Source organism: Calliphora vicina, chromosome 2 (genome assembly GCF_958450345.1).
Source record: "Calliphora vicina chromosome 2, idCalVici1.1, whole genome shotgun sequence".
NCBI classification, from domain to species: Eukaryota; Metazoa; Arthropoda; class Insecta; order Diptera; family Calliphoridae; genus Calliphora; species Calliphora vicina.
The window spans coordinates 23,611,658-23,900,015 of record NC_088781.1 but is presented as its reverse complement, the minus strand read 5'-3'; the positions used below and the strand labels follow the sequence as shown (position 1 = coordinate 23,900,015).

At 28.9% G+C, this 288,358-nt stretch overlaps 3 protein-coding genes across 11 annotated transcripts; all 3 read right to left on the bottom strand.

Moving 5' to 3' along the window:
* Window positions 1-71,973: 71,973 nt before the first annotated feature.
* Window positions 71,974-81,813, bottom strand: LOC135950355 (probable DNA-directed RNA polymerase subunit delta). The gene is made up of 3 exons (XM_065499902.1): window positions 81,739-81,813; window positions 77,108-77,283; window positions 71,974-72,121 (listed from the first exon to the last, which is right to left on the bottom strand). The coding sequence occupies exons 1-3, from the start codon at window positions 81,811-81,813 to the stop codon at window positions 71,974-71,976; spliced, it is 399 nt and encodes a 132-aa protein (XP_065355974.1).
* An 11,110-nt stretch (window positions 81,814-92,923) lies between these two features.
* Window positions 92,924-285,421, bottom strand: Nhe2 (Na[+]/H[+] hydrogen exchanger 2). Of its 9 annotated transcripts, XM_065502473.1 has the most exons (21): window positions 266,370-267,198; window positions 199,204-200,742; window positions 180,868-181,069; window positions 173,172-173,435; window positions 159,210-159,412; window positions 146,033-146,153; window positions 145,690-145,828; window positions 143,770-143,987; window positions 143,416-143,708; window positions 143,209-143,334; window positions 141,117-141,304; window positions 135,850-135,988; window positions 134,822-134,836; window positions 132,455-132,511; window positions 132,218-132,301; window positions 131,980-132,148; window positions 127,235-127,360; window positions 122,971-123,198; window positions 116,768-116,974; window positions 112,633-112,951; window positions 92,924-94,102 (listed from the first exon to the last, which is right to left on the bottom strand). In XM_065502473.1, the coding sequence occupies exons 2-21, from the start codon at window positions 200,443-200,445 to the stop codon at window positions 93,643-93,645; spliced, it is 4,800 nt and encodes a 1,599-aa protein (XP_065358545.1). In that variant the 5' UTR covers window positions 200,446-200,742; window positions 266,370-267,198; the 3' UTR covers window positions 92,924-93,642. The 9 variants fall into 9 exon arrangements, with proteins under 9 accessions (XP_065358545.1, XP_065358537.1, XP_065358539.1 ...); XM_065502465.1 differs by lacking the exons at window positions 122,971-123,198; window positions 266,370-267,198 and adding an exon at window positions 285,302-285,421 and having other exon boundaries at window positions 116,768-116,977; XM_065502467.1 differs by lacking the exon at window positions 122,971-123,198 and having other exon boundaries at window positions 116,768-116,977; window positions 127,235-127,342; window positions 266,370-267,195.
* A 147-nt stretch (window positions 285,422-285,568) lies between these two features.
* On the bottom strand, window positions 285,569-285,729 carry LOC135950001 (uncharacterized). The gene has a single exon (XM_065499487.1). The coding sequence runs from the start codon at window positions 285,695-285,697 to the stop codon at window positions 285,569-285,571; it is 129 nt and encodes a 42-aa protein (XP_065355559.1). The 5' UTR covers window positions 285,698-285,729.
* Between the last annotated feature and the right edge of the window lie 2,629 nt (window positions 285,730-288,358).

The following is a 288,358-nucleotide window of genomic DNA, read 5'->3' as shown; positions in this document are numbered from 1 at the left end:
TTTTAGCAGAGTTCCTGTAAGGAAATTTTTTAGCCTTGTATGTTTTTAAACCTGCATTGGCTATAACTTTTCGTACCAAATAGTGCGAGTACTGAGCTAACCGAATTGCTTTCCTACCGAATGTGCTCTTTTGAATATCGAGGGTTTATATTCAAATAGTGCTATACGACATTTTCTCGAAAATGAGGTTTTAATAGCAACGTATTTCCTGAATAATTTGTCATCTGTTATTTAAATTTAAAAAAAAACATTTCCAATGGTTTTTTTCATAAAATTTGTATTGTGCTATCTAACACACAATTTATTTTGTTAGTAAAAAAGTGCTATATGCATATGAAATATTCGTGTATATAATAAAATATTAAAAGTGTTTTTTATAAAATATAATATACATTACACCGTACGACACTCAATATTAGACACGAACCGGATGATATACGTCTAAGACTATAAATTAAATGGAGAAAAACTGCGTTTTCAGTTTTTCATTTCGTGATCCTATTTCCTTTTAAAAGGACTTCAAATTTTCAGAGGAGTACATTTTTAAAAAAATGTTTTAAAATACTTCTGATCATCCTACTATTTCAAATTTGGTGTCAAATGATCAAGAAGAGTTGTAAAATATTTCGTCTTATTTTTATTTTATCCTATCAGGATCAAAAGATGTTAAAAATGTCTTTTCAAATTTTTATCCTTGAATATCCTTATAGATTTCCAATAATTTTTTTAAAAAAAATAGTGAGTTAAAGATTTATATATTGAATAACACATGCCAAAATTTCATCCTTCTATCTTCACTACTTAAGTGTTAAATAATATTTTAAACTAGTTGACCGCCCCGGCTTCGCCCGGTAGCATTTACTAATGTTAGTTCTTCAAGTTTATCCAACCCTGTTCTGTGCCTGTTCTTATTTATTTTCAAATAAAATATCTAAATTTGTACTGCATACTTTAGGGAGCTTTTTTATTATAGTTGACTGATCTCAAATTTTTCGAGTTTTACACGGAATTATTTATTTCGAATCGAATAAAAAAATCAGCCAATCGCTGATGGTGTTGTGTATGAGCCCTATTATTTACATAAAAACCTCAGAGTTTACATTAAAGCTCATTTTTATTTTTGTATAATAGTGCCATCTGCTTATCTCACTGTTAGAATCGAAAAAACTTCAACTTGTAAAATGTGCTATCTAACATATAAGCGCGAATATCAGGAATAAATAAAAACTTAACATATGTAGGATTTAGACGTCGTTTTTAAATAACATTGTAAATTAAACTTTAGTTATTACTGTTATAGTTAACGAAAAAACAGTTTTTTCGCTCTTCTGTAAAATGTTGATTTTCCTTATAGCACTATTTGAATATAAACCCTCGATATGATTTCTATTTATAGACTTTAGAAACATCCTGTGAACCATTCCTGCTACTAGAACCAGGTTTTCTATCAACGGACTAGTTATCTCGATACTGTTTAATAACATTGGAATCAGTTTGACGGCAGTCTTTTTGAGTGTTTGGACAACTTTTTGTAAGACCAAGTTGGGTTTTGTTGAAAATATTTAATAATTTTTAGTACGCAATTTTTTCTGGTCACTCATTTTAATCAGCTTAACAACAAATGAATATAACTGATATTATACATAATAACTGACATGCTTTACAAAGGTAACATGATTAAAAAAAGAAAATCAAATAATTCTTGCGATAAAAGTTTTAATGCAAAACGTGTATTAAGAATTTTTCAATCTCAGTCCTTATATAAAATATTATAATATTATACTAAAACGAATTTTGAAAAACCTAAAATTATCGAACTTTTTCTCTTTGTCCCCTACATTACTTAAAATAAAATTTCACTATTTTAAACACCAGCCTCGTTTTGATTTTTTTATTAATTTATTTAAATGTTTATTGTGTAAACTCTTTTTGCTCCTTTTGTTTTTCAATATTTATATCTGTATGTATTTACAATTTCCACCGAAAATTATGGTGAAATTGTGAAGTTTCCTGTTTTAATTGTTCTGATGAAAATCATTAACATCATCATAATCATCTTTATCGCACGCATCGTCATCATCATCATCATCAACATTTATTGTTTTTTGTTAATGGTTTGTATTGTTAATAAAACAATGGAGAGGGAAAAGTACAAATAAATAAAGCCTAACAACTGTTTTTAAGGCATAATATTTATAATGTAAAAAATTGTTAATTAAAAAAAATGAGAGAAAATTTTATTGTTTAAATATGAGTATGTGACATATACGTCATATTTATTTTCTTTAATTAAATATTAATCATACGTAATGAATGTCTAAGTAAATAGTTTATTAATAATGAAAATTTCTGCAAATAAAAGCAGTTAATTTTTGTTGAAATATGTACTTGAAAAACAAAAATCAATTAAATTCGGTTTTGCTGGAAGAATATTATATGGCTATAAAATGAACTTTTGTTTTAATTGTGATTTTATTTTTATTAAATATAAGCTGTCAAATATTTAATAATGCCTTTAAGCATTTAAGGTAAATCTGATACGTATGTGCGTATAATACTATACTATTCATAGCGATAGGAAGTAATAAACTTCCAAGTCAGTAATATTTGTCAAAGTTTTTTTATTTTTCTTAATGCACGGCAAGTATTTTAAACCCTTTAAAAAATGCAAATATCGTAAGACCAACTTATTGTAATACACGTACCTTGTACTAAAACCACTGTATTGGTAGAATAATATAACAGAACTCCCATGCATTTAATACAATAAAATTTACCATGCAGTAACAAATGATGTAAAGGGAAGACGTTTTGTACATTTTTCTATATATGCTAAATTATGAATTGTATGTGAATTAAAGAGGGAGTCCCCTAAAAAGAAATTAATTTAAAGCTGGGACCGTAACGGTTATAGTATTATCAAAAATGTTATTTTGTGACTTTAAAAATAAAATTCCATCTAAAATGGTTATTATTCAACGTAAAAATAATAGACGTCATAAAAAAATACTCATTTGAAGAGTTTTATTTTTCTCGACAGAAAAAAACACAATTGAGAGTTTTATATTTTGCGCCATAAAATAACAGTCATTTGAGGAGTTTTATTTTTCCCGTCAGAAAATAAAACTCATTTTATGTAAATTGAAACCTAAAGCTTGACGCTGGTCAGATCATTACAATTTGTAAAGCACCTTACATTGAAATTGAACAAATTGTCATTAAGATAAAATCAAGAGGGATTTTAATTTGTTATTATTTGATTCCTATTATAAAATTCTTGTTGTTTTTTTTTCTTTAACAAATAAATTACTACACTCAATAAAGAAAGATACTGAAAAAAAGTAGAAAATAAACGAAAAGAGTTTTATTTTTTTGACGGGAAAATTAAACTGCTCAAATGACTTTTTTTCTATGACGGAAAATAATAAAACTCCTCAAATGACTTTTTTCTATGACGGCTATTCAAATATATTACTGTAATCATTGTATCAGATAGACTCAATAAAGAAAGATACTGTAAAAAAGTAGAAAATAAACGAAAAGAGTTTTATTTTCGGACAGGAAAAATAAAACTCTTCAAATGAGTTCTTTTTTCTGACGGAAAAAATAAAACAACTTTTATTTAAAACAAATATATTACTACAATCATTATATCAGATTGACTCAATAAATAAAGTTACTGAAAAAAAGTAGAAAATATACGAAAAGAGTTTTATTTTCGGAGGGAAAAAATAAAACTCCCTAAATGAGTTTTATTTTATGACGGGAAAAATAAAACTCTTTTCGTTTATTTTCTACTTTTTTTCAGTATCTTTATTTATTGAGTCAATCTGATATAATGATTGTAGTAATATATTTGTTTTAAATAAAAGTTGTTTTATTTTTTCCGTCAGAAAAAAGAACTCATTTGAAGAGTTTTATTTTTCCTGTCCGAAAATAAAACTCTTTTCGTTTATTTTCTACTTTTTTGCAGTATCTTTCTTTATTGAGTCTATCTGATACAATGATTACAGTAATATATTTGAATAGCCGTCATAGAAAAAAGTCATTTGAGGAGTTTTATTATTTTCCGTCATAGAAAAAAAGTCAAAAGTTCAAATGGTTTTTTTTACTGACGGGAAAAATAAAACTCCGCAAATGACTCTTTTCTATGATGGTTATTTAAAACTTTTTGATGCCTATTATCAAATTCTTGTTTTTTTTCTTAAACAAATATATTACTACAATCATTCAGCCTTATCATGTGAGACGTAGTCGTTTTACGACAACGACAGTTTCGTACTAGATTAATGAAACAGGAAGAATAATTTCTTTAATCTAGTACGAAACTGTCGTTGTCGTAAAACGACTACGCCTTACATGATAAGGCTGATTATATCAGATAGACTCAATAAAGAAAGATAGTGAAAAAAAGTAGAAAATAAACGAAAAGAGTTTTATTTTTTAATGGGAAAAATAAAACTCCTCAAATGAGTTTTTTCTATGACGGCTATTTAAAACGTTTTTTTTTAAGAGTTTCATGTTATTTTACGTTGAAAAATATCTGTTAACTGTTAATATATTGGTATATGACAGTATTGGTCTCCGTTGACTCTAGCATAGAGAGTTTTTGATTTAAAATTTTCTGGATAAGCGTTATTTACAGTCCCTGATTTAAACAAGTAAAAGTGTTATATTCAGCTCTGCTGAACCTTCTATGGGGACTTGAATCAGTTATGTTCCGAACTGTATAGAATTTAATAGAGTGATTAATTTACTTAAACTTTAAATGGCTTATTGCGGAAATTTATGTTAATATGTTTTTATCTTAAAAACTCCTTTAAATTTTTCGGATCACTTTAATTGCAAATTAAAGCGATCAATTTTTTTAAAAAGGTTACAAGTCTTTATTTAATCTTACAAAATAATTTACAAGAAATAATCACTCTCTCACACACTTTTCAATTGTATAAGTGTATAATTAGTAATAATTCTACAATATAAGGATTGAGATCGAAAAAACCTAAATACAAGTTTTTCCTCAAAACTTTTAAGTATTATATTCGAACGTTTAGGGGATAAAACGGGTAAATTCGGTAACCTTATATCTTCAAAACTAATAAAGATACAAAAAAACTTAAAATTGCATGTTACTCCATTTAAAAAATAAGCTGACAGGTGTTTCGTACTTTTTTCGAAATTCGAACCTTTTAGGGGAGAAAACGGGTAAAAACTGTATTTTGGTACTTTTTTGGCATCCTATGTATATTTTAAACCAATAATCATAGAAATAAATTTTAAATTGTATTCTTTACTTATCAAAAAATAAAAAATATAAATTTGGTACTTTTTGGAAATTCGAACCCTTAAGGAATAAAAATTGTGTTTATTTTTGGTACTTTTTCATAAAATATGTTTTTCTATAATTTGACATAGACATACGAATATTTTATTATGAACTCCCATCACCAGGGAAACCAGAAATATGCTCTAAAAAAAGCGTTTTAAGCGCTTTAAATATGCAGTAAAAACTTTAAAATATGCTCTTAAAATTTAAAAAATATGCTCTTAAAAAATAAACTTTTACATAATTTTTTAATAAACAAAAATAACATGAACTAAAACAAGTATAACAAAAAAATACAACATAAAAACTATATGAACTTAAGCTATGAAAATGCCTCGAGAGGTATTTTTTGATGATATTTCATATAAATATAAAGTCACTTCTTCAATTAAGGTTATTATTGCAATAAATTACAAAATATTGACTTAAATTTTCAAATAAAAATCGTTGCCTATTGGATCTGAAAACATTTTTATACATAGAAAACGTTCTTTCGACATCAACTGATGTTATAGGAGCAAATTTAAAAGACAATATTTCTTTAACACTTAGAACAGTTAAGTTTGAATTAGAACTAAAATTTGATATTAAGATGGCGCTATTATTAAAATAGTGCTTATTTTATTTTAAAACAAGTAAGAGAGCTATATTCGGCTGTGCCGAATCTTATATACCTTTCACAAAATTATACTTCAAAATAAAAAATTTAAATAGGTGAACAAAAAAAATTTTTTTTCAGTTTTTTCATTTTTTAGATAAAAAATTTTCGAATTGTTTTTTTTTTAAATTTAAAAAATTTTATTTTGTTTTTTGGTGAAAAGCCATCTATTTTTCAATTTTGAATTTTAAACAAAGGAAGTAATAACCTGAAACACAACAGCGAAAAATAAGTAAGACAAAATTTGTTTTTGATAAAGTCAAAATATGCTATTAAACAGTAAAATATGCTCTAAAAACGCAAAAATATGACATAAATATGCTCTTAAAACAAATATATGCAAAAATATGCATTTAAGGGTAAAATATGCAAAAATATGCACTAACAAATCGATGCCAAAATTCTTAAATAGTTCTGAAACGTGTAAATACCTTATCCATGTGCTCATTAGACTCACCAGAAAAAACATGCATTTGCATGTTTTGGTTTCCCTGCCCATCACGATGCAGATTTTTATTTGAATAAAATTTTACCACCGCAATTGGGATATAAAAGGTACCAAAAAGGTGATAAAATCAGAAAAATACATTTTATTTGAAATTATTAAGCCAATTTTGATAATTTTTTAAAATTGGTTACTGGATTCATACAAAAATTAACTAACAGGGTGTTAATTGTTACTTTTTCTTGGGTACATTAACACCGATTTCAATAGTTTGAGACATGTCTGTAGCATAAACAATTTTGGCAAAATGAAGTATTTTTAAATTTCAAACTTTAGGGGTGTTCAAGGAGGAAAAGGGAAATTGGTACTTTTCTCCTAATGGTACTTTTTTAATATTTTAAATTATTTCACTTATCGACATTAAAGTTAGCTAATATGCATCTGAGTGAAGTTAGTGTTAGGAATAGGGGAAAATATGAGAACTGAACTATAGGTACTTTTTTCTTCTTCTAATGGTACTTTTTTGAAATTTCTATAAAAATGCACTTAGAAACTTGAAATTAAGTGAGTTAGAATTCTAGGGTGAGACCTTTTGGTACCTTTACTTTATTCGAGTGGTACTTTTTGCAATTTATTCATCAATGAACTTAGAAACATGAAATAAAGGTTATATAGACCCGAGTGAGTGGAAAACCACAAGCTTTTTGGTACTTTTTCTATATTCTAAAGGTACTTTTTGAACAAAAAAATAAAAAAATATACTCCATCGAGTGGAACTACTGCTTTATTGTACTTTTTCTTTATTCTAATGATAATTTCTGAATTATCTATATTGCCCTAGAAACATGAAATTAAGCTTTGCGGTCATAAGTGAGTGAGAATTCAAGGCGGAGAGTTTTGCAACATTTTCTTTATTCTAATGGTACTTTTAACATAAAATAAAGCTTATATGGACCTGAGTGAGTGTTTATGGTACTTTTTCTTGATTTTAATGGTACTTTTTGAATTTTCTATAATAATGGACCTGGAAAAATTAAACTTAAATAGAAATAAGATGTAATAGGACGACTAAATATTTTGAAAATTATGTACAAACGTTATTTGCTAATCAAATAATTTGGTATGTTAAGATGTTATATGGTACATAAATAACAGATTTTTTAATTGTACATTGTACATATATTTTAATATCAAAATATATGCTAACGAAGTAGCGGGTAATATGCTAGTTATTTATATACACAGTGCCATCTTCTAGAAGGTTCACGAATTATCGAACGGACAAAACTAGAATGATCCCAATGATCACCTAGACAATTTAGCAGCTTTAGAATTAAATTTGTCATACTTTTAAATAATTTTAATAACAGCATGTTATCAGCATTGTTAATAAGTAGAAGTTTCTACAATTGGAATGAATAAAATAAGCGCGATGAATGCTGCAAGCAGCCGATACAGACCTTTAGCTTTTATTTTGAAACATTTGACTACGACCTTTTCCCATCTTTCTGGCAACTTATGGATTCCGCGCCAAAAGAACTGCTTATCGTTTGAGGCCAATTTCGGATACTCTGTTCTGTAGGAAAGAATATCCCAAAGTAAGCGTTTTGCATCGATCAAAATAAATAGTAATCAGAATGGGCATTGTCTAGCTCTTTTTTCAAATTAAAGGAGTAAAAAAAAACGTCATATGCGGGGATATGACGATTCGTTGGTACAAAATTCGACATGTATATTCCCTTGCCACTCATGGTAAACGGTACAAATTGGTAACAATTATTAAGATCCACCAAAATTTTTCTTAATAAATTGTCATGTTAGGAACACCCTAAACTGCATAACTGCCACCTTGAAGAGAAAAAACAAAAAAAAACAGACGAACCTGCGGGCGACATTAACTTAAGAAACTAAATAATATATAATGTGCAAAAAGTGCTCAAGGTGATAGAATACTTTTCACAATTTTCACTATATTTTTTTCTGTTTTTAGCTGTCTTACTTCTAAGTGAGCTACATCGTGTGTACTTCTTCAACATATTGTTGAATGTTGTAGCTATTTGTTTCTGTTGTTGCTTTATTTGTGGTGTAGTTGTTGTTACAGTTGTTGTTATTTATTTTCGCAGTTGTTGTATTTAACATATTAACAGCACTGAGACGTGAAGTGTTTACATTATGAAGAGTTGCAAAGAAAGAAAGAAAGAAAAAAAATAAACTTCTAAAGTACTAAACTAAAAATAAAACCTAGAACACAAAAAGCGCTTAACTTTTAAGTACCATTTGGTGTTAGAATTAAACAAGTACAGGGAAAATACATCACCTTCAGCTATTCAAGAAGAGGGGGGGAAGACAACTAACATGAACAACGCTATACATTATACAATATATGTATATGCAGGATGTATAAATATAAATACATTTGGTAGGTGGAGAAGTGCATGATTTTCATGAATCATGTGAAAATGGCACTACTACAATTGCAGTTGAAGTATATGGTTGTAACTAAATTTAAATCATTGGCAATGACGTAGAATATTATGCATTTTACTACAAACAATTGATTTTAGTGACATTAAGAATGTTTTGTTTAACATATCTTAAATTTAATTTAAATACGAGCACATTAGAAAATGAGACCGAATTTATTTATGTTTTCTTGGACCAGCACTCAGGGGATGAGCCCTTGTTATGCAATGTAGGTTAGAGGAAGTAGTGTTTGTTTACATTTGATTTGAATTTTCCTACAATTTAAAGTGACAGAAAAGACATCTTTCTGCTGGAAGCTTATTCCACATATGGGCAATTCCACTAGAATCGCTACCACGACTGAAAACACAAAAACCCTTGAAACTTTTTTTCAGGATGATTTGAATAGAAGAAGATAATAAAATGTTACTATGTGAAAGTATTTAGATCATATTTCCACATTTTAAAGACAAAAATAATGGCTTAAACTGATTATATTTAATTTTTTAATGTTTTAGGTTAAAATTGCGGCGAAAACTAGGCTCCCAATTAGCTTGTAGTATGAAATGAATTTGACTCTGATTGTTTTTTGCCATTGTCAAATTGTTTATTGAAACCTAATGTTTAATATTTTCTATTTAGTTTTTGTATACATATGTATGTATATTTACAGAATATATATTGTTTTATTATAAGAGAAAAATCTGTCACGTACGGTATGTCATTAAATTTTATTTATTATAAAATCATCCAAAGATAGTTTTTATTTAAATATGAAGGATTGTAAATGAAAAATATTTGGTTTAGTGTAAGAAATTAAAAGAAAACATAATGCCTCTCACGATTCGAAAATTTTCGCATATTTCTACATGTACCTCAAAATGTCTTCCGTTTTATGTCACGTACGATATACCCTTATTTCGCTCGATATTTTGGCCAACAATATTTCGAAAGAACTTTTTATTATTTTACAACTCTATAGGCGTACAAATCACGCACGATGATATGGAATTGCCCATATGTACGATAAGGTTAAAAAAGTAATTTTCACTGTAATATGTTGTGCGATTCACTGTCCTGTCGACCAAATGGATAAGCCCTTGCTGAAGAACGTGTATTGTGCAAGAGACTACGGAACGAGTTCGTTAATTTCAAAAGAACACATTCCATTGTAGTATCGATAAAACAATGGAACACAACCCACATTGCGACGATGCTCCATTGAATCAAGAGATTTTGATAACCTACTGTGAACGATAAACATCTTCGAAGCACCGGTCCATACATGAGCTTGTAAATAGTAAAAATACATATAAGATGGAGTGATGTATTTCCTATGCTGTTTCAAAATACCGAGTCACTTGAATGCTTTTTTCGACACTTGGAAAATGTGTTTAGTAAAGCGGACATCATATTGAATGCTCATGCCTAGAACTTCAAGAACGACTTCATAAAAAGAAATGAAGCAACACTAAGCCTTACGAGCATTCAAATCGAGCCCATTCAGTGATATTCGCAATATATTGATTAAGCGAATCTTTCATGTTTTGGCTCATTGCCACAATTTAATTTTCAAATGTTGCTATCATCTCCAAAAGAATAGAAAGGGTTTGTAGTTTGATTTATAAATGTAAGAAATAAAGTAGGAGTAAGAACGGAGTACCCCTGACTCAAAATTGAACGCGTCCGATCAAATCCCATCTATAACAAATAGAATCGTGCGATTTCGCCAAAGCTGAGTGGAATGAATGAAAAATTGACCGCGCCAATTTTTGTTTCGATATATCTAATAACTTGGCCAATAAGCGTTTAATCAAGAAAAAGAGCTCGATCTGTGATCACTCATATTTCTCACCAAAAATCGATTTTTGATATAAAAACTCAAAATATCTAAATTCGCTAATAACTTGGCCAATATGCGTTTAATCAAGAAAAGGAGCTCGATCTGTTATCACTCATATTTCTCACCAAAAATCAATTTTTGGTATGAAAACTCAAACTATCTAAATTAGCTAATAACTTGTCCAATAAGCTTCAAATCAAGTAAAGGAGCTCGATCTGTGATCACTCATATTTCTCACCAAAAATCGATTTTTTATATAAAAACTGAAAATATCTAAATTCTTTAATAAGTTGGCCAATGAGCTTTTAATCAAGAAAAGGAGCTCGATCTGTGATCACTCATTTTTCAGACCAAAATTTAATTATTTATATAAAAACTCAAAATATGAACATTGATTTACATGTATTTTGTTGTTGCAAGACTTAGGTTTTTGACAACAAACATAGGTTTTTTGTCTTTCAGTAGCGCTTCTATGTATGTATGTTTTAGTCTAAGTCCTATATGAATAAAAATTATCATTCAATAATACGTTATTTTTTCTTTTTAACTATTTTTACACTTTTAAAACTGCTTCTCACAAATCGAGCACAAACATTTTTTAACTTGGACAGGACAACGTCTGTCGGATCAGCTAGTATTAAAATAAAAGCTAATTGTTACTTAAAATATATCCATAGTTACTTGTATACGAGTTTTTGTCATCGTAGGATAATGTTAACCTATTCGCAGGTATGACCAAACAAATTTAATTTTTTGTAATGGCAGTTTCAAAATTACATTTTCAAATTTTTACGAATTTTGTTAAACAAATTTCAGAATTTTTTGATCATCACACAGGGATTTATTGAAAATATAATAGGGAATAAAAATATGAAATATGTCAATACTTCCTACAATATTTCCGTACCTACGATTTAAATTTTACGATATTCGCGAAAAATTAATTTTTGGCGAATGAGCCCAATTTTCTTACTGTTATAAATTTTAAGTAAAACCTATTCATAATATCATCTTAGATTATGTAATTCTTTTCATAGTTTTGGCGAAAGTAAAGCTGTGGCTCTACATATGTTCACGGAGTTCGATAGAGTCGATACTGTAACTAACTAAATTCATGGACTTGGACAGATATTCAACAACATTGCAATTTACCATACTCTCCATAACTTAAGAAAGTGCAGAGCAGATTGCTATTGGCCAATAATTTTCAGAGTTCTTAGCATCTCCCTTTTTAGAAATTGACGTTACATTAGCAACCTTCCCACATATATAAAATTCGAACACCATTTAATACTCATAAATTTTTTATAAAATTTAAATTAAAATATTAAATACAACATTGAAATATACCTTAAACATTTATTTGTTTTTTTTTTAAATCAAATTAAATCTTTTATCTATTTTCCTATACTTATTTAATTTAGCTAAACTTTTCAAACCGATTATTTTAAGGTATTTTAATTGAAAAATTTTAATAGAAACTAAAAAGTGAATAGAACATCAACAACTAACTCTGTGGCACATGCATATTTATGGATTTGTTGCATGAGAGATTGTTTGAATAAAATGCAATTTTCCAAACGAAATATTTATAAACGATATTTTTATAAATTTAGCTTATTTACACTGAAATATAATTGGATAAAGACGATTTTCTAAATTATACAAAATAAAATGCTGGAAACAATTCAGATGTATTATCGATGGTCAGTCAGTACTCGAAACATACACTGCTTTTTCCAAACTAGTCAGTCAATGTGAAAATGAACTAGAGGAAATAAAGGAAGGTCGTCTAATCTTAGCTGCGCTAGTTTTGTTTAACGAACTCGCTAGATTAAATTCTGATTTTAATATTCGTTTCTAAATTATACACAATAATGATTGATACCAGTTTTATTTTAAGAAACTATATTCAGAAAAAATAATAGCTGTCATACCGTAGCCTTCGTGGAAAGGAGGAAACTGTGTTTCAGCTTTTGTAAAAACTTCCAGGTCTTTATGTGCAAATGCACATATTCTTGGACAAAGATTTACTTGACGACCTGTGTCGGAAACAGAACTGGAAGATATTACTAGACGGAATGGAACCAACATAAAACTGGTCCCACTATTATTTCCTCCTGGATAAAGACCGGTTCTAGTTCTACCACCTTATATAAAAGGGACCTTACACTTGAACATGGAGTTGGCTTGGAGGACAGGAGAAACTACTTTGGGGTCTTATAAAATTGGAAACCTCTATTTAATAGCTTTCATGCTGCTTGAATGCTGAACAATAAACTCCATTGATTTTCGTTCTCATCCAAGTGCACTAGAGTATAATCTTTTTATTGAGATTTATGTATGCATGTGTGTTAATCAATATTTTGTTAAGTTATTTTCAGATTTTTATAAAAATATTTTGAAATAAAAACAAGCCAACAAACAACAAAATTGAACAAAAGCTGAAAAAAATCGTACAGAAACAATATTATTTAGCTTATTTCACATGGAATTCATTAAAACTGAAACATATACACATGCACATAAGCTAACATGGAAACAATTTCGTATATAATATTAAAAAAATCAAAATAATACAGTAGCGGATAAAACAATGGTTCTAGATCAGGTTCTAGTTATAATTCAGGTTCTAGTCCCAATTCAAGTTGTAGTCCCAATTCAGGTTCTAGTCCTACTTGAGGTTCTAGTCCTAATTCAGGTCTAGTTCAGGTTCTAGGAAAGATTCAAGTTCAGATTCTAGTTCTGGTTCTGTTCAGGTTCTAGTTCAGGTTCTAATTCAGGTCTAATTCAGGTTCTAGTTCAGGTTCTAGTTCAGGTTCTAGTTTGGGTTCCAGTTCGGGTTCTAGTTCAAGTTCAGGTTCCAGTTTAGATTCTAGTTCAGGTTTTAGTCCTAAATAAGATTCTAGTTATAATTCATTGTTCTAGTTCTGTTTTAGTTCTATTCTAGTTCTGTTCTAGTTCTGTTCTAGTTCTGTTCTAGTTCTGTTCTAGTTCTGTTCTAGTTCTGTTCTAGTTCTGTTCTAGTTCTGTTCTAGTTCTGTTCTAGTTCTGTTCTAGTTCTGTTCTAGTTCTGTTCTAGTTCTGTTCTAGTTCTGTTCTAGTTCTGTTCTAGTTCTGTTCTAGTTCTGTTCTAGTTCTGTTCTAGTTCTGTTCTAGTTCTGTTCTAGTTCTGTTCTAGTTCTGTTCTAGTTCTGTTCTAGTTCTGTTCTAGTTCTGTTCTAGTTCTGTTCTAGTTCTGTTCTAGTTCTGTTCTAGTTCTGTTCTAGTTCTGTTCTAGTTCTGTTCTAGTTCTGTTCTAGTTCTGTTCTAGTTCTGTTCTAGTTCTGTTCTAGTTCTGTTCTAGTTCTGTTCTAGTTCTGTTCTAGTTCTGTTCTAGTTCTGTTCTAGTTCTGTTCTAGTTCTGTTCTAGTTCTGTTCTAGTTCTGTTCTAGTTCTGTTCTAGTTCTGTTCTAGTTCTGTTCTAGTTCTGTTCTAGTTCTGTTCTAGTTCTGTTCTAGTTCTGTTCTAGTTCTGTTCTAGTTCTGTTCTAGTTCTGTTCTAGTTCTGTTCTAGTTCTGTTCTAGTTCTGTTCTAGTTCTGTTCTAGTTCTGTTCTAGTTCTGTTCTAGTTCTGTTCTAGTTCTGTTCTAGTTCTGTTCTAGTTCTTTTCTAGTTCAGTTCTAGTTCAGTTCTAGTTCAGTTCTAGTTCAGTTCTAGTTCAGTTCTAGTTCAGTTCTAGTTCAGTTCTAGTTCAGTTCTAGTTCAGTTCTAGTTCAGTTCTAGTTCAGTTCTAGTTCAGTTCTAGTTCAGTTCTAGTTCAGTTCTAGTTCAGTTCTAGTTCAGTTCTAGTTCAGTTCTAGTTCAGTTCTAGTTCAGTTCTAGTTCAGTTCTAGTTCAGTTCTAGTTCAGTTCTAGTTCAGTTCTAGTTCAGTTCTAGTTCAGTTCTAGTTCAGTTCTAGTTCAGTTCTAGTTCAGTTCTAGTTCAGTTCTAGTTCAGTTCTAGTTCAGTTCTAGTTCAGTTCTAGTTCAGTTCTAGTTCAGTTCTAGTTCAGTTCTAGTTCAGTTCTAGTTCAGTTCTAGTTCAGTTCTAGTTCAGTTCAGTTCAGTTCAGTTCGGGTTCTAGTTCAGTTCTAGTTCAAAGTTTCGCCAGTCATGCTACTTACTGTACCCAATTTTCAATATAATATACAAATATGTTTGCATGTGAAATTGCACAATGTGAGTGAATGCATATTTGTATGTATGTGTGAATTTTTGAATGAGATGATGTATAAATATGTGAGTGAATGAATGTTCATGCAAACATTTTAGTTTTATATTAAAATCACAAATGTTTATACAGTGAAACAATGTTTACTCAATGTACTGATGTACAATTTAAACACATTCGCAAATTTAAATGTATACATATACAGACTCACACACACACAATAGTCAACATTTTGACTACTATCAACACTTCGGAGCAATATTTTAGCCTGATGCCGGCTGCCAACAGGAAGTATGCACCAATGCAATGACAAAAGATTAAGTCAAATGTAAATTTTATTGAAATTTTTAGATTTTCAAAGTTGTGCACTTCCCCTAGAACAAAAACACTAACAAAAAAACACAATAATATTGATAGTAGTTGTACATGTATTAAAAAAATGTGATACATTTACAACAATCATGGCAACAACAGGACAACAGGACATGTGAAGAGTATAAACAACAATAATAACAAAAAAACAAAACCTGATGCATTTATATGCATGTGTTTGTATTACAAGTGAGTGTGTATCTGTGTGTATTTTGTATTTTTCATGTGTTTGTATAACTATTTGTATCATTTGTTTTGTTTTGTTTGCATGTGTATTTGTATTGTCCTTTATTTGTTTACATTTCAGTGTAAGAGTGTGTGTGTGTGTGAGTGTATGCATATGCATGTGTATTCATTTGTTTACTTGTGTATGTGTCATGAATTGATAACAAATAATTTGTTGTTATCGTTGCAGTTGTTACAACATTTCAATGTTGTTTTATTTATTTGTTTGTCGTTTGGCTTATATTGGCTAATTTATTTTTGTCAAAAATCAGGGTAACTCAAATGGCGATAATATTCAACACTGGAGCACAGTGGTACGGAATTTACTTGTTTAAATTATATAAAAGAGACGAAGCGAAAATGTCGATAAATATTTTGTTTTAAACTGTACTCTTCTGAATTCGATAATACTTTGTATACAAGTTTTACCATGGCTATACTAATTAAAAGCTCTCCGGTTTTTTCACCCATTTTTCAACTATTTTTTTTCAGTTAAATTTTTTTTCATAAAATTTGTTTTAAACATTTTTTATAACCTACATTTTTTTCATCAAATTGTTCTATAATAAGATGAATATATCACTCTACTTATTAAATATTACTTATTGTTTTTACATATTAATATTTTTATTAAAAATTTCTGCTATTTAAACCATTGTGCAATCTACATTCGTACATGTACCAGTGCATGCGAGCAAGTGTTTATTTCAGTTTGTTTTTCTGCAAGTATGTATTTGTACGTACCAATACTGTCATTTGGTGTTCACAAGCATATCTCTTTACAATTGTTGTTATTATTGTGCTGCATTGTTTCGATTTTATTCTTTTTGTTGAGCCTGTTTTATTGCATCATCATTGACAATAAGAAGAATATTTACTCGCTACACCAGTACACCTCCTAGTCAATTTGAAGGCACCATAAACAAAATAAATGTAGGATTTAAATAAATCTTTCATTAAAGTAATATTTCTTTTACTGTTCTCATTTGTATTACCTTTACTGTACGAATGTCAGCAAACACTCTTTCTCAAGCAATATCAGAAGTTTTTTTTTATTATAAATACCCCCAAAACCTTTGCAAGTATATGTTTTATACGAGGGTAGATAGGGAAAATAATTTTTCTTAGTTTTCTGACAGGAATGTGAAATGGTATTTTAAAATAGCTTTATTTTTTAAGAGCTCAAACAAAAACACTTTAGCGGTAAAAAAAACTAAAAACAAAATACTAGACCAATTACTCTACATTATGAATACCGCTATTAATTTGTTTATAAATTAGTTTTAGTTTAATATTTTTTGGAATATGTTGTAAAAAATTATAACTTTTTTTGTATTAGTTTTTAAAAATCTATAAAATCCCTTAATACTCGCAATATTCAACGTATGAATGATATTTAATTGACTTTTTAGTTGAATATTAAGTATCCGCCATGACTAGTACACAATTTATTGCATACTTCTGGGCTTTAGTAAAGTCTTACCCGACGTATGATTAATTTTTAATACAAAATATTAAACATACGTAAATTTGATGTAAATAATTAAATATTATTTGGTATTTATTAGGGGATTCGAATAATTATTCGATTTTTCTCTTGTTCGAATAAAACGAATAATTCGAATAAGAGATTTCAACTTGTTCGAATAATTCGATCACACGTTTAAAATTAATCGAATTATTCGAATAATTTACATTTTTTTAAGAAAGTTAAGAATGAACATTTGATGTCGGTTTTTTAATATTTTATTGTTAAAGAAAAACAAAAATAACGTTAAAGTAAATAATTCAAGTATTGATAATGTTAAAAAACATTCGAAAACAAAGTTCATCATTAAAGTTTCATTAGGGCACTGCTACACGTTCAATATATATTGTGATATTTGGATCGCGATCCATTGTAATGGATCACGCAAAATTAGGTTATTCAGCGATTTGGATCGCGCTCCATCAATACTGCATGCTACACGTTCAATAAATATCGCGATACTGGATCGCGGTCAATACGTGTTGAACGTGTAGCAGTGCCCTTAGAAATATTCTGATCAGATAAACTCCCGAACAATCTACAAAGCAATTGCTAGTCAGTTTAGTTTCCGTTTTGGAGCTATGCTTTAAAAAATTTGAGTTAGTTGGACATGATCCTAAATTCAAATACAATATAAATGTATCAAGAACTCTTTTATGTCGTTCATTAATTCGGGTTTTAAATTGAGTAACTAATTCTTTAGTAAATTTCACTATTTCTAAATTATTTATAACAAATTGTATTATACATCAAACTCTATCAACGTTGCCGAATCTTTGCTCTTGGGGAATTACCCAATAAAGGGAATCTGTCCAAAGTTTGATATCAATGTCAGTGAACATGGCTAATTTGAAGTCAGGTAGTGCATGATTGAAGCATTCACAAATACGCAAAAAGTTTATTACCATGTTAGACAAAGATGTTCAATGATGTTCAAAATCATGTATAAGACGAACTCCATGCTTTTTTTCTTTTTAATAAATCATTCGATTTATTAAAAATTTTGCAACACTTACGAACGCGGTTAATAACATCACTTATATACATATATTTTAAGATCATGGCCTTCATCTATTTCATTGTAATCATTATAAATATCATCCTCAATATCACTTTCGACGACCGTTTCAAAATCACATTCTCCATCACATTCAAACTCCACTTTAATCTAAGTTAATATTTTGATTATTAATTGCGATTCTTCTAATATTTCGCCAGCTAAATAACAAATATTTTATTCCGTAACTTTTATTTTCATTGGTTCAAGTCCTAAGTTAAAAATTTTGAAAGATTTGTTTTTAGAATTGCAACTTCTTGCAGTAATATTTATATATTTATAGAAGGAGCTATCGGAACACTCATCTAAAGTGATCGAAAGTCCCATTGTTTTTAGTTATTTGTCGAATTTCAGAAACAATACAATTTTTGTGAGTCGTTATTACTTATTTGAATTTGAAATTATGAAGAATTTAAAGCAATTTAATAAATTTAAATATACATATATGTACATTTATTCGTTTTATTCGATTTTGAAATATTATTCGAAAATTGCCATTTTTAAATTGTTCGAATAATTATTCGTAAGAAATTATTCAATTAATCGAAAGATCATTAGTCGAATGAATACCCTAGTATTTATTTTTAAATTGTTAAACAATTCGTAAGTTTTATTAATATAACCAATTTTATTAACATGAATAAAACATATTCAATGGATTCACAAGATATTCATCATATCATATCATATTGTCATAATATTATAATATTTCACGACTAGGCGGCTCGGTTTATCCTGCTCTTAGGCGTTCGGCGCAGGTCACTGCTGGTTACAATATAGCGTAGTTTTATTTTAAGACACTTTTTGCTTGAAAGACAATAACAAAATGTTGAAACCATTGTGAAATAATAGAACATTATGACAATATGTTTGTAACAAAAATTTTGTTTTATTGACTTTCTTTTAAATTAAATGTTCTTAAAATTTTACAAATTTTTCTTATAAAAAAATGCCATACAAAAAAACAGTTGTTTCCGGGTTTAATGTATGAAACAATGTCAGTTACATATGATAAACCAAAAGTCAAAAAATTATTTGCGTGTTCATTAATAAAATAACTCATTGTAGAATTGAAATCTTTAATTTCAGGCAAAAAAATATTGTGGCTATTTCATTAAGTTTATTAAGAAGAAATGACCTAGTAAATTAGGTTAAAATCAATTTGTAAAAAAACCTCTGTCTAATGTTGCACTAAGGTATGTATATAGTATAATTTATAGTCTTTTCTACAGTCCCATCTATGGTATCATTTAAAGTCTCCTCTATATTCACGTCAACAGTTTCTATTTTATAGTCTCTTCTCGACTAGTCTCGACTATAGTCTCGTAAATGCTCTAGTTTATGGTCTCTTTTATTGTGTTTTCTACAGTCTTGTCAATATTATCTCTTATAATCTCGTCTGTAGTACATTCTACAAGCCTATAGGTTTGTCTTTAGTTTCATTTATAATCACCTTTGCAGTCACTTTTAATGTCTAGTCTATAATATCTTCCATAATTTCGACTAGAATCTCGTAAATACTCTAATCAATAGTAACTTTCATATTATCGTCTGTACTCTATATTCCAGTCTCTTTTTTGTCTCGTCTATTTTCCGGTCTATTTTATTGTCTAGTCTCTTCTAAGGGTCTTTTATTAAGCGCTTCCTATCTTTAAATTTAAATAAATAAAAGTCTGTGTAAGATATTATCAAAATTGTTTTGTTTTTTCGTTTGAAAGGACTATTGATGCAATTATGTATGGAATATAAAATCGTGCAAATGTCCGTAGCAACTGAATAAATTACAGCCAGTTCTACGGAAGTAGCTTCAACAATATCTCGTTTTATTTACTTAACAAAAATTGCAGTTTTCAAAAACTCAAATACTTTTAGAATTAAGTGAGATAACTATTACGGCCATCTCCTATATTTATTTTATTATTGACTTTAGAAACAGCCATCGTACAATTTACAGTGTAAAATCGTTACCCATAAGTAAAATATTTTATTGCCCAATTTTTACACATTCGCATTTTTAAACCATTTATTTTTGTTGAGCTTAAAAATTTTACAATAAAATTTATACTGTTGTTTCACAGATCATTTAAGTTCAAATAGGACATAGCTCCGTAAGAATTTAAAAAAAATAAGATTGAAGGTAATGGAATTGAAGACAATAGTAGTGTTCAAATTAAACAATTAATAAAGATGAACTTTAAAAGACGACTTAAAATTTAAGTAACATGAACATTAACAGCGAGTGTTAATTCTTAGCAAAAGTATTTCTTATTCAAATACAATATAAATGTACCGAAGCAATACAATATTTCTATTTTAGATACTTGCTGTAGAAGCTTACAGAATAGCTGCAAAGAAGCAATTATGTAAATGAGACTTTTGCGATCTTAATAATGGATGCAAAGCTGCTCATCTCGAACAATATAGGAGCCAACTAAGTGAAATCATGAGGATTTTTCTATTATTATATTAGCTTCATAACAAACATTTTACAAATACGGACAGATGGTCACAAGTTTCATTTCCTACTGTACGATTTGCTTGTACATAATTTCATAACCAGACCATTGATTTAAAATATACAGATTTATTACCATTTTTCTTTGCATAGATCCCAGTGTGCTGGAGTGAACAGAGTTATTAGGGTTTTTGGGACCAGCATATGCTAAGAGACTATAGTTGGAGTGAAGTGAGGGAGACAAATGAAAATACTTATAAAACAGAAATAACATAGTACAGTATTTTCTCTCTTAGTAAAATATCTCAAAAGTCTGACGTCCTGGATTTTTTTTCAATATTTTTTCCCGAAGAAATAACACGCCAATATGTGTGTCACATCACGAAAAGCGCAAAATTTCTTATTTAAATTTCAATGTTCGTTCATTTTCTTAAGAAAAATTATGATTTAAAAAAGCAAAATTTTATAAAAACTAACTGTTTAAAGTTTAACAAATATACATATATTTTCTATTGCAATTACAGTAAGTATACAAACATAATCCGAGTATTAATTAATTTGATATGTACAATGGTGAATGATTTTTTGCTTAAGCAGAAAAATAAATATATTTCGAATAACACAATAAACGAATAAACCGACATATTTGAATATTTTTCTAAATTTAATATAAATATTTCTATAAATTACAAACCATTTGAAACATAAAACTCATATAAAAATGTAAATACATGTGCATAAATTTACAACTACACGGATGTACTCGTATGAATACAATCATATAAAATCCACTTAATATCAACAACAGATTATTTACGTTTATTTATTCATTTATTTGTTAATAATTTGTTATTGTGTAACTAACTGTACCCAGCAGTTAAGTAAGTAGTCAATGTATCCTTTATAGACAGTAATTTCCACTAATGTCTGACCTCTTGGCTGACTCGAATTTATATATTTTGGGTCATTTGTTCTTTTTAGTGCAGAGAAAAGACAATAGGTTACTTTATACATTCCATGTAATCTAGTGTGAAGTAAATTTTCACTTTAGTGTCTCCATGTTATCTAAAGTGTTGTCACTTTAAACGATTTCTTACTGCACTTATTTGACCCACCAGAAGTAATATATTTGAAGGACGGTTTGTCTACAAGTAATCGGTTATTGGGCTGTCTTTTCAACTGACTATTTGAGGTCAATAGCATCCGTACATGTTAAAATAACTAGGTTAGGAGTGAAATCGAAAAAACCTTAACACACGTTTTTCCTTAAAACATTAACCCAAGTATATTTGATTTTTTTTGTATCAAGTTACCTTTGAAAAGTATGACAGTTAATATATTTAATGTAAATTATGTGTATTCGTTGTTAATCCGATAGCAATGATTGACGAGAAAAAAGTGCGTACTAAAATTATTAAATATTTTCAACAAAACCCAACTTGGTCCTACAAAAAGTTGGTCAAACAATCAAAGGTCTGTCGACAAACTGATTCCAATTTTATTAAACAGTATCGGGAGAATTTGTTCGTTGGTAGATAACCTGGTTCAGGTAGAAGGAATGGTCCATCTGATATTTCTAAAGCCAATAAATAGAAAACATTTTCAAAAGAGCTCTCAACACATCTGGTAGGAAAGCAGTCCGATTAGCTCAGTGCTCGGACTATTTGGAACGAAAAGTTAAAGCCAATGCAGTTTTAAAAACATATAAGTCTCAAAAAGAAGTCAGCAACAAATTTAGAGGCCAAAGACAGAGAATGGAAATTTAAGTAAAATTTTATATGTATATGTAAAACAAGTAAGAAAGTATGGTCCATATAATACCCTACACCAAGTAAATGAGTAAAACTATTTTTCTTTAAAAAATATCAATAATTTATATTTGTGAGTGATTTTCGGAAGTGGGCCTTATATGGGAGCTATGACCAATTATGGACCGATCACCATAAAATTAGGTCGTGTGATTTGTGTCTATATTAAAGTTAACTATGTTGAATTTTGTGTGTATACCAACATTTTTAAGTGATTTAGCACGTTAAAGTGATTTTCGGAAGCGGGTCTATATGGGAGCTATGACTAATTATGGACCGATCGTAACAAAATTTGGTGACATGAATTTTGTATATATAAAACTTATTTGGAGCGAAATCTGTGTAGATACATATATAAATTAAACATTTATGACCGATAAAGTCCAATTTCGAGAGGACATTTGTATGGGGGCTAAGTGAAATAATGGACCGTTTTCAGCCTGTTTCAATAGGCTTCGTTCTATGTACCAAATTTTATCGAAATATCTTAAAAATTGCGACCTGTACTCTGCGCACAAGGTTTACATGGACAGCCAGCCAGCCAGACGGACGGACATCGTTTAAGCGACTCAGAAAGCGATTCTAAGTCGATCGGTATACTTTAAGGTGGGTGTTAGACCAATATTTTTGGGTGTTATAAACATCTGCACAAACGCATAATACCTCCCCACTATGGTGGTGTAGGGTATAAAAATATACCTGCTGCATAATGGATGACGAAACATATGTTTTGGAAAAGTTTTCGCAGTTTCCGGTTCAATATTTTTATGTTGCTGATGCTCGTGGGAATGTTGTAGCAATGTTTAAGACCCAAAAGCAGAAAATTTTCCCAAAATAGTTCTTGGTATGGCAAACAGGCAAAAGTAGTCAACCATTTGTTACAAAGGGCGCTATAAATACTAAAATTTACATCAAGGAATGTTTACAAAAGAGGATGTTTCCATTCATAAGACTGTTATGTGTACACTTGTGTTTGGTCTGATTTGGCATCCTGTCACTATGATAAGAAAGGTCTTGAGTGGACAAGAACAATAATGTGGTATTTGTAGCAAGAGAGACAAATCCTCCAAACTGCATGGAGCAAAGGCCAGTGGAAAGATTTTGGGCTCTTGTTAAAATTAAATTGAAGAGCACAAAAAAGGTATCCAAAAGTGTGGTAGATTTTAAAAGGAGATGGACTATTTGTTCGAACATAGTGAGCGAAAATTCAATAAAAACCTTAATGGAAGGGTTTCCGGAAAAGGTTCATAAATGCATCAATATTGATTAAAACTACAAAAATAATATTTTTTGTAAGTTGTAATAATAATTTCAATTAAATAAAAAAAAATCAAAACTGTAAGTTTAGTGGTTTTTTATTAACATTTATGTAAGATTTTATCGATCTCACTCCTTATGTAGCTTATCAAGTAACAAGTTAGGTATCTAGTAAGGTGACTTACTCTATGCAACTGGAATGTGAATTGGCTACAAGCTATCAGACTGTCTAATTGTAATCTAAAAGGGTCAATGTGCATGCCCCTGCTTAGGGCATGCACTAGTCACGTAGCTAGTTATATAACTAGTTTTCACCCTAAGTGATAGCTAAAATCACTATTTCGGGACAGTCTCCTAGAACTGCTGGGCATGGACAGGGTATGAATATGTGTGTGTGTTTTTATTACTAAAAATAACAAACATGTCTGAACAAGTGTTGTTGTAGATTAAAGTTAAACATATAAAAAATGAGTAAAAAAAACAAAATGTATATAAAATAATTTTACACTAATCCTTATGAACACACATGCACAAGTTCAGTGAACTTATCAAATGCAACTAAAAACTTATAAAACACTTATACCCTCAAACTCACACTCAATCACACACAGCGTAACAAACCAGCAGTTTGAAAAGCGACAATTGGGAACCTTACACTAGCTATATTACTACTTATATAAGATGGTTATCATTTGCACTACAATTCACCAGAGTATTCAGTAATAAGCAATAGTTGGATATTCCTCTTAAGTTTTTGAAAATAAATTCAAGTAAAATAAAATTCTGTAAAATATATCACTTCGATGGCCACATGATGATGCAGAAAATACTCAAATTGAGAGTAGACTCAGACCTACTTCTTAATAACAAAAGAGAGTAGTACAAAAAGAGCTCTGTGGCTTCGTGATTAGAGCATTTGACATGAGTTCAATCCCGCTCTCGGATAAATAAATTTTTTCTTTTTTTCTCAAATGCAGGAGTATTATTACTATTGAATTTAATAGTGAAGTGTAATGTAGATTGTGCCAATCGGTTAAATTCACTAGTCAAACACATTGCGAGTGGGTTTAAACTTCACTAGTAATAGTTCTTGGTGGCTAACTCTTTCGACGTGGTCGAACTAGTTCAATGAACTGCAGGGGAATGAATGAATCATCAATAAAACTAATAACAAGTGAATAGTTGTTTAAAATGTTGCTACACACAGTGCCTGTTAGTGTATCTGTGTTGTTGGCATAAGTGTATGAATTTTGTTTAAAGGGAAATTACATGAGCACGGTTCAATGAACTTAATGAAAATATTACAAATTGTATTTTATATATTTTTTTTATTAGTTTTAACATTAATGCATTTTGAACGTTATAAACAATTTCATTTTCATTTAGTTATTTTATTTTATTTAATTTCATTTAATAATTGCAACAAAAAAATTTACAAAAATATGTGAATAACTATGTATTAAAATAAACGAGAACTTTTTGTAATTTCCATATTGTAATTTTATTTGTTACTTTTATTATTAATATCAGTTTCTGTTTCTTTTTTTTATTATTATTAAATAAATAGTTATATTTTAAATAGATTTTAAAGGCGTTGAAGTGAAAAGAAAAATAATTTTAATTTAAAGTGAAATTTTATTTGTGTGCACTTTGTAATCTTTTCTAATGGAAAATTTTATTATTTTATTTGAATTTTCATATAGCTTGTTTTTTATTTAAGTAAGTATTTTATGGGAAAAAAGTAATTTTATTTTTATTAAATTTAATATATGTATCTTAGAATATTTATTTAAAAAATCTTAATTACATAAATATGTATAATACTTTCATACTGAATAATAAAATATCCAGGCGTTCTCATATAATAAGTATGTTTTATTGGAGTCCATAGAGTTAGAAAATACTTATAGTTTTTCCCTACATTTTTATACTTTTCACCACATATAAGTTTGTCATTTGGTTTAATTTCTATTGCAGATAATTTAAGCTGCCTAAAAGTATGCTTTAGTTTATATTTATTTAATAGTTTGTGGCCCAAAAACACTTAATTCCTTTAGTTTTTTCTTACTAACTTATATTGACTTACCTAAACGGTGTTAAGAATCATTCCTATGAAGTTTATATACACTGAATCAATTAAGTCTCCGTACAGAAATACTTATAATATAAACTAGCAATTTATGGTCACTTTTCAATACATATTTAAAAATTTTTATAATTAATTTTATAAAAAATTGTATAAACTAGAAATCAACATAAAAAAAATACAAACATTTTCATTGAAAACATAATAATTTACATAAATTCAATAATTGTACTAAAAGTATCACCAAAAAAGTCTCCGTACAGTTGACCGTTTTAAGGCAAGGAACCCCAATATTAAAATTAATTGCATTTAATATGTAATAGGTCCTCCTTTCTGAGCAATTGCAGCATTTAAATGGAATGGACCAGCTTTGTTGTTGTCAGGGAAAGCAAAAATAAGCAAATTTCAATGGATAGAAATAAAATTATTATTTGCCTGCAAAATGAAGGAAAAAGTCTAACTGAAATCAATGATATTGTAAAAAGACCACGCTCTTCCATTCAGTACGTTATTCAACAGTGCAAAAAACCCGGAACAATGGCAAATAAACCAAGAAATCACCGTTCAAGAAAACTAGACCACCACTTAGAGAGAAGAATTGTACGATTTGTAGAAGGTAATCCAAAAATTAGCGCATGTGTAATTGCGGGAAACTTGAAAAGTAGTGATGAATTAACGGTAAACCCCCCAAACTGTAAGAAACGCTCTTAAACTAAATGTATAAAATGGTCGGGTAAGCCATAAGAAGCCGCTTGTTCGAAAAGTAAACATGAGAAAGAGATTGGATTTTGCTATTGAGCATATTGATAAAGATTTTTTTTTGAATCGAATTTTTTTTTAGCGATGAAAGTAAATTTAATATTTTTGGTTCTAATGGAAGAAAAATGGTATGGAAAAAGCCAAATACTGAAATGGATCCGAAGCATTTGACGCTAACCGTAAAGCATGGAGGAGATAACGTAATTTGTTGGAGTTGCATGGCTTCATCTGGGGTGGGAAATTTTATTTTTATTGAAAAGGCGATGGATAAATATGCATATCTTAATATATTAAAAGGAAACTTAAAACAAAGTGATGCAAAAATTATGGTTGGGACGTTTGTATTGCTTCCAATAAGACAACGATCCCAAACACACCTCTGGATTAGTAAAGGAATGTCTTATTTATAATGTTCCTAAGCAATTAAATCGCCCAGCTGAGTCACCTGATCTCAACCCGATTGAGCATCTATGGAATCACTTGGAAAGAAAGATTCGGCAGCACAATATATCGAGTAAAGATCAGCTAAAAGCCGTTATAATGGAAGAGTGGTATAAAATAGATTTCCTAATAACAACAAAGCTGGTCCATTCCATGCACTGCCATTTAAATGCTGCAATTGCTCAGAAAGGAGGACCTACCACATATTAAATGCAACTAATTTTAATATTGGGGTTCCTTGCCTTAAAACGGTCAACTGTACGGAGACTTTTTTGGTGATACTTTTAGTACAATTATTGAATTTACAGTATCGGCCATAACTAAAGCACCCCCTCAGTTAATTTTTTTCATATTATATTTTCTTTTATAAAAACAAAGTTTTAAATTTCGAATATGTATTATTTTCATTTGTTAATATGTTTATTATTGATAAACAAATACTTTTAAAGTTAATCTTTCCATAAGTGGTAACATAAGATCAAAAAATATTTTAAGGTAGAAAATGAAACGGACAAAACTAAAGCACCCCTTGATGGATATAATATAACACTAATTTTAATTACTATTTTTTGCAAATCCTTTGCATTGGATGACACAAGCACATCACTTAGGCATAGAAGATATTAAGTTTTTTATCTTGTCTTGCAATATTCCTTCCCAGGCTATTTTAACGGCTTGGAATAAATCATGAAAATTTCAGATCCTTATTTCGGCAATTTTCACGTTTTATTTTCATATTAACAATATCCCTCAAGTTCTCAATAGGATTGTTATTGGGAGATTCAGGAGTTCAATGAATAACTAGAATTTTAATGCTCTGTAGCCAAGTTTTACAAATTTTGGAGGTGTGTTTAGGATCTTTATCCTGTTGGAAGCTCCCTTTAAGTGGCATCTCTTCACTGCCATAAGGCAACATTACATCTTTCATTATATCACGGTACATGAAATGATCCATAATCCCATTAATTTTATGAATTGGCCCAATTCCTTGACCAGAAAAGACACCCCAGACCATTACATTGCCTCCTCCAAGTTTAGTTGTTCCTTTGCAATACTTAGGATTCAGTCTTTCTCCTTTTGGTCTGCGTACACGCCTTATTCCATCGGAACTTTTTAAGTTGTATTTGGATTAATCAGTGAACAGTACTGTCTTCCATTTTTGGACACTGTAGTCGATGTGCGCTTTGGCAAACTTCAGTCTAGCTTTCTTGTTCTTAGCTGATATAATGGGTTTTTTTTGCTGGTCGTCAACTGAATAATCCGACTTCTACTGCTTTTCAACGGATTGTTCTTTCGCTAACGCATAATCATAAACTTGTTCATACTTGACTAGATTATGCTGTAGGATATTTTTGAATTGCTCTTTTGATCAAGGAATCATAATATCGTGTTTTATTTCGCGGACGTCCTCCAGAATGCACCGTTGATATGCGACCAGTCTGCAAAAACTTTGAAATGAGCTTGAAAAAAACTGATCTGTTAATTGAATATTATTTAATCACTTCATGTCGTGATAAATCCGTCTTCCGGTCTTCAATACCTTTAATCTTAAATTCACTGGAGTACTTTTTCCATCCCATTGTTTTTATTGCAATAAACTGTATAAAACTTAAATTATACACACTACGTCTTTCTTTATATTCATCTTCTGGAATTTTTAAATCCATTCGTTGTCAGTTCCGTCAATTCACAATGCAAATATACAGTAGCGTAGTCAAATTTTTAAACATCTTATAAGGGGGTGCTTTTGTTTTGTCCGTTGCGTTTTGTGTTTTTATATGATTTATCATTTTAAATTAATTGTTCATAAAATTATCTTTTACTAAATGAATGTTATATGAATATTAACAATATAAGTTAATAAAATATATACAAATCAGAATTCAAAAAAGCATTTTTTATTAAAAAAAATTATGTTTTGAAAAATTCTATTGAGGGGGTGCTTTAGTTATGGCCAATACTGTATATAAATTTTTATGTTTTCAATGAAAATGTTTGTATTTTTTTTATGTTGATCTCTAGTTTATAAATTTTTTTATAAAATTAATTAAAAAAATGTTTAAATATGTATTGAAAAGTGACCATAAATTGCTAGTTTATATTACAAGTATTTCTGTACGGAGACTTAATTGATTCAGTGTATATGTTCTAGAAAGTTGTATATTGAGATCTTGGGTATATTTTGGTAGTAGAATTTTTCCTTGAACTTTGAACGGACCTGAACAGGGGAAAAAATTTAAAAAATCGATTTTTTCTTTATTTTATATGTTCACAATTTTTGTTCTTTATAATAACATTTCTCAATTTATAATAAAAATTATTCGGTCAATAATTGTCGATTAATCGATTAACATTCAAATAAATTAATTTTAAAGTTAAAATTATAAAAAAGTGTTTCAAAAGCGTGAGTCAGAAAGCCATAGCGGAGTCAATTAAGCCATGTCCGTCTGTCCGTCTGTTGAAATCAATTTTCTGAGGACCCCATATATCTTCGGGATCCAAATCATTAATAATTCTGTCAGACATGCTTTCGAGAAGTTTCCTATTTAAAATCAGCAAAATCGGTCCACCAATATCTGGATTACTAAGTCATTAATATAGACAATGTGGATATCTAATGATAGATATTTCAAAGACCTTAGCAACGACGTATATAATACCATGGACCTACAATGGGTCAAAATAGGAAAAAAAAATTTTAACCCGAATTTTTTTTTTCACAAAAAAAAATTAAATTTAAATTTTTAAAAAAAAATTTGAAAATTTAAAAAAAAATGTATAAAATTAAAAAAATAAACAATATGAAATTTTTTTTTCCCAAAAAATTAAAAGAACAACTTTGGAAAAAAAAAGAGCACCGAACCCTTCCATCAGAAACAATTTCTTAATTTACTTTTAAACAGTAAAATAATATAAACACTATACAAAGTTACAACATCTACCCACATACTAGGTTTTTATTATTTGTAAAAAAAATTTGACCGGCATTAGTAATATAACACCCCTTTTATAACATATCTTCACTCTATTCATACCACAATTTTATTAAGCTTTTAACTGTATTCGTATGTTCCCGACCTCCAGACAATACTGCAAAGTGTTGCAAAAACAAACACAAAAAAATAAACTTTACGCACCCCATAACTTGCAGTACAACCCAGCAAAATTAAATTAAAGTATCAACTCTCTCTGTTTCATAAACTTAGGCAAGCATATTTTGTGGATTCACAAGGTCATAATGTTCTAATATTTCACAAGGGTTTTAAAATGTTGTTAATGCCTTTCTAAAAAAAATAATTGTATTAAAATAATACTACTCTGTAAGCTATGTTTATTGTGCTGTGGTAAGCAACCAGCCTAGTCGTAAAATATTATAACATTATGATATGATAGGATACCTTGTTAATCCACTTTCGTTTTCACAACGTTGGTTTATTTCCTTTAAATAAACCGGATACTTTTGATTGCAAATAAAAGCCGTTTAGTAGTTTGAAAATTGTAACAACTCTTTATTTATTTAAAAATGTACAACAACAGAATTAAATAGTCACTCAGTGTTTTTTTATACACGTTTATAAATTCGCAGAAATATAGACACACTTTATAATGTACACGAATTCACTTGAAAAATACAGCACACTTTAAGGCACTCAGATGATATTTATTCGAATAGCGTCTCTGAAAAACTCACTAACGACTGTAACCTCTGCCACTATTTATAACACTGCCATCTGCACTCTAGATTGTTCTTTAACTGTCAAAGCTCGTATATTCTAGAGCTTTCTAATACATACGCCATATGTGGTATACTTTCTACAATGTTCTTCTTTTTGATTATTTTGACAATTGAATATACAATTTTTGTTATTGGTTGAATTTCAAATACAAAAATTATTGAATAGATAATTTTCGTAATTGAAAACACATTTTTGTAATTTTTTGTGTTTCAATTACGAAAATTATCTATTCAATAATTTTTGAATTTACAGTTCTACCAATAACGAAAATTGTATATGCAATTGTCAAAATAATCAAATTCAAAACTCAAAATGCAATAGAAAATATGAAGAAATTTTGTTTTTGAGCAAATGAATACTTGATTTAATTATGAAATAATTGAAACCAGTTCAATATGGGATAAATGTTTGAATTGAAATATAATTTTTTCTGTGTATTCCTAAAAAATTTGGAAAGCTATTGTAAAATATACATCCTCATTCACTTATTCCTTATTTTGTAAGCTAATAAATGTGAAATATTAGAACATTATGACAATCTTGCATGTGAATCCACTAATTGTATGTGATGTACTATATTTTGAAATAACGGGTGCTTTTTTCAGACCAATAGAACTTACGAAAGGGTTAACTGTTAAACGAACTGTCATACTGCGCTCACTTTTTGATATTAAGGATTATTATATTCTGGCAAATCATCATTAAAAGATTAACAAGATATTCATGAATATACAATAAATTTATTGCATCATATTTTGGTTCCATTATATGAAATAGTAATTTCTACTTATTTTGGCTACTTTGGAATTATTATTTTTTTTTTTTGCTGGGAATTAATTGTTTGATAAAAGGCGTTGCAACTAAATTATGCTAATGTTAATTCATATAATAACAACAACAACACTATTAACAAAAGCAGCAATACAAATAAAATATTCATTATATGAGGTGTCAAATGAAAACAATAATGCATTAACGCCTTTTTAAATTAAAAATTTATTGTAATTTTTTTTACAGAATATGAAAAAATTAAATCAGTATAAATGCATTCATTTAAAAATTAAATAAAATAAAATTAACAAAACTCAATTTATTTTGGTATAATATGGCTTCATGAGAAAGAACGTTATCAATTATTTCCTTCAGGTAAAATGTCATTATTTGCAAATCAACCTGCTTGTTAAAATTATTATATTTTGTGCACTGTGATCTTATGTTGTTCCTGAAATTACAAGTTTTATAGCCACAAACCTCGTAGAAAATTAGATTGCCAGCTACTCTAAATCCAACAAAGTCAGTAACATAGAAAATTATACATAGAGACGAGACACTCCGATTTGTCAAACAAAAATACAACAAATCATATATTTGATTTTGTTGTTGCAAGAGTTAGGTTTTTGACAGACTTAGGTTTTTGACAATGGCGTCTCGTCTCTATGTTACCCTATGGTTAGTAACATGTATGAAATCAAATCATGTTCCATACATAAGTGATTTCCATAAATAAAATCTAAACACTGCTGCCTTCATTTTTTTTATTTCAAATTTAATATTTTTTTCAATTTAAAGGCATTTAAAATTATCATAGACTTTTGATATTTGCCAATTAAATTGTGTTTTTTTTCCAAAATTTCAAACATAAAATAATGAATACATTTTGTCACATGTGTGTATGTTTGCGGACGAGTATAAATGTCATTGATAACAGTACGAGTATTTAGTTAAATGACAATTATAAAGTCTCTTGTTATTTGTCTCATTGATGCTTAAATATGCTTGCATTCTCATGCACTCATACACACATGAGAGTACCAAAGCTTTTTGTGTATATATAAACCCAGCAGCTCTAGAAGACTATCCCGAAATAGTGATTTGGTCGAAGCATGTCCCAAGCATAGAGTCAATTGACCCTTTTGGATTACAATGAGACTGTCTGATAACTGGTCCAAAGTAGTCAACGCATTGGATTCACATACCGGTTACATAGAGTCAGTTACCTTACCAGCAACCTAACTGGTTAATTGACTAGCTACATAACGCGTTGTTTCGACATGTACGGGTGCTAATTGACCTCAAAGAGTTAGATAAAAAGACATCTCATAGACAAATCAATAACACAAGGCCACAAAATCGAAAAAAAATTTAAAGGCTTTTTAAACCACTACACAATTCTGATGTATTGTGGTTCCAGTAGTACAAATATGGTACAAATTTTAAATTCTATGAAGAGATTTTTTTAAAAAAAATTATAAATTTTGTTAGAAGTTTCTCCACATAACTAATAATAACTTAAAAAACCTTAGTCTGATATTATTCAAATGAACTTAAGACAGTTGAGATTTATATAAACTTCAGTCCGTCTATATATTGGGTTTCAATCAGCTCAGTAGTTTCTGAGTTATAATAACATATTGAAGCAAAAAATATATTTTTTACGTGAAAATAGCTAATTTTATGTTTTTAAAAAAATCATGAAAAATCGAAAATGACACAAATTGTTTAGATTTATTAATGTATCGCCAAGCCACATGTAATAGGAACAAAATGAGATATAAACCATAAAAATCGATGGATTCTTTTCGAATTTATTTACAATTAAGTGAATTCGCTCATTTTCACAAAATTTTAGTTTTTTGTTCGATCGACTGAATTTTGAAATCAATTTGATTGAATTTTGAATAAAATAACTACTGCTGTACAAAATAAAACTGTAAAGTGACTACACTCTACATTACTTAGAGGCACTTAAGTGACAATTGTCTTCACACTAGATTACAGGGATGTATAAAGAAACCAATTGAGTTCTCGCTGCTCTACAAAGAGCACACACGTGTAAAATAACCAAAAATATATAAATTGGAGTCAGCCAAGTGATCAGAGGTTAGTGACAATTACTGTCTATAAGTAACTGTCTGATGGAAACTGCTTGCTTAACTGATGGAAACTGCTGGGTATGTATAAGTATGTATGTGTGTGTTTGTATGTATTTTGTACTAATTTAATATTCTTATTGCAAGTCCCTATAGAAAATGAACGAATGTATTCAATGATGTCCTCTACTTGTTTTGTTTATTCGCTTGTTTTAAACTCCCACACAGTGTACAACAGTGCTCGTGCACTTTTAGATATGTACATAGATTTTAAAATACAAAGCAAGTATATTAGGAGGACTCAATTTCCATGCAAACAACTAAAACTTGTTCATGTTCTCAAATAAGATTGTCTATAGTCGGAAATATCCTTTATAATCATGAAAATCTTGAAAAATTTCCCTCTGATGCTTTGAAGAAGAAAATGATTACAAATAACAAACATAAATAGACAAAACTTTTATTTGATTTGGTATCACTTTTAGACCATCCTAATGTACATAAATAAGCCTTGAATGGGTAAGAGCATACGAGCCAGTATAGTGGCACTGTGTGGGAATTTAAACATGATGATGATGATGATAGCAAAATGTTTGTGTAATTAACTTAACTAAATGTAAGTCATGTAACAACTATGTTTAATTTAACAAAATTTAACAACATTTTAATGATATCAATGTATTATTGTGTGTCGGCATGTGAGTGTGTGTGTAACATGAGTATATGTATATTATTTTCTAACTAATTGTCATTGATAAATTTTGTAACATTGTAAGTTTACTAACACAATTATATATATTGCGTAGATTGCAAACTTTTGCATTTACATGAAGTTATGAGGAGAAAATTCAAATTAAGTTTTTTTTTACTTAAAAATCGTTATAAAATTTCTGTTTAATACACCAATGTACCAATTAAATTTCAAACAAAATCACTTACAAAAGAATTTTTTCACAGAATATATTTGAGTTCATAAGCTGAATCAAAAAAAAAATCAGTTAAAGAAAAATTCTGAAACAATCTTAATTTGTATATAAAACATAAAATTGGCTATAAGTCGCTAAATAGTGGTCCAAATGGAAAAAGGACGATCAAATGTGCTCACTTACATTTTCCACTAAAAATCGCTTTTTTATTTACAAGTCGGTAAATAGTGGACCAAATGGAAAAAGGGCGATCATCTGTGATCACTTACATTTTTCACTAAACATCACTTTTTTATATGAAAATCATGATAAACATAAAATTGGCTATAAGTCGGTAAATAGTGGTCCAAATGCAAAAAGGACGATCATCTGTGATCACACCTACATTTTCACCCAAAAATCGGTTTTTTATATGAAAATCAAGTAAAACATAAAATTGGCTATAAGTCGGTAAATAGTGGTCCAAATGGAAAAAGGACAATCATCTATGATCACATACATTTCCACTAGAAATCGATTTTTTATATGAAAATCAAATAAAACATAAAATTGGCTATAAGTGGGTAAATAGTGGTCCAAATGGAAAAAGGAGGATGATCTGTTATCACTTATATTTTCACCCAAAACCCCATTTTTTATATGAAAATCATCAAAAACATAAAATTGGCTATAAGTCGGTAAATAGTGGTCCAAATGGAAAAACGATGATCATCTGTGATCACTTACATTTTCCACTAAAAATCCATTTTTTATATGAAAATCATGATAAACATAAAATTGGCTAAAAGTACATTTTAAACTAAAAATCGCTTTTTTATTTACAAGTCGGTAAATAGTGGACCAAATGAAAAAAGGACGATCATCTGTGATCACTTACATTTTCCACTAAAAATCGCTTTTTTATTTACAAGTCGGTAAATAGTGGACCAAATGAGAAAAGGACGATCAAATGTGCTCACTTACATTTTCCACTAAAAATCGCTTTTTTATTTACAAGTCGGTAAATAGTGGACCAAATGGAAAAAGGGCGATCATCTGTGATCACTTACATTTTTCACTAAACATCACTTTTTTATATGAAAATCATGATAAACATAAAATTGGCTATAAGTCGGTAAATAGTGGTCCAAATGCAAAAAGGACGATCATCTGTGATCACACCTACATTTTCACCCAAAAATCGGTTTTTTATATGAAAATCAAGTAAAACATAAAATTGGCTATAAGTCGGTAAATAGTGGTCCAAATGGAAAAAGGACAATCATCTATGATCACATACATTTCCACTAGAAATCGATTTTTTATATGAAAATCAAATAAAACATAAAATTGGCTATAAGTGGGTAAATAGTGGTCCAAATGGAAAAAGGAGGATGATCTGTTATCACTTATATTTTCACCCAAAACCCCATTTTTTATATGAAAATCATCAAAAACATAAAATTGGCTATAAGTCGGTAAATAGTGGTCCAAATGGAAAAACGATGATCATCTGTGATCACTTACATTTTCCACTAAAAATCCATTTTTTATATGAAAATCATGATAAACATAAAATTGGCTAAAAGTCGGTAAATAGTGGTCCAAATGGAAAAAGGACGATCATTTGTGATCACTTATATTTTCACCCAAAAATCGATTTTTTATATGAAAATCATCAAAAACATAATATTGGCTATAAAACGGTAAATAGTGGTCGAAATTGAAAAAGGACGATCATCTGTGATCACTTATATTTCCAACCAAAAATCGGTTTTTATATGAAAATTATCTAAAACATAAAATTGGCTATAAAACGGTAAATAGTGGTCGAAATGGAAAAAGGACGATCATCTGTGATCACTTACATTTTCACCCAAAAATGTGTTTTTTATATGAAAATCAAGTAAAACATAAAATTGGCTATAAGTCGGTAAATAGTGGTCCAAATGGAAAAAGGACGATCATCTGTGCTCACTTATATTTTCACCCAAAAATCGATTTTTTTTATGAAAATCAAATAAAACATAAAATTGGCTATAAGTCGGTAAATAGTGGTCCAAATGGAAAAATAACGATCATTTGTGATCACTTACATTTTCACCCAAAAATCGATTTTTTATATGAAAATCAAATAAAACATAAAATTGGCTAAAAGTCGGTCCAAATAGAAAAAGGACGATTGTCTGTGATCACTTATAATTTCACCCAAAAATCGATTTTTTATATGAAAATCATGAAAAACATAAAATTGGCTATAAGTCGGTAAATAGTGGTCCAAATGGAAAAAGGACGATCATCTGTGATCACTTATATTTTCACCCAATAATCGATTTTTTATATGAAAATCAAATAAAACATAAAATTGGCTAAAAGTCGGTCCAAATAGAAAAAGGATGATTGTCTGCGATCACTTATGTTTTCACCCAAAAATGTGTTTTTTATATGAAAATCAAGTAAAACATAAAATTGGCTATAATTCGGTAAATAGTGGTCCAAATGGAAAAAGGACGATCATCTGTGCTCACTTATATTTTCACCCAATAATCGATTTTTTATATGAAAATCAAATAAAACATAAAATTGGCTAAAAGTCGGTCCAAATAGAAAAAGGATGATTGTCTGCGATCACTTATGTTTTCACCCAAAAATGTGTTTTTTATATGAAAATCAAGTAAAACATAAAATTGGCTATAAGTCGGTAAATAGTGGTCCAAATGGAAAAAGGACGATCATCTGTGCTCACTTATATTTTCACCCAAAAATCGATTTTTTTTATGAAAATCAAATAAAACATAAAATTGGCTATAAGTCGGTAAATAGTGGTCCAAATGGAAAAATAACGATCATTTGTGATCACTTACATTTTCACCCAAAAATCGATTTTTTATATGAAAATCAAATAAAACATAAAATTGGCTAAAAGTCGGTCCAAATAGAAAAAGGACGATTGTCTGTGATCACTTATATTTTCACCCAAAAATCGATTTTTTATATGAAAATCATGAAAAACATAAAATTGGCTATAAGTCGGTAAATAGTGGTCCAAATGGAAAAAGGACGATCATCTGTGATCACTTATATTTTCACCCAAAAATCAATTTTTTATATGAAAATCATGATAAACATAAAATTGGCTATAAGTCGGTAAATAGCGGTCCAAATGGAAAAAGGACGATCATCTGTGATCACTTATATTTTCACCCAAAAATCGATTTTTTATATGAAAATCACCAAAAACATAATATTGGCTATAAAACGGTAAATAGTGGTAGAAATTGAAAAAGGACGATCATCTGCGATCACTTATGTTTTCACCCAAAAATGTGTTTTTTATATGAAAATCAAGTAAAACATAAAATCCAACCAAAAATCGATTTTTTATATGAAAATTAAATAAAACATAAAATTGGCTAAAAGTCGGTCCAAATAGAAAAAGGACGATCGTCTGTGATCACTTATATTTTCACCCAAAAATCGATTTTTTATATGAAAATCATCAAAAACATAAAATTGGCTATAAGTCGGTAAATAGTGGTCCAAATGGAAAAAGGACAATCATCTGTGCTCACTTATATTTCCAACTAAAAATCGATTTTTTATATGAAAATCATGAAAAACATAAAATTGGCTATAAGTGGTTATAGTGGTCGAAATGGAAAAAGGACGATCATCTGTAATCACTTATATTTTCACCCAAAAATCGATTTTTTATATGAAAATCATCAAAAACATAATATTGGCTATAAAACGGTAAATAGTGGTCGAAATTGAAAAAGGACGATCATCTGTGATCACTTATATTTCCAACCAAAAATCGGTTTTTATATGAAAATTATCTAAAACATAAAATTGGCTATAAAACGGTAAATAGTGGTCGAAATGGAAAAAGGACGATCATCTGTGATCACTTACATTTTCACCCAAAAATGTGTTTTTTATATGAAAATCAAGTAAAACATAAAATTGGCTATAAGTCGGTAAATAGTGGTCCAAATGGAAAAAGGACGATCATCTGTGCTCACTTATATTTTCACCCAAAAATCGATTTTTTTTATGAAAATCAAATAAAACATAAAATTGGCTATAAGTCGGTAAATAGTGGTCCAAATGGAAAAAGGACGATCATCTGTGATCACTTATATTTTCACCCAAAAATCGATTTTTTATATGAAAATCAAATAGTGGTCCAAATGGAAAAAGGACGATCATCTGTGATCACTTATATTTCCAACCAAAAATCGGTTTTTATATGAATATTATCAAAAACATAAAATTGGCTATAAAACGGTAAATAGTGGTCCAAATGGAAAAAGGACGATCATCTGTGATCACTTATATTTCCAACCAAAAATTGATTTTTTATATGAAAATCATGAAAAACGTAAAATTGGCTATAAGTCGGTAAATAGTGGTCCAAATGGAAAAAAGACGATCATCTGTGATCACTTATATTTCCAACAAAAAATCGATTTTTTATATGAAAATCAAATAAAACATAAAATTGGCTAAAAGTCGGTCCAAATAGAAAAAGGACGATTGTCTGCGATCACTTATGTTTTCACCCAAATATGTGTTTTTTATATGAAAATCAAGTAAAACATAAAATTGGCTATAAGTCGGTAAATAGTGGTCCAAATGGAAAAAGGACGATCATCTGTGCTCACTTATATTTTCACCCAAAAATCGATTTTTTTTATGAAAATCAAATAAAACATAAAATTGGCTATAAGTCGGTAAATAGTGGTCCAAATGGAAAAATAACGATCATTTGTGATCACTTACATTTTCACCCAAAAATCGATTTTTTATATGAAAATCAAATAAAACATAAAATTGGCTAAAAGTCGGTCCAAATAGAAAAAGGACGATTGTCTGTGATCACTTATATTTTCACCCAAAAATCGATTTTTTATATGAAAATCATGAAAAACATAAAATTGGCTATAAGTCGGTAAATAGTGGTCCAAATGGAAAAAGGACGATCATCTGTGATCACTTATATTTTCACCCAGAAATCAATTTTTTATATGAAAATCATGATAAACATAAAATTGGCTATAAGTCGGTAAATAGTGGTCCAAATGGAAAAAGGACGATCATCTGTGATCACTTATATTTTCACCCAAAAATCGATTTTTTATATGAAAATCATCAAAAACATAATATTGGCTATAAAACGGTAAATAGTGGTAGAAATTGAAAAAGGACGATCATCTGCGATCACTTATGTTTTCACCCAAAAATGTGTTTTTTATATGAAAATCAAGTAAAACATAAAATCCAACCAAAAATCGATTTTTTATATGAAAATTAAATAAAACATAAAATTGGCTAAAAGTCGGTCCAAATAGAAAAAGGACGATCGTCTGTGATCACTTATATTTTCACCCAAAAATCGATTTTTTATATGAAAATCATCAAAAACATAAAATTGGCTATAAGTCGGTAAATAGTGGTCCAAATGGAAAAAGGACGATCATCTGTGCTCACTTATATTTCCAACTAAAAATCGATTTTTTATATGAAAATCATGAAAAACATAAAATTGGCTATAAGTGGTTATAGTGGTCGAAATGGAAAAAGGACGATCATCTGTGATCACTTATATTTTCACCCAAAAATCGATTTTTTATATGAAAATCATCAAAAACATAATATTGGCTATAAAACGGTAAATAGTGGTCGAAATTGAAAAAGGACGATCATCTGTGATCACTTATATTTCCAACCAAAAATCGGTTTTTATATGAAAATTATCTAAAACATAAAATTGGCTATAAAACGGTAAATAGTGGTCGAAATGGAAAAAGGACGATCATCTGTGATCACTTACATTTTCACCCAAAAATGTGTTTTTTATATGAAAATCAAGTAAAACATAAAATTGGCTATAAGTCGGTAAATAGTGGTCCAAATGGAAAAAGGACGATCATCTGTGCTCACTTATATTTTCACCCAAAAATCGATTTTTTTTATGAAAATCAAATAAAACATAAAATTGGCTATAAGTCGGTAAATAGTGGTCCAAATGGAAAAATAACGATCATTTGTGATCACTTACATTTTCACCCAAAAATCGATTTTTTATATGAAAATCAAATAAAACATAAAATTGGCTAAAAGTCGGTCCAAATAGAAAAAGGACGATTGTCTGTGATCACTTATAATTTCACCCAAAAATCGATTTTTTATATGAAAATCATGAAAAACATAAAATTGGCTATAAGTCGGTAAATAGTGGTCCAAATGGAAAAAGGACGATCATCTGTGATCACTTATATTTTCACCCAAAAATCAATTTTTTATATGAAAATCATGATAAACATAAAATTGGCTATAAGTCGGTAAATAGTGGTCCAAATGGAAAAAGGACGATCATCTGTGATCACTTATATTTTCACCCAAAAATCGATTTTTTATATGAAAATCAAATAGTGGTCCAAATGGAAAAAGGACGATCATCTGTGATCACTTATATTTCCAACCAAAAATCGGTTTTTATATGAATATTATCAAAAACATAAAATTGGCTATAAAACGGTAAATAGTGGTCCAAATGGAAAAAGGACGATCATCTGTGATCACTTATATTTCCAACCAAAAATTGATTTTTTATATGAAAATCATGAAAAACGTAAAATTGGCTATAAGTCGGTAAATAGTGGTCCAAATGGAAAAAAGACGATCATCTGTGATCACTTATATTTCCAACAAAAAATCGATTTTTTATATGAAAATCAAATAAAACGTAAAATTGGCTATAAGTCGGTAAATAGTGGTCCAAATGGAAAAAGGATGAGTGGTCGAAATGGAAAAAGGACGATCATCTGTGATCACTTACATTTTCACCCAAAAATCGATTTTTTATATGAAAATCAAGTAAAACTTAAAACTGACAATAATTAGATAAATAGTGGTCCAAATGGAAAAAGGACGATCATCTGTGATCACTTATATTTCCAACCAAAAATCGATTTTTATATAAAAATCAAATAAAACATAAAATTGGATATAAGTCGGTAAATAGTGGTCCAAATGGAAAAAGGACGATCATCTGTGATCACTTACATTTTCCACTAAAAATCGATTTTTTATATGAAAATCATGATAAACATAAAATTGGCTATAAGACGGTAAATAGTGGTCCAAATGGAAAAAGGACGATCATCTGTGATCACTTACATCGATTTTTTATATGAAAATCATGACAAATATAAAATTGGCTATAAGTCGGTAAATAGTGGTCCAAATGAAAATCAAGTAAAACATAAAATTGGCTATAAGTCGGTACATAGTGGTCCAAATAGAAAAAGGACGATCATCTGTGATCGCTTACATTTTCCACTAAAAATCGATTTTTTATATGAAAATCAAGTAAAACATAAAATTGGCTATAAGTCGGTAAATAGTGGTCCAAATGGAAAAAGAACGATCATTTGTGATCACTTACATTTTCACCCAAAAATCGATTTTTTATATGAAAATCAAGTAAAACATAAAATTGGCTATAAGTCGGTACATAGTGGTCCAAATAGAAAAAGGACGATCATCTGTGATCACTTAAATTTTTCATTAAAAATCGATTTTTTGTATGAAAATCATGATAAACATAAAATTGGCTAGAAGTCGGTAAATAGTGATCCAAATGGAAAAAGGACGATCATCTGTGATCACTTACATTTTCACCCAAAAATCGATTTTTTATATGAAAATCAAGTAAAACATAAAATTGGCTGTAATTCGGTAAATAGTGGTCCAAAGAGAAAAAGGACGATCATCTGTGATCACTTAAATTTTTCATTAAAAGTCTTTTTTTTGTATGAAAATCATGATAAACATAAAATTGGCTGTAATTCGGTAAATAGTGCTCCTAATAGAAAAAGGACGATCATCTGTGAGCACTTAAATTTTTCATTAAAAATCGATTTTTTGTATGAAAATCATGATAAACATAAAATTGGCTATAAGTCGGTAAATAGTGATCCAAATGGAAAAAGGACGATCATCTGTGATCACTTATATATTCACCAAAAAATCTTGGCTATAAGTCGGTAAATAGTGGTTTAAATGGAAAGGGGATTATCATCTGTGGTCACTTATATTTTTGAAAATCAAGTAAAACATAAAATTGGCTATAAGTCGGTAAATGTTGGACATTAACTAAATAAGACATTAACTAAATAAGCTTAACTAACATTGTCCATTGTTATTTCTGTACCTTAAAATTTTTAGTATAAAAAATTATTTCATTTTATTGGATTTTAAAATTTGATTTTATTTTGGTTTTTGTTTGGTCCTTGGTCAACCTTTCTGCCACTGTGTGGTCGTATGTACAAAAATGCTTAATTAATTTATATAGTTTTAAAAATTATATTTTATTTTTACACTTTTAATTTATGTGTCATAAACATAAATAAATAGTAGGTAGTAGCAAATAGTACACTAAGTGTTAAAATTATGCGTACAGCTCTTAATTTCAAATGATTTGTTGGGCCAATGTAACGATGCAGCTAATTTGAGTCATCATAGCATAACAAATCATTGAGTATAGTATTTTAATAATGCCGATCTTTATTAAACATTAATTTAAAGAGTGTTAATTTACTTTTGTGGCCCAATACACCTACATGCACATGATAAATGTTACCTACAGCGATAATTTGTTATTTTTTCACCCTGTTATCTCTTTTGACCACTTTTCATAATAATTTAAAGCCACAAAGACAACAAATAAACAACAACCAAACCATAAAACAAAAAAACTTTCGGTCAGAAAATTTATGAACATTTGAAGGGTAAAAAAAATTCAAATATTTTTTAATGCGAAATTTTTAACGTTTAAAGAAAAGTTAATTAAATTTTATATTTTAAATATAAAATTGAACTTAATGCAGTTTTAAAAATGGCTTTAGGTATATTTGTTGTGCAATATGTTTGAAAAAAAAAATATTGCTTTCAAATAAACTATTCAAATAACAGTTCTAGGAAGTCATGGTCAAAGAAGAAAAAAATTAATTAATGGTAAAAAGCCTTACACATTAGCAATATAATACAAAAAAATGGCTGTAACTGTGCAGATTTCTATTAGGATGATTTCGCTTGTATTGAAGTGAAATAGGTTTACGATATTTCTGATTAAACGAAAGTTTAGTTTGTTTTAAGTTACAATTTCCAAACATTTTAGTTCAATTTTTTTCCTTTTTATACCCATCAAGAAATATGATTTTGTCATTCCGTTTATAACACGTAAAAATATATGTCGCAGACCCACATTAGTATATATACTCTAGGTTCTCATAAGATTCTAAGATTCTCTAAGATGGTCTAGCTCTGTCCGCCCGACCGTCTGTCTGTCTATTGCAAACACGCTAGGGATCAAACGAAAGAAGCTAACTGTCTGAAATTTGTCACAATAAATCACTGTTCATAAGGCTTGTTATGTAATGAATAATAATCACCTAGCCCCCGTACAAATTTCCCCCGGAATACTGTTTGAGCAGTCATAAATATGTTGATTATACGTCAATACTGATCAAATTTTGCACAAATTAGCTCTAAGTACTCTGAAATTATACTGTAAATTATGTAAAAAATCGGGCAATCTTTGAAATTTGTTGAAAAACGTGAAATGCCATAAGTTTTAATATTAGTCGCTAACATTGACAATATTTCTTGGCTTTATATAAACATGGCCATTAATATGCAACATTCAAGTTATTTTAACAGCAGTAACAAATTCTACTCAACATTTAATATGTTGCCTGAGAAACATAAAAAAAACGCTACAAAGCAAACCAAAAGGTACTCCATACATACAACGTTTATTCATTTTAAGTGCGAGTTTTTTTCCCCAACTCCCATAAAGAAACTGTAACAAATTCACAATCATTCTGCAGTTTTATTGATGGTGAAGTTCTATTCAACAATTTAAAACGCATTTCAATCATAAAAAACTTTTTGCCAACTATAAAAAACACACTTGTCATTGTCCTTAAAAATGAAGCAAAAAAATAAAAAATAGGGTAAAAAATAAACAAAATAAAACTACAGGAAAAATCACATAAACTCTGGAACAAAACAGAACATTTATTATACTTGGCTGTCAAACAATGTAACATGTATGCATGTGAGTGTGGATGTGTGAGTAAATAGCTGTGAGTGTATGCAAGTTAAATTTTGTAGTAGTGGTGTTAGTGGTGGTTGTATTAAAAGCACAAGCTCATGTTTTTATATTTAAGCTCACTAATCAGGAGGTGAAAAATGTAAAGGCCTTAAGAGTACAGGTTTTTTAAGTCGAGAACAAAAATGAGAGGTCCACTTATTTTTAGAAGTTTATTGAATATCATTTAAATTCGTGTTTATAAATGAGGCTATCAGCGCAAAAGTGGTGTAACCTCAAACCATTTACTTAGTGGCATATTCAACTTACACCACTTTTGCTCTGTGCAAAAACAATTTTTTCAGCTCAATTTGCTTTTGAATACCAAAAGGTAGCTATCCCTACATTTTTACTGACATTGCTAAAATAATGGGTTTCACCACTTTTGCGCTGATGGCCTCATTTATATATTGGATGTATAACTTAAAAATGCGTGTATTTTTTTAAAATTTGTAGCTTCTATTTTGAAACATTTGTACAATATAAATTTATTCAAAGTATTGGCCATTGTTAGCTATGACCTTTCCCATCATTCTGGCAACATATGGCTTCCGATCGAAAAAACTGTTCATATTTTGAGGCCAAGAACGAATCAAGCCAATATAGGATACTTTGTTCCACAATGAAGCGTATCCCAGAGAGAGCGTTCTGCATCGATCGAAATAAATAGAAGTCGGATGTAACAGAATTTTAAATTTTAAATTTTTAGTATCCATTTTGAAACATTTAAACAATATAATACGGAATTCACAGGATAACTTTTCAGTCACGAAATTTTAGCAATTTTTTTTTACATATGCTTTTACTATACCCCTCTTGCCAAAAAACTCATAAAATTGTGACTTAAAATCACAACAAAAGTCATCGTCTGAATCCCGTATAAATTTATTCAAAGCATTGTTAGCTATGACTTTTTCCCATCTTTCTGGCAACATATGGATTCCGCGTCAAAAGAACTGTTCATATCAACCCAATATTGGATACTCTGTTCCAAAGTGAATCCCAGAGATATTGTTCCGCATCGATTGAAGTCGGATGGGACACAAAACTTTCCAACCACTTATATAATTTTAGATACTTTTTAACAGGTATTCCAACATGTGCCCGAACGTTGTCGTGATGGAATATTACGGTTTGCTCCCTTCAAACGAAACTTATCCATTCGGCACAGGTTCCCTGTGATGGTCTGGCAAGATTTCAGCAGCTCACCAAATTCCTTAAAGCATTAGTAGGCGTTCATATTGTTCAGATTAAGAAGATTTTCGTCAATTTTACTCGTACACAACCCGAATGTAAACAATAGAGAGTAAAAATACAAATATTTCAATCAGTTGTTTGATGTTGTTGCTGATATTTTATTTTTTACCCATACATGGACACAAATTTAATGCCTCTCTATTCGTGTCGATTCGGCTGGTTGGACGGGCTTCACATACGATCTCTTATGCTTCGGGTTATCGTAATGGATCCATTTTTCATCACAATTAATGATTCGGTACAAAAAAGGTTTTCTTTTATAGCGTTCAAACATCATTTCAAGGTCTCTCGGCTTCAATTCGTATGGTACCCAATTTCAGTGATTTTGGATGAAGCCTGCTACTCAAAAACGTTTTGAAATTGCTATTGAGAGTTGAGTAATGATTTTGCAAGATCTTGTTGAGTTTGTTCAGTTTCCAGGATTAATGCCTCCAATTCAAAAACTTAAAAATATCAACAAAATTATGCTGACATGTGTGGGTTATCACTTTTATGTCAAGAATTATTTACATTAAAAAATTATTTTTTTAAAATGCTGGCTAACTTTTTGTTTAGCTTAGGCCTGCTATATGGCCCTGTTACTCCCAAAAAATACCCTGACTCTTTGTATGTATTTCTATGACTTCATGAATTGCATATTTGTTTGTATGGATGTTCTATAAACTTTGTTTAACTCGAGAGCATCAATAGCATGATTTTTCTATTTTATTTGAAAATGTTTGTATGCATGCACGTGCATGTATGTGGGTTAGAACACATTGAAATAAAAAACTAAAACAAATGGTACACCTACCTCTTTAAAAAAAAAAAAAAAAAATGGCTAACTTCCGGCGAATAAACTACCACTACCAATGCTACACGTCAAATGTCGCTGGTTCTAATACAACATACATACATACTCAAATAAATATTAGGAGGGCTCCAAAAAAAAATTAAAAATTAATTTGTGGATGTTATCAACTGAAATTAAATTTAAAGTTATTTTAATTAAAATTATTGGTACGTAGGTTTATCCCTTGTTAGGCTGGTTTCATTATAAAAAAAAAACTTTTGTGAGAGGGGCCATCTTATGGTTTATGTATACGACTACAGAAACTTTCACACACAATCGCATGAGGTACAGCTACAATAGCTGCAGCCATAACAATAACTAAAGAAAAAAATATATATTTAAAGGTTTGAAATCATTTTAAAAAACTGACATCAAATTTGAAAAATCAAATAATAAAATAAAAATAAATAAAAAAATTTAAGATAGTTCAAAAGCTACGTTCCTCTTCTGTATAAGACAGTTTAAATATCTGAATTGCCTAAAAACAAAATAGTTTTTCGTGAATAACTCAACATTTTAAAAAAGTATCAGAGCCTTTTCAAAACTTCTTCGTGATTCAAAACATCTCACCATTTTATATCTCTGCCAAAAAAACTATGTCAACTAATAAATATTAAAAAATAGAATGTGAAATGCTCGCTACTAAAGTTGGCTTCTGCAACAACTACAACAAAATGTTCATGAAGCAAGAAGAAAAAAAACTTTGTTATTTTGTTGTTTCACTGCACACCAAACAAATTTCATTTTACTTCATGGGTTTCATCATCATCATACGCATCCTTCTCCCCATTATCCTCTTCATGTCAGAGACATTTATTGCAAACAAAAAAAAAATAAAAATATTCTAATAAACAACTGATTCATTCATAAGTTTATGATTTTTGTAGCAGACAAAGTCTATTGTTGTTGCAAATATATGAAAAAAACATAAAAGTAAATTTATGTTTGTTACATTTAAATATCCTTTTCACATTAATTTACAGTCACTGTTAGTTATTTAAAACATATTCGTTGTATTTAGTGTGGAAAAAACTGTACATACAAAATGCATATATTTAGTAAAAGCTATTTACTATTGTTTTAAATGACTTTTTTTAATTTGACAGGCTACATTTTAATTTACATGAATTACGAGGGTGGCTAATGACAATTTTAAATCCACTATAAAAAGAAGAACTTCCAAAGAACTGATATGGAAATGGAATTTAAATATTTACTAGTCAAAATAGTAGATGAATTGAATACAAATTGCTGTATTCATCATTGAATAAATGATCGCTCTAAGAAACATGTGCTCCTTATATGATTCCTATTCATTAAATTGCAATTTTTTCTCAACATAGAAAAAAGAACTTACAAAGAAGCAAAAAAGAAGTAGAATTTAAATAGTAGACAGAAGAGCAAGAGTTCTTTTTAAATGATACAAAGAAAAATATTTTAATGTTACTAGTCCATGAAATACAGGTCTCCTTTGAGCTCTATATACATATTTTGTCCAACATTTTTCCAATTATTCTATCCCTTCCAAAAATAACATTTGACGAGATATTTGTTTGTGAGATGATTTCATCTGTGGATTGAAATAGTCATTCGGGGCTAAATCCGGAGAATATTGCGGATGAGGTAGGAATTCGTAACATAATTCATGATGAAACTCTTGTTTGTGGTCGATTGTGGGCAAATGTGGCGGAAAGCTTTCTTGTACCCAAGTGATCATTCAAAATTTAAACAACTGAGCCATGTGAGATGCTTATGGCTTCCACAATCTCTTTCACTTTCAATCTCTGATCGCCGAACACCATATCGTGAATTTTTTTCAATTGTTTTGGGTGAAGAGACCTCAACTGGGCCTCCAGAACGTTCGGCATCTTCCGTGCGTGTACGGACACTGCGAAAATCAGTAAACCACTTTCTTACCATTTAAATTGATGGTGCAGAGTTCCCATAGTAGTTTTCAAGCTTAGCATTGGTTTATGTTTAATGAGCACACGAAACTTACTTTTTGCCATTTTCTCCTTAAGTCACGTAGTAGTCCACTATCAAGGGTTTTTATTAAGCGATTCCTATCTTTAAATTTAAATAAAAACAAGTAAGAAGTAAGTGTGCTAAGTGTAAATGTGCAAAATCATTTTTCTTTTAAAATATGAATAATTTATATTCGTGACTGATTTTCGGTAGTGGGCCTTATATGGGAGCTATGATCAATTATGGACCAATCACCATGAAATTATGTCGAGTGATTTATGTCTATATGGAAGTTATTTATGTTGAATTTTGTGTGTATACCAACAATTTTAAGAGATTTATGCACGTTAAAGTGATTTTCGAAAGCGGGTCTATATGGGAGCTATGACTAATTATGGACCGATCATAACAAAATTTTATGACATGAATTTCGTATATATAAAACATATTTGGAAGGAAATTTGTGTAGATACATATAAAATAAACATTTTTGACCGATAAAGTCAAATTTCGGGAGGACATTTGTATGGAGGCTAGGTGAAATAATGGACCAATTTCAGCCGATAAAACTATATGTACCAAATTTTATCGAAATATTTTCAAAATAGCAACCTGTACTTTGCGCACAAGGCTTACATGGACAGACAACCAGCCAGCCAGACGGACGGACATCGTTAATTCGACTCAGAAATTGATTATGAGTCGATCGGTATACTTTAAGGTCGGTATACTTTATACCCTCTCCACTCTGGTGGTGTAAGGTATAAAAACTTTGTATGAGATTTATCAAAAAGCCGCGGCTTCGCTGAAAACTCGCGGCTGCCGAATTTTCCATGACTCTGGCTGAATTTAACCTATGGCATGAGTTATGTAGGCTTTGAGAGCCAACATCGTCCTTAAGAAAACCCCACAAGAAAAAGTCTATCGGTGTCAAATCGATCGTGCAGAATATCCAATGTGGCATGAGCTGTATAACACGCAGCGCCTGTTGAAATCACATATCATTGATGTCCGTAAATTGGTAACCACCGACTAAAACTTTCGCCGTTCACGGTGATGAACTTTCCGACGCCACCAACACTAAACAGTGACTTTTGGATCTCATTTGAATTCACCAATTATTTATTTGTTAACGTCCTCATTCATCCAGAAATAGATGTCACCGTAAAAGGGCAAATAGGTTTCCCCAACAGAACACCAATTTTGATATAACAATTTTATAAATTGGACAAGTTGTTGACCACAATATCCATCAAACTAAATAAATTACAGCAAATTCAACAGATGTAGCTTGAACAAAATGGCCGATATCATTTATCAATGTTAAGAAGTCCCTATTGGAATTCTCAGTTGGAAATTGATTTAGATTGATTATTCTGGTTATTGAACTTATTTTTTTTACTTTTTTGTGTTTTAAGTTCATTTCAAAACTGATTCCTTAATCCAGCTAACCTCATTAGAAAATGAAACTTAAAACTTAGCAATTGTTATTATCTTAATAAACACTTTTACATTCAAGGATATTATTACATGTTTTAGTTTTATTTTCTAAGTCATAATTAAATGTAAATAATATTTACTAAATATTTATACAAATTACAGGATTCTTAATTATACTATTTTTATGTTACAAATAGAGTAGCACTGATCTACAAAAATAATTTACTTTTAAAAATACCTATTGTTGAGGGTTAACATTTTCAAGAAAAAAAACGTCTTATCAATTTTCACAAAAACCTAAAATTTCTTGATTTTTTGTAAAGAAAAACTTAAAATTCGTATTACACAGACAAAATTATATTTCAATTCAAACATTTATCCCATATTGAACTGGTTTCAATTATTTCATAATTAAATCAAGTATGCATTTGCTCAAAAACAAAATTTCTTGATATTTTCTATTGAATTTTGAGTTTTGAATTTGATTATTTTGACAATTGAATACACAATTTTCGATATTGGTTGAATTTCAAATACAAAAATTATTGAATAGATAATTTTCGTAATTGAAACACATTTTTGTTATTTTTTGTGTTTCAATTACGAAAATTATCTATTCAATAGTTTTCTGTGTACATAGATCGAAAGATCTATCTGCACTTAAATACCGAAATTTCTAAAATGGGAAAAATATTGCTACGTTTTTACCTTTAAAAAACGGTGGTTTATTTCCTTTAAATAAATAAAAGCGATCAGTAGTTTAAAACTTAACACAACTCTTTATTTATTTAAATTTACACAACATTTTAAATAGTCATTCTATTTTAATGCACACTGACTGAATATTTGTATACACTGTGGCATCTTCTAGAAGTTTCATGAAATTTCTATCTAACGGACAAAACTGGAATGTTCTATTTACCTTTTTTCGTTTTTTCTGTATATTAAAAAGTTGAATCTGTAACACAGTATAATGATATGAATTGATTTTATGTTGCTGCACTATTTGCAGTCATTATTTTATTGCATTTGTTTAATTACAAAATTAAATTCAAATCATAATTTCGGCAATGCCGCATTGTTAATGCCCTCCAACTCAAATTAGAATTACACTCGTCTTAACATTGACGATAAAGCATAAACATTCAATAACAATACAATACCTATGATGGTAAAACACCTTTAAACCCTTTTTCTATTGAACCAATTTTGCTGATTTTCAATAATAAACTGCTTAGTGGAAAAACCAAACCGATTTAGAACAGGGATTCCCAAAACTTAAATTGCAGTAGTGTTTGTGAGCAAGAATGAATTGCACTGAATGAAAAGTTTAGTGAACTAAAAAAAAGAAGATGAGAGTTTTATCAGGTTTTATTTGTTAACAAGAATAAATTGAAAATCGCCCAGGCCAGCCAAAAAAGTTTGAATACCATCAAGTTACTGTTATCAAACTCAACAAGAGCTTGCAAAATCATTGGGAGCTGCTCAATCAGCAATTTCAAAACGTTTGCAAGCAGCAGGATGCATCCAAAAGCAGGGAAATTGAGTACCATGAAAGACGAATTTTTGTACCGAATCATTACTTGCTATGAAAAATCAATCCATTACGATGTAAAGCTCGGACAACCAGCCGAATCGACACAAAAGTCAAATAGCCATGGCGCTAAGTTAAAGCTCTAAATTTGGTGGGATTAAAAGGGTTCTATATATTATGAGCTGCTGAAATCTGACCACACCATCACATTGAAACTGTACCGAACGTAACTGATTCTTTTGAAGCGAAAATTGTCTCAAAACTCCCAGAATATGTGGCCAGATATGTTGTAATACTTGTTAAAAACTATTTAGAAAGAAGTGGTTGGGAAGTTTTGCCTCACTCGCCTTATATTCCACACTTTGCCCTGTCCGACTACTATTTGTTTCGTTCGATGTAGAACACTCTCTCTGGGATACACTTCACTTCAGAACAGAGTATCCGAAATTGGCTTGATTCGTTCTTGGCCTCGGAATTCATAAGTTGCTGGAAACAGGAAAATGCCATAGATAGCAATGCCTTGAATAAATTTATAATTGTAGAAACTTAAAATTTTGTATGACCCTAAGCTATGTTGTTTCCTCCCAATATTAAACATTTTTCTCTTCATTTATCATTTAATTGTCGCATTGAAAAAGTAACAATTTCCACATCAAAAGCTGCATCTATTTAGCTTTTGTAGTTATTTTATAATGAATTGATGTCCCTCATTAAAGGATTTTAATTGGTGGCTTTACGGCTTCAAGATTAATTGGAATTTTATTTATATATTTGTTCAAAGAACAAAGTGTTTCCTTTGTTAGTATTTCTAGTAATAAGGAAACTTTTATAGCGTTAATATCACACGGTCAACAGTGCTTTCGTACTTATATATTATGTACCATAAAACCTTTGTATGTTTTAAGTTTTTGTGTGCAATTTCTAAACTAAAAGTTGTACATACTAAATTCACTGGGTGTAAACTTAATTAAAAGTTAAGTTCTCATTTCCGTTGGCCGCAATATGTAAGAAAGGAAAAAATCAAACGGAAGTGGTTGATTTTATTAAAACAGAAAACTGCAAGTATCTGAGTGTGTTTACAGTAACAAAACAAATATTGTTTTTTAGCATTTATGCTGAGAAAATAGGCTAAACAAATAGTTTGCTTCTCAGAAGAGTGTTTTTAGGCAATAAGATTTTACATTAAACTGTTTGCTTAGCCCTAGCAATATTACACTATTATTTACTTACTTACGTATATAGCTACAAAAACACATTCCCAAACAATATTATTTAAGCCACAAACAAACCATCATTATCGTCATTATCATTGTTGCAGCTAGCAAACATTTAAGCCAGTCTAAATGCAAAATCATTAAAACCCACAAATTCTCTGCTGTAAATTTGCTGTTTTCTAGGAATTTTACACTTTTCTCAAAGCCTTAGCGGAAAAATTCAAAAATAAAAAGTATGCAGCAGAATGACCAAAAGGCAACAGAAGTTGTTTTTTTCTAGTTTGGCTTAAACTCATATATGTATACAATCTTACATACATATGTTTCTACGTTTAAAAGTAGTGTGATTAAGGGATAAGGCCTGCCATATTCTAAGGGAAAATAAAGTTTAATATTGTTACGATCAGTAGAATTTGTTACTTGTCAACAATGTTAATAACATTCTGTTATTAGCATTGTTTATAAGTATGATAACATTAACTGTTAAAGCTGTAAACATTAACATTAAAGCTGCTAAAAGCTCTAGGTTATCATTGTGGACATTCTAGTTTTGTCGGATAGAAAATTCATGAATCTACTAGAAGACGGCAATGTGTAACAGCGAGTTGCATAGCATAGCACGAACAATGTTGGCCTTTAAGGTTTCACGGGTAATAATAGAGAAGTGTCAAATCGTAAGACCTTGGAGGCCAACAGGTCCTCGAAATCAAATTGTCGCCAAATTTGGATTTCAATAAGTCGATGGTTGCAGTCGCCACCAGCGTGTAAACTGCACCAAACAGTGTAGGGTCTGTTGTGGATTTGTCTTACTCCATCCGTGGCAAGTTTGTTTATTAATAATCCCGTTAAGCTAAAAATGAGCGATAAAACAGTCGTGTATAAGAATCGCGAATTGATGACTGATTTTGAAATCAAATTTGGATAATTTGGTAGCTACGGTCAAGCGCCATCCTATTCATGATGATTTGCCTGAGAATACTGATCACAAATGTTAAAAAGTGAGCGCAGTATGACAGTTTTTTTGACAGTTAACCCTTTCGTAAATAAGAAATCATTTAATTATCAAATTAATTTCTAACTGCTCAAATTTTGTTTGACCAAAATTATCCGATTTACTCCTCTTAGCTACCTCTCTCCCTTAATTACATCTCAGCAAAACATGTTTATATTTTTCTATTCAACTAACATTACAACTGCAGTGCTGAAAGTATTTCGAAGGTTTTACGGATTTGTGTTTTCATTTAAATTTTCACTCATTCCCTTTCATTTTTGAAAAGGATTTTTTTTTTAGTTTTATTTTGTAGATTTACTCCTAGCTGTTGTTGTTATATTTAATTCAAGCAAAACGAAAATCTAAAATGTAAAAAACAATGGTTGTAAAACAAAAGTAAGCCAAAGCGGTTTTTACCATGTTAATGAGTTTTTCATTAATGTTTTTATTTTTCGAAAACTTTTTTAAATAAGTCTGTCATTATTATGTGTAGGTTTGCATGTAAGGAATATGTGTTAATGTGTTAGAGTATAATGTAAGAATTACTGCAACCATATTTAAATATTTTCATGTTGATTTTTGTTGCAAACACCCAAACACTGTTGCTGTTTGTTGAAAATAGTTGGAAAATTTTGCGCGAAAACGTGTTCAAGTAGATATTTTTGTTGTTAAAATGTTTTTTTTTTTTTTGGAGAAAAGTGCTTAAAACAACAGCTACATAGAGTAGAGAGTGGGGAAATTTAAAAACATTTGTAGAAAAAGTTGGAAAAAAATGCATTGCGGTCAAGATGTTTTTAGCAAGTAACAATTTTGTTACATGTACGATGCCCTACATGTTGTAAATGTAAAAACAAATACTACTGTCTAACTTGAACTGTTTAAGGATCTATTGTCAATTTATGTTATATGTAACTATATATGACTTTCACTCAAATCAGTTTTTTTAGACTCTTAGATAACATGCGCTCTTTTGGTATAAAATACAGGAGATCACAGTTTGAGATTATTTTCCCTAAAAAACGCAGTGTTTAAAAAGTTATGAAGGATTTAAAATATTTGAGTCTTCTATCTATATATATAAAAATCACGTGAGAACGGCTGGAGCGATTTAGCTTCTCTTTTTTTATTCGATTCGAAATTTTCAGGAGATGATTTGTAAAGAAAAAATTCAAAAATTGCGGGTAAAACTCGGAAATTATTTTTTTTGTGAGTCCAGTCAACTGTAATAAAAAAGCTCCCTAAAGTATGCAGTACAAATTAAGGTATTTTATTTGCAAATAAATAAGAACAGGCTGGTGTGCGTGGGTTGGATAAACTTGAAGAACTAACATTAGTAAATGCTACGGGGCGAAGCCGGGGCGATCAACTAGTTTATAATAAAAATCGATTTTTAATATAAAATAGGAGTGATATAAGATTGGCTTATTTTCTTTGAATTTTAAAAAATAACTACATTGGGGGACCTATAGTCCCCCACAATTTTTGGTATAAAATACGAGTAATCGCATGTTGAGTTTATTTTCTCTAGAATCACAGTTTTTATAAAACAAATTTTACCACTAAACAATTTTGATGTATTGTGGTTCCAGTAGTACAAATATGGTACAAACTTAAAATTCTAAGGAGAGGTTTTTAAAAAAAAAAATTTAAGTAAAATTGTGATTTACACGTTTCTCAACATAATTAATGATTACTCAAAAACGGATACTCCGATATTATTAAAGTAAACTTAGCTAGTGTTCTTCGAAACTCTAACTACTCAAATAAATAAAAAAGTAAAATTTTGTGAAAATGAGCGAATTCACCTAATTGTAAATAAAATCGAAAATAATCAATCAATTTTTATGATTGATATCTCGTTTTGTTATGTATAACAAACAAAAAAGTAAAATTTTGTGAAAATGAGCGAATTCACTTAATTGTAAATAAAATCGAAAATAATCAATCAATTTTTATGATTGATATCTCGTTTTGTTCCTATTATATGTGGCTTTTTATAAAGTAATAAACCTGAACAATTTCTGGCGTTTTCGATTTTTCATGATTTAAAAAAAAAAAAAAAATTAGCTATTTGCACGCAAAAAATATATTTTTTGCTTTAATTTGTTATTAAAACTCCAACTACTTAGCCGATTGAAACGCAATATATACGTGAAAATTTGTACATAGCATGGAAAAATGTTTTAAAAATTCAATCATTCAAAAGAAGAACATTAACTACTTAATTTTATGTATAACAAACAAAAAACTAAATTTTGTAAAAATGAGCGAATTCACTTAATTGTGAATAAATTCGAAAATAATCCATCGCATTTTATAATCGATATCTCATTTTATTGCCATTATACGTGGCTTTTCGATTATGTAATAAGTGTGAACAATTTCTGCCATTTTAAATTTTTCATGATTTTTTTAATTCAACAAATTTTCTATATTCCCGTAAAAGAAATTATTTTTTGCTTCAATTTGTTATTATAACTCCGAAACTAATGAGCCAATTGAAACGCAATATATACATGAAAATTCGTACATAGCATGGGGTAAATGTTTTCAAAACTCAATTATTCGAAAGAAGAACATTAACTACTCAATTTTATGTATAATAAACAAAAAAATAAAATTTTGTGAAAATGAGCGAATTCACTTAATTGTGAATAAATTCGAAAATAATCAACAAATTTGTATGATGGATATCTCATTTTATTCCAATTACATGTGGCTTTGCGATAAAGTAACAAACCTGAACAATATCTGGGGTTTTCGATTTTTCATGATTTTTTTAAATCAAAAAAATTAGCTATTTGCACGTAAAAAATTTATTTTTTGCTTCAATTTGTTATTATAACTCCGAAAATACTGAGCCGATTGAAACGCAATATGTAGGTGAAAATTTGTACATAGTATGGGGAAAATATTTTAAAAATTCAGTCATTCGAAAGAAGAACATTAACTACTAAATTTTATGTATAATAAACAAAAAAATAAAATTTTGTGAAAATGAGCGAATTCACTTAATTGTGAATAAATTCGAAAATAATCCATAGATTTTTATGACTATATCTCATTTTGTTGCTATTATTTGTAGCTTTCAGATGAAGTTATAATCCTGAACAATTTCTGCCATTTTCGATTTTTCATGATTTTTTTAAAACAAAGAAATTTGCTATTTTCACATAAAATTATTTCAATTTATTATTATAACTCCGAAACTACTGAGCCGATTGAAACGCAATATATATGCGAAAATTTGTCCATATCATGAGTTAAATGTTTTCAAAATTCAATCATTCAAAAGAAGAACATTAACTACTCAATTTTATGTATAACAAACAAAAAACTAAAATTTTTTAAAAATGAGCGAATTCACTTAATTGTCAATAAATTCGAAAATAATTCATGGATTTTTATGATAGATAACTCATTTTGTTGCCATTATATGTGGCTTTGAGATAAAGTAATAAACCTGAACAATTTCTGGCGTTGTCGATTTTTCATGATTTTTTAAAACAAAAAAATTTGCTATTTTCACGTAAAAAAAAATATTTTTTTCTTCAATTGAAACGCAATATATAAACTGATTAAATATTATGTAAATCTCAACTTTTCTAAGTTTTTCTATTTAAAATTTATAATTTTCCAAAAAATTTTTTTTAAAAAAATCAATTCAATTGAAAAAATTTACCATTTTTGTACTTAGGTAGCCATGATGCATCAAATCTATATAATGGATAGTCAAGCCTTTTTTCCTGTTGACTTGTGTTATGAGTGATCACAGATTGAGCTTATTTTCCTTAAATTCGCAGTATTTAGAAAGTTATTAACAATTTAAGATGTATGAGTTATTTCTTTTTGAAATCGATTTTCGGTATAAAATATTAGTGATAACTAGGGGGCGGATTTTCATGCATTTATTATTGGAAAATATGCTTCAAAAAAATCAAAATATGACCTAATCATTTTAAAAATATGCACTTATATTTTTGTGCAGAAACATAAAATAATAATCTATGGATCGCGCAATGTTTAAAAATACACAACAGTGTTCCCAGCAGCTATGACTCTTTAAATTATACCCGGAAATAAATAGTTAAAGTTTTAAAATTATAATTGTTCTTCTGAGAAAACGGTGGATATATTAATATTTAGAGCTTCTATCTTACGACTTGCCTTTTAAAATCATGAAAATGTTGATCGTGATGTAATAAAGTAGCATCCAACCTTAATTTTTAATCTCGTAATAACCCAGCAGTTAAGAAAGTAGTCAATGTATCTTATAGAAAGTAATTGTCACTAATGTCTGATCACTTGGCTGACTCCAATTTATATATTTTGGGTCATTTGGCACGTATGTGATATTTGTAACGCATATATAAGTCAATTGGTTACATTATACATCCCATGTAATCTAACATGAAGACAATTGTCACTTAAGTGTCTCTAAGTAATATATAGTGTAGTCACTTTAAACTTTAATTGTTTAGTGCATTTGTCTCTAAGTTATTTAAAAGGGTCAATTGACGTGCACGATATCGATATTTCTTATAAATCGAAATAGCAATGAGTGAAAATTTTACATATATTTTGTTTTTGTTAAACTTCCACTCAAAGTACTCGCTTGTATTATAAAAACAGCACATTAATGAATTTTTGATACTTAAAAACAACTCGAAACTTTTTTGAAGCAAAATGTTTAGAAACGATAGTTTTCAATTGTTGAAAGAGAAATGAAGAACTTAATGCTAGTTTCTCAATTTTTAAAGAAGTTAGTCGATAATATTTAATGCTATTTCTATAACAAATTCAACAAAAAACTTTTTTCCAGACAAAATTTTGCCCATTCACGACAAAAAAAAAATATTTTTTTATTAAAAACTTGGATAATATGTATTTTGAAGTAAAATATAACAAAATATGCATTATCAATAAAATATGCAAAAATATGCACTAACAAATCGATACCATTTTGCAGTAAAATGTGCGAATCGGATAGATAATTAGACTACATTGTATTTGAACGTTCGACCCCTAGTGATAACAGATTGAGCTTATTTTCCTTTAATTCCCAGTATGTATTTACAAAGTTACTAATGATTTAAGATATTTGAGTTTTTATACTAAAAATCTATTTTTAATATAAAACATGATTTTTTTTAATTTTTAAAACCTATAAAAACCTATATAATTTCATGTCTGTCTTTGCTGTATTGGACACTTATAATCCTTGAAGGCTTAATATTGATTTTTTTAAAAAAAACATAATTTAAATAAATTTCCTCGAAATCCGCTCAATTTTTTAGTATAGTGGTTAAAGTGGCCTGTGTTAACCAATTATAATATATTTCCTATTCTTCTGTTCGTTCTTATACTATAAATGTAATGTTGTTTTCTCTCCTCAGCATTCCAAACAAAACACCCACAGTTACATGATGCATATAATTACATTTATATAAATATAATAGCAATTGATGTTAATTGCAATTATTTCATAATAGTAACTATAGAAAAAAGTAGTTTTTTTCTGCCAGCACTTACATTCAAAAGAAATAATAATAATCATAAAAATAATCTTTTGCAAGCAATTAATTTGATATTTTTTATATTTTTTTTAACTTTGGTTTAGTGTGATTATTTTATTATTGCTAAAATATTATTATAAGTATAATTTTTGTGGTGTCTGGCGTTTCCTGTTTCCGTTTTGTAATGGGTGTTTTAATTTATTTAGTAGCATCATGGCTTCATATTGCCACATTAATTTTTTAAACTTTACATAGCGGCATGCTTGGGAGAGTGCAAGACGTTGAAAGTTTCTAATGATATCAACCTTTTGCTTGTCTTCTGGTTTCTTGCAATTTTCATTTTCTTTTCAGTTGTTTGTAACTTGAAACGTTTTATTAGTTTTGGAATTTTATATAGTGTGTTCGTATTTGTTTGTTTGTTCGTTTTTTCCTTTAAACAAATGCGGTCGTTAACATTTTATTTCTCATATTGCAAATTTTCTATTACCCTAACAGCCTGCAATGCCGCCAACATCATCATCATCAACAACAACAACAATAATAATATTAATAAAGGAGCACCAAGTGAATGACGGTTTAAACTCAAGGAAAAGTGTTGGGGTTTTAAAATGCATTTGCTTAGGTGAAAAAATGAACCGATTTTAAGAAAATTGCAATCCAAACTTTGCCAGCCAGACGGAAGGACGGACATCGCGAAATCGACTCAGAAACTGTTTCTAAGTAGACTTTAATGTGGGGGTTAGACTAATACTTTTTAACATTGTAAACATTAGCACAAATGCTTAACACCCACTCCACTATGATGGTGTGGGATACAAATGTATAAAGAAAACAATATGTGTTAAAAATATAAAATTTGTTCAAGCTGGTCACACATTTTGATTCATAACTATGTTTGTGGGAAACTGATTTTGCTGAATTTTAATAGGAAACTACTTAGGGCATTTATAAATATTTTTGGATGAATCCGAGTAATCTGGGTTTTGTTTCTAAGACGTAGGAGTGTTTTACACAAACATGGAATTGAATTTAATACTTGGTGAGGTCTTAAGTGAATAATTCGAAGTTTATACACGGAGATTATACGGTCATTCATCAGCAGAGGTTTTCCCTGATATATTACAATCACTAATTTTTCCTTTTCACCTAATTTCCTTTCTCGAGTGTTGGCAATTTTCAACCTTATTGCATGTTAGCCCTGTCTGGCTGACTGCCTGCTGTTGTGTTGCCTGTCAGGCTTCAACAGTGATATTGCATTCCAGCTAATGCTCTTTTAGGTTCTGCCATCTGGCTCCTCCTACTCCTGGCACTAAATAGTACTTCATCTGAAGCAAAAGTAAATATTTTCACATTTTATGCCACATTTTATACTACATTTTATACTGCACTACATGCACATTGACTTAAGTATGCGAATATTAACATTGCACCTACTTTCAACTCGCCAAAGTCAGTGAGTGAGACTCCGGCATTCAGATGTAAGTTTATGTTTGTTGATGGTTGCTCTGCATGTGTTTGCATGTAGGTTGACTAAGAATGATGCAACATCTGCCACGATGTTGTTGCAAGATGGCAATATTAAGTGCCATCATTAGTTAAAATGGAATTAAGGAAAAACTTATGAGTTTTAATTTTGTTATAACAGAATATTTAGTTACAATAATAATAACAAAAACGAAATAAAAACAACATGAAAAGTAATTGCATTTATTTAGTTTTTATGCCCTGGTAAAATTAATGAGTTTTTAATTGATCTGTCAAGGCTTTCATGAACACAGTTTGTTCATTGGAAGATTATTTGAAAAAAAAAATAAATTAATGGCCAATATTTTTCGCCTAGAATGATATAAGAAGGAGGGTATGAGTTTTAGTGTAAAGCAAAAATAAACTAAATGAAATAAAATACATGAATGTAATGGACTGTCAGCTCCTTTAAGTAAACCTAGTCAGCAAAACTTACTGCTTAATTCATTTATAAGATGTCCGTTCTTCCGTCCCTTTTTCTGAGTGTTTACCGGGCTGAATTGTTTGTCAATGTCATTAAGGGGGATGTTAGTCCCCTACAACAGTTTCTTATGTCAGAAATCCCATTGTAAGAGATTTTAATTACAGTGGAAAATGACGACGAAATTTCCGAAACACCCCCAAATTCAGAAGTTATTCTAAAAAACAATTTAAGTGATGTTCGTCAACTTATCGACCTGTAACTCAGTCAGTTTTTGGTGGACTTTAATTTGTTAACGTGTTTTTGGAATGAAAACTGATGACGTACATTTTTTGGTACATTTTTAAGTTAAAAAAAATAACCCAAAATTTTGGGGAGGTGTTTCAAATAGACCAAGAACAACCCCCATTAAGTCGCTTTTCAAGTTCTGACAAAAAGTGTTATTTCGTAGCAGAATGTTATCAAGCATGTTTAAAATGTTACTAGTTCTGATCCATAACTTTCTCACTACTTATCCGATTTTTCTGATTTTGAATATCAAACTACTTAGGATAGTTATGGATATTCAGGCTAAAGCACATTAATCTGAGTTGTGTATTTTAGACTTGAGAGTGATTTACACAGACATGCAGTTGAAAATGGTTAAATTGACTGAGCATTTCAGGCAAAACTCTTTAATATGGGTTCAGGAAAAATATTGAAAACTAGTTGATCGCCCCGGCTTCGCCCGGTAGCATTTACTAATCTTAGTTCTTCATGTTTCTCCAACCCTGCCTGTTCTTATTTATTTGCAAATAAAATATCTAAATTTGTACTGCATACTTTAGGGTTTTTTTATTACAGTTGACTGGACTCAAAAAAGCCGGTTTTAGCCGTAATTTTTTAATTTTTTTTCTTTACAAACCATCTACTGAAAATTTCAAATCGAATAAAAATAAAATCAGCCAAATCTGAGGAGTTCAAACTTTAAAATGTGGATTTTTTTTCAAATTTGTAGCTTTTATTTTCAAGCACTTGGACAATATAACATACGGAATACGAGCTAAAAGAACTGCTCCTCTTTTGAGGCCAATAATGATTCAAGAAAATATTGGATAATGCGTTCCAAAGTGAAGCGTATCTCAGAGAGAGCGTTCTGCATCGATCGATACAAATAGTATTCGGACGGGGCAAGGTCTGGGCTATAAAGCGGTTGAGGCAAAACTTCCCAACTACTTCACGGGTATTGCAGGTATTATGGGTATTGCAACGAGCGTTGTCATGATGGAATATTACGGTTTCATATCTGGCCGAATATTCTTCGCTAGATTTAGCAGCTCATAATATATAGGACCCTTTTGGTTCCACCAAATACAGAGTATTAACTTAGCGCCATGGATATTTGCTGTCGATTCTGCTGGTTGGCAGCTTGGGGTTATGGTAATGGATCCATTTTTCATCGCTAATAATGATTCGGTGCAAAAATTATTTTCTTTTCGGACATGCAAAATCGTCTTTCAAGATCCCTTAGGTTGAATTCGTATGGTACCCAATTTCTCTGCTTTTTCTCTGCTGCGTTTTGAAATTGCTGCTTAATTGCTCCCAATGATTTTGAAAGCTCTTGTTGAGTTTTACAACAATCTTCATGGATTAATGCCTCCAATTCTTGGTCTTCAAACTTTTTTGGATGACCTGGACGATCTTTGTCAAAATTACCACTTCTGAATCGAACAAATCATCTGTCATACGTTGAAAATTATGGGACATACTCTTCATAAACTTTGGTGAGCAATCAGTGTGTTCAGCGGCAATTTTTTTCAAATTATAGAAGCCAAACAAATTTCGACATTTTCGAAGCAAAAAGAAAAACTTTGTTGGTTACACTAGTGAGAGTAAATGACAGATAAATTACCCTATAAAATTACCTATAATCTAACAAAAGCAAAAACCGCGTTCATCTATAGTAAATCCAGTATTTTTAAGTCATACATCCTCTAGTAAAACGTCTGTTAGAATTTTTACCAAATGCTTGCCTTGTTATTAAACTTGTATTTAAATTTCTAGTAAATCTTAATATCAAATAACAAATTGATGTATAGTTTGGCTTTAACCCTTAAATGCATGATTTTTACTTTTATTTTTCTATAAATTATCAAATATTTATTTGGCTACGTTACGTATGAGTAATTTTTAACATAAAAATATTTAATTATCACTCATACGCCATATATAAATGGTAGCTTGTTGACACCTACACTGGCATATTAAATATTTTTATGTTAAAAATTACTCATACGCAGGGTAAAATTTAAGAAAAATTCCTTCAATTTGCGCTAGTGATAGCATCATCGGATCTTAGTTCTTCAAAAGTGATTAATTGATATTGTTAACGCACCATAATCCATGATTTTTTGTTTGAAAATATAGATGACATTGGCAAGATGTGGATCCAGGAGGATGGCGCTACGTGTCATCTGTTATTATTTTTACAATTTCATAAGAAAACAAGTAAGGAAGTATGGTCGGTCAAGCCCGACCATATAATACCCTACACTAAGTAAAAGCGCAAAAACACTTTTCTTTTAAAATTTCAATAATTTATATTTTTGAGTGATTTTCGGAAATGGGCCTTATATGGGGGCTATGACCAATTATGGACCGATCACTATGAAATTAGGTCGTGTGATTTATGTCTATATTAAAGTTAACTATGTTGAATTTTGTGTGTATACCAACATTTTTAAGCGATTTATGCACGTTAAAGCGATTTTCGGAACCGGGTCTATATGGGAGCTATGACTAATTATGGAGCGATCGTAACAAAATTTGGTGACATGAATTTTGTGTATATAAAACTTATTTGGAGCAGAATTTGTGGAGATACATATATAAATTAAACATTTATGACCGATAAAGTCCAATTTCGGGAGGACATTTGTATGGGGGCTAGGTGAAATAATGGACCGATTTCAGCCAGTTTCAATAGGCTTGGTCCTTGATCCGAAAAAATTCATAGAAATATCTTCAAAATTGCGACCTGTACTCTGCGCACAAGGTTTACATGGACAGCCAGCCGACCAGACGGACGGACGGACATCGTTTAATCGACTCAGAAAGTGATTCTAAGTCGATCGGTATACTTTAAGGTGGGTGTTAGACTAATATATTGGGCGTTACAAACATCTGCACAAACGCATTATACAGGGTATAAATATATTGGAAAAATTACACCGTGCAAAAAATTAAGACTTTTCGAAAAACACACGATCATGACAGTATAGGTTCGACTTTACTACCAAAGGGTAGTAAAACCCTATACTTAGTTTGTCCATTTTGGTGACCAATTTTATTTTTATGGGCCCCCAAAGATTCTGAAAATCAGTGGTCCCTTAAAAAAAATTGTCATCAGTTTTATGCCAACAGTTAATTCAGACTTGGTGATACCGCTTATTTTTATATGACAATAATATAGCTAAAAGTCCACCAAATAAATTTTGATAAAATTTTTTCCCAATCTTTTCGTGCACTTTTTTGAAAAAAAAAATAGGAAGAAAATTATATTTTTTTTACTTTTTTTAGAATAATTTCCAGCGACACCTAATTTTTGACTAACAATAGTTATAAAGTTGTAGCTACGGTAGAGCTGAATAACTCTTGTAAACAGATCAATACTAGTACTCTAAATAGCTCACAAAGATCAGTTTGTACCTTATAATTTGTCTGTTTTTTACTATTTTTTTCGCTAAAACAAAGAGTTTTTGTTAAAAAAGTATACTGTCATTATCGTGTGTTTTTTTCACTGTTGTACTGTGTTATTATATGAAATTTTGTTTTAAATTTTCATTAAAAAGTTTAATGTCTTTTTAACTCACAAACTAAACCTGTTTAATATGATTTTTGTTACCAATTAATCAAATTAGCAAATAAAAAAATTGTGAAAGCTCATAAATAAATAAACATAAATAATAGCAAAACATTACAAAATTTATAAAACTATAATGAACTAACATTATTAATCAGATTGAAATCAATAAATTTTCTACAAAACGCAATACTTTCAGCACCTACCTGCACTCTACCTACATGCGTATGATTAATATTTAATTGTGGCCACATGACGTATGAGTTATACTGTGAGATTAATTTAATATAACACATACGCACTCTCTCACATCCACAGGCATACGCCATTTAAAAGGTAAAACAAATCAATTAATTAATTATCGTACAATTCATACAAACATCTGAATATTTAATTACTAGTAAATACAAAATACAAATAAAATAAACAAATAAAAGTAAATTCAATTTAATTAAATTACATAAATTTAAAGCACATATAAATACATACACACGTAACACCAGTATCAATTTCACAACATTAAAAGGTAAAATATAAAAAGACTCACACAAAAATTAAGAGAAATATGAATGAATTCATCAAATTTCATATATTTTCCTAGAAAACTTTGCAATCACATGTCCTTTATACAATAATATACAGCCAGAAATAAAAACAAAAGCTGGCCAAAGAAAACACGTTCATTAGCCCGTGCATTCACAAAAGATCAAGTAGAGTTTTTTTTGTGCCAGTTGTTGTAACATGAAAGGATTATTTTCTGCTATGAAAGGAATCATAGTATATGGCTGGCGGATGGATACAGAAAAAAATCGTACATGTGACTGGAAATTCAAGCCAGTCAGTAAATAAAATTAAACTTGTTTTTCAATTAACAGGACTCATGCAGGTTTTTTTATGTGTGGAATAACAAGTCTTTTATTTATGGCCAAAAAGAATTATTTAAAAGTAGAACAGATTTGTAGCAAAACTTTAAAGCGGACAGTGGGGGGTAAATACATTTTAAAGATGTCTATTAAGAGAAGAAATTGGACTTATATTTCTAAAGTGCGAAAGCTAAATTTAAATAATAACAATTAAGTAACTTTATTCTCAACAAAAATATGCTTAATTGGTACTGGTTCACACACATCAACTTTATTTCAGCAAGTCTTTAGTTTGTAGAAGATAGAAAAGAGGAGATTGGAAAAGTTTTCCTCTTTTTCTTCCTCTCTTTTCTATAAACTCAAGACTTGCTCAAGTAAAATTGATGTGTGTGAACCAGCACTTACATAATATTTGATAACAAAAGGACTTAACTTAATTTCCATTGTGTGCCCGATAGCTTCCCTGAGGCAACCAACATAATGCCAATACAATATCTACTATACTGCAATCATAACATTTTCTGAAATTTTGGTCCATAACTTTGGTTCTGCTAAACCGATTTAGCTGATTTTCAATACCCAACTACTAAGGAGAACGTTGAATATTCGAGAAAAATCTCATTAATCTGGTTTATAAATTTTAGACATGACAGTGTTTTACACACACATGCAGTTAAATATAGTTAAATTGAATTAAAATTTCAAAATCACATAAAAACAACAACAATATAAGCAACGTAAAACCTGTTTGTATAAAAAAAATATGAAATTTTTCTAGATTGTCACACATGATTCATAACTTTGTTTATTTCTTATTCCGTTTAAAGTTCACTGTTTAGTATGAATATTTATATTGTTACGTTTTAACTTTTTTAAAACGCTGGTTTATTTCCTTTAAATAAACCGGATACTTTTGATTGCAAATAAAAGCCGTTTAGTAGTATAAAAATTGTAACAACTCTTTATTTATTTAAAACTAGATTGAATCGAATAAAGAAAAAATCAGCCAAATCGCTCCAGCCGTTCTCACGTGATGACATTACATACATGAACCATTTCATTTTTATATATATAGATGTACAACAACCACAGAATTAAATAGTCACTCAATATTTTTTATACACGTTTATAAATTTGCAGAAATACAGACACACTTTATAATGTACACGAATTCACTTGAAAAATACAAGACACTTCAAGGCACTCAGTTGATGTTTATTCGAAAAGCATCTCTGATAAACTCACTAACGACTGCAACCTCTGCCACTATTTATAACCCTGCTATCTGCACTCTAGATTGCTCTTTAACTCTCTTGAGCTTTCTGTGGTGTACTTTCTACAATGTTCTTTAACTGAATATTCGAATTCGAATATACGGTCGCAGCAAACAGTGTTGCCATACTTACGATCAATGGTCAACTGAAAGCTTTTATTCAATGTTAATAATGCCCACAGATATGTTACAGTTTGCTATTACAGCACTGCTATTTGAAAGCATTATGCTACTTTTATATTTGAATTCAAGTACAATTTCGTAACAATATATATGTATAAAAAATATTTAATTTATAGACATTCACATACACTCACTAACTATGCGATCTATTTTTACTTAATAATAAATCATATTAGTCTCACTCGCCGATTCCGGCTACTGTCAGTAGATTACTAGTGTTTATATTTGTGTAATTCCCTGAACTCACTCCTGTGTGTTTAAGCATGTTTGCGTGAATGTGACTAAAAGTTGAAATAGTTAGTAATTTATTTTTATTTAATTTAATGCTTTTATGCATTTTGTTGTTATAAAATATTTATTATATTTACCACATGCTGGACAGTTTTGACCGTGTCCACTAAACAGTAGCAAACAGGTTGGCAAATAATGTTGTAGACAAACTGTTGTGGTATAAAAAGAATATTTGAAAATATTATAAGACCCTGAACCCTTTGGAAACCCAATTTGAATCACTGATAACACAGGGCAACAAAGTCAAAAAAATGTTGGAGGCTTTTTAAACTACTACACAATTTTGATGTATTGTGGTTCCAGTAGTACAAATATGGCAAAAAATTTTAATTCTATGAATAGATTTTTTTTAAAATTTTTTTTTCTAAAATTGTGAATTTTGTTAGATGTTTCTCCACATAATTTAAAGGGTTCAACCGATTTTATTGAAGTAAACTTAGAAAAATTCAAATTTATACAGCCTTTAATCCGTTTATATATTATGTTTTACCCGGCTAAGTAGTTTCGGAGTTATATTAAAAAATTGAAGCAAAAAATATATTTTGTACGTGAAAATAGCAAATTTTTGTGTTTTAAAAAACTCATGAAAAATCGGAAATAGCTGGAATTGTTAAGGTTTATTGCTTTATCACAAAACCACATTTAATAGGAATAAAATGAAATATCGATCATAAAAATCAATGGACTCCTTACGAATTTATTCACAATTAATTGAATTCCCTCATTTTCACAACATTTTAATTCTTTGTTTGATATACATAAAATTGAGTAGTTAATATTCTTCTTTCGTTTGATGGAATTTAAAAAAAAAAATTTCCATGCTATTTCCAAATTTTCACATATATATTGCTTTTTAATCGGCTCAGTATTTTCGGAATTTATTATAATTCCGAAAATTCAAGAAAAAAAAATATTTTTTATGTGAAAATATCATTTTTTTTTTTTTTTTAAAAAAAATCATGAAAAATCGAAAACGGCAGAAATTGTTTGGATTTATTGCTTTATCAAAAATCTGCATGTAATAGGAACAAAATGAGATACCGGTCATAAAAATCGATGAATTACTTTCGAATTTATTCACAATTAAGTGAATTCGCTTATTTTCAGAAAATTGTATGTGCATACAAGCGTGTACTTTGAGTGTAAATTTTACATGTGTTTTGTTATTGTAACAAACATTTTAACAAAAACAAAACCCTAGTAAAATAGAAAACAATTTTCTTCGGGGCTATATACAATTTTTATATGATCCGGAAAGAGAAGTTATTGAAAAAGCGTCTGAAGTAAAATTTAGCACACTTAAGTGGACATGACACCCACCACTTGGCCAATTTTTAAACAAATGTCAAAAATTATAATGCCATTGATTTAAGGACTTTTGAGTCTATATTAGATCCAAATTTTGTTATGATTTCTTCAACCATCAAAAATTTACATTAATTCAAATTTTTGTATTTTTCTTCATGAAAATTCATCATATTATAATTTTTTTAGTTTATATGATAACACTGAGCAACACTCAAAAATATTAGTCTAACACCCACCTTAAAGTTTACCGATCGACTTAGAATCACTTTCTGTCCGTCCGTCCGTCTGGTTAGCTGACTGTCCATGTAAACCTTGTGCGCAGAGTAGAGGTCGCAATTTTGAAGATATTTCGATCAAATCGGTACATATTATTTTTTGGCCCAAGGACCAAGCCTATTGAAACTGGCTGAAATCGGTCCATTATTTCAACTAGCCCCCATACAAATGTCCTTCCGAAATTGGACTTTATCGGTCATAAATGTTTAATTTATAAATGTATCTCCACAAATTGCGCTCCAAATAAGTTTTATATATACAAAATTCATATCACCAAATTTTGTTACGATCGGTCCATAATTAGTCATAGCTCCCATATAGACCCGCTTCCGAAAATCATTTTAACGTGCATAAATCGCTTAAAAATTTTGGTATACTTACAAAATTCAACATAGTAAACTTTCATATAGACACAAATCACACGACCTAATTTCATGGTGATCGGTCCATAATTGGCCATAGCCCCCTTATAAGGCCCACTTCCGAAAATCACTCAAAAATATAAATTATTGAAATTTTAAAAGAAAAAAGTTTTTGCTCTTTTACTTAATGTAGGGTATTATATGGTCGGGCTTGACCGACCATACTTTCTTACTTGTTTTTGTATGAATCCAGAAACCAATGTTAAAAAACCAATGTCAAAATTGGCTTAATAATTTCAAATAAAATGTATTTTTCCGATTTTATCCCCTTTTTGGTACCTTTTTTATCCCCATTGTTGTGGTAAAATTATATTCAAATAAATTTCTGTATCGTGGTGGAAGCTCATAATAAAATATTCGTATGTCTATGTCAAATTGTAGAAAAAACATATTTTATGAAAAAGTACCAAAAATAAACACAATTTTTATCCCTTAAGGGTTCGAATTTCCAAAAAGTACCAAACTTTTATTTTTTATTTTTTGATAAGTAAAGAATACAAATTAAAATTTGTTTCTATGTTTATTTGTTTAAAAGATACATAGGGTGCCAAAAAGTACTAAAATACCGTTTTTGCCCATTTTCTCCCCTAAAAGGTTCGAATTTCGAAAAAGTACGAAACACCTGTCAGCTTATTTTTTAAATGGAGTAACATGCAATTTTAAGTTTTTTTGTATATTTATTAGTTTCGAAGATATAAGGTTACCGAATTTACCCGTTTTACCCTTTTTTACCCCCTAAACGTCCGAATCCCTTCTTATCGGATTGTTTTGGGGAGGGAGGAAGCCATAGTTAAAATTTCATGATTCTAGCTTCAGCCGTTTGGCCTGTGCGATGATGAATCAGTCAGTAACGTTACTCTTATATATATTGTTACGAAATTGTACTTGGATTCAAATATAACGATTTTAACTGCTGATTTAAAAGTAGCACAATGCTTTAAAATAGCAGTGCTGTAATAGCAAAATATATAAAATAAAAGCTTTCAGTTGACCATTGATCGTAAGTATGGCAACGCTGTTTGCTGCGACCGTATATTAGAATTCGAATATTCAGTTAAAGAACATTGTAGAAAGTACACCACAGATGGCATATGTATTAGAAAGCTCTAGACAGTTAAAGAGCAATCTAGAGTGCATATGGCAGTGTTATAAATAGTGGCAGAGGTTGCAGTCGTTAGTGAGTTTATCAGAGACGCTTTTCGAATAAACATCAACTGAGTGCTGTGTTTTTCAAGTGAATTCGTGTACATTATAAAGTGTGTCTGTATTTCTGAGAATTTATAAACTTGTATAGTGACTATTTAATTCTGTTGTTGTACATTTTAAAAATATAAGAGTTACTACAATTTTTAAACTACTAAACGGCTTTTATTTGCAATCAAAAGTATCCGGTTTATTTAAAGGAAATAAACCAACGTTTTGAAAAGGTTAAAACGTAACAATATATAGATTATCGGTGACATGTTCTTATTTTTTATGTTTGTCTATTGAACAAAGCACTGTAAGTACCTGCAAGTTGAATTCTTCCGATTCCATTCAAAACTCTTTCACTTTCGACTTAAAGGTAAAATATAAAATTCATAGTTTTTATTATTTAAATAAAAACAGTGTTAATTTCCTTGCACGAATTCTTTATCATCAACCTGTGATTCTAGTAAATAAAATATATTTTTGGTTTCTCTCATTTTATAATTTTACTGAAGCGTACGTAGTATGTGGAAAAATAACAAAATACTATACAAAAAAAAAATGTACAATATTGACCTTTGTTTGATAACAAATGCATAAATGCATTGATAAAAACCATAAACCGATGCAGGGGATTTTAAGGTTTTAAAAACCGCATGTGGCAGAGTGAAAACCAATAAATACATTTATACACACACAGATAATCACACATACAAAAGCACTCAGTAGACACTCATACTTACATAAACAAATAGTCAGGCCTGTCAAGCGAGTATATGCCTGGTAGGTTTCCTGTCCTGTTTAACTATATATTTTTTTACTTTAATTTTTTTTGTTATTGTCCTTCTCTTGCCACATGTCAAATACATTTTATCTGTGGAAATTGTATTTGATATGAGAATGCTTACAGTTTCATATACATATCAGAAAATATATACTTAAACATGTGAGTGTGTGGTGAACAGGCTAGTGTATGTATATTTGTATCGGTATTGGTTTATTATGACGTCCCATCATGTGCCACTGTTAAGAATTAATCGGCAACATCAAAAAATAAATTGCAACACATTGCGGTCAGACATTGTAAACGCCCAATTATCATCCTCATCATCACCAGCAGCATCAGCAGTAGCTGTAGCTGTAGCGGTACAGGCATCACTGACATCAGCATCATCCACATTATCATTATTATTACTGTCGTTGTTATATGATCATTTGGTTTGGTATTTTATTTTATTTTTTTTTTCATTCATGTGAAATTCTGTTTATTTTTTCAATAATATTGTTCAGTAAAATCTACATACATCCTCTTATATATCACAGAATTTAAGTGAATTTTAATACTAGCATTTATTTGTACATTTTTCTATGAAATTACATAATATGTAATGAATTGCATAAGCTTACATATAATTTAAACTGTATCTACTTACATAATTTTGATTTTTTCTCCCTTCACACTCCTCCTTTTTTTACAACTTTCAAATCAATTACAATAAATTAATTTTAATTTTATATTACTATTTGGTTAATAATATTTCGATTACCTTCTTTTCATATTTTCATCAGAAATATGGTAGTAATTAAGTGTCATTCATACAAACATACATATGTATGTACATGGGCCATATACTGTGCACAGTGTGTAAACAATTAAATAACAATCATACGCCGTGTGTTGCATCCGCAACATGCAATTAAATCATCATTCATTTATACGCAATCGTGGATAGAAAATAAACAATTAAATACACACTACTTACTTACTTACTTGCATAAATCCAATAAAATACAAATAAATAAATTATATTAAAATTTAAATAGAATTAAATAGAATCATGTTATTAATTTATTATTTATTTATTTACTTTTTTGTTAATATCAACCAATCAATTGTTGTTTATCTGTAATGAGGTGCGGATATACTCGTATTTGTTAATTTATGGTCACCATGTGATACATGCAATTGAGATTGATTAAATAGTTGCAGATAGAGATAGAAGAATGGATAACCTTGCATTTTTAATAATAAACACATTTATATTTTGAATAGAAATATGATAAAAACAAATCATCATCATCATCTTTTCGGGCTATAGCCGGGTGTGGGCCTTAACCTCGTTCACTTTCTTCTTCCAATGGGATCTGTCTTGGGCAGGGTCTGGTTCTGTATGGAGTAGCATTTATTATTCTTTGTTGAGCTCTTTCTAGCTACGTGTACACTAGAGTGCTCCAAGATTGTATGGACGAAAAAAACTTTCTAGGAACAGGCCGTCCCCCTCTAGAATTGTTCTATGTATTGTAGAAACACATTGTGTAAAATATTAGGATGATAGGATACCGTTAACTGGTGGCAAAACTACGCTGAAGTTTTGAGGTGCATTTACAAAGGGAAAATATGCAATTTTTTCAGTTTTTGTAAAAATTTTGCCATTAAATAATGACTTTTACAATTTAATTTAAAAGAATCGAAATGTGTACGTAATTGTCGTTATAATAGGATATAAAAGACAAAAATTTTTGAAAAAATGTTAAAGTTATTAAAAAATCGCCAGGCCATTAACGTGTCTCAGGCCACTAGAACAAGAAATTTATGAACAAAATTAACATATTTTGAGAAATATTAAAATAAAAGCTTATTTTTACTTAAAATATATCCATATTTACTTGTATATGAGTTTTTGTCCTCGTAGGATACCGTTAACCTATTCGCAGGTATGACCAAAAAAATTAAATTTTTTTAACGGCAGTTTCAAAACTCCAATTTCAAATTTTTAAAAATTTTGTTAAACAAATTTCAGAATTTTTTGATCATCACATGGGGATTTATTGACAACATAATAGGGAATAAAAATGTGAAAAAAGTATGTCAATACCTCCTATAGTTTTTCCGTACCTGCGATATAAATTTTGTGATTTTCGAGAAAAACTAATTTTTTGGCCATATTTTGGGGAATGACCAGAATTTCCTTACTGTAATGATTTTTAAGTAAAAGCTATTCAGAATAATATAATCCAGGTAATTTTAAATATAGTCTGAAAGTTTTACTAAAATCGGAAAACTTTAACCCTTAAATCGTGAAGGTCAAAGGTCAATTTTTTCAATATTTGGAATTTCTCATGGAAAGATAGCGAAATATTATATATTTTTGGGCCGATTTTGATGAAACTTACGAAAAATATAAAATGAAGTCTAGTATTCACAATAACAGTACAAAAATGGAAATTAACCCTTAAGAGTACTTGGGGTCAAAATGAATGTGTTTTTCGTGATTTTAAAAGTTGAGGGTCATTTGGACCCCAAGTGCTATTAAGGGTTAATTCCATTTTTGTACTGTTATTGTGAATACTAGACTTAATTTTATATTTTTCTTAAGTTTCATCAAAATCGGCCCAAAAATATATAATATTTCGCTATCTTTCCATGAGAAATTCCAAATATTGAAAAAATTTACATTTGACCTTCACGATTTAAGGGTTAAAGTTTTCCGATTTTAGTAAAACTTTCAGACTATATTTAAAATTACCTGGAAATTACCTACTAGAGGGGGGGGGGGGCGGTCAAAATTCGCAATTTTATTTTTTTGGAGCACTCTAGTGTACACTGCCCAGCTTAATCTTTTTGTCTTTATAAATTTTACCACATCTTCGATTATATTGTCGCTTCTTCTAAGGAATCCTCACGTTTTGGGCCATATATTCTTCTTATATGTTTCCTTTCAACGATTCTTGTGTCCGCTACCAAGTTTTCTTTCGGAAGTTGCTTCCAGAAGTTTTAGTCGTGTAAACATGTATTAGAAGTCGACTTCCAGAAGTCACAGCTTGCCGAAGTTACTTGCGGCAATTATGTGGAAACGCGTATTTGTAGCTTACTGGATGTAACTTTAACGACTTGCTGTGAACTGCAAGTGTTTCGAAGACTTGCAGAAGAAGTCGGGTATACGTCGGGAAATCTGTTTATGGTATCTCTTCTGTTTTCAGTTTGGTTTTGTATTTTTTTTTTTTTGAGTTCTTTTCCAAATTTATAAAAATGAACAACAAAAAAATCGTTTGGAGTAGTGAAAAAACATCTTTGGTAATGGAAAAACAAGAAAGTCCTCAAAAGACTATAATAATAAAATTAAAAAACAAAACACTTTAAAGGCATTAGCCAATGTTATAGACTCGACCGAAGTAGAGGTCAAAAGAAAAATGCACAACCTCCGAACAGGGTTGTCAGATTTTTTTTACCTCCATCGCCAAAAGCTAAACGTAAAATCGCCAAAAGTCGCCAAAATAATTTTTTTGAAATTCAACATACATATTTTATGAATTATAAAGTCAATTTATTTCGGTTTAAATCTATTGCTTTAGTTATTTATATTAAATTGATATCAAAAGTTTTTTTTTCAAAAATTAATTGCAGTTTCATTATCACTGCATTTTATCTGGAGGCTGAAATCAATTGCAACACAATTTATTAACATTCATACCAATAACTTATTGTTCTTATCAATGAATCTAAAAGTTCTTATTGAATTTTATTACGTAAGCGTTGCTGGTTGGTAACAATTCCAGCTGCATCGCAATAATTGTAAACTTGTGGCCAAAAATCTAACAAATTTGTTGAAATTTCACCTTTAAAGATCTAAGTTTAATTGATATATGCTAATTTTGACCATACAATGCATATTCCCCTGCAGATACTTTTGGATTTAAATAAAGTTAATGAATTTTGAACTACCGAAAATTTCCACATTTTAATATTGAAAATTCATTATATACTTTAAAAAGAGTTATATTTTTTGGTAACTGTTTAAGCATTTCTTTTAAAGTTTTTTAAGTACAAAAAACAATTTTCTTTTAAAATTTCTACATCATATTCCTCCATTTTTATATTTTGTAATTCCGTTCCAAATTCTGTGCCAAAATCGATAGATTCCAATGGCAGAAAAGAACCCGGCGAACCAATAGCCAATTTTAATGAGCATATTAAGTTATCAATATTTCCATTATTATTTAAAAATGAAGGCTTAAATATTTTAGAAGAAAAAAATAATATTGTTCAAACTATTTGATCGTGTATGCTATATGCATCCATATGATCAGATAATACGTGATTAATTTTAATTATTAATTATTGGGTTAATAAATATCAAAGAAATTATTGCAAGAAAAACAAATAATTTGTTAAAAATCGCCAAATAAATCGCCAACTAGTTTGTAAATCGCCAAAAAATCGCCATGTCGCCAATTGGAAATTTTGGTCGCCAAAGGCAATGAAAAATCGCCATGTTTGGCGAGAAATTGCCACATCTGACAGCCCTGCTTCCGAACGCAGTTTGGTCAAGAAGTAAAGCAAGAAAGAACGCAAACTATACTGCAAGCTGTAATAACATTGTGTGTAAACACGTCTTCAATTTCTTGCAGCAAGTTCGTAGTAATAACTTCTACAAACTACTTCTGGAAGCAGACTTCCGCAAGTTTCGGTTTGAGTGGAAACACTTCAGTAAATACTTGCAGAAGTTCTTCTGGCAGCACAATAAAATATCTTTCGAATGCTCGTGGTATCAGCTTCGACTTAAATAGTTTGATGTGGGTATAGAATACCTTATGGGCAGCTTGAATGCGGTTGTTTATAGTGAGGTGCATGTCATTGTTACTGTTAATTAAAGCACCTAGGTATTTAAAGCTGTTTATTTTTTCGAACGTATACAAGTTTTTTTTTGTTTCTGCTTCTAGGACAGTGAAGCTTTCTGACAGCTCTCGAACACTATGCGCTATTAGAGACAATGTCCTCCTCTATCTAGAGATGATATTGTTAATTAAAGATGCTTGTTGATAGGGCATCACCTTGTTTTACACCTAAAGTTATAGTAAAATTGGTCCTAGAGTTTTTCGGTTTATCGAGTCGAAAGCCAGTTTGAAGTCATCTGTCTTGCATTCATGCCCCTTCTCCATTGTCTGTCTTAACAGAAAAATTTGATCAACAGTGGATCGATGTGGCCTAAATCCGTACTGGTATCCACGTATAATGTTCTCTTATACTTCTGTAAGTATGTTAATAATAAGATGTTAATAACGGTTGATATAATTTTTTATGGATTATTCAGCAATGTTATTCACAGCTCATTTTTTTACCCTTTTCTATGTTCTATGACTAGGCCATCATCACCAGTGGCTTTGTTGTTCTTGATTTACGAATTCGCCAATTCAACTTCTTGTGTTGAGAGCAGTGCATAGGTTGATGATGAATCTCTTTGCAAATTTATTTCGCCGGCTAAATCGACGGGCTGCTCTGCCACATTTAACAAAGCCGTAAAATATTCCTGCCAACTCTTTAGTATTGCACTATCTTCACTTAGTATGTTTCCGTCCTTCAGAATCGAAGTCGTTACAAATTCTTTCTAGTTTACTTTGTTGAACATATTTTTTCTTTCGTTTTCTAATTCGTCGGGCTCTTAGAGATGTTATGTTTGGTAATAGCTTTTTTCAACACTCAGTGTCTCCATTAAATTCAAATATGGTCAGTTCTTCATACTAAATACCAATGCACAGTAGTGTAATATCATTCAATATTGTCAACAAATTCTTTGGAATTATAAGGTAATTTCAGAGGATCCAAGAGTTTCGACATCTTTCGCCGTAAGCAAAGTTGAGTTGTTATGCCTTCTTAATTCTCCAATTCCTAGGAACTATAGATAGGTTATCTAATTCTTTGGTTTCAACGCCCATTTAAATCGTTTTAGGAAATTTGTAGCCTTTGTATTTAACTAGTCTAAGTAGTTAGACTTTGAAATGCAGTTGTGTTTTTAGCAGGTAATTTTTTTGAGATCATCAATCATTCAGAAGCATCAATGTCAACTGACTCATTTATATAAATCATTGCAGTTTAATATAGTTTTGTCATTTTTGTCAGGAGATTCAATATCACTCGATTAAAATGTCATGAAATGGTTTGATAAGCAAACTTTACGCCATTTCTTATCTGATTTTAATTTAAGAAACCAGTTTGAAGTATCCGAATCTTCAAAAAACCATCAAATTTATTTATTTAAGAAGCTTGCCAGAATCTGCACACGATTAGTTAAAATATATAAGTTCTTCCAGCATTGTCATTTCAGGAGTTTCAACTTCACTCGTCCGAAATTACGATCCCATATATGTTTAATTCCTAAAACAAGTTTAAGGTCTTCTAAGTCATTAAAACTTATTAAATTTATTCAAGCGATTAGCTATCCTACATCAGTTGTTCCATTCAAATGAAAATATCAATGCTGTAAAGGTAACTTTAGTAGTGTCTAAATTTTGTATAGTTTCAAAACATCAAATCATGGATTTAACACATCTAAATCTGGAACAGCGGGAATCAGTAGCTCCCAGGACTTTGTCCTGACTGGCTATTAGTGAGCTCACTTCGGTGAGTACGCTGTGGTTATGGTTAAAATAAAAACCAGGAAGAGGATTGGACAACCAATCTTACTAGATGCTGTTGCTGAATCAACAGAGTCCTTTAATGGCGATGTTGGTTGGCTTGCCTTGAGAAATGTCTTGGATTGGGTGGTGTGCTTGGCTCTTGGTCGTTGCGAATGTGTGTAGCATAGGGACGCACAGTGACAATAACATATTTGGAGTTATAGGTCGCTAGTCATATGATGAACTGCTAATATCAGAACGAACGGTGCTAATTTCTGCCAAGTATCTTTTGTCTTGTAGATGGCACGAATTATAAAATTGTTTTGATTACTGATTTTTTATGGGAAGATATGAACTTGGAAAACCTTTGGATTCAGCAGGATGGCTCACCATGTCATCAAACAATCGGTCTGTTGCCCATTAGGCTAGGTAATCGTGCTATTTGACCCCTTTAGACTTTTTCTTGAAGGCTACTGTTAAAGACCTATTCGCGAGATATAACCAAAATCGTCAACAAAGTCTTAGGAAATTGACAGGAAAAGTTAATGCGACGCCAGCCGAATAAAATTGTGTTCCATAAATTTATAATATCATACTTGATCATACTTTGTCTCCAGGATGTTTTGAAGTATAGACATCTCTTTGCTTTCTGTATATCATTAGTCGGTCATCAAAATCTAGTTGGACTTCAAATTAGTGTTGAGTCTATATAGAAAACTATACATGAATTGAGACAAAGTTTAATCATTATTTTATACAAATTGTTTAAATTATTTAATCATTGGCTTCAAGTCACAGTTAGGTCTTATCAGATTTTTCAATATATGTTAACTAAGATTGTAATTTTTTATCATACTCGAAACAATTAGGCTTTTTGACATCCTTTGAGGCACTTTATCTTTTTTGGTGAGGTTCTCTACAGCACTGGACTTAAGAATAAATATATGTACTCATAGTTAGATTTGAAACTGTTATGAAGAACGCAAATAATTTCCAGTATTTTCCATCCTCTACAATTCACATTTGCAGTCAGGCTTTTAAAATAATTTCCCTCTAATTTAAAACAAATAAACAAATACTCTTTATATAAATATTTTATTTAGCTACCAACACAACAAGCTACACACGAGTGCATATGGTGCACACAATCAACTTTATGTTGCAAGTAGTACTAGATTAAAGTTTGTGATTTATATTTAAACAAACAACAGATGTGACATAAAATTGTTGTACACCAAAGTTTCAGTTTCAGTCAACAACTTTAACTTTCGAGTTGAAAAGGAAACATACCGAAAGACTATGATACGCAAAACTATAAACATTTGTTAAATGTATGTATTGGAGGAAGAAGCAACCATTTGTTGCAATAATGACAGCGACAAAAACTAAAAACAAAAAGAAAGAATTTATGCTCTCAAAACTTAGTTTAAAGGCCTACCAACATTTTAAAAATTCTGAAATGTTTCAACTTAATGTGTTGTTTAAGAGTTTAAGGGGGGAAAATAGAACAAAATAAGATAAAGAAACAACTAATTTAGGTACGAATGCAGGCAAAGAGATATTTTGTTTGTATTTAATAGATATATTTGAAAACTGTATTTCGGTATTTTCACACACTAGTAGCCAAGTTCTGATTTGGTAATGAAACAAATAGGATAACGATCCTTTCCAAAGAGATCCTCTATAGAATATATATTGTTACGTTTTAACATTTTCAAAACGTTTGTTTATTTCCTTTAAATAAACCGGATACTTTTGATTGCAAATAAAAGCCGTTTAGTAGTTTAAAACTTGTAACAACTCTTTATTTATTTAAAACTAGTTGACCCGCCAGGCTTCGCCCGGTAGCATTTACTAATTTAGTTCTTCAAGTATCTCCAACCCACATACACCTGCCTGTTTTTATTTATTAGCAAATAAAATATTTAAATTTGTGCAGCATACTTTAGGGTGCTTTTTTAATTAAAGTTGACTGGACTCAGAAAAAAAAAATTCCGAGTTTTACCCGGAATTTTTGATTTTTATTTCTTTACAAACCATCTCCTGAAAATTTCGAATCGAATAAAAACAAGTAAGAGATCTATATTCGGCTGTGCCGAATCTTATATACCCTTCACCAAATTATACTTTAAAATAAATTTGTTTAAATATTTTTAGGTAAACAAAATTAATTTAATTAATTTTTTATTTTAATTGTTTTTCAAAATTTTTTTTTTCGAAAAAGTTTTTAATTTTTTTTAAAAAAAAGTTTTTTCAAAATGTTTTTAAAAAAAAATTTAAATTTTTTTTTTTAGAAAAATTTATGACAAACAAATTTTTTCATGAAAAAAAATTCGGGTTAAAAAATATTTTTCCCGATTTTGACCTATTGTAGGTCCAACTTACTATAGCCTTATCTACATCGTTGCAATGGACTTTGAAATATCTATCATTAGATATCCATATTGTCTATATTAATGACTTAGTAATCCATATATAGATCGAAAATAGGTCAAAAATCGAGGTTGTCCCGGTTTTTTGCTCATATCTACGTTATTTATGGACCGATTTTGCTGATTTTAAATAGCAAACTTTTCGAAAGCATGTCTGACAGAATTATTGGATATCTGGGGTCTTCAGAAAATTGATTTCAATCGACTCCGCTATCTATAAGGATCCAGAATATATATACTTTATAGGGTCGGAAATGAAAAATGTAGAAATTACAAACGGAATGGCAAACTTATATATACCCTTCTCACGAAGGTGAAGGGTATAAAAAATCAGCTAAATCGCTCCAGCCATTACATAAATGGACCATTTAATTTTTATATATATAGATGTGCAACAACCACAGAACTAAATAGTCACTCAAGGTTTTTTATACACGTTTATAAATTCGCAGAAATACAGACACACTTTATAATGTACACGAATTCACTTGAAAAATACAACACACTTTATGGCACTCAGTTGATGTTTATTCGAAAAGCATCTCTGATAAACTCACTAACCACTGCAACCTCTGCCACTATTTATAACACTGCCATCTGCACTCTAGATTGCTCTTTAACTGTCTAGAGCTTTCTAATACATACGCCATCTGTGGTGTACTTTCTATATTGTTCTTTAACTGAATATTCGAATTCGAATATACGGTCGCAGCAAACAGCGTTGCCATACTTACGATCAATGGTCAACTGAAAGCTTTTATTCAATGTTAATAATGCCCACAGATATGTTATAGTTTGCTATTACAGCACTGCTATTTGAAAGCATTATGCTACTTTTAAATCAGCCGTTAAAATCGTTATATTTGAATTCAAGTACAATTTCTTAACAATATTGAAAGGTATTTCTTATAAAACAAACTTTGGAAATTTAATTTCAATAGACAGGCGGATAGACAGGGAGATGGAAATGGCTATATCGTTTACGCTATCTATGATGATCCAGAATATAAAGAAACGGAATGACAAACCCTTGCAAGTTATATTGAAAGGTATTAACATTGTTTATGAATATGGGGGTAAGAGTTTAAATTTAAGTACATATTTTTTTTAATTGATTAAACGTTTTCCCTATTTTTCTAAATTTTTACAAAACTCTCTTTGTAAAACTTTTAATTTAAACACTAATTTGCATAATTATTATTTTATTATTAAATAATGCTTTATTTAACAAGTATTTAACCTCAATTGTGTGTGTATGTTATTTTTTGCTAATTAAATTAAAATTCGTTAAAACTTTATTTAATTATAAAACCAAACGAACACTCATTGTAAAATTCAAAATGTTTAGAAGGTGTTTTACAAGGCACAGTGGTTTGCAAAGCATTGTATGTACAATTATTCAGCACTAGATATTAACTCACCTAAACAGAATATAGTAATAAAGGCACTACTTCAAAAGGAATTGAATATCTACATATATAAAAATGAAATGGTCCATGTATGAAATGTCATCACGTGAGAACGGCTGGAGCGATTTGGCTGATTTCTTTTTTATTCGATTCGAAATTTTCAGGAGATGATTTGTAAAGAAAAAAAATTCCGGGTAAAACTCGGAAATTCTTTTTTTGTGAGTATAGTAATAAAAAAGCTCCCTAAAGTATGCAGTACAAATTTAGATATTTTATTTGCAAATAAATAAGAACAGGCTGCTGTGCGTGGGTTGGAGAAACTTGAAGAACTAACATTAGTAAATGCTACCGGTCGAAGCCGGGGCGATCAACTAGTAAACTATAAAAATGCAAGAGTAACTGGATCAAACTTAAAAAGAAAAGTTAGCTTTTAGAAAATTGTTTTCTTGGAGATCAAATTTAAACACGAAAGAACCTAACTGAGTATTGAAGTAGAGACTCCAGAAGTCCTTCATTTTGTTTGAATTATTTCTACATTTTCCTATTCCTCGATATAAATTAATTACAATATTAAACCCAAAATTTCAATTCTCAACTCTGCACACCACTGTCCACTACCATTATGAAGTGTTAAATAATAAAGCATACATTTAGCTGCTCTACCAATAGATATTTTATTTGCTGCTGCATACATTTAGGGTTCATTAAAATGTTTGTGCAAATTTTTTGAAAAACACATTTCATGATAAAACTTTTTCAACTTTTGCTTGCGGTTCATGTAAATTGGTCGTTGTTAAATTATTTCAAATTGTTTTTATTTTTTTTTTGTTGTTGTGGGCATGTTGCATTCAATTGTCATTGTTTAGCTATTACCAACACCATTTATTGTTATTACAATTATTATTATAATTTAAATAAATAAATATTTTTCGTGTGTTGGCAAAAACAAAGCCGTGAATGTGTTACAAAAATTATTAATTTATAGAATGTTATCTATGCACAAAGGAAAGTGTGGTTTTGATGACGCCAAAAAAAAAATGTGTGCGTGTTGGCGGCGTTAAATTTTGTTACAAAATGTATTAAAAACATGAATGAATTAAAAATAAATTAAATTATTTAATGACTAGCATTTTTAATGAGAACAATAAAAGTTTTAAATCGAAAAATAAATAGTATTAAGTTTAAGCGAAGCTAATTAAGCTATCTAAATCCTTAACGGCCTAAACCAAAAGAGGACGTCTATGATCTGTGTTTTTTTTAAAGAAAGTCACGAAATATTTTAAATTAACTGAGATAAGGATATGTGATCACTTGCATTATCAACTTTCTTTGGCAAAACACGATTTCAGCAGTTTCTTTAATAGCGGTCTAAGTTATAAGGAATTTAATCTGTGAGTACTGATCACTAAATCAATTGACTGTGATCACTAAAATTCATCGAGGATCAAATTAAATTTTTCCTGCAGTTTCTTAAATAGAGGCCCATTTAACAAGAGGAACTGTGATCACTGATATTTCAAACTCAAAGTAGATTTTTCTGTGAACAAATTTAAATTGAAATTATCTCTAATATCTTTGATTAAAATTCTTAAAGGGTCATCAATAGACAGATGAAACAATTTTATAAATTTCCTGTAGTTTCCTAAATAGAGGCCCATTTAACAAAAGGACGTCAATCTGTGATCACTTATATTATTCAATACAAGATATAAAATATAAATTTTTATGTTGTGCATCAATTTAGAAAAAGACGTCATCACAAATATTGCTAACTAAAATTCGTTATAATAGAAAAACAGAACTTTAATCCAAATATAATACTTTAAAATAAAATTCATTAAATCAGCTGTAGTTCACTAAATTACGGTCTAATCGATAAAAGAAGATTATTTAATGATCATTACAATTATTGACTAAAATTCATCATTTTTATTTCAAACTAGTTGATTGCCCCGGCTTCGCCCGGTAGCATTTACTAATGTTAGTTCTTCAAGTTTCTCCAACCCAAGCAAACCAGCCTGTTCTTATTTATTTGCAAATAAAATATCTAAATTTGCACTGCATACTTTAGGAAGCTTTTTTATTACAGTTGACTGGACTCACAAAAAAAAAAGAATTTTCGAGTTTTACCCGGAGTTTTTTAATTTTTTTTTCATCTCCTGAAAATTTCGAATCGAATAAAAAAAAATCAGCCAAATCGTTCCAGCCGTTCTCACATTACATACATGGAACATTTCATTTTTCTATATATAGATAACTTTAATTGGCTGTGGTTTCTTAAATAGTGCTCCAATCGATTTTGGTCAGAATTATTATTGATCATACATCGATTTCATTTTCTCGATTAAACACTCATTAACAAAGTCATTAAGGATTTTCATATGAAAAATAAAGTTTTGGTTAGAAATATGAGAGATCGCTGAACGATCTACTTTTCTCGATTAAACGCTTATTAAAAAGTTAATAAGGATTTTAGATTTTTGAGTTTTTTCATATGAAAATTCAATATTTTCTGAGAATATTTTATGAGTGATCACAGATCGATCTCCTTTTCTGGATTAAACGCTTATTTACAAAGTTATTAAGGATTTTAGATTCAAGAAGTGTTTCATATGAAAAATCTATTTTTGGTCAGATATATGTGTGATTGCAGATCAATCTCCTTTTCTCGATTAAACGCCTGTTAAAAAGTTAATAAGGATTTTACATTTTTGAGTTTTTTCATATGAAAAATGAGTGATCACAGATCGATCTCCTTTTCTCGATTAAACGCTTATTTACAAAGTTATTAAGAATTTTACATTTAAGAAGTGTTACATATGAAAAATCAATTTTTGGTTAGAAATATGAGTGATCTCAGATCGATCTCCTTTTCTCGATGAAACGCTTGTTTACAAAGTTATTAAGGAATTTAGATTTATGAAGTTTTTCATATGAAAAATTGATATTTTGTCAGTAATATGAATGATCACAGATCGATCTACTTTTCTCGATTGAGTTTTTTCCATATGAAAAATCGATGTTTGGTAAGAAATATGAGTGATCACAGATCGAACTCAATTTCTCGATTAAATGCTTGTTTACAATGTTAATGAGGATTTTAGATTTTTGAGACTTTTCATATAAAAAATCAATTTTTTATCCGAAATATGAGTGATCACAGATCGAGTTCCTTTTCTCGATTAAACGCTTGCTTACAAAGTTAATAAGGATTTTAGATTATGAAGTTTTTCATATGAAATATCAATTTTGGTCAGAAATATGAGTGATCGCAGATTGATGTCCTTTTTTCAATTAAACACTTATTTACAAAGTTATTAAGAATTTTAGATTTTTGATTTTTTTCATACGAAAAATCGATTTTGTTCAAAAATATGAGCGAACACAGAAAAAGCTCCTTTTCTTGTTACATGTTTAAATTTTTGATTTTTTTTTCATATGAAAAACAATTTTTGGTCAGAAATATGAGTCATCACAGATCGATCTTGTTTTCTCGATTTAACGTTTGTTTACAAAGATGTTATGAAAAATTTATTGCCTCGACAAAAAGTGTTTTGTAAAATTTTTTATAAAAACAGCATGTCGACTAAGTTTTTTTGACATCGAGAAATTTATCATTTGAAAAAATGTTGCTTCAGAAAAGTTCAGGATTATATCCGTGATCTCCAATATTTTTGACAAAAATTGGGTGAATTCCAAAATGTATGTATGCAATGCAGTCATATCTTTATCAAGACAAAGCATGCAAACGCGTAGTTAAAATTTAAAAAAAAAACGTAGCATACTGCCTGTTTTTACTTTTTCATACATTTTGCGATATGAAACATTATCAATGTTTACACGGTTGCGTTAAGTATCGCTCGACTTTTTAAGGTTGGAATTCACCCATTCATTAAAAATAAAATTTTATTTTAAAAAACTTGAATTGTCTGTAATTTCTTAAATAACTCGATAATAGGACATAAATCTGTGATCACTTACATATGTTTTAATGAAAGTGATCCCAAATGGCTGTAGTTTCTTAAATAGTTGCCCTTCGACACAGACTATTTTTTTGGAAAAACCTTAATCTGTAATCACTAATGCTTTCACTAAAATTGTTCAGTATCGATTTTTATTTAAAAGAACTTAAATAGAAATTTCAATATGAGTACATACAGGAAAAATTGTATTTATGTCGTAATGAACTACGGACAAATACCACACATGGTTGTTGTCCTGGCTAGTATGGTTTGTGCACAGTCTATGGTGAATATTTTTATGTTTAGTAAAGACATAAACCACATATATTGTTCAGTGTTGGAAAAGTATTTCACATCTGATAACACCATGGGAATGTATTTATCTAAATGTGAACAAATTTGTTGGTACATTTAAAAACTGACCTGTTACTGCACTATTTTAAGTAATATTTAGAAAAATTACTATTACACTAAAAAGGCCGAACAGCCGAATCTACACCAAAGCCAAATATCGATAGAGCTAAAGTAATGCTCTGTATTTGGTGGGAACAAAAGGTTCCTATCTATTATAAGCTGCTGAAATCTGGCCAGACCATCACAGGAAACCTGTAACGAACGAACAAATGATACGTTTAAAGCGAGCATTTGCCGAAAAACTAACAGAATATGCGGCCAAACATGAAACAGTACATTTCAATACCTATAAAAAACTATTTAGAATGAAGTGGTTGGGATGTTTTACTTCACCCGCCTTATAGTCCAGACCTTGCCCCATCCGAATACTATTTATTTTGAGCTTCCGAAATAGTCCTGATTCGTAGTTCTTTTGGCTCGGAATCCCTATGTTGAGAGTAATATAGGAAAATGTCATATCTAACAATGAAAAATACTCTGAATAAATTTATATTGTACAAATGTTTTAAAATTAAAGCTTAAAATTTAAGAAAAAATCCTTTTATTTTTTAAGTATTTTTTTTAACCAAACAATTCATTGGTTTCCTTGAGGAATTTATAAATTTTTATTATTTGTAAGAGAAAAGGACGTTAATCTGTAAGCACTGATCGCTAATGATTTGTGTGTGAACAAAATTTAATTGACTGTGATCACTAAAATTCATTAAATCAGCTGTAGTTCCTTATAGAAAGGTACAATCGAGAAAAGTACGTTAATTTAAACTAAAATTCATCTGGGATCGATTGACGAGAAAATGACTCTAATCTGTGATCAACAGTAATTCTATCTAAAAGTTGATTTTTTTCGAACAAAATTAAATTGGTTTTAGGTTCTTAAGTAGCGGCCCCCAATTGAGAAGAGAACGTTAATGAAAGTGATTTGATCATTAATTGAGGAGCTGCAGAACAAAAAGTAGTTTTTTGAATATTTAACAATTTTGGGAAATTGATTTTTTTAGAATATTTCAACCCAAATATTATAAAAATAGCAAAAAATCAATTTGTAAAAAAATTCGAAAAAGTACCTTTTGTTCTGCGGCTCCTCAATTCATTTTTATTTGTGATCTCTAATATTTTTGAGTACAATTCATCAAAGATCGAACTTTATTTGAAAAAATTAAAAATGACTGTTTCTTAAGCAATGGTTCAATCGAGAAATGATCTGTTGCCTCATTGCTCTAACTAGTTTTCTATTTAAAATCCCTAATCTTTTGTAACCAATGAAATAAAACTTCCTTTCATTTTTATTCAATTAAATGTTTTATTTTATCATTTTTTATTTACCTGTTTTGAAACATTTTTTTTTTATTTTATTTTTCAATATTTTTTTGTTTTATTTAAGTAAAACTTTTTATTTTTTTTGAACCAAATAATGCATTGGTTTCCTTAAGAAATTTATACAATTTTATTTTAAGTTTTTTTTGTTTGAATTTTCCTCTTTTTTATTTGGTTTTTTATTTTTAAAGTTAAACTTGACTTCATAAAAAATTACACTGTACAAAAATGTTCACGCAATGCTTTACAATGAGTAATCGACTGTTTTTTTTTTGTTTAAATTTATATTAAAAACTTGTTTAATATTATTTAAATATTAATAACTTTTTTAATATTTAACTGGGTATTGGGTTATCAATAAATGTTTAGCAATTTTACAATATTTTTATGTTAATATTTATAAATATAAAACTGAAAATTAATAAAAAGAATAATAAATAAAATCAGAAAATTATAAAAATGTTTTTAACAATAATAATTGCAATGGCTTTAATAATTTTAAATTTTATTTAGGTTTTTGTTTTCTTTTTTAATTTTTAAATTTATTTGCAATTTTAGCCTATGTTTACGTAATTTTCAGCTGGTTTTGTTTTTTTAATTATTAATTTGTTTAATCTTTTAGTTTTAGTATTTGAAGCTATTTTTTTGTTTTCTTTTCAGTTTGTTTTATCTACTTTGAAGGCTTTTGTTTTTTAAAACTTTAACTCAATTGTGTTTAAACTACAATTAATTATTTATTAATTTGTTTAGGTTAAATATTTTGCAACATAAGCCATTTTTATTAGTTTCAACAATTTATTTAGCTTAGTTAGTTTGTTTTAGTTAGAATTTCTTTATAATTTCAAATTAAAATCAAATAAAACCAATTTTATTGTTTTAAGTTAATTGAACACATAATTAACACAACTAAAAATAATAATTTTTTAGTTCTAACAAAATTTGTATTTTAGGGCAGATTTATAAAAAAAAATTTTTATAGAAAATCGATCGAGAAAAGTACCTTAATCTGAGATCACTAAACTTCATCTACGATCAATTTCTATTTAAAAATAACTAAATTCTTTAAATAGTGGCCTAAAGAAAATCGATCGAGAAAAGTACCTTAATCTGAGATCACTAAACTTTATCTACGATCAATTTTTAATTGAAAATAACTAGGTTCTTTAAATAGTGGCCTAATCGAGAAAATAACATTATTTATATATTGGACCAATCGAGAAAAGGACTTTAATCTGTGATGACTTGTATTTATCATGAAAGGTCAACTTTTAAGACAACCTATAACTGGCCTGATCGCCAAGGCCAGCCATAAAAGTTAGTAGACCAAGAATTGGAGGCATTAATCCATGAATATTGTTGTAAAACTCAACAAGAACCTGCAAAATCATTGGGAGCTACTTAAGCAGTAATTTCTAAACGTTTTCAAGCAACAGGATTCATCCAAAAGCAAGGAAATACGAATTAAGGCCGAGAGACCTGGAAAGAAGATTTTGCACCGAATCATTACTTGCGATGAAACATCGATCCATTACAATAACCCGAAGCATAAGATATCGTATCTGAAGCCGAATCAATACCAAAGCCAAATATCCATGGCGCTAAGGTAATTCTCGGTATTTGGTGGTAGCAAAAGAGTCATATATATTATGAGCTGCTGAAATCTGATCAGACCATCATAGGTAAGCTGCACCAAACGCATTCATTGGAGCGAGCATTGGCCGGAATGCACCCAGAATATGTGGCCAGATATGAAACTGTGGTCTGCCACATGTTACAATACCTGTTAAAATGTATTTAAAATGAAGTAATTGGAAAGTTGTGTCTCACCCGATTTATAGTCCAGCGCGGATCCTTGGTTTACTGCAATAACATGATAAGCCATATGATTTTACTAATTTTATGTGAAGCTAAATATCGTTACTAACAAATTTCGTTTCAATATCAGTTAATGATGACAAACCTATCAATGTGGTAATCATTTGGCATTATTAGCTCATTTTGGAAAAGAAAATGTTCAACAGGTCATCATTATTTTCTAATTAATTGCTAATATATTTATTTTCTAGGCTTAAAAGTGTAAAGCTTAATGTCTTAAAATTCCTATATTTTTTAGAAATTTTTTTTTTAAACTTTGAAATCGATTTTTCCAATATTTTAACTTTGTGGCTTATCAAGTTATGGCAGTAAAATTTTCAATTTAAATAAAATAATAATGTTAAAAAAATTAAAAGACATTTTCATAAGAATTTTTTCTGTTTCTTTTTTTTAATTGTAAAATATATATTTTCTTTTCATATAAATTAATATTTAAACTATTTATTACAATAATAAAAAAATAAACATGTTTTTTGTTTGTTTTATTTAAATAAAATTAAAAATACGGAAAATAATAAAAAATTATTTTTTTTGCTAAATGCACTTAATTAAGTTGAATTTTAAAAAATAAATAGACTTTTTAAAATTTATAAAAAAAGGAAAGAATTTAAAAACAAAGAACACATATTTTAATTAACAAAAAGTTGTGAACAAAATTTTTATTTTAAGACAACAAATTATACTGGCAAAAAATTTAACTGAATTTTAAAGAACATTTTTGTTTCTTTTTTGGAAAAAGTTTTAAGTATACTGGCAAAATGAAAATAACAAAAGACAAGACAAAATGAAGAATACATTTTTTTAAGTTTTTTTTAGTTTTAAATAAAATATTTTACTTTAATTGAATAAAACTGAATTAATTAACTGTAGTAAAGTAATTTTCGAAAAATTCGGAAACTTGGGATTTATCTTTAAAATTTGATGTAAAATATAGTCGTATTCGAAAAATTCGAACTTTGAATTAAACATAAATTTTAGATTTTTTGATTTTAAATTCAGAAATTAAGTAATTATTTCTAAAAAAAATTAATATCAAAAATTTCGAACATTAAATTTGTTTTTTTTATTTTTTTTGTTGAAAATTTGTTTAATAAATATTTGTTTCTTTAATAGGGCTGCAATTTATATTTAAAAATTTTTAGAAATGTATTTTCGAAAAATTCGAACTTTGAATTAAATATGAATTTTTAGATTTTTTTAATTTTATAAGTTCGTACATAAATATTTATTTTCAGAATTTTTAGATTTCTTTTAATTTAGGCCATAAATATTTATTTTCAGAACTATAACAAATTTGTCTGAAAAATTCATATCGAGCAATTCGAATATTAAATTAAATTTTTTGTTGAAAAGTTGATTTATTTTTTTAAATGTATTGAAATCATTTTCGAAAAATTGGATCATTAAATTATTTTTTTTTCGAAATTTTTTTTTGGAATTTTGACTTCGATAGATTTGAATTAATATTTTGTTTAATAAGGCTGGGAAATTATCTTTAAAATGTATTGAAATCATTTTCGAAAAATTGGAACTTTGAATAAGTTTAATTTAATTAATTTCGAATACTAAAATTATTTTTCTATTCTTTGTAAATTTGAATAATTTTTTCGAAATTCATATTTCAAATGTTACAAAAATGTATTAAAATCATTTTCGAAAAATTCAAACAAAAAAAAATTATCAAAAATTTCGAATATTAATTTTTTTTTTTTAAATTTGATTGATTTTTTGGAAATTTCGATGTACTAAAGTGTTTTTCCAAAAATTCGGACTTTGAATTTAACTTTTTATTTTAGAATTTAAATTTTTATTGAAAAACCAAAAATTTATTGAAAATATAATATCGAAAATTTCGAACAATAAAATTTTATTTTTGGAAATATGATTAAAAATTAATTAACAAATATTTATTTTTTTAAATGTTGGGAATTTATCTTTAAAATAATTATTTCCAAAATTATAACAAATTTGTCTGAAAAATTAATATTGAAAATTTAGATCAACAAATTTAATTTGTTTTTTTTTTCGAAATTTTTTTTTAATTTTGATTTCGAAACACTAAAATTTAATTTATAAATATTCATTTTTTTAATTAGGTCGAAAATTTATCTCTAAAGTATGTTAAAGTCATTTTCAAAAAATTTCGAACTTGAATTTATTTTATTTTATTTTTTTTTAATTTGAAAGCCTATTTATAAATATTTATTTAAAAATTTGAAACAAAATTTCATTTAAATTTGATATCGACAATTTCGAATATTAAATTGAATTTATATTTTTCGAAAGATTAAAAATTATTTAATAAATCTTAGTTTTTTTCAATAATGATTGGAAATTATATTTAAAATGTTTGAAAAATTTATATAAAAATTTTTCGAAAAATTCGAATATTGAAAAAAAAATTTAGAATTTTTTAATTTGAAACCCTTTATATAAATATTTATCTACAAATTTGTAACAAATTTCGTTAAAAAATTAATATCGAAAATTTCGAATATTAAATATTGAACATTAATCCTTTTTCAATCAAAATTGTATAGAAATAATTTTCGAAAAATTCAAATATTGAATAAAATTTTAATTTTTTTTAATTTCGTTAAAAAATTAATATCGAAAATTTCGAATATTAAATATTGAACATTTTTCAATCAAAATTGTATAAAAATAATTTTTGAAAACTTCAAATATTGAATAAAATTTTAATTTTTTTTTAATTTTAAAACCCTTTTATAAATATTTATTTACAAATTTATAATAAATTTTGTTAAAAAAAATTAATATTGAAAATTTCGATCATCAAATTATCAAAAAAAAAAAAAACTTTATTTTGGTTCTATGTTTAAATTATGTTAAAGTTGTAGTTAAACTTGAACTTTTATGATTTTGATTTAGAACAGCAAATTGAATTTAAAATATACAAAAAATTTATTTCGAATCTATTGAATTTTACATTGAATTTATTAATTTTTATAAAATTTGGAACAACTTGTTCCAAATTAATTTCGAAATTTTCCAACTTTATTTCATTATTAAATTTAGTTATTTTAAGAAAATGTAGAATACATTTTATAGAAACTTTGGAACTTTATATTGACATTTTTTTTATATTTAGAAAGAATTTCTTCATTTTGTCTTATTTATGGTTAAAATCATTACTAAATTTAGTTTTAAAATTCATAAAATGAAAAATAAAATTAAAAGAGAAAAATTAAGTCGTTGCTGATTTTTGTTTCTGTTTTTTGTTTAAAATATTTAAACATACAAATTACAAACTACTAAAAACTATGATACAAACAAATGTTTAATACTAAATACATTTCTTTAATTTTTGTTTTGTTGTTTTTTTTAATTTTTTTTTTTGTAATTATTTATAAATAATTTTGTTTGCAAATATCCCGTGTTTCTTAATAACTTTACAATAAATCATTCATTCAATCATTACATCCGGTTATGTGGGGTTTTCTTCTTTTTTTTTGTGGAAATAAAACTACTAAAAGTGCCTAAAGGTTGGACCGCTCTTCTTAAAACATCTTTTGCTCATCTTGGACAATTATTTCTAAATAAAATTTTAGTTTGTTTCCTATACACATGTTTGTAACACATTTACAAAGAATTCTTTTTTTTTTTTTTGTTTTTTAGTTAAAAATTAAATTAATTAATCTTAAAACTCTTTTAGTTATTAATTAGTTTTTTTAATAAAACATTTCATACTTAAAGAAATTTCTAGATTTTCTAGATCCCATAAGCAAACGTTGTTGTTCTTGTCTCTCTATATCATCATCATCATCGTCGTCGTCATCATAGTCTTCATCATCATCTAGCTCTTCCAAGTAGTCTTCATTAATTTGCTGTAGTAGATCGCTTTTAATTTTAACTTTATTGTCCTGCTCTTGGTCCAGCCCCAAATCATCCACTCAAATAATACTTTCATCATTGTTGCGTGTCAAACGAATAGTGGTGGTGGTTGTAGTGCTAGGACTCTCCTCCGTTAGGCCCGGCCTCGTTAAACGAATGCTGGGATCATTTGCCGTTGTTGTGGTTACCACAATATTCTCATCATCATACAAATCAAAGTCCTCTTCTTCATCATCATCATAGTCGGAATTGGTGGTGGACAGCAGAGCCGTAGTCACTTGATTCTTTTTATTACTGCCGCCCATAGCGCCGCCCATGCCGCGTCTTATTTGGGTGGCCCTTGGTGTTAATTTGGGCAGCAGTGGTTCACGGCCACTGGCCTTTAGCAGTTTATCGCTATTCCCGCTGGCGTAGTCGGCTTTCTCCGCATCGGCTAACACTGAGTCCCATTCTTCGCCGGCCGGTTCACATAGCGATTTCGAGTGCCCATGGTAATAAGATTCCTCGGGGATAGTGTCTCTGTTTATATGTATGGATTTTTGTTTGTGTTTTTTTTTTGTTTTTTTTTTAAATTTTTGGAAGAAATTTAAAGAAAGAAAATTTTGGGAAAAAAAAAGATTATGAAATGATATGATTATAGTTTTGTTTGAATGCCAAAAATTATAGAAAAAAAAATAGTTTAAACATTTTAAGAACCTAGAAGTTTAGTTGGAAAGAAAAAAGTTTGGGCGAAAGTCAAGAGAAAAATAAGAATAAATTAAAAAATAATTCGACAGATGTAACATCAACAATATGATCACTATCAACTGTAAAATGTTTAGAAGTCCCAGACCTTTTCATTAAAATCTAAGATGCCAGTTTAGAAAATTTAATTTTTCTGTTTTTTACTTTCGCACAAACTTTTCCCTTTAAATGATTGGTTTGTCTTTGTTTTAAAAAAAAGGTTTTTGTTTTTTCAAAAACTACATGTTATTTGTTTTTGTCATAAACAATGTTAATTATTAATAAAAAATAATAATATAAGAAAATTATTACAACTTACAACACTGCTTTGAAAATAACTTAAATTTTTGAAACCCAAACTACTGTAAATATTTACATATTAGCAATAATTATTAATAAACCAAGCTTAAACCTGCATTAAATATTATTACAATAAACTATAGAACTAGTTAAACTTAAAAGTAAACTCAGTTTAAAATAAATTAAAAACAATTAAGTTTAAGCTGTTTATACTTTTAACATTTTAGTTAAAAAAAACGTTAAAAAGCCATATTAAAAGTTTAAAAACAAAACAGAAATATCGAGTTTAAGGCGTTTAAACTTTGCTTTAAAAAGTAAACTAAGTTTAAAATAAATTTAAAAAAGTTAAGTTTAGGCAGTTTATAACTTTACTTAGAAAAAACTGAAAAAGCCATATTAAACTAAGAATAAACTCAGTTTGAAACAAAATAAAAATATCAAGTCATTTAAACTTTTCTTTAATTTTAAGTTAATCTAAATTGGTATAAAGAAGTTGAAGCAAATGTTGAAACTTTAAGTTTTAATTTGCAATCCTAAATAGCTTAAACTTTAAACTCAGTTCAAAAAAAAACTTCAAAAAAAGGGTTTGAGTCTTAAAAACTTGTAAACAATTTAAACTTTAATAATTTAATTAAGCTAATTTTAGCCTTATCTAACTAAAAGTAAACTCAGTTTAAAAACAAAGTAAAAATATCTAGTTTAAAATAATTAAATTTTAAGCAGTTTAAACTTTGTTCTGAATGTAACTAAAATTATAAACTTTGCTTTAGTTTGAAGTAATTTTAAACACGCTTAAAGAAGTTTTAAGAAATATTGAAAACTTGATGCATTTCTAGTCTATTTTCAATATGTATTTAATCTTAAATTGCTTAAACTTTAAATTAAACTCAGTTAAAAATAATTAAGAGAGCAATATTCGGATGTGCCGAATCTAATATACCCTTCATCAAATTATGCTTTAAAACAAACATTTTAAGATAAAACAAAAATTAATTTTCAAAATTTTTTTAAAAAAAAAAATATTTTTTTAGTAAATTTTTTTTTTTAAATTTAAAAAAGAATTTTTTTACTAAATTTTTAAACAATTTTTTTTTTTGAATTTAAAAAAAAAAATTTTGTGAAAAAAAAATTCGAGTTAAAATTTTTTTTCTCCTATTTTGGCCCATTGTGGGTCCGACTTACTATGACGTTATATATGTCGTTGCAAAAAAATTTTAAGATAAAACAAAAATTAATTTTCAAAATTTAAAAAAAAAAATATTTTTTTAGTAAAATTTTTTTTTAAATTTATAAACGATTTTGTTTTTTGAATTTTTTAGTAAATTTTAAAAAATTTTTTTTTTTTGAATTTAAAAAAAAATTTTGGTGAAAAAAAAAAATTCGAGTTAAAATTTTTTTTCCCCGATTTTGGCCTATTGTAGGTCTAAATTACTATGACGTTATATATGTCGTTGCAAAAGTCTGAAATATCTATCATTAGATATCCATATTGTCTATATTAATGACTTAGTAATCCAAATATAGGTGAAAAATCTAGGTTGTCCTGGTTTTTTCCTTATATCTCAGCTATATGTGGGCTGATTTTCTCGATTTTAAATAGCTACCGAATCGGGTATATAGCCGATATATTGATGTATGCAACATACATATATGTAAGTTATTTGGGGGCAACGAAAAGTTGATTTCAACATACAGATGGACATGGCTATATCGACTCTATAACAATTTAAAAAGTTTAAACTCAACAAAAGTTTTAACTTTGTTTTTTTTAAAGGTTCAAACTTAATTTAAGCCAAAAGTAAACTCAGTTTAAAACTAATGAAAACAAGTAAGATAGTATGGTCGGTCAAGCCCGACCATATAATACCCTACACTAAGTAAATGTTTTTCCAAAAACATTTTTCTTTTAAAATATCAATAATTTATATTCGTGACGGATTTTCGGAAGTCGGCCTTATATGGGAGCTATGACCAATTATGGACCGATCACCATGAAATTAGGTCGTGTGATTTATATCTATATGAAAGTTATTTATGTTGCATTTTGTGTATATACCAACATTTTTAAGAGATTTATGCAAGTTAAAGTGATTTTCGGAAGCGGGTCTATATGGAAGCTATGACTAATTATAGACCGATCATAACAAAATTTTGTGACATGAATTTCGTATATATAAAACTTATTTGGAGCGAAATTTGTGTAGATACCTATATAATTTAAACATTTATGACCGATAAAGTCCAATTTCGGTAGGACATTTGTATGGGGTCTAGGTGAAATAACGGCCCGATTTCAGCCAGTTTCAATAGGTTTGGTCCTTGGGCCGAAAAAATTATATGTACCAAGTTTTATCGAAATATCTTAAAAATTACGACCTGTACTTTGCGCACAAGGATTACATGGACAGACGGACATCGTTTAATCGACTCAGAAAGTGATTACAAGTCGATCGGTATACTTTAAGGTGTGTGTTAGATTAATATTTTTGGGCGTTACAAACATCTGCACAAACGCATTATACCCTCCCCACTATGGTGGTGTAGGGTATAAATAGTCGCGTTTAAATGGTTTAAACTCTTAAGCAGCATAAACTTTGAATCATAAAACAAACATTTAATAGAGTTTTTAAGTTATTTAAGCCATATTTAACAAAAATAATAAACTCTTTACTAATTTAACATGTAAAGAAAAATTCCTGATGATTTTTTTTTTTAAATGACACACAGGGCTTGTTATTATAAAACGAACAAAAAATTAGTAAATACCAGAAAACTTAGTCGAAATTTATTATTAAAGTGACAAAGAAATTCTTCTCGGATGAAATCGTATGACGCACAGTGGTATGAGAATAAAAAAAGAGGGAAATAAATCTGTAACTTCTAAACCCTTACCCTTACTATCAGCGAGTTGTTAAGTTTTCCCTAATTTATTTGACACGTATATAGACATGTTATATATCAATGGATAGAGGATTTTGTCTAATTTTCAAAAATGTATATAACTTTTGACAATTAAAAAATTCATGGAATACTTTTTTGAAAAATATGACAAAAAATGCATTTTATTGAATTTTGCATAGATACAAATTTTTCAAATTGAAATAAAATTTTTATTTATGAATATTTTTTAATGAAAATTCACAGTTATGTAGATTTTTCTATTTAAAATGGAAAAATAAAAACCAATTTTGAAATTTGTTATCAAGTATCCCGCAATTCCCAAAAAAATCTTGAAAATCCCAAAAATGGGATTTTTCGTTTTTTGGCTATTATATCCATACCAGTGGCGGGGTTATCGGAACCCTTTACAAAATAATTAAGAACTTATTGGGCCATCTAAAATAGGTTTTTATATTTTGATATCGAGTATGCGATTTGAGAATTTTTGCCCTAAAGTTGAATTTTACATAAAAAATAGGCATTTTTCGAATGGACCTGATCCTGTCGGTATCAAAAATTATAAATGTTTTTTATTTCAAATATTTGGCGTAAAGTTAGCTTTTCAAAAAGTACAAATTCATTATACATCCTCTTAGAAAATTTTTAGATAACTTAAAAATAATAAAAGTACTTTTTTCCCAGAAAATTGCGAAAAATCGCCTTTTTTAATTTTTTTATATTCAAATGCATGTAACTTTGGACTCAGTCATGATTTTTAAACACTTCTTTATTTGATATATAGATCTATTGTTAATCCTATAAAAAAAAATTTATAAAATCGGCGAATATTTGGAACCGCGGTCACTAAAAACTGGAGTAGGATGGGTAAAAATGTTGAAAATTAAATTTGCAAATGAGAATATCTCCTAAGCTATAAGAGATAATTGATAGCTACGACGAGGTGGGGTCATGAGGTCCAAATTCAAAACTTAAACTCGACTACACTTCCTCTTTGCGCATGTGAAATTTCATATAAATCGGCGTAAGGGTTTAGAAGTTACAGATTTATTTCCCTCTTTTTTTATTCTCATACCACTGTGTGACGTTTATATTCGTTTTTGAGCAAATGATGGCTTATTTCATTAAAAGTTAATAGGGTGATTAATTTTAAACTGAGTTTAATTAACATTAGTTTAAATTTTGTTTAAATTAATTGAGTGTATTAGGTTTCTAACTTTTTATACTTATTTTTTTTAATCTGGGTTTAAGCTCGGTTTAATAAAATTTTATGTTAGTTTAAACTAAAGTTAGAAAAATTTTGAAATTGGTTCAAAAAAAATAATTGGGTTTAATTTTAAAATAAAGTTTAGTTAAACCCAGTTTATTTTTTAATTAAATTAGTTTTAAAATTGTAAGTAAAAACCAATAGCCAAAGATATAATTTAGAAATTTTAAACCCCGTTTAAGTTATTTTCCACACAGTGTTGTATATGAAATTAATTTTAGACAACAACATATTTAGTTACTCTTTTACTATTTATAAATATAAAAAAATCAAATAGAGAGAAAGAGAGAGCAATAAAAAATAAACTACAGTTAAACATGGTTTAAAAAATAAACGAACAACTTATAAAGCTGTTTTTAATATTTTGAAGTCGTAAATTAAGAACTATTGTTTTAAAACCATGTTATCTACTGTAATTTATTTTATTTTTTAATACTTATTACAAAAAACTCAAAAAAATTAGCAATACATGCAAATTAAAAAAATAAAAAGTAAGAGGAAGTAGAGAAAAAGTATTTATAGTTATAATTCATAAATTTATTTCGTATTTATTTAAGTAAGTATTAAGTATTTACAAGCAAGAAGAAAATAAAAACAATTACAATTATAGTAATAATAATAATAATTAATTAAATCTCGTTTTAATAAGAGATATTGTTTTAGCTTAGAGAATTTTAAACGATTAATACAAAACAAATATGTTTTAAATTATTACATTTAAAACCTGTTCGTTCGTTCGTTCGATCTAACTATATTGATTGTAACAGTTATAAATTGTTAGTTTTTTTCACACAATCATATTTATGGATCGATTGTCAGACATACAATTAATTATAGTCAATAGAAAGCTTAAAATTTAAGGAAATTAAGATATTTTTATAACATGCAATTAATTAATTTTATTTTATTTTATATATAGTTTATAAGTAATAATAATAATAATAGTTATAATAAGGAAAACAATACAATTTTGTTAGTTTATATTTATTTAAATTTAATTAAGGCAATTTTTATATTTAAATAGTTGAATTATAGTCTAATTATAACGTGTTTTATTGCTTTTTTTGTTGTAAGAAAAAAAACCTATTAGAATAAGAAAATTTTAAACCCAAACCCTAAAATATTCTAAAAAAATGTATTTGTATTTAGCTAAATCAATACTAAATAAAAATTAAGAAATTTTGTGTTATCAGTTTATGCTGAATTACAGAAGGTTTCAAAGTTCGATACTAATGTGACGCATAAAGTCGTCAGTCGTAAGATAAAGATATGGTATTTCCTGCACTAGCTTTTTCAATACTAAATAATAATAATTTAACAAATTTTGTGTTATCAGTTTCTGCTAAATTACAAAAGTTTTCAAAGTTCGAAGCTAATGTGATGCATAAAGACATCAGAATAATGATATGGTATTTTTGAAATTTATACCTCAAGCTGGGATAAACTAGATTTATGCCAAAACAAATTAACAACTCCTTTCCCCAAGAACTTAGAAATCTTAAAAAAAATATTTCTAATGAGTTAATATCAAACGATTTATTAATTTTGTTCCCTTATAGTGAAGAATTATTTGGAATATTTCACTTACAAAATTTGGTTTCTGAAATGAAGAAGATTTAAACATTTTTAGAGTGTTTTTGTTTGAGACTTAACACTTTCCGCATTCCATCCACCAAACTAAAAGTGATTCCACATTAAACTTGAGTTGAAAATTATTTAAGGCGGAGCTGAAAAATCATTAAAAGAAATGCTTGAAATAATTCTAATAAAAGTTTAATATATCTGCTTAGTTTTACTACTAAGCCCATACGAATCATTTCAGTTTTTAAAATTTACTAGCTGGACAGCAGCTTGAAAAATTTACGATATTTCAATAAATTGTTAATAGAGTCATGGTGTTCCGTTTCTGTGTTCTGAACAAATAATTTAACTCAATTCGAAAATAATACAGCCTAACCATAAAATAAATTTTAAAGTAAATTTTTATTAAAGTCGACGTTATTTTAAAATAGAACTTTTGTAAATAAAAAAAGGAATTTTAAAAAATTTAAAAAAAAACAAGTAAGAGCGCTATATTCGGCTGTGCCGAATCTTATATACCCTTCACCAAATTATACTTTAAAATACATTTTTTTTAATATTTTTAGGTAAACAAAATTTAATTTTTTTTAAATTGTTTTTCAAAAATTTTTAAAATTTTTTTGTTTTTAAATTTCTTTTTTTTTGGAAAAAAATTTATGAAAAAAATAATTTGTTGATGAAAAAAAAATTCGGGTTAAAAAATATTTTTCCCGATTTTGACCCTACAATGGGTCAAAATCCATTGCAACCTACATCGTTGCAATGGACTTTGAAATATCTATCATTAGATATCCATATTGTCTATATTAATGACTTAGTAATCCAGATATAGATCAAAAATAGGTCAAAAATCGAGGTTGTCCCGGTTTTTTGCTCATATCTCAGTTATTTATGGACCGATTTTGCTGATTTTAAATAGCAAACTTTTCGAAAGCATGTCTGACAGAATTATTGCAGATTTGGATCCCGAAGATATCTGGGGTCTTCAGAAAATTGATTTCAACATACAGACGGACAGACGGACAGACGGACATGGACTTTATAGGGTCGGAAATGATAAATGTAGAAATTACAAACGGAATGACAAACTTATATATACCCTTCTCACGAAGGTGAATTGTATAAAAAAATTATATAAAAGTTCAAAACAAAAAGCTTATTTTAAAATAATAAAACAATTGGGGGATTCAAACGGTCTGTTATTAGGTCGTATTGTCATAATGTCGTAAAATATTGTTTTAGTTTAAACAAATTCTTGTTGTGCTGCAAAAAAAAAAGTGTTATTTTATGACAAACCAATAAACATGGTTCTAAAAGTCTTATTAATTTATAACTTTTTTGTTTGAAACCCAACAAAAATTTATTTAAACTAAAAAAATATTTTATGACATTATGACAATACGACCTAATATGAGACAGTTTGAATCCCCCAAATGTTTTAAATTATATTTGAAATTAGTTTTATGGTACGAAATTCACTTTATGGACTTAAAATCGACTCTAGGGCTTTTGTGGTTAGGGTAATAATGTTTTTTTCGCACTGAATAACGGAGTAAGCACTCTTTGTATATGTTTTACATTAAGGAGTGAGATCGAAAAATTCTTAACATACATATATGTTTATAAAAAAGAAACCACTAAACTTACAGCTTTAATTTTTTTTTTATTTGATTGAAATTATTATTACAATTTACAAAAAAAATTATTTTTATAGTTTTAATCACTAGTGATGAAATTTTGAACCTTTTTCGGAAACCCTTCCATTAACGTTTTTATAGTGCTTTCTGTCACTTTGCTCGAACATGTAGTCCATCTCCGTTTAAAATCTACCACACTTTTGGACACCTTTTTTGTACTCTTCAATTCTCTTTTAACAAGAGCCCAATATCTCTCCACTGGCCTTAGCTCCGGGCAGTTTGGAGGATTTGCCTCTCTTGGTACAAATACCACATTATTGTTCTTGTACCACTCAAGGGCTTGTTTGCCATAGTGACAGGATGCCAAGTCAGGCCAAAAATAAGTGGACACATTATGAAGTCTTATGAATGGAAGCAGCCTTTTTTGTAAACATTCCTTGATGTAAATTTCGGTATTTATAGAGCCCGTTGTAACAAATGAGTGGCTTCTTTTGCCGCAACTGCATATTGCTTGCCATACCAAGAACTTTCTGGGAAATTTTGTCTGCTTTTGGGTCCTAAACTTTTCTTCAACATTCCCTCGAGCATCAGCAACATAAAATTTTTGACCTGGAAGTTGCGAAAAATCTGCCAGAACATACGTTTCGTCATCCATTATGCAGCAAGAATATTTTTTTATAAAACTTGACTTCAATTTCCGTGCTCTGTTTTTGGCCTCTAAATTTTTAGTAGCGTTCCTGTCAGGAACTTTTTGAGCCTTGTATGTTTTTAAACCTGCATTAGCTTTAACTTTTCGTACCAAATAGTCCGAGCACTGAGCTAACCGGGCTGCTTTCCTACCGGATGTGTTGGGAGCTCTTTTGAAAATGCGTTCTATTTTTTTGGCTTTAGAAACATCATGTGGACCATTCCTTCTACCTGAACCAGGTTTTCTATCAACTGACAATTTCTCCCGGTACTGTTTAATAACATTGGAAACAGTTTGACGGCAGACCTTTGTATGCTTGGCCAACTTTTTGTAAGACCAAGTTGGGTTTTGTTGAAAATATTTAATAATTTCAGTACGCACTTTTTTCTGGTCACTCATTTTAATCAGATTAACAAAAAAATTAATATAATTGACATTACACATAATAACTGACATGTTTTTCAAAGGTAACTTGATCAAAAAAAAATTCAAATAATACTTGGGTTAAAAAATGTAATGAAAAACGTGTGTTAAGAATTTTTCGATCTCACTCCTTATTAATAATTCAGCATAAATTGATAACTTAAATTCATAATTTTGATCCCAAAAAAATTATCAAAGAATTGAAATCAAGTCTGGTTGTAAAAGTTTATGTTTTAGCTTCGTTTTAGTAAAACAAATAAAGGATTTTAAGAATAAAAAATGTACTGTATTATTAAATTAATAATAATTTCTAATCAATCATAGTTTAAGAACCTAATCATGGGGTTAGTTCGTAATATGTTTCATAGATTTGATTGTTTAAATTCGTATTTTTTTTGTCCTTTCAAATGGACAGGAAATGAGATTTGTATTATATTCAGGTATGTCACAGACATTAAATTCGTGTGAAAGTGAAAACTAAAACGTAATTCCAATTTCAAATGAAAAAGAGGAAGTAAAACATTTAAAATGTGTTAATAAAAGGCTAATAAATGACAAAAAGGATAGACAAATAAATATTTCCTTAAAAAAAATTTAGGTTGCGCCTTAAGGCATGTGAAGTTTTTGTAGCTGAACATTTTCACGAAAGCTGCAGATGCAAAATCAAAACGTAGCGAATTTGAACATACGATTATTTTCACTTTCGTAAAATTTCTGGGACAGAGCTGATTATGTGTTTTCTTTTGAAAATTGTATAACTATAGCAATTATTTTTATTTTGGAAATGAATGTTTTTCAATTGAATTACATTTTATTTATGAACTAATTGATTATTCGTTACAACCAGACTTGACTATTAATTCTATAACAATTTAATTTATTTTATATTTACATCATGAACTAAAAAAATTTATAAAATGTTAAAAAGAAATATGGTAGTTTAAAATGCTAAACTGATAAATTTATTTCTAAGGCCCTAATACACTCCAAATTATTTAATTTAAATCTGGCAATCATATGAAACATTTAGTTTACATTATGGACATCATAAGATGTCCAGCATTTATCATTATTACACCAAAACATGACGTTAAAAACGAAAACCAAATGAGCATATATAAAGTGATTGAAAAATCTGTCGTTCTGTAAATTGAATCCGAGTAAGATAAGGGCGGATCAATAAGACCCAGACTTTTTGAATTTCCCGGCTCTTAACTGAAAAGCCAACACTGCTCCTGACAACAGGCATCTGACAGTTGACTCCTGTCAAAATTTGTGTTTGACAGCCATTTATAGCAAACTACCTCTTGAATGGAGGAGAAATTGGAAAAAACTAAATTTCGTGTGCTAATTAAGCATTTTTTTTTTTGAGGAAAAAAATCATCACTCAAACCAAGGCTAAGAGCTCTGCACCATCAATTTCAATGGTAAAAAAGTGGTTATCTGAATTTTGTTGTGTCCGTAAAAGCACGGAAGATACCTAACTTTTGAACGACCAGTTGAAGTCTCTACAATTAAAAAAATTCACCATATGGTTTTGGCCGTTCGGAGATTGAAAGTGCGAGAGATTGTGGAAACCATATGTATTTCACATAGCTCAGGCATCTCATCACTTGGGTATGAGAAAGCTTTCCGCATTTGCTCACAATCGAGAGCACAAAATAGTGCACACATGTGCAGTTTCCATGGCTAAAATCAATGACTAAGCCAACGAATTGCTCCCTCATATTCTCCGGATTTAGCCTCGAGTGAATATTTTTTGTTTCTAAATCTGAAGAAATGGCTCGGCGAAAAGAGATTTAACTCAAATGATGATCATCTCACAAAGAAATAGCTATTTTGATGACCTCGACAAATCTTTTTATTTAGAAACGGATACAAAAATTGGAGAAAAGTTGGACAAAGTGCATAGAGCTCAAAGCAGACTATATTGATAAAAAGTCACGGAGTTATTGATACAGCCTCGTTAATATTTTGGTGTTTTGTAAATTGTATTCGTTAAATTGCCTGTTTTAATTTTGAGTAATCAAACCTGTTTTAATTTACTAAATCATAAGATTACCAGAACACCAACGGCAGTTTATTCGTCTTTCAAAACAACTCGTTTTTGAAAATGACTCGATTTACAGAACAGGGGTGAAATCATGAAAAAATCAGGACCAGCTATAGACAGTATACCCATTATCAATATGTGACAATAAAATATTTTTATGATAAATGGGATACCTGGGGGGGGATCCTCACAAAAGTTGTGATCCTTCACAATTACATCTCGATTTTTTCATGTCATTTTCTGATAGGGAACTTGTATGGGAACTAGGGACAAATGTTGCCCACCATACTTTACAGTATAATTTCAGAGTATTTTGAACAAATTTGTTTAACATTTTATCAGGATTGCAGCATAATCAACATTTTTATGACTGATCAAACAGGACTCTTGGGGAAGATTTTGTCCACTTTCAATATCAAACAAACATCAACAGAGAGTATCGTGTTTTTAAATGACATAAAGACAGACAGACAGCCGGACGGACATAGCTAGATCGTCTTAGAATTTCATAAGGACCCAGAATATATGAGGAGCTGGCGAACAAAACCATATTGATCTCGTTAACTGTTTTTTATAGGGCAGGCAAATAACTGAACTACCTAGATAGAGACTTGTTTGAAAAGCCAGTTTTCATAATTTTTTAAGGTGGGATCAAACTGGTTTTGAATGAAAATATTTCGTGACTTCATAGATGTGTAGATTTAAAATCATTTACTGTTTAGTTTTGTTCTCCTTTTGAGGGTCCACGATGAATATTTCAATGTGTCACAAACGGAATGACCAAATCACCCATTTAGTTTGATGGTGGGTATAAAAATACTACCGACAGTGAACATGCCCATTAAGACATTTGATTTAAATTATTACAACAATTTCCTGGAGTGTATGTGCCTATATTTTGCTGAAATTAAGACTTAAAACTGATATAAAATTTGATTTTTGTTCTTAATTCTAAATAGATCACCTTTGAGTAAGCTAAATCCGGCTGCCAGTTCCTATTAAACTTAATTAAAATTAAAGTCTTTTAACTTAATAATAAACCTACACCCTGTAAAACCATAAATATATATATATAAATGTAACTACGATTTCAACTAACTATTTTTAACCCAACTACAAAAGATTGTATGAATAAGAGCTTTAATGTAATTTTAATACACTCAAATAGCAAAAGTTAGTAATAAGTAAATAGCAAATACAAGAAAGAATTGTATTAGAAGTAGTGGTAGTAGTTAAACTAAAAATTACTTACAAATAGCAGAAAATAATAGATAATAGTAACAAAAAAAAGAATTAATTATTCAAGAAGAAAATAAAATTTATTCAGAATAACATAACTGGTTTAAAGCTTAGATTAATTAATTTTAACCCCATTAACACAAAGTCTGGTTTTTGTGTTAACTTATAGTTATACTATAGGTTAACTATACATTGTGATAATGGTGGTAAAAAGCCACTTATGTTCTTTTTAATTTATTAAAATTTTTAAGAATTAATTCTTTTTTTCACTTTCCTATCTGCTTACATACAATTAAATTAACAACAAACATAATATTTATAATGAATACAAATATTTAACAACATTTTTGTTTCTTCTTTTTTTATATACAACATAATATAATTAACAAAATGTGATTAACTAATAAAACAAAATAAAATAACAGATTTCTGTCTTGGTTAGTTTAGACCTGATTCTTTAGAAATCTTTTAATGTAAATGCTATTGTTATAGTTTTGTTGTTGTAGTTGTTGTTGATTTAGAAATGTGTACTTACTTACAGTTAAATATGTATAAATGATTAGATTTTTTTAGTAAAAAAAATATTGATATTTTTTTTTTCTGGGCCAAACAAATTGATTTATATACAATTAATTTAGTTATTATTGAATTTTTGACTGGTAGTAGTAGTAGTAGAAGAAGAAGACAGTTATGTAAGGCTACATTTTGACTACGCATGCTGTTATTTGTTATGATTTGTTGTAGTAGAATCACAATTAGTTTGGTAGACGGACAGTGTGGAGGGATGAGTACTGTTTTGTTTTGATTTGTTTTTGTTTTTAGCTTAATCCTTCTGCGGCTTGTGGTTTTTAGTAACGGTTTATTGTGTGTTTTACACAAATACTACTTGATTAACTACGTTATTTTTGTATGTTTAGTGTATGTGTAAGTGTTTTTGTTTATGTGTTTTCTTTTTTTTTAAATTTAGTTTCTTTTCAAAGTTATGTTTCATTATCTTTATCGTTTTCAAGTTCATTATCACTAAAAATAAAGTAAAAAAAGAACATCATGATGTTTTTTGAGGGGAAGAGGAAAAAATAGGAGAAAAAAATAGTTGATGTTGTAATTAATTTTGTTTCTTATTTTTTTCAATTAAACAAAAAAATTAAAAGAAAAAAGATTTTGAAACTTGGGGTTAGTTTAAATGCAAATTGGTTAAACAATTAAAAAAGTGAGAAAACTTAAAAAAAGGAATTTAATTAAAATGAAATACCATTTTGCTGAGGCTGTTTGTTGTTAATTTGTTTTCTGGTTATAAAAAAACAATAAAACACGTGTTATTTAGTAGACAATTTAGTTTTTTTGAATGAAATTATAATTATTACTTTATGTTTACCATTAATAAAATCATAAATAAAATTGTATTGATTGTTATTTTTTTTATTAGTTAAAATACTTAAAATATTTATTAGAAAAAAAAACAAAAATTAATTTGTGTGTAGCTGTTACATTTAATTTGTTAGAATAATAAAACAAAATAAAACATACATTTTGTGCAAAATTATTAAAATAATTAATTTAAGAAAAATTAAGGTTTTGGCAGTATGTAAGTTTCTATTCCTAAAAATATTTGGAAATTTATTAAATCAATCCCTAAATAAATTCGCTATAGTTTATGTAAAAACATTTTTAAAATGTTTAAAATCGTTTAAAAAATAAGAAAGTTATTAACTGTTTTCCTAAGTTTAACATCAATTTACTTGCCTAAATAAAAAGTTTTTATAATTTTCTTTCACATAATTAAATTCGCTATAGTTTTTTTTATTAAAAACATTTTTTAAAATGGTTAAATTCTTTTAATAATAAGAATAATATAAGCAATTTCCTTTAGTAATATCAGTTTTCCTAAATACTGCCTACTGTTGTTGTTGCTTTATTTAAAACGCCTTTGTTGTTTACATTTTTATTTGTCTATCTACTGATGTTGTTGCTTTTACTTAAGCAGCCATTGTTGTGATACTCTCGTTTTTATTTACTTTGTGCTTTTTGTTTACTTTGAGTTTTTTCCCCGACATGTTACTGAGTTCGTGTGTCTGTTCGTATCATGTGTTTTGTTTTCTAAAATAGTAGTGTGTTTGTATGTAATGTTATTATTGCAAGAGAACGGTTTTATTTAATGAGAGTTTAATTGTTGTGTAATTTCTCATGTACTTGTTTCATGAAGTGTGTGTGCATGTTTTGTTTATTTTTGTTCTAGCTTGAGAGGTGTGTTCATGTTTTTTGTTGTTGTTGTTGTGCAATTTCTCATGTAAGTAAATGAGTTGAATGCGTGTGAATGTTTTGTTTGTTTTCTTGATAAAGAGCTGTTTGAATTTTTATGTTGTTGCTGTTGTGCAATTTCTCATGTATTTAAAATTGGTAAAGAGCTGTGTTTGTGTATTTTGTTGTTGTTATACTGTTTCTTCATTTTGTATCTTCTTTTTTCCTTGTTGAGGAGATGTCATATAGTTTTCTTTGTACAGTTCATGTTTGTGTGTTTGTTTCTGTGCTTGATTTTGATTGGTTCGTATTGAAAATGTTTTAGATTTTTAAATGTGTTATTGTGTCTAAATATATTGGCGTATGAGTAATTTTCTAAATATATAAATAAATTTATTAATTATACGTATTCCATATCGATTGCATTTTAATAAAATGATAAAACGTAAAATGATACAAAGGCTATACAAAAAGGCGATTTCTTTCAAAACTAAATATTTTGAATACGTAGTTTAAAATATTCAAAACTGTGTATAAGTAAATTATATTTAAAATATTTCTGTGCCTGTTTTCCCTAAAATTTTATCGTGTTAAACTAACTCTATTCATACATTAACCAAAACCCAATTTTTCTTAAATAATTTTCACATTATTTTTTTTTGGTGCAAAACATTTAAAAAACATTTAAGAATTAAAATAAAATTTGACATTTATGAATTAATAAAAATAAAATAATTTTAAAAAACATGCGCTGTCTTAGCGGTTTTGGTGTTTTTTTTTTAAATAAAAATGTTAAAAATTTTTGTTTAATGTTTAGTAAAGGAAAGTATGTAGTTTAGATAGTTAAAGTAAATTGTTAAAAAAAAAGTTTCAGAGAGGTTTTTTTGTTAAAAAAAAGTAAATAAATATAGATTAGGGCAATTCTGTGGTAGTAGTAGTATTATTATTATTAGGTGTTGGTGATGATGATGTTTTAGGTGTTGATATTTGTGGTACAATCGTATTAGCAGTAGCAGTAGAAGAAGTTGAAGTAGTGTTGGTGGAGTTTAACTCATTACTAGCATTATTAAAGTCATCATCATTATTACTGTTACTGTTATTATCGCTGCGAAAGTAATAATATGGAGCAGTTTAATTTTAGAAAAAAAAAATTATGTAAAAACACTCAAATTGTTTGCATTGAAGTTATAAAACGTTGAATGAATGAGCAACAGAAAATAATACACTTAGAGAAATATGTATGTATCTATACACTGGTTTTATTTTTTATATATAGTATATACAACAGCTAAATGAAATGATGTAGTTTTGCTTTAGTTTTATATTAAAAAAGAATTTTGTTAAAAAGTTTAGGTTTTTATTAAAATTCTTCTAACATCATATACAAAATGGAGGATTATTCTTGTTTAAAAATGATCGAAAAATATGTTCATGTATATGTTTCTTACTGTCTTTACTTTTTACAAAATATATGTATATTTTTTTTATATAAAAAATAAAACAAATTTAAATCTGTTGTTGGATTAATGATTTAAGAACAGTGTACTTGTGGTAGTTTTGGTTTTTTTTTTTTTTTCTGATTGAGGAAGATATGGATTTTAAATTTCCTTAACGGGACTGCAAGTACTATAAGGTGGACTTCTAGTTGTAGTTGTAGCAGTTGTACCAGTAGAAGATGAACATGTAGGAGAATTATCATATTCATAATTAGTAGTAGTAGTAGTAGTAGGAGGAGTAGCACTAGTTGTGGTTGTAGTAGCAGAAGAAGTAGTAAAATTAGTAGAATTATTAGCAATGTTGTTAACAGTTTCATTAGTAGGTGTTGTTGTGGTCGAGGAATTATTGGATTTATAAAATTTTTCTATTAACAAGGGACTTATTTGTATTTGTACTCTACTGGGCCTGCGTCCAGTTACCAATAGGCTGGAAAAGAATAATACATACAAAAAAATAAGGGTACTCACACGTACAACCAAAATTTAAGAAATAAACAAACGTAACGTAAAACAAAAGAACCAACAGAAATATTGTTTCAAAAAAAACTTGTAAAAAACATTAACCAAAATTATCTAATAAAAATACGAAAGTTGTTATAAGAAATAGTAGAAGTAAAAAGAAGTAGTTGTAGTAGGTAGGTGTAAAGAAATAAAACAAAAATAATAAAGAAGAGTGTAAAGGTATTTTTATAATTTTGGTAATCTACTAATTGTTGGTGGCAATTTTGAATTTTGCTACTTTTAATTTGTTTTTGTAATTTCCAAACGTGGGTTTTTTTTTTAAAAAAAATCCGGGTTTTCTTAAGTGTAAGGTGTGGAGGGGCGTGTGTGGAATTGGAATTATTTTTGTTTGTTTTGTGGACAATTTGATTTTGTAAATGTTCCTAAAAATTGATGTTTTGTTAGTTTTTAATTAATAAAAATAAATGTTTGAGTCTTATGTTATTTATGCGTTTTATTTTTTATAAAATATTTGCTAATTTGATGTTTTTGATGAGATAAATTGTTATTTTTATCAAGTAATATCCTATTTTCATAAATCCTGCATATTGTTGTTGCTTTATTTAAAACGCCATTATTGTTTACGTAGCAATTACCAGTAATTTGTCTTATTAAACAAAGCAATACATATTGTAGTTGTTGCTTTATTATGCACGCCATTGTTGTTTACATTTTTATTTACTGTAATTTGTCTCATTTGTGTTGTTGTTGCATTTACTTTAGCCACCATTGTTTACATACTCTTGCTTTTGTTTAATCTTTGTTTGTTACCGAGAGCATATTTTCTTCGTTTGTTTGTTGGTTCGTGGGTTCGTTTCTTTGTTTGTCTCGTGAGTTTTGTATTCCATAATAGTAGTGTGTGCATGTGTAATGTTTATTAATGGGAGTTTTATTGTTTTGGAATTTCTCAAGTACTCATTTCAAATGAATGTATGTGTGTGAATGTTTTGTTTATATTTTTTTTTTGCTTGAGAGGTGAGTTTGTTTATTTTGTTGTTGCTGTGCAATTCCTCATGTATTTAAGAAAGTGGGTGTGTGAATGTTATGTTTGTTTTGTCATTGCAACGTGGTGAATATTTGGGGCGTTGTAAAAATGTTGTTGGATAACTCGCGTAACAGCATTTTCTGTACAAAATTTTGTGTTTAACTGGATTTTCTATAGAAAATTTTAAGTCTAACTAAATTATCCATAGAAAATTGTGCGTCCAACTAGATTTTCTAAAGAAAAATTTGTGTCTAACAGTTATTCAATCAGACCTGAAGTTTAGAATTTCTTCGTCATTGGCTCCACTCTTTAACAATTTATTTAATGTTGATTTTTTTCAAATTAACTAAATTTTTAACATCAAATTAGCAAATATTTTACTTAAACGACAACAATTTTTTTTAAAATAAATCATGATTTTAAAGACAAAAGACAATTTTTGTTTTGAAATTAAAGACATACGAGTAATGGACATTTACAAAATTTTAAATCATTTTGTTTTGTTTTTATGTTAATTATAAAAAGGACATTCACATATAAAAGCTAAATTATTACAATATTGTCTTAAAAAATAACTTAAAATTAACCGTAACCGTGAAAAAAGAAAACTTAACTTATTTAGTTTAATTTTTTAGATATTGAATATTTTAAGCAGATTCTTTAAAGGCAAAATTATACGTTTTTTTTTTAATTGTAAAAGCGGACAAAAACGTTAAACTACTTTTTGCTAAACAAAAACAAAAACTACAAATGAAAATTTACTAAAAAAAGGTGCAAAAATGTTTCAAATTTAAATAATAATAAAATCCAGAACCCAACCATGCAAGCAGTTTTTAGTATTAAATATTAGTAGTTAATTTTTTGTTTTAATTTAAATAATAAACAAAATTTAACGAAATAGTTTTATATTTTTCTTTTTTTAAATAAAATTTCTGCTAAAAAATTAATATAAAATATATAGAAAAAAGGAAAAAAAACGAAACAAAGTAAGAAATAGAAGAGAGAAAAAAAGACACTCACCCGCTTAATTCTAGCATAGAACCACGACGCACATTACGACGATGACTGGCGGTCACAGGGAAGGGGCCCGCATGACCCTCACTTATGCCAGAGCCAGATGATATCGATTGGGAACGTTTGTCAAGGCGTGGATTATATGCTGTTGAAGGCACAACCATGCTGCTTAAAGCAGCTGCTAAAGCTGGATCTGAGCCGCGGGCAGAGCTGGAAGCATCTAGGCCATCGGCACCAGTAATGCTAGTGCCACCACGAGAACCAGAACTCTCACGACGGAAAAGACCTATGACGGACTTGGGCTGTTTAGGTTTATTTATACCACCTGAGTTGGTTGTTAAGTGTTAAATTTAAAATTTTGGTGTAGTTTTTTAATGTGGAAGTGGTTGAGGTAGAGGTGGGTGATTATTTTTTTTTTAATTTCGTGCATTTATTAGAGATAAATTTTTCATTTTTGTGGTGGGCAGCATTCGTCAATTATTGTTTAAAAGGTGTTTTATTTATTTTTTGTTGTATTGTTTTTATTTATTTTGTTATAAGGGATTTTTTGTAAGGAGTTTCCAAATCATATTAGAGTTGAAATTAGAGTAGAGTAGAAGGTAACCGAAAAATATACAGAAAAAAGAAAGTAAGAAATGAAATAAATTAACAAAATTGTTTTTTTATATTATAAGGCTTTTTAACAAAATCAAAAAAAAACAAACTCAACCAAAAAAAGGCAAACTAACAATTATTCAATTTTGTTTAAAAATTTCGATTATTTTTGTAAATTTTATACAAAAAAAGTGCTGCATAACAACAATAACCAATTAACATGTATGATTTTTTTTTAGATATATACATGATTATTATTTAGTAAACGCTATTTTCAAAGCAAATTTTGTCTTGACACTAAAACAAAATTAATATATTTTATTAACATGCTATTTATAAAGAAATATAGTTATATGCTTTAATGATGGAATGGGCAACGTTCTGCAAGGCTTGTTAAGCTTCTATAATGGATATTATTTGAAATTTTTCTTTAAGGAATATGTTCGGTTTTTTTTAAATTTAATTGTTTTAAAAAGCACAGTGTTTTGTTACAACAAGGTCTAACCTAAATCATGTTATTCAACAAAACTGTTATACACATCATTTTCTATAGAAAAAACTGTTATACACAAATATTTCTATAGAAAAAACTGTTATACACAATTTTTGCAATAGAAAAAACTGTTCTATACAAATATTTCTATAGAAAAATTGTTATACATAATAATTTCTATAGAAAAAACTGTTATACACAATTATTTACATAGAAAAAACTGTTATACACATCATTCTCTATAGAAAAAACTGTTATACACAAATATTTCTATAGAAAAAACTGTTATACACAATTTTTGCAATAGAAAAAACTGTTCTATACAAATATTTCCATAGAAAAACTGTTATACATAATATTTTCTATAGAAAAAACTGTTATACACAATTATTTACATAGAAAAACCTGTTATACACATAATTTTCTATAGAAAAAACTGTTATACACAATTATTTACATAGAAAAAACTGTTATACACATCATTTTCTATAGAAAAAACTGTTACACACAAATATTTCTATAGAAAAAACTGTTATACACAATTTTTGGAATAGAAAAAAATGTTTTATACAAATATTTCTATAGAAAAAACTGTTATACAGAAATATTTCTATAGAAAAAACTGTTATACACAAATATTTCCTATAGAGAAAACTTATATACAAATATTTCTATAGACAAACTGTTATACATAATATTTTCTATAGAAAAAAATGTTATACACAATTATTTACATAGAAAAAACTGTTATACACAAAAATTTTCATAGAAAAAACTGGTATACACAAATATTTTCATAGAAAAAACTGTTATACACAAATATTTCCATAGAAAAAACTGTTATACAGAAATATTTCCATGGAAAAAACTGTTATACAGAAATATTTCTATAGAAAACTGTATTTTCTATAGAAAAAACTGTTCTACACAATTATTTACATAGAAAAAACTGTTATACACATCATTTTCTATAGAAAAAACTGTTATACACAAATATTTCTATAGAAAAAACTGTTATACACAATTTTTGCAATAGAAAAAACTGCTCTATACAAATATTTCTATAGAAAAACTGTTATACATAATATTTTCTATAGAAAAAACTGTTATACACAATTATTTACATAGAAAAAACTGTTATACACAAATATTTTCATAGAAAAAACTGTTATACACAAATATTTTCATAGAAAAAACTGTTATACACAAATATTTCCATAGAAAAAACTGTTGTACAGAAATATTTCTATAGAAAAACTGTATTTTCTGTAGAAAAAACTGTTCTACACAATTATTTACATAGAAAAAACTGTTATACACATCATTTTCTATAGAAAAAACTGTTCTACACAATTATTTACATAGAAAAAACTATTATACACAACATTTTCTATAGAAAAAACTGTTATACACAAATATTTCCATAGAAAAAACTGTTATACAGAAATATTTCCTATAGAGAAAACTTATATACAAATATTTCTATAGACAAACTGTTATACATAATATTTTCTATAGAAAAAACTGTTATACACAATTATTTACATAGAAAAAACTGTTATACACATAATTTTCTGTAGAAAAAACTGTTATACACAAATATTTCTGTATTAAAAACTGTTATACACAGATATTTCTATAGAAAAACTGTTATAAATAATATTTTCTATAGAAAAAACTGTTATACACAATATTTTCAATAAAGAAAACCTGTTAAACACAAAACTTTCTGTAAAAATGTATTTTCTATAGAAAAACCTGTTATACACAATATTTTCTATAGAAAAAACTGTTATACGGAAAATTTTCGCTAGAAAATAACGTTATATAGAACATTCTCTAAAAAATACCCAAATCTTCTATAGAAAATATTGCATTTTTATACAGAAAATCTATTGTTTCTTTGCAATGAAAATTTTTTTTAAAAAAAATACACCTGTTGTGTGGTGAATGTTGAAACTTATGTATTACTTTTTGCTTTTAATATATTGAAATTAAATTAAAACGAAATTAAGATTAATGCGACAGTAAAGAGTGAGTCAAAAAAATACCAGCCAAATCTTATCCTTGCTCCAACAAATTATTATTTTTTTAATCACGTCAGATATTACCTTTTTTAAATCATTCATTTTCAACTGTTATTTCGGTCAAAATGGTCACCGAAAAAAAAGATTTTTAAAAAAAATAGCAAAAAAAAAATTAAAGTTCATCGTCACACTGTTTCAAAAGCCATTAAACTGTAAATGGAAGACTTAAACATTGAAAGGATACCTGGATCATGAAGAAAAAATATCTAACTTATATTGGTAAAGCAAAAGAAGTCGAACAACTCTTTCGAAGAGCACCCAACCGCTTCTATCAAAAAAGCAGCACAGTGTGGCTTCATATTTCTGGCCCGATTTGGCATCATACTATGGAAAAATGTATTGAGTGGTATTCAAAGAATAGTGTCAATTTTGAACTACGAGAGGCAAATCCCCCAACTGTCCTTCCGCCTTTGGAAAAGTATTGTGCTCACATAATAAATAATTAAAGAACACAGGAAAGTACCGAGTAATATAACAATATTTTAATGTTTAATGAATTTGTACAATATTTGAATAAATTTACGTATTTTTGAGAATTTTTATACTGAACGGTTTCAGTTTTATTCTCACTCTTTACTTTTGAATATGAAATACGAGTAGTATTTTTAACTTTTTTGAGAATATTTCTTTTATAGGAGTTAGATCCGATTAACGTAACAATTTTATGTTTGATTAGATGAGCCTAACACTTAAAAATTCTTGATTTGCTGCAAATCATGTCTAAAATTGTCTATGGAACATTGTATTGTGTCTTCACTTACTTGCTTATTGTGTCTTAGCTAAATGTATACGGAAATGAAATGACGTTTTCGTATTTGTAACAAAAACACTGAGCTTTTTTTTTAAAAACAATTAAACAATTACTACTTTAATATGAAATGCTTTCTAATAGTCTATCTAGCATTTTCTTTAGCCTAGCAAAGCTCTAAAAACTCTATATTATTTATCAACATTTCTAATACTTTACCTAAAAATGTAGCACTTGGTGAATTGTAGGCCAAATATTCCTTATTGGAGGCCCATGCAGGGAATTCATTTTGTTGTACAGCATCAGATATCTCATCGCCTTGGCGTTTCCAGGGCAATTGTGATTCGGTGGCTGTGGGGGTGGCTACCCGCCTCTCATCACCCGAATCCCGAAGATTTCTATCTTCCTCGGGTATGGCACTCTCTGCTACTAGGAAAATATTTAAATAAAAGAAAACATACAAAAATATTATTAATAAAATTCTAGATTCATAAAAAAGAAAATCAAAAAAAGTAAAAATATATTTAACAACATAAAGCTAAACATAAAACACTTTAAAATCAAATACTAAGTTTAATTGAAACTGAAATCAAAAACAATAACATAGTTTCAAAACTGTAACTAACAAAAAATCATAGTAGTAGATACAAGAAGTTGGAGGAGATCCAATCAAAAATCATGCAAAAGTTGTGTAGTATAAGTGTTTCACAAATAATAAGTTAAAAGTAAAATTTTATTGGAATTTAAATAGTGTATCATTCATTGAGCAAAATTACATTGTGCTGGGAAGAGGGAAGAGCAAAATAATGGGGAAGATTTTGATTTATTTAGGCCATGACAAATGTAATATACTCAATGACAGTGACAGTGTGACAATTATGTGTTGAATGTATTGTGCTTTCTTTAAGCAAAATCCTTCACAAAATATTAAAATTTAAGTTGAAAAAAATGTCTGAGTTTCTTAAGTATTTCATGAAATGTCAGAAAGATGTTAATAGTTCTGGACTGTCTTAAATTTATTAACAATATAATGATCAAATGCCTGAAAAATGTAGACCTCATTTGGATTTACTAACAGTTTCTTAATGTCGAACAAATTTTTCTGGAAATCCTACGAAAAAACAGAGTGCTTTTCTACACTTTATTCGAAGCACTTATCTTTCGACATAGAGAAACTGGGAATAGGTTTTTTTTGAAACCAGAGAGTTAATTTTCAAACTGACTAGATTCCTCTTTCATCTCAATGATTTTAACTTGAAAATAAGAAAATTTTGTAGCATCACTTTGAGAGCCAGATTTCAGCAGAGAGTAATTTTTAATACAGACTTGATTTCTCTTCAATCTCAATGATTTTAACTTGAAAACAAAACAAATTTGAGAGCAAGTTTCCAGCAGAGAGTAAATTTTAATACAGACTAGATTTCTCAAAGCTTTTAACTAGAAAATACTGATATTTTGTAGCATAAAGTCCGGAGCAAAGTTAAATTATAATAAAGCATACTTTGCGGCTGTTATAAACAAACAATTTCCGTAATATTTTGTGGAGGATTTTAGAATAACGTATCAGACATAATTTAAAGAGTTGTAAAGCTTAAAGAAATTGAAATCAATAACTTTAAATATTGTTAAACATCGATTTCAACCGTAAAACTCTTTAAAACTTGTGAGCAAATTAAAATAAAAAATCAATTTAACTGAAATCAAAAACTTAAAAATAAAAATTTCGATTCAAATCATGCACAAAAATGCCATGCTTTTTTTTGTTGTTTGTTTGTTCATCATGTTAATATTTTTTTTTTAATATTTTTTTTGTCATTATGATTTAAAAAATCTCACTTAAAAATTAAAGGCTGTAAAAAGAATGACAAAAATAAATATACAGAGTAATTTTACTTTTTTCAAATAAATAATACAAATTTATATATAGATGAGTAAATTAATATAAATTAAACACAAAAAACTAAATGGCACGGCTTTAGCTGTTTAGAACTATTTTAATGAAAATAATGAGCAATAAAATATAAATTAAATTATTTTTTTGCTTAAAGCATCCTAAGGTAACTCTACATATTTTAGTTTATTTATTATATAAAAAATTATTAAATCATTTCATATGTATTAACAAAATGGCACCACAACATTGATGAAAAATGTTTTAAGTTTCTAAGTTGGCAATTATTTCAATATTTATTTAGTTATGTATATGGTTGGCAATTCATGGAGATCTATTTTGTTTAAACTACTAAAATGAAGGTCTTAAAAGCAAGGCTTGTTTTCTTTTTTGGTTTTTCTTCTAATAAGAATTATTTACACTTATGTATGTTTTTTTTAATAAAATTAAAAGGTAATAGGTAAAATAATTAATGAAATAATAAATTTACAAACTGTTTTATAAATTAATGGTGTAACGTAATATTTTAGCTACCAATTGTGTTTAGCATATTGCTAGCATAATATGTTCTCATTACTGCTGCAATCATATATATGGTTGTAGTAATTAAGTATATGTTTTGAGGCAATCATGTCTATGATGATGCTCTTATATTTTGATAACCATATATATGATGGCAAATGTAACATATTTTGGATACTGCAATCCTATAAATAATTACAGTGGCCATAATTTTGATGAATATGTACCTTGTTATCATGTTAAAAAATAGTTGTTACCATATAAAACTATATTTTTGCTTTGGATGCATTATTAGAATACTTTTACTGCATACTTTAGTTGCTCCAAATATATCCATGCAATACTGTATGGTGTCTTCGCTTACTAGCTTATTGTGTCTTAGCTAAATGTCTTTGAATGGTGTTACTCAATAAATATTCAACGAGATGATTGCACTAATACAGTTGATCTATTGTATAGCAAAATCAATAGGCAGTTTAAGAGAGTTAGTCATCGTTTTACAAAACAAATTTTTCAAGTACTTTTTGTTGAAAATTCGAAGAGCACAAACAACACTTAGCTGCTGAGTAGAAATACTTGAATATTATTTGAATTTCCAAACCAAGTTTACCTCTTAAATAATGTAATTAAACGAATTGGCTCCCTGATAAGAAAAAAATTGTTGCAATAAGTTGATATTTCGTTTGAAGATATCTCTTGATATCTCTCGATAACGTTGTGCGTTTCTAAGTCATACCAATCTTTTATTTTCTTGCATGGATCAGCACTCAGGGGATGACCCCTACTCATGCAATACATTTCATTTTAGGTCGGATATAAGTTGTGTAAATAGTAAGGAGATCAGATGTTTTAAAAAAGCAAGGCACTTGAATGCTTCCTTCGACACTTGAAAAATATATCTTGTCCATCGGACATCACACTGAATTCTCATGCTTAGAACAAGACCGACTTTTCTACATTTTCCGACACAAAAATCAATTGACATTTCGGGTCATTACAACAAAAAGGCGATTGTTCGAAAGTCGATTTAGAGGACCGTAATAATAGGTGTTTTTTAAGCCCGATAGAACTTCCGAAAAGGTTAACTGTCAAACGAACTCTCACCTTGACCCTATAGACTCCATGACATCCAGAAAAATGCACAGATTGGTGCGGTTTATACGCTGGTGACATCATCGCACCTTATTTCTTCAAAAATGAAGCTGGAGCTCGTGTTACGGTCAGTGGAGATCGTAACCGCACCACGATCAATGATTTTTTGTTATGAATGACATGAGTTTCAACAGGATGGCGCTAAGTGAAATACGACGATCTCAACCAACGATTTATTGAAATCAAAATTGGGCGATAACTTGATTTCGAAAAATGGAGCGTCCAAGGTCGTGCGATTTGAGAGCTCTGGATTATTTGCTGATAAACCAGCAACAATTGACGTACTTTGAGACCAACAATATTCATGTTATTATAGCAATCGGCCAGCAATACTCGAAAAAGTGGCCCAAAATTGGACATCCAGACTGTGCATCGTCAAGAACAGCAACAATGGTTTTATGCCCGAAATCATTTTTAAATTTGAATGCGAATAAAAACAAGTAAGAGAGCTATATGCGGCTGTCCCGAATCTTATATACCCTCAACCAAATTATACTTCAAAATACAAATTTTAAAACAAAATTTTTTTCCCAAAGTTGTTTTTATAATTTTTTAGAAAAAATTTTTTTTCGAATTGTTATTTTAAATTTTTTAAATTAATTTTTTTTTTAAATTTTAAAATTTTTTTTGGTGAAAAAAAATTCGGGTTAAAAAATATTTTTCCGATTTTGACCCATTGTAGGTTCAACTTACTATGGTCTAATATACGTCGTTGCAAAGGTTTTCGAAATATATATCATAAGATATCCATATTGTCTATATTAATGAATTAGTAATCCAGATATAGGTCAAAAATATGTAAAAATTCGAGGTTGTCCTGGTTTTTTCCTCATATCTCAGCCATTTGTGGACCGATTTTGCTGATTTTAAATAGGAAACTTCTCGAAAGAATGTCTGACAGAATTATTGAAGATTTGGATCCCGAAGATACCTGGGGTCTTCAGAAAATTGATTTCAACAGACAGACGGACATGGCTTAATCGACTCCGCTATCTATAAGGATCCAGAATATACATATATTGTTACGAAATTAAGCTTGAATTCAAATATAACGCTTTAAAGTAGCATAATGCTTTCAAATAACAGTGCTGTAATAGCAAACTGTAACATATCTGTGGGCATTATTAAATAAAAGCTTTCAGTTGATTTGATCGTAAGTTGGCAACGCTTTATTCGAATTCGAATATTCAGTTAAAGAACATTGTAGAAAGTACACCACAGATGGCGTATGTATTAGTAAGATCTAGAATATTCGAATTTTGACAGTTAAAGAACAATCTAGAGTGCAGATGGCAGTGTTATAAATAGTGGCATTATATATTGTGTCTGTATTTCTGCGAATTAACAAACGTGTATAAAAAACATTGAGTGACTATTTAATTCTGTTGTTGTACATTTTAAATAAATAAAGAGTTGTTACAATTTTGAAACTACCAAACGGCTTTTATTTGCAATCAAAAGTATCCGGTTTATTTAAAGGAAATAAACCAAACGTTTTGAAAAGGTTAAAACGTAACAATATACGGAATGACAAACTTATATATACCCTTTTCACGAAGGTGAAGGGTATAAAAATGTTCACCAATTTGATGAATTGGAACTGCATGAGTTTCCTGGCCGCCTAATTATTCGTTTTGAGCGTTTTTCAGAGACCGACAAGAAGCTCTCAAAGAGAACATTCGAACAGAGTGCGAAGACTTCTCACCAGAACGATCAAAATAGCGTAAAAGGAGCCCTAAAGTTGAGTTATTGATAATGTTACGAAATTGCATTATCAATTTGAATTTAAAGGCTGCTTGCAACATTCATCATGTTTATAAAACATTTCCATCAGTGGATACGCTGTTGTTAACATTGTTTATAAGTATGTCAACATTAACTGTTAAAGCTGCTAAGATTAACATTAAATCTACTTAAAGCTCTAGGTCCATGGTAGGCGTTAATATTGTTCAGGTTACGATGATTTTCGTCAAACAACCCGAATGTGAACAAAAGAGCGTAATTCATTCAGTTTCTTGATGTTGTTGTGGATATTTTATTTTTACCCAAAAGAGCACACAAATTAAATGCCTCTTTTTGCCTACCAATGCTCTAGGTTATAATTGTGGAAATAGAACATTTGGGATTTTCCGTTAGATTATTCATGAGACTTCTAGAAGATGGCGCTGTTTATATAATTAGTAACAGCGAGTTGCGAGTTAGTCAGTATATTGTAATAGCTTCATTTAATATTATTACGAAATCAAATTTTTAACTGCTATTTTTAAAATTTCACTTGATTTTCGAACATTGATTGAAAATGTATTTTTTCTGATTTCTGAACTTCGAAATTAATTGTTCTATTGATTTTTAATAAAGAAAAATATCAAGTTCTAACTAATAATTTAATTACAGTAACGATGCAATTTTAAAAATTTGCCGGTGATGGTATTTGAATTTGTCATAGTTTTAGAAATGTTACATCATTGATTTGTATTTTTTTTTTTTTAATTTTAGTAAATTTATACATAAAAGCAAAAAATTAATTCAAACATTAAGTGCCGCAGAATTACAAACTTCGCAATGTAATACAAAGAAAAAGAAAATCAAACACTATAACTATAATAAAAATAAATTGCCATGATCTGAGGTTAACTGGTTTTGAAAAGAAAATACGGCTCGAATATAATATGAGGATTAAAATCAACAAATAATAATGAAGATGATGAATTTATTGATTTTGCACAAAAAAACTAAAACACTGCGCACTACAAATGTAGAGAGAAAACTAAATTATAGTAATAATAAATAAAAATGAAGTTTGTGTTTTGTTTTTCATAATTTTCTTTAAAATTGTTTGGGATGCAGCGGCATTTACCAATGCTTTGATAGGAACGATCCCTGCGCCAGGGTAAGATAAGTTCGGCCGCTGTGGGGCCAATCGGAGGATCATCGGGTGAAAGTAGTTTTTCCGGACTTTCACTAGTACTGTGCTGCGGCGTTGCTGCGGCATAATGTTGAACAATACGAGCTTTAGAAGCATCAAAACCGGGCAGATTTTGTATATGAGCAATTAATGAATTATTATTGGCACGATCCGAATCCGCTGTGTTTATATATATTTCAATATATATGATTTTTGTTTTATTTTTTGTTATTTTTAACAAAAATATTTAAATTTTTGTTAAATTGTGGCAAATAGTGTAGTTTTAACAAAGTTTTTTTTTACAAACAGTTAGCAATACATATTATTTTTGTTTATATTTTTTTTTTTAAATAGAAGAATGTAAATAAATAAAAAAAGAAAATTGTTAAAGTTTTAAACAAAATTTAAACTAAAAACTTTGTTAAATTAGCTTAAAGTATTTTCTAAAAAAGAAACTAAACAAAAAAAATGTATTTTATATTAAAAAAATAGCTAAAAACTAAATTTGTTTTTAAGAAATAAATAATTAATATAAAATTTCAAAATCTATTTAATTGAAAAATTTTAAAATTTTTTGTAAAGTTTCTGTATAATTATGCAGCTACATAATAAAATTATCACTCTGTGTTTTTTGCATGTTTTGTAAATATCAATTGGTCTAAAATATTCGTTTAAACAGAGTTTTTTTTTTTTTTTTGTTAATTTCCATTTTTCTTTTTCTATATTAAGAAAATAAAAAATATAAAACTTAACCAAAAACTATGGCATTTTTGTTTGAAATACTTGTTGTAAAAAAAAATATATATAAAAATTATTAACAAATTAGGGGACAAAACAAACATTAAAAATATGCTTTGTAAGAACATAAAACAGAAAACGTAAACAAAATGTTTGTATAAATCTCAAAATATGTAAACGATTTTCGGTGTTTTGAGATAGAAGTAGAGTAAGTGTTTGAAGTGTTTCAACGTTTTCACAATGTGAGAAGAGTTTTTGGGGAATTGAAGTTTAAAGTGAGATGTGTGTGGTCTTTCGAACCTTCATAAAGCAGCAGTTTGAGGATAAGTTATAAGGTAAAACTGTTTTTGATTTAACAAGATTATTCTAAATGTAAGTTTACATAAATTTTCTTTTAATAATGATAGTTTGGTGATATATTCGTAAGATAAAACATTTGGTCCTTCGAACTTGTATAAAGGAATGTATTAAGGGTAAACACAGTATTTTAAAAACAATAGAATTTTCATTACATCAAAAACAAATTTTTTTCGAAATTATTATTTTCATCGTTAAAATTCTCGATATTGAAAATTCATTCCAAAAATTACTATTAATTTATATTTAAATTTAGTATAACTAACATTTTTTAATATTTAAGGCATGTTCGAAAATTCGAAATTCCGAAAATATGTGAAAAAAAAATTTATTTTTAAATTTAGTAAAACTAAAATTTTTTAACATTTGAGGCATGTTCGAAAATTCAAAAATCCAAAAATTTTCAAAAAAATACTTTTTATTTTTACTGGTTGTGAAATTTTGTTTAATTTTTTTTCGAGCTTAGATAATTTATTATGTTTTGTTCGAAATTATTTTTTCATTGTTTAAAATTCTCGATATTGAAAATTCATTCCAAAAATTATTGTCAATTTAAATTTAGTACCTAAATCTAAAATTTTTAAACATTTAAGGCATGTTCGAAAATTCGAAATTCCGAAATTTTCGAAAAAATACTTTGATTTTTACAGGTTGTGAATTTTTTTTAAATTTTTTCGACCTTTTTTGTGTTCGAAATTAAAATGTTTAAGTTTTAAAATTTTCGAAAATGAAATTTCGTTCTCAAAATACAAAATTTTTAAATTTCACTCTCAAAATATTGCAAATTTTTATTAAAATATGCTAAATATTAAACAATTTTAATTTTTACGAATGTTCGAAAATTCGAAATTAATTTCGAAGTTCGTAAAATTATCTGAAACAACTTCTTAACGAGTGCTGATTTGAAAATTATAATAAAAATTGAAAATGTTAACATTTTCGAAAATTCGAAATTCCAAAATTGTTCGAAATTAAAATTTTCATGTTTTCATTTCATTTTCGAAATTGAAATTTCAATCTCAAAATACAAAAATATTGTAAATTTGTATTGAAATTCGTTAAAATATTAAACAATTTTATTTTTTACAAATGTTCGAAAATTAGAAAATAATTTCGAAGTTCGTAAAACTATCTGAAACAACTTTTTAACGAGTGTTGATTAGAAAATTATAATAAAATAAACATTTTAACTTTTTAAAAATGTTCGAAAATTCGAAATTCCAAAAATTTTTGGAAAATACTTTATAAAATTTTTCGAAATTAAAATTTTCATGATTTCATTTTCGAAATTGAAATTTCAATCTCAAAATACTAAAATATTGCAAATTTGTAATGAAATTAGCTAAAATATTAAACAATTAATTATATTTTTTACAAATGTTCGAAAATTAATAAATAATAAAGTTCGTAAAACTATCTGAAACAACTTTTTAACGATTGCATTCCAATTTGCCAATTGTCTAAAAATTTTAGTATTCAGTGATATTCTTTGAATTATTACAAATAAATTATAATAAAAATGAACTTAAGCCTAATTAAAAATTTACTTTCAAATTATATATGTATGTATATAAAAAAGTTCGAATAATTACCAAAAATCTATAAATAAAAATTTAAATTTTTAACTTTTTAAACATGTTCGAAAATTCGAAATTCCAAACATTTTTGGAAAGTACTCACAGATTTAACGTTATAAAAATTTTTAGAAATTGAAATTTCCATCTCAAAATACTAAACTATTGTAAATTTGTAATGAAACTCGCTAAAATATTAAACAATTATATTTTTTACGAATGTTCGAAATTAATTTCGAAGTAAAACTATCTGAAACAATTTTTTAACGATTGCTGATTGGAAAATTATAATAAAAATTTAAAATGTTAACTCTTTAAACATGTTCGAAAATTCGAAATTCCAAAATTTTTTGAAAGTTCGTAAAATTATCTGAAACAACTTCTTAACGAGTGCTGATTTGAAAATTATAATAAAATTGAAAATGTTAACATGTTCGAAAATTCGAAATTCCAAAATTTTTCGAAATTAAAATTTTCATGTTTTAAAATTATCGATATTGAAATTTCCATCTCAAAATACTAAAATATTGTAAATTTGTAATGAAATTTGCTAAAATATTAAACGATTATATTTTTTACGAATGATCGAAAATTCGAAATTAATTTCAAAGTTCGTAAAACTATCTGAAACAATTTTTTAACGATTGCTGATTGGAAAATTATAATAAAAATTAAAATTTTTTACATGTTCGAAAATTCGAAATTCCAAAATTTTATGAAAATACTCCCAGATGTTTCCTGGTTATAAAAATGTTAAGTTTTTAATTTTTTGTAAACTTTGATAATTTCCCATGTTCGAAATTTTAATATTGCTTTTCTGAAATTTTCGAAATTAATTTTCCGTTCTCAGATAACTCAAATTTGTATTTAAATTAGCTTAAACATTAAAAAAATACTGTTTGGGAATGTTCGAAAATTCGAACTTAATTTCGAATTTTCTTACAAAAATATTAATATTTGTGGAATTTTACTCAAAATTCTAATATTCGAAATTTAAATTTTCATGTTTAAAATTTTCGATATTGAAATTTCGTTCTCATAATTGTAAATTATTAAACATTTTTAGTTTCTAATATTTTAATTTCGTTAGTTTTCACAAAATACTGATTTCAATACTTATAAATAACAATAATTTTTAAGCTATTGCAAATGTCTGTGATGTTCAATAAACCATTATCTCACCATTACCTTTTTAAGATCTAAAAAAGATCACTTAAGATATTACAAAAATTTATCTGAAAGTTCGAAGGACCATTTTTTTTTCTTTTATCCCCTGTACAACTGTGAAAACGTTTTGTGTCTAATTCGAAAACAAAAACGCAAAAATTTAACTAAAATACTTAAACTGAAATTTTAAAGGAAAACATTAAAACAACTTAAATTTTGAGGAAACAAATTAAACACGATTACAAATAATAAAAATAAAAACGATAAATCAATGATACAAATTCTCAAAACTTGGATTGAAAACTTAATTTTTTTTATACTTAAAGGTGTCATAAATATAAACAAAATTTAAAAAAAAAAAATAAAATGGTAATACTTACGTGATGATTTCGCTGTAAATGTAAGACCATCATCCCAGTCATCGCTGGCTCCTACCACAGTAACCTCGGTGAGTTTATTTGGATTTTCTTCGGCTGTTTCACTAAGAACTTCATTAATATAATTGTCTTTATTAGTGATTTTGGCAAACAATTGGGGGGATATTCGTAGATGGATGAGGGGGTGTTAAGTTGTGGTTGTTAAAATTGATTGATTGATTTGTTGTTGATTTGATGATTGAAATGTTAGATCAAGTAGTTTAAATTGGAGTTGTTAGAGTTTGGTATAATGAGTATTTTTAATGGATTTTTTTTTTGTTTGTAATATTTACACATCACCCAATTAGTTAGCGCAATTTGTTTAGAAATAGAAAGGAAAGAGAATGAAAAAGAGTGGAATTTATGATGAGTTTAAAATGTTTAAATGATTTGTTTTTTTCTTTAAAAATTTTTTCAAATTTTCTTATAAATTGTTTTAAATTTTGCTAAGGATTATTTTTTTGAATAAATGATTTAATTCAACTATATAAAATGGACCTAATTTTTGTTATAATGCTTTGCTGGTTTAAAGGTTTTTCTGTTGTTTAAGACGTTTATTAGATAGATGATGTATGTAATGTATTGTAATGAATTGTTGGTATGTATAATGTTATGAAATGGAATATTTTTTTCATCACAAATATGTATCAATTTAAGATTTAAAGAAAATAAATAGGTAAATAACTTAAAAAGGAAATTGAAATGAAAAAAATTTCAAATGTTTAACAAATATGCCAACTCGGTTAAGACTTATTAAAATTTTAAATTTCTAAAAAAAATTGCTATTTCGGTATTTAGATTTGATTTTCGAAATTTAAAATTCTTTCCAAAAATACAAAAATATTGTTTATTTCTATTAAATTTTATTAGGTCTATGAAATTTAAAATTTTTGAATCATGTTCGAAAATTCGAACTTAATTTCGAAAATCCTAAAATAGTGTAAAAACTTACGCTAATGATTTCTGTGCATAAAAATGTTATTATTTCCTTAATTTTGTATAAATTTCCATGTACGAAATTCAATTTGGTATTTTTTTTTTTTTTTTTTGGAAAAAATATTTGTTCGAAATTCAAATGTATTTTTTTAAATCTATCAGATATTGAAAGCTTTTTCCTAAAATTTTGTATCTTAAAGGAGTTCGAAACTCGAACTTAATTTCGAAATTTATTAATTTTTTAAAAAAATACAGATTTTTTATTCTTTCTTAATTTTAATTTGAAATTTAATTTTCTCTAAAATGAAGAATTTTAACTTGTTGCTAAATCAATTGATTTTGTAATTTAAGTATGTTCGAAAATTCAAACATAATTTCGAAAATCCATTTTGTTATATTAATTGTGTTAAATTATACAAAATATTGAAATTTTTAATATTTATTAAATTTTCTAACTTTTTATGAATTTTCGAAATTTCGAACTGGATTTCGAAATTCCTCAAATTGGCCAAATTTACTACTGATGCTTCTGGGTAATACAAATATTGTAATATTCTTAATTTTATTTCCAAACTTCATATTATATTCAATATTCGAAATTGATTTTGAAATTTTTCTTAGCAAAATTATCACAATTTGTTTATTTAATTCATTAAATTTAATAAAATCATGAGCATTTTTAGCATTTTATGCATGTTCGAAAATTTGAACGTAATTTCGAAAATCCATTTCGTCATATTTATTGTGTTAAATTCTACAAAATATTGAAATTTTTAATATTTATTAAATTATCTAACTTTTTATGAATTTTCGAAATTTCGAACTAGATTTCGAAATTCCTTAAATTGACTGAAATTACTCGCTGATTCTTCTGGGTAATACAAATATTGTAATTTTCTTAATCTTATTTCCAAATTTCATATTATATTCAATATTCGAAATTGATTTTTAAAATTTTACTAAGAAAAATTATCAAAATTTATTTATTATTCTTTTTTTTAATAAAATCATGAGAATTTTTTAGCATTTAAGCATGTTCGAAAATTCGAACTTAATTTCGAAAATCCATTTTGTTGTATTTATTGTGTTAAATTATACAAAATATTGAAACTTCTAATATTTATTAAATTTTCTAACTTTTTACGAATATGTAATAGAATTTTCGAACTTAATTTCGAAATTCCTCAAAATGGCTAAAATTACTAGCTGATGCTTCTGGGTATTACAAATATTGTAATTTTCTTAATCTTGATTCCAAATTTGATCTAATATTCAATATTCGAAATTGATTTTTAAAATTTTATAAGAAAATTTATTTTTATTTTTCTTTCAATTTAATAAAATCATGAGAATTTTTAGCATTTTAAGCATGTTCGAAAAATCGAACTTAATTTCGAAAATCTATTTTATTATATTTATCGTGTAAATTTCTACAAATTTATTAAATTTTTAATATTTATTAAATTTTCTAACTTTTTATGAATTTTCGAAATTTCGAACTTAATTTCGAAATTCCTCAAATTGGCTGAAATTACTCGCTACTGCTTCTGGATAATATAAATATTATAATTTTCTTAATATTTTTTCGAAATTTCAATATTCAATATTAGGAATTGATTTTGAAAATGTTACTAAGAAAAATTATCAAATTTCTTAAAGAATGTTCGAAAGTTCGAACTTAATTTCGAAAATCTATCTATCTATTGTGGAAAATTATAAAAAGTATTCAAAATTTTCATTATTTATTAAATTTTCTACCTTTTTACGAATTATCGAATTTTCGAATTTGATTTCGAAATTCTATAAATTGGCTAAAATTACTTAATTTTCTAAATTTCATGTTATATTCAATATTCGAAATTGATTTTGAAAATGTTACTAAGAAAAATTATCAAAATTTGTTTATTTTTCTTTAAATTTAATATTGTGTTTGAATGTTCAAAAATTCGAACTTAATTTCGAAAATCCATTTTGTTATATTTCTTGTATTATATTATAAAAAATATTGAAATTTTTAATATTTATTAAATTTTCTAACTTTTTCGAAATTTCGAACTTAAGTTTGTAAATCCATTATTTAACTTGCTGGTTATGAAAATATTAAAATTTTGAATTTATTTTTTTGGATTTGAAATTTCCATTGAATTTGAAATATTTCTAATTGTTGCTTTCTGTAAATACATATTAAAAATTGTATGTTTTTCAAACATTTTTAAAAAGTTTGAAAATTCGAACTTAATTTCGAAAATCATTTTTTAACTGAAACTACTGGTTTTAGCTTCTTGATTATGTAGATATATACTATCAATTTTATAATCTTCTTACAATTTAAAGTATTTTTACAGTTGAACTAAATTTGTATTGAAATTTTACTTTACATTCGAAATTGAAATTCCTCTAAGAACAATAAACTTGATTTATAATTTTTTTTTGTTTTTTCTATTTAATTTATTAAAAATATATAGCCATCTTATACCTAAGATGGGTTCGAAAATTTGAAATTTATTTCAAAATCAATTTTTTAACTGTTTTAAAAATTTCTCTTGATTTTCGAACATTGGTTGAATATGTATTTTTTCTAATCAATTTTCAATAAAATTCAGTTTAATTTTCTGAGTTTAATGGAAATATTAAAAATTAAATGTATTTAAGCAAGTTCGAAAATTCGAACTTAATTTCGAAATTAAGTTTTTAACTAAAACTACCAATTTCATCTTGGTGCTGATAAAAATATTACTAATTTAAAAAAATTCTTAAATTTTTTATATTCGAAATTAATTTGTATTGAAATTTGACAAAATCATTTTTCGAAACAGAATTTGATATTTTTTTAAAAAAAATTTTAATTTTTTACCTTTTCTATTCAATTTAAAAATTATTCAAAAAGTCGAACTTAATTTCGAAATAAATTTTTTTAACTAAAACTACGAATTTCATTCTGGTGCTGATAAAAATATTACTAATTTAAAAAAATTCTGAAATTTTTTATAATTTGTATTGAAATTTGACAAAATCATTTTTCGAAACAGAATTTGATATTTTTATAAAAAAAAATTTAATTTTTCCTTTTTAAAAATTATTCAAAAGTGTGTTCGAAAAGTCAAAGTTAATTTCGAAAATTTAGTTTTTAACTAAAACTGCTGATTTTCAATTTAAAATTTTTCTTGAAATTTTAAGAATTTTTTTAATATTTGAATTGAAATTTAGCACAATTTTCTCGATGTTTAGAATTCGTATAAAAAACTTGTATTCAAATATATTAAAATTCTAACTTTTTAAACTAAATTAAGTATTGTCTATACAAGTTTAATTAAACCAGGTTTAACCAGAGTTTAAATAAAACATTTGAAATCTAGAACTTAAGCCGAGATTGACTTTATTTGTTAAACAAAACCAAAAAATTAACAAAAAATATAAATAAAAAAAAGGAATTAAAAAAGAAAACAAAATTAGGTAAAAGTAATTTAAAAACAAAATTGCAATAACTACTAAATATTCCTAAAATATCTTAACATCTCAAATAGAAATTTAACAAAAATCCTTACAACAAATTGAGAGAGAACAACAAAAAACTTTGATAACAACATAAAATTTTAACAAAATTTCAAAATTATTTTCAAAACTTTTGACTAAGTTTTTTTTGCTTGCAACAATTAGTAGTAAAATTGATTGTTACGTAATTGAATTGAATTGATTTAAAAAAGATTTTGTTTCTTATAAATTTTTTTTGTTGGTTTGGTTTTGGTTGGTTATTTAAAAATTTAGCCATTTACCTATTTCTAATCTACGATATTTGTTAAGTGAATTGTGAGAATGTTTTCTGATTAGTTTTTTTCGTAAATTTGTTTCATTCTTACTCGTACCGTGCGAGAATTGTTTCGTTGTTCCGTTCTGTTGGAAATCATGGAATGAGACATGATTTTGTTTAACGCCATCTTGATGCTAATCAATGATATTAAATTGAAGAGTATTAAAGAAAAGTAAATTAAGAAACTGAAATATTAATTTTACCTTATTAGCATTACGTTTGCTACGTTTATGATGTTTACGGTCGTTGAACATGCGACGGAAATTCATTTGCATTTTATAATTCACCTAAAATTAAAGAAAATATTTTTTATTATTATTTATTTAAAAGCAAATATTTCATTATACAATTAAGGTTGGTGTTTAAAAAAAATACTTAAGCAGTTCTCTGGGGTCTTGTCTTTTTGTGTATTTTAAAGGGTGCTTGGTTTTAGGACTCACCTGTGTGGATAGATCTCTGTCATCTACGGCGTGACGGCTATAACTAAGACGACGGTGCTGTAAAAACGAAAACTCAATTTTACTAAAAACATGGCTAAAATAAAAGTTGTTGTTTTAATTTGCAAATAAACATTAAAAATTGTTAAAAATAGTTCCAAAAATTATTTATTTAATAATATTTTCAAATATTTAATAGACACATATTAGAAAAATAAAAATTCAACTTTAATTTCAAAATTATTTTTTTGGTGATTTTAAAAATTTGAACATTTATTTTTACATTTAAAGGTGTAAAAGAAATACAATAAGTTGATAGAATAACAGTAAGAAATTAGTGTTTTCAAATTTGAATCAAATATTTAAAGCTTTTGTTTAAACAAAAACTTTACGAAGGACAATATTAAGGCATATTATGGTTCGAAGGACCATATTTAAATCAACAAATTCACATAAATCAACCCTGAATTTTACTTTAGAAATTACTGTGACAATTACTAATAAGTCATAAACTTCATATTGATATGAAGTACCATCAATTCGAGTTTTAAAGCAGCCATTTGGTATTGATTCGAAGGACCAAAAAATTTTGTTTTAATTTAAATTTTATTTTGCTGGTTTTTATTAATTTTGAAAACACTAATTTCTTTTTTCTTTAAGCGAAAGCTAAATTATCTTGTTTTCTTTATGAATTTTATGCCATAAATATTACAATTAAAGCGTTTGTGATTTCTCAAAATATACATATTTATAAAAGGTGCTGTAATAACATCAAAGTGTAGGTATTGAAAACGAAATTAAAAGAAAAAAAAATCAAATTAAAATTTGGAACCAAAAAAACTTAAGCATGCAATTTGAAAAAAATCAAAATAAATTATATTTAATGCAAATTATTGTTAAAAAATTAATTGTATTAGCAAATTAAAGGCTTGCAAGCTTAATAAATAGAAAGAAAACAAAAGAGCAATATTTTGATTTTAATGCAAACAAAAAGAGTAAAGTTCAATCAAATATAGTTGCGGCAAATTATTGAGATTTGAAAGAACTGAAAGCTAATATATCGCTTGTTTATTCTTCGAGGAGTAACAAAAAACTAACTAAAACCGATCTAATATTGACGATCAAATTTCTAGGTTTTGGAATATAAACTTATTCGGGTGGAATGAATGTACTGGTACAGCAACTCAACGGGAGACAAAAGAATTCATCATGGTTCGAAGGACCAACTTCAGTTCCCCAACTACTGTACAATCATGAAGGCATTTCAACAAGCAACTCGAAATGTTTACATGGCGAGAGAGTTATATTGGTTCATAGAGAAAAGTCTTCATCTTTAGGTGCTAAAGACGATTCGAAGGACCAACTTTCCTTAATGATTTATGTAACCAAAAAATTATAGTTTCAGTATGGATTTCGACTTTCAAAAATGAAACTATAATTTTTTATTGTTCAATAATTTCCTGTGCAATTCATCATGGTTCGAAGGACCAACTGCAGTTCTCCAACTACTGTACAATCATGAAGGCATTTCAATAAGCAACTCGAAATGTTTACATGGCGGGAGAGTTATATTGGTTCATAGAGAAAAGTATGCATTTTTAGGTGTTAAAGACGAATCGAAGGACCAACCTTCCTTAATGATTTATGTAACCAAAAAATTATAGTTTCAGTTTGGATTTCGACTTTCAAAAATTAAACTATAATTTTATATAGTTCAATAATTTCCTGTGCATATCCATGTTTTTTCTGCATATTTTCCCGTTTTATTTTGAGATTTTTTAATTGCTTATTTTATTATTATGTGCATAATTAAATTTAAATAATGATTTCTAATCTACAAAACATTGTAGATCACACAAGTAAAACTTGTGTGACTCGAAAAATGTACATGACGGGAGAAAAAATAATTCATCGTGGTTCGAAGGACCAACTGCAGTTCCCTAACTACTAAATAATCATGAAGACATCTCTACAAAACATCTCTCTAAAATAAATAAAAATTCAAAAACTTTGAATTAAAAATAAATTAAAAAATTTTAGTAAAAACAAAAAAGTAAAATGCAAAAAGTTATTAAAAGAAATCAAAGAAAATGCTTTATGATTTATTAAAAATTTAATTGAGTAAGTTAACGAGTATTATTAGATAATTATTAAATTTAAGAAAATGTTACTAAACATCAAAAAGAAACATTTACAAAGTTAGAATCAAAATATTTTATTTTTTAGTTTAAAAAACTGCTTTTTTTTGTTAATAAATTAAAAATTTGAGTCAAAATTAACAAGAACTAAAGAAAAAATAAACATAAAAAGTAAAAGAGAATAGACAACAAAAAACAAATAACAACCAATTTAAATTTGTTTAATTCGTACCATTTGTATAGAGGCCTGGATTATTTTTACATACAGAGAAAGATTTTTGGAGAAATTTTGAATTTTTTTCAAAATTTTTAACGTTTTTATATTTTTCAATTAATTTTTTTTTTTTTGTTTAATTGAGTTTATTAAGATGATGAGGATGTTGAAGTTTTGCACATAAAATAAAAATAAATTAATTTCATAGCCAATTAATATATGATTGAAATATTAATTTAAATTTTAAATTTTGTTAAAAAAATAACATATAAAAGCCAAGTTTTTGAAAAAGAAATTAAAAGAAATGGGCGTAAATTAGAAAATCATAAAATGAATTTAAATATTTGGCGGTTGTTGTTTAAGAGTACATATAAAAAAAAGAGAGAAAAAAAGATAAAAGTAAAAGTTTCAATATGTTTATAAAGTTTAGCCAACTGAAGAGAAAAAGTACTGAAAGAAACAAGAAACTTAAACTTAAAGCTAAAATAATAGTGTGGCTCTAAATAAGTTTTAAATTTTGAGTAATTGTTTTGTTTTTGAAAGGAACAACTATAAAGGAATTTTATTTAATGTTTATAAACAACAATTAGAAAGATTAATTTGTAAATTTCTAAGAAAAAAAAATCGAAGGACCATAAAACAGGTTCGTAGGACCATTTACAATAGTTCGAAATGTTTACTTAAACGCAAGCAAATTCCTTTATAGTTTGCTTTTAAAGTTGTGTGTAAAATGTCTAGCTTCAAATATAATTACTAAGGTGTTAGGAATTATTCTTGTTTTTTTTTGTAATTTCTGTATAATTTTTTTTAAAAAATTCCTTTTTTTGATTTATGAAAAATACTTTGTAAAACTTAATAAAAAAATACAACATGTATGATTCAATTACGAACTCTGCATAAAAATCATGTAAAACTCATTAATTTTTACTATGCAAGTCATAAAGAATTTAAAAAAAAGAAACTCATAAAAGTGAAATAAATTTGAAAATGAAATGGAAATGGAATTCTGAAATAAAAAACATTTCTTATAATTATGCCGTACTTACCCTTCTATATGGTTTCAATTCTTCCGCCAACAAGTGATGTATTCTGGCATCGGTAAGATCCTTTTTGGAGGGATTATAATCCAATTCATGCATATCCAAATTGCGTGAGCAGGTATTGTCCAAATTTGTTAGACTGGGACTAAGGGTTTTGAAGAAAAAAATAAATTCCAAAAATTTGGGTTAATAAAATTGTTGCCTTAATATTGGTTGATCCACAACAAAGCTACATAACAGCAATATGTTTTAATAATTATTTACAATAATTGTAATAAAAAATAGTAATTAGGTTTTAAGAAAAAAAAAACAACTTAGTAAAAATTCTAAAGTTAAAAAACAATATATAGACATTTTTTTGAATAAAATTCAATGTCAAGGTTTTACAAATTTTAGATAAGTTTCAAATATATAGCTATGACATTACTTTAAACAATTTCTTTTTTATAAATTATTAAAATTTAAGATTCAAGTTTTTTTTCGATACAAAATATTAGTTTTACTTAATTAAATAATAAAATACATACATACTTGCTAATAATAAAAAAAATATTAAAGTAAACGAATTTTAGAAAATTCAGTGCAGTATTTTTATGTTTTTAAAACTAATTAAAAGTGTATTTTTATGTTATTTCAAATATATTAAGGATTAATATTGTTATTTCTATATAAATTAATACATTCTGTTTATTTAAACATTTAATTTAACAAATAATTTAATAGGATTCACTATGAAAAGGGTAGAATCGAGTTTTAGTGTATGAATTGTATTAAGAGACAGTAAAAACATAAAGATTTCAAAATATTATAAACTAGTTGATCGCCCCGGTAGCATTTACTAAGGTTAGTTCTTCAAGTATATCCAACCCACGCACACCAGCCTGTTCTTATTTATTTGCAAATAAAATGTCTAAATTTGTACTGCATACTTTAGGGAGCTTTTTTATTACAGTTGACTGTACTCACAAAAAAAAAAGAATTTCCGAGTATTACCCGGAATTTTTGAATTTTTTTCTTTACAAACCATCTCCTGAAAATTTCGAATCGAATAAAAAAAAAACAGTCAAATCGCTTCAGCCGTTCTCACGTGATGACATTACATAAATGGGCCATTTCATTTTTATATATGTATATAGATTTGATTAAAAATTAATTTTCTATAGAAAATGGAAGATATTCATTCATAAATTTACTATATTAAAGTTATCGAAAATTTTTTTATAGAAAATTTAAGTTATCGATAAAATTTTTATAGAAAATAAAAGTTATCGATAAATTTTCTACATATACGAAATTAAAATTATCGATAAATTTTATATAGAAAATAAAAGTTATCGATACATTTTCTATAGATAATTAAAGTATACGGAAATTAGTTATCGATAAATTGTCTATAAACAATTTAAGTTATCGAAAACTTTTCTATAGAAAATGAAAGTTATCGATAAATTTTCTATAGAAAATTAAAGTTATCGATACATTTTCTATAGAAAATTAAAGTTATCGGTAAATTTTATATACGGAAATTAGTTATCGATAATTTGTCTATAAAAAATTTAAGTTATCGATAAATTGTCTATCAAAAATTTAAGTTATCGATAAATTTTCTATAGAAAATAAAAGTTATCGATAAATGTTTTTATAGAAAATAAAAGTTATCGATAAATTTTATATAGAAAAGTAAAGTTATCGACAACTTTTCTACATAAAGTCAAAGTTATCGATAAATTTTCTATAGAAAATTAAAGTTATCGATAAATTTTCTATAGAAAATTAAAGTTATCAATACATTTTCCATAGAAAATTAAAGTTATCGATACATTTTCTATTAATGTTTTCGGTAAATTTTATATACGGAAATTAGTTACCGATAAATTGTCTATTAAAAATTTAAGTTATCGATAAATTGTCTATCAAAAATTTAAGTTATCGATAAATTTTCTATAGAAAATAAAAGTTATCGATAAATGTTTTTATAGAAAATTAAAGTTATCGATAAATTTTATATAGAAAATTAAAGTTATCGATAAATTGTATATAGAAAAATAAAGTTATCGATAAATTTTCTATAGAAAAGTAAAGTTATCGACAACTTTTCTATAGAAAAGTAAAGTTATCGACAACTTTTCTACATAAAGTCAAAGTTATCGATAAATTTTCTATAGAAAATTAAAGTTATCAATACATATTCCATAGCAAAATAAAGTTATCGATACATTTTCTATTAATGTTTTCGGTAAATTTTATATCCGGAAATTAGTTATCGATAAATTGCCTATTAAAAATTTAAGTTATCGACAACTTTTCTATAGAAAATTAAAGCTATCGCTAAATTTTCTATAGAAAATTAAAGTTATCGATACATTTTCTATAGAAAATTAAAGTTATCGGTAAATTTTATATACGGAAAGTTATCGATAAATTGTCTATAAAAAATTTAAGTTATCGATAAATTGTCTATAGAAAATTAAAGTTTGTGGGTAAATTTTATATACGGAAATAAGTTATCGATAAATTGTCTATAAAAATTTAAGTTATCGATAAATTGTCTATAGAAAAGTAAAGTCATCGATAATTTTTTATGTAGCAAATGCAAGTTAACGATAAATTTTCTATACTTAAATTATTTATCGATAAATTTTCTATAGAAAATTAAATAATAAGAGTTATCGATATATTTTTTAAAGAAAATTAAAGTTATCGATATATTTTCTATTATTTCTTTATATAAAACTAAAGTTATCATTAAACTATCTATAGAAAATTAAAGTTCTCGATAAATTGTCTGTTCGGAAGTTAGTTATCGATAAATTGTCTATACATATTTTAAGTTATCGATAAATATTCTTTACGGAATTAAAGCTATCGATAAATTTGCTTCAGAAAATTAAAGTTATTGAAAAATTTTCATTACGAAATTTAAGCTATCGATTATTTCTTTATAGAAAACTAAAGTTATCAATAAACTTTTTATAGAAAATTAAAATTATGGATCAATTTTCTATAAGGAAGTTAGTTTTGAATAAATTTTCTATAAAAATTTAAAGTTATCGATAAATATTCTTTAGCTTATTTTCAATATAAAATTAAAGTTATATCAAAATTGTCTATAGAAAATTTAATTAATCGCAAAATTTTCTAAAGAAAATGAAAGTTATCGATAGAAAATTAAAGTTAACAATCAAATTTCTATAGAAATTGAATATTATCGATACATTTTCTAAACGACATTAAAGTTATTGACCAATTTCATACAGAATATTATAGGGTATATGACTTAAAAATGCGGGATTTTATCTTGAATGCAGATTTTGCTTTTAATAACTTATATGTAATATTGAAGGGTACATATCTGGCATTGATTCTAAAAATCTAATAGTAAAAAAATTAGAATTTTGCGCCATGAAAGCATCATATGCAGGAAGTTTAGCTTTACTTCTTTAATTTGAAAAAAAAGTGCCGCTGAAGCACACCGATTGCTCACCAAAGCTTATGGTGAATGTGTTTCATCGGTATCAACGTGCGAGAGATGGTGATTTTGAAGACATAGATCGCCCTGGCCTGCCTGAAAAGTTTGAAGACCAAGATTTGGAGGCATTACACCTTGAATATTATTGTAAAACTTAACAAGTGCTTGCATAATCATTGGGAGCTACTCAAGCAGCAATTTAGGTTACACACGTCCGCATTAGTTAAGAAGAACTATTCGGTAACTACGATAGCTGTTGAAAGCAGACGTTTCGTTGCGTTCATAAAAAGAACATTTGCAGAAGTAGAACTGTTACAAAAACCATAACAATCAAAAGCTATTAACAATCTTAAACTTATTTTAATTAATTTAACATTAATTATTTCCAAAACTTTGAAAAACTTGTTTACCAATAAATGTTAATATATCAGCTAACAATTATGACAACTTAAGGGAACTTATAATCACCTCAACTCTCCCCAAGCCCTTATTTAAAACAATATTTATTAGAATTTCTTACTCAAACACAAAATTATTCCCGTTGGTATTTAGTGTTTTCGTGATATTTACTGTCACATCATTTTAAACTATTAAAAATTCCATTACAAAATAGTTTTTGACAGTTCTATGATTGACATGACATTAATTGTGTAAGTGTGTGTGGTGGTAATTGTTAGTTATAGTGTAAAAAGAAGAATATAGCTAAGATGTATATTTATTTAAAATGAAAAGAAAAAAGAAACATGTTAGTTAAGAAATCTTTAAGGAGTTATAAAGAGTTGGTTAGACATAAAAAGAAAGGTCATGCTATTAGAGGCAGAGATTTAAAGGTGATTAACTCAGGCAAAATTTAAAACTTTAGGTTGATGCAATTGAAACATTCGGTTGATACAATTAAAGACTTTGATTAAGACATTTGAAGTAATCGATTAACACAATTAATGTTTTTATTTTGATAATTAAGACAATTAAATAATTTGGTTAATATTATTGAATTCATTAATTGATACAATTAAATACTTTTATTAAGACAATTAAAGACTTGGATTGATACAATTCAAGTTATTATTTGACGATTGGTACCATGAAAGTATTTAAATGACACCATCGAAGTCTTCGTTTAATATTAAAGGCTTTGATTGATACAATTAAAATCTTTAATTCACACAACCAAAGCTTTTGTTCAATATAATTAAAGACTGTGATTGATATAATCGAAGTTTTGGCTCGACTTAGTTTCGAAAATTCAAGTCTTTAAGATATACAATTGAAGATCTTAATGGATATAATTAAAGACTTTGATCCAAACAATTAAAGACTTCGATTACAACAACTAAAATCTTCGACAATTCAAGTCTTTAAATGACATAATCGAAATCTGCACTTAATATAATTTATTGTTTCAATCGTAGCCTTGACAGCTACCAACTGTCTTTAGAAATTAACTCCTTTAAATCTCTGTTCTTTTTTTTTTTGAAATTGTGTAAGTTTAAATAGTTTGTATATTCTGGTTAGTATTATTTAAATTAAATAAAGATATAAAAAAAACTATTAAATTCAAATTATCATACTCAAACTCTGGCACATCATTCTCGACTTTTACAAGATCTACTTCAGACTTAGTTCAGACTCATTAGTTTCAAAAAAAAAAAACAAAAAAAACATACAACATGCACTTGTTTTATGGTGGGTTTTACACATTTTTTCTTGTAACTCAAACGTTTAAAAAAAAAATAGAAGAGAATAAAGAAAAAACGTCCCAACCTTTGGGGTGAGATAATGAAATTGTCTAAAATTCGTTTACCAGGTTGTATAAATAGTTGGCGGTGCCCACCTTCCACCAATACAATTATTGGTGTAATTTCTAAATAAGGCACTCATCGATTCAGTGCCCGTTATTTGACCAATTGTTGAGGGATTACGACGCATCACTTCAATGGCATCACGCATGGTTAATTTCGAATAGGTTTCAATGATTTTCGGTTCGGCACCCTGGAAAAAAAAGTAACGGAAGAGAATTAATAAATTGTTAAAAAAAATAATAAAATATTGTTAAAATAATACGCAATAAAGGTTATTGAAAGCCATGAAATTTAATGAAAAGCCCACCCTTAGTAATTCTTTTACTTGAATTTTGATTTTTTGAAGGAAATTTTCTTTTTAATTATAGCCCTTCTTCATCCTCATCTTCTTCGTTCCTTTGTCTTAATCTGTAACTGAAAGTTTCTTGTGACAAATGTCTTTGCTCTCTACGTCTTTCGGCTGCTGCCTGTCTTTCTCTTTGTTTAATTTTTTCGGTATATTGCTGCATGGGTATGTGATCCAATAAAAATAGATCTCTTTCATGCTATGGATCGGGAAAGAGTGAAATAATTATCGATAAACTGTTTTAAATACAGAATTCATTCGTGAGTTTCAAACACCTAACATCCTGGACAAATGATAACAACAATAAAGGCGAATGGATCAAAAACTATTAGGAGTATAAACAAGTCAAGTCATGTGGGAAAAAGTCTTGACTTGTTAGAAACAACCTTGAACAATTTCAATTAATTTTGAGTAATTTTTCTATTCCGATCGAGATTACTTTGCGTTCGCCTCGACACCTATAGAGAAACTTCATAATTGATAAAATTAAATGCTAGAACTGAACTAGAACTGAACTAGAACTGAACTAAAACTGAACTAGAACTGAACTAGAACTGAACTAGAACTGAACTAGAACTGAACTAAAACTGAACTAGAACTGAACTAGAACTGAACTAGAACTGAACTAGAACTGAACTAGAACTGAACTAGAACTGAACTAGAACTGAACTAGAACTGAACTAGAACTGAACTAGAACTGAACTAGAACTGAACTAGAACTGAACTAGAACTGAACTAGAACTGAACTAGAACTGAACTAGAACTGAACTAGAACTGAACTAGAACTGAACTAGAACTGAACTAGAACTGAACTAGAACTGAACTAGAACTGAACTAGAACTGAACTAGAACTGAACTAGAACTGAACTAGAACTGAACTAGAACTGAACTAGAACTGAACTAGAACTGAACTAGAACTGAACTAGAACTGAACTAGAACTGAACTAGAACTGAAATAGAACTGAACTAGAACTGAACTAGAACTGAACTAGAACTGAACTAGAACTGAACTAGAACTGAACTAGAACTGAACTAGAACTGAACTAGAACTGAACTAGAACTGAACTAGAACTGAACTAGAACTGAACTAGAACTGAACTAGAACTGAACTAGAACTGAACTAGAACTGAACTAGAACTGAACTAGAACTGAACTAGAACTGAACTAGAACTGAACTAGAACTGAACTAGAACTGAACTAGAACTGAACTAGAACTGAACTAGAACTGAACTAGAACTGAACTAGAACTGAACTAGAACTGAACTAGAACTGAACTAGAACTGAACTAGAACTGAACTAGAACTGAACTAGAACTGAACTAGAACTGAACTAGAACTGAACTAGAACTGAACTAGAACTGAACTAGAACTGAACTAGAACTGAACTAGAACTGAACTAGAACTGAACTAGAGCTGAACTAGAACTGAACTAGAACTGAACTAGAACTGAACTAGAACTGAACTAGAACTGAACTAGAACTGAACTAGAACTGAACTAGAACTGAACTAGAACTGAACTAGAACTGAACTAGAACTGAACTAGAACTGAACTGAACTAGAACTGAACTAGAACATCGTTCCACGTGAATTGGATCTCCGTTCCGGAACGATCCGAATCATATTCGGCTAAAGATTGTCAACTCAGCGACAGCTGTACAAACCGAAAGTTTTTTCCCCAGGAAAGACTTACGCTTTCCTATAAATTTTCATAAATTCAATTAATCTTCCATCACAAATTTGTTTACTCACCTTAAGATCTCTTATCAATAGAGGACGTATGAAACGATTGTCGAATCGCTTGAATTTATCACGCACATTGTAATTGCCAGTTTTACCAATAATATCCTCAATGCCAGCCATTAAATGGTCCATAAACTAAAACCACAAAAACAATACAGATTTTTTTTTAAATTTAATAACCAACAAATTGAATATAAATAAAGATTATAAACTTACTCTCTCATGGATACGTTCATTCATGGTGGGTTTACGTTTGTTAGCACGTTTAACATTTAAAATTTTAACGAGCGGCTTAATGGTGATGCCCTGCAAGAACACGGTAAAGTATATCACAGCAATGGTGGTGGTAACAAACATATTCTTTGTAGGCACAACACGTTCATCGATTAACAGGACAAGGGCAAAGGCAACGGCACCACGCAGGCCACCGTACGACATAACAAACTGATCGACACGCGACAATTTGTGTAAACGGAAACGATTTGCTATCGCCGAGAGAACAATAACACCTACAGAGAAACAATAGAAGTTAAATGTTGTTAAATGTTATTAAAGTTTGTTGCAACTCACCTATAACTCTAAAGAATGAACAGAAGAGTATGGTCAGCAAAACAAACCATGTATTCCATACATGATTGTTGTTGACTGTGGCCACACCCAAAAACATAAATATAACCGTTTCCGAGGAACTTGATATCATTTTTAAAGCATACTTGACCGTTGTATGGGACTTTTGTGATATATTCGATTCCACATAGTTTTTCATGGTTATGCCACAGAAGGTTATACTGAAAAGGTAGAGAAAATTTATTGTTTTTTTAAATGATTTCAAAATTATTTAAGATTAGAACTAGAACCTGAACTACAACCTGAACTAGAACCTGAACTAGAACGTGAAAAAGAACCTGAACTAGAACCTGAACTTGAACTAGAACTTGAATTTGAACTTGAACTAGAACTGGAACCTGAACAAGAACCTGAACTAGAACCTGAACTAGAACTGAACTGAACTAGAACTGAACTAGAACTGAACTAGAACTGAACTAGAACTGAACTAGAACTGAACTAGAACTGAACTAGAACTGAACTAAAACTGAACTAGAACCTGAACCTGAACTAGAACTTGAACTAGAACTGGAACCTGAACAAGAACCTGAATAGAACCTGAACTACAACCTGAACTAGAACCTGAAAAAGAACCTGAACTATAACCTGAACTAGAACCTGAACTAGAACTGAACTAGGACCTGAACTAGAACCTGAACTATAAATGAACTGAACTAGGACCTGAACTAGAACTAGGACCTGAACTAGAACTGAACTAGAACATGAACTAGAAATGAACTGAACTGAACCAGAACTAAACTAGAACCTGAACTTAAACCTGAACTAGAACCTGAACGATAACCTGAACTAGGACCAGAACTATAAATGAACTGAACTAGAACTGAACTAGAACCTGAACTAGAACCTGAACTAGAACCTGAACCAGAACGGAACTAGCACCTCAACTAAAACTGAACTAGAACCTGAAATAGAACTGCACTAGAATTGAACTAGAACCTGAACTAGGACCTGAACTAGGACCTGAACTAGAACCTGAACTAGAACCTGAACTAGAACCTGAACTAGAACTGAACTAGAACCTGAAATAGAACTGCACTAGAATTGAACTAGAACTAGAACCTGAAGTAGAACTGAACTGAACTAAAACTGAACTAGAAACTTAACTAGAACCTGAACTAGAACCTGAACTAGAACCTGAACTAGAACCTGAACTAGAACCTGAACTAGAACTCGAATTAGAACCTGAACTAGAACTGAACTAGAACTGAACTAGAACTGAACTAGAACTGAACTAGAACTGAACTAGAACTGAACTAGAACTGAACTAGAACTGAACTAGAACTGAACTAGAACTGAACTAACTTAACATCCAAGAAATCACTTTAACACATTCCGAATTATTCTACTAGAACCTGAACTGAACTAGAACTGAACTAAAACTGAACTAGAACCTGAACTAGAACTGAACTAACTTAACATCCAAGAAATCACTTTAACACATTCCGAATTATTCTACTAGAACCTGAACTGAACTAGAACTGAACTAGAACTGAACTAGAACTGAACTAGAACTGAACTAGAACTGAACTAGAACTGAACTAGAACTGAACTAGAACTGAACTAGAACTGAACTAGAACTGAACTAGAACTGAACTAGAACTGAATTAGAACTGAACTAGAACTGAACTAGAACTGAACTAGAACTGAACTAGAACTGAACTAGAACTGAACTAGAACTGAACTAGAACTGAACTAGAACTGAGCTAAAACTGAACTAGAACCTGAACTGGAACTGAACTAACTTAACTTCCAAGAAATCACTTTAACACAGTCCCAATTATTCTCTAAAAAATATTTAAAATGTCATTCACCCACTATAGTAACAACGTGTAAGTAAAATATAAAAAAAAATCAAACACTTACGCTAAAATACCACTCATATGGAATATTTCAGCATTTAAATATGCCAAATATGCCATGACAAAGATAAAGATGGGTTCTATAACGCGCACGTGATCCGTGAAACGTGTTACCAAGCCAGTCAGGAAGCCCCAAATGATACCTGCGAAATAAACAGAAAATCTATTATAAAAAAAAATAATGAAAAATGACGTCAAAACGAGACAAACGTGATAATAATATTACTTAGTGTGGTTGGGTTGTGGTTAAACCAGACACATTTATTATTATCATCAACACATATCATATAGGGAGATGATGCATTGGGTGTCAAGCTGTTTTGTTAACAACATAGAGAAAGACTTACCAATGACAGTACCGCCAATTGCCACCACAAAGAATGAACCCACACCATTGACAACATCTTGAGCTATAATTTCCGATATACCAATGTGATTATAAACTTCCATCATATGATACATGACGACCTTTAAATTAGAGAGAGAGAGAAAAAAATAAATATAATTAATGGCTTGAACTTGTAGAGGATAAGTGAAAAGGATAAAGAAATATTTGATAAATTAAACAAGATTTTTAAGTTCTTAAATTCAATATTTTAAAGTTATTTTGACTTAATTCTTATCATTTTTATTCCTCCAAATATTTCATAAAGAGCCTAAAATATTTAAACCTAAAAAAATGCATAAAAACAGACATTAAATTAAACAAAAGTTTAAATCAAAAGTTGTAACTAAAGTCAACAAAACACAATAATAACAAAATATATAAAAGTTATTTAATGGATTTTTAAGACACATTTCCATAACAAAGTATTAAATATTATTATTATTTAATTTAAATGTATTAAAGTAACTTTTAATAAAACAAAAATATATTAATGTCTTTTTAACCAAAAACAAAATGTAAAAAGTAAATAAAATTTTAAGAATTTCTATATTGAAAAATAACCTTGAAATATCTTTTTCATTTGATAAAAATCAACATAAAATTGTACTTAACAGAGGAAGCTTAAGGGGGAGCTCGATTTTAACCTCACAACCCCATTAATGTGACCAAAAGAATGTGGAAAGAAGTAAAAAATAATAAACAGTAAATAAGATGAACAAGAAAAAAATATAAATGCCAATATTTAAAATGTTTGTAGAAATCATTTTATGGAAAAAAAACTGTTACAACAGTTGTGTTTAGAAAATTATTTCAAAAGTAGGAGAGAGGCAAATATTGGGCCTACTGACAACAAAAAACCCTCCCCGAAATCTGTGATAATTGCTCAAAATATACTTGTTACTTTAGTTTGAAATTGTAACCGTCAGAAAAGTACCTGGTTTACATGTATTGAAAAATAAGCAATTTATTAACGAATTAATGAATTTTTCAAAACTATTTTGAAGGAATAACTAGGCCAAGAATACAGCAATCAACACTGAAAAAGATGTTTAAGATTGTATACCAAATACTGTCATAATGTCACGTTAGAGACTAAAACCGGTATCTACCATCCAGTAACCAGTCACGTAACTAGCTTCGATACATGGCTAGTTTGTGTTACCTTCCCTATTCTCACATTAAATGGACTGCTGGTGCTATTAGTAATATTTATACCCTACACCACCATAGTGGGGAGAGTACAGTACAGAGTACAGGTCGCAATTTTGAAGATATTTCGATCAAATTTGGGACATATTATTTTTTCGGCTCAACCACCAAGCCTATTGAAACTGGCTGAAATCGGTCCATTATTTCACCTAGCCCCCATACAAATGTCCTCTCGAAATTGGACTTTATCGGTCATAAATGTTTAATTTATATATGTATCTACACAAATTTCGCTCCAAATACGTTTTATATTCACAAAATTCATGTCACCAAATTTTGCTACGATCGGTCTATAATTAGACATAGCTTCCATATAGACCCGCTTCCGAAAATCACTTTAACGTGCATAAATCTCTTAAAAATGTTGGTATACACACAAAATTCAACATAAATAACTTTCATTAAGACATAAATCACACGAACTAATTTCATGGTGATCGGTCCATAATTGGTCATAGCTCCCATATAAGGCCCACTTCCGAAAATCACTCAAAAATATAAATTATTGAAATTTTAAAAGAAAAATGTTTTTGCTCTTGTACTTAGTGTAGAGTATTATATGGTCGGGCTTGACCGACCATACTTTCTTACTTGTTTTTGAATTCAATTTGATTTCAAAGAATTTTATGTTATTAAATCTGCCTAATAACTATATTTTTACACACAACTGTTTAATCATAATTTAAATGTTGTGTGTGTATTCCAGCATATGTGGTTTTGTAAGGTAAAAGTTGAAGTACATATGTACATTTTTTTCTTCTTTCTAAAGATCAATCAAAATTTCTACAACCCCACAAAAAACATGTACATTGCATTCTTGTAGACTTGTAATTTGAATGTCTGTCAGGGCAGAAATGTCAAAATAAGGTTATAAACGGTATTAAACAGTGTGATACAAAACAAGTAAGAGAGCTATATTCGGCTGTGCCGAATCTTATATACCCTTCACCAAATTATACTCCAAAATAAAAATTTTAAATATTTTTAGGTAAACAAAATTTATTTTTTAATTTTTTGTTAAAATTTATTTTTAATTGCTATTTGAAATTTTTTTTTTTAAATTTAAACATTAAATTTTTTTTTTTTTTTTTTAATTTTTTTTTTTGTGAAAAAAAAGTAGGGTTAAAAATATTTTTCCGATTTTGACCCATTGTAGATCCAACTTACTATGGTCTTATATACGTCGTTGGAAAGGTCTTTGAAATATCTATCATTAGATATCCATATTGTCTATATTAATGTCTTAGTAATCCAGATATAGGTCAAAAATCGAGGTTGTCCTAGTTTTTTCCTCATATCTCAAGCATTTGTGGACCGATTTTGCTGATTTTAAATAGCTTCTAGAAAGCATGTCTGACAGAATTATTGAAGATTTGGATCCCGAAGATATCTCGGGTCTTCAGAAAATTGATTTCAACAGACAGACGGACATGGCTTAATCGACTCCGCTATCTATAAGTATCCAGAATATATATACTTTATTTTGTAAAGATTGTGTACTATTGAATATCTTAGTAAAATCCAAGTCAAACAAAATATTTTGACAATGCACATATTTTTTGCATCATATGGAAGAAAGGTAGCTCAATCTCAGTTCAGGAATCCACACCTTATTGTTGAAAAGGCTGAACTAGATCCTGAACTAGAAGAAGAACGTGAACCAGAACCTGAATCTGAACTAGAAGAAGAACTTGAACTAGAACCTGAACATGCACTATAAACTCAACAAAAACCGGAACTAAAACTGAACCAGAACCTGAACTATTTATTTTATTATTTATTTATAAAATTAACTTAAATTTAAAAATTATAAGCTAATTGTTTAGTACTGAGCTATAGCTACTTGGGCTTTAAGCTCGATTTAATTATTTTAGATGAAGTTATAAATGTTAGTTTGTTTTAGGAATTCAATTATTATTTTAATGTTATCTGTAGTTGGATTAGAAATCAATGATAATGGGTTTCTGTTAGCAAATATCTGTGGTCTTAAATTTTGAAATTCTGGGCAGAGGGAAAGGAAATGTTCGGGAGATGGTGGACGAATAATATTGCAGTTGCAGATGGGTATATTGGATATTTTTATTAAAGAGCCATGTGTATATTTGGAGTGTCCTAGTCGAATTCGTAAAAATTTTATCATGTCTCTTCTATGAAGATTGTTAATATCACTATTGGAATATTTCTTTATATTGATTTTTGTACAGTTAATGGTTTTATACCAATGGGAAGTTCGGGAGAAAGTGTTATCCATATCATTATAAAAGTGCTTGATATATTTCAGGAGATCCTTAGAGTTATAATTTTCAGTACTTAATAAAGGCGTTCTTAGTGTCTCCTTAGCAACCATATCTGCATATTCATTTCCTTCGATGTTACAATGGCTAGGTGTCCATATTAAAGATACATTGTTTCCCTTATGAATCAAGCAATTTCTTATGTAGGATGCATAGGGGTTGTTATTTGAAATGTTCATTATCATTTTCAAAGAAGATAATGAATCGGAACAAATCACGTATTTGGCTGTCTTTGATTCAACATATTTAATGGCTTGATATATAGCAATTAATTCAGCAGATAAAATGGAACTATACGATGGTAATATTGAGGTTTTTATGACTTTATTATTTATTGTTACACTATATCCTACTATATCTTCGGATTTCGATCCATCGGTATATATAAATTTATGTCGGTGGTATTGTTCTTGAATATCCTTAAATAATATTCTAAATTGTGAGGGATTATGTTGGTTTTTGTTAAAATTATGGAGTGAAGTATTTATGCGGTTAGGGTCAAGAAACCATGGGGGATAATTTCTTGTATTAACTCTAAAAGGTTTTAGGTTAATGTTGAAAGTCTTGAAATTTTCGTTTATTTTCCAGATAGTGGACAAGATTTTTGGAATTTTCTTTGTATTGTTAATTTTTTTCATTATGCCATTTAATAGGATATTTGGATTTGTCAAGAAAGAAGAGGCCAGTTTAGTTATACTAATATTTAGTTGTGTTTCCAAAGATGGAATGTTTGCTTCGTGAAACATATTCTTACATGGAGTTGTGCGGAAAGCTCCCAGAGAACTTCGAACAGCTGAATTCAATATTGTATTTAGTTTATTTAATTTGGATTTCGGGGAGAATCCAAAAAAAGGTAAAGAATATCTTATTTTAGATATGATTAAAGCATTCGTAATTAAAAGTAACATTTGTACATTACAGTTAAATTTGTAATTAGATAGGCATTTTATGATGTTTAGGGGGCTATTTAGAACCTTAACAAGGTTGTCTATGTGTGTATCCCAAGTGTATCTTTTGTTTAAATGTAATCCAAGAATCTTTAGGCTATCAACTTCTATTAGTTGAAAATTTGAGGAGTTAATGGTGCATTTACATTGTCTTTTACGACATATATGGATAAATTTGCATTTGTTTGTAGAGAGGGTTGCCCCCGAAAAATTGCACCATTGACTGATATTTAAAAATAAGGTATTTAAATCTATTACTGGGTTTTTGGTTTTGCCGGAGTTGATTATCAAGTTAAAGTCGTCGGCGTATGCCGTAAACTCAATTTCTCTATTCATCTCAATGATAGAGCAGAGTTTATTGTATGCTATTAAAAATAATATGACCGATAAAGGCGAACCCTGGGGTATACCGTTTTGTAAAGGATATGTTGAAGATAGTTGATTGCGAATTCTAACTACAATTTTTCGGTTACTCATGAAGTTGATAATGTAATTTATAATTCTAGGGCCTATTCCCCAATGTGTTAATTGGTCAACAATCGTATGAATCCCGATTTTGTCAAAAGCTTTCTCAAAATCCAACGATATTATCGTTGTATGTTTACCCTTGGATAGATTGCTGGCAATATGATAGTCTACATAAAGTAGACTATCTATTGTCGATCTTCCCTGAATAAAACCGAATTGTCGACTACTTAGTAGCTTATGAGTCGTCACAAACCACCAGAGCCTATTAGCAACCATTTTGTCCAATGTTTTAGCTAAACAAGGATTTAGTGAAATTGGTCTATACGCATTTAGTGATGATTTATCCTTACCGGGTTTATGAATAGGAATAGCAATACTAATTTTAAAATGTTGGGGTATAAAATTGTCTAAAATATTATTATAAAGAGTTAGCAAACGGTGTTTCATTTCAACTGGTAATTGCCTAAGCATTGGATATGAAATTCGGTCTGCGCCAGGGGTTTTTCCCCTTACTTTATTTAAAACTGCCTGTAGTTCAATGAGGTTAAAATCATTTTCAATTAAGGTAGCTCTCTGGTTTGGGATAAATGGAGGTGTGTTATTAAGCAGATTGTTCTTACAAATCATAAACTCTGGTGAGAAGTTTGAATCTAATGAGTTGACTGACCAAAAATTACCTAACTCATTTGCTATTTCGATGTCATTGGTAAGTGTAACGTTTGGGTCGTTATGGGTTTGGATGCAATGTATTCCAGTTTTCGATTTGTATCCCGTGAAGTTTCTAATATTTGACCATATTTTTTCTGATGTAGTAGAGGGGTTGATAGTAGAAGTGAATTTGAAAATAGATTCCCTTTTATATATCTTCATTTGTCTCCTAAATGTGGCGCTAGCCTTTTTGTAATTGATCATATTTTCTGTGGTCATATTACGTCTAAATTTATACCAATTTTGATTTTTAATTTTCTTTAAGTTCTCTAAATCGGAGTTCCACCAGGGAACTTTTGGTTTGTTCAAATTGTGTGTTTGAGGAATTGCCTTATTGGCAGATTCCAAGATTATTCTATTAAAATTCGCCGCTTCCTTATTAATGTTGGAACTAATTTGTCTTTTTGAATGGGATTCAATACAAAGATGTCTATATTGTTTCCAGTCTGCTTTATCAAGTTTGAATTTAGGTTTGAAATGTTTAATTATATTGCACTGTGGGTCAGAGAAAAGTGAAATTATTATGGGGAAGTGATCACTTCCGTACAAAGTTTTCTCAATGTTCCATTGCGCGTGAGGTGTAAGTAAGGGAGAACAGAAGCTCAAATCAACACTAGATAATGTTGAATGTGAATTAAAAAGAGTGGGAGAATTATCATTTAGTAAAATATAGTTTGATTTGTTAATGAATTTAGCTAGAATTCTGCCTCTAGTGTTAATCGATGATGATCCCCATAGATGGTGCCAACCATTGAAATCACCAGTAACTAGAACAGGTGTATTAGTGAAATTTAAGATGTTTTCTAGATTTCTTGTTGTAAAGCTTTGGCAAGGGGGAATGTATGCAGATATAATTCTGAATTTTAATTTCGATTGGATTTCAACGCATATTGCATCGAAGTCGTTTGACAAATGTATTTGTTTTTGTTGTAATGAATTGTGAACCAACAATGCGACACCGCCGTAACGTGTTGAAGAAGTATTAATTGAATAAAAAGAAAAGTTAATAGGAATCGAATGAGTCGTTTTGTTATGTATATGGGTTTCTTGTAGTGCGATAATTTTTGGGTTAAGTCGTTTTATAAGTAAGGTTAGTTCATTATAATTATTATTAAATCCATTTATATTCCACTGTATAATATTAATGGTCATATTAAGTAAGAAAATTATTTAATATATAAGAAAGGCTTAAGTATTCGGGTTAACTTTAATGAACTATATAAGAAATAATTAGATAAAAATTGTTAGTAATAATATTGTTGAGAGTTGCATACACTGATAGTACAAATAGTTCCGATCGGGTAAACAAGACAACGACCGAACTCGCCATAAGGGACTATCCCACCCATTGGAAGCACAGAGTACAGATAATTTACCTGTAACGAGTATCCAATAAGTAGAATATTACCGCCATGAGCGGATCCGGCCGGTGTCAAATCCACCCGAAAGAACTAAGTGAACTATCAGTGTCTAATATAAAATCTTAAATTAGTTGTTTTTTGTGCGTTTTGCTGCGGCCTCTGCATCTGCTTGCTTCTTTAATTTTTGTCGTGTTCTTTTGGATGTATTTGCTGGGAGAATTTCTATAATTTTTGTATCCTTTTGTTTTGTGATCTGGGATGAATTGCTAGCTGTTTCGGTATCTCCATCGGATGTATCAATTTCGGAATAATCTTGTAATTTTCGAGTAGATGATGAGAGTGTTGGTGGTTGCATTGAGTTTTGTTTGTTTGATATTTTGTTTTCGGTTTTTGGATCAATTTTTTATACCCTTCAGCTTCGTGAGAAGGGTATATATAAGTTTGTCATTCCGTTTGTAATTTCTACATTTTTCATTTCCGACCCTATAAAGTATATATATTCTGGATCCTTATAGATAGCGGAGTCGATTAAGCCATGTCCGTCTGTCTGTCTGTCTGTCTGTCTGTCTGTCTGTCCGTCTGTCTGTCTGTCTGTTGAAATCAATTTTCTGAAGGCCCCAGATATCTCCGGGATCCAAATCTTCAACAATTCTGTCAGACATACTTTCGAGAATTTTGCTATTTAAAATCAGCAAAATCCGTCCATAAATAACGGAGATATGAGCAAAAATCCGAGACAACCTCTGAAAATTTCATCAAAAAACACAATGTATTGCATGCTTTGACAAAAAAACAACAAAACGTATGGTTGGATGTGCAAGCTATGCGTATTTTGTTTTTTTTGTGTTTTGTTTCTTTTGGCGTTGTTGTTGTTTTTTATACAACTAACCGTTTGTTTGGTTGTGTGGATGTGCAAGCTTTGCGTATTTTGTTTTTTTTTGTGTTTTGTTTCTTTTGGCGTTGTTGTTGTTTTTTATACAATTAAACGTATGTTTGGATGTGTGTTGGATTTTTTGACAAAAAATCAACAAATCGTATGTTTGAATGTGCATGCTTTGCGTATTTTGTTTTTCTTTTGTGTTTTGTTTCTTTTGGCGTTGTTGTTGTTTTTTATACAATTAAACGTATGTTTGGATGTGTGTTGGTTTCATTGCCTTGCGTATTTTGTTTTTGTTTTTTCTTTTGGTGTTCTGTTTCGTTTGGCGTTGTTGTTGTTTTTTGTGTTCTTGATAAATTTATACTAATTATAAAAAATAATAATGCATCCACAACAAAGGTGAAGGGTATATAAGATTCGGCATAGCCGAATATAGCACTCTTACTTGTTTAATATTAGTTTGTTGCTTATTGTTGATGTTTAATGTTTGATTTGAAGTATTTTCGCATGTTGTTATTGATGTTGTTGTTTTGGTCGCAGTAGAGTAGGAATAAGTAGATGAAATATTTCGCTCATGGTATTTCTGAACAGCTGTTTTTTTGTTTACCTTTTCTAAAGTTATTATTGCTTGTATTTCTTTTTCTTTTATGAATATGGGACATGTTTTGTTGTTGGGAGAATGATTTGTGTTTTCGTTGTTATTTTCAATACAATTTATGCATGAAGATTGTTTATCACATTGTTCATTCTCTATGTCAGTGTGGAATTCATTTGAACATACCGTACAGAGTTTTTTATTGTTACAATTATTTATGTGGTGACCAAAGCGTAAACAGTTTTTACATTTTAATGGGAGAGGAATATAAGGCCTTACCCTTACTCTTTCATATCCAATAAATATTTCAGAGGGGAGGTTAGTTGAGCCGAATGTGAGAATAATTAATCCAGTTTCTTTTAATTCATCATTCACTTTTCTCATTATTTTATTTATTTTGTAAATATTTTGGCGCTTTAACTCATTTAGTATTTCTTCTTCTGGTATATCGCGAAGATCATTTGAGTAGATTACTCCACGTACAAAGTTGAGAGAGTTATGTTCTTTCATTTCTATTTCAATATCGTAATTTAATGAACACAATTGAATAAGCTTACTAGCTTGTGTGTAAGTTTTTGTTTTTATTAATATCGTACCATTTCTTAATTTTTTACATATTTCTACTTCTCCTCCACATGTACTGTCAACGACTTTCTTTATTAAGAATGGCGAAACATTTGCTAAAGTGTATTCACTGTTTTTTCGAGTCATTATTAAGTATTTAGGACCGGTTGATACAATTGATAATTTTTTGGAATTATCAAACCTAATAGGGGGTTTGTACCCCTCGTCTGGTGGATCTTTCATCAGGATTTTTAATGTATATAAATGTATCAAGGTTTGTTTGAAATTCTTTATTGGATATTGTTTTTGTTAATTTAAAATATTTACAACAAAAAAAATAATATAATGTTTTAAGCTGAGATAACGAGAGAGACTTTAATATAATTATGATTTGTCCGTTGATTGCAATTTATGTGTTGCTTAATAGGCGAACTGACACAAACTGAGAACCTGAACTAGAACTAGAACTTAACTAGAAATTTAATTAGATCCTGAACTAGAACTTGAACTAAAACTGAACTAAAACTTAACTAGAACCTGAACTAGAACCTGAACTAGAACTTAACTAGAACTGAACTAGAACTGAACTAGAACCTGAACTAGAAACTGAACTAAAACTGAACTAGAACTTAACTAGAAATTGAATTAGAACTAGAACCTGAACTAAAACTTAACTAAAACTTAACTAGAACCTGAACAAGAACGCGAACTAGAACTTAACTTGAAGCTGAATTAGAACTTAACTAAAAGCTGAACTAGAACCTGAAATAGAATTGAACTATGACGTGAACTAGAACCTAAACTAGAACATGAAATAGAACTTGAGCTGGAACAGAACTGGAACCTAAAATAGAACCTGAACTAGAACCTGTAATAGAACCAGAACTAGAACCTGAACTAGAACTGAACTAGAACTGAACTAGAACTGAACTAGAACTGAACTAGAACTGAACTAGAACTGAACTAGAACTGAACTAGAACTGAACTAGAACTGAACTAGAACTGAACTAGAACTGAACTAGAACTGAACTAGAACTGAACTAGAACTGAACTAGAACTGAACTAGAACTGAACTAGAACTGAACTAGAACTGAACTAGAACTGAACTAGAACTGAACTAGAACTGAACTAGAACTGAACTAGAACTGAACTAGAACTGAACTAGAACTGAACTAGAACTGAACTAGAACTGAACTAGAACTGAACTAGAACTGAACTAGAACTGAACTAGAACTGAACTAGAACTGAACTAGAACTGAACTAGAACTGAACTAGAACTGAACTAGAACTGAACTAGAACTGAACTAGAACTGAACTAGAACTGAACTAGAACTGAACTAGAACTGAACTAGAACTGAACTAGAACTGAACTAGAACCTGAACTAGAACTAGAACCTGAACTAGAAACTGAACTAAAACTGAACTAGAACTTAACTAGAAATTGAATTAGAACTAGAACCTGAACTAGAACTAGAACTGAACTAAAACTTAACTAGAACCTGAACAAGAACGCGAACTAGAACTTAACTTGAAGCTGAATTAGAACTTAACTAGAACCTGAAATAGAACTGAACTAGAACTTAACTAAAAGCTGAACTAGAACCTGAATTGGAAACTGAACAAGAACGCGATCTAGAACTTAACTTGAAACTGAATTAGAACCTGAAGTAGAACCTGAGCTAGAACCTGAACTAGATCCTGAACAAGAATCTGAACTAGAACTTGGGCTAGAACAGAACTAGAATCTGAACTGGAACCTGAACTAGAATCTGAAATAGAACTGAACTAGAACTTAACTAAAAGCTGAACGAGAACCTGAATTAGAATTGAACTATAACGTGAACAAAAACTAACTAGAACCTGAAGTAGAACCTGAACTAGAATCTAAACTAGAACTTGAAGTAGAACTTGAGCTAGAACTGAACTAGAACTTAACTAAAAGCTGAACGAGAACCTTAAATATAACTGAACTATAACGTGAACTAGAACTAACTAGAACTGAACTAGGACTTAAATAGAAGCTGAACTAGAACTTAACCAGAAACTGAATTAAAACCTGAACTAGAACCTGAACTAGAACCTGAACTAGAACCTGAACTAGAACCTGAACTAGAACCTGAAGTAGAACCTAAGTTAGAACTGATCTAGAAACTGAACGATTCTCTTAAGGCTATTTTGACCAAAAACATTAAGAGATAATTTGTATTGTGTGTACGACTTAAAACAGCATGATATACTATAGAAAATGTTGAATTTTCTGCCAACAAAGCGTCATGTGCGGGAAGTTTTGCTTTACTTCATTAATTTGAAAAAAAGTGATGCTGAAGCACCGAATGTGTTCCTTCGGTTTCAAAGTGTCAAAGATGGTTTGTGCAGTGCAGAAGCCCAGGACAGCCAAACTAAGTTTGAAGACCAAGAATTGGAAGCATTACTCCATGAAGATTGCTGTAAAACTCAACTAGACTTGCAGAATCTTTGGGAGCTACTCAAGCAGTTATTTCAAAATGTTTGCGAGCAGCATAATTCATCCAAAAGCAGTTAAATTCGGTACCATGCGAATTGAAGTAGAGAGACGATTTAGAATGTCCGCTATAAAAGCAAAATCATTTTTGAACCGAATCATTTCTCGCGATGAAAAATTCATCCATAAGATAACCTGAAGAGTAAGATATCGCATGTGCAGGTCGGCCAACCAGCCGAATCAAAACCAAAGCCATATATCCATGGCGCTAAGGTAATTCTCTGTATTTGTTGGGGTTCTTTCTATTATGAGCTGCTGCATTCTGTCCAGACCATCACATGGAATCTGTTTGAAGCGAACATTTGCCGAAAAACGTCCAGAATATGGGGCCAGATTATACCAACGCTCGGCCTCATGTTGGAATATCTGTTAAAAACTATTTAGAATTAAGTGGTTGGGAAGTTCATTCTCAACCACCTTAAAGTTCTTTTAGCTCGGAAATCATATGTTGAAAGAAAGATGGGAAAAGGTCATATGCTAACAATGGCCAATACAATAGAATAAATTTATATTATACAAATGTTTCAAAATAAAAGCTAAAAATTTAAAAAAAAATCCCAAATTTTAAAGTCATAAACCCAATAAAAACAAGTAAGAAAGTATGGTTGGTCAAGCCCGACCATATAATACCCTACACTAAGTAAAAGAGCAAAAACATTTTTCTTTTAAAATTTCAATAATTTATATTTTTGAGTGATTTTCTGAAGTGGGCCTTATATGGGGGCTATGACCAATTATGGACCGATCACCATGAAATTAGGTCGTGTCATTTATGTCTATATAAAAGTTATTTATGTTGAATTTTGTGTAAATACCAACATTTTTAAGCGATTTATGCACGTTAAAGTGATTTTCGGAAGCTATGACTAATTATGGACCGATCGTAACAAAATTTGGTGACATGAATTTTGTGTATATAAAACTTTTTTAGAGCGGAATTTGTGGAGATACATATATAAATTAAACATTTATGACCGATAAAGTCCAATTTCGGAAGGACATTTGTATGGGGGCTAGGTGAAATAATGGACCGATTTCAGCCAGTTTCAATAGGCTTGGTCCGTGGGCCGAAAAAATAATATGTACCAAATTTGATCGAAATATCTTCAAAATTGCGACCTGTACTCTGCGCACTAGGTTTACATGGACAGCCAGCCAGCCAGTGATCCAGACGGACGGACGGACATCGTTTAATCGACTCAGAAAGTGATTCGTTACAAAAATCTGCACAAACGCATAATACCCTCCCCACTATGGTGGTGTAGGGTATAATAATTTCATGGGAAAAAAGTAGATTGGTTTGGCTTCTTTTAAATATTGTTCTGATAATTTTGCAGTTCACAGTAAAGTACTAACATTCTTGTGAACTTCACTGTCAAACATAACTGTTAGAACAAAACAAAAATTCCTTTAAAGGTTAATAATACTCGTACTTTTTTCTAATCATTAAGAATACTTAATATATACTCATATACTATTGAACCAAAGATGACATAGATTGATAAATCATGACAATTTTTTATTGGTCCTTCAATTAAAAACAAGAAACTGAGAAAATAAAAATCTCATTAAAATTTATTTAAAAGACTTACCGTAACAGCATCATTGAGTAGCGATTCACCAAAGACGACAATATACAAAATTTCATTGACATGTATCTCTTCAAAGACAGCCAATACAGCCACAGGATCCACAGCCGATATAAGGGAGGCAAAGATGAAGGTTTCCATTAATTTGGGAGTTTCAGCCGCGCTGCCATAAATGCCACTCAGACCACAGGCATACAATGAACCGCCTTTTGGGAGGAGGGAGCAAAAAAGAGAAGAAAAAAAAACAGATAAAGAAATTAAATAAAGTTAAAAGGAAGGAGGTATTTTTTTTCATTTATAAATATTGATAAATAGAATTGGTTACAAAAACAACAATTATAAAGACGTATGACAAACTGCGTCATAATGTCATCGTAGGGTTTCCTTTGGCAAACATGTCACATGTTAAACAAAAAAAACAATAAAACAAATTCAAATAAAAAAAGCTAAATCCATGTATTTTATCCTTATATCATTTGAATAGCAGCACATGTTTAAACAAATCGGCAGTGTGTAGAATTTAGATAGAGGCAATTTTAGTTTCTTTTGTTTCAGAGTAAAAATCTTTTTTTCACTTTCCCACTGACTTTCTTATAAGACATCTAATGAGAACTTTTACCGATATTGGACACATATATCAGTACTATTGATTAATTTATACATCTTTAACAGCTGCAGCTCTACATGTGTTAAAACCTGACACAACTGCGAACGGTATTTAAAAGTCCCTACACCTTCTATATTGATGTTACTAGTTATGAAAAGATGGTATCAGTAATTCTAAAGCTCTGCAACCATTTGAAAATTGTCCGTCTCTGCTATCACCTTTATTTTAATGACCCAGACTGCCTTAACGTAAGGACCCCAACAACAAGACCCCCAATTTGTAAATAGAAAAATAATATTCAATAACATTCTCCGTACTCAAGTTACAACCACCATCATCATCATCGCCATTTCAATAATTTGTTGTACAATATAAATAAATAAATTTATCACATTAATATTTTCTTTTTATTATTTATTTATATTTACAATGACGCATTCCTTTATAGAATTATTTATATAATAGTGTTTTTTTATTATTAGTTGTATTTATTGTAAAATATGTAACATCAGCAGTTGTTATATGACAACAGGAGACAGGAGTTTTCTTAGGAAAGAAACAAAAAAAACATATAGTTGGGTTATGCAGGACATTTGTAATCCAGTAATCAATTTTGAAGTGTTTTAAATACAAACATTTTAGTATGGTCCAGATATTAACTAAGATCATTTTTATAGAAGTGATCAGTGTAATAGATCTGGAAAATTTTCTATAGACATTAAGCATCAGTATAATTGAACCAGAAAATTTTCTATAGCTAATTTTAGTCAGTGAGACTGAGCCCAAAAATTTGATATAGAAATTAAGCATCTGTGGGACTGAAAAACCTTTTTCTATTGAAAAACGTTTTTCTATTTAAAAACAGTTTTCTACTTAAAACAAAAGTTTTTCTACAAAAAACTTTTTTTTCCAAAACAAACACCGTTTTCTACTGAAAAATGTTTTTTATTAAAAAAAACTGTTTTCTGCTTAAAAAAAGTTTTTCCAAAAAAAACTGTTCTTTTTCAACTAAAAACCGTTTTTCAACTAAAAACCGTTTTTCAACTAAAAACTGTTTTTTAACTAAAAACCGTTTTTCTACTAAAAACCGGTTTTCTACTGAAAAATGTCTTTTTATTAAAAAATTTTTTCAAAAAAAAACGTTTTTCTACTAAAACCATTTTTCTACTAAAAAACGTTTTTCTACTAAAACCATTTTTCTACTAAAAACCGTTTTTATACTAAAAATCGGTTTTCAGTAGAAAACCCGTCTTTCTACTAAAAACCGCTTTTCTACTAAAAACCGTTTTTCTACTGAAAAATGTCTTTTTATTAAAAAATTTTTTCCAAAAAAAAGTTTTTCTACTAAAAACCGGTTTTCTACTAAAACCCGTTTTTCTACTAAAAACTGTTTTTCTACTAAAAAACCGTTTTTCTAAAAACCGGATTTCTACTAAAAACCGTTTTTCTACTAAAAACCGGTTTTCTAAAAACCGGTTTTCTACTAAAAACCGTTTTTCTACTAAAATCCGTTTTTCTACTAAAACCCGTTTTTCTACTAAAACCCGTTTTTCTACTAAAACCCGTTTTTCTACTAAAACCCATTTTATCTACTAAAATCAGTTTTTCTACTAAAAACCATTTTTCTACTAAAAATCGTTTTTCTACCGAAAAATGTATTTTTATTAAAAAAACTGTTTTCTACTTGAAAAAAAATTTTTTTCCAAAAAAAAAAGTTTTTCTACTAAAAATCTTTTTTCAACTAAAAATCGTTTTTCTACTAAAAACCGTTTTTCTACTAAAAACCCGTTTTTCTACTAAAAAACGTTTTTCTACTAAAACCGTTTTTCTACTAAAAAAAAATTTTCTACTAAAAACCAGGTTTTCTACTAAAAAAAAACGTTCTACTAAAAAAAAACGTTTTTCTACTAAAACCCGTTTTTCTACTAAAATAAGGTTTTTACTAAAACACCGTTTTTATACTGAAAAACGTTATTTTTATTAAAGAACAGTTTTCTACTTAAAAAAACTTTTTCTACTAAAACCGTTTTTCTACTAAAAAAATTTGTCTACTAAAAACAGGTTTTCTACTAAAAAAAAACGTTTTTCTACTAAAACCTGTTTTTCTACTGAAACCCGTTTTTCTACTAAAACCGTTTTTCTACTAAAACCCGTTTTTCTACTAAAACCCGTTTTTCTACTAAAAACTTTTTCAACTAAAAACAGTTTTTCTACTAAAAAAAAAAACGTTGTTCTACTAAAAACCGTTTTCTTATGTACGGTTTCAACGTGCGAGAGATGGTTTGTTAAGTTCAGAATTGGTGATTTTGATACGGAATGAAAAAATCGACCAAGCCAGCCAAATAAGTTTTAAGACCAAAAATTGGAGTCATTACTCCATGAAGATTGTTGTAAAACTCAACAAGAGCTTGCAAAATCATAGAGAGCTACTCAATTAGCAATTTCAAAACGTTTGCTAGCAGCAGGATTCGTCCAAAAGCAGGGAAATTGGGTACCATACGAATTGAAGCCGAGAGACCTTGAAAGACGATTTTGCATGTCCGAAATGATGCTTGCACGCTATAAAAGAAAATAATTTTTGCATCAAATCATTACATTCCATGAAAAATGATTCCATAACAATAACCCGAAGCGTATGTGAAGCCCGGCTAACCGGCCGAATCGACACCAAAGCCAAATATTCATGGCGCTAAGGTAATGCTCTGTTTTTGGTATGAGCAAAAGGATCCTATCTAGAATGAGCTGCAGAAATCTGAAAAACGTCCAGAATATGCGGCCAGACATGACACAGTAATATTCTATCATGACAATACTCGGCCACATGTTGCAATACCTGGTATTTAGAAAGAAGTGGTTGGGAAGTTTTGCCTCACCCGCCTTATAGTCAAGACCTTGCCCCGTCCGACTACTATTTGTTGTCTATTTACACTTCAGAACAGAGTATCCTTTATTGGCTTGATTCGTTATTGACCTCAAAAGATGAGCAGTTCTTTTGGCTCGGAATCCATATGTTGCAAGAAAGATCGGAAATGGTCATAGCTTACAATGGCTAATACTTTAAATAAATTTATATTTTACAAATGTTTTATTTTAAATCTTGTTTTTTACCACTCAAAAACTTTCGGATTTCGTCCTCCTAACATTTGCCAAATGCCTGAGAAATTCAGAGAGTGTCATCACAATTTTCACAGAGGAAAAACTCAGCAAGCGCATGAAATTCATTACGTTTTACATGTTAAAAATAAAACGTTACCTCTTTAAATACGCTAATAAATAATAACTTAAGATAATTACACTTACGATTATAATCGCTCGCATCGATTAATTGGCAATAAAAATACATAATTTGTTATTTTAATATAAAGACTTTAAGTAAAAGCCCTAAAAGATAAGGCGCATAATATTAAAATCAATATTTATTTAATGAAAGCAAAATAAATAAGAAAACAAGGTGGCAGTCAGTGTATTTAATTAGAAAGCAATATAAGGAATATAATAATGTCACTGTTAAAAAAACAGCAATTAGTTATTTTATTGGGTAATAGGTCATTTACATTGAATATGAATACAGTTAATTTAAAAAGTTTTCATACAGAAAACGGACATCATTACGTGATAAAAGACCAAAAAAAGAACACGTGCCTCCCAGTTTTGCCAATGCTTGCAAACAGTTCGGATTTTTGATGTACTTTCTGAGGCAAAGTTGCAGCCCTTGTCATAAAGAACAAAAATTGTGAACATATAAAATTAAAAAAACCTCATCTTCAAGATCAAAATCGCAAAAAACTTTAAAAAGTTCGAAATAAGTAAATGTAGAAATAAAATTTTTTTTAAGCCACCTAAAAGTATGCTTTAGTTTAAAATAATTTAACAGTTTATGGCCCAAAACACTTAATTCTTATAGTTTTTTCTTATTAACTTACATTGACCTACATAAACGGTGTTAAGAATCATTCTTAGGAAGTTGATATATTCTAGAAAGTTGTTTATTGAGATCTTAAGTAAATTTTTGTAGTTGATTGTTTCCTTGAATTTTGAACGGTTTGCTACCTATGGACCTCAACAGGGGAAACAAATTAAAAAAATCAAAATTTTTCAAGTTTTTTGCGATTTTGATCTTGAAGATGAAGTTTTTTTGATTTTGTATGTTCACAATTTTTGTTCTTTATGACAAGAGCTAGAACTTTGCCTCAGAGAGTAAATCAAAATTCCAAACTGTTTGCAAGATATGAGCCTGAGAATATGATCACTTTTTTGCAAAAATGACACCAAATCTTTGGGGGCCCATAAAAAAAGTGCATGACTTTGGGCAAAACTGGGGGACATGGGTCGTTTTTTTTGGTATTTTATCACGTAGTGCTGTCCGTATATGGTTATATTTTTTCGTGTTGTACTGTGTAATCAAATTTAAAAATATTGCTTATTATTTTTCAGCAATAATTTCATAGTTCAATTAGTATTAGTACAAAGAATTAGTATTAGTAAGTTAAGCCATGAAAAGTTCTTAAAAATCTTAAATTTGTTTATGTTGAATATTCTGATCTCCCTAAAACACTGCACGAAATAATCTAAGCATACAAAATAAAATGTGGGAAATTACAAGCAATGTATGATAAATTTTGAGTGATAAACAGTTTATTTTTTATCCCAAAATAGCAAATATTGTTTAATATGTTCAACACGAAATAATCTAAGCATACTAAACAGGATTTTAGTATGAGAAGCATACTAAATACGTAAATAAGAATCTAGATTAAGAGGAGAGATGGAGGTGGCCAGGTTTTGTTTTGTTCGAAAAGCAATTTCTTGAAAAAAAAGTGTTTCAATTATCAAAATTTGATCTAAAAAACCTTCAAGTGTTTTCACTTCTCCCTCTTTTCATATATATATGTATATTAAATGCAACCAGCCAGTCAGTCGCGTGTGTCTAATGAAATAATTTAAATATGTATTTTATAATTTAAATTTTCACAACTATTTGATTTATTATTGTTATTATTATTATTGTGATTATTAATTTTGTCATCTATTCAAATGAGCCAGCAGTTTTTTTTTCTCATTATTTGTTTAAATAATTTCATTCACAATCTATACATATTTGTTCATTGATCTACTTTCTAAATATTTTTTTTTTTACAATAAATAAGTAATATAAATACAGACATAGATACATAATATATTTTTAAATTACTTTGCATTGGACTGCTTTGCTTGGCTGATAGATGTCATAATTTATAAACAAAATAAAAATGGAAATAAGAAAAACAATTCAGGTGTGAATTCTGTATATAACCAGAATCAATGACAAAACGAATTCACCACCTCGTTTAATAAACATTTGAGACGTTTATTTTGATTTGAATGAATAACATAAAAAAATAAAAAAAAATAGTGAAGTGCTTTTGATAATAGTATTATTTGTAATAATTGAAAGAAAAGCCTATTGAAATTGACGTTGACTTTGACGTTTTAGTGTACATTTTATTAACACTTGGTTTAATCTAATAGTTTTGTTTTAATAAGCATTAGAAATAAATAAATAATCAATTATTTTGATTTTAAATAACAATATGAAAGACTATACCAGACTTATTATTAATATTAAGAAATATTGAAAATACAATGTGTTTTAGAGTATTTATATTTATGTCAAAGATTATAATCAGAATTTGATGACTGGTAGGTACTTCAACTAATAAAATATTTACGTCAAAGCTACGCAATGTATTTTTATAAACACCATCCAAAAAAATGGGGGGTATATTGAATTTGTCGTTTCGTTTGTAACACATCAAAATATTTATCTTACATCCACATTATTATATATATTCTGGGACCTCATAAGATTCTAAGACAATCTAGCTAGGTCCCTCTATCCGTCCGTCTGTCCGCCTATTGAAAACACGAAAGGAGCAAGCAGTCCGCTATTTTTCACAAATACTCTTTACCCTTTTTTGTGCTCTTCAATTCTCTTTTAATAAGAGCCCAAGCTCCAGACAGTTGGCCTTAGCTCCAGATAGTTTGTATGATTTGCCTCTCTTGGTACAAATACCAAATTATTGTTCTTGTACCACTCAACATCTTGCTTACCATAGTGACAGGATGCCAAATCAGGCCATAAATAAGTGGACACATTAAGAAGTCTTATGAATGAAAGCATCCTCTTTTGTAAACATTCCTTGATGTAAATTTCGTTATTTATAGAGTCTTTTATAACAAATGTTTAGCTTCTTTTGTCGCAACTGCATATTGCTTGCCATATCAAGAACTTTTTGGGAAAATTTTCTGCTTTTGGGTCCTAAACTTTTCTACAACTTTTCTTCCCTCGAGCATCAGCAACATAATATTGACCCGAAAGCTGCGAAAAAAATGTCCAGAACATATGTTTCGTCATCCATTATGCAGCAGGTATATTTTTTTGTATAACATTTTACTTCAATTTCCATGCTCTGACTTTGGCCTCTAAATATTAAGCAGAGTTCCTGTCAACAACTTTTTGAGCCTTGTATGTTTTTAAACCTGCATTGGCTTTAACTTTTCGTACGAAATAGTCCGAGTACTGAGCTAACCGGACTTCTTTGTTAACGGATGTGTTGGGAGCTCTTTCGAAAATGCTTTCTATTTATTGGCTTTAGAAACATCATGTGGACCATTCCTTCTACATGAATCAGGCGGACAAATTCTCCCAATACTTTTTAATAACATTGGAATCAGTTTGATGGCAGACATTTGATTGTTTGGCCAACTTTTTGTACGACCAAGTTGGGTTTTGTTGAAAATATTTAATAATTTTAGCATTTACACGAACATAATTGATATTAAATATTATAACTGACATACTTTTCAAAGGAAAATTGATCAAAAAGAAAAAATCAAATAATACTTAGGTTAAAAATTTTAAGGAAAAGTGTGCGTTGAAGTTTTTTCGATCTCAGTCCTTTGCACTTTCTTTATACTTTCTGCACAAATAGTAGCTGCAAATATAAATCTTGCGTGAATTTTAGGACACCCGTTAATAATTAATGGTATCTGAAAAGTGACATATAGTCAACCCACATCCTCGATTATATGTTTTCTCTTCCAATAGTTTCCAGAATATTCCCATTTATTTGGAACAAAATAAATTTTTCGCAAATGCAAGTCTGATTTGTATGATTAGGTTATTTATTTCTGAAATAATTATAATTTTAGACAAAAATGTTAATGTACTAATTTCATAGTATAAAAATCAGTTCCCCTCATTTTATTTTGTATGCTTAGATTATTTCGTTTAGTGTATTTATTTTTAATACTGAGGTCTAAACTTTAAATTAAAGATTCTTCTATATTTCTGGAAAGTTTCAAAGAGATTGCTCAATTAATTTTGTGATTATGAAGCAAAATATGACAAAGATTGTCCCCTATTAATACCCATTAATGTTTGCCATTTCAATTAAAAATAAACACTTTAAAACTGCTAATTAATAGTTAGATTTGTTTAAATAAATATTTATTTAACAATTAAATCACATTGTTTAAATGCATCTTTTGTTTAATAACAGTCATTAAAAAAAATTATAATTTTTATTGCATTCATTGCATCTGTTTTAGCAAAAATGTTTAAACAATATTGAATATTTTTAAAAAAACAAAACTACATAAACTCCTATAAATAAGTTTGTATTGATGATTATACTAAATTATAGTACAAGTGTTAATCAAATTGTAAAAAAACTTTTAACAAAGACTCGTAATATTTAAACACATAGAAAAGAAAAAAAGGTTTAAAACAAATCTGTTAAATTTCTAACATAATTAACACTCTGCATTTAAGTGTGAATAATGGCAATGAAGGAGGATAAAAATAAATAAAACTGTAAGAAAACAATATGTAAAAATAAACAAAGAAAGTCTCAAATATTAAGGAAAATCAATATGAAAATTAAATTTGTCTGGGTTATTTATGATTTTTATTTATTTTTTTCTTAAATTTTTATTTAAATAACCCTGATTTTTCAAATATGAAAAGCAAACAATACCGGACGTATGAGTAATACCTACTGTCTGCAATTCATAATAACAATAAAATCAAAACAAGTTATATAGTCCACAGCAATTGTATATATCACTCATACGCTCTCAGATAAATGCACTTGCAGCTCTATTCTGTCTCTCTCTCCCATATAACACACATGTTTTAACGGCATTTAAATGGTGTTAACTGTGTGACTCTCCCACACGCACTCTCTTTGCTACCAACTCAAACAAGATAGAAAACACAAACAAGTACATAATGTTATTAAAATAGGTCAGCCATGTTTGTTTGTTTACAAGCTTAAATTAATGACTCTGTGTGTGTTTTTTTCTATTCTCTCAAATGATTAACATAAACTACATTAGAATAGATTTATTTATTAAACAAATGGTCATCAATCAATTTCATTACACTCGCACATACTTGGCATTATTAACAACAAGATATAATTGAGTTTCAATTTATTTTGATTTGTATTTCATACACTGCTAGAAAAAATCAAAGCATACAAACGAAAATGCTGGATTTTTGATATTTCTTCATTGGACAACCAAATTTATTGTATACTTCATTTAAAAAGCAGACAAGAGTCTATAAAAACAAAAGGGTATTACAAAATGTGCGCAAGATTTAAATTGGTTTTCTTTCAATTGTTATTTTTTAACTGAATCGCAAAGTACGCATCTTAAAACTCAGGCTGGTTGAAGGCTTTTTGGCATAGACATCTGTCTTCAAATAACCCCATACAAATAAATCACACGACATAGGCCCAACGAGAGAGTGCACTATCAGGAAATGTCTCATGCTGTATTTGAATTCATTCACAGACTGTTTGTCTTGTGAAGCAATTAAATTATGCAGAAAGAAGTTTCTTACAAAGTCGCGATATCGTAACTAGTAACAGTCACTGATTCAACAAAATCATTTTCGAAGAAGATGAAATTAATCGCTTATTATATTGAAACTGTGGCCTGCAAACTTTTATTATTTATGGTTCAACAGTGAAAATGCGTTGTTTTTTCGTGTAAGGACTGAGATCGAAAAAACCTTAACACGCGTTTTTCATTAAAACTTTTAACCCAAGTATTATTGTTTTTTTGATCAAGCATTCCTTTGAAAAACATGTCAGTTATTATATTTAATGTTAATTATGTTCGTTTGTTGTTAATGATTGAAGAGAAAAAAGTTCGTACTAAAATTATTAAAAAATTTAGTACGATAGTAGTAGTTAGGTTAGCTCAGTTCTCGGACTATTTGGTACGAAAAGTTAAAGCCAATGCAGGTTTAAAAACATACAATGCTCAAAAAGTTCATGCGAGGAACTCTGCTAAAAATTTAGAGGCCAAAGACAAAAAAATTGAAGTCAAATTTTATACAAAAAATATACCTGCTGCATTTTTTCGCAGCTTGTATGCTGCTGATGCTCGAGGGAATGTTGTAGAAAAGTTTAGGACCCAAAAGCAGAAAATTTTCCCAAAAAGTTCTTGGCATGGCAAGCAATATGCAGTTGCGGCAAAAGAAGTCAAACATTTGTTACAAAAAGCTCTATAAATACCGAAATTTACATCAAGTAATGTTTGCAAAAGTGGATGCTTTCATTCATAAGACTACTTAATGTGTCCACTTATTTATGGCCTGATTTGGCATCCTGTCACTATGGTAAGCAAGGTATTGCGTGGTACAAGAACAATAATATGGTATTTGTACCAAGAGAGGCAAATCCTCCAAACTGCCTGGAGCTAAGTTCAGTGGAGAGATATTGGGCTCTTGTTAAAAGAGAATTGAAGAGCACAAAAAAGGTGTCCAAAAGTGTGATAGATTTTAAACGGAGATGGACTACCTGTTCGAACAAAATGACAGAAAGCTGAATAAAAACTTTAATGGAAGGGTTTCCGGAAAAGCTTCATAAAAAAGTAATATTTTTTGTAAATTGTAATAATAATTTCAATAAAATAAAAAAAATCGAAACTGTATCTTTAGTGGTTTGATTTTTATTAACATACTAGTTGACTAGTTCTTAAAGTTTTTCCAACCCACATACACCTGCCTGTTCTTATTTATTTGCAAGTAAAATATCTAAATTTGTACTGCATACTTTAGGGTGTTTTTTTAATACAGTTAACTGGACTCAAAAAAAATGTTTTATCCGGAATTTTTTTTTTTTTACAAAAATTTCGAATCGAATAAAAAAAAATCAGCCAAATCGCTCCCCGTTCTCACTTGATGTCATTACATACATGGACCATTTCATTTTTATATGTATAGATATATATGTATGTTAAAATTTTTCGATTTCAGTCCTTAGATATTTCAAAGACCTTTGCAACGGCGTATATAAGGCCACATTAAGTCGGACATATAATGGGTCCGAAATCGAAAAAAAAAATATTTTTTATCCCAATTTTTTTTCACCAAAAAATGTTTTTTTGTTATAAAATTTTTTTTTTATAAATTTAAAAAATAAAAAATATTTTTTGTCATAATTTTGTTCACCAATAAATTTAAAAAAAGTTTTTTAAATTTTGTTTCACTTTTCTGCACTCATAGCAACAAATTTAAATCTTGCATGAATTTTGGGACACCCGTTAATAGGTACAAATTTACATATAATCAAGCCACATCCTCAGTTTTAGCTTATGCTGATTCATTTGCTCTCTAATAGGTTCCACACTATTCCCATTTATTTTGAAAAAATACATTTTTCGTTAATGCATGTCTGCTTTGTATGATTAGATTATTTCTTTCAAAATAATTATATTTTTTATACAATGTTAACGTACTAATTTCAGATACTTTATAAATCTGTTTTAGATCACCGCTTCAATTTTTCTCTTCATTTTATTTTGTATGCTTAGATTATTTCGTTTAGTGTATTTATTTACAACTTCAATTTGTGTGTGTTTTTCTTTTTTTTTGTCTCTCAACTAATTTATAAAATGAAATTAACATAAACAAATTAATAGAAATCGAAATGTCAATTTGCTGGTGCGTAGAAATAATTGATTTAATCGTTTTACATGTGCACGCTGGGACTTGTTTGAAATCAAAGTATAAACAGTCAAATTCATTATTTGTAGTTACATATATTTAACGGGTAATTTTCGATGAACGAGTATTAATAATGTTAAAATATCTATATAAGAAATCTTTATGAGAGAGAGAGAGGAATGGTTTAAAAAAATCGCGCTAATAACTTAGTAAAGTAGAAAATAATGACACTGACATTTAGAAACTAGGTTGAAGGAATTTTTGTGACAGACCATAATTACATAGAATAAATGTTAAAAGGTTATTTCTTGTTATTTCGAATTTCAACTTGAATATTGTAAGCCAACAGATTTATTAGAATCCAAATTTGGCAACGAAATGAGTGTCGCTCTTCTTTATATTGCATTTAAATTTTGGTTTATTAAGATGTCAAAGGTTAAATACCACATTTTGCTTCATAACTCCAAAAGTAAAAGAGTTTTGCTCTTCAAAATTTTTGCACATATAGCAGAGGTTTTAATAATTATGATATTACTGATTTATTATTAAATAATAAATTGGTTTTGAAGATAACAGACTTTAAACTTAGCCACCTAAATATAAAATATTTTTCTCATCTTACTGGTCAGTATTTTTATAAATCTTTGATTTCAAATAAAATTCCTCTTGAGACAATGTATTTTCTAGCCATCTCCCCACATGTTTAGAGCCAACTGGCAATAAATAATGCTGTTACAAATTGATTTAAATTCATTGAGATTTTATTGTAACGAAATAAATCCCAACACAATACAATATAAAGGAAATATCTTTAAACAAATAATTTATTTAACAACAGCAAAACAGTAAAAAAAACTGCAATAATTTAAATAGAAATATTTATTTATCATTGTTTTGTAATCTAAGCTTTTGTTTAGCAATAAAAAGAACACAAAAAAAACCATTTAATTTGAGATCAAATGTCGAATTAATTGAAAATTGTTTACATTATCCCGCTCTATTATAGAAATTAACAATGAATATTGGAAAACAGAAAAAATAATATATTAAAATTGTAGAAAACTAAAAGAATGAATGGGAAATGTTGTGGGCAAACTAAAATTAACCCTCAGGAAAGCTATTTTCTGCATTCATTTTAAAGAGAAAACTAATTCGAGACTAGAGACGAGACTAGAGACGAGACTAGAGACGAGACTAGAGAAGAGACTAGACTAAAGACGAGACGAGACGAGACGAGACGAGACGAGACGAGACGAGACGAGACGAGACGAGACGAGACTAGAGACGACTCTAGATACGAGACTAGAGACGACACTAGAGACGACACTAGATTCGAGACGAGACGAGACGAGACAAGACAAGACGAGACGAGACGAGACGAGACGAGACGAGACGAGACGAGACGAGACGAGACGAGACGAGACGAGACGAGACGAGACGAGACGAGACGAGACGAGACGAGACGAGACGAGACGAGACGAGACGAGACGAGACGAGACGAGACGAGACGAGACGAGACGAGACGAGACGAGACGAGACGAGACGAGACGAGACGAGACGAGACGAGACGAGACGAGACGAGACGAGACGAGACGAGACGAGACGAGACGAGACGAGACTAGACTAGAGACGAGACTAGAGACGAGACTAGACTAGAGACGAGACGAGACTAGAGACGAGACTACAGACGAGACTAGAGACGAGACTAGAGACGAGACTAGAGACGAGACTAGAGACGAGACTAGAGACGAGACTAGAGACGAGACGAGACTAGAGACGAGACTAGAGACGAGACTACAGACGAGACTAGAGACGAGACTAGAGACGAGACTAGAGACGAGACTAGAGACGAGACTAGAGACGAGACTAGAGACGAGACTAGAGACGAGACTAAAGACGAGACTAGAGACGAGACTAGACTAGAGACGAGACTAGAGACGAGACTAGAGACGAGACTAGAGACGAGACTAGAGACGAGACTAGAGACGAGACTAGAGACGAGACTAGAAACGAGACTAGAGACGAGACTATTATAATTGTTTTTAATAAAAATTTATCTCAGATAAAGTTATTTGACCGTTCGTGGGTTAATTATGGCAAATGGCTACAGTTCATTAGGAAATGAAAATTGTTTTATGTCATCAATTTTGTTTAATGTTTTCTTATTATTCCATCTAACCAACCCTGTGGCCTGCTAAATTGTCTTTTAATTTATCTGCTATTTCACTAATGAAATAAGATATTGCCAAACACATATTTTTAATTGCCCTCCAAAATAAAATCCGATCGATTTCAATTTGTTTCTGGTTTTGTTTTCCTTATAATATTAAAAACATAGTTTTTTTTTCGTACTCACCAATGGTTGCAATATTAAATATTGTACCCACAACAGCCATCAATAGAATTGTACCCAAATTGTCGAAAAACAAACGATTGGGCATAAAGTAACCCGCATCCAATATAATCGGTGGCAGCATATAAAAGAAGAAGGTATTCGGTGTCAGCGGGGAGACAGCCACATCCGTACAAAAGAACAGCACCACACCAATAACGACACCCACAACAATTAAAAGGCAAGATTCCGGAAATATCAGATGCAATTTTGGTGTCATGTGGAAACCTGAAAGTTAAAAAAAGGGGAACAATTTTGTTAGATACATTAAAATAATAGCATTTCGTTAAAAACATATAATTTATTTTAGGTTGTCTCACCATTTGGTTCATAACTATGTTTCTACTTAACCGATTTTGCTGATTTTCAATAGCAAACATCTTAGGACAATAAGTAATCTTCTAAATGAATATCATTAATTTCTTATTGGTATGTAGGAGGTGAGCGTGTTTTACACACACAAGGAAATATCATTAATCTCAGATTCTTTTGTCATAGAGTAATTAAATGATAATTTTCCACAATGTCATAAGTGAGTTTGGGCTATGAAAAGGCAATTTTTTTCTAGCTGAAATTTCACCAAAACATATGAAAGTTTCTATGAAGGTAGCTCAAAAAGTCCACACAGTTTGGATATGAACCTCGTTCTTAAAGTATTTACTATGTATTACATTTGATATTTAGTTTTTTCCTCATTTAATTTGATGACCTTGTAACTTGAAAATATATTTTTGTTAAAAGCACATACAAACTCAGACACAAACTCATACCCCACACAAACTCTAAGATAAATGGCAAAAAACTAAAAATTGTATTTGGAAATTTAATGTGTGTGAAAATGGTAGTTATAGGTGTAATGCTCGTAGTATGATTCAGGTATGGTAAACTAAGATTTTCCAAATAATTAAACCTTAAGAGAAGTTTTTGGCCAAACAAGTATGTACAAGGAAAATAAAACTAAGAGGAAATGGGATTGAACACGCAGCCCTTCAATTTAGAATTTGCTAAATTCCAGAACAATTATTGTAGTTAGCAAGGTCAGAATACTCTTTACTGTTTATAATAATTTGAACATTTTTCATTTGCCACGCTAAAAGGTCACAAATGAATATCTATGGTAACGTACTGGGTACTATTTTTAGTACTGGGCACCATTTTTAGTACTAAGTACAATTTTAGTACTAAGTACTAGTTTAGTACTAAGTACTATTTAGTACTTAGTACTATTTAGTACTTAGTACTATTTAGTACTAACTACTATTTATTACTAAGTACTATTTTAGTATTAAGTACTATTTTAGTACTAAGTACTATTTTAGCACTAAGTACCATTTTAGTACTAAGTACCATTTTAGTACTAAGTACTATTTTAGTACTAAGTTCTATTTTAGTACTAAGTACTATTTTAGTACTAAGTACTATTTTAGTACTAAGTACTATTTTAGTACTAAGTACTATTTTAGTACTAAGTACTATTTTAGTACTAAGTTCAATTTTAGTACTAAGTTCAATTTTAGTACTAAGTACTATTTTAGTACTAAGTACCATATTTAGTACCAAGTACTATTTTAGTACTAAGTACTATTTTACTATTTTAGTACTAAGTACTATTTTACTATATATAGTACTAAGTACTATTTTAGTACTAAGTTCAATTTTAGTACTAAGTACTATTTCAGTACTAAGTACTATTTTAGTACTAAGTACTATTTTAGTACTAAGTACTATTTTAGTACTAAGTACTATTTTAGTACTAAGTACTATTTTAGTACTAAGTACTATTTTAGTACTAAGTACTATTTTAGTACTAAGTACTATTTTAGTACTAAGTACTATTTTAGTACTAAGTACCATTTTAGTACTAAGTACTATTTTAGTACTAAGTACTATTTTAGTACTAAGTACTATTTTAGTACTAAGTACTATTTTAGTACTAAGTACTATTTTAGTACTAAGTACTATTTTAGTACTAAGTACTATTTTAGTACTAAGTACTATTTTAGTACTAAGTACTATTTTAGTACTAAGTACTATTTTAGTACTAAGTACTATTTTAGTACTAAGTACTATTTTAGTACTAAGTACTATTTTAGTACTAAGTACTATTTTAGTACTAAGTACTATTTTAGTACTAAGTACTATTTTAGTACTAAGTACTATTTTTAGTACTAAGTACTATTTTAGTACTAAGTACTATTTTAGTACTAAGTACTATTTTAGTACTAAGTATTATTTTAGTACTAAGTACTATTTTAGTACTAAGTACTATTTTAGTACTAAGTACTATTTTAGTACTAAGTATTATTTTAGTACTAAGTACTATTTTAGTACTAAGTACTATTTTAGTACTAAGTACTATTTTAGTACTAAGTACTATTTTAGTACTAAGTACTATTTTAGTACTAAGTACTATTTTAGTACTAAGTACTATTTTAGTATTAAGAACTATTTTAGTACTAAGTTCAATTTTAGTACTAAGTACTATTTTCGTACTAAGTACTATTTTCGTACTGAGTTCAATTTTAGTACTAAGTACTATTTTAGTACTAAGTACTATTTTAGTACTAAGTACTATTTTAGTACTAAGTACTATTTTAGTACTAAGTACTATTTTAGTACTAAGTACTATTTTAGTACTAAGTACTATTTTAGTACTAAGTACTATTTTAGTACTAAGTACTATTTTAGTACTAAGTACTATTTTAGTACTAAGTACTATTTTAGTACTAAGTACTATTTTAGTACTAAGTACTATTTTAGTACTAAGTACTATTTTAGTACTAAGTACTATTTTAGTACTAAGTACTATTTTAGTACTAAGTACTATTTTAGTACTAAGTACTATTTTAGTACTAAGTACTATTTTAGTACTAAGTACTATTTTAGTACTAAGTACTATTTAGTACTAAGTACTATTTTAGTACTAAGTACTATTTTAGTACTAAGTACTATTTAGTACTAAGTACTATTTTAGTACTCAGTACTATATTTAGTACTAAGTATTTTTCCCATTATTTTAGTACTCAGTACTATATTTAGTACTAAGTATTTTTCCATTGTTGGTCCGGATATCTATGGCAATATTAAAGTATATTTTGCTGAAGGGTATATAAGACTCGGCACAACCGAATATAGCTGATTTACTTGTTTTAATTAATATTTTGTTGTAAGAATCTTTTCTCTAACTCATAACACAAATTTCTACAAAAGTACCAACAAATAAATCAAAAAGTACTTTGTTTTCTTATAGATTTTGGTAGATTATTAAAGGCCATTATTTAAGTAAAAGTTGGGAACCTTGAAAATCAAGTGTAAATGGATGTCAAAAAGTTTTAAGCAAATCTACAATGGTTGTAAATGTTCCATACCTGCTATGTAATCTAAATGTGAATGTATTGAAGCAAATTTGTATTTGTTTCTACATAAATGTCTAACTACTGAATATTTGTAAAAGTTAGACGTCATGTTATTTTCCTTTACTTCTTTGGCAGTAGTTTGCTTCGTAATTGTTGTAGTTTACTCGAAATTACTACATTACAAGGACCAATTGAAAGGAGAAAAAACACTTAAACTATGTAAATATCTAAATGTCATGAACACTAATGGAAAACAGCAAAAAAACTAAAAAATACTTTGTCATCAAATTTTTAGTAAAACTTTGTTAAAGGAAAAAAGGTTAATAGTATTTAAGGAGTGAGATCGAAAAATTCTTAACATACATATATGTTTATAAAAAAGAAACCACTAAACTTACAGCTTTAATTTTTTTTTTATTTGATTGAAATTATTATTACAATTTACAAAAAAAATTATTTTTATAGTTTTAATCACTAGTGATGAAATTTTGAACCTTTTTCGGAAACCCTTCCATTAACGTTTTTATAGTGCTTTCTGTCACTTTGCTCGAACATGTAGTCCATCTCCGTTTAAAATCTACCACACTTTTGGACACCTTTTTTGTACTCTTCAATTCTCTTTTAACAAGAGCCCAATATCTCTCCACTGGCCTTAGCTCCGGGCAGTTTGGAGGATTTGCCTCTCTTGGTACAAATACCACATTATTGTTCTTGTACCACTCAAGGGCTTGTTTGCCATAGTGACAGGATGCCAAGTCAGGCCAAAAATAAGTGGACACATTATGAAGTCTTATGAATGGAAGCAGCCTTTTTTGTAAACATTCCTTGATGTAAATTTCGGTATTTATAGAGCCCGTTGTAACAAATGAGTGGCTTCTTTTGCCGCAACTGCATATTGCTTGCCATACCAAGAACTTTCTGGGAAATTTTGTCTGCTTTTGGGTCCTAAACTTTTCTTCAACATTCCCTCGAGCATCAGCAACATAAAATTTTTGACCTGGAAGTTGCGAAAAATCTGCCAGAACATACGTTTCGTCATCCATTATGCAGCAAGAATATTTTTTTATAAAACTTGACTTCAATTTCCGTGCTCTGTTTTTGGCCTCTAAATTTTTAGTAGCGTTCCTGTCAGGAACTTTTTGAGCCTTGTATGTTTTTAAACCTGCATTAGCTTTAACTTTTCGTACCAAATAGTCCGAGCACTGAGCTAACCGGGCTGCTTTCCTACCGGATGTGTTGGGAGCTCTTTTGAAAATGCGTTCTATTTTTTTGGCTTTAGAAACATCATGTGGACCATTCCTTCTACCTGAACCAGGTTTTCTATCAACTGACAAGTTCTCCCGGTACTGTTTAATAACATTGGAAACAGTTTGACGGCAGACCTTTGTATGCTTGGCCAACTTTTTGTAAGACCAAGTTGGGTTTTGTTGAAAATATTTAATAATTTCAGTACGCACTTTTTTCTGGTCACTCATTTTAATCAGATTAACAAAAAAATTAATATAATTGACATTACACATAATAACTGACATGTTTTTCAAAGGTAACTTGATCAAAAAAAAATTCAAATAATACTTGGGTTAAAAAATGTAATGAAAAACGTGTGTTAAGAATTTTTCGATCTCACTCCTTATATTTTTCTTAAAATGAAAGACTTTTATATATTACTTAAGAGCTGGTATGGTAAGGTTAAAGGGTCATTAAACGATTTGTAAACATATGAATAATGTAAGATTCTACTACATAGGACAGAACTTAATGAAAATTGGAGTCCTTGAAGTTATAAAATATAAAAAAAAAACATTCTTACCCCACCCTAGCTTCTAACTGACCAATAATAATAAATACTTTTACAATTTTCTCTTCTACATGTGAATTTATTTCTATAACACCAAATACATCACACCTCTTCATCCACCTTCACCACCATTTAACGTAGAGCCCAAAGAATTTAACATGAAATAGAAAATTTCTCTATTACTCAAGGATGGCCCAAGTATTTCTATTTATATAGTTGAGGAAAATCCCTCCCACATTTCTGTAGTATTTTGGCAATTTTCTACATTTATTGACTTTTTATTACATTCGCATACAAAACAACTTAAGAAAATGAAAATACGTTAACAGCTTAAGTTATTTACACTTATGCTATTCTTACTTTTACACACGCTTTTTATATATTTTATTTACAAACAAAAAAATTGAACAATTGTGCTGAGTTTTTAGAATTTTTGTTCTTTTAAGAACCAATTTTCTTTATGCTTAACATTGACCCATATTTGTTGTGTGTCAATTGTCGTTTTAGCATTATTTTTAAACTGTTTTTTGCCTAAATCTTAAAGTTACACACAGTTTAATATATAAATATTTTATTTTTTTATTTAAGCAAACTTCCAGCTGTTTGATTATAAATTTATGGCCGTTCAACTTCCGAACAAATGAAAATTATTTACAGAAAAAACAAAATGTTTTTTTTATTATGTTTTGGCCGGAAATTTAAAAGTCACACAAATGTTGTCGTTCTATAATTGTTGTTGGCAAACAAACAAAATCCTATTATTAAAATTATGGTTGAGAATTTCTACGAGATATTTTAATAATTCATTAGAAACAAAGTATTCCAAACAAAATACGAAAAAAGTACTAAATTTTACAAAATAGTACTTAGTGCTAAATATAGTTCTTAGTACTAAATATAGTACTTAGTACTAAAATATTAATTAGTACTAAAATAGTACTTAGTACTAAAATTGTATTTAGTACTAAAATTGTATTTAGTACTAAAATAGTACTTACTACTAAATTAGTACTTAGTACTAAAATAGTACTTACTACTAAAATAGTACTCAGTAATAAAATAGTACTTAGTACTAAATTAGAACTTATTTTAGTACTAAAATAGTACTTAGTACTAAAATAGTACTTAGTACTAAAATAGTACTTAGTACTAAAATAGTACTTAGTACTAAAATAGTACTTAGTACTAAAATAGTACTTAGTACTAAAATAGTACTTAGTACTAAAATAGTACTAAAATATTACTTAGTACTAAAATATTACTTAGTACTAAAATAGTACTTAGTATTAAAATAGTACTTAGTACTAAAATAGTACTTAGTACTAAAATAGTACTTAGTACTAAAATAGTACTTAGTACTAAAATAGTACTTAGTACTAAAATAGTACTTAGTACTAAAATAGTACTTAGTACTAAAATAGTACTTAGTACTAAAATAGTACTTAGTACTAAAATAGTACTTAGTACTAAAATAGTACTTAGGACTAAAATAGTACTTAGGACTAAAATAGTACTTAGTACTAAAATAGTACTTAGTACTAAAATAGTACTTAGTACTAAAATAGTACTTAGTACTAAAATAGTACTTAGTACTAAAATAGTACTTAGTACTAAAATAGTACTTAGTACTAAAATATTACTTAGTACTAAAATAGTACTTAGTACTAAAATAGTACTTAGTACTAAAATATTACTTAGTACTAAAATAATACTTATAGTAAAATAGTACTTAGTACTAAAATATTACTTAGTACTAAAATAGTACTTAGTACTAAAATAGTACTTAGTACTAAAATAGTACTTAGTACTAAATATAGTACTATAATTAATACTAAATTAATAAAAAATTCAAAAATGTTAGTAGAAACCTTTTTGTTGTGTAATATTTAACCTTGTAAATAAAAAAATACCACTAAAAAAGGACATTGGGTGGAAGCGTTGAAAGACAAGCCCACTTTTTAACAAAAATAAAAATCATTTCATTCGTCTGTAAATATCAGGGCTTACAAAAACTAAAGGTGCTGGGTGATGGGTAAGTGGTGGCATTGTGTTTGTTGGTACGAACAAATCGTTGGTGTGGTAATAATTGTTTTTCAAGGCCACAAACAATTTTCAAAGTTAATTTTTCGATATTAAATTGTTTGCAAACAAGGCAAACATTTTTTTTAGCTTTCTCTTACTGTATTTGTGAATGACATCAACCAAATATTCAAATGGAATTTCAAATATCACAAAATGTTTATAGAATCGTAATGGAAAACAAAAAAGATATTAATTAAAATGGACAAATAAGAGATAACAGCTTATAGAAAAGAAATTGAAAAGAAACAATAAACAAAGGCCGAAAATAATAACCAAACTTTAAGTCAAATTAATTAACACACTAATCACAAAAGTTGACAAATTTAATGAAATAATCTCTTGAGTATATAAACTTTTTTTTACTAAATTTGTTCAATTTCTGTTGTGTCAGGGGATTACTTTGTATTTTCTTCGAATTACTCACCAATTTTCGCTATACTGGCCGATAGAATCCAAACACCAATTATAAAAGGTGTTTTCACGCGATCAAACTCCACTTGAGCCAAGGGATAACGATCAGGATGATCACTTCCTCCGGCCTCGTTCGAACGAACTTCGTGTCCCTCATGTGACTTATAAGTGTGCACATCATTTGGAGACGGTGGTATTGAAGATTCAGAAGCGGGCTGAAAAGGTAAAAAATAATGAGAAATTGATTATTTATTGATGTTTTAAATAAAATAGCATCACAAATTAGAAAAAGTATCCAGAACTAAAATAGTACCCAGTACTAAAATAGTACCCAGTACTAAATATAGTACCAAGTGAAATATGTGCAATATTTTATTCGTTTTCAAAATGGCCCTGACTCCTAAAGTAATTTTCCACCTCCTTATCAACGAATCTTGTTACAAAATATTGATTTCAAATCCCTCAAAAATCCCTCAAATAAACTTTTAATGAAAATTACCATTTTTACAAGCAAGAAATAAGAAAGATACTTTAATAGAATAAATAAAGAAAACCCAAATAATACAATCTAAAAAAAAAATGACAAAAGACGAAGAACTTGCTATTTAGCAGTTAAATATTTTTCTAGACATTATTGTGCTCAAATGACCATGAGAAGAGCTGGTGGGGGTAATAATAGCTACTAATTACAATGCGTCTATTAAAGACGCAGACTTTTCATTGATGCCATAGAAACACAAGCTAAAGTTAGCAGCAGCAGCTGTAGTAGCTGGGTAGTAACATCAGCATTAACAGCAGCAGCTACAGATATATTAGATTGTGTCGTTTAAATAAACCTTAATTGTTGTTTATGGCAACAAATTGATAATAAACCACACTAACAGTTGAAAACAATACAAATACTTGTAGTAATTGAACAACTGCTGCAAAAAAGTAAAATACAAAGGGACTTAAATACAAATTATAAGATGAATGTATGAACATCTTCGCAAATAGTAATACAAACGAATAAATACAATAGCCAATGGAATGGAAAGTATTGCAATACAAAATATTTGCAAATAATTGCATCTAGAGTCGGCAGTTAAAATAAACAAAAGTAATCAGTTATTCTCGCTGACTCCTTTTCTTTTTTTTTCATTATTTACTTAATTGTTTTTATTTATTTGCATCATGTGCCTGTAAATATTTCCATGCTAATTATAGAAAACAACAAAAAAAATTGTATTTATAACACTCATGTTTATTTATTATTATTATTACTTTTTGTGTATTTTTGAAATGACAAATAAATATTTTTTTAACTGTCTTGAAAATTTACATAAATAAAGTAAAAAAAAGTTTGTTCTAAAGTAACGGCGACATTGAAAGTTACAATGGAAAAAATATTAAAAACACAATAGCAAGTAACAGACCTTCATTTGACAAATATTTAAATATCCGGCTAGTTGGAGATAAAAAGATAAATGAAAAAAACAAAAAGTTGAGCTGAGTTTTCACAAAATTAAGTACTAAATATAAAAATAGTATCCAGTACTAAAAATAGTACCCGGTAGTAAAAATAGTACCCAGTACTAAAAATAGTACCCAGTACTAAAAATAGTACCCAGTACTAAAAATAGCACCCAGTACTAAAAATAGTACCCAGTACTAAAAATAGTACCCAGTACTAAAAATAGTACCCAGTACTAAAAATAGTACCCAGTACTAAAAATAGTACCCAGTACTAAAAATAGTACCCAGTACTAAAAATAGTACCCAGTACTAAAAATAGTACCCAGTACTAAAAATAGTACCCAGTACTAAAAATAGTACCCAGTACTAAAAATAGTACCCAGTACTAAAAATAGTACCCAGTACTAAAAATAGTACCCAGTACTAAAAATAGTACCCAGTACTAAAAATAGTACCCAGTACTAAAACAGTACCCAGTACTAAAATAGTACCCAGTACTAAAAATAGTACCCAGTACTAAAAATAGTACCCAGTACTAAAAATAGTACCCAGTACTAAAAATAGTACCCAGTACTAAAAATAGTACCCAGTACTAAAAATAGTACCCAGTACTAAAAATAGTACCCAGTACTAAAAATAGTACCCAGTACTAAAAATAGTACCCAGTACTAAAAATAGTACCCAGTACTAAAAATAGCACCCAGTACTAAAAATAGTACCCAGTACTAAAAATAGTACTAAGTACTAAAAATAGTACTAAGTACTAAAAATAGTACCCAGTACTAAAAATACTACCCAGTACTAAAAATACTACCCAGTACTAAAAATAGTACCCAGTACTAAAAATAGTACCCAGTACTAAAAATAGTACCCAGTACTAAAAATAGTACCCAGTACTAAAAATAGTACCCAGTACTAAAAATAGTACCCAGTACTAAAAATAGTACCCAGTACTAAAAATAGTACCCAGTACTAAAAATAGTACCCAGTACTAAATATAGTACCCAGTACTAAATATAGTACCCAGTACTAAATATAGTACCCAGTACTAAATATAGTACCCAGTACTAAATATAGTACCCAGTACTAAATATAGTACCCAGTACTAAATATAGTACCCAGTACTAAATATAGTACCCAGTACTAAATATAGTACCCAGTACTAAATATAGTACCCAGTACTAAATATAGTACCCAGTACTTAATATAGTAATTTATTTATAGTAAATTAGTACTAAATATAGTACTTAGTACTAAATATAGTACTTAGTACTATACTAAATATAGTTACTGGGTACTATATTTAGTACTGGGTACTATATTTAGTACTGGGTACTATATTTAGTACTGGGTGCTATATTTAGTACTGGGTACTATATTTAGTACTGGGTACTATATGTAGTACTGGGTACTATATTTAGTACTGGGTACTATATGTAGTACTGGGTACTATATTTAGTACTGGGTACTATATTTAGTACTAAGTACTATATTTAGTACTATACTAAATTAGTACTGGGTACTATATTTAGTATAGTACTAAATATAGTACTTAGTACTAAATATAGTACTTAGTACTAAATACAGTACTTAGTACTAAATATAATACTTAGTACTAAATAGTCGGACATTCAGTTTAGAAATTACATATTTATTTCCACTGCGCACAGTAGTTTAGTGATCATAATTTGTTTAAATTGTTTTATTTAAAAAAAAAGTCAGCAAAAACATCATAAATAAATATGCGTAACAATTTTCAAGATCAAATTATTATTGATCTATTTTAACAAACAACCATAAATTGTTACAAATTGTTTACATTTCTCAATGACTTTTGAGAGCCCCTGTTTATAAATATAATAATAGTTACGCCCTTTTACAAATAACAGACAGACAAACAACATAAAGTTTTCATTAAAAACTCAATGAAATTTGAAATTTTGACAAGTCAATACATAGAAAAATCCATTGGAAAAATGAGTGCAAAAGAAAGAGAGAGAGAGAGATAAAAACAAATTACACACAGGTGTAAATCATTGTATTGCGTGTCGTGTCTTTATTCTACTGTGTTCGGCTTGTTATGCGCTGACAACTTTGAACACAATATTTTTTACAACAAAACAGACTTCAAACCTCACACTCCAAACCCCACTGTCACACTGCTGACAGGTTTGACTGTTCATCTGTACGTCTGTCATAAACATTCATAAATACTTCATTCATTCATTAACAACCAACATCAGACAACAGTTTGAGGGTACTTGAAAGGAGCACATGACAAACATGAATGAGTTTTTTTTGTGTCTTTTTGACTGTCTGACAGTGCGTGAAAATGAACAAAAAATATTTTTGTGTTGTTTTTTCAAAACGTTTATTATTTGTTTTTATACAAATCAAATGGAAACATGAAATTTATTACTTGTATGTGAACAAAAAAGTATGTAATTCAGTGACATTGTAAACGACCACCATCTTCGCCACCACAGCCTACTGTATCCCCACCATAATCGGTGACAGCGGCAGTATTTACTTAAATCATAAATACTTGTACATGACAATAATGAAGGCAATGATTTGTCACCATTTTTTATACTCAATAAATTTTTTTAACAAGTTTTTTTGTGTGTTTTTATTTCACCGCCAGGCCCCTTTCCAATTTGGGTTTTTCACCTGTTTGATAGACAATTTTTGATTTTATCTCTAGGACGGTCTTTGTTGCTTTTAAATTTAAATATTTAATAGGGATTTTATAGATTTAGGTCGATCAAAAATTATTTATTATCTGTCAATAAAATTAAGCAAATATTTTGGAAAATTTTTCAAAATAAATTTTGAAAATCATTTCTTATTTAAATACATTTAAAAAATCCTCAATACTCCTGCTCTTATACTTTAAAGCAAAGTATCTTTGTTTAAGAAATCTTTGAATCCTATAACAAACTTTTAAACTGAAATATAATCATTGTCATCATCATCATTAAAGCAAAAAGTACTGCTTGCTGCCTTTTGTATACAAGTATTTACTACCCACGGATAATTGTGTCATACGAAACAGTTTAATTTTAAGTTGGTTTTTAGTTTCTTTTTGGGGAATATAATATTATTCACTTATTAATCCAAAGCTAGTTACTAAGTCTTATTCATATAATGAAATTGTTTAAATTATAGACATTTACTACAAAAAAGAAAAAATATACATATATACAAAAAGGTTACTGAACTGTAAATAAATTTAGAAAATTTTGAGCAAACCTATAAGTTTGTCATTCTGCTTGTAATTTGAAATTAAATAAGAAATTTATTATGGAAAGATCCAACATGTCTGATTAAATCAGCTTCGCGAACTAGTTCTCGATACTATATTTAGTACTAAGTACTATATGTAGAACTATGTAAGTACTATATTTAAAACTATATACTTTATTTAGTACTTAGTACTATATTTAGTACTCAGTACTATATTTAGTACTTAGTACTATTTTAGTACTAAGTACTATTTTAGTACTAAGTACTATTTTAGTACTAAGTACTATTTTAGTACTAAGTACAATTTAGTACTAAGTACTATTTTAGTACTAAGTACTATTTTAGTACTAAGTACTATTTTAGTACTAAGTACTATTTTAGTACTAAGTACTATTTTAGTACTAAGTACTATTTTAGTACTAAGTACTATTTTAGTACTAAGTACTATTTTAGTACTAAGTACTATTTTAGTACTAAGTACTATTTTAGTACTAAGTACTATTTTAGTACTAAGTACTATTTTAGTACTAAGTACTATTTTAGTACTAAGTACTATTTTAGTACTAAGTACTATTTTAGTACTAAGTACTATTTTAGTACTAAGTACTATTTTAGTACTAAGTACTATTTTAGTACTAAGTACTATTTTAGTACTAAGTACTATTTTAGTGCAAAGTACTATTTTAATACAAAGTACAATTTTAGTACAAAGTACTATTTTAATACAAAGTACTATTTTAGTACTAAGTACTATTTTAGTACTAAGTACTATTTTAGAACTAAATACTATTTTAGTACTAAGTACTATTTTAGTACTAAGTACCATTTTAGTACTAAGTACTATTTTAGAACTAAGTACTATCTTAGTACTAAGTACTATTTTAGTACTAAGTACTATTTTAGTACTATGTACTATTTTAGTACTATGTACTATTTTAGTACTATGTACTATTTTAGTACTATGTACTATTTTAGTACTATGTACTATTTTAGTACTAAGTATTATTTTCATACTAAGTACTATTTTAGTATTAAGTACTATTTTAGTACTAAGTACTATTTTAGTACTAAGTACTATTTTAGTACTAAGTACTATTTTAGTACTAAGTACTATTTTAGTACTAAGTACTATTTTAGTACTAAGTACTATTTTAGTACTATGTACTATTTTAGTACTATGTACTTTTTTAGTACTATGTACTATTTTAGTACAAAGTACTATTTTAGTACAAAGTACTATTTTAGTACAAAGTACTATTTTAGTACAAAGTACTATTTAAGTACTAAGTACTATTTTAGTACTAAATACTATTTTGGTACTAAGTACTAAGTACTATTTTAGTACTAAGTACTATTTTAGTACTAAGTACTATTTTAGTACTAAATACTATTTTGGTACTAAGTACTATTTTAGTACTAAGTACTATTTTAGTACTAAGTACTATTTTAGTACTAAGTACTATTTTAGTACTAAGTACTATTTTAGTACTAAGTACTATTTTAGTACTTAGTTCTATTTTAGTACTATGTTCTATTTTAGTACTTAGTTCTATTTTAGTACTATGTTCTATTTTAGTACTAAGTTCTATTTTAGTACTAAGTTCTATTTTAGTACTAAGTACTATTTTAGTACTAAGTACTATTTTAGTACTATGTACTATTTTAGTACTAAGTACTATTTTAGTACTAAGTACTATTTTAGTACTAAGTACTATTTTAGTACTAAATACTATTTTAGTACTAAGTACTATTTTAGTACTAAGTACTATTTTAGTACAAAGTACTATTTTAGTACCAAGTACTATTTTAGTACGAAGTACTATTTTAATACTAGGTACTATTTTAGTACTGAGTACTATTTTAGAACTAAGTACTATTTTAGTACTGAGTACAATTTTAGCACTAAGTACTATTTTAGTACTAAGTACTATTTTAGTACTAAGTACTATTTTAGTACTAAATACTATTTTAGTACTAAGTACTATTTTAGTACCAAGTACTATTTTAATACTAGGTACTATTTTAGTACTGAGTACTATTTTAGAACTAAGTACTATTTTAGTACTAAGTACAATTTTAGCACTAAGTACTATTTTAGTACTGAGTACAATTTTAGCACTAAGTACTATTTTAGTACTAAGTACTATTTTAGTACTAAGTACTATTTTAGTACTAAGTACTATTTTAGTACTAAGTACTATTTTAGTACTAAGTACTATTTTAGTACTAAGTACTATTTTAGTACTAAGTACTATTTTAGTACTAAGTACAATTTTAGTACTATGTACTATTTTAGTACTAAATACTATTTTAGTACTGAGTACTATTTTAGTACTAAGTACTATTTTAGTACCAAGTACTATTTTAATACTAGGTACTATTTTAGTACTTTCTACTATTTTAGTACTTTCCACAATATTTAGTACTAAGTACTATATTTAGTACTTGGAAAAATTCTCCTTTACAAAATAAAAACAACAGTTGCTACTTTCACAAAATATAATTTTAATTTTACAGAAAAAAATAAAAAAAATATTTTTCAATGTCTCTTTATCAGTTGTTAAAGCTATCTTACTAATCTTGTTGCCTAGTGTAATTTGAACTTGTAGTTTTTTGTATTATCTTTTAAAAATTTACTTTCCAACTAATTTATTTACATTTCAATTTACATAGCTGCATGTTTGTAAATTGTGTTTATGATGTAGACTAAACAATAAATGTGGTTTTGTATCAAATTATGCAAGTTAAGCATTAGACACCAAGGACCCGTGTTACGATTTGATAAAAGTCAGAGGTTTCTAGGTATTGCATTACTAATTTGCTTTGGAAATGATATAAAAACTAGCAGTAAAAGAACAGACTTGGTAAGTTGAAATCAAATTTTCTCAGTTTGGAGATCATTTGTAAAACGTTTTTTAATATGTATATGTTCTTTATAAAAGGAAAAACATTCGTATTGAAGATTAGAAAAATCTATCCCTAAAAAAACTAAAATTATTATGAACTTTATCGAATAAGGACGTTAGTCGCGTCCTTAGTGTTCCATTATCATTAAAATACTTCATGCTACCCTAAGAATTTGTTTATTTGCTGCTTTGTTTCTCCTACAAAATATTCAAACAGAAGTGTAATATTTAAAAAAAAAACCACACAATATAAAATTACAAAACATTTTTTATATTTTTGTGTTTCAAGAGTTTTTCTCGCGCATCTTCGTACTTTGACCGTAATAGATGGTTTAACATTAATTTCAGTCTTTGTGATGGAAGATTTAATAAAAATCAGTTTCATATGAGTTATGACAAACACTGGAGAAATTGTTAAGCGCTAAAATTAGCAAGATTAAATATACAAAATTTTATCTCAAAAAAAGAAAAATAAGTTTCATATTTTTTGTTGAAATTTTAATCTTTTTTTTATTTTTTGTAAGTAAATTGTTTGTTTGTTCATGACTTAAATAAATATAGACCATGTTAAGTAGAAATAAAACATTTACAAACAAATGATTTAAGAGAAAAATAATTTTAAGATGTTTTATTTTAATTTCATTTGTTTAGTAATAAAATTTTGATAACAAGAACTGTTTAGATCATCAAAATGTGGAGGTTTTGTAAATAATGTTCATAATGTGTGTTTGTAAAACTCGTGTAGAATTGTTAGTTAAATAAATATTTTTCATTTAAATAATAAAATAAAGATAAATAAATTTTTATTTTTAGAGAATTTTAGACAAGGATTTCGTTTAGAAACTTACACTTTTTAAAAGATAATTTTATGAATATTTAAAATATAATGTAATTTCTAGATTACTTAGCGACATATAAGTAACGATTGACTTCACGCTAGATTACCTGGGATGTATAAAATAAACAACTGACCCAGATATGTGTCAAATTACCCAAAAATATATAAATTGGAGTCAGCCAAGTGATAAAATTCCCTTTTTACTTAAAAAATAGATTTATTTTTAATTCCTTTCCTACAACTTTGTTGTACATTAATAAATTTTAATGTCAAGGTTTCTATCTTAGTATCTTTAGCAAATAAAACTTTCAAGTTTAGTTATCTTTTACAGATAAATTTATCAATAACACGTGATATAATTTTTATTACATAAATGTTACTTCAAACAATTATTTACTCAATTAATTATTGATTTGTATTTTATACATATATTTACTCATGTAAAGATAGTTTGTTTGTTTATTTTTAATATCAATTTATTATAATAAATTCGATATGATAATTTCAATCTTTTCATTATTACAAATTTATTGCTGTAACTAATCAAGTGTCATATAAATAAAATTTAGATTATTGAAGTCATGTTTGTGAGAATAAATGTATTTAAATTAAGTTAATTTGTTTCAATAAATAAATTAAAATTATTAAATAACAACTTTAAGTAGCAAAACAATAGCAGATATGTAACAAAACCTAAAGAAACAACAGTGTAAGTTAGTTGCTTATAAATTAGCAATAGACTCAAAAACTTGCATTACCCAGTAATGGGTTTAAATACCAATGTAATGACCCTTCATTACTTACTATATTATTTCCACTCGTTGCAGGCTAACTTGTTACCCTGCACTCTAAATAATAAGGACTTAACTCTTTGCGGTTTAGTGGTCACTTTTCTAACCACCATTTATACAGTCTTTAATTCTTTCCGGATTAGTGGTCACTTTTCTAACCACCTTTTCTAGAGTCTTAAAACAATTTTTAGTGACATTAAGTCATCGTTTAAGTTTTTTGGCAAAACTTTGCCGTCAGATTGCTCTGGTTAGATTAATATATTAATTTGAAAAATATTATAACCGTTGTTTTTCTAAGGGCTTTTCCCCGATTCAATAAAAAGAAGCTAAGAGCGTTTTTAGTTCATCGAATTCAGTGTTAATTTGTTATTTAGTGTTTGTTTGGTAGTCTTGTGCTAACAAAGTAATATTTTATACCAAAATCTTTGATAAATAACGTAAGTAAAAGAGTGGTTAGATTACTAACCACCTACCCCCATTAACACAAAGTCTGGTTATGTGTTAACTAATAGTTATACTACCGGTTAAAATAATTTTTGTATGAAAACTATCAGTATAACTATTAGTTAACATAACCAGGCTTCGTGGTAATGGGGATTAGTGACTTATCTACCCAAACTGCTGTGGTGGAACCAAAATGAGGAATCTTATATACCCTTCACCAATTTATACTTAAAAATATATTTATACCCTTCACCTTCGTGAGAAGGGTATATATAAGTTTGTCATTCCGTTTGTAATTTCTACAATTTTTAATTTCCGACCATATAAAGTATATATATTCTGGATCCTTATAGATAGCGGAGTCGATTAAGCCATGTCCGTCTGTCCGTCTGTCTGTCTGTTGAAATCAATTTTCTGAAGACCCCACATATCTTCGGGATCCAAATCTTCAATAATTCTGTCAGCCATGCTTTCGAGAACTTTGCTATTTAAAATCAGCAAAATCGGTCCATAAATAACGGAGATATGAGCAAAAAACCGGGACAACCTCGATTTTTGACCTATTTTTTATCTATATCTGGATTACTAAGACATTAATATAGACAATATGGATATCTAATGATAGATATTTCAAAGTCCATTGCAACGATGTAGATAAACTATAGTAAGTTGGACCTACAATGGGTCAAAATCGGGAAAAATATTTTTTAACCCGAATTTTTTTTTCATCAAAAAATTTTTTTTGTCATACATTTTTTTTTAAAAAAAAAAAAAATTTTAAAAAAATTGGAAAAAACTTTTTTTAAAAAAAAATTAAAAAACAATTTCAAAAAAAAAATTTTGAAAAACAAATAAATTTTGTTTACCTAAAAATATTTAAAAATATTTATTTTAAAGTATAATTTGGTGAAGGGTATATAAGATTCGGCACAGCCAAATATAGCTCTCTTACTTGTTTTTTTAATATTTTTATTTAAACAAAATTATTTTTTTTTTTTAAAAAAGTTTTTTCCAATTTTTTTTAAAATTTTTTAGTTTTTTAATTTTTAAAAATTTGTTTTATTGGAAAAAGAATTTAAGACAAAAAAATTTTTTTTGATGAAAAAAAATTCGAGTTAAAAAATATTTTTCCCGATTTTGACCCATTGTAGGTCCAACTTACTATAGCCTTATATACATCGTTGCAATGGACTTTGAAATATCTATCATTAGATATCCATATTCTCGATATTAATGACTTAGTAATCCAGATATAGATTAAAAATAAGGCAAATATCTAGGTTGTCCCGTTTTTCCCTTATATCTCAGCCATTTGTGGGCGGAATTTGTCGATTTAAAATAGCAACCGAGCCGAAAGAATTCCCGATATATTGATGTATGAATCATGTATGTATTTGGGGGCTATGGAAAGTTGATTTCAACATACAGACGGACAGACGGACCTGGCTATATTGACTTCGCTATATATTTGGTTACATTAAACTTCACAAAGTGAAGTTCACTTGTGTCTAATTACTTAGCAATCACTCCAATTTATATATTTTCGGGTTATTTGACAGGTATGTTCTCTTTTTAATGTAAATAGAAGCCAGTTGGTTAATTTATACTTCCCTGGTAATCTAGATTGAAGGCAATTATCACTTTAGTGTCTCTAAGTAATCTAGAGTGTAGTCATAGTAATTTTCCTAATATGTAATTGCTTGTCTAACCCGAATTTATATTTATTTTGACCCATATGTAGTCTTTCTAAATCAAAGAGAAGTCAATTTAATAATTTATACATCCCATGTAATCCAAAGTATAGTCAATTATCACTTCACTGTCTCTAAGTAATCCGGAAAGTAGTCACCGTAATTTTAATTTATATCGAATTACTTGGCTGATTTAAATTTTTATATTTTTGTGTAATTTGCTATTTGTAATGTAAATAGAGGTCAATAGTTTACTTTATATATCCCAGGTAATCTAAAGTAATCTAGAGTGTAGTCACATTATTTTTATACCCCACACCACCATAGTGGGGAGGGTATTATGCGTTTGTGCAGATGTTTGTAACGCCCAAAAATATTAGTCTAACACCCACCTTAAAGTATACCGATCGACTTAGAATCACTTTCTGAGTCGATTAAACGATGTCCGTCCGTCCGTCTGGCTGGCTGGCTGGCTGTCTTGTGCGCAGAGTACAGGTCGCAATTTTGAAGATATTTCGATCAAATTTGGTACATATTATTTTTTCGGCTCAAGGAAGAAGCCTATTGAAACTGGCTGAAATCTGTCCATTATTTCACCTAGCCCCCATACGAATGTCCTTCCGAAATTGGACTTTATCGGTCATAAATGTTTAATTTATAAATGTATCTCCACAAGTTGCACTCCAAATAAGTTTTATATATACAAAATTCATGTCACCAAATTTTGTTACGATCGATCCATAATTAGTCGTAGCTCCCATATAGACCCGCTTCCGAAAATCACTTTAACGTGCATAAATCGCTTAAAAATGTTGGTATACTCACAAAATTCAACATAGTAAACTTTCATATAGACACAAATCACACGACCTAATTTCATGGTGATCGGTCCATAATTGGTCATAGCCCCCATATAAGGACCACTTCCGAAAATCACTCAAAAATACAAATTATTGAAATTTTAAAAGAAAAAATGTTTTTACTCTTTTACTTAGTGTAGGGTATTATATGGTCGGGCTTGACCGACCACACTTTCTTACTTGTTTTCTAATAAGTCCATGACTTTTTGAATTTCCCGCCTCTTAACTGAAAGGGAAACACTGCTGCTAACAATAGGCATCTGTCAGTTGACTCCTGTCTAAATTTTAGCAAGCTGATTCATTCAGTTTGTGTCTGACAGCCATTTATAGCAGACTACCTCGTGAGTTGAGGAGAAATTGGAAAATTTCGTCTGCTTATTAAGCATTATTTTTTACGAAAAGAAAAACACTCAAATAAAGACTAATCTTGATAAATACTATGGGAACTCTGCACCATCAATTTCAATGGTAAAAAAGTATTTTAATGAATTTCATTGTGGCCCTATATGCATAGAAGATTCCGAACATTCTGGACGCCCGAAACAATTTGTTGGCCAATCGGAGATTGAAAGTTCGAGAGATTGTGCAGGCCATAGGCATCTCAGTGGTTTCAATTTTGAATGAGCGTTTGCTCACAATCGATCACAAATGTAATCGTGCACGCATGTCCTTCCATGGCAAAAATCCATGAATTAGGCTACGAATTGCTCCGAGTGGCTATTTCTTGTTTCCAAATCTGAAGAAATGACTCGACGGAATAAGAGATAGCATTTATTTGCATTTAATCTATGAAATAATTAAAAATTATATTTGTTGAAGTCGTTTTATTAGAAAAAAATATGACTCTTAAGTTAAAAATAATAAAATTTTAGCGCCTTCTTATATTCTAGTATCAATCAATTAAATTTAAATTTATTTTTGTATTTATTTAGCTGTTGATATTTGTTTCAAATTCCTAGAAACTCTTGACAAATGCATTTCTTTAGATGAGAGTGAGCAGCCCGTCTTGGTACTCAGCAGGGCCAATTAGATTAATTGTTACATACTTGTAGCAATTGTAATTAAAAGCAATTTTAATTAAAAACAATTAATAATTTCAATAATTTTTTTCCTGAGTCATTTATGCTTTATATGGAAGTTATGATCAATTAGGGAATGATCGAAATGAAATTAGATCGCGTGATTTCATTTATTGTTACTATAGGTCATATTATGATTATTTTGGAACATAATATGATCACTTCAGAACATATTATGATCAAACATGATCATAATATATTGTGAATATATGTCAAACATGACAATTATATAACGTCTATATTTGATCATAATATGTTGCTCTTAGATTATGTTTAACACAACCATGTTTTTTCTCTGCAAAAAAAAATATTACAAGTGAATCTCACTAATTTAGTAAGAGTGTTTTAAACAGTGTTTAAAAAACTAGACTACAAGTAGCAGTAGCAACGAAAAAACACAAGTAGTCTAGTTAAAAAATTAATAAAAACTCGGAGTCAATAATTACTACTACTACTGCTACCTTCACATTTTGGTAGCAGTAGTTGTAGTAGTACTAATAAAAGAAAAATTTAAAAGTAGCAGAGTAATCAGTAACTCAAAAAAAAAACACTTTGGTGTTTAAGGTAGCAATAGAAAATAATTTCTATTGCTACCTTAAAAAAGAAAATCTTTTGATGTAGCAGTCATTATTTTTTAATTAATTCTGCTACTTTTAAAATTTAGTAGTAATAGAAGTAGCAGTTGAGGTAGTAGAAGAAGTAGCAGTTGAAGTAGCAGCTAAGTAGCAGTTGAGGTAGCAATAAAATAAGTCAAAAATAAAAATCTTCAGCCAAAAAAGTATATTATGTGTTGTTGTTGTTAATGTATATTTGTGTAAGTTGATCGTGTTGTAAACAAAAGTTCGGCTTTTTTGTTATACACACAGAAAACACGATCCTTCTGTTAGCAACACGAACATCTGAGACGAATAAAAACGACTAATTCTTTCAAACTCTCTCAAAACAAAAACAACACACAGTGTTTAATTCTGTCAATTTTGGTGTTATGACTGAAGATTTTCTTTTTTGACTACTTTTATTGCTACCGTAACTGCAGCATCAACTGCTACTTTACTGCTACCTTAAAAATTAAAACTCGATATAGAGCAGTATGCTACTACTCCATTTACAATTCATGTTTTATTACTACTGCTCTGTTAAGAGTTTTATATTTTGAAGGTAGCAGTAGTTTTAAAAAAACAAGAAAACGAAAAAAGACAAATGCTACTGCTACCGCTACATACACCTTTTTGAAGCAGTAGTTGTAGCAACAGTTAAAAATTTGTTAGTTATCGTAGCTTTTTAAACACTGGTTTTAAACAGACAATCAAATGGAATAAAAAACTAAATCAACTTGGAATTTCTCAAGCATCATTACGAGTGTTGGACTGGAAACTATAAAAAAAAAAACATTTAAAACTTAATTCTCTTCCAACAATATTTAGACTATTTCGTCGGAAATGCATAAATCTCCCTCTAAATTGCAACTATAAAAACAAAATTTGTAATTCAAATTAGTAACATTTTAATACTTGCAGCAATTTGTTTTTTTCAAACATCCAACCAAGTAATGGCATAAATACTTTTTATGAAAATATATTCAAATTATTTTAGAAACCTGATTATAGCTGTATTAAATGTTGTTTTAAATTTTGTTTCATTGTAGCAAATCTATAATATTTAGGGGACTTTCTAAACACCAAAGTGTTTTTTTTTTGAGTTATTTACTTTTTAATTTATTGCTTTTCGTAGTGACAAAAAAAAATTAATAAGTCACGTCTATTTTCAGAATATAAATTAATTATTTATTAGCCCTTAGGGGGGTAAACGAAATTGCATCATATCCATTTCAGGTTTTAGAAAATATTATACAAAATTTCTATAAAAATTACACAAAATTTTAATTTGTTTTTATTTGAATTTTAGCTTTAATCCTATAATTACAAACTTTATTTGATAAAAAAAACTAATTACTTCTTATGAAAATGTTTTACTGTAGTACTTTCTTAGTTTTCTATAGAATTGCAAGTAGATTATGCCACCACAAGTCATGTATTTCATTGAAATCTTTGTCATAATTCAGTTGTTCGGGAAGATATCGAAATTTTTTAGAAGCCTCATTGGGTATATTAAGAGATGTAGACGATGCCAGAGATGCACAAGACTGCAATAATAGAAATAGTTGAGAAGCTGCCTTAGACATTGATGTTATTAGAAATACTGTATTAAATATAATAACTAAATTTTTAAATTAGACTTAGATTTTATGCACTGCATTATGAATGTAATAACAGGCTATGCTGTAGACCAACACAATATTAAAGTTTTGATTTCAAATTCAATTTCAAAAATTATTGAATAGATAATTTTCGTAATTGAAAACACATTTTTGTTATTTTTTGTGTTTCAATTACGAAAATTATCTATTCAATAATTTTTGTATTTGAAATTCAACCAATAAAGAAAATTGTATATTCAATTGTCAAAATTATCAAATTCAAAACTAAAAATTCAATAGAAAATATCAGAAAATTTTGTTTTTGAGCACATGAATACATGATTCAATTATAAAATAATTGAAACCAGTTCAATATGTGATAAATGTTTGAATTGAAATATAATTTTTTCTGTGTATTTAAGAAATTTTGAAAAAAAAATGTTGTGAAAACCTTTATTTTTTTATTACTTTTACAACATTCTCAATCATTTACATTTGATAAAAGATTTGATTTCAAATCATTCTCAATTTGAGAGCAAACTTTTCCCAATGTTGCTCAATTTCCTATCCATTTTAGACAGTAATTTTCTGTAATGTCTTTTTTGTGTCATTTGACACGTATGTGCTCTTTGTAATGCAAAGATAAGTCAATTGGTTACTGCATATATCCCAAGTAATACAAAATGGAGTCAATTGCCACTTTAGTGTCTCTAAGTAATCTAGAGTGTAGGCATAATAATTCCCTTTAAGACAGTAATTTTCACGAATGTCTAATTACTTGTCTTGAGATGCTATATTTTGGTTAATTTGACAAGTACGTATGTGCTCTTTTTAATGCAAAGCAAAGTCAATTGATTATTTTATACATCCCAGGTAATCTAGCGTGAAGTCAATTGTCACTTTAGTGTCTCTAAGTAAACTAACTTTAAACTTTAAATATTTTTAATATAATTTTATATTATAGAGTCTAGTATTCTGACTTATGCCAAGCAAATCGGTTGATTAAGTAGTAGTAAATAAAATTAAATTCGATATATAATGTAATATAATATATTTGGGGGCTTGTTATTTTATCAATTAATGACGTAAATTGTCAAATGAACAAACTTTACTGTCTATTAATGGTTTATTAATAATATATATGATTTTCAAGACAAACTTCTAATAATATTTTAGCATTTATTAGTGGGAGGAAGGGTTGTATACAAGAAACAAGGTATTAACTTAAAATGAGTCAATATACTTTTAGACTGACTCTGTATAGCTGGTATCTTATTGGCTTGATTATTGTAAGCTGAGCTTTAGGCTGGCTATTAAAGGCCAATTAACTTAGGACAAGTACATTATAATAATGTGAATTCCTATTTCCGTTTAATCGGTTAATCGACACAAATTAATCGGTTTATTTGTTATTTGAAAATTGCCAATTTTGTATTATTCGAACAGTTAACCGACCAAAATTAATCGGTTAACCGATTAACGGTTAATCGATTGAATACCCTAGTAATTAGTGATGACCCTAATTGACATAAAACTCACACAAAAGTAACAATGTTCAAAATTGTTAAAACACATCAAATTTTATTCGAGATTGTCCTACCTACTGATGCAAAACATTTTTCCTAGTGCAGCGATTTTACTGATTTTCAATACTGAACGGCTTAGGACAATAACAAAGATTCCCAGTGAATCTCAGTAATTTCTGAATTTTATTTTAAACGTAACAGTGATTTACACAAACATATAAGCGGAAATAGCAAAATAGACCTTCAATTTGAGAAAAACTATATAAAGTTTGAATTATACAACTCTAATTCTTTGCGATTGTTGCACTGGAGACTATACAAATTATGGAAAATATTTAAAACTTTTTTGTTTAAAAAAATATTTAAAGAACATGAAATTTTTATGATGAAGAAAAAATTTTGTTTAAAAAAAATATTTTTCCCGATTTTGAATCATTGTCAATGAGAATTTCTATGGCGTTATATACGTCGTTGGAAAGGTCTATAAAATGTCTATTAGATATATAGATAGACTTAGTAATACAGATACATATAGCTAAAAAAAATAGGTAAAAAATCGAGCTTATATCTCATCCATTTGTGGTTCGACTTTTCCGAATTTAAATAGCAACTGAACCAGGACAATACCAGATTTATTGAAGTATCAATCATGTTTGTAAGTTATTTAAGGGCTTCGGAAAGTTGATTTCAACACACAGACAAACAGACGGAAAGGGCTATATCAACTCCGTTTAGGAGTTCGCAAATGAAAAATGTAGAAATTCTAAACGGAATGACAAAATGAAATTCAGCAATCATCCAACCCCGAAACCAAAAATTTTTTATATGAAAAAGGAAAAAAGAAAAAATTAAAAAAAAAATATTTTTTATTTTATCACCCCCAAATGGTTGACTTGGATCCGCGCCTGCCCTTGGTGGAACGAATACAAATATTTAAAAATAATTTTTCTTGAAGATTTCAAATTATTATCTGATAGTTTTCTTTATATAATAGAAACTCTTAAGTTTAGGATCTACACACAGCGTCAAAAGTGAGTAAACACCAGCGAATTTTTTGATTTTTTTTAAGATCGTGAAATTCATTATATTCCGACTTAAATCTTTTTTTTCCGAACCGAATCTATTATTCAACACAATCTCCAACAAACCGAAACTTTTAAATTTGAATCCATGGATAGATTTTATAATTTTCATTATCTTAAAAAAAAATCAAATAATTTTTGGTGTTTACTCACTTTTGAGGCTCACTGTAAACCAAATTCCCTTCAATTAAAAAAAATAATTAAAATCAATAAAAAAAAATATTCTGGACTTACATTACTTTTACCGGAAACACTGTTATCCAAAGGCTTCACCGCCGCTGCGCCATCACTGGCTGCCACTGCTGGTGGTAGGGTTTCGCCCACAATGGCATTATTGGAACTTTCCAAATTTGGACGGGCTTCAATGCGATTGACACACGAAAAGAAAACACAGACCACAAACAGGAAAATCACTTTCTTATTCGTTAGCAATTTGAATTGAAAAGCTTTTTTAGGTTTCGTTGAGGATGACGAAGAGGTGGAATCCGTATTTGTAGAGGCGTTTGGTGGTGTTTGTGTCTGTGATTTGGGCTGATCTTTTGTTGGTTTATCTTGGCGATAGGCGGCAAAACGTGGATCATTGGGTTTAATAGTGTTTTTATCACAAAACTCCACAAATGACAACCACATTTGTAGCAGTAGAACACGCAAATAGGCCATTATTAAGTTGTTGCCAGGACTACTATTATTATTACTATTATTTGTAGGATTATTATTTACAGGGGAGCAGGAATTAGAGGAATTATTAGCAGCATCTTTGGATAGTAAGGAGTCAGAGGAGGAATTTTCCTGCTCCAGTTGTTGTTTGTGCTTATTTATAAGATTTTTTCTTTTACTTAAACTATTTGTAGTGGTTGTAGTTGTATTACTAAACATTTTACTATTACTATTTATAGTTTTTGTAGTTGTTTTATTATTATCATTAACATTATTAGTAGTTTCATTAAGTTTATTAATATTTTTACTAAAGTTTTTAGCACCATTCAAAACCGTTGTTTCATTATCATCATCTACGCCATCATTCTCTTCATTATTTTCTTGTTTGTTGTCCTCATTTAGACGTTTAAAGCAATTCTCACAGCATTTTTGTTTTAATTGTTGTTGTTGACTCTTTAAGTCATCCAATTTGTTATTGCACCAACATGCCCTTCGAGCCAAATTCATTTCTTGCTCTAGCGATGGCGTCTTCTTGTCCTTTGACTCTTCGCGCTCATCCTGGGCTGCCATCATCATTGTTTGTTGTTTCTTATTAACAGCCATTTTGTTGGCAGCTCTTTCTAATTTCTGCCTTTGATTTTCTGTTGTTGTTGTTGTTGTCGCAGTTGTTTCTTGCGGCCCAAAGGTGTTTTTGCTGGCAAAGAAATTTAGAAATTCTTTTTCTTCTTGTTCGTGTTTAGCTCGTTCACCTTTTTTTCGACCTGCCGGACCTTGATGAAAATATTCATTAGAATTTCTGGTCAGTAGGTCGTAAAACATTTTCTCTGTTGCTAAAAGATTTTGTTTGTTAAATGGGTTTTACTTCAACTGGCGTGTTTGTAGGGAGTTTGTTTAGGTTTCCTTAAGTTTTAGAATGTGTTATCACGCAAACATTTGTAATGTTTTTTTGTTTGTTTGTTTTTGGATTTCTTTTCTTTTTTTTGCTCTACATTAATTTTTCTAAGATTTTCTTTTTTAAATTTTTAATTTTTTTGTTTGTTTTTCTAAACTAAGTTTATTTTAGTTTGAGTTTGTAGTTGTAGTTGGTATGTAAATTAAGTACGTTGTTTTTGAATTCTGTAAAGGGAAAAAGATAAATACAGCAATTAGAAAAAAATTGGAAAAATATTAACAAAATTAAAATTTTATTTTATTATCAGATAGATAACAGATAAATGTACTTAACTATAGAACATTTAAATGATTTCTTTAATATATATTTTTTGAATACTTCATCAAACTTGCAACATATTGTGTAAGTCTAAACAAATTTTCCAAAAATATTTAAAAATTTCAAATTATTTTTAAATTATCTAATAGATAACAGTATGGTGTACCAAAATATAAAAAAAACCTAAAGATTTCCTTAATATATATTTCATTAAAAATTCATCAAACTAGAAAAATGTTTGTAAAACTAACAAAATCTTTCGATAATATTTAAAAATTATTGTATTTGAAAATTTCAAATTATTTCTGCTTTATCTGATAGATAACAGTATGATGTACTAAAATATAAAAAAACTTATACATTCCTTTAATATATATTTTTTTAAATAATTCATCAAACTTGCAAAATTTGTATTTAAATTTTTCAAAAAATTTAAAAAAAAATAATAATATTTGAAAATTTTTAAAAATTTCTACATTATCTAATAGATAACAAAATTATGTAATAAAATATATAAAAAACTATATCATGCCATTAATACTAATATTTGAAATACTTATTCAAACTTGAAATATTTTTATATGTCTAACCAAATTTTTAAAAATATTTAAAAAATAGTTTTATTCGAAAATTTCAAATTATTTCTACATTATCTGATAGTTAAATATATGATGTACTAAAATATATAAAAACTTAAACATTCCTTTAATATATATTTCTTTAAATATTTCACCAAACTTGATATATTTTTCAAAAAGTCATTTAAATTTTTCAAAATTTTTAAAAAATTGTAAAAAAATAATTATATTTGAAAATTTTGAAATATTTTTACATTATCTGATAGATAACACAATGATGTTAATAACATATATAAAAACCGAATCATTCCCTGAATTTATATTATTTAAATATTTGTTCAAACTTGAAAAATTTGTGTAAGTCTAAACAAATTTTCTGCAAATTTTTAAAAATATTTAAAAAATAGTTTTATTCGAAAATTTCAAATTATTTCTACATTATCTGATAGTTAAATATATGATGTACTAAAATATATAAAAACTTAAACATTCCTTTAATATATATTTCTTTAAATATTTTATCAAACTTGATATATTTTTCAAAGTTATTTAAATTTTTCAAAATTTTTAAAAAATTTTAAAAAAAATAATTATATTTGAAAATTTTGAAATATTTTTACATTATCTGATAGATAACAAAATAATGTAATAATATATATAAAAAACTATATCAATCCATTAATACTAATATTTGAAATAGTTATTCAAACTTGAAATATTTGTGTAAATCTAACAAAATTTTCTGCAAATTTTTAAAAATATTTAAAAAATAGTTTTATTTGAAAATTTCAAATTATTTTTGCAATATCTGATAGTTAAATATATGATGTACTAAAGTATAGAAAACATAAAGCCCTTCTTTAGTAAATATTTTTTTTAATATTTCATCAAAGTTGCAACATTTTTCTAAGTCTATTGAAATTTTTAAATAAATTTTAAAAATAATTACATTTGAAAACTTTTAAATATTAGTACATTATCTGATAGATAACAAAATAATGTAATAAAATATATAAAACCTGAATCATTTCCTTAATTCATATTATTTAAATATTTATTCAAACTTGAAAAATTTGTATAAGTCTAAACAAATTTTCGGGGAATTTTTAAAAAAATTTAAAAAATAATTTTATTTGAAAATTTAAAATTATTACTGCATTATCTGATAGTTAAATTTATGATGTACTAAAATATAGAAACTATAAATGATTTCCTTAATATAGCTTGGGAGTATGACTGAATCTTTTGAACGCCGTTTTTTGTTTTTAATAACTTATATGTCATTTTGAAGGGCATATATCTGTCATTAATTCTCACTTAAACACCAAAGTTTTTTTTGCTTCGAAAATGTCGAATTTTGTGCCAACATAGCGTCATATGCGAGAAGTTTTACTTTACTTCTTTAATTTGAAAAAAGGAGCCATTACACCATAAAGATTGTTGATAAACTCAACAAGAGCTGCAAAATAATTGGGAGCTACTCAAAATGTTTGGAATAGTAGGATTAATCTAAAAGAAGGGAAATTGGGTACCATACGAATTGAAGTCGAGAGATCTTGAAATACGATTTTTCATGTCCGAAATGATGTTTGAACGCTATAAAAGACAAAAATTTCTGCACCGAATCGTTAATTGCGATGAAAAATGGATCCATTATGATAACCCGAAGCGCTAGAGATCGTACGTGAAGCCCAGCCAACCAGACGAATGGCGCTAAGGTAATGCTCTGTATTTGGTGGTAGCAAAAGGGTCCTATCTATTATGAGCTGCTGAAATCTGGCCAGACCTCCACAGGGAACCTGTACCGAACGCAACTGATTCGATTGAAGCGAGCATTGGCCGAAAACCGACCAGAATATGCGGCCAGATATGACAAGTTTCGGGTACATGTTGCAATAACTGTTAAAAAGTGTTTGGGAAGTTTTGCCTCACCCGCGTTATAGTTGAGACCATGCCCCGTCCGACTATTATTTGTTTCACTTCACTTTGGAACAGAGTATCCGATATTGGCCCGATTTTTTCTTGGCCTCAAAAGATGAGCTGTGATCTTGGCTCGGAATCCATATGTTTGCCAGAATGATGGAAAAAGGTCATAGCTAACAATGGCCAATACTTTCTACAAATTTATATTGTACAAATGTTTAAAAATAAAAGCTAAAAAAGCTTCAATTTATTTTGCATTATCTGGTAGACAATAATTCAAACTACTAAAATATAAAAACAAGTAAGAGCGCAATATTTGGCCGTGCCAAATTATACTTAAAAATACAAATTTTTAGGTCAACTAAAATTAAAGAAAAAAAATCCAAAATTATTTTTTTTTTAAAAATTTTATAATTTTTTAAAAAAAAAAAATTTCAAATTTATTAGTGAAAAAAATTTTAGACAAAAAATTTTTTTTTGGTGAAAAAAAATTCGAGCTAAAAAATCTTGTTCCCGATTTTGACCCATTGTAGGTCCGGCTTACTATGTTTTTATTTTAGACCTTGCAAAGGTCTTTGAAGTATCTATCACTAGTTGATCGCCCCGGCTTCGCCCGGTAGCATTTACTAATGTTAGTTCTTCAAGTTTCTCCCACCCACTCACACCAGCCTGTTCTTATTTTTTTGCAAATAAAATATCTAAATTTGTACTGCATACTTTAGGGAGCTTTTTTATTACAGTTGACTGGACTCCCAAAAAAAGAAAGAATTTCCGAGTTTTACACGGAATTTTTGATTTTTTTTCTCGAAAATTTCGAATCGAATAAAAAAAAAAATTCCAAATCGGCTGTTCTCACGTGATGACATGACATACATGGACCATTCCATTTTTATATATATAGATTAGATATCCATATTGTCTATATTAATGATTTAGTAATCCAGATATATGTAGATCCTGGGTTTTCTCCGTATATCTCAGCCATTTGTGGGCCGTTTTTCTCGATTTTAAATAGCAATCGAACCGGGTCTATAACGGATATATGAATAGTATGAATCATATACATATGTAAGTTATTTGGGGGCTACGGAAAATTGATTTCAACATACAGACGGACATAGCAATATCGGCTCCGCAATCTATATCGATCCAGAATATAACAATTTTCTTAACTTTAACCGTTTAGACCGCTAAACTAAATATTTAAAAAACTAGAAAGTTTGAAAGTATTTTTTATGTTATCATTTAGATAATGACAAAATGTTTAACTTTTTAAATATTTGATCTTTTTTTTTGAAGTGATCTACATAAATCTTTTTACATTCATTATTAGGTAAGTATTTTCTCAGCAAGTATTTTGCCCTAAAACATTTGTTTACATTTATTTTCATTATTTTTTAAAATAAAGATCAATCTATTTAAAAAATTGATCTTTATGATTTTTTTATATTTTTTTTTTATTGAAATTTATGAATGTTCTTTTAGATAACAATTACAATTTGTACACTTTAAATTTCTATTGTAGTTAATTGATGTTATTGACATTATTGTCAATTCCTGGTTAAAGAAATTTAAATTAATTTTTTTTTTGAAAACACTAGCACACAGCAGACATAATTTGACTCAATATCATTGTGATTTATGATCAATAAATTTGTATAGTCTTTTTTAGAATATTGAATATTGCCATAAAAATGTCACAATATGTTGATGGTTGCTCAATTACCCGCTTAATTAAATTGTGGCCACCAAAAAAAAATGTTTACAATTTACGCCAAGAAAACAAATTGATAAATGGAACAGAACAAATTATCAATTAACAAATTAACTTTTTTTTTTTTGACTAAACTTGAACTTTAAATTAAAGAACACAACTGGCACAGAAAAAAGGGAAAACTAAAATTTTTAATTTATTTTTTTTAAGGAATCTTATTTATCTTCTGATAAGTTAACAAGATAAAGAGTAAGATTGAGATAAACAAGATGGAAAACAAGCACACACTTGAAATTTTGAAACGAGTAAACACCGTAGTTACTTCATTTGTAAAGTTTTGGAATTTTATTTTTCAACCGAATTTCGTAAATAATTGAAGGCACTTAAACAGACCAACCAACTGACCTGACGCAATAACCAACTGAAACTGGTTTCAAAATTTTCAAATCAAGAAGCTTTATAACTTTTTCTTTAATACATTCTGTATCTTTCTTTCTTTTCATTCAACAAGAAAATTATGTTTGATATGAATTACTTACTTACTACCACAGTTACTAGAACTTAAATACGAACACACAGATACATTCCTATCTATGTATAATATTATACATACAGATAAATAAATGTGTTATATAGTTTAGACCAACAATTAAAAAATGTGTTAATAACTGTTAAATTTTATTTAAACTTAAATACACCTTCACCAACGCATGTATCTCTATCTCTACCTTACAATTTTGTTGTATGTAGATCGATTGTTATAATAGATAGATCGTGTATTTGTGCTAGTAATACAATACAAAGCAAAAAAAAAGAAAAAGAGAGGAAATTATTTAATTTAATAAATAAATATTTAATAAAAATTTTAAAAATAGCTAAATAAATATTGTGTTTTTTCAACTTTAGATAATTAAATATGTTCGTATAGTGTTGATAATTGACGATTAAGTATCAATTTATGAAGTTGCTAATTTTATTATTTAATTGCAAAATTAACTAAGAAAATAATAATAATAATAACAATAAAACATATTTTTTAACACACACACTCACTCAATTTTGCCTAACGCAGTATTGACTGAAAATTCAAATAATCGAAATGGAAAATAAATTAACACACACGTGAATTTGCACATTAATTCAATTCAAAAAAAAATTAAATTCAATGGAATTTTTATCAACGGAATTTTGAGTAACACTTATTTGAGATAATTCTAATATACTCCCAATAATTACCAAAAAAATACAAGTAAGAGAGATATATTCGGCTGTGCCAAATCTTTTATACCCTTCACCAAAGTATACTTTAAAATATAAACAAAATTTATAACTGGAAAAAAGAAAATGTGTTTAAAAAAATTTAAAAAAAACAAAGGTTAAAAAATATTTTTCCCGATTTTAACACATTGTAGGTCCGAATTGCTATGGCGTTATATACATACGTCATTATATATTGTGTAATCCATATAAAGATCAAAATTGGATCAAAAATCGAGGTGGTCGTGGTTTTTTCCTTACATCTCAGCCATTTCTAGGCCGATTTTCTCAATTTTAAATAGCAACCGAAATTTTTTTTTTCTATTTTCATTTAAAAATTTTTGAAAATTTTTTTTCCAAAATTTAATTTTATTAATGAAAAAATTTTATTTTAAATTTTAACCGAAATTTTTTTTTTTCAATTTTCATTTCAAAATTTTTGAATTTTTTTTTTTTAATTTTTAATGAACATTTTTTTTTCCAAAATTTAATATTTTTTTTTAATTTAAATTTATTATATTCAAAATTTTTTTTTCCCAAAATTTTATTTTTTTTTAATTTTATTAGTGAACAAAATTTTATATTAAATTTTAACCGAAATTTTTATTTTCAATTTTCATTTCAAATTTTTAATTTTATTAGTGAAAAAAATTTTATTTTAAATTTTAACCGAATTTTTTTTTTTCAAAATTTAATATTTTTTTTTTAATTTAAATTTATTATATTCAACATTTTTGAAAATTTATTATATTCAAAATTTTTGAAAATTTTTTTTCCAAAATTTAATTTTATTAGTGAAAAAAATTTTATTTTAAATTTTAACCGAAATTTTTTTTTTCTATTTTCATTTCAAAATTTTAAAAAAATTTTTTTTTTTTAATTTTTAATGAACATTTTTTTCCAAAATTTAATATTTTTTTTAATGTAAATCTATTATTTTCAACATTTTTTTCCAAAATTTTTTTAATTTTATTAGTGAAAAAAATTTTATTTTAAATTTTAACCGAAATTTTTTTTTTTAATTTTCATTTCAAATTTTTTTTCTATTTTTATTTCAAAATTTTTGATAATTTTTTTTTTAATTTTTAATGAACATTTTTTTCCAAAATTAAATATTTTTTTTTAATTTAAATTTATTATATTCAAAATTGAATTTTTTTTAATTTTATTAGTGAAAAAAATTGTATTTTAAATTTTAACCGAAATTTTTTTTTTCAATTTTTATTTCAAAATTTTTAAATTTTTTTTTTTTTTAATTTTCAATGAAATTTTTTTTTTCCAAAATTTAATATTTTTTTTAAATTTATTAGTGAAAAAAATTGTATGACAAAAAATTTTTTTGGTGAAAAAAATTCGGGTTAAAAAATATATTTTCCGATTTTGACCCATTTTAGGTCCGACTTACTATGGCCTTATATAAATAAGTCTATCTATCATTAGATACACAGAGAAAATTGCAACCGAATTTGTTGCCAATCGAATCGGTTGCACACATAGAGTTTTTCGCTTCTATCCACTGAAAGTCAGTTGATAAAGAAGAATTTCGTTTGAAGCAACCAAACTTTTGTTACCATTTCTAAAATATCGTAGCCACAACCATAAAATTCGGTCACTAAAATAAACTCATTTGATAGGCAACAAATTCGGTTGCTATTACGAATCTGTATTCTCTGTGTATCCTTTCAAATTTTTAACTTTCATTTTGAAACATTTGTACCAATATAAATTCATTCAAAGTATTGTTAGCTCTAACCTTTTCCCATCTTTCTGGCAATATGTATATCGATTCCGAGCTAAAAGAACTGCTCATCTTTTGAGGCCAATATCAAATCAAGCCAATATCGGACACTCTGTTCCAAAGTGATGCATATCCCAGAGAGAGCTTTTTTCATTGATCAAAACAAATGGTAGTCGGAGGGGGCAAGTTCTGGACTAAAAGACGAGTGAGGCAAAACTTTCCAACCACTTCTTTCTATATAGTTTTTACCAGGGGGTAAAAACCTAGAGGCCTAGAATTGTCATGATGTAATATTTCGGTTTAATGTCTGACCGCATATTGTGGACATATTTCGGCCAAAATTCGCTTCAAACGAATCAGCTGAGTTCGGTATAGGTTCCCTGTGATGATCTGGTCAGATTTTAGCAGCCCATAATGGAAAGCACCCTTTCGATCCCACCAAATACTGAGAATGACCTTAGCTCTTGGGATATTTTGATTTGGTGTCGATTCGGCTGATTGGTCAGGCATCACATATGATCTCCTACGTTTCGGGTTAAAGTAATGGATCCATTTTTCATCGCTAGTAATGATGCGGTACAAAAATGATTTTCTTTTACAGCGTTAATGCGTCATTTCGGACATGCAAAATAGTCTTTCAAGGTAGTATCTTGGCATCAATTCGTATGGTACCGAATTTCCCTGCTTATTGATGAAACCTGCTGCTTGCAAATGTTTTGAAATTGCTGCTTGAGTTTTGCAAGCTCTTGTTGAGTTTTACAGCAATCTTCATGGACCAACGCCTCCCATTCTTAGTCTTAAACATTTTTTGGTTGGCCTGAGGTATCTTTCAAAATCATTACTTCTGAACCAAACAAACCCCCTCTCGCACCCAATAAAAAAAAAAATTGGTTGAAAAAAACTCGGGTTAAAAAATATTATTCCCGATTTTAACACATCCGACTTAATATGGCGTTATATACGTCGTTGGAAAGGTCCTTCAAATATCTATCATAAGATATCCATATTGTCTTTTTAAATGATTTAGTAATCCAGATATAGATCAAAAATAGGTCTAAAATCGAGGTGGTTGTGATTTTTAGCTTATATCTTAGCCATTGGTGGTCCGATTTTCTCGATTTTAAACTGCCCCGCAACCATAGTGGATATATTGATGTATAAATCATGTACATATGTAAGTTATTTGTGGGCTACGGAAAGTTTATGTCAACTTACAGACGGACAGAGGGACATGGCTACATTGAATCCGCTAATTATAACGATCTATAATATATAAAATGTAATAATTACAAACCGAATGACAAACTTATGTATACCCTGAAGTTAAGGGCCTTAACATGGTGAAGGTGAATATATATATATACCATGTTCGGTCAAGGTTGTTTTTATGATACGCTACATTTAATTTACACTTGTGTAATTTACGTGTTTACGTGTTTACATAAAATATTTGTTAATTTTTGTAATATTAAAAAAAGGTGTTAAAATAATTGAAATTTAATAATATAAATTCTAAGGTAATTTTGGCGTTTTTTGTAACATGTTAAGTTTAAACAAATAAATTTAATAATAGTCTTACTTACTGCTTGTTTCTCTAATTTTAAATTCAATTTTCAACTTCACCCAGCATAGAGCATGGATCATAATAACTTAGTATATCCTTTCATTCTATGGAGCCAACCAGACTAAATGATAGAATCGGCAGTTTTAACAAATTATTCAGTAATTTTAAAGTACTGTTTAACTTTAAATTTCGAATGACCAAAAAAACCCTGTGATTTTACAAGACACCGAATGTCAAAGACCTGAATTCCATATCTTATGGAAAACTTTAAACTGTTTAAGAAATTATTGCTTTAGGATAAAGTAGCTTTGAAATGGGAAAATTATTTTTATACCGTTCACCTTCGTGAGAAGGGTATATATAAGTTTGTCATTCCGTTTGTAATTTCTACATTTTTCATTTCCGACCCTATAAAGTATATATATTCTGGATCCTTATAGATAGCGGAGTCGATTAATCCATGTCCGTCTATCTGTCTGTCGTATCTTCGGGATCCAAATCTTCAATAATTCTGGCAGACATGCTTTCGAGAAGTTTGCTATTTAAAATTAGCAAAATCGGTCCATAAATAACGGAGATATAAGCAAAAAACCGGGACTACCTCGATTTTTGATTTATTTTTGATCTATATATGGATTACTAAGTCAGTAATATAGACAATATGGATATCTAATGATAGATATTTCAAAGTCCATTGCAATGGGTCAAAATCGGGAAAAATATTTTTTTTGTCATAAATTTTTTTTTCCACAAAAAAAAAAATTTAAAACTAAAAAAAAATAAAACAAATTTTTAAAAAAATTTGGAAAAAACTTTTTTTAAATGATTAAATGATTATCTCAAACGAAATTTACAACTTATACACTGCGATCAACTGGGAACCGGCTAGCCGTTGTAGTCATTGACTAACGAATTCCTATCCGAATATGTTGCTCGACTTTTGACAGCCTCCTCAGCACACGCCACTGTAATTGATTTGAAATAATCAAAATTGATTTGAAATAATCAAAGTTGTCAAAACACAGACTTAAGAACCGTCAGGTGCCTTCAAATAACTTACGAATGTCAAGGAATACAACGTCATGCCGACGCACCAGTTCATTCTGTAGTTATCCAAACGTTGATATCACACATTCGAAAATATGATAGCCAAGACTAACGTATGTAAGAGGAGAGCTGGAATTATTTGGCAGCTTTGAATGACATTCAAATAAACGCTATAAATTCCACGGTCACAGGAGACTGTATAACTTTAGCACATGATTTGGTAGTGAAGTTCAATAGGATGTGTCGGTTTTTCCATGACCAACGCAAAGCAACTGCCAACTTCACAGAGATTGGCTTCTTCGGATTACTTTCCTTCCCAGTATAATACATCGGCCTAATAGCGACTTCTATATATTTGTTTTCATATAAAACATTTTTAAAAAGGAAATAGGTTTCACAGAAAGAGACATGTCGGACTTTTACAAAGGAAAAAGTGCAACTCTTCAACATTCTTATGTTAAGAATATAGATTTCAAACTCCTTCAAATGTTGTAGAATGTCGATTTTTCATATGAAAATACTCAAAAATCTAAAATCATTAATAACTTTGTTAATAAGCGTTTAATCGAGAAAAGGCGATCACTCGTATTTCGAGATCTATCTGTGATAACTCATATCGATTTTTCATATGAAAAATCTTAAAAATCTAAAATCCTTAATAACTTTGTAAAGAAAAGGAGATTGATCACTCATATTTCTGAACAAAAATCGATTTTTAAAATAAAAAATTTCAAAAATCTAAAATACTTAATAACTTTGTAAATAAGCGTTTAATCTAGAAAAGGAGCTTGATCTGTGATCACTCATATTTCTGACCAAAAATCAATTTTTCATATGAAAAAACTTAAAAATCTAAAATCCTTAATAACTTTGTAAATAAGCGTTTAATCTAGAAAAGGTGCTCGATCTGTGATCATTCATATATCTGACCAAAAATTTATTTTTCAAATGAAAAATCTCAAAAATTTGAAATCCTTAATAACATTGTAAATAACCGTTTAATGGAGAAAAGGAGCTCGATCTGTGATCACTCATATTTCTGATCAAAAATCCATTTTTCATATGAAAAAATTAAAGTATTTAAAATCCTTAATAACTTTGTAAATAAGCGTTTAATCGAAAAAAGGAGATAGATCTGTGATCACTAATATTTCTGATCAAAAATCTATTTTTCATAGTGAGTGATCACAGATCGATCTCTTTTCTGACCAAAAATCGATTTTTCGATCAATATATTTTGAAGAATAAAATAGACTTCAAACTTCTTTAAATGTTGTAGAATTTGCACTCAGAACGTACGAATATATCACATTAAGATTAAATAAGTACTTAGTTGGCTACACCACCTCCTCACATGAGCCAACAGTCAGCTGATTGATTTAATTAACTTTCAATAAAACTTAGTTTAATCTTACTCTCATAAATTGTATACAGATACCTAACTAAATAAACGAATGTATATACGTAAATGTTGTATGTAGATTAACTTTTGATTTACATTTTCTTAATATAAAAATAGCAAAAGAAATAACCAAAATTAATATTTATAACCCTAGACAAATATTTATATTTATATCTCTTCTTTTTTTAGAAAAATTATTGTATAAAGTATGTAATCATAAATTTTTACAATCATTATCATATCAGTTGCTTTATAAATTTTGTTTACATAAATAAATACACAAGTATTTAAAAGCTTCAGGAGGGGTAGCAAATAGTTGAGGAAAATTAACAACTACGAGCACATTTTTGGTAGCAAATTTAAACAGTCAAGCACAGTTGTGAGGAACTATATGTATGACTATTTTAAAGTTGTAACACTGCCCAGCAGTTCCAGTAGTTCTAGTATAAAACCATTTTGTACGAAGTACTCACAAAACGTTTAAAGTAACTACTTAAGTGACAATTGTCTTCCCGCTAGATTACTAGGGATGTATAAAGTAACCAATTGTCTTCTTTCTGATATTCTCAATCCCTTCGTTCTACCCATATTCCACTGTTATTATAGAGATATTGTTGACGAAGTGTGTATGTGATAAATTTCAATGACGCGTTAACTTCATCTCTTCATATCAACTCACAGTAAGTCACACTCTTTATTTAAAAAAAAATGTGACGTTTAACAAAATTGGTTAATTGTCAAAAATTTTTCGAAAATAAACTTTATGGTTTTCTTTTTTTAGATTTCATTGTGGTTTTTTAGGAAATTTACCAGAACAAAACAAAGTGTGAAAACAAATTAATGAAAAAAAAAAAGTTTAGCACTTATAGTGGTAACCTACTCCTAATTACTTTTATTATTATTTTTCTTTTTTTTTGTGTTTTTAACTATTTAAATAACATCAATTGTGCAAATAATTTCGCACTTTAAATATCTTTTTTTTGTATTTTATTTTATTTTCTTTTTCTTTCATTACTATTTACCTAAAAAGTTTATGTATTTGGCCTTTTATTTATTTTAGACTGGAAAAAACCAGTGATCTTATTTCACGTGCTTTTTTTTGTATCATAAAAAGCAATATAGTTTAGGCAATTATTGCTTATTTTAATATAGAGATAATTTAATTTAAAATTATGCATAAATATAAGCTTTAGTCATCTGAAAACAGAAAAGAGATAAAGTCCATTTGATATTCATATTTGTAATTATAAAGATAAGTTTGTTGGGTTTGAAAAAACGATCTATGATAAAATTTCCCATATAAGAAAACTTAAAAATCTAAAATTATTAATAACTTTGTAAATAAGCATTTAATAGAGAAATAGAGCTCGATCTCTGATCATTCATATCTCTGATCAAAAATTGATTTTTTATATAAAAAAAACTCAACTGATCACTCTAAAATTCTTAATAACAAGCGTTTAATCGATAAAGGCGATCGATCTAAGATCATTCATATTTCATTATTGCTGACCATAAATCAATTTTTCATATGAAAAATCTCAAAAATCTAAAATCCTTAATAACTTTGTAAGCAAGCGTTTAATCGAGAATAGGAGATCGATCTGTGATCTCTAATATTTCGGATAAAAAATCGATTTTTCATATGAAAAAATTCATTAATTTAAAATTCTTAATAACTTTGTAAATAAGCGTTTAATCGATAAAAGGAGCTCAATCTGTGATCACTCATATTTCTGACAAAAAATCCATTTTTCATGTGAAAAAACTCAAAAATCTAAAATCCTTAATAACTTTGTAAAGGAGTTCGATCTATGATCAAATTTGGGGTAAAAAATTGATTTTCATATGAAAAAACTAAAAAATCTAAAATCGATCGTTATCACTCATATTTCTCGATCTGTGATCTCTCATATTTGTGACCAAAAATCGACCTCATCAAAAATCTAAAATCATTAATAACTTTGTAAATAAGCGTTTAATCGAATAAAGGATCGCGATCTGTGATCACTCATATTTCGGGTTAAAAAAACGAAAAATCTAAAATTCTTAATAACTTTGTAAATAAGCGTTTAATATAGAAAAGGAGCTCGATCTGTGATCACTCATATTTCTGACCAAAAATCCATTTTTCATATGAAAAAATTAAAGTATTTAAAATCCTTAATAACTTTGTAAATAAGCATTTAATCGAGAAAAGGAGCTCGATCTGTGATCACTCATATTTCGGACCAAAAATCCATTTTTTATATAAAAAACTCAAAAATTTAAAATTTTTTTAAATAAGCGTTTAATCGAAAAAGGGAGCTCGATCTGTGATCACTCATATTTCTGATCAAAAATCAATTTTTCATATGAAAAAATGAAAGAATTTAAAATCCTTAATAACTTTGTAAATAAGCGTTTAATCGAAAAAAAGAGCTTGATCTGCGATCACTAATATTTGAGATCGATTTTTCATATGTAACTAAGCCTTTATTCGAAAAAAGGAGCTCGATCTTTGATCACTCTTATTTCTGTCCAAAAATCCCTTTTTCATAAGAAAAATCTCAAAAATCTGAAATTCTTAATAACTTTGTAAATAAGCATTTAATAGAGAGAAGAGCTATATCTGTGATCACTCATATTGCTGACCAAAACCCAATTTTTCATATGAAAAAACTTAAAAATCTAAAATCCTTAATAACTTTGTAAATAAGCGTTTAAACGAAAAAATAGTTCGATCTCATATTTCTGATTAAAATTCTATTTTTCAGTAATCACTCATATTTTTTACCAAAAATCTAGTTTTCTAAGAAAAAACTAAAAAATCTGAAATCCTTAATAACTGTGTAAATAAGAGTTTAAAGGAGAAAAGGAATTCGATCTGTGATCAATCCTATTTCTGACCAAAAATATTTCATACCAAAAATCGATTTTTCATATGAAAAAACTCAAAAATCTGAAATTCTTAATAACTTTGTAAATAAGCGTTTAATAGAGAAAAGGTGCTCGATCAGTGATCAATCATATTTCTGACCAAAAATATATTTTTTAAATGAAAAAACTCAAAAATCTGAAATCTTTAATAACTTTGTAAATAAGAGTTTAAAGGAGAAAATGAGCTCGATCCTTGATCACTCATATTTTTGACCAAAAATTAATTTTTCATATGAAAAATCAAAAATCGATATGAAAAAATCCAACAATTTAAAATCATAATTAATATTGTAAATAAGCGTTTAATCGAAAAAAGGAGCTCGATCTGTGATCACTCATATTTCAGACCAAAAAGCGATTTTTCATAAGAAAAAACTGAAAAATTTAAAATCATTTTTAATCATTTAATCGAAAAAGGGAGCTGGATCTGTGATCACTCATATTTCTAAAAATCCATTTTTCATATGAAAAAATTAATGAATTTTAAATCCTTAATAACTTTGTAAATAAGCGTTTAATCGAAAAAAGAGCTTGATCTGCGATCACTCATATTTCTGATCAAAAATCAATTTTTCAAAAAAATCTAAAATCATTAATAACTTTGTAAATAAGCGGAGATCGATCTGTAATCACTCATATATTTGACCAAAAACCGATTTTTCATATGAAAAAACTCAAAAATCCAAAATCCTTAATTTTAGGTTTTACGTCTATCATTGCCGATCTATTCTATATAGAAATACCCTGCGTAAAGCAAAAAACAGTGAGAACCCTTACTCATATTGGAATCATAACTCAGAAATTCTAACGATCTTCAAAACATTTCTCAAAACTTCTCTCCACTTACCGGCAAACTAAGTAAGAATACAACTTGAAACTTATCAGTAAGGCTACTGTAAATTAATATATGTAACTGTTTTCCAAGTATTCTCTGGTGTTTAATGAAAAACAATATATAACTACTTAAAATTTCGATAACATTTACGATTCATAAGATATGATATGAATAAAATATAATACTCCTCCTGTCTATATCTCTCTGCCTCACTTTGTGACAATCATAAACATGTAATAATATTCAGTTTGTCGCTCTGTTATCTTTATAAATATTTAAACACTTTGAATGCAAACACCAAATCACAACTACTTGATTCGGTAGAATTATTATTTCAAAACTATTGTAAATAATTTTGATAAAACTAGAGTTTTATTATTTACTACTTTTATTTTTGTACAAATAAAAAAAATGAATAAAAAACAACAATCACTGCATATTTGTTAATATGAAAATAAAAAGTAAAAAAAAAACGATTAAAATGTATTTAAAACAACGTAATGACATTTTATTTTATAATGTCGCGACATTATGGCCGTTAAAATCTTTAACAGTTCTTGATTTGATTTAACCCAGATAAGATTAGGAAAAAGGAAATAACTGGCCTGAGTGAGGGTAACGTTTGTATAACAGTTATCTTGCTTTTTTTTAAGTTAAAACGTTTAACTTTTGATTTTTAAATTTACGTATGTAGATTTAAATTTACGTACATACGTATTTTGTTTAATGGAAAAATTTAATATCACATTTTTTGCTAATATTCTTTTAAAAGCTTATTAATGTTTGATTATCTTAAAGCTACTTAAGTTAAAAAATATTTTGCTAATTCGTTAATGCGCAAACTACTCAGGGTGTTCTTTAGAAACTACAGTGGACGCAGGTTAAAACGACTTGTTAGGCATTGCTAGATTACTGTATAAAAGAAGTAATAGTGGCTTCTCCTTATGTTTTATATAAGGTAAGATGTGTCAATTCTGTCTTATTTAATCACTCACATGATCAGAATGTTTTCTTATACGAATGGTATTTAACTCGGGTTATTAGAATTGTCATTCGAATACATATTATTCGAATAATTGAGGAAAAAATATATTTCTTTCCAAAATTCGCGCATTTCGTCATCAGCGATTACGCTCATTTCTGACTTAACGAGTATGCAAACAAGCAGAATTGTAGTTTGTGGAGAGAGCACAATCGTCATTAGACTCTTGAGACTCCATTACATACCGAAAAAATCACTGTTTGGTGGGGTTTACATGCCGAAAGCGTCATTTGTATTTAAATCCGAAACCGTGAATGGCTAACGCTACACGCAAATTATTCGTGATTTTTTATTCCTCATACCATTGCAAATTATTTGGAGGAGAAATAATTAAAAGAAGAAGGAGCAACATGACATACAGCACGTGAAACTATCACTTTGTTGAGGCAAACGTTTGGTGACCGAATTATCCTAAAGAATGGACCTGTGATTTGAACTACGTTGGAGAAATTGTAAAACTTATTGCTGGTTCACACAGCTAATGTTTAATTGAGCAAGTTTTGAGTTTATAGGATAGAGAGAAAGAAAAAGAGGAAAATCTTTCCAATATCCTCCCCTCTCTCATCTACAAATTCAAGACTTCATCTAGTAAACTGGTATTGTGTGAGCAAATTGTATGAGAAAATTTTGACCTAAATTAACACAGTCTATCGTATACTTGGACTACCGTTCTATACTTGGACTACCGTCCCATACTTGGACTACCATCTTATACTTGGACTACCATCCTATACTTGGACTGCCGTCCTATACTTGGACTACCGTCCTATACTTGGACTACCATCCTATACTTGGACTACCATCTTATACTTGGACTACCATCCTATACTTGGACTACCATCCTATACTTGGACTACCGTCCTATACTTGGACTACCATCCTATACTTGGACTATCGTCCTATACTTGGACTACCGTCCCATACTTGGACTACCGTCCTATACTTGGACTACCATCCTATACTTGGACTATCGTCCTAAACTTGGACTACCATCCTATACTTGGACTATCGTCCTATACTTGGACTACCATCCTATACTTGGACTACCGTCCTAAACTTGGACTACCATCCTATACTTGGACTACCGTCCTATACTTGGACTACCATCCTATACTTGACTACCGTCCTGATCTTGGACTACCGTCCTGATCTTGGACTACCGTCCTGATCTTGGACTACCGTCCTGATCTTGGACTACCGTCCTGATCTTGGACTACCGTCCTATACTTGGACTACCGTCCTATACTTGGACTACCGTCCTGATCTTGGACTACCGTCCTGATCTTGGACTACAGTCCTGATCTTGGACTACCGTCCTGATCTTGGACTACCGTCATATACTTGGACTACCATCCTATACTTGGACTACCGTCCTGATCTTGGACTACCGTCCTATACTTGGACTACCATCCTATACTTGGACTACCGTCCTGATCTTGGACTACCGTCCTGATCTTGGACTACCGTCCTGATCTTGGACTACCGTCCTATACTTGGACTACCGTCATATACTTGGACTACCATCCTATACTTGGACTACCGTCCTGATCTTGGACTACCGTCCTGATCTTGGACTACCGTCCTGATCTTGGACTACCGTCCTATACTTGGACTACCGTCCTATACTTGGACTACCGTCCTATACTTGGACTACCGTCCTATAATTGGACTACCGTCCTATACTTGGGCTATCGTCTAATACTTGGACTACCGTCCTATACTTGGACTACCGTCTAATACTTGGACCACCGTCCTATACTTGGATTACCGTCCCATACTTGGACTACCGTCCTATACTTGGACTACCGTCCAATACTTGGACTACCGTCCAATACTTGGACTACCGTCCAATACTTGTACTACCGTCCAATACTTGGACTACCATCCTATGCTTGGACTACCGTCCTATACTTGGACTACCGTCCTATAATTGGACTACCATCCTATACTTGGACTACCATCCTATACTTGGACTACCGTCCTATACTTGGACTACCATGCTATACTTGAACTACCGTCCTATACTTGGACTACCGTCCTATACTTGAACTACCGTCCTGAACTTGGACTACCATCCTATACTTGGACTACCGTCCTATACTTGGACTACCATCCTATACTTGGACTACCGTCCTATACTTGGACTACCGTCCTATACTTGGACTGCCGTCCTATACTTGGACTACCGTCCTATACTTGGACTACCGTCCTATTCTTGGACTACCGTCCTTTACTTGGACTACCGTCCTATACTTGGACTATCGTCCTATACTTGGACTGCCGTCCTATACTTGGACTACCGTCCTATACTTGGACTACCATCCTATACTTGGACTACCGTCCTATACTTGGACTACCGTCCTATACTTTTACTACCGTCCTATACTTGGACTACTGCCCTATTCTTGAAATACGGTACTATATTTGGACTACCGTCTTATTGGACTACCGGAAAATGTGGATATAAACGGTTTAAGTTTTATTTAACTTAATACAAGTATAACTTTTTTCTTATTTTAGAAGGCAATCGAGAAGTTGTATACTTTAATCTACCACTGGGCTATTTGAAAAAGCGCTTCAGATATCATGAATATCACCTTTTTATGATCTAAAATTTTGCAGATATGAATTAGGATGATCATTGGTTTCACCATCTCAGACCTCCTAACAGTCGATATTTTACGGACTTCGATGAGATTAGGAGTAGATCGTATGAGAATAATCCACAAACGATCCAGATCCTACTACTATGCTGTTGTTTAATACAGAATGTACCCTAAAATCTTGAGTAAATGATCGCTACTTGAAGAGCGATTAGTCCAACTTTAGTTGAAGCTCATTGTTGGCCCATTGACTTTGTTAACTACCAATCCTTAAGCCAAATTTGCTTCAAAAGACTCAAAAAGTGACCCTGGGAAGTTGATTTCATGCGTTGGTTCTTGTTTAAGTTATGAGTTAGGACGATCATTGGTTTCACCATCAAACACTTCCTAATAAGAAATGGATATTATGCTGACTATGTTTTTTAATCATATTAGGTAGATCGTATGATAATAATCTAGATACGATCCCGATCCTTAAGATACATTTCATGAAATCAATCAAAGCAAAAGGATGAGATGCTGCCATGCTATTGTTTAATATGAGTAAGTGATCCCAACATTGAGAGCAATTACTCCAACTTTGGATGAAGCTTATTTTTGGTCCACTGACTTTGGTAGTAGCCAATCCTTAACCAAATGTGCTTAAAGAGACTGAAAAAGTGATCTTGAGAAGATGATTTATGAACAATATTAAAAAGGTAAAGGTCCGGGCTAACTCGATCGCGGGAAAAAATATCAGTTATTGTGAAGTGACTTTTTCATACATGAAATTGAATTGATGGAAACTGTGATAAGTGAAACCAACAAGATGGTGTCACATGCCTCAGAGCTGATCACATAATGGATGTTTTGAAGAGAAATTGCTGTAATCTTGTAGTCTGAAAAATTCGAAACTCAAAAACTCTTTCGAAAGCTAATTCACAACGATATCTCAATTTGTTTAAGCTTAATCTTAATGTATTATTGTTATGTCTTTATTTGAAAATCCTTTAGCCAAAGAAATTGAGTTTTCTTCATTTGATTCAATAATTTGTTTTGGAAATATACAACATAAATGTTTTGCTTAATTACAAAACAAACAAAATTCTTTAAAGTTTTATGAATATTAGTAATGTTTTACTAAATACAGAGTAGTAGGTAGTAATTATTTAATAATTAACTTTGAAATAGTTTGTTCATGGTCTTAATTATTACGCCGGCTGATATTTTTTTAAGATAAGGAAATATTTTATGTTTCCTAGAAACAAAATTTATCATCAAAGAAAAACGAAACAGCCTTGAAATTCTGATAAAACTAAATTTATGTAAAACTGTAGGCTGTCAATAAAATAATTTAAAAACAATTACGAATTGTCAAAATCATTAAGTTTTTACATACAAGAGAATTTAAATTAATTTAAAGAGAATTTACTCAAAACAGATCGCCAATAACATACCTTTTATTTAAGACTAGTCTTGACCACTAAAACTTAAAATGAAGAATAGATCTTCTTTGAAATTTTAAAACAGATTTTAAAACAGACTCAAAACAGATCCCCAATAACATACCTTTTTTTTAAGTATAGTCTTGATCACTAAAACTTAAAATGAAGAATAGATCTTCTTTGAAATTTTAAAACAGATTTAAACAGATTTTGGTTCTCTCTGTTTCCTACCTTCCAATACTTTCGTTTTCTTTGACACTCTTACACTTTAACTTTTTTTTTATCTGGGTCACTTTTTTCTCTCCACAAAAAATTTAGCCTTTACCCATTTACTTATAAACCACTTGTTACACTTTTTTCTTTCTTTTTTTTCGTTTAACAAATAATTGTCGTTTTCAATACGATAACTTGGCCATTGTCGTTGTCGTATTTAGCCATTGAATGTGTCAAAGTTATTGTTATAAATAAACAATAAATAAACAATTGGAGAAACAATTTTAAACAAATATAAAAAAATCACCGCTAAACACTCAACTCAATACGTTTTCATTATCGAAAGTAATAAATTAAAGTATTAAAGCCCGCTGTTGCTTATCGCTTCATAAATATTCGAGTGATCGTCGCTTCGCTTTTGGTGGTTGGTGGGTGAGAGTGAGAGATGGAGAAGGAGAGAAGCAGAGAGCCATAGATTATGAGTGACTGAGTGAGTGATTTATAATAAGTGGATAGTTGTGAATACTTGTCCGCCGATTGTAAAACATTTAAACGGCCATAAAGTTTTTGAGTTTTATGATTTAGCTATACAAGTCCTCCAACCTGACAACATATTAACATTGGCAGCTGATGTGATTAGAGTTTAGTGGCGGGTGTTAGATGCCCTACTAAAGTTGATTATAAAAAGTTGAAGACAAAACTACATTTAAGTCTTTAACAAACTAAAATGAAACATTTCTTTATTGAAAAAAATTAAAAATCTCCTTCTGAGATGAGACATACATTTTTACTAAAAGCAGCTTTATCAGTTTACATCTCCACTACACAAAAATACTAACAATTTTGAAAGCATACATTTAGGCTTATTCTATTTTAGTAGTTCCAAACCATAATTTTAAGATTTCATAAATATGTAGCCTACTTTTAGGCTTAATTTTAACAATATCTACAAGGCCAATTTCTAGGCTTTTTATAACACAAAAAGCTAGAATTTGAACTTTATTTTTATAGGGTCCCCAAAAATTCATTAATATCCCCCTTTTTTAAACCACATGTCACATATTAAGTCATATACCATGCACTTGAAATTTATTAGCTGTCGAAAGTGAAATGTACTGATTTTAAATTAAAGAAAATACAAAAATTATCGATTAGAGAGTCACGACAAATGACCATAAAAATAAATAGTAAAAATCTTAACTTAAAAAATAATAATTATAAATTAAAACCCATACGAAAAAAAATAACACAGCACCAAGGTAAAGATAAAATAATGTTTTATACTCTTAACTAAAGAAGAAAAAAAAAATAAATTCTTATTTTACTATCTTGGTGGCTGTTTACGTCTGAGTTTTTTTTGTTTTAATTAAAACTTTTGACAATCTTTCACAAATCACAAGACCAGAATAAATTTTCATTTAATAATTGTTTTATTATTTACTTTTTTATATACAAATAGTCATATTCATTTATATTTTTGCTATTATTATTTTTCGGTGAATGTTTGCTTTTAAACAGTTTTTACCAAATACATAATATAGAAGTTAACCACGTGATTAAAACGCTTAATGGGTCGGTCGCTCGATCGATCTCGCTTATTTGTTCTCGAGTACGTCACCATTAGACTTGCTTGTTCATTTGTATATCGTGAGCATAATTAAACACAATAATATTATTTACTTTATTAAAACAAATTTAAACAAAATACTTAAACACAAAAGATATAATATGCAAATTATAATTAACAAAATTGTTTAAAAAAAGTCGAATAATAACAAACTGGTTAAATTTAAAATTAAAAATTAATAAAGAGTCATACATTGTTAATAACTTAATTTGGAAAATAAATTAAGCACTCAGTAATTTATTTTTGTTAAAAATTTTTAGAAATAGATAATAATAATGGCAAATATTTGACGAAAAAGACATAACCGCTAAATAAAATATATTTGAATTCTTTTATTTACTTCAAAAACTTATTTTACTTAGGGATGATTCAAAACAAATATCTAGTTTTACTTTATTTGATGCTCTTTGTCCAACAAATTTCTCCAAACAAAGTTGTTACGCTGTTTTGAGTAAACATTTGACATGTGTGATCCTACCTTTAGAAATATAAAGCATACTTTAAGGATCATTATATTTTGTTTCAGAGGCAAGCAAATACAAAATAAACAGGTTAAATAAATATCTTACAGATGAGTGGACCGGCTGTGCCGAATCTTATATACCCTTTACCAAATTATACTTCAAAATACAAATTTTAAATATTTTTAGGTAAACAAATTTTTTTTTTTTTTAAATTTTCAAATTTTTTTTTTGTTTTTTCAAATTTTTTTTTAATATTTAAGAAAACAAACTTTTGTTGACAAAAAAAATTGGGTTAAAAAATTTTTGAAATTGTTTTTTAAATTTAAAAAAAAAAATTTCTTTAAATTTTTTTTTAATATTTAGCAAAAAAAAAAATTTACCAATTATACTTCAAAATAAAAATTTTAAATATTTTTAGGTAACAAAATTAATTTTTTTGTTGTTTTTTTCATTTTTCGGAAAGAAATTTTTTTTTTTTAAATTTAAAAAAAAAATATTTTGTTTAATATTTAGCAAAAAAAATCTTTTGGACCAAATTATACTTCAAAATAAAAATTTTAATTTCAAAATTTGTTTTTTTTTAATTTTTTGGAAAAAAAAAAATTCTTCGAATAGTTTTTAAATTTAAAAAATTTTTAATTTTTTTTAATATTTAATATTCCAAATTTTATTTTTTTAGGTTTCATTAAATTTTTTATTATATTTTTAGGTAAACATTTTTAAAAAAAATTTATTTTTTTTCCCAAAGTTGTTTTTTTCATTTTTTGTAAAAAAATATGTTCGAATTGTTTTTAAATTAATTGTTTTTTTAAATTTAAAATTTTTTTTTCTATATTAATAACTTATTAATCCAGATATAGGACAAAAATAGGTAAAAAAAATCGAGGTTATCCTGGTTTTTTCCTTATATCTCAGTCATTTGTGGACCGAATTCTGGAGATATTGATGTATGAATCGTGTATGTAAGTTATTTGGGGGCATCGGAAAGTTGATTTCAACAGACAAACAGACAAACAGACGGACATGGCTTAATCGACTCCGCTATCTATAAGGATCCAGAATATATATACTTTATAGGGTCCAAAAATTATATTGTGGAAATTACAAACGGAATGACAAAGGTGAAGGGTATAACAAGTAATTTACAAACCAATAGCTTTAGTCAATTCAAATACATAGCCTAAAAGTATGCAAACAATAATTGTGCGGCATACTGGGCTCCTGCTTAATAAGTTGCTATTAATAAAAACCTCTATATCTCTAGAAAAAATTTTGTAAATGGGTTGGGAAATTTTTTTATAACATTTAGTTGACAATAATATGGAGCATGCCAACTGCTATATGCTGAATACAAATTCATTCTATTTAAGTTTTCTTCATTCAAACTCTGAAACCATATAAGACGGAATAAAGATCTAACATTGAAGCTAATATAAGACTTTAAAAAGAGCTACTATTGAAGATTTTATACGAATTTATAAATTGAATCTAACATAAGAATAATAAAGACCTAAGATTGAAGCTAATATAAGAGCATATAGACACATATGATTGAAGCTAATGTAACACTCTATTAAGACCTAATATTGAAGCTAATATACGACTGAATGAAGATATAAGATTGAAGCTAATGTAACACTGTATAAAGATCAACGATTCAAGCTAATATACGACTGAATAAAGACCAACGATTGAAGCTAATATAAGACGGTATAAAACCAACGATTGAAGCTAATATAAGACTGTATAAATACCAACGATTGAAGCTAATTGAAGACGGTATAAATACCAACGATTGACCTACGACTGAAGCTAATATAAGACTGTATAAAGACCAACGATTGAAGCTAATATAAGATGATATACATACTTACAATTGAGCTAATATAAGACTATATAAAGACCTATGATTGAAGCTAATATAAGACTGTATAAAGACCTACAATTGAGGCTAATATAAGACTATATAAAGACGTATAATTGAGGCTATAATAAGACTGTATAAAGACCTACGATTGAAGCTAATATAAGACTGTATAAAGACCTACAATAGAAGCTAATATAAGACGATATACAGACCTACAATTGAAGCTAATATAAGACTGTATAAAGACCTACAATTGAAACTATTATAAGACTGTATAAAGACCTACAATTGAAGCTAATAGAAGACCAACCATTAAAGCTACTATAATACTGTATAAAAGCCAACGATTGAAGCTAATATAAGACTGTATAAAGGCCAACGATTGACTACGATTACAGCTAATATAAGACTGTATTAAGGCCAAAATAATATAAGACCGTATAAAGACCAACTATTGACCTACGATTGAAGCTAATATAAAACGGTATAAAGGCCAACTATTAAATCAAAAATAAGACTGTATAAAGAGCAACGATTGAAGCTAATATAAGACTGTATAAAGATCTACTATTAAAGCTTATATAAGATAAGTTTTTAATTAATAAATATTTCTTATATTTTTACTCTTTGTACTTAAATCAATTAATATTATTAAATCAAATAAATGAGGATACTTCTTGTTAGTTTCAATTACAACAATACTTTTTAAAAACGAAAATCTAAATTTCCATCATTGTTCCAAATTTTAACTAATATAAATTCCGTTAAAAATTTCTAGCATTTGACCTCTATTTTTATTATCCATTTATTTATGCCAGATGTATTTGAACTTTTTACCGTTTTTAATTTTACAGTCAAATGCACGCTATTCCCACGGAGTGCGGTATAATAATGCCTTCTTTTGGGATACAGTTGGGTTTATAAAAATAGTTTTTATTTTATAGCTATCACAGCAGTATGTTACACAATTTGCAAACATTAACTCCCTAAGGTATGCTTCACTTCTTAAAACATAAATTGGTCAGCATGAAATTTCATCTTGGACACTAATAAGCTATTTTATATTATAAATTTCATACAGATGGGTCTAGTAGATTAAAAGCTGTTTATTTTTTGTCATTTGTTTTAAATGCTCTACTATCTTAATGAAAAAATGTCCACATGAGTAACTCTTGTAGTTTGGTTGCTGCCAAAGTTCATTCAACCCTAAACTCTTTAAATCAAAGCTACTCAACCTCTTTTATTTTGATTATTATGCCCACAACTGTGGGCGGTAAAATAAAGTACGAGATTTCGTTTTTTTTGTATTTATTTTATTCATTTTTGCTTTTATTTTTTTTGGCACATGAAACCTAAATAAACCATAAATAATACAAAAGCAAAAACAAAAACAAAATAAATTACAAATTTTATGAATAATATTTTTGCTTGTTTTTCTAATTACATACTGTTGTATTTTTGGAGTGAACACACAGCAAACCTAGCAAAATCAACCTCAAAAAATAACAACGAAAAATTAATTAAATTCCATGAAAAAAATAATAAATAAAACATGTTTCAATAATGTTATGAATTATTTAAAAAAAAACAAAAACTAATAATAAAAAATAAAATATTTATAAAACAAAAATAATGTAGACGTATAAATAGGAGAGTATTTTAGTGAAAGTACCAAAAAAAATAAATGAAATGTTCTTGACCCTGTATTTTTTTGTTAAGAGCACGAGTTTGAATATATGGGTTTGTTATATGTATGTGTGTGAGTGTAGCCGGTAAATGACAACAAAATAGTCATAAAAAAGGGGATGCCAAATGAAAATTTTAAATTTTAGCAACAGGAATGAAAAAAAGTACTTTTGGGGATTTTTGAAAGGTACTTTATGAATTTGTGTACTTAAAGGGGGATTTAAAACGTTAGTTTTACAATTGAAGCTAAATAAAGACCTAAGATTGAAGTTAAAATAGGACTGTATAAAGACCTATGATTAAAGCTAATATAAGACCTATAAAGACCTATGATTGAAGCTAATATAAGGCTGTATAAAGGCCAATGATTGAAGCTAATATAAGACTGTATAAAGACCTATGATTGAAGCTAATATAAGACTGTATAAAGGCCAATGATTGAAGCTAATATAAGACTGTATAAAGACCTACAATTGCAGCTAATATAAGACTGTATAAAGACCTATGATTGAAGCTACAATAAGACTGTATAAAGACCTACGATTGAAACTAATATTAGACTGTATAAAGACCTACAATTGAGGCTAATATAAGACTGTATAATGACCTACGATTGAAACTAATATAAGACTGTATAAAGACCTATGATTTAAGCTATAATAGGACTGTATAAAGATCTACAATTGAAGCTAATAAAAGACTGTATAAAGACCTATAATTGAGGCTAATATAAGATGGTATAAAGACCTACAATTGAAGCTAATATAAGACTGTATAAAGACCTATGATTGAAGCTAATATAAGATTGTATAAAGACCTACAACTGAAGCTAATATAAGACTGTATAAAGACCTATGATTGAAGCTAATATAAGACTGTATACAGACCTACAATTGAAGCTAATATAAGACTGTATAAAGATCTATGATTGAATCTAATATAAGACGGTATAAAGACCTACAATTAAAGCTAATAAAATACTGTATAAAGACCTATGATTGAAGCTAATATAAGACCGTATAAAGACCTACAATTGAGGCTAATATAAGACTGTATAAAGACCTATGATTGAAGCTAACATAAGACTGTATAAAGACCTACAATTGAAGCTAATAAAAGACTGTATAAAGACCTATGATTGAAGCTAATATAAGACTGTATAAAGACCTAAAATTGAAGCTAATATAAGACGATATACAGACCTACAATTGAAGCTAATATAAGACTGTATAAAGACCTATGATTGAAGCTAATATAGACTGTATAAAGACCTATGTTTGACGCTAATATAAGACTGTATAAAGACCTATGATTGAAGCTAATATAAGACTGTATAAAGACCTAAAATTGAAGCTAATATAAGACGATATACAGACCTACAATTGAAGCTAATATAAGACTGTATAAAGACCTACAATTGAGGCTAATATAAGACTGTATAAAGACCTACAATTGAAGCTAATATAAGACTGTATAAAGACCTATGATTGAAGCTAATATAAGACTGTATAAAGACCTACGATTGAAGCTGAACAAAACCCATATATCAAATTTTTGTGGAAATATATATAAAATTAAGACTTGTACTTTTGGCATAATATTACAGTCAGATGGACGAACATCATTTAATCGACTCCAAAAAATGAATCTATAACTTTAAGTTGGTTGTTAAACTTATATTTTTGGGGTGATGTAGGCTATAAAAAGTACTTTTGTACCCTACTACTCATCCCAAATATTATATTTATGTTTGTGTGTGATTTGGCAAGTGTGCCATACTTTTTTTTTAAAAACAAATCCACCAAAACACTAATAAACAGATGTTATTAATTTTTTTTCTTTTTGTTGTTGAAAACAAATTAACAAAATCATAAAAAAAATATTTGTTGATATGTGGCTGCAATCGTTGTTTCATTTCTGTTTTCCTCATTAGAAGTGACAGACTTTATTTTTATGATATGCAAAGACAAAAAAAGTTAAATAATTAAAACAAAAGTATGGGAAACCCACTAAGTGATAATTTGAGGTATTTAAACAAAAAAACCCCAAAAAAAAAAGAAATATGATTTCATTTCAATTATATTTACAAGGATTCACAAATTTGTTTGATAAAAATAATTAAAAAATATTGATTTTTAATGATAAAGAAAGAACTTATAAAACCCTAAGCAATTTTTAAATTCGCTGGCATATGAAACCTATATAAATGACGAAAATTTGTTACACAATTTATAATTTTTAAGCCCCTGAAAGTAGCCTTTACATTGTGGAAATGTAAGTTGGTCAACTTGAACTTTGACACGGTTAAACATTTTTGTTTGTATTAAAGGGCTTCAATCTCTTCAAAGAATATAATCATCAGTTTCTTTTTCAAAGTCTTCAAAAAAATCCGGAAAAGTCACTCAACTCCCTAAAGTATACTTTACTTTTTGGTCATATAAAACTGCAATTAAAACTAGTAGAAGACTGTATAAAGACATGCAATTAAAACTAATAGAAGACTGTATAAAGACCAGCAATTAAAACTAATAGAAGACTGTATAAAGACCTGCAATTAAAACTAATAGAAGACTGTATAAAGACCTACGTTTAAAGACAATATAAGACTGTTAACGACCTGCGATTAAAGCTACAATAAGACTGTATAAAACCTACGATTAAAGCTACAAAAGACTGTATAAGGAACTACGATTGAATCTACAATAAGACTGTATAAAGGAACTACGATTGAATCTACAATAAGACTGTATAAATACCTACGATTAATGCCACAAATAAAACTGTATAAGACCTACGATTGAAGCTCGTAAGTCTTTAAAGAAATCCGGAAAAGTTACTCAACTCCCTAAAGTATACTTTACTTTTGGGAAATATAAGTTGATCAGCATGAAAATTGATCTTTGACACAGATAATCAATTTCATATTAATTAATTAATGAATATTAAAGACCTCTAAGCAAGAAATCACCAGTCTCACCTATATCTTTAGATCAGTGGTGCCCAAACACATACCATCAAAGCTTTGGTTGTGTTGGTAAAACAGCGGAGAATTTGATTTTGTTCTCTGAGATGAAAACAAAGCAACAAACACATGATCACACAAGTAAGCTTATAGTGTATGTGTATCAAAGTAACGTCAGCAGAATTTTCTTGCCCTATTACGCGTGCTAGGGAATTGTGATTTTGGGCACCACTGCTTTAGATCAATAAGTTAAAACTTCGTTCCTGCTCTATTATTATATCTAATTTTAAGGCGATCGCTCAAAAAAATTTTGAAGTTCTTTGACTAATCAACTTGTTTAATATATTAAATAGTTATCAATTTATTAAATAATGACTTTATTAAATAATTTTGTAAACAAAATGTCTGTCTATGCCATTAGTATTTATATTATGATAAAAAAAAAAACTTTTGAAAAATTGCATTTCAACACAATTGACATTTTACACATTTTTGCGTTATTTTTTTCCACAAAATAACACAATTTAGTAAATATATATTCTAATATATACGAAAAATATGAACAAATATATAATCAATCTTTGGCCTAATGCCATTATCTTATTTGCGTTTCAGAATACAACAAATTACAGCCAAAATATAACAGCCCACCACCATATGCATATGAATTTATTATAAAAAAAAGAAATAATTTTCGAAAAATATGTTTAAATAACCTTTTTATTTGCTAAATATTGATTTGTTTGTTGGGCCATACTACTTGCATTTATTGGCTTATTCATATTTTTTGCCCAAATAATGAGAGATTTCTGTGTTTTTGGGTACACATGAGTGAATGAATGAAAATATTTATAGATGTTGATTTAAGAATATGATTTATGTAGCCATACAATTATTGAACATAAAAACAAATAATGGTAAGAGAAATTAAAAGGTTCAAAGAAAATCAAGTTGAGGAAACAAGCTAAAAAAAAGTGAAAATAAAATCATTATAAAACAGTAAAAATTTACAACACATTTCATCACCCACTTCCCTTATAAATGTACTGCAATAGGACCTTTCAAAATTTAAATATTTATATTTAATTATTTCCACTTAATTGTTTTGATGTCAAAACAATTGATTACCTTTTGTTTGATATTTACATAACACTTCAAACTGCTCTTGATTTCATTTCGAATATTGTCTATGCATCTCTGTATTGTGTCCTCGCTTACTTTCATATTGTGTCTTAGCTAAGTGATGTCACTATCAATAACAAGCAATTTGATATTTAAGCTTCACTTAACAAACGAAAAAGTTCTATTGCTTTGGTTTTGAAAATTTTCTTTTACAAATCCCTAGAATTCCCTAAATCATGTTGAATATTATCTAAGCGATACTGCATTGTACCTTTGCTTAGTTGCAATTTGTGTTTTGGCTTAATTTCATCGAAAAATCGACATAAGTCGAAGCATATTCAACAGGGTGGTATCACTAGCATAACTGATTACTAGAAAGTGTCTTCCAATAGGGACTTCCAAAATTGGACAGTTGATAGCAGCCACATTATTGAAGCTACTTCTGTCGTATTAGCTGTCATTTATTCAGTTTGTTTTGCCAAAACATCATGTACGGCTATAGCGTTCAAAAACACATGGAAATGATCTAAATTGTTGTTCTGTACGGTCACTTATAAAGAATTTCCAATAAATTGAAGGGCTTTAAACACTGCAAATAATAGTAATCGGTTTCTTTGGGAGTTTTTAAAGAAATCCACTTCGTCATGCGTTATGCTATGTCCACACTTGGGCTTTTAAACGCGTTTAAGCAAAATTTTGATTAAGTTAATCAAAGCCGTTCACATTACATTTGAGATGATTAAGTTGACACTAAAATGATTAAGTTGACAAATAAAAAAACAACAAACAAATTTATATTTCTTTAAGGCATTAAATATGGAAATAAATACTTTATTAAAGATATCAGCAAATTATTTTAAACTTTTTAATAATGAAATTGTGAACATTGATGAATTATTTAAGGTTTTTTAAGGAAAAAAAAGAAAACTTCTGTCAAAATTTATTTATCGATACTACACTAAAAGGTGCCGATGCTACATCATCATCAGTTTGAGGTAATGTTCAGTTGAGCCTACGTGATTAATGAAGTGATTAAGATTTAATCATGTCAATTTGAAGTGATTAACAAATCATTTAAATGTATGGATAATCATCTCGATTTTGAAGTGATTAGAGCTTAATCACGTTTGAGATGATTAACTCTGCAAATGTGAACATAGTATTATTCAAAACAACTTGTTTCGATCATTAAGTTCTCTTATTCCCACGGAAGTGCGAAATTAAACTCCCTAAAGTATGCTTTACTTCTTGCAAATATAAGTTGGTTAGCATGAAAATTGAACTTTGTTCTGTCCATTTCTATATGAATGGGTACGTCAACAAACAAAATTGTCGAATTTGGGACGATACCAATCCACATAAAAGACATGAGATTTCTTTGGTGTGGATTTTGGGCTGGCGGCGTCATCGGTACATATTTCTGCACCGTCAACTCCATAGGTCCATAGGCGAGCTCCATAGGTCAATGATTACCAACTTTGTTTGGCCTGAATTGAATGATATGGACACAAGCGGTATGGGGATTCAACAGCTCATGCCACATTGAACATTCTGCATGATTGATTGAGGGCATTGTCTGAAGACCCCAGATATCTTAGGGATCCAAATCTTCAATAATTCTGTCCGACATGCTTTCGAGAAGTTTGCTATTTAAAATCAGCAAAATCGGTCCATAATTAAAGGAGATATGAGCAAAAAACCGGGACAACCTCGATTTTTGACATATTTTTGATCTATATATGTATTACTAAGTCACTAATATAGACAATATGGATATCTAATGATAGATATTTCAAAGTCCATTGCAACGATGTAGATAAGGCTATAGTAAGTTGGACCTACAATGGGTCAAAATCGAGAAAAATGTTTTTTAACCCGAATTTTTTTTATCAAAAAATTTTTTTCTCAAAAATTTAAAAAAAAAAAAAAATTTTAATTTTTTTTTTTAAAAATTTAGAAAAAACTTTTTTTAAAAAAATTTGGAATAAACTTTTTTTAAAAAAAATTAAATTTTGTTTACCTAAAAATATTTAAAAAAATTTATTTTAAAGTATAATTTGGTGAAATGTATATAAGATTCGGCACAGCCAAATATAGATCTCATACTTGTTTCTTGTAGGATTTTCTTAGGACGCTCCTGAAAGCCAACACAACCCATGCCATCAATCAAATTCAACCTGATTTATGCGTCAGAGTCATGGAAAATTGGTCTTTTCGGATGCCCATTAGCCAGCGATGCCTCGTCAGACATTTGCATATATAACGGCATCAATATCCCTTTCAAACGAACAAAAAATATCAGTGATTCTCACAAACACTTTGTTTTATTTAAATTTAAAGATAGGAAGTGCTTAATGAAAATACAAGAAATAAAGTTCCAATTCGTATTTCGAAAATTGTGGAAAAAATTTTGCCCTTTTTCTGTTTTGTAAGTATGTACTATGATTGCCACATACAACTTGTTTTGATCATAGTAAAAAAAGAATGCAGCTTCAGTTACTCCCACAAAAGTATGCTACACAATTTGAAATTGTTAAGTCCCTGAAGTATGCTTTACTTTCTGATTTACTTTGATTTCTTATACATTATTGAATTGAAAGCAAGTAGTTACTATTTCTCATATAGAGTTTGATCACAAAAAATTTTTATTAGCTGATTATCCAGAGAATTGTGTATCTTTTTAATGATATGCTCCTTAATAATTTGGTTGCATGTTCCCTTCTCACTCGATTGTATAATTTATAATTGAATTTTCCTTCGGCCATAAAACTAATAAATTTATATTATTGTTTATTTAAATTATACCTACTATGCACTTATTTAAGCATTAATAAACCAATATTTTGTTTAAATTATTTCGTTTTATTTGCCACACACCATTTCCAAATAAAAAGTAAAAAAAAGTAAGTCTTTAAGAAAAGCAATAATTTACTAATGAAAATGTTTTCATTGTTTCTTCCACTAAGTTGTTTATGCTTTTTCGGGGATTTAAGCTGATTCTAGAAGTATTTAATCCACATCGAACATGGTCAAACATGTCTCAAATTCGCCATAAGCCAGAAAATGATCTTGCAATAACACTGCATCGTTGACTTTTGAAACTACAATGTATTTCAATCGATCTTTAACAAAAAACTCTTAAAGTTAACGAAGATCACAATTAAATTGGTGTTTCATTTTAGGAGTTTTAAGGTTTTTGTAAGCATTCATGTTGTAGTTGTGTAAAAAAAAAACGATTAATGTTCGTGCCCCGGGTCTGGGTTTGCTTCTCTTTGATGTAAATTGAAGGTCGTATACTTTAAGACATTATGAAAAGCATTAAAAAAATATTGTAAAAATTATATTTCATTACTTAATTTCACATATTGCCTGTAATAAATTTCCCCAGTCTAGCAGAATGTCTAACTAAACGATGCATTTTGTGTGAAATTTTCTAAACTAAATGTTTTAGTTATATATATTCTTTTAATTACTCATTATTTTCTCTTACTATTTTCAAATTACGTTGCTAAATTAAAATCTGTTTGTATATGATTTGAAAATATTTCAATTATTTCCAGTTTAAATAAAACAGGCAGAAGAGAGAGAGAGGAGCAACCAACATTTCTTGCATAACTAAAATACATATTTTGCAATAGTAATTATTTAAATTAAATTTATTTTTAGTATTTCTGTTTGCATTTTAACTAGATTTTTATCTTATCAAAACTGTCCGTTTTAAATACACGAATCTGTTTTCTAAATAAATTTATTTATTTGTTTATAATTTATGTGAGTTTGCTTAGAAGTCTTTAGTTAAATCATGTACTTTTTAGGAACTAATAGCTGCATTGTTATAAAATGCAGTTGAAATGACACATTTTTATCTTAGGTTTAACTAACTGACTTGTGAAACAATAAGTGAATTTAAGCGCTTGACAAAATTTTTTGCAATGTGAACGATGATCTCAATTGAATTTGAAGATGGTGTTGGATCCCTAACAGTAGTAAATTAATAGCATATCGAAATTCTAAAAGCAGCTGAAACCCAAGCTGCTACTTAACTGTTTACGTTAAACATTCTTTAAATCAGTGATCGGCATAGAGAGAACATGACTAATAATAACATGTTACGCATATTTTTTTGTAAAATGATCAGTTTGTGACAAATAACCGATCATGATCTCCCTTTATTGAAACTAGTCGATAGTGTGCTGGACTATTAATCTGAGGTTTGCGGGTTCGATTCCCGCCAGAGACTCTGGGTGTAGCTGCAGACAAGCAAAACGCTTCGCAGTTTGTGTTTGTTTTTATAAAAAAAAAAAAGTATCAAACGTGTGTAGAAAGACCTACGATTGAAGCTAAAATTGGAGTATAAAAAGGTCTACGATTGAAGTATAAAAAGACCTACGATTGAAGCAAAAATTTGAGTATAAAAACACATACGATTAAGGCAAAAATTGGAGTATAAAAAGACCTATGATTGAAGCAAAAATTGGAGTATAAAAAGAGTATAAAAAGACCTATGATTGAAGCTAAAATTACAGTATAAAAAGATCTATGATTGAAGCTAAAATTTAAGTATAAAAAGATCTACGATTGAAGTATAAAAAGACCTACGATTGAAGCAAAAATTGGAGTATAAAAAGAGTATAAAAGGAGTACAAAAATACCTACGATTGAAGCTAAAATAAAAAGACCTACTATTGAAGCAAAAATTGGAGTATAAAAAGACCTATGATTGAAGCTAAAATTGGAGTATAAAAAGACCTACGATTGAAGCAAAAATTGGAGTATAAAAAGACCTACTATTGAAACAAAAATTGGAGTATAAAAAGACCTACGATTGAAGCAAAAATTGAAGTATAAAAAGAGTATAAAAGGAGTATAAAAAGACCTACGATTGAAGCAAAAATTGGAGTATAAAAAGAATATAAAAACACCTACGATTGAAGCAAAAATTGGAGTATAAAAAGAGCTACTATTGAAACAAAAATTGGAGTATAAAAAGACCTACGATTGAAGCAAAAATTTAAGTATAAAAAGAGTATAAAAGAATTATAAAAAGACCTACGATTGAAGCAAAAATTGGAGTATAAAAAGACCTACTATTGAAACAAAAATTGGAGTATAAAAAGAGAATAAAATGAGTATAAAAAACCTACGATTGATGCTAAAATTGGAGTATAAAAAGACCTACGATTAAAGCTAAAATTGGAGTATAAAAACCTACGATTGATGCTAAAAAAAAGACCTACGCACAGTGGTATAGAAAAAAAAGAGCGAAATAAATCTGAATGAAAGAAGAACTGTTGTCGAGTTTAAAATTTATTATTTTTGAAAAGCTAACTTTATTTTAAGTATTTTAATGGAAAACTTTTAATACCAAGGGCACCAGATCCATCCGAAAAAAGCCTATTTTTTTAAGTAAAATTCAACTTTAGGGCAAAAATTCTCACATCGCATAGTCGATATCAAAATATAGTAAACCATCTTAGATGGCTAAATATGTTCTTTATTATTTTGTAAAAGGGTTTCGATAATCCCGCCCCTAATATAAATATTACAGCCAAAAAACTAAAAATTCCCATTTTTGGGATTTTTCAACACTTTTTTGAGAATTACGGGATTCCTGGCAGACTTGGGCACTACCAATTACATTTTGTTATTAATTACAGGACCAATTACCAATTACGTGTAATTGGTAATTGGCAATAACCAATTACCAATTATAAGTAATTTGTAATTGACAAATGCCAATTACCAATTAAATGTAATTTGTAATTGGTGAATGCCAATTACCAATTACATATAATTGGTAGTTGGTTATTGCCAATTACTAATTACATGTAATTGGTATTTGGTTATTGTCAATTACAAATTACATATAATGGGTAAAAATTAATTGAAATAGAAAGTAATTGATAACAAATGTGTAATGATTACTTTCAAAGTATTTATTACCAACAATGTAATTATTAAATAACTCGTACATTACACAATATACCAAAAATAAAAAAAAAATAATGGAATCCAAACATATTATTACTAGGGGGCGGATTAATATGTAAATGCATGTTTTTTCTCGAACGTCCAACTAAAATGTAGACAACTATCTATTAGAATCGCACATTTTGCTGTAAAATGGCATTGATTTATTAGTGCATATTTTTGCATATTTTAATAATAATGAATATTTAGATATATTTAATTTCAAAATGCATATTTATGTGATTATTATATAAGTTTTTAATAAAAGTAGAAGTTTTTGTCGTCAATGGGCAACATATTTGTCGAATTTGTTATAGAAATAACTCCAAATGTTGTCGACTAACTTCTTCATTTCTATGAACAATTGAAAATTATCATTTCAAAATATTTCGCTTCAAAAAAGTTTAGAGTTATGTTGTTTCATTACAATTTGCAATTTTTAAGAGATTTCGTTATCGAACGATTTTGTAACTTCACATAGATACAAAGTTTTACCGCAAACATTTCCCAGCAGTTGTATCAGACTAGTAATTTTACCTATCATTTACGGTGACAACTAGTTACATAACTAGCTACGTGACTAGTTATTTTAACACGTGAATGTCCTAAGCAGAGGGTCAATTGATCCTTTGTATTACATAGAGACGAATGCAATACTTAGATTACTTAGATGCACTTAAGTGACAATTGTCTTTACGCTAGATTACATGGGATGCATAAAGTAACTAATTGGATATCTCTCTGCAATACAAATAGCACATACGTTTCAAATGACCCAAAATATATCAATTGTAGTCAATCAAGTCATCAAACATTTGTCTATAAGGGATAGATTTACTACTTTCTTAACTGCTGGGTTATTACTTTCAGCTCGATCAAAATATTGATGATTTTAAAATACAATTTTCTGAAAATAAGTGTATTCTATTAATTGAGGCTTTGCGATAAGGCAATAAATCTGAACAATTTCTGCCGTTTTCGATTTTTTTAAAACAAACTAATTTGCTCAATTTGTTATTATAACTAAGAAACTACTGAGCCGATTAAAACGCAATAAATAGCGGATTAAAGGTTATGTAACTTTAAACGTTTCTAAGTTTATTTTTATAATATCGGACTAACCCTTTTTGAGTTATCATAAATTATGTGGAGAAACGTCTAAAAAAATTCACGATTTTACAAAAAAAACTTTTCCAAAGAATTTAAAGTTTGGACCATAACTACTGGAACCACAATACATCAAAATTGTGTAGCGGTTTTAAAAGCCTCTAATTTTTTTTCGATTTTGTTGCCTGTGTTATTATTAAATTTGAAAAATTACGAAAAAAATATACAATTTATGAAAGCTTAATTCTTTGCCTTTAGGTACTAAAGTACTAGGATCTAACATAAACAGTTTTTTTCAAAATAACTCAAAATTTTGAGGGTGTTTCAAAATCTTTTAAAACGGTTTTAGTATGTCCTAACCTAGGCCTACAACCCCCATTAGGCCGATTTTCAAGTTCTGATAAAAAGTGTTATTTTGTAGCAGAGTGTTATTATTTAATGTTGTTTAGAAATTTAGAAAAAAATTTAAATTTAAATTACCTTTTATGTAATTAGAATTACTTTTTTATCAATTACTTGCAATTACTTTACCAATTACCAATTATATGTAATTGGTAATTGCCATTTACCAATTACTAATTACAGTAATTGGTAATTGATAAAAGCCAATTACCAATTACTTGTAATTGTAATTGGTATTTGTTGGTTGCCAATTACAAAATGTAATTGGATTTGTAATTGGCAAATTTCAATTACTAATTGCTAGTAATTGGTAATTGGTATTTTTCAATTACCAATTACATGTAATGTAATTGGTAATTGAAAAGTAATTGGCAACGCCCAAGTCTGATTCCTGGAAATAAATTTCAAAATTTTTTTTTATTTTTCCATTTTTCCAAATATTAGTCTAACCCACCTTAAAGTATACCGATCGACTTAGAATCACTTTCTGAGTCTATTAAACGATGTCCGTCCGTCCGTCCGTCTGGTTGGTTGGCTGGCTGTCCATGTAAACCTTGTGCGCAGAGTACAGGTCGCAATTTTGAAGATATTTCGATCAAATTTGGTACATACTATTTTTTCTGCCCAAGGACAAAGCCTATTGAAAATGGCTGAAATTGGTCCATTATTTCACCTAGCCCCCATACAAATGTCCTTCCGAAATTGGACTTTATCGGTCATAAATGTTTAATTTATAAATGTATCTCCACAAATTGCGCTCCAAATATGTTTTATATATACAAAATTCATGTCACCAAATTTGGTTACGATCGGTCCATAATTAGTCATAGCTCCCATATAGATCTGCTTCCGAAAATCACTTTAACGTGCATAAATCGCTTAAAAATGTTGGTATACATACAAAATTCAACATAGTTAACTTTCATATAGACATAAATCACACTACTTAATTTCATGGTGATCGGTTCATAATTGGTCATAGCCCAAATATAAGGCCCACTTCCGAAAATCGCTCAAAAATATAAATTATTGAAATTTTAAAAGAAAAATGTTTTTGCTCTTTTACTTAGTGTAGGGTATTATATGGTCGGGCTTGACCGACCATACTTTCTTACTTGTTTGTTATATTTTTCAAAAAAGTATTCCATGAATTTTGTAATTATCCAAAGTTATATGTATATATTTTTGAAAAATAGACAAAATCCCCTAGCCAATGATGTATAACATGTCTACCTTATGTTTTTTACGTGACAAATTAATTAGGGAAAACTTAACAACTCGCAGAGAAATTTGGAGTAAAAAGACCTACTAATTGAGTACCGATCTTAAATTGCAAGTTTGTTTTAGCAAAATGCAGCGATTAAGCTAGAACGGATTTTTTAGTTAATAAGAGTTAAACCCAATTTAAACGCTGTAAAATGAGAGTTTAAACTGCAGTTAAATGCAGTAACAGGTTGGCAATTTACATTTGTATATAAAGATTTTATTTTATTTACTAAATACATTATTATCAACTAATATTAACTTTAAATTGGTTTGTTGATCTTTCATTAATTTAAATTAGGTTAAACTTAATTTATTATCAACTAATATTAACTTTAAATTGGTTTAATTGAAAATATGATTATTATCCTTTAATTTACTAATCTTTAGTTTAAACTTGGTTTAAATTAAAAACTCACTTTACGGAGACATTCGTTTAAAAGGAAAGTTTAAACTTGCAATGCTCTATTAGGACTTAACATTAAAGTTAAGCAGGTAGGTTTGGCTACAAACTTAATATTCAGTTATCCTTGGTTTAAGTATACTAAGCTTCCCTTAATTAAAGCTCAGTTTTAAATTCTTGCTGTTCAGTGTTTAAAACCGTGCCCTATTTTTGTAAATTAACATTTAAAAAAATCGTGTTAAATGAAAACAAAATGTTTGTTTTGTTTACCAAAAAGTGCCTTATATATGAGTGAGTAGTGAGTGATAAATTCCATATAAAAATCCATAATTATTCATGTCAATTATGATAATGAATTTTATGATGAGTGCGAGCGACGACGACAACCAGCAGTATTTATTTAAGGCAGCCATAATTAAAATATTCGTAGCTGCTGATTTTTTATGATAACACTTTTTTTTTTGTTTGATGTTGTTTAAATTTTTATATCAAAGTCTAATAAACAACCATAATTATCTGATAAAAAAATTTACGACAAAAGTCTTGGAAAAATTTAAGAAGGAAATTTGATTTTATTGAAAACAATAAGGTGGTGGAAATAAATGTTACTCGATACCTTGATGTTAGTAAGTTATTTGGCTTCAATAGGCAGATGCAGATTTTTAAAAAATTACAAAAGGAATGCCATTTGTGGTAAAGGGTATCAAAAAACACAAAGAAAGCTTAAAATCAGTTGTTCCGCATAAAAGAAAATTTTTCTGTTTTAATTTAATTGAATTTTTTTATTCTTAATTGATAATTTTTATGAATTTCTTTGATATTCATGTTGTTTACAGATAAATAGGCGATATCGTTTTTGCTTTAAATTCACCACACTCTCTCTCTCTCTGTGGAGAAACAATTTACTGTAAAGGTGAGCAATATCTCAAGTAACTGTTAAAACAAGTTTCTTTAAAATTGTTAGCATACTTTTAGGTTGTGCAAAATTCTTTTTAAATAATAAATAACAGAAAATTAATCTGACAAACTTATCTGGCTTATAACACATGTATCATAATTAATAAGGCCACATTTTAAATTTATTATACTTATAAAACATATGAATTTTTATTCAAACGCACACGACACCAAAAGGGAATTCCCTTCTGAATCTAAAAAACTTTTTTTATTTATAATAAATATCGTCCGCCTTACAAAATTGCAAAATTTACCAACAATAAATCATTTTAGTTTAAAAAAAAAAAAACAGAAAAAAATTTATCTAAACAAAACGACAACTAACAGATAACACAGTTCCAGGTACTGGTACGGTCAAGGTGTGGCTTTATTAAAATAATTTAATTTAAAACATTTGTTTTTAGATAAAACTTTTAAACATATTGATTGATAAGCCTATAAATGGTTTATAACAGTTTGTTTATATTAAAATATTTTTATTAATTTTCTTTAGTATTTAACATTTAATTTAGCTAATTTGTAACATCATTTAATAGTGAAAATTTGTTAATATTTATTTAAATTTTTTTGAATACAAAAAATTTTAATTGCTGCAATTTATTACTATTAGATTTTTGTAAAGATATTCATTCATTTTAAAGATTTATGCATTTAATTATAGTTTTATTTTATTCATTTCTCATATTTATCTGGCAAATTGTGTTTAATCATTTAATAGGAAATTATTAAAGATGACAATTACAGAATTACAACAAAATTTTTGTAAATTATTTAGACATTATTTATAAATATTTAAGCAAATAAATATTTGGAATTAACTTACAAAATGACTTCCTAAATTATAAATTCTAAGTTTTCAATTAGTCTTACAGAGGAACATTTAAGAAGCAGACACGTGTAGAGATTTAACCCTCTAACCTGCAAACTTTAAAAAACTAAAAAAAAGTTGTTGAATAATTTTTGTTTAGGGTAATTATGACCCAATAAAATCAAAACAGTCATCAGAAACTAATTTGCAAATTAAGTTTGGGAACCAGGTGTAAAAAAGTGAAGAGTGCCTAAAGCCACTCTTCGGTTTAGGTGTAAAAAAACAATAATTATAATACGATTTTATTGAAAAACTAATGAAAAACAACTAATAAAAAATATTTCGAATAGATTGGGCAACTAAAAGTTAGCAAAACTTAGATTTAAAAAAAAAAAAAAAAAATCACACACAAAATTTCACGTGCTAAAATTATGACATCACTCACAAAACAGCTGACAGAACAAAAACTAAACGTCAGAATACATTTCGACCTTCGAGGGAAATGTTAACAAATCTGTAACTAAAGTTACAGTTAAATTTAAAAAAAAAAAACAAGTAAGAAAGTATGATCGGTCAACTCCGACCATATAATACCCTACACTAAGTAAAAGAGCAAAAACATTTTTCTTTTAAAATTTCAATAATTTATATTTTTGAGTGATTTTCGGAATTGGGCCTCATATGGGGGCTATGACCAATTATGGACCGATGACCATGAAATTAGGTCGTGTGATTTATGTCTATATGAAAGTTTACTATGTTGAATTTTGTATGTATACCAACATTTTTAAGCGATTTATGCACGTTAAAGTGATTTTCGGAAGCGGGTCTATATGGGAGCTATGACTAATTATGGACCGATCGTAACAAAATTTGGTGACATGAATTTTGTGTGTATAAAACTTATTTGTAGCGGAATTTGTGGAGATACATTTATAAATTAAACATTTATGACCGATAAAGTCCAATTTCGGAAGGACATTTGTATGGGGGCTAGGTGAAATAATGGACCGATTTCAGCCAGTTGCAATAGCCGAAAAAATAATATGTACCAAATTTGAAAGAAATATCTTCAAAATTGCGACCTGTACTCTGCGCACAAGGTTTACATGGACAGCCAGCCAGCCAACCAGACGGACTGACGGACATCGTTTAATCGACCCGATTGGTATACTTTAAGGTGGGTGTTAGACTAATATTTTTGGGCGTTACAAACATCTGCACAAACGCATTATACCCTCCCCACTATGGTGATGTAGGGTATAAAAATTATAATTACTTTTTGAAATAATTGAGGCACTCTTGCGGATCAGAGGGTTAAGATCATTGTACACGAATGGCATCAACTTAAGCAGTTTCCATAGAAAGCAGCAGGATACATCCAAAAGCAGGGAAATATGGTACCATACGAATTTGCGGCGAAGTATTACATGCGATGACAAATGGTTCCATTACGATAACCCGAAGCTTAAGAGATCGCATGTGAAACCCAGCCGAATTGACACTAGAGACAAATATTCATGGCGCTTAGGTAATGCTCTGTATTTTGTGGGATCAAAAGTGGGAGCTGCTGAAATCTGGCCACATCATCACAGGGAACCTGTGCCAAATGCAGCTGATTCGTTTGAAGAGATCATTGCCTAAAAAACGACCGGTAGTATGACTTTCGTAGAGGATCCATTCCATTCACCGTTTTGCCGAAAATGAAGTGGTGGCTCTAGATATTTCCAAGCCATTCGCTAGAGTGTGGCATGTTGCACTTTTATCAAAACTTATTGCTTTTGGTGTCGGTAATAACTTATATCGAGCTTTCTCAGAGATCGCACTATACGAGTTGGTATAGATGGGATCTCATCCAAAGAGTTCAAGATAAATTCAGGAGTACCGCAAGGTACTCTACTCCTTATTTTTCAAAACGACTTTCTACATCAAACATCCAACTCTATCTATTCTTTTTCAGTTGACAGCAACATTTGCCATTCATATGCATTCAGTTATAGACCAAGCCTTTAGGAGATTGAGGCAATGAGGCAAAACATGAATGATTCCCTTAATCGGGTAACAGTCTCTGAATTGGATCGCTTTCAACACTCGCAAGACTCACACAAGAATGAACGACAGACCATGTCGCTTCATCTGTATTTATGGTTGGTGTAAATATTGTGGCATCAGACGCTCTTGATGTTCTGGGCATAAGAATACAATGTGATGTCCGTGTCAAGTGTCGAAAGAATCATTAAAGTGTCTTGGTTTTCTGAAGCGGTGTAGGAATAACTTTATTCCATATGATCTCCTCACTATTTCCACAACCAATATCCGACCGAAAATGGAATACAACTCCCTTGTACTTTGAAGCACCGGCCCCAAAGTCTATTTTGGAGCTACTCGACCGCGTACAGGAGAGGGAGAAGGTGATTATTGGTGACAGTAGGGTATCCAACTCTACAGATTCGCTGGAGCACCGATGCAATGTAAGCTGCGTTTCACTGTTCTATCGGCAGTACAATGAAATGTGTTCCGATGAAATTCGGGAACTTGTTCCTGATACCCGCAGATTTTTTCAATTTAGGAAAGTTAATATCAAATGTCCATAAACACTACTCTCTCCCTCTTTCCTCCCTCCCATAAGCTATTTTCCTAGTTCCCCAGCAATGCTTTGCATGAGTGATGAAAGAGTATCCGAAATTGGCTTGATTCGTTCTTGGCGTCAAAAGATGAGCAGTTCTTTTGGCTAGGAATCCTTATGTTTGCCAGAAAGATGGGAAAAGGTGATAGCTAACAATGGCCAATACTTTCAATAAATTTATATTCTACAAATGTTGCAAAATAAGAGCCAAACATTTTACAAAACGAAGATAAAACATGTGCCAAACTTTATCCAAATATCTTTGAAATTGCGACCTGTACTTTGAGCACAAGTTTACATGGACAGCCAGCCAGACGGACGGACATCGTTAAATCATCTCAGTAAGTGATTCTGAGTCGATCGGTATACTTTAAGATGGGTAGTAGACTGACTAACGATTTGCTGTCAATTTAAAGCCATGATAGACAAATGGACCTTAAGTTATCAGCGTGATAGATCAGCTCTACGAAGCCTTGTTGGAGTTGGAGTTTTGGTAAGTAGGGGACAAATGTACGATTCTCGCCATACTTTAGAGCAGTGGTGCTCAAACACATACCATCAAAGCTTTGGTTGTGTTGGTAAAACAGCGGAGAATAAAAACAACAACAACACCACAACTGATTTCATTTTGTTCTCTGAGATGAAAACAAAGCAACAAACACATGATCATTATAAGACAACACACAAGTAAGCTTATAGTGTATGTGTATCAAAGTAACGTCAGCAGAATTTGCTTGCCCTATCACGCGTGCTAGGGAATTGTGATATTGAACGACACTGCTTTAGAGTATTATTCAAGAGTACTTAGAACTAATTCGTTTAACATTTTATCAGGTTGTTTATCAAAATATTTATGACTGCTCAAACAGTATTCCCGGGAGACATTTGTATGGGGGCTAGGTGAAAGTATGGACCGTATGGAGAGTATTTGTGGAAATTTTCAGCCGGATAGCTTCTTTTGTTTAACCCTATCGTGTTGTCAACAGCCAGACAGACGGACGGACATATCGAGATCGTCTTAGAATCCTATGAAGACCCAGAATATTTTGTGAGTCTGCGAAAAATATTTCGAAGTGTTGAAAAAGCTAACAGTACTACCCACTTATCAAATGAATGGGTTCATATATTTGTGTTATTGCTTTACCGACCACGGTATTATCAAACATCCTGGAATGATTCTTAAAAGCTTCACAATTCTGAAACTTAATATTATGCAGTAAAATTGCTCTTGTTTATTATTGGTTTCTCTTATGTTTTAATCATTTGTCTTGTGACTTCTTGTAATGACATATTTTTCGAAACTTTAGATAAATGTCAAACTGTGAATACCCCAAATCAATTTTCATACATACAACCCAATATGTAAAATGTGGGTATCTAATGCGGCCGGGTAAATACATCTGGATGTATGTATAAATATTGTGTATTTACGTTATCAAATGCGGTTGCGAAAGGGGGGCTTTAAAAAGGATTTTACAGTTAGTAATGTGACTTGATTAAATTCTTATCATATACCGGCATATGCAGAACAAGCCACAGACAAATGTAAAAGTAAATATAGAAATATTTACACTGCTACATACGTTGATATTTCCCAGGTATTTACTCATAAAACAAATGCCATATTTTCAAAATATTTATATAATTTGTACCAAAGTTTTCAATTTATTCAATTCCAAATATCTAAAGCCACCTTACAAACAATCTGTTAAACATTGTAGTAAATCATAAATTAAGGCTAACTTTTATTTTACTTTTGTTTCCCAAAAAATAAAGGTCCTTTTTTATGGGTTTTCAAAAAAAGGAAAAATCAATAATATTATCAGTGTTTAACAGAAACACAAAGAAATGGAGGAAGCAAACAACCTTCACATTTCAAAAAAAAGAAACAGAAATTATTAGATTTGTGGCTGTTTGATGTTTTCCTGTTGTTAAGCGTTTAAATATTTGTTTATTTGAAAAAGAAAATCCAAACTAATTTTTTAGATTTTTATAGAGTATACACTTAAAGAAATTTAAAAATAATTAGTAGTAAATAAACAAATGCCGGAAGAATGTTTAAAAAGATATAAAACAAATGGTTAAGCAACATTTTAAATGAAAAATAAAAACAATTAAGAAAGTATTGTCCGACAAGCCCGATCATATAGCAAAAACATTTTTCCATTTTTATACCCACCATCAAAAAACATGGGGTATATTGATTTTGAGATTCCGTTTCTAACACATCAAAATAATTGTCGCAGACCAACATTAGTATTTTGTCACCTTAAATACAAACGGACACCTAACTACACAAAAATTCATCGGTTACAACGTGCGATAGATAGTTTGTTGTGTTCAGAAGTGGTAATTTTGTTTTTTGGAAGACATAGAATTGGATGAATTGCTCCAAGAAGATTGTTGTAAAACTCAACAAGAGTTTGCATAATCATTGGGAGCTACTCAAGCAGCAATTTCAAAACGTTTGCTGGGAAATTGGGTACCATATGAATTGAAGCCGAAAGACCTTACGATTTTTTATTTCCGAAATGATGCTTTAACGCTATAAAAGAGTAAGAGATCGTATGTGAAGTCCGGCCAATTAGCCGAATCGACACCAAAGCCAAATATCCATGGCGCTAAAGTAATGATCTGTATTTGGTGGAAGCAAAGGGATCCTATCTATTATGAGCTGCTGAAGTCCGGCCAGACCATTACAAGAAATATGTATCGAACATATATGTATCTGAGCGACTTTTTATAGTAAAAGTTGTTCAGTTTCTGCAACTTTTTAAAGAAAAAGTTTTTCAGTTTCTGAATGACTTTTAATAGAAAAAGTTGTTCAGTTTCTGAACGACTTTTTATAGAAAACGTTCTTCATTTTGAGCGACTTTTTATAGAAAACGTTGTTCAGTTCCTGAGCAATGTTTTATAGAAAAAGAGGTTCAGTTTCTGAGCGACATTCTATAAACAAGTTGTTAAGTTTCTGAGCGACTTTTTATAGAAAACGAGGTTCAGTTTCTGAGCGACTTTCTATAAAAAAAGTTGTTATGTTTCTGAGCTACTTTTTATAAAAAAAAGTTGTTCAGTTTCTGAGCAACTTTCTAAAAAAAAGTTGTTCAGTTTCTGAGCGACTTTTTATTGAAAACGTGGTTCAGTTTCTGAGCAATTTTTTATAGAAAACGAGGTTCAGTTTCTGAGCGACTTTCTACAAAAAAAGTTGTTCAGTTTCTGAGCGACTTTCTATAAAAAAAGTTGTTAAGTTTCTGAGCGACTTTTTATAAAAAAAAGTTGTTCAGTTTCTGAGCGACTTTTTATAAAAAAAAGTTGTTCAGTTTCTGAGCGACTTTATAAAAAAAATGTCTGAGCGACATTTTATTGAAAGCGTTGTTCAGTTTCTGAGCAATTTTTTATAGAAAACGAGGTTCAGTTTCTGAGCGACTTTCTACAAAAAAAAGTTGTTGCGTTTCTGAGAGACTTTCTATAAAAAAAGTTGTTCAGTTTCTAAGCGACTTTCTAAAAAAAAATTGTTCAGTTTCTGAGCGACTTTTTATTGAAAACGTTGTTCAGTTTCTGAGCAATTTTTTATAGAAAACGAGGTTAAGTTTCTGAGCGACTTTTTATAAAAAAAAAGTTGTTCAATTTCTGAGCGACTTTCTAAAAAAAAGTTGTTCAGTTTCTGAGCGACTTTTTATTGAAAACGTTGTTCAGTTTCTGAGCATTTTTTTTTATAGAAAACGAGGTTCAGTTTCTGAGCGAATTTCTACAAACAAAAAGTTGTTCAGTTTCTGAGCGACTTTCTATAAAAAAAGTTGTTAAGTTTCTGAGCGACTTTTTATAAAAAAAAGTTGTTCAGTTTCTGAGCGACTTTCTATAAAAAAAGTTGTTATGTTTCTGAGCTACTTTTTATAAAAAAAAGTTGTTCAGTTTCTGAGCGACTTTTTATAAAAAAAAGTTGTTCAGTTTCTGAGCGACTTTCTATAAAAAAAGTTGTTCAGTTTCTGAGCAATTTTTTATAGAAAACGAGGTTCAGTTTCTGAGCGACTTTCTATAAAAAAAGTTGTTCAGTTTCTGAGCTACTTTTTATAAAAAAAAGTTGTTCAGTTTCTGAGCTACTTTTTATAAAAAAAAGTTGTTCAGTTTCTGAGCGACTTTCTAAAAAAAAGTTGTTCAGTTTCTGAGCGACTTTTTATTGAAAACGTTGTGCAGTTTCTGAGCAATTTTTTATAGAAAACGAGGTTCAGTTTCTGAGCGACTTTCTACAAAAAAAAAGTTGTTGAGTTTCTGAGCGACTTTCTATAAAAAAAAGTTGTTCAATTTCTGAGCGACTTTTTATAAAAAAAGTTATTCAGTTTCTGAGCGACTTTCTAAAAAAAAGTTGTTCAGTTTCAGAGCGACTTTTTATAAAAAAAGTTGTTCAGTTTCTGAGCGACTTTCTAAAAAAAAGTAGCAGTTTCTCCAAATTTGTTACACCTTCCAAAAAATTAGATTTGTCGAGGTCATCATAATAAGTATTTTTTGTGAAATCTTTCCGTCGAGACATTTCTTCAGGTTTGGAAACTAGAAATTTTCACTCGAGGCTAAATCCAGAGCATAGGACGGAAGATGGATTTTTGCCATGGAAACTGAACATTTACACCCGATTGTGAGAAAACGCGGCACCCATCTTGCGGAAAGCTTTCTCATACCCAAGTGATCATTCAAAATTGAAACCACTGAGCCATATGAGGTGCCTATGGCTTCCACAATTTTTCGCACTTTCTATCCCCGATCCACAACGTTCGGCATATTCCGTGCTTGTACGGTCACAACGAAGTACAGTAAACCATTTATTTTACCATTGAAATTGATGGTGCAGACTTTTTAATAGTATTTATCAAGCTTAGCCCTGGTTTGAGTAATGGTTCTTTTCCGCAAAAATAATGCAGACGAAATTCACTTTTTTCCATTTTCTTCACAAGTCCCGAGATAGTCTGCGATCAATGGCTGTCAAACACAAACTAAATGACTCAGCTTGTTCAAATTTTGACTGAAGTCAACTGACAGATGTCTGTTGAACGGAGCAGTATTGCTCTTTCAGTTAATACCCGGTAAATTCAAAAAGTCGCGGACTTATTGACCCGTCATCGTATACAGCCAGCGACATTGTTTAATCGACTCAGAAAGTGATCCGTCAGAAATGTAAGCCGATCGGTTAACTTTAAAATGTAGGAGTTAAAAGAATATTATTGGGCGTTACTAATATTAGCACAAACGCATAATACCCTCACCACTAAGGTGGTGTAGGGTACTATTAATAAAATTAAACACTAAATTACTGTTTTTCAGTCATTTTTATTTCGGCAAATTTGTTTTAAAGTGTTGTCATCACTTTTTGTCAGGGATGGGTTTTGATTTTTTATTATTATTCTCAGGAGTGTCATTAAAACCCCAAATTAATTTAATAAAATGCTTGGTCATTGCCATAGTCTTTGTCTGTTTAATTCCACCAACCATGACCAATTAAATTACAAATTTTAAATTTCTATACAAGTTTTTTGTTTTAAACAAAAAATTAAATAAAATATTTTGGACTGTAACTTAAATGACCAGAAAATAGTTTTTAATTATTTCAAAAAACCAAACACCGCACATTCTCATAGAAATACAAAAATAAAACACACAACTAAAGAAGATTAAAATAAATTAAGAATTTTTGTAAAAAAAATGTTTCAAAGTTTATGTGGTGAGTGTGAGTGTGTGTTTTCAGTTTTTAATCGACATGAAAAACAACAACAAACTACATCAAGGTCATTGTATATTTCATAAAAAAATAATGTATTTTGTTGTTATTATTAATGACGTACAGGGTTTTTTTTTACTTTAGTATTGAAAAAAAAACTGAATACATTTGAATTTTCAAAATTATCATAGTGTATGGTTAAGTTAGTTAGTGTTTTTTATAGAATTCAAACATTTGTTTTTATAATTGTATAAAAGGCAAAGTTGTGGCTTTTTTTGTTTACAAATTTTGAATTGTGAGAATATGAATACATTCTAAATTCGATTGGTTTTTTTATGCAAAATATTCATAAAACATTTTTGCTGCATAGAAATAAGTTTCAGAAAGTATTTTTTAACAATGTTTCAAAACGAGAGTTGTATTGAAAGTCTATAGTAAACAAAACTGATTTATTAAACTCAAAACTTAACTTACTAGCCACGTTTTTTTTAAATTTAACTTTCAACTATTTACAAAAATATCAATTATTGCCTCAAAAATATAACAAAAATAGTTTGTCCATAAAGTTTAAATTTCAAACATACATATTCTATATGATTTAATAGTTATCATCAATAAATTTAAATTTTAGAATTACTAAGCTAAAGTCATTTGAAAATTTAAGAACCTTTATTAATTTAACTGTTATTTTTTCTTCAATTGCGGTGTAAAATTATAAGTATGTATTCAATTTAATAAGTTCTTTATGATTTTCTACATTTTACACTTTTTTTAGTGGCAAGTTCTCCTTTTATGACAGTTTTCTATTGTTGCCAAACATTTTTACTTTAAATTAGTTGGCAACACCTCAAATACTCTCATGAGAACACCGTTAAGTACAGGGTTGGAAAATTTAGTACTAATACAAATATCTCAATGAAAACTTACTGATATCAATAATATATGAAGCTTACCTGCAAATAAAAGAAATGAAAATCATTAATAAATTTAAATTAAAAGAAATATATATTACATGCATACATAAATAGTTATAAAAAACAAGTAAGAGAGCTATATGCGGATGTGCCGAATCTTATATACCCTTCACCAAATTATACTTCAAAATACAAATTTTAAATATTTTTAGGTAAAGAAAATTTATTTTTGTTTTTTTTTAAAAAAAAATTTTCTAATTTTTTTTTTTTAAATTTAAAATTTTTTTAAAGCTAAAACTTTTGGTGAAATAAAAAAAATTCGGGTTAAAAAATATTTTTTTCAGATTTTGACCCATTGTAGGTCCAACTTACTAAGGTCTTATATACGCCGTTGCAAAGGTCTTTGAAATATCTATCATTAGATATCCATATTGTCTATATTTATTACTTGGTAATCCAGATATAGGTCAGAAATAGGTCAAAAATCGAGGTTGTCCTGGGTTTTTCCTTATATCTCAGCCATTTGTGGACCGATTTTATCGATTTTAAATAGCAACCGAGCCGGAAGAATTCCGTAGATATTGATGTATGAAATGTGTATGTAAGTTATATGGGGCCTCCGTTGATTTCAACAGACAGACATACACCAGAATATATAAAAATTTGGGTTACTTGATATATATATTATGGAAATTACAAACGGAATAATGACAAACTTATATATACCCTTCTCACGAAGGTGAAAAAATGTATTGAATGAAATTTGAATCAATTCAAACGAATTAGGCAGAAATGAATTTCAATTCATTTCCAATTCAAATGAATTATTAAAAATGAGTTGCAATTCATTTACAATTCATTTGAATTGAATTGATTTTGAATTAATTCAAATGAATTAGAAAAAAGAATCAATCAAATTCAAGAGCAGATCTCTAGGGGGAATGAAAGATTTCTCCTACCAAAATGAAAATATCCAATAAAAAAATTGAAAAGCCTTGTCCTGTATACGCGCCTTATCAATGAAAACATGGTGTTTGGAGTTTATTTCTTCAAGAAGAACTGATTTTTATTTTGAAATACGCTGAACGACAAAACATATTTAATATTCAAGAAGCAATTAATAATTTTTGAAATTTTGTGACCCACGACCACCCAACAACAAACTTTTTGCTAATATTTATATTATATTTATTTCAAAAAAATAAAACTATCTTCCAAAAATAATCAAAAATCAGGAAAAATAACAATGTATGTAGTTAGTAGGCTAATTTGATTTAATTAGAATGCATCATTCACCTTAAACAATAATAGCTTTTCAAAATTATGATCTGAAAGAAATCCACGTTTAGGGATGTTTAGAATAGAGGCGTACGAAAATAATCTTTCAACACCAGCTGACGATGGTAACGGCGCATTATATTTAAAGGAAGACTTTTTAACCGTCGATTAATTATACTGCATACTTAATGACATTGAAGAATCTGCTAAATATGCTGCAAATTTCGCGTGGGAATTGGAAATGAATTGCTAATTTTTTTTCTAATTCGTTTGAATTAATTCAAAATCAATTCAATTCAAATGAATTGAATTAATTCAAAATCAATTCAATTCATTTGAATTGGAAACGAATTGCAATTCATTTTTACCAAATTCATTTGAATTAATTCAAAATCAATTCAATTCATTTGAATTGGAAACGAATTGCAATTCATTTTTACCAAATTCATTTGAATTGACTCAAATTTAATTCAATTAATTTTTTTGTATGAATGATTCGCGAATTAATTCAAAAATGAGTGATTCATTTACAGCTCTGCTTAAAAATGCGTAATTTTTTCAAGTGTTTAACTTTAATTTTGAAACATTTGAACAATATAAATTTATTCAAAATATTTGCCATTGTTAGCCATGTGTTTTTCCTATCCTTCTGGCAACATATGAGTTATGAGCCAAAAAAACTGCTCATCTTTTGAGGCCAAAAACGAATCAAGCCAATATCGGATACTCTATTCCAAAGTGAAGCGTATCCCAGAGAGAGAACAGTGAAGGGCGGGTGGAGCACTTCATTCTAAATAGATTTTAACAGGTATTGCAACATGTGGCCTAGCAATGTCATGATGGAATATTACGGTTTCATGACTGGCCGCATATTGTGGGCGTTTTTCAGCCAATTCTCCCTACTAACGAATCAGTTGCGTTCGTTATATGTTCCCTGTAATGGTCTGGCCAGATGTCAATAGCTCATAACAGATAGCCCTTTTTTGCTGCCACCAAATACCGAAAATTACCATAGCGCCATGGATATTTGGCTTTGGTGTTGATTCAGCTGGTTGGTCGGGCTTCACATGCGATCTCTTACGCTTCGGGTTATTGTAATGGATCAGTAATGATCCAGTGCAAAAATGATTTTCTTTTATACCGTTCAAACATCATTTCGGCATGTAAAATCGTTATTCAAGGTCTGTTGAAGACAACAATTCCTATGCTATCCAATTTCCCTGCTTTTAAATGAATCCTACTGTTCGCAAACATTTTAAAATTGCTGCTTGATAGCTCCCAATGATTTTGCAAGCTCTCCAATTCTTGATATTCAAACTTCTTTGTCTGACCTGGGCAATCTTTGTCTTCCTTGTCACCACTTCTGAATCACACACACCATCTCTCGCACGTTGAAACTGATGGAACAGATTCACCATAAGCTTTGCGCTTCAGCAGCACTTTTTTCAAATTAAAGGAAAACTTCCCTAGCTTTTAGGGCCTCCGTGTTTTGTGGCTTATTCGCATAGACCAGCGACTTAACAAAATTCCACAAGAAAAAATATAATGAGATCAAATCCCACGATCTCGGTGGCCAGTTCACATCACCTCCACATGAAATACATTTTGTAATGTAATTTTGTTCACTGCATTACCAGTCACAGAATGCCAATTACTGCGAGGTAAGTGTTTTGAAGCCATTAATGAGACTAGTGGAAAAATACCATATACGAGGGCGGGATAATAAATCCGTGACTGTTTTATCCCTTACAAAAAATTTGATTTGTTGAGGTCATAAAAATAGGTATTTATTTGTGAGATGATTTCATTGTTGGAGTCAAATCTCATTCAGCCGAGATATTTCTTCCAGTTTGGAAACAAGAAATGGTCATTGTGGGCTAAATAAGGAGAATAGGGGGAATGAGGGAGCAATTTGTAGTCTAATTCATGGATTTTAGCCATGTAAACTGCACATGTGTGCACCCTTGCATTGTCCTCATGAAAAATAACTTTTTACTTGGCCAAATGATGGCATACTATTCGCCATTGATTGTTTTACCTATTTGGAGGTAGTCAATATGGATTATATCTTGTGTATTCCAAAAAACCATGGCTTTATAGACCTTCTTTGGCGCTGATTGATCTAATAAACTGCTGTTAGGTCTCTGGTGTGTTGTGGTCGATCCACGTTTCGTCCATGGTTACGAAACTACTCCATATTGCAGTTGAACAACGGCAAACACTCCTGCGATGTTGTCACACGATTATGCGGCAACTATCTTGCGGAAATCTTTCTCATACCCATCATCATTCAAAATTTGAGATGCCTATGGCTTCCACAATCTCACGAACTTTCATTCTCCTATCAGCCAGCACTACATCGTGAATTTGTTCATTTGTTCCGAGTGTAAAGACCTCAACTGGGCGTCCAGAATGTTCGGCCACTTCGAATTTCAGTAAACCAATTTTTTACCATTGAAATTTTAAACAACTGAGCCATGTGAGATGCCTATGGCTTCCACAATCTCACGAACTTTCAATCTCCTATCAGCCAACACTATGTCGTGAAATTTTTTCAATTGTTCCGGGTGTAAAGACCTCAACTGGGCGTCCAGAATGTTCGGCCACTTCGAATTTCAGTAAACCATTTGGTTACCATTAAAATTGATGGTGCTGAGTTTCCATAGTATTTTTTAAGCCTAGCCTTGGTTTGAGTGATGGTAATTCCCGGAAAAATAATGCTTAATGAACACACGAAATTCACTTTTTTCCATTTTCTCCTCAAGTCACGCGGTAGCCTGCTATCAATGACTGCCAAACACAAACTAAATGAAGCAGCTTGTTCAAATTTTGGCAGGAGTCAACTGAGTGATTCGGGAGAGATTTGGATCCGCTTTTACCAAAATTCCAGACTAAGGTAGATAAAAAACCTGAAATTTTTATTTCAAATGCGAATTTTTCTTATATCCGAGTTCGGGGCCTTGAGGCTGCGCAAAGCGAGGAAAATATTCTACGAAATATGTTCTCTTCTCAGTAAGAGGAACATTAACGGCTTGTTCCTCGATTCTAAATTTAAAACAAAGTTGACGAAAATTAGTGCTGGTTCACACACGTCAAATTTACTTGAGCAAGTCTTGAGTTTATAGAAGAGAGAGGAAGAAAATCTTTCCAATCTCCTCTCCTCTCTCATCCTCAAACTCTAGAGTTGCGCAAGTAAAATTGACGTATGTGAACCAGCTTTTAGCAACTCAAAGTCTATTGAAATTCCATTTGTCTCTTTCGTTATACTGAGAAAGAGTTGAAAGTCAAAATACCAAGTTTTGTATGAATACGTTTAACGATTTCGTTTGACTTGTCGTTAGAATAGGAATTACTTGAAACCCATGAATGAAATTACTGTAGATTTCTTTCGATATCACGCAATAATTCTTCCTGATTATTGACAACACCCTGTTGCAATCTAAAGTAGAAAACGTAATAAATCAATTACTTAAAACGTCATTTCCAACTGTCTTTATGCAAAGACAATCATGATAAAAACAAAAAAAAATGCCAATGAATTGAAATGTCGCCGTATGCGACGATAAAAATAATTTCTATGAAAATTATAAACGTTTCTATCTTAAAACATTCGACATACAGTGTTGTTATCGTTTATTTCTTTATTTAATTTATCATTTTATATCTTTTAAGGCCTTTATTTAGTTTGTGTCTTTTTTGTATTCAATGCAATTAATTCAATTCCATGTTAATTTTGTTTTTATTTTGTTTTTTCAGACAATGATAGCACTTATTGGTCATCAATATCAAGAATGTGCGAAAGTGTTTGCAATTGTGGGTGCAATTTAAATAAATTGTTTGTATGAGTGTGTTGTACATTCCATTAATTTTCAATTGAAACTGGAAAATTCAACAAAATTCCGGATTTCAAATGAATTTTTTTAGTTTTGTATTCAATAAAAAGTAAATAATTTGTATACCCTTCAACATGAATCCCTAGTCCCCAAGATCTGACCGTATTTGAATATAGTAGCATAGAGTAGCCGTGCTAAATTGGTTTATTTACTTTATTTAATGCTAAAAATAGTTTATTTTCATGTGGCTTTATCTTAAACAAGTTTATATTTAAAATAATTTATTAATTATTATTATTTTTTATGTGAATCACACAGCATCATAGTCATTTTTTTAATTTTGATATTTTAAAATGTTTCTGCATAATTTAAACATACTAGTTAATGACCTAAATGGGAATTTCCTAAAACACATTTCTTTTTATTGTGATTATTCGTATACTTTATGAATTTTTTTACGCAAAGCTTTCATTGAATACCGGTTATTTTTATTTTTATTTGTTTTGATTTTGTGTCTTTTTTTTGTTTTTTTGTTTTGTACCACAAAACCGGCAAAATTGTTATCTACATGCTGCAAGAATTTGACCAAAATACCAAAGCGTTTCATGGCTAAAAGCTAAAAGTAAAACAATTTTCAAAATGCTTCAAATAGTTGTGCCAATTAGGAAAGTATTGGTATCAAGTAATAAATATGTTGGTTAATTTTCAAGTAAATTAAACAAAACGACCCAGAAATTAAAATATTTCAATTCACTAGCAGGAGCTAAACAAATTAAATTTTAAATTTTATTTAAAAAAAAAAAACTGAAAAATATCAAATTGCAATTCAATTGACCTCAACGGTGATGGCCTGGCCAACGTCATTCTCAAAGAAATATAGACCGATGACGCCGCCAGCCCAAAATTCACCTAAACAGTTACTTTTTCGGAAAGTATTGGACGCTAATGGATCTCATTGGTCGCCACGTTCTTGTGATTTAACGCCGTCGGCATTTTTTATGGGCCATTCCGAGCGATTTCCCTCTGCTTGTCGTCAACATTGGACAGTCACAAAGCACTTGCTGAGAAGTCTCATAGTTTAACTGTTCTCAGTAAGAGAAACATTTACGGCTTGTTCATCGATTCTAAAGGCCCAACTATAATATGCATACACTAGCTTAAGTCAGCTTAAGCAAATGTGCGAATACATAAAAAACGTATGTGACAAACTATAATGTACTTAAGAGAGTTTCGTCAAGTTTCGTCGAATTTTATTTGCTTAAGCAAAGTGCGAAGCTGGTCGCACATTCCGTACGGAATCAGCTGTTTATTTATTTTATACAAAGAAAATAAAGAAATAAATGAAAAGGATGAAGAAAATTTATATATTTTGATAAAATAATAAGAAATACGTATTTTTTTAATTGCAAGTTGCACATAAATGTTCAAATGGGGCTAAACAGTTTTGAATGCACGTAAGTACATTATAGCCACCTAAAAGTTTCTTTGAATTTCCTTAAGCATTTGACAGACTTTTCGTTCGGTTTTGACATTACCTTAAGCTAGCTTATGCATATTATAGTTGGGCCTTAAATTTCAAACAAAGTTAACGAAAGTTAGTGCTGATTCACACACGTCAAGTTTACTTGAGCAAGTCTTGAGTTTATAAAAGAGAGAGGAAGAAAAATAGGAAAATCTTTGCAATCTCCTCTCCTCTCTCATCCACAAACTCAAGACTTGCACAAGTAAACTTGACGTGTGTGAACCAGCACTTATCAACTCAAAGTCTATTAAATTCCATTCGTCTCTTTCGAGAATTTACCTTCTACTGAGAAAGAGTCGCAAAATCAGCCCTATTTTGTCCCAACATATCCTAAAGCAAATTACTGATATATAAGACCACAATGTGCGTTAAATAATACACTAAGTATTCTCAAATCGTTCTTTCCGAATGATATAAATTTTTGGGAACTACTTTAGACCAGATTAAGGAATCGTTTGAGTTGCCTGAGTCCAGACAAGTTTCCCCAATGACGGACAAATTCCGATTTAAGATTGAACTCTGTATATAGAGTATCCCAGCGGGATGCCAAACAATCGGCCAGTTCATATCCAGCAGAATGTCATATGCTCACCCAGTTCATTTAAGGATGTAACGCATCCTTAGTCTGGACGCACTCCTATATTTATCCTCCATTAATCAAATGTATAAGGGTGAGATGTACGGATAGTATCCAAAGTGTAGGTGAGGCGGGTGCTCATGGACCCATATCATATAGTGATCTCGCAGCCACTTGTTCCACTTTATTCCAACAAACTAAGGCGGCATATGGTATTATTGGTCCTATTAGTCCAAATCGACTTTGGCAGGCATAGATTTCCAGCACAGCTATGTTGGTAGTGTTGGACAAATAACGATTCCACGTAAAGGTTCTGCCAAATGTAACCCCAAGGCATTTCAAATCGGCGATATAAGACTTAGAGCTCTACGACTAGTAAATGGTACAAGAATAGTCTTGGCTGGGATGATAGTCAACCTTCATTTCTCGCACCACTTGGCGGAAATATCAAGATCTATCTGCAGGCTTTCTGATATCATCGTAACCATACGCAGAGAAAACAGATTCGTGATAGCAACCGAATTTGTTGCCAATCGAATGATTCTACTTTAGTGACCGAATTTTACAGTTGTTGCTATACAATTTTGGAAGGGGTAACCAAAGGTTAATTGCTTCAACCGAAATTCTTCATTATCAATTGACTTTCTGTGGATAGAACCGAAAAATTCTATGCGTGCAACCGAATCATTCGATTGACAACAAATTCGGTTGCTATCACAAATCTGTTTTCTCTGTGTATGTACGGAAGCCTAAGGCCTTAGGTCCTCGAAGAACCATTTAAGTAGTTTATTTTATTGAAAAATAGGTTTCCCTAATGTAACTTTCCTTCGTTTTCAGGAAAACCTAGCTGAGACTGATAGGTCTATAGGATTTTGACAGTTGTTCAGACTTGTCACCAGTATAAAGACCACTTCAACCTCAAGTCTCTGATACGTGACAGACCAGCAGACTAGATTTGAAAATTCTTGACAGTTTGGGTCAGTAATATCACCGCCTAGTTGCAGCAAGCATGAATAAATTCCATCAGCTCCAGGTGATTTAAAGGGTATAAATTTATATATTGCCCATACCCGCTCTATTCTGTACATTGTGCCTACTAGACTACTTTTGGTTATTGACGGTAACCATGTATAATTCTGAATTCATTTAAAAGGCAGTGAACCCAGAAGAAGTTTACATGTCTCGTCCAGGGATTCAGTGTACATTCCATTTACACACATTCAGCGTACATATACCATTGGTGTAATCCTGGGATAAGGTATTTGGAGCAGAATTGAACCAGGAAGATGACAAAAGACCGCATTTTTGTTAGTCAGCGATTTTTGGAAAATCATGTTAGATTTTCGCGTTGAACTTTGAAGTATTTTTAATTTATTGGTTATGAAATTACAAGCTTTATGTCCTCTCTCATATATGTCAATGTTATCACTTTTAGATGTATGACTTAAAACTGCTGAATTTTTTTTTTCAAATTTTTAGCATTTATTTTGAAACATTTGTACAATATCAATTTATTCAAAGTATTGACCATTGTTATCCGAACCAAAAGAACAGCTCATCTTTTTAGGCCAAGAACGAATCAAGCCAATATCGGATACTCTGTTCCAAAGTGAAGCGTATCCCAGAGAGAGTGCTCTGCATCTAACGGATTATAAGACTGGATTATAAGACGGGTGAGGCAAAACTTCTCAACCTCTTCTTTCTTAATAGTTTTTAAGATTTGTTGCAACATGTGGCCGAGCGTTGTCAGGATAAAATATTAAGGTTTCATGTCTGGTCGCATATTCTGGGCGTTTTTAGGCAAATACTCGCTTCAAGCGAATCAGTTCCCTGTAATGGTCTGGTCAAATTTCAGCATTCGATTCGGCTGGTTGGCCGGGCTTCACATACGATCTCTTACACATGATTCGGTGCAAAAATGATTTTCTTTTATAACGTCGAAGCAAATTTCGGACATGCTAAATTGTCTTTCAAAGTCCCTCGGATTCAATTCATATGGTGCCCAATTTCCATGCTTTTGAATGAATGCTGTGTTTTGAAATAGTTGATTGAGTAGCTCCCAATTATTTTGCAAGCTCTTGTTGAGTTTTACAAAAGTCTTCATGGAGTAATGCCTCCAATTCTTGGTTTTCAATAATTGGAGGCATTGGCCTGGGCGATCTTTGTCTTCCGTGTCAAAATCACCACTTCGGAAACTCACAAACAATATTTCGCACGTTTAAACCAATGAAAATCATTCACCATAATCTTCGGTGAGCAATCGTTGTGCTTCAGCTGCACTTTTTTCAAATTAAAGAAGTACAGCAAAACTTCCCACATATGACGCTTTGTTGGTAAAATTCGACATTTTGGAAGCAAGAACAACTTTGTTGTTTTCACTATATTGTTCAATAACTAAATGAGAATAAATGATAGATATGTACACTTCAAAATGAAATATAAGTTATTAATGACAAAAACGGCGCTCAAAAGATACGTCATCTATTGTAAATCCCGCTAAATCAAATATTAGTTTATTTTAACCAAACTATCTTATTTGAAACCAATATTCAGCAGTTTTGGAGCGTTTGAAGGTAATGCTGTGAAAAATATGCAACTCTGTATAAAATGGTTGTCATTTTATAAATTGAGAGAACTTTAAACAAATGAAGAAGAAGAAAATGTAAACAAATCATAACTAGTGTTGCCATTTTTTACAACAATATTAATGTTGCCAACTTTAAATTCTTCAAATGAATAGTTTTAGTCATTTCCTAGATAATTTACTTAAAAATAAGAACTCATTAAGCAATTTTGAAAATAAATAATATTTGTTTTAGTAATGATAATTTTTAACAAACAATTGGGTTGAAAAATGTTAATCCTGTTAAGGAAACAAATATTTTTATTACTTCAATAATTAAATATCTTAATTTAGAGCCCTACAGTGATTTTTTATTATTTTACAAATTAATAGGTACATGCAGTTTAACAAACTTTTAAGGCACCCCTTCCTTAACACCACGTTTATATGAGTATTTCTTTTTGGATACAAAAAACCAACCTCAGCTACATACAAAATTTCAAGCATTGGCAACAAAACTAGAAAGCGTTTATGTACAAATGAACAAAAAAAAACCGCCAAACCGTCGTTATTTCAAAAACAAACCATAGAAAATGCAAAAAAAAAAACACTACTTAACTAAAAAAAAACGACAACGTCTACGAGACCATGAGTCATGGGTTGGAAAGAAATGAAATATACAAAAATATTGAAAAAATAAAAAACTAATAATAAAAATAAAAATAAAAACCAAAGTGTAAAAATACACATCATAAAAGTACCATATAAAGAGCAACAGAAAGCAAGAAATACATGCAAGTCGGCAGAAAATAAAAAATAAAAAATATATAAATAGTAAATTGCTTTTGAATTTAAAGCACATGGCGTAAAAATAAAAAATAAAAATAATAAAAATAAAACAAACATTAAAATAATACAAATACAAATCGCCTTTTTTAATAGTTTTAAGCTTTCTTGGAAACCATGACTGGTTATTTTTTTTATATTTTTATTATTAAGACGTTTCTTTAACCACCCCGCCGCTCTTAGTCACTAAGTAAGTAAACAAGGCAAGGCGCTACGCAATAAATTCTTTGAGATTGACTATTTTTTTTTTGTCTTTGAGTTTTATGTTGGCATTTTGTTTATAAGTAAAACCGCCATTTATTAATGAATCTACAGTTCTATGACTTTTGGATAAAGTGTATAAAATATGGAAGACATGTAGTAAATACAAATAATGTGGACAAAAAGCCGGCAGTTTGTTATGTAGGTAGATATGAATTAGATATAATTTTTATTTTTTTATAAACTGTGGCCATGTTTAGATTTTTAAATGTTAGAGTTTAATTTGTTAAAAATTATAAAAAAAAATTAAATAAAACAATTTTATTAATGATTTCATAAAAAGATAAATACAAAATACATATTGAGAATTTATAAACTTTTAAAACACTTTACAATTCTATGAATGACAATTAATATTAAAGCAAGTATCACCAAAATTGCAGCAATAATGGAGATAATTGTCAGACACTTTTTATTGTCAGATGTGCGAAGTTTACGCAGGTAAGTTTGAATGATTGCAAAGGAAAATAAGCAAATCTCCGGATCTCTTTTAATTTGGGAAAATTCAGAGGAAAAAAGTAAAATTAAAAGTAAGGCCAAGGCCAACCACTGATGAACAATTTAAAATTGTTTGTTTCAAATGATTTGACAGTTCCGGTAATTTATAACAATGGATCTGGCAATTTTTGCCATACAACAATCTGACCAACGTGTGAACTGACAATTTTTGTTGGCAGATAAATTTATTGTCTGGCAATGAAAGTTTAAAGTTTTCTTAACCCCTGTCTATACCAGATACATTTTTATCATAATAAACGTCAAAATGTTTGTCAAGATAAGATATTATCAGGTATAGGCCCCATTTATTAGTATTATTGCTCCGTTATAACAAAATTGTTAGTGCTTTTGCTTATACAACTTAGTCTGGACAACAAACGTTATTCGGGATTGTCATAGAATCCGATCATTGTCGGAATCGGTTTTGAAAACGATCTAGAATTAAATTCTTTATTGTTTAAAGAGAAAATTACATTGGATTTCATAAGACAAATGTACCTTTTTTGTCGTTTTCAAAACCGATTCCGATAATGATTGGATTCTATGACAACCCCGATTAATTGTTGTGATAAATATTTGTCAAGTATAGACAGGGAGTTAAGTCTGAGCTGACAATTTACCCCCTGTCTATACTTGACAAATATTTATCATAACAATTAATGACGTTTGTTCTCAAGACAAAGTTGTCTAAGCAAAAGCACTAACAATTTTGTCATAACGGAGCAATAATACTAATCAATGGAGACTATACCTGATAATTTTTTATTTTGACAACCATTTTGACGTTTATCATGATAAAAATTTATCATGTATAGACAGGGGGTTACCTTTTGCTAACAATTTTTCATTGTCAGTATATGGCCAGATCTGACAAACGTCTATACATACCTTTATATGTCATTTTGAAGAGTACATATCTGTCATTTATTCTCACTTAATTATTCAACATTATAGTGTAAATAACAAAGTTTTTTTGCTTCGAAAATGTCGAATTTTGTTCCAACAAATTAGATCTTTAATATGAAAATAGTTTCTGAAGCACACCGATTGCTCACCAAAGTTTATTTTGTATGTGTTTTACGGTAGACAAAGATTGCCCAGGCCAGCCAAAAAAGTTTAAAGACCAATAATTGGAGGCATTCCTCCATGAAGATTGATGTAAAAATCAACAAGAGCTTGCAAAATCATTGGAAGCTACTCAATCAGCAAATTTCAAAATGTTTGAGATCATCAGGATTCATCCAAAAGCAGGGAAATTGAGTACTATACTTTTGTAGCTGAGATACCTTGAAAGACAATTCTGAAAAGCTGCTTGAACGCTATAAAAGAAAATCCTTTTTACACCGAATCATTACTTGCAATGAAAAATGGATCCATTACGATAACCCGAAGCGTAAGAGATCGGCGGAATCGACACCAAAGCCAAATATCCATGGCGCTAAGTAATTCTCTTAATTTGGTGGTAGCAAAAACGTCCATCTATTATGAGCTACTAAAATCTGACTAGGCCTGAACCGAATGCAACTGTTGCTTTTGAAGCGAGCATTGGCCGAAAAACGATCAGAATATGCGACCAGACATGAAACAGTAATATTCCGTCATGACATCGCAAGCCCACATGAAGAGGCTGGGAAGTTTTGCCTCGCCCGCCTTATAGTCCAGACCTTGCCCCGTCCGACTACTATTTGTTTCGATCGATGCAGAACTCTCTCTCTCTGGGATACGCTTCACTTGGAACAGAGTATCCAATATTAGCTTAATTCGTTCTTGACCTGAAAAAATGAGCAGTTCTTTTGAAAAAATTTTTATGTCATAATCCCAATAAAAAGCTTAATATACCCTTCACCATCGTGAGATGGGTATATACATATAAGTTTGTCATTCCGTTTGTAATTTCCACAATATAATTTTCCTTATAGATAGCGAAGTCGATTAAGCCATGTCCGTCTGTCTGTCCGTCTGTCAGTTGAAATTATCTTTCCGAAGCCCCCAAATAACTTACATACACGATTCATACATCAATATCTCAATATCGAGGAATTCGGTCCAAAAATGGCTGAGATATAAGAAAAAAACCAGGACAACCTCGATTTTTGACCTATATCTTGATTACTAAGTCATTAATATAGACAATATGGATATCTAATGATAGATATTTCAAAGACCTTTGCAACGACGTATATAAGACGACATATATGTATAAGTTGAACCTACAATGGGTCAAATTCGGGAAACTAATTTTAACCCTAATTTTTTTCCACCGAAAGTTTTTTTTCGCTGAATACAAAAAAATTTTTTTTTTAAATTTAAAAAAATAAAAAAAAAATTTTAATTTAAAAAAATAAAAAAACAACTTTGGAAAAAAAATAAATTTTGTTTACCTAAAAATATTTAAAATTTTTAATTTGAAGTATAATTTGGTGAAGGGTATATAAGATTCGGCACAGCCGAATATAGCTCTCTTACTTGTTTTTTCATAACTTTGATATGTGATCGTCGGCATATGGCCGGAAGGGAGACATTTTTACATGCTGTGTTATTGTTGGGCAAGAGACTTGCGCAACTAAATTGCCTAGTGTGAAAGGGTTCTTACATAACCTTCGCCAAGTATACTTTAAGATTAATATTAAAAACAATTTTTGGTAAGTAAAAAATGTTTTGGTGAAAAAAAAATGGTGAAAATAATTTTGATGAAAAATGATGGCCCAATTTTCTTGATCTTAAATATCAACATAAGGTGAACTATGCAATATCGACTCTGCTACCTATAACGATACAGAATATATGAGGTGGCAAATGAAAAATGCGGAAATTAAAAAGGGAATGACAAACTAATGGTGAATGACAAATCTGGTTAAATTTGGAAAATTTTAGGAAACACACAATTTTAAATTGCGACCCTAATGAGTTCAAACATTTATATCTGAAGTAAAATATATTTGAAAAAGCTAGCCAATGAAATAGATATTAATCAAATGGGTTAAAAAACAATAAAACTACAATACTCGAACTTTGAAGGTCCATATCTCGGACTAGCAACAAAAACAATATATACCATCATGTTGAACATGAAAAGGTATAAATCAAGATCAGCGAAACAGCTTGCATTTTTATAATTTCTTTGGTGTTGATAGCTCTCATAATTAGAAGCACAAAAACGTTAATATTTTTGCCTGCTCTCTCTTAGTTTAAGAGTTATATGAATTTAAAGTCAATACATATAATAGTACATTTCTCATATATTTGGAAAAGAAACTGATCGTTATGGGTATCATTGAATAGTGCTTCACAATACCTTTAATATGATATATAATATGGTACAGTTTATTAATATTGTGAACCAAAAATTCATTTTTGATTTTATATGACAGTACTTCAGAAAATTTTGATATACAGAAAAAGTGAGTTTAGCGAAGCCGGTGTTCGATACACCCCAGAGTTAAAAGTCTCTTCACCCGGCCGAAGGCCGGCAATACAGAAAATGTGAATATTAACAGAAAAAAAATTATAAAAATATAAACTGTTACGGGGATCTTGATTTGTTCCCATGAAAATATGTACCTCTGGTAAAAAGTTGGTAACAATCTATAGGGAATCTTATATTTTCCCTAAAAATAACAGTTTTAAAGCCACCAGCATTATGCCATACCCAACTCTGGCTAATAAAAATCAAATTCTGGCAACACTTCTACTGACAATTGCATGTTTTCTTTTTTTGTTTTTGGTTATACATTTGTTGTTATTTTAAATATCCCTCCCCTCTCTTTACTCTACAGGGCAATGTAAACACAACAAACAAAAACATTAAACATGGATGGTGTGTACATGGCAGCAGAGAAACCACAATAATAGCAATAACAACACAACAAAAATATAAACAGAAATGTACAAGAAAAATGTTAACCAAAAATATGAATAAAAACTTATATAAATAATTCTAAAAATATTTATATGCAATAATAACACCAAATCTATAAAACTTGGAATAATAATAAATAAAATAAAAGTACTTACAAGATTGTATTTTAGTTGTTTTTCATAAATTGAAAAAATAACATTAAATATTGAATTTAAATTGATTCCCTTCACTGTCCACTAACAACAGCCAAGCTCCTTGGTTTTGGAAACGAAACCACGAAAAAATAGTTTATAAATAATGCAAATCAAGAAGAACAAATTTCAGACAGACCAGACCGTAACACACACGCAGACACAAAATAAATTGTTGTAGTTGTTTTTCTTGTTGTTGGTTTTATTGCTGGCTGTTTTTCGTTTCACTAGGTTTTTGTATATTTTTGTATTTTCCTTCTTGTTATTTTGGAATTTTGTTAAAATATATTATATTTTTACTTGATTGTACGAGTATGTAAGAGCTATACACAGATGTATGTATTTATATAAACGCGAGAAACAAACAAAAAAATAATAAAATATAAACGTAAAATTGGAAACGAATTGTATAGGTAGGTATGTAGATTTGTACGAAAAATAAATTAAAATAAAAACAAAATATTTATTTTAAAGTAGGCCGCCACTTGAATGAAAATTTAGCTTAACGTTCTAGATACGTGTGATTTCCATACGTGTTTTTGGTTAATTTGCAAATACAAATGAAAAAAATAACCAAAACACCTCAAGATGAACGAACCAAAAAGGTCATCGAAATATTGCACAGGATTTTTAATTCAGAACACATGAACTTATTTTGTAACACACACTTTTTTTATTTTCAGTTATGTCTAGATTCTTTCTTATTCCTTTATTATTTTCTTTTTTTTGGCACACAATTTATGAATGAAATGATTTCGTTTGTTTTTTCTTCTCCTACCTAGTTTGGAAAACCAATAATTTGTTGTCTATTTCGTATTTGTTAATCAAATTGGAATTAATGATGAAACAACCGTCTGCTTGAAAAAAAAAACACAGTGGTAAATGACTTGTTTTTTTATTTAATAAAAAAAAACCAAAAGTTAAACACATAGAATGAAAAACACAAACGCGCACCGTACGTTAAAAACACACTAACGTCGATGTCAAAATGACAACTGACAGCTGTGTAAAAAAAATGTGTTGTGTTTGAAAAAAAATGCGAATGCGAATAACTGTGTAAAATGAAATTGATAAGGAAAAGGAAGAGAAATAGTTGCGAGAGAGATAACAGCAATAACAGTGTTGTATATTTTCGTAGGAAAATTGTGGTACTGCTGGTGGTGGTAGTTTGTTTAAAATTAACGGTATTTCTTGTTTAGAAAGTAATTAAATAGATTTTAGTAATAATTTAAACTGATTTATATACATTAGCGGTTTTCAAACAAATTATTGATGTTCTTAACTAAAATGAAAGTTTACATTATTAAAAATTGTTATATCACCATATTTTAGTATAAGATTTACTAATTGGTAAAGAAATAAAATGATTTCTTCAGTGTTTTGCAATATGACAGGTGTGAATAACGCAAAAAACATTTCCGAAAGTTTAACCAAACACGATTTTATTAGCTTTTTCCAAAAAAGATAAAAACAAATTTCATTGGAAAACTTTTGAATTATTTTAATACGCGATAAAATTTGTTTTAAATATAAAATATGATTTTTAATGAGCAGAAAATTTATATAGAAAAATTCGGTTAAAATTACAATTGAAATGAATTTCGTATAACGGAAAACGTTAGAATCGCAATTGTGATATTTTGTGTGAATACATATAAGCGAATAACTCAAAGTAAATTCGTGACAATTTAAAAAAAAAACTAATATTTAAAAATATCATAATTAGCCTTTCAATGCACCTTCAGAAAGACAAGTAAGAATGCTATATTCGGCTGTGTTGAATCTTATATACCCTTCACAAACTAAACTTTAAAATAAAGATTGAAAATATTTTTTTTGTCCTAATTTAGTGAATTATATACATCGTTGGAAACCTCTTTGGAATATCTATCATTAGATATCCATATTGTCTATATTAATGACTTACTTATACCAAAGCTAATCATGGTGAAGGGTATAAAAAATAAGAGAGATATCGGTAAAAGCGTTTGTTCTTTGATCAAGTTTGGAAACGATATATACGCTACCAATTCAAAACGATTAAGAAGTAACGGTAAAGCTAATTTGGAATATTTCGGAAACGGTAGATCAGCTTATTGTGAATGTGTTCCAAGGGTTTAGATTTTCAGGGGATGGTTTGCGAGGTTTAGAAGTGGTGATTTTGACAAGGAAGACAAAGATCGCCCAGGCCAGCCATCATAGTTTGAAGACAAATAATTGGAGGCACTACTCCATTAAGATTGGTGTAAAAATCAAAAAGACCTTGGAATATCATTGGGAGCTACTCAAGCAGCATGATTCATTCAAAAGCAGAGAAATTGGGTACCATACGAATTGAAGCCGAGAAAGGAAAATTTTGTATGACCAAAATTATGCTTGAACGCTATAAAAGAAAGTATTTTTTTCACCGCATCATTACTTGCGATGAAAAAATGGATTCATTACGATAACCCGAAAGAAAGAGATCGTATGTGAACCGGGCCAAACAGGCGAATCGACACCAAAGCCAAATACCCATGGATATAAGGTAATGCTCTGTATTTGGTGGGAGCAAAAGGGTCCTATCTATTATAAGCTGCTGAAATCTGACCAGAATATCACAGGGAAGTGAGAATTGACCGAAAAACGCCCAGAATATGCCACCAGACATGAAACCGTAATATTCCATCATGACAAAGCTCAGCTACATGTTGCCACAACCTTTTTAAAAAAAGTATTTAGAATGAAGTGGTTGGGAAGTTTTGGCTCACCCGCTTTATAGTCCACACCATGCCCCATCCGACTACTATTTGTTTCGATCGATGCTGAACGCTCTTTCTGGAATACACTTCACTTAGGAACTGAGTATCCGAAATTATTTTCATTCGTTCTTGGCCTCAAAAGATGATCAGTTCTTTTGGCTCGAAATCCATATTGTTACGAAATTGTACTTGAATTCAAATATAACGATTTTAACACGGCTGATTTAAAAGTAGCATAATGCTTTCAAATAGCAGTGCTGTAATAGCAAACTGTAACATATCTGTGGGCATTATTAACATTGAATAAAAGCTTTCAGTTGACCATTGATCGTAAGTTGGCAACGCTGTTTGCTGCGACCGTATATTCGAATTCGAATATTCAGTTAAAGAACATTGTAGAAAGTACACCACAGATGGCGTATGTATTAAAAAGCTCTTGACAGTTAAAGAGCAATCTAGAGAGCAGATGGCAGTGTAATAAATAGTGGCAGAGGTTGCAGTAGATAGTGAGTTTTTCAGAGACGCTTTTCGAATGAATTCGTGTACATTATAAATTGTGTCTGTATTTCTGCGAATTTATAAACGTGTATAAAAAACATTGAGTGACTATTTAATTCTGTTGTTGTTGTACATTTGAATAAATAAAGAGTTGTTACAATTTTCAAACTACTAAACGGCTTTTATTTGCAATCGAAAGTATCCGGTTTATTTAAAGGAAATAAACCAACGTTTTGAAAAGGTTAAAACGTAACAATATGTTGCCAGAAGGATGGGAAAAGTTCTTAGCTAAATAACAGCTAAAAAATTTAAAAAAATACCGAATTTTGAAGTCATAAACCCATAAAATTTACAAAAATTTAAATTCAGTTGCCAAAGGTGTAAAATTAGTATTTTTATAATTTAAATTATTTATGGAATATTGGTAACTGCATTAAAAGGTAATGGTATTTACGATTGTATAGGTAACGTTATGTTAGCGGTAATTGTAGTTATGACGGTAGCGGTAGCTTAGCGGTAACGCTAGCCTAGCTTGGAATTAAAATACAATTAATTACTAAACTTTCATTTTTCTTTTCACATAATTTTTGCTTTGTGTTTGGGTATTATCAGGGTACAAATTATGTACTACATTCCATATTAATCGAAACTTCAGTAGAATTTAAATGTAAATTTCTTAACTCTATAATTTATTTAAAATTTTGCAAATAGATCAGAATGATTGAGATGTTATAGAATTATAGTAATTTTAGTTATTATTTACAGCTCAGATTTATCTTAAAAGTTTTTAAATAAAAAATTGCATTAACTTTTACCACTAACCAATTTTTTCATTTTATTTCAACATAAATGGAAGAAGAGACGGACATGGCTACATATATCGACTTCACTATCTATAACTATCAAGAATATATCTACTTATTGGGCTCGCAGTTGAGAATTGTGGAAATTACAAACAGAATGGCACCACTCATGGTGAAGGGTATAAAAATAATCATAAAGTGTCATTATAATGGACAATGATTCTATGTGAAACCATTTAAACTCCCACATCAAAACTTTTACCTGTTCTTAAATCAATATCATTTTCCATTACGAAATTATTTCGCCATCAAACCTTATCATCTAATATAAAACATACAACAAATGCAATAACCATTAATACAGTTTTTTTGGCTTAAATCCATATTATTTGTCGTCATTGCAATAACATCATTCTCAAAACACTACTACAATAAGTTGCAATAAAAATAGAAAGAAAACTAAACAAAACAAGGATATTCTTTTTATCATTATAACTATTATTTCTTGTAGGAAAATGTGACCACATTACGAGTACACAGCATGTTTATAACCTAGAAAAATCAAAATTTTTAAATATTTCCTTCCAAAATATGTATGCCTGCCTGCCCTGCCCGCCTTCTCAATGTCATGTTTGTATGGATGGCAACAAACAAAAAAATAAAATATCCTTTCTTGCATCAAAGTCAAACATCCTACGGCAACAAAACGGAAACAGAAAATACAACAACTACCTTCATTCATTCATACACAGGCACTCTCTCTCTCACACACACAAACACACAGAAGCAATCATTTATCGATACACGTGCCGTGCCGGTTTTGGTCATTCCATGTGTTGTAGTACTTTTGTGCATGCCCATGGATTTTTAGTTTAATTAACCCTGAACTTGACTATGTTTTGTAAAATGCAAGCCAGTCCTCAGTGCATTTCAATGAAAGGAAAAAACTACACAGCAACAGCAGCAAAAAAAGGAGGCATGTTTTTTTACTATGGACAAAAATACTCACACGTATTCAAACAGCAACAAATTTGCAAAAAAAATATAATATTAAATCATTAAATTTCCTTAATAGTATATACTACACCATTTTCAATTGAATTTCAGAAATTTTCAATTGTATTTGAGATTTTTCTAATTGTATTTCAGAATAGTCTACACAGATTATTACAGTTATGACAGTACAAATGTCAGTTGTCGAAAAGTAATATCAAACCATGTTTATTTTGACGTTTAACAACCACTTTTCTGGGGTTGTGGTTTCAGAGCGAGATAAAAAAATAAAATTTTCAATAAGCAACGAGTGTGATATACATATATATGTCCCTCTTTCCAAACCACAACCATTTTAACATTTTGTTTTTCTTTGCCATATTACTGAAACCAGCTGATTCATATCTGTATAATTTGTAATTTTCTAATTATATTTGAGAAAATTCTACTTGCAGTTTTCCCAATGTATTTCAGAATTTTCCAAGGTTGACTACCGTTACCGCTAAGATACCTTTACCGGAATAACTGCAGTTACCGATATAATCGTAAATATCGTTACCGCTATTCTGTAAATAATTTTAGGTTATGAAAATAAAAATTTTTGAATTCAATAATTGATTTTATTGTTATACATATCTAGAATTTTAAATGTAAACTTCTATGTCAACTTAATTTTAATTTTTGTGAACTTTATTAATCATTTAATTCAGATCGAAGCTACCGTTACTGAAATAAGCAAATATATAATTTCCAATAAGCTACCAATCGGTAGCCAACCTTGGAATTTTCAAATTTTATTTTTTTCTAATTGTATTTTAAAAATGTCCATTAGTTTTCAAAAATGTTTCTATTTATATAAATCCGCAGTTTTGAAGTTGCGTTACCGAAATAATCCAAATTAGCGTTACCGTTACCTTTTAACCGTTTCGAATCGATAGCCAACCTTGGAATTTTTAAATTTTATTTTAAAAATGTCTATTTATTTTTAAAAATGTTCCTATTTATATAAAACTTGCAGTTTTGAAGATATTCGAAAAATTTCGAAAATAAGTTCGAATTTCAAAAAACTTAAAATTCCGTGAAAAATGCATTTTAAACATCTGTAATGGAATTTTATTAAAATTTTATACATTTTCCCAAAATTTAAGAATATTCCAAAAAATTCAAAATTAAGTTCGAATGTCAAAAAACATGAAATTTAGTGAAAACTGCCTTTTAAACATCTGTAATAATGTTGTGTTTAAACTCAATACATTTTCCATAATTTTACACATGTTCGATAAAGTTTGAATTTTGGAAAACTTATAATTTAAATATCTGCAGTTAAGTATTTATTACTCAAATTTGTATGAAACTTTCACCATGTTAGACATATTCGAAAGAATTTTAAATTAAGTTCGAATTTCAGAAACCATAAAATTAAGGAAAAGATGGGTTTTATACAATTTTTAACAAGTTTAAAAATATCGAAATTGAATTCGAATTTTCGAAAACTTAATATTCCAGAAAAAATGTGTTTTAAACAATGGTATTTTGTTTAAATTTTACACATTTTAGAAATTTAGAAGAAAAAAAATATTGTTTTACGACATTTTCGAAATTAAGTTCGAATTTTCAAGGATCTTAAAATTCAGTGAAAAATTAATTTTTTGGTTTAAATTCAATACATTTTCCAAAATTTTTTACAGGTTGAAAAAAAATTCTAAATATGTTCGAATTTTCGGAAACTTAAAATGTTATGAAAAATGTACTTTAAAGATCGGTAATGGTATTTTGTTTAAATTATATACATGTTTCCACAATTTCGAAAATATTCTAAATTAAGTTCGAATTTTCAAGAATCTTAAAATTCCTTGAAAAATTCATTTTTAAGATCTGTAATGGTATTTAGTTTAAATTTTATAAATTTTTGACAGGTTTAAAAAAAATCGAAATTATATTCGAATTTTCGAAAACTTATAATTTTTGAAAAATGCGTTTTAAAGATCTATAACTGTTTTTGTTTATATTTTATATATTTTTCCTCAATTTTTGACAATTTCGAAAAAAATCGAAATAAAGTTCGAATTTTCGAAAACTTAAAATTTTATGAAAATTTCATTTTAAAGATCTCTAATGGTATTTTTTTAAAGTTTTATACATTTTTTAAAAATTTTTGACAGCTTCAAAAAAATCGGTATTATATTCGAATTTTCGAAAACTTAAACTTTTATGAAAAATTAATTTAAAAGATCTGTAATGGGTTTTGTTTATATTATACATATATATTTTTCCACAATTTTAAACAATTTCGAAGAAATTTGAATTAAGTTCGAATTTTCGAAAACTTAAAATGAGTCAATTGCAGTTGCTTTAAATTTTATACATTATTTTACAATTTCTGGGAATTTCGAATAAATTAGAAATTATGTTCGAATTTTCAAAAACTTTAAATTTTATGAAAAATTCATTTTAAAATCTCTAACGGTATTTTGTTCAAGTTTTATACATTTTTTCAATATATTTATCAATTTCGAATAAATTCGAAATAAATTTCTAGTTTTCTGTAATTTCGAAAAATTCTAAATTAATTTCGAATTTTATAATGGCAAAATTACGTGAAAAATAGCTTTTAAACACCAGCAGTTGTTTTTTTAAGAAGTTTCGAGAAAATACTCATAGAAATACAACTGGAAATTTCTGAAATAGAATTGGAAAATTCTGAAATACAAGAAAATTTGTATGTAAAATTTAAATATTCTGAAATACAATTAGAAATTTCTGAAATACAATTAATAACTTTTGAAATGCAATTGGAAATGGTATAGTGTAAAGTTTTCATTTTTATTTAGTAAGTTGTAGTTGTGAAAATCATTGATTTTTTTTTATATAATTTGTTTTGCTGCTGTTCATTGAAATGACCAACAGCTACTGTTTTTGAAGTAATAACAGTAACACGAACAAGAATACAGCAAGGATATTGCTGTCTACAAATCCAACATGAAAACAATATTGACAATATGGTACGTCATTTGAATAAGGTAGGAAGGACGTTTGTCTTATTCAATGAAATTGCAAATTATTACTTATGCGTCCGTTAATTTGACATGAGGATAAGATAAGTAAGACATATTGAGCATCAGCGGAAATATTGTGTTTTCTTTTCAGAAATATTGAAATTATTTAAGTAATAATAAAATTATAAAAGACTTGTGAAAAACATATAATGGCATTATGAAGAGATTTAACTATCTTTTTGGGGTATAGCTAGTCTACACCGAAAATCCAAAGACGATTGACGACTTGGAAGACAAGATTCGGTGAAATTAAGAAATATAGTTTTCAAAAGTTTCCATTGTATTGTCACCTACTGTATACACTTAAGTACAAAAGGAATCACAAATATAATATACCACTCTGTTTAATTCCAATATTTTTTGTTTGTTAATAGTGCTCTAGTACAATTTAAATCCTTCACAATTTGGTTTGCATTCATCTTTATAATTTACATATTTGAGTCTATAAAAGGTTATGACTTTTGCAAATTGAATTTTTTCCATTACCACTGTGTTGTTCATTTGAATTTTTTTAATTTGCATGTTTTCAGTGCACATTGCATGACTTAAATGCTACCTCTTTACATATTATCCGTTTGAAAGTGATTTAAAAAAAAACGCAGCAAAAGTTAATAATGGAAAGTTCCACAAAAAATAAATATGTACATATTTATACAGGTTGGCTTAAAAGCACCCACTAAATGTTTAAAATTAAATTTTGCAGATGACATAGTCAAGTGGGTGACGCCATTGCTGATGATCATTTCGACTGTTTTTATCACATTTTCTAATCGTTCTGGTGATATTCTGATTGTTTTGACACTCTTGCCTGATATTCTCTTGAGAGATTCCAGAGTATGTGGATCTCAACATAAACAAGTCTCCTGGGCCCGATGGTATACCAGCTCTGGTCTTGAAGCAGTGTTCTTCGACGCTAGCTCGTCCATTAGCAGTACTTTATACCGTTCCGGAAAATTTCCTGTATGTTGGAAGGTTGCTAATATAACGCCAACTCCTTAAAAGGGAAAATTATCGCCCAATAGAAATTTGTTCTGCACTTTTCAATGTTATGGAGACTATGGTTAACTACAATCTTGTTAAATATTTAGAGTCCAACTATTTAGTCATAGAGGATGCTCTATGGGAGACTTGCTAGCCTTCCTATGGGAAAAATGGTGTCGTTCCATTTACGGTTTTGAAGAAAGTAAAGTGGTGGCTCCAGATATTTCTAAGGCGTTATATAGAGTAAAATAACTTCTCTCGATTTACATAGATGGAATCTCATCAAACGAGTTCAAGATTTCAGGGATATCGCAAGGCTCCGTCCTTTCTCCTTCTATTTCTTATCTTTCTAAACGGCCTTCTACGTCAAACTTCCAACCCTATTTATTCTTTAGCAGATGACAGCAACATTTGCCATTCATATTAATTCAATTATAGACCAAGCCTGTCGGAGATTAGGGCTATGAGGCAAAACAATAATGCTCCATCGGGTGGTGTAAATAATAAAGAATCAGAAGCTCTTGATGTTCTAGGCATGAGTATTCAGTGAGATGTCCTTTGTACAAAACACATTTTTCAAGTGTAGTAAGAAGCATTCAGTGCCTTGGTTTTTTAAAATGGTGTAGGAAATACTTCACTCCATCTTATCTCCTTACTATTTACACCACTTATATCCGACCCAAATTGGAATACAACTTTCATGTGTCGGCCGATGCTTCGAAGTGGAGTTACTCGACTGCGTACAAGAGAAGGCGAAGGTGTTTCTCGGTGACAGGTTGTTTTTCACTGTACTACCGACACTACAATGGTATGTGCTCTGCTGAAATTAGGGATCTTGTTCCCAAAACCCATAGTTTTTTAAGCAATACACGTTCTTCGGAAAGGGCTCATCAATTCATTCGAAGACGTGGATCGCTGTCCGTATGTGGAATAAGCATCCTGCTGAAGTCTTTCCTATAACTTTCAATATAGGAAAATTCAAATCAAATGTCCACAAACAATACTCCCTCTATCCTCCCTCCCTAGTTCCAACACAATGTATTGCATGAGTAATGGTCATCCTCTGAGTGTTGGTCCAAGTACAAAAGTACACTGTCACGAGAGCTGTATGTGTAGCTCCGTCCTTGTGGAATCTCACGACCTCCAGTACAAATGCCAGACAACCACTCCGGCGAGATTAACGTAAATTTTGTTTGGTTATGTTCAGATTAAAGAGGCCTTCATGTTAAATTTCTATCGAAATCGACTAATTCAGTGATTATTCACCCAAAAATAGTACCGATTATACCGTTTCTTTCAGGAATATACCATTCCGCCGTCGTCGTGTATTTTGTTTCTGCTTTCTCCAAAAATATCAAATCATAACTGACAATTGACGGCATTTGGAAATGTAACATCCTCCGGAAGGGTAAAACCTTTTGAGCCACCTTGCACAGCTTCATACATATCTACATGTATTAATTTTCGAAAATAATCAATTAACATGAATTTCCTGTCCACTTAACGTTTGACATTTAAATAGAATAGTTGGACTTTTCTATGAGAACACCCCTACATACAGCTGTGTTCTGTTTGTGAAAGAAGTAACTGCGATTAGAAAATATTCGAATGTGATCAACTATGGGATTAAAACTCCCAGCCCTTCACAGAGTTGCAATACTAGTTAGTGTTGCCAACTTTTTGTATAAAAGAAACAGAACGTAAATAAAAACATAAATTTAAAATTGTAAACAAATTTACTACTTATTGCTATAACTTTTGATTTAAAGGACATTTAAATCAATTACCTCATCTTTCTTTTAAATAACAGGTAAATTAAATTCGTCATTGTCAACTATAATCGGTGCCAGTTATTTTTACGTGTTTAGTTTATTAAATCGATCGATAATCAAATTAAAACCTGCCAACTGAGCACAACAAATAACTGAATTGAAATGAAAAATAAAATGAAAGGCAAACTAAGTTGGATGAGGATATAAAAGGATAAATATTATTATTACTTTGTATTGAAATTGTTAGTGTTGGTATGCAGTTGTTGTTCATCCGAAGAAATTAATGTCAAATGATTTAAAGGGGATTTAGCAAAGTAATAGGAAAAATTTTAATTTCTAGCTTAAAATATTATTTATACAGGGTGATTTTTTAAAGGTATACAACTTTAAATTGAAATAAAGCATAAATTAATTTCTGTTAATTCGAATATACAGTGAATGACAATACAATGGAAACTATATTCTTTAATTACTAAAATAAATTTAAATTTACAAGATTTTCTATTAAAATCTTGTAAATTTCAGTATTTTCAAGCCTCAAGTTTAAAAAATATATTAAAAGAATGTGGTTACACTTTTAGCATTGAAAAAACAATGGAAACTTTTAAAGTTCAGCAAGAAAGAAGACTTAAACAAAAATTAAATTTGAGAAAACCATTAAAAAAGCATTACGTTTTACAGATATTTCAATATTATTTTGTTTTGATAATTTTGTTGCGCAATAAGTTTTTTAAGAGTTAGAAAAAATGGCTAGAGTCATGATTTGCCAAAATTTTAAAACCAAATTAATAAACGATTTTAATGCTGGATTGAAGCAGAGATACTATCTGTGATAAATATTCAAATAATTAATCAGAACTGTCAAAAATTATAAAAAATTTCATGAGACAGGTACTCTAAAAACTCAACATTTGAAAGTCCTCGTTAAACTACTCAATACAAGATAATTCTAAAATAGGAGGGGGTTATCAATAATCTAAAATAAGGACAAATTAGGCTGGTCTTGTGGGGAGCTATCCACCCACGAAAAAGCTTCTTAGTTCTAAACAAGTAAGAGTGCTATATTCGGCTGTGCCGAATCTTATGTACCCTTCACCAAATTATACTTAAAAATTTTAAATATTTTAAGGTAAACAAATTTAATTTTTTTTTAAATTTTTTGGAAAAAAAATTTTTTCGATTGTTATTTTAATTTTTTTTTTAAATTTAAAATTTTTTTTTGGTTTTTTAAATTTTTTTTTTTTGTTTTTTCAATTTTTTTTTGTGAAAAAAAAATTCGGGTTAAAATTTTTTTTCCGATTTTGACCCATTGTAGTTCCAACTTACTATGGTCTTATATACGTCATTGCAAATGTCTTTGAAATATCTATCATTAGATATCCATATTGTCTATATTAATGTCTTAGTAATCCAGATATAGGTCAAATATAGGTCAAAAATCGAGGTTGTCTTGGATTTTTCCTCATATCTCAGCCATTTGTGAACCGATTTTGCTGATTTTAAATAGCAAAAATCTCGAAAGCATGTCTGACAGAATTATTGAAGATTTGGATCCCGAAGATATCTGGGGTCTTCAGAAAATTGATTTCAACAGACGGACAGACAGACTGACGGACAATCGACTCCGCTATCTATAAGGATCCAGAATATATATACTTTATAGGGTCGGAAATGAAAAATGTAGAAATTACAAACGGAATGACAAACTTATATGTATATACCCGTGTACTACTCGTATACAATTTACCAAAGAAAATTAAAAAAGCTCCAGGTACAAATGAAATACTGTTTTTTTCGGATGAATCCAATTATAATTTAAGAGCCGCTGATGGATAAACATTATAAAAGTATAATTGTGACAGGTGACAGCAATTTGAAGAGAAATTAATATATGAAATTTGACATTTACTCAAAGAATATATCTATGTATAAAACCTGTACCGCAAAATTTTGTCGTTAAGTAATCAAAATTCGTTAGTTAACAAAATTTATCGTTAAGAGATATTCCGAATTAAATTTTACCGATTATTTTCGTTAAAAATAGTCGGTAGATAACGAAATTTGTCGGTAGGTTAACGACAAATAAAATGTTCTAGTTAAGCCATAACGATAATTGTTTAGGAGTTAGTTTTGTAACATAAATATTTGAAATAAGTTGTTTTTTGAAAGTACGGTTGGTCAACTTTTTGTGTTTGTTAGATACGGACTGATTTGGGTTTTTAATATAAAAATTAACATGCTTTAATTATCTTTTTAAGATAAATTTGGACATATATTTGGTCAATTCACAAGGTCTCTTATCAGTCATATTGTCATAATGTCCTAACATATCTCATCTCGGCGGCTCGGCTTAACCGACTCTTAGGCATTCGGCGCAGGTCTCTGCTGGCTGGTTACGATAACACAATAAACATAGCATACATAGTAGTATTATTTTAGGACTTTTTAGCTTAAAAAGCAATAAAAACCACTGTGAAATATTAGGACATTATGAGACCTTGTGAATTGACCAATTATATTTATTTTGAAAAGCAATACAAACCACTGTGAAATATTAGGACAATATGACATGATAAGATACGTTCTGAATTGACCAATTATATAAATTTTAGAAAATAATATTCGAATTTTAAGAGCTACTTTTATTTGGGGCATAATATCCATAATTAACACATTTCTGGAGTGTATAATGTTTATCCCTATATTCAATTTCCATTTTTGGCGATGTGATACGATTATAAACTTATATAAAAGTTATTAAATCGTTTTTAAGACAGTATTCTAAGAAGGAAATTCATCTGAATTTGTCGACTGTCCTTATAACAACACATATCTAAATTCTGAATTAAAGATCACTTGTGGTGGCATAGACATATGTATTACACTGGGTTACTTTTATTTTTAGACAAAAACTCTTGTTCTTTTGTTTCCAGTAGGTTTCGCGAACATATTTGGGTGAGCTGATGCTTGATTTTTATATATAAATGTGATTATTTATTCACACGACTACAAATTTATCTGCAAACACGAAAAAATAGTAAATATTTTTATGATTTTTTAATTTTAAAAATATTGACATTTATATTTTTAACTATATTCGTTGTTAAAATTTATTACCGAGTGATATCGTTAACTTCAAATAGTGAATATTAAATTCGTTAAAGCAACCGATAGTTTTCGTTACTTAACGACATCGGTAGGAAAGTATAAAAAGTTACAGAATTGCGGTACTGTTCAGATTTAAATTTGTCTTCATATTATTAATAGGTATAAATTTAATTTCATATTAATTTGAGAAAATTAGCCAAAATATGTAAACGAAATTATCGTGTTATTATACAATATTATAGAGAAACATAAAATAGAAAAAAAAAACTCAAACAAAAATATTACTAAAAATAATCACACGTACCAGAGTTGTTTTTGTTATCAAATATTTTTATTTACTAATACATTCTCACCACTTAGGTTTTTGACAACTGAGTTAGGTCTTTGACAGAAAAGTTTACCAAGTTTGTATTGCACTACACTGCTAGTTTTCATTCCTTAAATACTTTCCAAATAACACAAAGTTTTTTAGTTAAAAATCACTAAAAATGAACAAAGAAAACTTAACGTAAACACTCTTATATAACACAATTAACTTTAACCTTTCCAAAATATTTAAACATTTACATTAAAAAAAAAAACTAACAATAATATTAAAACTAAAAACTGAACATTACAGATTATGTCATCCATTGCGTAAGGATACTTTGTAACTAAAAAATTTGTAATAATGACACATTTATAGAAAATTTGTTATGACAAACAAACAAAGAACAAACGAAACGTAATAAAATGTTTGAAAACAAAAACAAATACTATTCGAAGGAATTCGAAGGACATACAAAACAATTGATTAAAAACACAACCCACATAGCTTCCCAAAAATAAAAAAACAACAACAAAGAAATGACACAGACACCACGCATCATCATCATCATTATAATGTTGCACTATCCCAACAACATATTGGTGGCCAAGTACGAGGACAAATATATTAAAATAACAACAAAAAGCACAACTCAATGACACAAAACATTTGCAAACAATCACATACACTTACTCCAAAACACACAAGTGTGATAAACTGATATAAACGAGACACGATGGCTTGCCAAAAAATAATCTCACAAACACTCAAACTAACATAAACCAACAAGGATAGGAATAGCAGAAGAAGCTAAAAAAAGGCAACAGCAACAAAGCTTAAAATAGTAATAATGAAATTGAGATGGCAACAAATTTAGTGTCATAGTTTTTGTTGTTGTAAACAACAAAAACTGTATCACAGCATTAGAAGAAGAAGATAACAAAAGGAGGCAAACACAAGTTGTGATTATGTGAGTAAAAATTACTGTTGTTTTTTTTTGACAATTTAAAAGCGGCAATTTACATACGAAATCGAAGAGAGTTTTCTAAACGAGAGAGAAACCCCATAGTAAAATTACTACATACATATACAGTGTTGGAAAAATTGATAGGGATAATCACTATCTTTTAAGAGAAATGTAAACTTTTTCAAAAATATGATATTTTGATGGCAGAATACATAATTTGAAATCTGTATGGCGAGATAATAGAATAATATCTTAAATATTTTTTTTTTTTGCTTGGACCCCAGTACTCCGGGGCTGACCCCTACTATTCAAACACAATGAAACTAGGAAAATAAGTTATGGGAGAGAGTAGTGTTTGTGGACATTTTAATTTTTCTATATTGAACAGGAAAGACTTCAGCAGGCAGTTTATTCCACATACGGACTGTACGGCTAAATAACGAATTTTCCCTGTAATGCGTTGTGCGATCCAGAATGTCCAGTCGACCACGATTTGACGAGTCCTTGCCGAAGAACGTGTATTGCGTAAAAAACTACGAGTTTCGGGATAATTTCTGCAGAGCACATTCCATTGTAGTATCGGTAGAACATTGAAACACAATCCTCATTGCGACGATGTTCCAGTGAGTCAATAGTAAGGAAATCAGATGGAGTGAACTATTTCCTACACTGTTGCGATCCAATGTCCAGTCGACCACGATTTGACGAGTCCTTGCCAAAGAACGTGTATTGCGTAAAAAACTACGAGTTTCGGGATAATTTCTGCAGAGCACATTCCATTGTAGTATCGGTAGAACATTGAAACACAATCCTCATTGCGACGATGTTCCAGTGAGTCAATAGTAAGGAAATCAGATGGAGTGAACTATTTCCTACACTGTTTTAGACGTGCTTCTTTAGACACTTGAAAAATGTGATTTGTCCATCGGACATTGCACTGTAGAGCTTCTGATTCTTTAATATTTATACCACCCATAAACACAGATGTAGCAACATGATCTATCGAGCGCTTGTGTGTTAACAAACAACATTTAGTCTCGCTTGCATTAAAGTCGATTCTGTTCGCACAACCCCATTCAAAGATTGTAACAAGGTCCCGATTAAGGGAATCATTTATGTTTTGCCTCATTGCCCCAATCTCCGACAGGCCAAATTTATAATGGAATGAAGATGAATGGCAAATGTTGCTGTCATCTGCAAATGAATAGATAGGTTTAGGAAGTCTGACGTAGAAAGTCCTTTAGAAAGATTAGAAATAGAGTAGGAGAAAGAACGGAGCATTGTAGTACCCCTGAATTAATCTTGAACTCGTTTGATGATATCCATTATACAACAACTCGTATAGTGCGATCTCTTAGAAAGCTCGATATAAATCGAGAGAAGTTATTACCGACACCAAAAGCAATGAGTTTTGATAGCAGCGCACCATGCTACACCCTATCAGACGCCTTAGATTTGTCTGGAGCCACCACTCTATTTTCGCCAAAACGGTGAATGGAACGTCACCATTTTTCCGATGGGAAGGCCAGCAAGTCTACAGTGGAGCATCCTCTACGAAAGCCAACAATCTACACAACGACCGGCAGACATAACATTCAGGGTTGTCTCTTCCTTTTCAGGAATTGGCGTAACATTAGCAACCTTCCAACATACAGGAAATTTGCCGGCACGGTATAAAGTGCTGAAAAGTTTAGCTAATGGACAAGATAGAGTCGAAGAACACAGCTTCAAGACCAGTGCTGGTATACTATCAGGCCCAGGAGACTTATTTATGTTGAGATCCGTTTATTTGAGAACTAAGACCAGGACAAAATCGATTTTTGACCAATTTTTGACCTATATCTGAATTACTAAGTCAATAATATAGACAATATGGATATCTAATGATAGGTACATCAACGACCTTTGTAACGTCGTATATAAGACCATAGTAAGTTGGGCCTACAATGGGTCAAAATCGGAAAAAATATTTTTTAACCCGAATTTTTTTTTCACCTAAAAAAATTTAAAAGCAAAAAAAATTTTTTAAATTTAAAAAAAATTTAAATAACAATTCGAAATGGTGAAGGGTATATAAGATTCGGCACAGCCGAATATAGCTCTCTTACTTGTTTATACTGTAAATTTCTTTGTATACTGTAAAGCTTTGAAATTAAAAACAATTTATTAGAAGAGATTTCCTAAATAAAAAATTAATTGTTTAAAAAATAAAAAATAAGTCAATAGTCACTTTAGTGTCTCTTAGTAACCTATGGTGAAGTCACTTCAAACTTTTTTTGAACTGCACTTTATTTTACCCACCAGAAGTTGTAAACAAAAGGGTCAATTGACCCCCTGCTTAGGACGTGTTAAAATGACTAGTCACGTGGCTATTGAAGTAACTAGCTCCCACCCTAAATGATGGGTAAAATTACTAGTTCGGTACTGTCTCCTAGAACTGCTGGGAACTGAGTTAGGTCTTTGACAGTTGAGTTTCGCTCTATGTCGATTCTCTATGGCTAGAACATTGAAGCTCTTTAAGTTAATGTATTTATTTAATTTTATTTATTGAAGGGTTAATGTAAATTAATTTAAGAAAGTTGTGAAATTTTTATTTGTCCCTTATTGTGTGTCAAAATTGTAACAACATTTTGAAAACTACTTAATTTTAAAGTTTATTTTATTCTGAATAAAGGTTTATTTATTAAACTAATTTTTTGTTAAGTACTCAAAATAAAGGAGCATTTAGTTGCCCTTGTACTTTACATGTTTGAATTGTGGCAAAATAGAAAGTACAATTGTACCTACTTAAGTTCATACCTGCATCAACTTATTACTATTATTTTGCCTTAATTACAATAACAAAACAATACTACAAAAAACCATATGATTTTTGTTTTCATTTTATATCACAAACAATGTGCTTTTGTGTTGACATTTCATTATATCTCTCTGCTGAGTTTGCAGACTCCTAAACAGACATCCAGTGAGAGAGAGAGCAATAGCTGTGATATACAAACTCTTTAAATGTCAAAAAATAAGTACATGCGCTTTAGAGAAGCCGTTATATGTAAAAAGCTTTTCTTACTAGTTGTCATTCTATTTTGCATTGTTTTCTTATTCTTTTGTTCAGTTTTTTGTTTTATCACTTCTAATAATCGAATTTTTTTTTTAATGATGATAATGATTTTCTTGAAAGGGTTTTGTAGTCTTACCAGGAAAACTTACACAAAATGGCTGAAATCACAAAAACAAACAAAAATGTTCGATGACTTTAAAATAACATAACCTAAGTAATTTAAAATTTTTAATTTCCGGTAAATTTTACTTCCTTAATTTGTTGTATTCATAATTCATTATATAACAAAAACTAAGAAGATGCATGTTGGAAAGCAGCAGGGATATTTTTGGCTCCTTAAAACTGCTGTATATTTATAAATAGTTTTTGGAAGGCGACAACTGCATTACAACCTACAACTACTAGTCAATACCTCTTTATACTGGGACATCAAGGAACCCACCATCATATAATGTATACACATACATATATTTTATTTGCCTTTTTTAATTTTACACCCCCACATTTAATATATACAAAAATGTTACCAAATCACCTTATACCTAAAGTCATTTAGAAGGAAAGATATGTATGTAAGTATAAAACAAAATCACTCAAAAAAAGAAAAATTACCTTTTCCATTTGTTCTTTTTCTAAGCAATAAAAATTATGTAAAATATTTTGAGTAACCTTTAAAATTCAGCCATATTTAACGTCTTTTTTTATTTTATTTAAATTTTATTAAGAAATTTTTACAACTAATTTTAGTTTTTTTTTATTATACACTTTTCACAGTATTTTTTTTTTTATATTATTACAAGCTTTATTTTATAGGGATTTTATTTGAATTAATTAACTTTGATATTTCTTTATTTATTTTATACAATCACCCTAATTTGTTTAAAGTGATCTTTTAAGCACATTTGCATTTTGCATTAAACTTGCTGTTTTCATAAAAACAGCAAATAATTTTATATTATTTTTATGAAAATTTATTAATATATTTTCATAAAATTTACGCGCTGCCATTTCTTGCTGAGACGTCTTTAACGATGACTGAATTTTTCTGTACTGATTGAAAATTTTTTCTTGCCAACCAACCTGGTCAAACCTTTTTGCCTTTATTTTACTTTGGCGGAGGATTCTTTGCAGATGTTTTTCTATAACAAAAGTGGGATATAGAACTTTTGCTAGGATAATAACGTAAAGTTTAAAAAGCTTTTTGTTTTGGTGAGCTAGAGCTTTTTTGGCAAACGCACGTTAGTTTTTGAAATGTTTAATAAAAAATTTCTAAATTTAATAAAAGATTTTCAAACAAATTGTGTGCTGATAAATTTTTTAAATAAAGGTTTGTTAACTTTAACAAACATCAATGAATACCGATGTAAATCTTTGCAGAAATAAAATTAATTGAAATTTATAAAAAAATCTAATATTTTTGCAGCAATCTATAAGGAAAGGAATATGGTTTCTTGGATCTTTGAAAATATTAACTGTTGGAATATTATAGGTCAAAAATTGAAGAGCTTGCGTTTTTCATCTTTGTAAACTTCACCGGTTTCGTTTTTTTTTAACTTTTCGGTTTTTTGACAAACCGGTTTTTGTATGACGGTTAACCGGTTTTAATGAAATATATTTTCTAAAGCTACCAATATTTTCTAATTGATACCATTTTTAAAAATATTGATTTATTTTATAGAAAATTGTAGCATTTGACAACATTTCATAAAATAATTAAGAATTCCAAAATTTTAAATTAGCATATTTTTCATATTGAATAAAAATTTAATATAAACCGCTTAACCCGTTTTTTTTAAAAGACAATAAGGTTTCTACTTCAAGAAATTCCCAAACATTTTTGTCGGGAAACTTCGGGAATTACTTTTTAAAGCTACTGAATTATTTCTGCACAGATAAAAAAGATTCGTTGTGATTTGTTGTCATTCGAATGTTTCGATTTTATACATACATTTTTTTGAAGTTTGCAGAATCACAATAACAGAATTTTTGTCACCCCAACTAAAAATTTTAAGTAACAAAAGATAAATTCGGTCATTAAGACGGAATTATTCTACTAGCCATAAATTCGGTTATCACACAGATAACTTATTCAGTGGGTTTATTGATTAATTATATTCGAAAGAATATTCAAGGTTTGGATCGTTGTAGATAGCGGAATCGATATAGCCATGACCGTCTGTTCATACATCAATGCATCCGTTATAGACCAGGTTGCAACTTAAAATTGGCCCACAAATGGCTAAGATATAAGGAAAAATCAAGGACAACTTCGATTTTTTACCTATTTTTGATCAATATTAATGATAGATATTTGAAAGATTTTTGCATCTTATATAACGCGGACCTACAATGGGTCAAAACCGTGAAAAATATTTTTCAATTCGAATTGTTATTTTAATTTTTTTTTTTTAAATTTTAAAAATTCGGTTTAAATTTTTTTCCGATTTATATACGTCGTTGCAAAGGTCTTTGAAATATCTATCATTAGATATTCATATTGTCTATATTAATGACTTAGTAATCCAAGTCAAAAATCGAGGTTGTCCTGGTTTTTCCCTCATATCTCAGCCATTGTTGTCTGACAGAATTATTGAAGATTTGGATCACGAAGATATCTGGGGTCTTCATAAAATTCATTTCAACAAACAGACAGTTTTCTTAAAGTTACAATTTCAAAACATGATAAATATGTATGTTTTTAGAAAAAATATTTGTCAAAATCGGTTGGAAAATGGCTAAGTTACGATAGTTAACCCATTTCGCTCCGAGATACAATTTTTATTTATTTTTTTTTTTAAAAAAAAACTTTTTTAGGGTAATTATGACCGCCCGATTGCAAATATCTGGTCAATCTGGTCAAAAATATTTTCCGATTTTTCGTTTTCCCAGAAAAGCCAGTTCAAAATTTCGAACAGTTAAGTCTACACATACATATGTATGTGATGCATTTGCATGTAAATCATTGGTAGGCAAAAAGAAGCATTTAATTTGTGTGATCTTTTGGGTAAAAAATAAAATATCCACAACAACATCAAGAAACTGAATGAATTGTGTGTATTTTTACGCTATTTTGTTCACATTCGGGTTGTTTGACGAAAATCATCGTAACCTGAACAATATGAACGCCTACCATGGATGTAAATCATGGTTTTTATATTTTATGAAACAACTACATATGTTTGCAATAATTCCTCATGTTTATTATTTTAATTTTATTTTTATTACTATTTTTAAAAATTAATTGAAAAATTGTCTGTTTTTAGACATTTTTTTTAATTTAATGTAATTGCAGAAATTTGCCCCTAGCAACGAGGGGGAGGGGTATGGTCACGTTGGAATATAGTTTTTTAGTAGTTAAAGATGAGACTTAACATTCATACACAAATTTTTCAGAAATTCCACCTATTTCACATATAAACATTTTTTTGAAAACTTTTATTTTTACTGTTCGAAAAATCGAATCGAATAATGTAAATACAAGCATTTGTATGAAAAGAAAGCTATTAGAATTATATATGTATATATATCGAATGTTAACTTGATAACGAGATTTATAAGAGATTCCTGTGTATTTAAGGTTGCTCCCCACATACAGCAAAATACGGTCAGCTATTTTTTTTAAAGAACACACAAGTATGAAAAAGACGAAAAACATTAGGATTTTTTTGG

Bases quoted from the DNA above. Each gene is read 5' to 3' on its own strand.
- LOC135950001 (XM_065499487.1), bottom strand. From the start codon at position 285,697: ATGGCAGCGCGTAAATTTTATGAAAATATATTAATAAATTTTCATAAA.
- Nhe2 (XM_065502473.1), bottom strand. From the start codon at position 200,445: ATGTTTTACGACCTACTGACCAGAAATTCTAATGAATATTTTCATCAA. The intron at 173,436-180,867 runs GTGAGTAATTCG...TTTAACTTTCAG, and splicing joins GGCCAGTATAGCGAAAATTG to GTTTCCACATGACACCAAAA. The intron at 135,989-141,116 runs GTAAACGAATTT...CAAAACCCTTAG, and splicing joins CCAACTATTTATACAACCTG to TCCCAGTCTAACAAATTTGG.
- LOC135950355 (XM_065499902.1), bottom strand. From the start codon at position 81,813: ATGTTAATACCTTTCAATATAACTTGCAAGGGTTTGTCATTCCGTTTC. The intron at 77,284-81,738 runs GTAAACGATATA...TCGATTCTGAAG, and splicing joins TCTGGATCATCATAGATAGC to GACGGAAACATACTAAGTGA. The intron at 72,122-77,107 runs GTAAATCAAGAA...TAACAACGACAG, and splicing joins GAAGTTGAATTGGCGAATTC to TAATAATAATGATAATGTGG.